Genomic DNA, 288,358 nt, shown 5'->3' on the forward strand with positions numbered 1-288,358 from the left:
TCTTAAAAGCTTCAACAAACTATTAAAACTACGTTTACGTAACGTAATAATAACGTCACAGTGCATACTTATCCAGAAAGTCGTAAATTAGTCATTAGATACGCCTAACAATACAGTCACCTGTCATATTAGCCACAAGCTTTAATGTCCAAATCAAATTTAATGAACTTTGAGGGACTATAGTGGGTGTGCTAGAACAGGGGCGTACAAAAATCAAGAAAACTCCAAAAACACTATCAAAACAACATAAATCAATTTAGTCCAACAATTGCTATTAGTGTTACGTTAATTTAAAGCAAATTTGATTAATTTAAGTCACAAACTGATTATTTACCTCCAGAACAGCGGAGTTTAGTGGAAAATGTTCCACCACTGACTAATTGAATCAATAATTCAAACGTTTCGTGACAAAAAGAAATCTCGTCACAAGAGGTAAGTAAATGTATGCCCTTACCTGAAAGTCTACATGAGTTTCAAAAGCAACTCCATAAAGAGTTGGAATTATCTAATAAATCAGTAAATTATTAGTCAAAATGTTTCCATTTTTAAAAGTTTGGATGGTGTTTCAGCTCGTAGTTTTGAGTAATTGCCAAGAAAAATTTACAATTGGTAAGTACTCAATTTATTGTTGAACTGTAAAGAGTTTAGTTTATATTTATTGTGATATGTTATTCCTAATTTTGGAATTTAAAATGACACTTTTTTAGTTACGAAACACAATTTTTCAGGGGATTTTGTCCCTGATTGTATTTTCAAAGTATGTTTCTGGGAGTTCGAATTTTGACACCACTTTTCTCCCTGGCTTTACCCGATTTTGTAGTGGTTTTTATGTCATTAGATAGGATATTTAATGAGGAATCCAAAAATGTGCTTAAAACAGTCATTTTCTCACTTCAAGTGAGTTTTACATGCGACTATGTCGCTGACTGTTCTTTTGAAGTGTGTTTCTAGCAGTTCAAATTTTGACACCACTTTTCTCCCTGACCCGATTTTTTAGTGATTTTTATGTCATTAGATAGGAAATTTAATGAGAAGTCCAAAAATGTGCTTAAAACAGTCATTTTCTCACTCCAAGTGGGTTTTACATGCGATTTTTGCTCTGATTGTCCTTTCAAAATGTGTTTTTGGCAGTTCAAATTTTGACACCACTGTCTTTCCTGACTTTTCCTCATTTGGTAGTGTTTTTTTATGTCGTTGGATAGGAAATTTAATGACGACTCCAAAAATTTGCTTAAAACAGTCATTTCCTCGCTTAAAGTGGGTTTTCCCGGCGACTTTGTCTCTGACTGTCCTTTCAAACTGTGTTTCTAGCTGTTCACCCATTCACACCACTTTTCTCGCTGACTTTACATAAACTTGTAGTGTTTTTTTTTATGTCGTTTAATAGAAAATTTAATGAGGACTCCAAAAATGTTCTTAAAACAGTCATTTTCTCACTTCAAGTGGGTTTTACAGGCGATTTTGTCCCTGACTGTCCTTTCAAACTGTGTTTTTGGCAGATCAAACTTTGACACCACTTTTCTCCTTGACTTTACCCGATTTTGTACTGTTTTTTTTCTGTCATTAGATAGGAAATTTGATGAGGAATCCAAAAATATTCTTAAAACAGTCATTTTATTACTCCAAGCGGGTTTTATATGCGATTTTGTCCCTGACTGTCCTTTCAAACTGTGTTTTTGGCAGATCAAACTTTGACACCACTTTTCTCCTTGACTTTACCCGATTTTGTAATGTTTTTTTATGTCATTAGATAGGAAATTTGATGAGGAATCCAAAAATATTCTTAAAACAGTCATTTTCTTACTCCAAGCGGGTTTTATATGCGATTTTGTCCCTGACTGTCCTTTCAAACTGTGTTTTTGGCAGATCAAACTTTGACACCACTTTTCTCCTTGACTTTACCCGATTTTGTACTGTTTTTTTATGTCATTAGATAGGAAATTTGATGAGGAATCCAAAAATATTCTTAAAACAGTCATTTTCTTACTCCAAGCGGGTTTTATATGCGATTTTGTCCCTGACTGTCCTTTCAAACTGTGGTTTTGACAGTTCACATTTTGACACCACTTTTCTCCTTGACCATACCTTATTTTGTAGTATTTTTTATGTCATTGGATAGTAAATTTATTGGGGATTCCAAAAATGTGCTTAAAACCGTCATTTTCTCACTTTAAGTGGGTTTTATATGCGACTATGTCGCTGACTGTTCTTTTGAAGTGTGTTTCTGGCAGTTCAAATTTTGACACCACTTTCCTCCCTGACTTTGCCTCATTTTGTAGTAATTTTTATGTCATTAGATAGGAAATTTAATGAGGAATCCAAAAATATTCTTAAAACAGTCATTTTCTTACTCCAAGCGGTTTTTACATGCGATTTTGTCCCTGACTGTCCTTTCAAACTGTGGTTTTGACAGTTCACATTTTGACACTACTTTTCTCCTTGACTTTACCTTATTTTGTAGTATTTTTTATGTCATTGGATAGTAAATTTATTGGAGATTCCAAAAATGAGCTTAAAACAGTCATTTTCTTACTTCAAGTGGGTTTTACAGTCGATTTTGTCTTTGACTGTCCTTTTGAACTGTGTTTCTGGCAGATCAAATTTTGACACCACTTTCCTCCCTGACTTTTCCTTATTTTGTAGTGTTTTTTTATGTCTTTAGATATGAAATTTAATGGGAATTCCAAAAATATTCTTAAAACAGTCATATTCGCACTCCAAGTGGGTTTTACATGCGATTTTGTCTCTGATTGTCCTTTCAACCTGTGTTTATGACAGATCAAACTTTGACACCACTTTCCTCCCTGATTTTGCCTCATTTTGTACTGTTTTTTATGTCATTAGATAGGATATTTAATGAGACTTCCAAAAATGTGCTTAAAACGGTCATTTTCTCACTTCAAGTGTGTTTTACAGGAGATATTGTCCCTGACTGTTCTTTCAAACTGTGTTTCTGGCAAATTTTGACACCACTTTCTTTCCTGACTTTTCCTCATTTTGTAGTGTTTTTTTTATGTCTTTAGAAAGGAAATTTAATGAGGATTCCAAAAATGTGCTTAAAACGGTCATTTTCTCAATCCAAGTGGGATTTATATGCGATTTTGTCTCTGACTGTTCGTTTGAAGTATGTTTCTGGCAGATTAAACTATGACACCACTTTTCTCCCTGACTTTACCTTATTTTGAAGCATTTTTTATGTCGTTGGATAGGAAATTTAATGAGAATGTCAAAAATGTGCTTAAAACAGCCATTTTCTCACTCCAAGTGGGTTTTACATGCGACTTTGTCGCTGACTGTTCTTTCAAACTGTGTTTTTGGCAGTTCAAAAGACTTTTCAAAAAGAAAAAAACATTTCCAGGATAATTTGGTTCGCCCGACACTTTCCACGACTCGGTTTCTTCTTATCTCTAACCATTTTTGAGATAACTACAGGAATTTATTGAAAAATCCACTTTTTTGGCAAATCTGGCTTGGTGGACTTGACAATTTTTCATGAGAAAAATAGTATATTCTATATTAAGAGCGGAAAGTACATATTTGCCGGTTGCACATGAAAATTGCAGCTTGAGGCGAAGCCGAACGCTGCAATCATGTAAAAGCGGCAAAAGCACTTTCGGCTGGAAATATATATGATTTTTGGTGAGAATTTCGTTGAAATAATGTGCCCATACGTTGATGGTTGAGTATACTAAAAAAGGAACGATTTTTGTCCTCTGCAGTGCGAAAGCAGATGGCTTCTAACAAGAATGAAGTGGTCAAATTTTGTGAAACTTTCTATTTGAACGCAAATACCTCGTTTTGCTAAAACACTAACCAAAACATATAAGAGGATTGTAAATAGCTAATGAATGGGACTGTCCACTGGCGTTAAAAGTGCAGCGCTATGTATTACCGTTTGGCCGGTAGAGGGCGTCAAAGTTGAATTAATTTTTTAGTAAATTTCAATAAATATCTCGAAAACGATTTTATTGAGCGACTTTAAATTTTTAATTAACTCAAGCTAACCTAATATATCGATAATATGACACCAGATTTGAGGTTTTCAGGTCAAATGTATTTTTTAGTAACTAGCTCAAAAATTGCATTTTTGCCGCCCCCATACCGCCTCCGACGGGGGGCGGGAGTGAAGAAATTAATGCTACACCACATTACAGACCTCCACCCAAAATTTGAGCCAGATCGGTTGATTAACTTGGGAGATAGAGCTTAAAAGCTAATCCGCCCTTGTTCTAAAAAGGGTTGTTTTGCTGTGATTGGCGGCATTTAAGGTTTAAAAATGTTGCAAAAATGTGTACAACTTCCTGAGATATCCATTCTTCCCTTGTAACTGTAAACATTTTTGGTCGAAAAACCCTGAAAGTGCTCAAGTAGCGTGGACACCAGGCCATTAACACCAGAAGCGACAATAGCAACATATTAAAATATATTCTGTGGAGAACATTTAACTAATCATGGTGAGAAAAATATTGTTTTATGGGGTAGTTTTGTCCCCCCAACACTCTAGACTAAACCGTTCCGCCATATCTTTGACCGTTTTCAAGATATCGTCTTGGAATCTAGCAAATCTCTTTTCCGTATTTTCAACCTTGTAGGGTAATTTTTAAGACTTTTCATAAAGAAAAAACCATTTCCGGGGTAATTTGGTTCGCCCGACACTTTCCACGACTCGGTTTCTTCTTATCTCTAACCGGCTTTGAGATAACTACAGGGATCTGCTAAAAAATCTTTTTTACAATATTAAAAAAAAAACACAAAAAATACTATTTTTAACAAACTAAAATATATTCAACAGGAAGTAAAGCAGACATATGCTGCAAAACAAAGTGTACACACTGACCTTCCTGCAGCACCTTTAAGTACAACAAAAACAGTTTAAAAACTAGTCTTATTCTCATCAAATACTAAATTCATTAAAATTATTCAAGAACCAGCTCAAACTCATCAGCCCTGTACCGTCTCCGTTTCAAATAAATATAAAATCTGTAGGACACAATTCCTGTTATGACAGAACCTAAAACAGCCACCATAAACATACCAAAATTGAACAAAGCACCACGTTCTGGTCTGGCAGAGACTAACATATGCTTTACCGCTGTACTACACGGTATTCCTGCAACGTTTTGACTTAGATTCTCCAAGTGTTCACTCCTCGTGTACACTATGCTTTTCAGTTTTAAGTAACTAATGATTTTCCCTAAGTCACCGCAGGTAAACTGGTTTGATTTTATGTTAATGTTACTTAAACTAGGCAAATTAGAAAGGATCTTGTCGTATTCGATGAACATCAACTGGTTCGAACCTAAATCCAAACTCCTCAAGTTCTTCAACGGTTGTATAGTTTGGTAACTTAGCGATTTAATTGAATTGTCTGACAGATTGAGCACTTCCAAGTTTGCCAAGTCGTGAAACGTGTTAATGTCCAACGTTTCAATTTGATTGGATGACAGGTCGAGGTATCTTAAGTAGGTCAGTCCTAGGAAGACTTGGTCAGGAACGTTCTTAAGAGAGTTATTACTCAAGGACAAGTACCTAAGTCCTTCCAGGTTCTGGAACAAACCCCCACTAGTCAAATTGAGCTTGTTCCCAGCTAAGTTCAGGGCTTTCAAGCTGGTAACTTTCTGGAAGTTATCAAAATTCAAACTACTTATCTCGTTACAGCGTAAGTTTAGTTTTTGCAAGTTGGTAATGTTTCTCAAAGAGATGCTGGTGATTTTGTTGTAGCCCAAATCCAAGAGTTGCAACTGAGGCACGTCGGAAGCGGTGAAGGTTGTAAGGTAGTTGTAGGACAAGTCCACACTACTTAACTGCGCTTTGTCTAGGAAGAGTTTAGAATCAAAAATCCTTAACTCATTGTGGGTTAAGTTGAGTTTCTGCAACCTGCTAAGTGACTTAAACCCACTACTTTTAACCCCTACCAGTTTGTTGTACCCTAAGTTTAGTTGCCTTAACCTATCCAAGTTATCTAGGGAATAACCTAAGTCTAGTATTTGGTTGAGACTTAAATCTAGCTCGACTAAATCATAGGACAAAGTGGATAACTTATAGAAAGTACTCTCCAAACCTGTTTGGTTGCTAAAGTGAGGTTGTTTGCTGCTTCTTTTCAGACAAGAAAACGAGAAACTCCGTAAATTCCTAATTAAATTACTTCTTAATATAAGATGTTTCAGCTTCTTCAACTCGCACAATTGCAGCTCCTCCACCACTTGCACGTGGTTGTTAACAATCTCCAAGCGTTCCAAGTTGGTTAAACTGGCAAATCCTCCTTTCCCCACAGTGGACAAACCGTTATTCCTCAACTCCAAACGTTTCAAACTGTTCAAACCCTCCAAAGTCACACTCTCCACCTGGAAATGCGTGTCCTCGACCAGTAGACTCTCCAACTTGACCAGCTTCTCAAATATTTTCAATTTCCGATCAAACTCAAAGGTGCTGTTGAAGATGTGGAGAATCTTAATGTTGTGCACGTTCCTAAACAGATTGGCTGTGGCGTTTTCTATGGTGGAATCAGCCACCGTTAACGAAATCTCATTGTTGATGGTGATGTTCTCCAGGATGTGTTTGTAGCAAAGTTATTCGTGAAATGATACCTAACCTAACCTAACCTAACTCTAGCTAAACTAACATATCGATAATTTGAAGTTTTTAGGTCAACTTTAGTTTTTAGTAACTATAGCTCAAAAATTGCATTTTTGCCGCCCCTCTTCCGCCCCCGACGGGGGGCGGGAGTGAAGAAATTAATGCTACACCACATTACAGACCTACACCCCAAATTGGAGCCAGATTGGTTGATTAACTTGGGAGATACGGTTTAAAAGCTAATCCGCCCTTGTTCTAAAAAGGGTTGTTTTGCTGTGATTGGCGGCATTTAAGGTTTAAAAATGTTGCAAAAATGTGTATAACTTCCTGAGATATCCATTCTTTCCTTGTAACTGTTAAATTTTTGGTCGAAAAACCGTGAAAGTGCTCGAGTAGCGTGGCCACCAGGCCATTAACACCAGAAGCGACAATAGCAACATAATAAAATATATTCTGTGGAGAACATTTGACTAATCATGGTGAGAAAAATATTGTTTTATGGGGTAGTTTTGTCCCCCCAACACTCTGGACTAAACCGTTTCGCCATATCTTTAACCGTTTTCAAGATATCGTCTTGGAATCTAGCAAACGGTCGATTTTTTTGGGTTATCTTGCTTGATAGACTTAACTTGACAGTTTTTTAGGGGGAAAAACTATTTTTTGGGGTAATTTTGCCTGCTCGACACTCTCCTGTAATCAGTTTTGCCATATCACTAACCGGTTTCTTCACAGCACATAAAAGATCTTGTAGGGTAATTTTTAAGACTTTTCAAAAAGAAAAAAACATTTCCTGGGTAATTTGGTTCGCCCGATACTTTCCACGACTCGGTTTCTTCTTATCTCTAACCGTTTTTGAGATAACTACAGGGATCTACAGAAAAATCTTTTTTACAGTATTAAAAAAAAACACACAAAAAATACTATTTTTAACAAACTAAAATATATTCAACAGGAAGTAAAGCAGACATTTGCTGCAAAACAAAGTGTACACACTGACCTTCCTGCAGCACCTTTAAGTACAACAAAAACAGTTTCAAAACTAGTCTTATTCTCATCAAATACTAAATTCACTGTAATTATTCAAGAACCAGCTCAAACTCATCAGCCCTGTACCGTCTCCGTTTCAAATAAATATAAAATCTGTAGGACACAATTCCTGTTATGACAGAACCTAAAACAGCCACCATAAACATACCAAAATTGAACAAAGCACCACGTTCTGGTCTGGCAGAGACTAACATATGCTTTACCGCTGTACTACACGGTATTCCTGCAACGTTTTGACTTAGATTCTCCAAGTGTTCACTCCTCGTGTACACTATGCTTTTCAGTTTTAAGTAACTAATGATTTTCCCTAAGTCACCGCAGGTAAACTGGTTTGATTTTATGTTAATGTTACTTAAACTAGGCAAATTAGAAAGGATCTTGTCGTATTCGATGAACATCAACTGGTTCGAACCTAAATCCAAACTCCTCAAGTTCTTCAACGGTTGTATAGTTTGGTAACTTAGCGATTTAATTGAATTGTCTGACAGATTGAGCACTTCCAAGTTTGCCAAGTCGTGAAACGTGTTAATGTCCAACGTTTCAATTTGATTGGACGACAGATCGAGGTATCTTAAGTAGGTCAGTCCTAGGAAGACTTGGTCAGGAACGTTCTTAAGAGAGTTATTACTCAAGGACAAGTACCTAAGTCCTTCCAGGTTCTGGAACAAACCCCCACTAGTCAAATTGAGCTTGTTCCCAGCTAAGTTCAGGGCTTTCAAGCTGGTAACTTTCTGGAAGTTATCAAAATTCAAACTACTTATCTCGTTACAGCGTAAGTTTAGTTTTTGCAAGTTGGTAATGTTTCTCAAAGAGATGCTGGTGATTTTGTTGTAGCTCAAATCCAAGAGTTGTAACTGAGGCACGTCGGAAGCGGTGAAGGTTGTAAGGTAGTTGTAGGACAAGTCCACACTACTTAACTGCGCTTTGTCTAGGAAGAGTTTCGAATCAAAAATCCTTAACTCATTGTGGGTTAAGTTGAGTTTCTGCAACCTGCTAAGTGACTTGAACCCACTACTTTTAACCCCTACCAGTTTGTTGTACCCTAAGTTTAGTTGCCTTAACCTATCCAAGTTATCTAGGGAATAACCTAAGTCTAGTATTTGGTTGAGACTTAAATCTAGCTCGACTAAATCATAAGACAAAGTGGATAACTTATAGAAGGTACTTTCCAAACCTGTTTGGTTGCTAAAGTGAGGTTGTTTGCTGCTTCTTTTCAGACAAGAAAACGAGAAACTCCGTAAATTCCTAATTAAATTACTTCTTAATATAAGATGTTTCAGCTTCTTCAACTCGCACAATTGCAGCTCCTCCACCACTTGCACGTGGTTGTTAACAATCTCCAAGCGTTCCAAGTTGGTTAAACTGGAAAATCCTCCTTTCCCCACAGTGGACAAACCGTTATTCCTCAACTCCAAACGTTTCAAACTGTTCAAACCCTCCAAAGTCACACTCTCCACCTGGAAATGCGTGTCCTCGACCAGTAGACTCTCCAACTTGACCAGCTTCTCAAATATTTTCAATTTCCGATCAAACTCAAAGGTGCTGTTGAAGATGTGGAGAATCTTAATGTTGTGCACGTTCCTAAACAGATTGGCTGTGGCGTTTTCTATGGTGGAATCAGCGACCGTTAACGAAATCTCATTGTTGATGGTGATGTTCTCCAGGATGTGTTCGTAGCCTTTGGTGATGCCGCTGCAGCTCACGTTGAAGGAATTCTGGCCGTATTCTTCATAGTAAGTGAAACTTTTCTCACAGTTTAAGGCTTGCGCGCGGTAGATGAACAGCAACAGGATAGCAAGGAGCAGCATTACACCTGGAAAAAGTGTCTACTTGAAATTTTGCACCACCACTAACAATTTTCAATCAAAACAATCAATATTTATTAACCTTAATTAACCCTGTACACTTTCCCAAATTATCGCTAACCTTGTAATGGTGAAAGTGGTTCCAATTTCCTTGTTTTCACGCAAAACCTTGACTAGATAGCAATTCAATTATTATTATTACACTCTATTCGTAATAATTGTCTGGTTGTTGTGAATTATGCAATCTAATTACTCGACTGTGAATCATTGGGAAACTAAACAATAAGAACCAGTTTTTAAGCAAAAAAAATGAGGTATTTAAATAAATAATCATATTTTAAATACTAACTATAATTAGGTATTCAGTGACAGTATAGATAAAACTGCTACCGAGTGGCCCAAAATATACCAATTTGTAACGGTGATACAAAGAATTACTTTGCGTACTTTTCTGATAAGTTTCAACCTTTTTCCTTGTATTTCCTGAGGTAATAAATTCCAGTCACGTGATTAGTTTTTGTGGAATTATTTTGCAAATCGTTACACGTGTGTTGGTGGTTATACCAACATCATAACTGATAAGTGTTTCTTGGTATAATGCGAGTGGAACATTGTTACAAACACATATACCGGGTGGATTATTAGTAATAGGGGATAGAAAATTTAATGAGGATTCCAAAAATGTGCTTAAAACAGTCATTTTCTCAATCCAAGTGGGTTTTAACGGCCATTTTGTCCCTGATTGTACGTTCGAGCTCTGTTTCTGGAAGATCAAGCTTTGACACCACTTTTCTCATTGACTTTACATGATTTTGTAGTGTTTTTTTATGTCATTAGATAGGAAATTCGGTGAGGATTTCAAAAATGTGCTTAAAACAGCCATTTTCTCAATCCAAGTGGGTTTTAACGGCGATTTTGTCCCTGATTGTCCGTTCGATCTCTGTTTCTGGAAGATCAAGCTTTGACACCAGTTTTCTCATTGACTTTACATGATTTTGTAGTGTTTTTTTATGTCATTAGATAGGAAATTCGGTGAAGATTTAAAAAATGTGCTTAAAACAGTCATTTTCTCAATCCAAGTGGGTTTTAACGGCGATTTTGTCCCTGATTGTACGTTCGAGCTCTGTTTCTGGAAGATCAAGCTTTGACACCACTTTTCTCATTGACTTTACATGATTTTGTAGTATTTTTTTATGTCGTTGGATAGGAAATTCGGTGAGGATTTCAAAAATGTGCTTAAAACAGCCATTTTCTTAATCCAAGTGGGTTTAAACGGCGATTTTGTCCCTGATTGTCCGTTCGAGCTCTGTTTCTGGAAGATCAAGCTTTGACACCACTTTTCTCATTGACTTTACATGATTTTGTAGCATTTTTTTATGCCGTTAGATGGGAAATTCGGTGAGGATTTCAAAAATGTGCTTAAAACAGCCATTTTCTTAATCCAAGTGGGTTTTAACGGCGATTTTGTCCCTGATTGTCCGTTCGATCTCTGTTTCTGGAAGATCAAGCTTTGACACCAGTTTTCTCATTGACTTTACATGATTGTGTAGTGTTTTTTTATGTCATTAGATAGGAAATTCGGTGAGGATTTCAAAAATCTGCTTAAAACAGCCATTTTCTTAATCCAAGTGGGTTTTAACGGCGATTTTGTCCCTGATTGTCCGTTCGATCTCTGTTTCTGGAAGATCAAGCTTTGACACCAGTTTTCTCATTGACTTTACATGATTGTGTAGTGTTTTTTTATGTCATTAGATAGGAAATTCGGTGAGGATTTCAAAAATGTGCTTAAAACAGTCATTTTCTCAATCCAAGTGGGTTTTAACGGCGATTTTGTCTCTGATTGTACGTTCGAGCTCTGTTTCTAGAAGATCAAGCTTTGACACCACTTTTCTCATTGACTTTACATGATTTTGTAGTATTTTTTTATGTCGTTGGATAGGAAATTCGGTGAGGATTTCAAAAATGTGCTTAAAACAGCCATTTTCTTAATCCAAGTGGGTTTTAACGGCGATTTTGTCCCTGATTGTCCGTTCGATCTCTGTTTCTGGAAGATCAAGCTTTGACACCAGTTTTCTCATTGACTTTACATGATTTTGTAGTATTTTTTTATGTCGTTGGATAGGAAATTCGGTGAGGATTTCAAAAATGTGCTTAAAACAGTCATTTTCTCAATCCAAGTGGGTTTTAACGGCGATTTTGTCTCTGATTGTACGTTCGAGCTCTGTTTCTAGAAGATCAAGCTTTGACATCACTTTTCTCATTGACTTTACATGATTTTGTAGTATTTTTTTATGCCGTTAGATGGGAAATTCGGTGAGGATTTCAAAAATGTGCTTAAAACAGCCATTTTCTTAATCCAAGTGGGTTTTAACGGCGATTTTGTCCCTGATTGTCCGTTCGATCTCTGTTTCTGGAAGATCAAGCTTTGACACCAGTTTTCTCATTGACTTTACATGATTGTGTAGTGTTTTTTTATGTCATTAGATAGGAAATTCGGTGAGGATTTCAAAAATGTGCTTAAAACAGTCATTTTCTCAATCCAAGTGGGTTTTAACGGCGATTTTGTCTCTGATTGTACGTTCGAGCTCTGTTTCTAGAAGATCAAGCTTTGACACCACTTTTCTCATTGACTTTACATGATTTTGTAGTATTTTTTTATGTCGTTGGATAGGAAATTCGGTGAGGATTTCAAAAATGTGCTTAAAACAGCCATTTTCTGAATCCAAGTGGGTTTTAACCGCGATTTTGTCCCTGATTGTCCGTTCGATCTCTGTTTCTGGAAGATCAAGCTTTGACACCAGTTTTCTCATTGACTTTACATGATTGTGTAGTGTTTTTTTATGTCATTAGATGGGAAATTCGGTGAGGATTTCAAAAATGTGCTTAAAACAGTCATTTTCTCAATCCAAGTGGGTTTTAACGGCGATTTTGTCCCTGATTGTCCGTTCGAGCTCTGTTTCTGGAAGATCAAGCTTTGACACCACTTTTCTCATTGACTTTACATGATTTTGTAGTATTTTTTTATGTAGTTGGATAGGAAATTCGGTGAGGATTTCAAAAATGTGCTTAAAACAGCCATTTTCTGAATCCAAGTGGGTTTTAACGGCGATTTTGTCCCTGATTGTCCGTTCGATCTCTGTTTCTGGAAGATCAAGCTTTGACACCAGTTTTCTCATTGACTTTACATGATTTTGTAGTGTTTTTTTATGTCATTAGATAGGAAATTCGGTGAGGATTTCAAAAATGTGCTTAAAACAGCCATTTTCTTAATCCAAGTGGGTTTTAACGGCGATTTTGTCTCTGATTGTCCGTTCGATCTCTGTTTCTGGAAGATCAAGCTTTGACACCAGTTTTCTCATTGACTTTACATGATTTTGTAGTGTTTTTTTATGTCATTAGATAGGAAATTCGGTGAGGATTTCAAAAATGTGCTTAAAACAGCCATTTTCTTAAACCAAGTGGGTTTTAACGGCAATTTTGTCCCTGATTGTCCGTTCGAGCTCTGTTTCTGGAAGATCAAGCTTTGACACCACTTTTCTCATTGACTTTACATGATTTTGTAGTATTTTTTTATGTAGTTGGATAGGAAATTCGGTGAGGATTTCAAAAATGTGCTTAAAACAGTCATTTTCTCAATCCAAGTGGGTTTTAACGGCGATTTTGTCCCTGATTGTCCGTTCGATCTCTGTTTCTGGAAGATCAAGCTTTGACACCACTTTTCTCATTGACTTTACATGATTTTGTAGTATTTTTTTATGCCGTTAGATGGGAAATTCGGTGAGGATTTCAAAAATGTGCTTAAAACAGCCATTTTCTTAATCCAAGTGGGTTTTAACGGCGATTTTGTCCCTGATTGTCCGTTCGATCTCTGTTTCTGGAAGATCAAGCTTTGACACCAGTTTTCTCATTGACTTTACATGATTGTGTAGTGTTTTTTTATGTCATTAGATAGGAAATTCGGTGAGGATTTCAAAAATGTGCTTAAAACAGTCATTTTCTCAATCCAAGTGGGTTTTAACGGCGATTTTGTCTCTGATTGTACATTCGAGCTCTGTTTCTAGAAGATCAAGCTTTGACACCACTTTTCTCATTGACTTTACATGATTTTGTAGTATTTTTTTATGTAGTTGGATAGGAAATTCGGTGAGGATTTCAAAAATGTGCTTAAAACAGCCATTTTCTCAATCCAAGTGGGTTTTAACGGCGATTTTGTCCCTGATTGTCCGTTCGAGCTCTGTTTCTGGAAGATCAAGCTTTGACACCACTTTTCTCATTGACTTTACATGATTTTGTAGTATTTTTTTATGTCATTAGATAGGAAATTCGGTGAGGATTTCAAAAATGTGCTTAAAACAGTCATTTTCTCAATCCAAGTGGGTTTTAACGGCGATTTTGTCCCTGATTGTCCGTTCGATCTCTGTTTCTGGAAGATCAAGCTTTGACACCACTTTTCTCATTGACTTTACATGATTTTGTAGTATTTTTTTATGTCGTTGGATAGGAAATTCGGTGAGGATTTCAAAAATGTGCTTAAAACAGTCATTTTCTCAATCCAAGTGGGTTTTATCGGCGATTTTGTCTCTGATTGTCCGTTCGATCTCTGTTTCTGGAAGATCAAGCTTTGACACCACTTTTCTCATTGACTTTACATGATTTTGTAGTATTTTTTTATGCCGTTAGATGGGAAATTCGGTGAGGATTTCAAAAATGTGCTTAAAACAGCCATTTTCTTAATCCAAGTGGGTTTTAACGGCGATTTTGTCCCTGATTGTCCGTTCGAGCTCTGTTTCTGGAAGATCAAGCTTTGACACCACTTTTCTCATTGACTTTACATGATTTTGTAGTATTTTTTTATGTCGTTGGATAGGAAATTCGGTGAGGATTTCAAAAATGTGCTTAAAACAGCCATTTTCTTAATCCAAGTGGGTTTTAACGGCGATTTTGTCCCTGATTGTCCGTTCGATCTCTGTTTCTAGAAGATCAAGCTTTGACACCACTTTTCTCATTGACTTTACATGATTTTGTAGTATTTTTTTATGTCGTTGGATAGGAAATTCGGTGAGGATTTCAAAAATGTGCTTAAAACAGCCATTTTCTTAATCCAAGTGGGTTTTAACCAAGGATTGTAAACAGTACAGGAGTGCTTAATCCCATAAGCGCAATCTTGCCGGTATCGGCTGGGGCCGGTGACGATTTTTACGTCACCATGGGGTCGGAGATCTCGCGTTCGCGCGATTGTTTTTGTATACGCGACACCGTAAACCGAAATCACAGGCACCCTTGACAATCTCGTACATAGCGTCTCGGGCGAATATTTAGCGTATTGTGCGCCCGAAGGCCCACTGTGACGTCAGAATTCATTCGCCGGCGGGAAACAAAATCGGCCGATCGAGCAATCCTGTACTGTTTACCGTCCTTGGGTTTTAACGGCGATTTTGTCCCTGATTGTCCGTTCGATCTCTGTTTCTGGAAGATCAAGCTTTGACACCAGTTTTCTCATTGACTTTACATGATTTTGTAGTGTTTTTTTATGTCATTAGATAGGAAATTCGGTGAGGATTTCAAAAATGTGCTTAAAACAGCCATTTTCTGAATCCAAGTGGGTTTTAACCGCGATTTTGTCCCTGATTGTCCGTTCGATCTCTGTTTCTGGAAGATCAAGCTTTGACACCAGTTTTCTCATTGACTTTACATGATTTTGTAGTGTTTTTTTATGTCATTAGATAGGAAATTCGGTGAGGATTTCAAAAATGTGCTTAAAACAGCCATTTTCTGAATCCAAGTGGGTTTTAACCGCGATTTTGTCCCTGATTGTCCGTTCGATCTCTGTTTCTGGAAGATCAAGCTTTGACACCAGTTTTCTCATTGACTTTACATGATTGTGTAGTGTTTTTTTATGTCATTAGATAGGAAATTCGGTGAGGATTTCAAAAATGTGCTTAAAACAGTCATTTTCTCAATCCAAGTGGGTTTTAACGGCGATTTTGTCTCTGATTGTACGTTCGATCTCTGTTTCTAGAAGATCAAGCTTTGACACCACTTTTCTCATTGACTTTATATGATTTTGTAGTATTTTTTTATGTCGTTGGATAGGAAATTCGGTGAGGATTTCAAAAATGTGCTTAAAACAGCCATTTTCTCAATCCAAGTGGGTTTTAACGGCGATTTTGTCCCTGATTGTACGTTCGAGCTCTGTTTCTGGAAGATCAAGCTTTGACGCCACTTTTCTCATTGACTTTACATGATTTTGTAGTGTTTTTTTATGTCGTTGGATAGGAAATTCGGTGAGGATTTCAAAAATGTGCTTAAAACAGCCATTTTCTTAATCCAAATTGGTTTCAACGGCGATTTTGTCCCTGATTGTCTTTTCGAGCTCTGTTTCCGAAAGATCAAGCTTTCACACCACATTCTCTCTGACTTTACATAATTTTGTAGTGTTTTTTTTATGCCGTCAGATAAGAAATTTAATAAGGATTCCAAAAATGTGCTTAAAATGGCAATTTTATCAATCCAACTGGGTTATACAGACGATTTTGTTCCTGACTGTGCTTTCAGACTGTGTTTTTAGCAGTTCAAATTTTCAGACCATTGTTCTCCCTGACTTTAGATGATTTTGTAATGTTTTTTTATGTCATTAGATAGGAAATTTAATGAGGATTCCAAAAATGTGCTTAGAAAAGTAATTCTCTCACTACAAGTAGGCTTTACAGGCGATTTTGTTCTGGACTGTCAAACTGTGTTTCTGGCAGATCAAACTTTGACACAGTTATTATAACAAATCTGTCACACGTAATTGTTGCATTGTTTGAGGCTCTGAGGAAATTGAAAAAACCTTCTGAGGAAGATGTTTCGGAGAAAACCAGAAGAATTAGAGATGTTAGTGTTCTTGAAGATAATTTTTCATTCTTCAATAATTTGGGGGCTTTTTGAAGAAAGCTTCTTATGACGTTACTTGGGCGGTGAGGCATTGAACTTTGAACACTCACTTGAAAGTACTTTAACTGGATTTTAGACCTCCATGGTTAAAGTTCTAGCTGTTTTTTGAGCAAAACTATTAGTCTATTTGGTCTGTATTTTATCTTAATATAAAATAATGGTCAACTGTCACAAACATCTCCATTAAGCTATACAACTGCGCAAACCATTTAAAGTTTTTTTACTGTTCTTTGAACCTCCATGGGTACAATTTTAGCTGTTTTTTCAGCAAAACAGTCTATTTGGTCTGTATTTTATCTTAATATGAAATTGTCAACTGCCACAATCCATATCTCCATGGAGCTATAAAACCGTACAACCCATTTAAAAACTCAAAAACACAATTTTAAGTGCTCTATCTGTATTTTGGAAAGGACCTTTTTAGAATGTTTATGAATTTTTTGGTCAATATGAGATTGTCAATTGTCACAATCCAGGACTCTTGATTATGGTGTCGCAAAATACAGCGTGTTCCACTTAAAATAGCTGAGAAAGATGTTTTTTACTACTTCCCCTGTATAATGGCCACAAAATATTGATAAATCATAAATACATTTTTTTGAATTTGAATCTAATGTCCAAAAAAACACTACAAATTCAGGTGAAATCAGAGAGAAAATTGGTGTTAACACAGTTTGAAAGGACAGTCAGGGACAAAATCGACTGTCAAACCCATTTGGAGTCAGAAAATTACTGTTTTAAGGACATTTTTGGAATCGCAATTAAATTTACTATCCAATGGCATAAAAAACACTAAAAATTCATGTAAAGTTCGGGAGAAAATTGGTGTTAAAGTTTGAACAGTCAGAAGCAGATTTTGAAATGACAGTCAGAGACAAAATCGCCTGTAAAAACCACTTGGAGCAAGAAAATGACTGTTTTAAGCACATTTTTGGAATCCTCATTAAATGTCCTATCTAACGACATAAAAAAAACACTACAAAATTATGTAAAGTCCGGGATAAAAGTGGTGTGAAAATTTGAACTACCAGAAACACAGTTTGAAATGACAGTCAGGGACAAAATTGCACGTAAAACCCACTTGGATTGGGAAAATTACTGTTTTAAGCACATGTTTGGATTCCTCATTAAATTTCCTATCTAACAACATAAAAAAAACACTACAAAATCAGTGGAAATCTGGGAGAAAATTGGTGTTAACTGACAGAAACAGAGTTTGATAGGACAGTCAGGAACAAAATCTCCATTAAAACTAACTTGGAGTAAGAAAATGTCTGTTTTAAGAGCATTTTTGAAGTCCTCATTAAATTTTTTATAAAATACACTTAAAAACACTACAAAATTTGATACATTCAGGGAGAAAATTGGTGTTAAAAGTTTGAACTGTCAGAAACACTATTTGAAATGACAGTCAGAGACAAAATCGCCTGTAAAAACCATTTGAAGTGAGAAAATGACAGTTCTAAGCACATTTTTGAAATCCTCATAAAATTACCTATCTAAAGACATAAAAAAACACTACAAAATCAGTTAAAGTCAGAGAGAAAAGTGGTGTAAAAATTTGAAATACCAAAAACACAATTTGAAATGACAAAATCGCACGTAAAACCCACTTGGATTGAGAAAATTACTGTTTTAAGGACATTTTTGAAATTCCCATTAAATTTCCTATCTAATGACATAAAAAAAACACTACAAAATTAGGCAAAGTCAGGGAGGAAAGTGATGTCAAAATTTGAACTGCCAAAAACACAGTTAGAATGGTCAGTCAGGGAAAAAATCGCCTGTAAATCCCACTTGTAGTAAGAAAATGACTGCTTTAAGCACATTTTTGGAATCCTCATTAAATTTTCTATCTAAAGACATAAAAAAACACTACAAAATCATTTAAAGTCAGAGAGAAAAGTGGTGTAAAAATTTGAAATACCAAAAACACAGTTAGAAAGGTCAGTCAGGGAGAAAATCGCCTGTAAATCCCACTTGTAGTAAGAAAATGACTGTTTTAAGCACATTTTTGGATTCCTCATTAAATTTCCTATATAATAACATAAAAAAACACTACAAAATCAGTGGAAATCAGGGAGAAAATTGGTGTTAACTGGCAGAAACAGAGTTTGATAGGACAATCAGGAACAAAATCTTCAGTAAAACTAACTTGGAGTAAGAAAATGACTGTTTTAAGAGCATTTTTGAAGTCCTCATTAAATTTTCTATAAAATACACTAAAAAACACTACAAAATTTGATACATTCAGGGAGAAAATTGGTGTTAAAAAGTTTGAACTGTCAGAAACACTATTTGAAATGACAGTCAGAGACAAAATCGACTGTAAAAACCACTTGAAGTGTGAAAATGCCAGTTCTAAGCACATTTTTGGAATCCTCATAAAATTTCCTATTCAATAGACCGTAAAAACACTACAAAATCAGTTGAAATCAAGGAGAAAATTGGTGTTAACTACCAAAAACACAATTTAAAATGACAGTCAGGATCAAAATCGCCTGTAAAAACCACTTGAAGTGAGAAAATGACTGTTTTAAGCACATTTTTGAAATCCTCATTAAACTTCCTATCTAACGACATAAAAAAACACTACAAAATCATGTAAAGTCAGGGAGAAAAGTGGTGTGAAAATTTGAACTACAAAAAACACAATTTGAAATGACAGTCAGGAACAAAATTGCCCCTAAAAACCACTTGAAGTGAGAAAATAACTGTTTTAAGAACATTTTCGAAATCCTCATTAAATTTCCTATCTAACAACATAAAAAAATACTACAAAATCATGTAAAGTCAGGGAGAAAAGTGGTGTGAAAATTTGAACTACAAAAAACACAATTTGAAATGACAGTCAGGAACAAAATCCCCCGTAAAAACCAGTTGAAGTAAGAAAATGACAGTTTTAAGCACATTTTTGGAATCCTCATAAAATTTCCTATTCAATAGACTGTAAAAACACTACAAAATCAGTTGAAATCAAGGAGAAAATTGGTGTTAACTGACAAACACAGTTTGAAAGAACAGTCAGGAACAAAATCTCCTATAAAACTCACTTGGAGTAAGAAAATGAATGTTTTAAGCACATTTTTGAAATCCTCAATAAATTTCCTATCTAACGACATTAAAAAACACTACAAAATCATGTAAAGTCAGGGAGAAAAGTGGTGTGAAAATTTGAACTACCAGAAACACAGTTTGAAAATGACAGTCAGAGACAAAATCGACTGTAAAACTCACTTGCAGTAGGAAAATGACTATTTTAAGCACATTTTTGGAATCCTCATTAAATTTTCTATAAAATACACTGAAAAACACTAGAAAATTTGGTACATTCAGGGAGAAAATTGGTGTTAAACTTTGAACTGTCAGAAACACTATTTGAAATGACAGTTAGAGACAAAATCCCTGTAAAATCCACTTGGAATAAGAAAATGACAGTTCTAAGCACATTTTTGGAATCCTCATTAAATTTTATATAAAATACACTGAAAAACACTGGAAAATTTGGTACATTCAGGGAGAAAATTGGTGTTCAAATTTGAACTGCCAGAAACACAGTTTGAAGGGACAGTCAGGAACAAAATCTCCTGTAAAAACCAGTTGTAGTGAGCAAAATATAGTTGGAAGTACATTTTTGAAATCCTCATTAAATTTCCTATTCAATAGACTGTAAAAACACTATAAAATCAGTGGAATTCAGGGAGAAAATTGGTTTTAACTACCAGAAACACAGTTTGAAAGGACAGTCAGGAACAAAATCTCCAGTAAAACTCACTTGGAGTAAGAAAATTACTGTTTTAAGCAGATTTTTGGAATCCTCATTAAATTTTCTATAAAATACACTGAAAAACACTAGAAAATTTGGTACATTCAGGGAGAAAATTGGTGTTCAAATTTGAACTGCCAGAAACACAGTTTGAAGGGACAGTCAGGAACAAAATCTCCTGTAAAAACCAGTTGTAGTGAGCAAAATATAGTTGGAAGTACATTTTTGGAATCCTCATTAAATTTCCTATTCAATAGACTGTAAAAACACTATAAAATCAGTGGAATTCAGGGAGAAAATTGGTTTTAACTACCAGAAACACAGTTTGAAAGGACAGTCAGGAACAAAATCTCCAGTAAAACTCACTTGGAGTAAGAAAATTACTGTTTTAAGCAGATTTTTGGAATCCTCATTAAATTTTCTATAAAATACACTGAAAAACACTAGAAAATTTGGTACATTCAGGGAGAAAATTGGTGTTCAAATTTGAACTGCCAGAAACACAGTTTGAAAGGACAGTCAGGAACAAAATCTCCTATAAAACTCACTTGGATTACGAAAATGATTGTTCTAAGCACATTTTTGAAATCCTCATTAAATTGGTTATCTAACGACATAAAAAAACACTAAAAAATCATGTAAAGTCACGGAGAAAAGTGGTGTGAAAATTTGAACTACAAAAAACACAATTTGAAATGACAGTCAGGAACAAAATCGCCCGTAAAAACCAGTTGAAGTAAGAAAATGACAGTTTTAAGCACATTTTTGGAATCCTCATGAAATTTCCTATTCAATAGACTGTAAAAACACTACAAAATCAGTTGCAATCAAGGAGAAAATTGGTATCAAAATCTGAACTGCCAGAAACACAGTTTAAAAGAACAATGAGTGACAAAATCGCCTGTATTGGATCACACTCAGCTGTGACACCCTGTATAATTGTTAACAAAAAAAAATTGAAAAAATCAAAAAACTGTTAAGATTCTGAATATGGTAATAACATTGAAGTAATTTTTTTTTGTAAAATGTGTCAAGCAGTTGCCCTTGATTTTTTTATAAAAAAAAACTACTGATTTAGGTTTTTTTAATACTTTTTAGCCATACGAACAATCAAAAATGCCATTAACATATAAAAGTATTAGTTTTTGCCCCTAAAAACTTAATTTAGATGTCTGAAAGGTGATGTTTTTATATCTTCATGAGTACGTAAAGCTCTCGGAATCAAGGATTCTAGCTAATTTTCTTCATGAATAATAAATAATTTTCACAGAAAGCTGTAAATTATCGAACATTTTCTTTCACCAGAAAATTTCATTCCAAATCAACGTTGCCAAAGCCAAAACTTGCGATTCACTTGGCAACGTCGAAAAGCTCAAAAAAGCTTTAAACTCGCGTGGTGGCAAAAACTGAACTGACTTTGACGTTTAATGACAGGTTGACCTGACAGCTGTCAAACTCATTAAACCGAGCCGCAAAACTGTCAAATAGTCGCGTCTCGTTGATGAATCCGTGATTCGTCACTCTGTGGAGTTAAATTTGGCAGTTGTGACGTTAAATGACAGTTTAAGACGTTAAATTTGACAGTTCTGTTACAGTGACACTTGTTATAACTGTTAAAGCTCATTTAGCAGCGATATGAAACTATGAAATGAAAAATGTGTTGTACTTTGTGTTTACAGCCCAGTAGTGCCCCAAATTTGACATTTGTGACATTTTGACATGTTTATTACGTCACCTGACAGCTGTAACGTGACGCAAACAAAGTATTAGATAATTCCTTAACGGTCCAAATGTCAAATTCGCTTCCATGGAGGTGTAAACACAACTTACAGTGTTAGTTCTCAAAGAAGCAACTATTTGTTATTTTATAGTTTCAGAGGTTACTGGTGAACAGGTTTTGACAGTTATGACAGCTGTCAAGTGACGTAAAAAAACATAAATGTGTTTCTTAACGTCAGGACTGTCAAATTTGACTCCATGGAGCTGTAAACATAACTTACATTGCAATTCCTCAAAGAAACACATTTATTTGACATTTTATACCTTCAGGTTACTGGTGAGTGAATTTTGACAATTATGACAGCTGTCACGTGACGGAAACAAAGTATAAAAGTGTTCCTTAACGTCACAAATGTCAACTTTCCTTCCATGGAGGTGTAAACACAGCGTACAGTGTTATTCCTCAAATAAGCAACTATTTGTTATTTTATAGTTTTATAGGTTACTGGTAAACGGGTTTGACAGTTATGACAGCTGTCACGTGACAAAATAAAAGTATAAAAGTGTTTCCTAACGTCAGGACTGTCAAAGTTGTCTTCATGGAGCTGTAAACACAACTTACAGTGCAATTCCTCAAAGAAACACATTTATTTGACATTTTGTACGTTCAGGTCTCTGATGAGTGAATTTTGACAATTATGACAGCTGTCACGTGACGTAAAAAAACCTAAATGTGTTTATTAACGTCAGAGCTGTCAAATTTGGCTCCATGGAGCTGTAAACATAACTTACAGTGCAATTCCTCAAAGAAGTACATTTATTTGACATTTTATACCTTCAGGTTACTGGTAAGTGAATTTTGACAATTATGACAGCTGTCACGTGACGTAAACAAAGTATAAAAGTGTTCCTTAATGTCATAAATGTCGACTTTGACTCCATGGAGGTATAAACACAACTTACAGTGTTATTTCTCAAATAAGCACCTATTTGTTATTTTATAGTTTTAGAGGTTACTGGTAAACGGGTTTGACAGTTATGACAGCTGTCACGTGACAAAATAAAAGTATAAAAGTGTTTCCTAACGTCAGGACTGTCAAAGTTGTCTTCATGGAGCTGTAAACACAACTTACAGTGTTATTCCTCAAATAAGCAACTATTTGTAATTATATAGTTTCAGAGGTTACTGGTAAACGGGTTTTGACAGTTATGACAACTGTCACGTGACGTTAGAAAACCTAAATGTGTTTTTTAACGTCAGAGCTGTCAAATTTGGCTCCATGGAGGTATAAACACAATAAACACAACTTACAGTGTTATTCCTCAAATAAGCACCTATTTGTTATTTTATAGTTTTAGAGGTTACTGGTAAACGGGTTTGACAGTTATGACAGCTGTCACGTGACAAAATAAAAATAAAGGTATAAAAGTGTTTCCTAACGTCAGGACTGTCAAAGTTGTCTTCATGGAGCTGTAAACACAACTTACAGTGCAATTCCTCAAAGAAACACATTAATTTGACATTTTATACGTTCAGGTCACTGGTGAGTGAATTTTGACAATTATGACAGCTGTCACGAGACGCAAGCAATGTATTAAAGTGTTTTCTAACCTCCCTAATGTCAAATTAGCTTCTATGGAGGTGTAAACACAACTTACAGCGTTATTCCTCAAAAAAGCAACTATTTGTTATTTTATAGTTTTAGAGGTTACTGATCAACGGGTTTGACAGTTATGACAGCTGTCACGTGACAAAATAAAAGTATAAAAGTGTTTCCTAACGTCAGGATTGTCAAAGTTGTCTCCATGGAGCTGTAAACACAACTTACAGTGTTATTCCTCAAATAAGCAACTATTTGAATTATATAGTTGCAGAGGTTACTGGTAAACGGGTTTTGACAGTTATGACAGCTGTCACGTGACGTTAGAAAACCTAAATGTGTTTTTTAACGTCAGAGCTGTAAAATTTGGCTCCATGGAGGTATAAACACAACTTACAGTGTTATTCCTCAAATAAGCAACTCTTTGTTATTTTATAGTTTTAGAGGTTACTGGTAAACGGGTTTGACAGTTATGACAGCTGTCACGTGACAAAATAAAAGTACAAAAGTGTTTCCTAACGTCAGGACTGTCAAAGTTGTCTTCATGGAGCTGTAAACACAACTTACAGTGCAATTCCTCAAAGAAACACATTTATTTGACATTTTGTACGTTCAGGTTCCTGGTGAGCGAATTTTGACAATTCTGACAGCTGTCACTAGACGCAAGCAAAGTATTAAACTGTTTTTTAACCTCCCTAATGTCGAATTTGCTTCCGTGAAGGTATAAACACAAATTTCAGTGATATTCCTCAAATGAGAAAATATTTGTTATTTTATAGTTTCAGAGGTTACTGGTAAACGGGTTTTGACAGTTATGACAGCTGTCACGTGACGTAAAAAAACATAAATGTGTTCATTAACGTCAGAGCTGTCAAATTTGGCTACATGGAGCTCTAAACACAACTTACAGTCTGAAATAAGCATCTTTTTGGTATTTTATTGGTTCAGGTCACTGCTGAACAGGTTTTGACAGTTATGACAGCTGTCACGTGACGCAAGAAAAGTGTAAAAGCGTTCCGTAACGTCACAAGTGTCAAATTTGTCTCCATAAGCCTACTTACAGTATTCTGTGCTATTTTAGCAGTTCCAAATAGTCCTTTGCCAGAAATTTTATAGGAATTTTTGTTTCAGTCACAATTCCAAAATTTCTTCAAATTCTCTTTGGAATTTGTTCCAAAAGATAATTTCTGAGAATTTTCTTCTTCTTGCGAATAGCGACAAATGAGGAAGCTCATTTCACCCTTGAAACTGATTTTAGCCACGATTTTGCATTATTGCAAATAAAATCAATAAAAGCACGTTTTAACCAAACCAATAAGCATCAAATTGTTGCTAAATCACTCACTATAATCAATAGAATAAATCAGGGACAACTTACAAATTTTAGAATGCATTTTGATTGTCTAATCAGTCCACCTAAACCATATTGCTGACCAGTTTTTCGCCCATTTTGTCTGCTCCATTTGGTTCAGTTACTTGATGGATTTCCCCATATCTGTAAAATCACACACCGTACAATCCAAATTAATAATTAAACGAATATTTCCAAATTAACACTAACCGAGAATGTTATTGACATTATTCTTAAAAGGTGGACAACGTTGCACTGTTGCACAGTTTGTCTGAAATGTACGTTTTTAATATCAGTTACCTAGTTTACGGCTGAATTGTGTTTCGAGACTATATAATGCAATTATGGTAGCAAAAAGTATGTAAAATAGTGCAATAATGCATTGTCCGTATACTGTTGCAACAGGTTCAATGAAAAGTGATTGGAACAAGGAAGGATAAAGGTTGCTACAAGAAATCAATCATTGGTTTAGTAAAGATTAAAGATATTACCGTTTTTAAGTAGTGATGGGTAAATTACCGGTCAAGTAAATATTTTACTTTACCAGGGAAATTTGACCGGTAAATTACTGGTAAATTACAAATACTGCGTTTCTGGCAGTTTAAATTTTGACACCACTTTGCTCCCTGGCTGTACCAAATTTTGTAGTGTTTTTCCAGGCTGTTTATAGGAAATTTAATGAGGATTCCAAAAATGTGCTTAAAACACTCAATTTATTATTCTAAGTGAGGTTTACAGGCAATTTTGTCCCTGACTTTCTTTTCAAACTGTGTTTCTGTCAGTTCAAACTTTGACACCGCTTGTCTCCCTAACTATACAAATAATTGTAGTGCTTTTCCAGGTTATTAATAGGAAATTTAACAGGGATTTCAAAAATGTGCTTAAAACACTAATTTTTTTACTCTAAGTGAGGTTTAAAGGCGATTTTGTCCCTGAGTGTCCTTTCAAACTGTGTTTCTGTCAGTTGAAATTTTGACACCGCTTTTATCCCTGACTATACGAATAACTTTAGTGTTCTTCCAGTTTATTAGAAAGGAAATTTAATGTGGATTCCAAAAATGTGCTTAAAACACTAATTTTCTTACTCTAAGTGAGGTTTACAGGCGATTTTGTCCATGACTTTCTTTTCAAACTTTGTTTCGGTCAGTTCAAACTTTGACACCGCTTTTCTCTCTGACTATACAAATAATTGTAGTGTTTTTTCAGGTTATTAATAGGAAATTTAATGAGAATTCCAAAAATATGCTTAAAACACTAATTTTCTTACACTAAGTGGGTTTTGGAAGCAATTTTGTCTCTGACTGTCTTTACAAACTGTGTTTCTGTCAATTCAAACTTTGACACCGCTTTTCTCTCTGACTATACAAATAATTGTAGTGTTTTTCCAGGTTATTAGATAAGAAATTTAATGAGGATTCCAAAAATGTGTTTAAACACTAATTTTCTTATTCCAAGTGGGATTTACAGGCAATTTTGTCCCTGAGTGTCCTTTCAAACTGGGTTTCTGTCAGTTCAAACTTTGACACCGCTTTTCTCCCTCACTGTACCAAATTTTGTAGTGACTTTCAAGGTTATTAGATAGGAAATTTAATGAGGATTCAAAAAATGTGTTCAAAACAGCCATTTTCTCACTTCAAGTGGGGTTTACAGGGAGTTTTATCCCTCACTGCCCTTTCAAACTGTGTTTCTGTCAGTTCAAAATTTGACACCGCTTTTCTCACTGACTATACAAATAATTGCAGTGTTTTTCTTGTTTATTAATAGAAAATTTAACAAGGATTTCAAAAAATGTGCTTAAAACACTAATTTTCTTACTCCAAGTGAGGTTTACAGGCAATTTTGTCCTTGAGTGTCCTTTCAAACTATGTTTCTGTCAGTTCAAATTTGGACACCGCATTTTTCCCTGAATATGCAAATAATTGTAGTGTTTCTTCAGGTTATTAGATAGGAAATTTAATGAGGATTCCAAAAATGTGCTTAAAACACTAATTTTCTTACTGTAAGTGACGTTTACAGGAGATTTTGTCCATGACTGTCCTTTCAAACTGTGTTTCTGACAGTTCAAAATTTGACATTACTTTTCTCTCTCGCTGTACCAAATTTTGTAGTGTTTTTCCTGGCTTCCTATAGGAAATTTGAAGAGGATTCCAAAAATGTGCTTAAACACTAATTTTCTTACTCCAAGTGAGATTTACAGGCAATTTTGTCCCTGAGTGTCCTTTCAAACTGGGTTTCTGTCAGTTCAAACTTTGACACCGCTTTTTTCCCTCACTGTACCAAATTTTGTAGTCTTTCAAGGTTATTAGATAGGAAATTTAATGAGGATTCAAAAAATGTGTTCAAAACAGCCATTTTCTCACTTCAAGTGGGGTTTACAGGGAGTTTTATCCCTCACTGCCCTTTCAAACTGTGTTTCTGTCAGTTCAAAATTTGACACCGCTTTTCTCACTGACTATACAAATAATTGTAGTGTTTTTCTTGTTTATTAATAGGAAATTTAACAAGGATTTCAAAAATGTGCTTAAAACACTAATTTTCTTACTTTAAGTAAGGTTTACAGGCGATTTTGTCCTTGACTGTCCTTTCAAACTATGTTTCTGTCAGTTCAAATTTGGACACCGCATTTTTCCCTGAATATACAAATAATTGTAGTGTTTCTTCAGGTTATTAGATAGGAAATTTAATGAGGATTCCAAAAATGTGCTTAAAACACAAATTTTCTTACTCTAAGTGACGTTTACAGGAGATTTTGTCCATGACTGTCCTTTCAAACTGTGTTTCTGACAGTTCAAAATTTGACATTACTCTTCTCTCTCGCTGTACCAAATTTTGGAGTGTTTTTCCAGGCTTTCTATAGGAAATTTTAAGAGGTTTCCAAAAATGTGATTAAAACACTTATTTTCTTACTCCAAGTGAGGTTTACAGGCGATTTTGTCCCTGACTGTCCTTTCAAACTGTGTTTCTGTCAGTTTAAACTTTGACACCGCTTTTCTCCCTGACGGACTTCTCGGAATTCTTACCGGGAACCGAGTAACTTGTCTTGGCTATGCTGACGACATAGTCATTATGGCCAAAGGCAGATTCGAAGGAACCCTCTTTGATCCCGTAGAAAGTCAGCTAGAGACCACCAGAAGATAGTGTTGATCAGTGGGATTGAGAATCAACTAATCAACAACCACAGTGGTACCTTTCACCAGGAGAACAAGACTTCAGCACTTGAGAAATATCCGTCTCAACGACGAAAACTCGAAGGCAAAAGGTTAAGTATCTAGGACTTACCCTAGACTCAAAACTTAGCTGGAACCGCCACTTAGAAAAGATTGCCAGCAAGGCAAGATCATCACTGATGCGCAGGAACATTGCGGGAAAGACGTGGGGTTGTGACCCATCAATACTGCGATGGATGTGTACCATGATAGTGAGACCCATGATCAGAGACGGCGCAGTAGTGTGGCACAGAAAAACCGAACAAGGAAAACATTAGAGAAGGTGCAGAAACTTGCATGTCTTTGCATAACGGGAGCAATGAGATCCACCTCCACGGCAGCATTAGAGGTAATTCTCCACTTCACACCGCTCCACATCATGATGAGAACAACTGCTTAGGGAGCACATCTCAGGTTGTATAAGGCCGGATTTAAAAGAACACACAGTGCAAGGGACTCCTCGCCGATCTCCCAATCGACGAAATCATCAGGAAGTTTAGTTTCGAAGAACAATTTCGAACGGAACTGAGCACCAAGAGAGATTGGAGCAGAGAGTCCATTCAAACATTGGGAAAAAATACCATCATATGGTATACGGACGGATGTAAAACTCCCGAGGGGACTGGAGCAGGAGTCTACAGGCCTCGCACCAATTACTCCGAACCCATGGGCCAGTTTCCTAGCATTTTTCAAGCGGAAATTCACGCCAGAGAAAGTTGTATTCAGTTTAACCTCGACAGGAAATACCCGAACAAGGAAATTGCAATCCTTTCCGACAGCCAAGCAGCCATCAAAGCGTTGAGCTCATCTAACATCAACTCGATGATGGTTCTGGACTGCATAGGAAAGCTCAATGATCTTGGAAGGAACAACAAGGTAACCTCTCCTCTGGGTTCCGGGGCACGTCGGAGTAGAGGGTAACGAACAAGCAGATACTCTGGCACAAAAAGGAGCATCAGCGCCACTGACCGGGCCAGAACCATTCTGAGGCCTTGGAAAAGCAAATGTCCAGGAAGTACTTAATAAAGCTGAAGAAGAACTGAGAGCAACGCACTGGAAAGACTTCCAGGACCAGGCCAAAGATCTCCTCGGCAATTTTAACCGAGCAAGATCGAAGACTCTGATTAACCTCAGCAAAATTAGTCTCAAGGCATTAACAGGGTTTCTAACGGGTCATTGTCGACTCAGATAACACCTAAGGAAGAGAGGCCTAGAAGTGGACAGTACCTGCAGGTTTTGCGGAGAAGAACCAGAAACACCCCACCACATCTTGCTGGAGTGTTATGCTGTACGCCACAGAAGATTAAACACACTGGGATTACACCAGCTGGCTGTGGAAGAAATACCTCGAACAGACCTCCAGACCTACCACTCAAGATCCTAAAATTCCTAAAGGAACTAAATCTTGAGGGGCTGCTATGAATACAAGGAAACCTTGAGATAGCAGAAGAAGATGAGTTTACCATCTTCTTCTGTTTACTATTAAGAGGGAGAGGTGGTAATTACCATTACCAGTTCTCCCTGACTATACAAATAATTGTAGTTTTTTTCCAGGTTGTTAGATGAGGATTTCAAAAACGATTCCTCAATTTAATGAGGATTTCAAAAACGTGCTCAAAACAGCCGTTTTCTCACTCCAAGTGGGGTTTACAGGCGATTGTGTTTCTGACCGTCCTTTCAAACTGTGTTTCTGTCAGTTCAGACACCGCTTTTGTTGCTGACTGTACCAATTCGTGTACAAAGACATTTTTTAAGCTTCTTAAGTCAATTTCCAGCATTTTCAAGACAATTTTTAACTTGTGTTGGGCTGATTTTGGGTCTTTGAACGTAATAACTCAATTATTTCGTAAACAAAGTTCCAAATCATGCAGTCGAAGTCAAATTTCATGAAATATTCTCATGAAATTTTCATGAAATGTTTGTGTTTTTCAAAATTTACTAAAACAACTGCAAAAAGCCCCAATAAATCAATTTTCATGAAATTGTAGTGCTTTTCAGCGTTTTAACATGGAAAATTGACTAAAATTTCTCTAAGTGATCCATTAAGCCAATTTTCATAAAATTTTTGTGTTTTTAAAGGTTTTGACTAGCAAAATGTACTAAAACAACTGCAAAATGCCCCAATAAGTAAATTTTCATGAAATTTTTGTGTTTTTCAACGTTTTGTCCTTAAAAATTGACTAGAATAACTGCAAATAGTCATGTAAGTAAATTTGTATGATATCTAACTGCTTTTCAACATTTCAATATTGAAAATGGACTATAATGACTGCAAATGGTCCATTAAGCCAATTTCATTAAATTTAACTGGTTTTTTAAGTTTTAACCTTAAAAATTGACTAAAATGACGGCAAATGGTAAAGAAAGTAAATTTTCATGAATTCTGCTGTTTGTTCAACGTTTTGAGCTGAACAATTGACTAGAGATTGACTAGTAGCAGTTTTCTATTATTTTTTATGTATTTCAGCGTTTGAACCTTGAAAGTTGCACTTGCACTACTTAAAACAGTGAGTCAAGTCAATTTTCATAAAATGTGACAATTTTTTGTTTTAACTCTAAAAATCGACCAAAACGCTTGCACATATCCGGTTTTGACCTGGAAAATGCACTAGAATAATGATCCAGTAAATCGATTTACAGACAAATTTCAGTGTTTTTCAACGATTTGTTCTTGAAAATTTACTATAATGACTGAAAGTTGTCTAGCAAGTAAATTTTCATGAAATTTTACCATTTTTTAAAGTTTAGGCTTTGATAATTGACTAGAATGACTGCACTTAGTCCAGTAAGTCATTTTTTATGAAATTTTACTGGGTTTCAACGTTACTTTGACCGTGAAAATTGACTAGAATAGCTGCAAATGGTTAGTAAGTCAATTTTCATTGAAATTTACTATTTTTCGACGTTTTGACCCTGAAAAATTACTAGAATAACTGCAAATGGCGAAATAAGTAAATTTTCATCAAATTTCAGTGGTTTTCAACGTTTTCACTTTGAAAATTGACTAAAATTTTGCACATTGTGCATAAAGTTAATTTGTATGAAATTTTTCGGATTTTCAAGGTTTTGGCTTTGACAATTGACTGGAATTACTGCAAACGGTACAGTAAGTCAATTTTCATGAAATTTTACCATTTTTTAAGGTTTAGGCTTTGATAATTGACTAGAATGACTGCACATAGTCCAGTAAGTAATTTTTTATGAAATTTTACTGGGTTTCAACGTTACTTTGACCGTGAAAATTGACTAGAATAGCTGCAAATGGTTAGTAAGTAAATTTTCATTGAAATTTACTGTTTTTCGACGTTTTGACCCTGAAAAATTACTAGAATAACTGCAAATGGCGAAATAAGTAAATTTTCATCAAATTTCAGTGGTTTTCAACGTTTTCACTTTGAAAATTGACTAAAATTTTGTACATTGTGCATAAAGTTAATTTGTATGAAATTTTTCGGATTTTCAAGGTTTTGGCTTTGACAATTGACTGGAATTACTGCAAACGGTACAGTAAGTCAATTTTCATGAAATTTTACCTTTTCTCAAAGTTTTGACCTGGAAAATTGACTAGAATGACTTCAAATGTCCCAGTAAGTATTTTTTTAATTTAATTTGACTGTTTTCCGACCATTTGACTTAGAAAATTGACTTAAAAAGCTGCAAATGGTTCAGCATGTCAATTTTCATGAAATTTGACTGTTTTGATCTGAAAAATTGACTAAAACAACTGCGACTGGCCCAATAAGTAAATTTTCATGAAATTTTAGTGTTTTTCAACATGGACCTTGAAAATGTACTAAAACGACTGCCGTTTTGGAACAATTTTGATCAAATTTAGACTAAATACACATGAAATTACTACTCATTATGTGATATTATAATGACGTTTTGTCGAAACTGTCCAGTGGCGTAGATTCACGAAATATTTTTGAAAAATTACAGTTTTTTTTACTTTTCTTGTTCAATTTGAAAAAAATAAGTAACTCTTTATAATTCTGATTTAAAACTTGTTTTGATATCGCTGAAAATTGACTTAAGAAGCTTAAACAATGTCTTTGTAGTCAGTTTTCATAGTTTCCAGACCAATTGAAAGAATTTAGTTTTGAAAATTGACTTGGAAACTGTGAAAATTGTCGTCGAAAAGTGTCTTTGTAGTCAGTCCGAGTATTCATTGAAAAGCTTTATCAAATATTTGCTTCGTGTAATGTCTGCTTTAGGCTCGACTTCCTAACATTAAAACCAGTTATTTACCAATTTTCTTCATCTAAAACGTGCATTTCTCTTGTTGCGTGAAAAAGTAGTGTTTTTGTCAGTCAATAGTAATTTATTTTAACTAAATTAGGTGAAAGAGGTAATAAGCTTAACTGTATTTGTAAGCATTCACTTTGCAAAGTTTTTAAATTAAAAGTTAACTGAGACTGAGGAATTAACCTAAAGATTTTTTAAAACCGTGATTGGGAAATCCCATCATTAAGAGCATCATTGATAATAATGAAATTAGATGTACTGGCATTTTTGCTGTATAGAATTAAGTATAGACATGTGCACGTAACTAAGTAAACATTCTTCAAAGTTGACTTAAGGTATCATTTGGAGTAAACTCAGTCAATTTTCCAGGTTGAAACGCTGAAAAACACTACAATTTCATAAAAATTGACTTAATGGATCATTTGGAGTAATTTTAGTAAATTTTCCAGGTTGAGACGCTGAAAAACACTACAATTTTATGAAAATTGCCTTATTGGGGCTTTTTGCAGTTGTTTTAGTAAATTTTGCTAGTCAAAACCTTTGAAAAACAGTCAAATTTAATAAAAATTGACTAAATGGATCATTTGGACTAATTTCAGTCAATTCTCCAGGGTGAAACGCTGAAAAATACTACAATTTCATGAAAATTTACTTAATGGATCATTTGGAGTAATTTCAGTCAATTTTCCAAGTAGAAACTCTGAAAAACACTACAATTTCATGAAAATTCACTTACTGGGGCATTTTGGAGTTGTTTTAATAAATTTTGCTAGTCAGACCGTTTGAAAAACAGTCAAATTTCATAAAAATCGACTTAATGGATCATTTAGAGTAATTTCAGTCAATTTTCCTGGTCAAAACGCTGAAAAACAGTCAAATTTCATGAAAATTTATTTAATCGATCATTTGGAGTAATTTCGGTCAATTTTCAAAGTCAAAACGCTGAAAGACACAACAATTTCATGAAATTGACTTATTGGGGCTTTTTGCAGTTGTTTTAGTAAATTTTGCTAGTCAAAACGTTTGAAAAACACAAAAATTTCATGAAAATTGACTTAATGGATCATTTGGAGTAATTTCAGTCAATTTTTCAGGTTGAAACGATGAAAAACACTACAATTTCATGAAAATTGACTTATTGGGGCTTTTTGCAGTTGTTTCAGTACATTTTGCTAGTCAAAACGTTTGTAAAACAGTCAAATTTCATAAAAATCGACTTAATGGATCATTTGGAGTAATTTCAGTCAATTTTCCAGGTTAAAACGCTGAAAAACAGTAAAATTTTATGAAAATTGACTTAATGTATCATTTGGAGTAATTTCAGTCAATTTTCCAGGTTGAAACGATGAAAAACACTACAATTTCATGAAAATTTACTTATTGGGGCTTTTTGCAGTTGTTTTAGTAAATTTTGCTAGTCAGACCGTTTGAAAAACAGTAAAATTTCATAAAAATCGACTTAATGGATCATTTAGAGTAATTTCAATCAATTTTCCTGGTCAAAACGCTGAAAAACAGTCAAATTTCATGAAAATTTATTTAATCGATCATTTGGAGTAATTTTGGTCAATTTTCAAAGTTAAAACGATGAAAGACACAACAATTTCATGAAATTGACTTATTGGGGTTTTTGCAGTTGTTTTAGTAAATTGTGTTAGTCAAAACGTTTGAAAAACACAAAAATTTCATGAAAATTGACTTAATGGATCATTTGGAGTAATTTCAGTCAATTTTTCAGGTTGAAACGATGAAAAACACTACAATTTCATGAAAATTGATTTATTGGGGCTTTTTGCAGTTGTTTCAGTACATTTTGCTAGTCAAAACGTTTGTAAAACAGTCAAATTTCATAAAAATCGACTTAATGGATCATTTGGAGTAATTTCAGTCAATTTTCCAGGTTAAAACGCTGAAAAACAGTAGAATTTTATGAAAATTGACTTAATGTATCATTTGGAGTAATTTCAGTCAATTTTTCAAGTTGAAACGCTGAAAAACACTACAATTTCAAGAAAATTGACCTATTGGGGCATTTTGGAGTTCTTTTAATAAATTTTGTTAGTCAGACCGTTTGAAAAACAGTCAAATTTCATAAAAATCGACTTAATGGATCATTTAGAGTAATTTCAATCAATTTTCCTGGTCAAAACGCTGAAAAACAGTCAAATTTCATGAAAATTTATTTAATCGATCATTTGGAGTAATTTTGGTCAATTTTCAAAGTTAAAACGCTGAAAGACACAACCATTTCATGAAATTGACTTATTGGGGTTTTTGCAGTTGTTTTAGTAAATTTTGTTAGTCAAAACGTTTGAAAAACACAAAAATTTCATGAAAATTGACTTAATGTATCATTTGGAGTAATTTCAGTCAATTTTTCAAGTTGAAACGCTGAAAAACACTACAATTTCATGAAAATTGACTTATTGGGGCTTTTTGCAGTTATTTCAGTACATTTTGCTAGTCAAAACGTTTGTAAAACAGTCAAATTTTATAAAAATCGACTTAATGGATCATTTGGAGTAATTTCAGTCAATTTTCCAGGTCAAAACGCTGAAAAACTCAAAAATTTCATGAAAATTGACTTATTGAGGCTTTTTGCAGTTGTTTTAGTAAATTTTGCGAGTCAAAACGTTTGAAACACAGTCAAGTTTCATGAAAATTGACATAATGAATCATTCGGACTAATTTCAGTCACTTTTCTAGGTCAAAACGCTGAAAAATACTACAAATTTATGAAAATTTACTTACTGGGGGTTTTTGCAGTTGTTTTAGTAAATTTTGCTAGTCAAAATATTTGAAAACAGTCAAATTTCATGAAAATTGACCTAATGGATCATTTCGATTAATTTCAGTCAATTTTCCAGGTCAAAACGCTGAAAAGCACTACAATTTCATGCAATTTGGTTTATTGGGGCTTTTGCAGTGGTTTTAGTACATTTTTCTGGTCAAAACGTTTGAAAAACAGTAAAATTTCATGAAAATTGACTTAATGGATCATTTGGAGTAATTTCAGTCAATTTTCCAGGTCAAAACGCTGAAAAACACTACAATTTCATGAAATTTGATTTATTGGGGCTTTTGCAGTGGTTTTAGTAAATTTTGCTGGTCAAAACGTTTGAAAAACAGTAAAATTTCATGAAAATTGTCTTAATGGATCATTTGGAGTAATTTCAGTCAATTTTAGAGGTTGAAACGCTGAAAAACACTACAATTTAATGAAAATTGATTTATTGGGCCATTTGCAGTTGTTTTAGTCAATTTTCCAAGTCACAACGTTGGAAAACAGTAAAATTTCATGAAAATTGACTTAATGGATCATTTGGTGTAATTTCAGTCAATTTTAGAGGTTGAAACGCTGAAAAACACTACAATTTCACGAAAATTTACTTATTGGGGCTTTTTTCAGTTGTTTTAGTACATTTTGATAGTCTAGTTTGAAAAGAGTCAAATTTCATGAAAATTAAATTAATGGATCATTTGAAGTAATTTCAGTCAATTTTCCAGGTTGAAACGCTGAAAAACACTACAATTTTATGAAAATTTACTTATTGGGGCTTTTTGCAGTTGTTTTAGTAAATTTCGCTAGTCAAAACGTTTGAAAAACATTCAAATTTCATGAAAATTGACTTAATGGATCATTTGGAGTAATTTCAGTCAATTTTCCAGGTCAAAACGCTGAAAAACAGTCAAATTTCATGAAAATTGACTTATTGGGGCTTTTTGCAGTTTTTTTAGTAAATTTTGCTACTAACACTGTAATAGTATATTACGTAACTAGTGCTGTAAGAAGAATTTTACATTTTTCAATTGTTTTTACAGCTTTCTCATAGCTTTTCCAATAGCTAACAACAACTGTGCGTAAAGAGGGTCATTAAGTAACGGAAAACTATTAGCTATTTACACTTGGGTCGTAGGTAAAATTACTTTAAAAATTAAATACAATACACTTTTCCACTTACCACAACAACAAAGTATCCACAAAATAAGCGCTCATTACACTGGTCGAACTCGTTCTTTATGTGCACTTTACACAATCAAAACTAACTAACAGCAGATAGGAGCTATCGCGAAATTAAAAAGCCCGGAACGCTTTTAAAAGATTATCTTACAGTCTAACCAGTAACCAGACGGTCAATAACAGGACAGACTACATTAGAATTAAAACACCATTCTCGTAATACACTCGAATGCAGCAGTTATTAACATGTTCGGTCGCTTAGTAGAATTTCTACAACAAAATTTATGTAATAATTCGATTCAATGAGATTACGATACGAGTGAAAAAAATGTAAAGAGATAATTGGCGTCGATAATACTGCCCATTCCTAGTTCTGCCAATTTGGTGGAATGTTGCTGGTTTTGGTTTGGTTGTTGCTTCTTGCATACGCTGCATAAATGGAGCGAACCATGTTAAGAGAGCTCCATGGTACGAGGAAATAGTGTGGTTTCACGTAAATTCCGTATTAATTACCAGTACTGGTCGATATATAAGTACTGGTTTGGTTGGTGGTGGCTTTTTATAAAGAGTTTTAAGATCGGTATTTGGTTGGATTTACGCCGAAACAAAAATACTTTTTTGTGGTTTAGAGTTTTTAGACTATTTAACTACAACGATTTTCTCTTTGACTGTGTTTCTGTCAGTTCAAAGTTTGACACCGCTTTTCTACCTGACTGTACCAAATTTTTTGTATTTTTTTTACGTTTATTGGATAGGAAATTTAATGAGGATTCCGAAAATGTGCTTAAAACAGTCATTTTCTTATTCCAAGTTGGTCTTACAGGCGATTTTGTCTCTGACTGTCCTTTCAAGCTGTGTTTCTGTCAGTTCAAAGATTGACACCGCTTTTCTCCCCGACTGTACCAAATTTTGTAGTGTTTTTTAGGTTTATTGGATAGGAAATTTAATGAGGATTACGAAAATCTGCTTAAAACAGTCATTTTCTTATTTCAACTGGGTTTTACAGGCGTTTTTTTTCTCTGATTGTCCTTTCAAACTGTGTTTCTGTCAGTTCAAACTTTGACACCGCTTTTCTCCCTGACTGTACTATATCTCTGTAGTGTCTTTTTAGGTTTTTGAATGTAAAATTTAATAAGAATTCCAAAAATTTGTTTAAAACGGTCCTTTTAATAATCCAAGTTGGTTTTACAGGCAATTTTGTCTCTGACTGTCCTTTGAAACTGATTTTCTGACAATTCAAACTTTGACACCGCTTTTCTGCCTGACTGTACTAAATCTCGTAGCGTCTTTTTCGGTTATTGGATAGGAAATTTAATGAGGATTCCGAAAATGTGCTTAAAACAGTTATTTTCTTATACCGAGTGGGTTTTACTAGCAATTTTGTTCTTAACTGTCCTTTCAAACTGTGTTTCTGTCAGTTCAAATTTTGACACCGCTTTTCTCGCTGACTGTACCATATCTCCGAGTGTCTCTTTAGGTTTACTGGATAGGAAATTTAATGAGGATTTCGAAAATGTGCTTAAAACAGTCATTTTTTTATTCCAAATTGGTTTTACCAGCGATTTTGTCTTTGACTGTCCTTTCATACTGTCTTTCTGTCAGTTCAAATTCTGACACAGCTTTTCTCTCTAACTGTACCAAATCTCGTAGTGTCTTTTTAGGTTATTGGATAGGAAATTTAATGAGGATTCCGAAAATGTACTTAAAACAGTCATTTTCTTAATCCGAGTGGGTTTTACTAGCAATTTTGTTCTTAACTGTCCTTTCAAACTGTGTTTCTGTCAATTAAAACTTTGACACCGCTTTTCTCGCTGACTGTACCATATCCCCGAGTGTCTCTTTAGGTTTACTGGATAGGAAATTTAATGAGGATTCCGAAAATGTGCTTAAAACAGTCATTTTCTTATTCCAAGTTGGTTTTACAGGCGATTTTGTCTCTGACTGTCCTTTCAAACTGTGTTTCTGTCAGTTCAAAATTTGACACCGCTTTTCTCTCTGACTGTACCAAATCTCGTAGTGTCTTTTTAGGTTATTGGATAGGAAATTTAATGAGGATTCCGAAAATGTGCTTAAAACAGTCATTTTCTTAATCCGAGTGGGTTTTACTAGCAATTTTGTTCTTAACTGTCCTTTCAAACTGTGTTTCTGTCAATTCAAACTTTGACACCGCTTTTCTCGCTGACTGTACCATATCCCCGAGTGTCTCTTTAGGTTTACTGGATAGGAAATTTAATGAGGATTCCGAAAATGTGCTTAAAACAGTCATTTTCTTATTCCAAGTTGGTTTTACAGGCGATTTTGTCTCTGACTGTCCTTTCAAACTGTGTTTCTGTCAGTTCAAAATTTGACACCGCTTTTCTCTCTGACTGTACCAAATCTCGTAGTGTCTTTTTAGGTTATTGGATAGGAAATTTAATGAGGATTCCGAAAATGTGCTTAAAACAGTCATTTTCTTATTCCAAGTTGGTTTTACAGGCGATTTTGTCTCTGACTGTCCTTTCAAACTGTGTTTCTGTCAGTTCAAAATTTGACACCGCTTTTCTCTCTGACTGTACCAAATCTCGTAGTGTCTTTTTAGGTTATTGGATAGGAAATTTAATGAGGATTCCGAAAATGTGCTTAAAACAGTCATTTTCTTAATCCGAGTGGGTTTTACTAGCAATTTTGTTCTTAACTGTCCTTTCAAACTGTGTTTCTATTAGTTCAAACTTTGACACCGCTTTTCTCGCTGACTGTACCATATACCCGAGTGTCTCTTTAGGTTTACTGGATAGGAAATTTAATGAGGATTCCAAAAATGTGCTTAAAACAGTCATTTTCTTATTCTAAGTGGGTTTTACCAGCGATTTTGTTCTTGGCTGTCCTTTCAAACTGTGTTTCTGTCAGTTCAAACTTTGGCACCGCTTTTCTAACTGACTGTACCAAATGAATTTTTGAATAGAAAATTTGATGAGGATTCCAAAAATTTGTTTAAAACGGTCATTTTCTTAATCCAACAGGCCCTGACACGTAATTGAATTTGACCTGAACAAGGAGCAACTAAAGCCTCCTTAAAATGGCTTTGCAACTATAGAGAAACACTAAAATATATTAAAGTCTTTCAGAAAAGTCCTGCACATTTGAAAATGCTTTCAAGCTTCTGAAAAACGATCTGAGATACTGAATATATACAAATCTGATGAAGATTTACCTTGACTTAACAAACTACGCTTTGCCACTTTTGGGAAAAACTGTATAATAGAAAGTATAATAATTATAATTAGGTCCTATTTGCTTTACAAATTTAGCTTGCTCCAACAATGTAACGATTTTGTTAATTATTATTAATAATTAAAGTAATTTTCTGAATAATCACTTTGCCTCGAGCTGTTTCAATGCATTCAGATAACAATTCTTGCATTACCCTTGTATATGAATGGTTTCGCTTGCACTAATTTGCCAAATGCAAAAAACCAACTTTTACTTTCATTCTTCGGTCTCTGAAATCGAACTAATCAACGGGAAAGGCGTTGTTCGTTGCTTTTTATCCGGTCAAAGACTGAAATTTTGTTTACCACAATCAACTGACTTTCCTTTATTTTCAGTGTTTGTATTAAGACAGTTTGAGTTGAATCAGGGTTGTTTATGAAAAAAATGCATTACGTCCCTGAATTTTAATGTCAATTTACTGCCTGCAAAGCAAATTTCAGGGCCATAACCTTAAGATTTAGAAATTCGGAGCGAACAGAGTGTGGCTGGTTCCTGTTGACTGCGGAAACCCGAGGAATCGAGGGACTGGCTCATTCAGAGCTGCACTGCGCTGGTTAAGGGGAATCTGACGTTTGCACCAGTGCTTCGTGCTTAAATGCGAAGCAAAACCCGACCATGAAAAGGTGGTCAAAATGCTTCATAACCGAGCATTAGGTGTCTCAAGCTGGAGACATCTTTCCACTGAAGAAGAACCGGGCAACTGGCGGTTTACCTTTATGGTGAGTGGAAGGACCAGGAAAAGGCTGGAGAAGTCCAAGTAGGATACGAGTTGGTCACCATAAAAGCTTTTAGGGTGGTCTCTCACATGAGGCAGTCGTTCCTCTCTGCTTCTTCCCAAAAGCCACCATTCCCCAGTACTCTCCATCATGACACTGTGGGTAAGTCAAGTTAATCTTCAGCACAGCCGGGACGCCACAGCCGAACTGGCCAGCGGTCTGGCAGGAAGGAAGAAACAGGTGGTACTAATACAGGTACCTTATGTCTACAGAAACCAAATTAGGAGCCTTAACCTGGCTGGTTGCATAATGATATCCAACGATCTACGCGTTCCTCATATGACTCAGCTAGGAACCATCAGGGATGTCACTGCAGTGCTACTGGAACATGAGGAGAAAGGCATTAACCGCACGGTTCTAATAAGTAGTGTTTATCTTCCGTATGAGGTTGCAATTTACAATTTGCAAACAGGTCAGGTTTTCAAGCGATTATCGGTTGCGATTCATCATACATCATACCTAAAAAGAGGAACTCGAGGAAAGCTGATTGGTCTCAATACAGAGACCACCTTAGCCAGTCCATGGAGTTCTTTGAAGTTAACCTCCAGAGAGGAGCTGGAACTTGAGGTAAAAAGATGATATGACACCAGCCTTCCATAAATCGTGCGAACTCGAGGCGGTTGGAACTTCTACGGTTCCGTGGTGGACTTCAGCGTCGGAGAAATGATGCTAGGATGGCTTTTCACCGAGCCACCAAGGGTAATCGCAACGAAAACTGGGAACTTTACATCAAAGCAAGGAGAGAATTTAAGAAGGAACTACGAAGGTCCCAAAGAGCAAGCTGGCAGAAATTCTGCGGCGAATCCCTGTCAAATTCAGGTCGGCTTGCAAAGATTCTCTACACAGGTACACCTCAGAATGAGATGGGAACTCTAAACGGCACTTGGATGGAAACGAAAAAGGAAAACTTACTACTTTTCCTAGCGAAACACTTTCCAGGCGACGGCGGCGCGAGCCATTCGGAGGTCAGGGTCTGCCCTAATGGATGGGATTGGACCACGGCCGAAAGAGTCGTTAGTGATGACGCTATCAAATGGTCGGTTTCAAAATTCAGACGGGATAATTCCCGATGATGCTGCAGTCGGCCCTAGAGATCTTACTCTCGTTTTAGAGGGGGATCTTCATGGCCACGCTAATGGGATATGTCCCAAATGATTGGCGATCAGAGGAAGTGGTCTTTATACCAAAACCCGGTAAAAGGGACTACACCTAGACAGACCTATCAGTTTAACGTCCGTCCTCATGAAAACGCTGGACAGGATGATAGACAGGTACTTAACAGAGGAAGTCCATATCAGGACTCCGCTGCATAGTAACCAGCATGCATACAGGAAAGGAAGGTTGACAGATAGGGCTCTCCATGCTCTGGTGCAAAAAGCTGAACAGGGATGACAAGACAAAGAGGTCACAGTGGTCCTCTTCTTTGATGTGAAGGAGGCAAATGATAAGGCCAGAACAAGCAATATCTGCAACGCTCTCAAATCGAAAAAGGCACCTGTTTCAGTTATAAACTGAGTCCGGAGTGCGATAGAGAGCCGTTCGACCAGGGGGGAGAACGGCTGGAGATCGAGGTACGGGGGGGCTGTCCACAAAGGACAGTTAGTTGCTTTTCCCCCCGCCTGTGATGTCTGGTTATGGATGAATTCGTGAGGCGGCTAGACCGAGAGGTCTTCTACGCGGACGACGGCCTAGTTCTCGTCAATGGGAAATTCCTGGGCGTTATCTGCGAGAGAATGCAGATAGCTTGTAAGATAATAGAGAGATGGTGCACCGATGCCGGATTATCAGTTAATCCACAAAACGGAGATCATGCTCTTTACAAAGAGAAGAGAAATTAAGGATAATTGGCCGCCAGTCTTGTACGGAAAAACACTTGCGGGAGAGGTTAAGTACTTTGGCGTAAGCTTGGATAGTAAACTCACATGGAAACCTCACGTAGACAAAGTCATACAAAAGGCCACTGGGCTCTGGGAAAAAACTGGGGCCTAAAACACGTTATGAGGTTGGTTATACACGGCCGTTATAAGGCCGAGGATCTGTTATGGTTTCTTGGTCTGGTGGCCGGCGGTGGAGTATCCCGGAAACTGGCGGGTTTTCAAAGACTAGCCTGTCTGGCAATAACCGGCGCAATGAGAACATGACACCGAGCCTCGCATTAGACGTTCTTCTGGGCCTTCCTGAGTTACCTCAGTGGATACGCAGGGAGGATGGAATGCGGCTCTACAAGGCGTGACAACCACCTGCGTCAAGGACATACAAGTATAGCGGTCGCCATGCATCGGGATATTCCAATCCTGGGGGAAAAGGTGGTCGCACCTGACGTAAGACTTAAAGATTAGAAAGGAAGTTTCTCAAAGACTCAAAGTATCCCAATACGGAATAGTCAGGGGCGGGAGTGTACTGACAAGACACCATCAGGGGGGCATATTTTTCGCTGGGGGGGTGGACGATCAGCTTTCAGGCGGAATTGTTTGCAATCCAAAGATCGCCACAAGCAAGGAAGTTACAGAAGGACGAGAGGGAGTGATTGAGATCTACTCCGACAGTCAGGATGTCCTAAAGTCACTTTGTAGTGCCAGGATGGACAACAGACTAATTCAGGAATGCTGGGATGCCCTGAATAAAGTGGCAGAGCAGAAGCAGGTAAACCTAGTGTGGATTCCGGTACATATGGGGTTTGCGGGAAACGAGCGGGCCGATGAACTGGCCTGGCTCCATAACTGCCGAACCTCACATAGGATTAAGTAACAGCAGTAGCAAGCGCACTAAGTGACTGGGCCACAGAGACGTGGAGAAAGGTGGAAGGGTGCATCCAAATGGTTGATGACAAGGAGTCGCTGGGCCTTAAACACCCGTTGCGGATCTGACAGGCCACTGTGGCCTAAACAGACATTTGCATCCACTAGGAATTGGTGATAGACCTGTTGGTTCACAATGTAGAACGCGGGGGAAACATCATATCAGCTCTGCCATCGCTGGTCGTTTATCAGGAGACGCTTTCTTGGGGCCTCCACACTTTCCTGCAGGAAACTGTCTTTCTTGGAGTGAGGACGGATCCTTGCCTTCGTCAGGGAGACGGGACGTCTGGGTGGCGTAGGTCAGGGGTGGGGAGGGTTTGAGGGGAAACGGCGAAAAGGGCCTTAAGGCTTACTCGACGGACCTTTGTAGGGTCTCCCCACATTATTACTACTACTAACCCCAAGATTTCAGAAATACTGTCTGAAATTGTGTTTCATTGCATTTTAACCTCAGTAGACTCATCTTAATTGTGGTAATTAAGACAGTTTGAGTGAAGTCAGGGTTATTTATGGATTTTCAATGGAATTTATGACAGTTTCAGTGAAGTTAGGGTTGTTTATGGATAAAATGCAGTACGTCCCTGTATTTTAAGATAAACGTACTGCCTACACTGTAAAAAAAAGTAACCCAAACTTGTACTTTCATTCTTCGGTCTCTGAAATCGACCTAAAATTTCGTTTACCACAACATAACAAAAGCGTAAAATTGTACTTTTATTGTTACAGTTAACATTCTTCAGCACGACCAACTATCAAACGTGCAATACTTTGAAGATGTCCTGGTCGGTTCGCGGAAGAACGACGTCACTTTCACCAGAGTGATGATCAATGAAAGTGATGAAGAAGAAAAGAAGATTTGCGCCAGTTTGACTTCTGGATTTGGTTTGATTCTGGATTTTACATGGTCTGGCAATGAATTTGCACAAAAGTTGGTGACCAACATGAGTCTGCCTTACCTTCACATTGACGTTTCCATAGCGCCTTTCTTGATTCTTCTGGATTCGTATCTGGACAGCAGGAATTCGACAGATGTTTTGGTGATTTTTGATAAAGAAGATTGTAAGTTACTTAGTTTCTAACCTGTCCAGCTGTAAGAAATTGAATTTAGAAATATTTAGAAATGATTTTAGCAAGTCTGGCGGTTTTTCGCTTTTTTAGTATTTTCTGGAAAAATCAAAGAAAACATGAAAAAATTAAAAAACTACTTTACAAACAACATTTTGACCTTAAATATGGTCACGTGACTACATGATAACTATTTTAACCCTAAGAAGAGTCACCTGATCTTCAAGATTCCATTTGACGCTTGAAAATAGTCACGTGATCTTCAGTAATTCCAATTAATTGCAAAAATTATTAAGTGATCTTCAGAACAACATTTTAACTTTTAATTATGGTTGGTCACGTGACTGCAATAATGCTGTTCTTATCCTCAGAAGTGTTACCTGATCCTCAAGATCCCATGGGACGGACGTGATCTTCAGAACAACATTTTGACCTTAAATCACATGACTACATGTTAGCGATTTTAACCTTCTTAAGATCACGCGACCGTCAAAATTTCATTGGACGTTTGAAAATAGTCACGTGACTTTCAGTAATTGCAATTAATCCTAGAGTAGTTTATAGCTACCTAAATTGTAAGTAAATTAGTGCCTTACTGCTATTACAGATATCGACCAAACCCTCTACCATTGGTTAGACTCTACCAGACTTCGAATGATCATATCTGACGTGATAGATCGGACCGTAGCGCAGAGGATCAAACAGATCAGACCAATCCCATCCAGTTTTGCTATTATAGCCAGTAGTAGCAACATGAATAAACTACTTCATGAAGTAAGTTAAAAAAAAAAACAATAAAACATCTATCGCCAAACTCTCTTATCTCTCCATAAATCCTCTTGGATTGTTCTCTGTCTCTCATTGTTTGCCTATCTCCGCTTATCCATGTGTAGTTGCTGGTCTTTCACGTTTTCTTTTGCTTTCTGTCGATTATTTTTGAGGTTGTATGAATTCTATTAGTTCTCCGCCTAATTTAGATTAGATTAATTCAAATAGATGGGTCAAGCAAGACTACTGCTTTTTACCCTCCCATCGCTGTAGACCAAAAGGATAGGTCTGGAAGAGGAAGTCGCTACAAGTCCAGGAATTTCCCCTTTTGGGAAGTTCCCAGAGTTGCATCGGCATCCTCTGTCCTGGGAAAAGGATGCTCCCGCTGACGGAGTCGCTCTTCTTGTCCTCCATTTCTTCTTTCTTCGGCAGCTCGTCCATCTCTGGCGGTCCTGGCAGCTACTATAGGATGTCCAGACAGCCGGCTTTTGGCATCCTAAAGTTTTGGGGAGTTAGGGTCTGGTGAGTGGGGGATGGTTTTAACTGGGAGAGCCCAGTTAGCACCGTGATAACTGCGGAAAGGTTCTACCCAGATTTTGAGAAATAAATTATCGCCCCCGGGGGGGGGGGGGGGGGGGGAGAAGGTCTGGGGGAAATTGTGGTCCTCTTCTTGGCTGGTTGGTCCTGAATTGTCGTCTATCTGCAACAGAAAGAAAAACTTATTAATTTTTACCCGTTATCCAATAACTGGTATAGGAGTCGTTTGTGGGGGGCATCTAGCACCGAGTCATAGTTCACTGCTTCTCGCAGTCCGTGATTTTCGCTGCTTTTTGGAATATCTCCACTGCGCTCTGTTTGATCCTTTCCATTGCGGTGGTGAAGTTTAAATCTCGCTGGATGTCCACGTTTCTGACGTACCATAACGCGTCCACCGCTGTCCTGAGCGCAGTGTTTTCCACAGCTTGGAGTTTCTTCAGGTGCGATTTGACCGCGTACCCCCACGCAGCCCAGGCATAGGTTAGGTGCAGTTGAAGAACCGACTTGATGAGCGTCACTTTGTTCCGAAGTGCCAGCTTCGATGTCCTGCTTGCCATGGGGCGGTGGGTACCCTATCAGCCTGCTGTCCACGCTGGGGAAGGTTTTAGATAAGCGCGTGAATGAGAGGTTGACTAACTGGTACGAAAGAAGGGGTAGAACGAGTAGGAGACAGTTCAGGGTTCAGGAGGTCGAGGAGAGAAAGAGTGGAAGAGTATAATAGGAGACGATGGCACGTTTTGGTGGTCACGCTGAACCTGAAGAACGCCCTCAACATGGCCTGGCCACCATACGTGGATGAGAGAATGGGTAGTGATGGAGTCCCGGGGCGTCTGAGAGAGATGGCTTGGGATTTCATGGGTGATAGAGAGGTAGTGAGTAGGAGAGTGATCAGAAGGGTTGAAAGAGGATGTCCGCAGGGCTGACGCAGAAACGCCACTTGGAGTGAGAAAATGACTGTTTTAAGCACACTTGTGGAATTCTCATTAAATTTCCTATTCGATAGCCTGAAGAAACACTACCAAATTTGGTACAGAACAGGTTTAAGAGGAACTGTATCGTACGCATTTTCCAGGTCAATAAAATCGAGATGTATTGAGAGGTTTTGAGCTGTCCGTTTTCCTATTAGTTGTTGTAAAGATACTGCTATTGCAGGATTTTCCCGCTCGAAAACCACCATGTTCTTCTATTTCCACATATCCAATATACCAGTCGATCCAACAAGCTGGTTACACTAATACGTCTATAATTTCCACACTATTTCCTATCTCCCTTTGTATATATCCAGCTAATGTAGGCTATATTCCATTCTTCCGGAATATCCTGGTCTTCGATCAGGCACTTATTAAAAATCCCTGCTAGTGCCTCCAATAGAGAGTCTGTCCCAAACGTCACCCTGAAGCTTTTCCCTTCTTCATCTTCTTTAACACTTTTCTTATTTCTTCTGTATTTACTTCATGAACATCTATGTCCTCTACCTACGTGGTACCTTCTATATTCTTCCCATTCTCTTCCCATTTTTTGTTGTGTATCAGGTTAATATCTTCTTCTCTTTTCTCCCCTTTCAGGTTCTTTAAAAAAAAGCTTCACTAAACAAGTTCAAAATTGCAGGTTCTTTCAGAAGAACTGTTGAAACTACCAGACCGATGGAATCTCGTTTTTACCGACTTTAATTCAGACCATTTCGACAGAACTTACCTGGAAAACCAAACCGTATCGTTACTCTACTTGAACCAAGTACTATGCCACGACCTGTTGCAACAAGCATCTTGTCCTAGCAACTTTGATATGAATAGCAACTTCCTACACTGGCTTGCGCTCTCACTTAATCGACTAATCGACACAATTCTGGAAGATAGTTTGGAGTTTCCCAACGAGTTTCAGTGTTTTAAAACCGTTTTCCCCGATGATACCAAGCAGAGGTTCGATGAAATTTTGGAAATGACTGTAGCGGATAACACTAACGTGGTTGAATTGCACCAGGACAAAACTTTACGAGTCAATGTGAAAGGAAGTGTGGAGAAAATGGTTAATGCAACTTTTCAAGTAAGTTGATCATACTAGGAGTAGCTGTTTACTTCAGTTTTAGGGATTGTCTAGGTTATAGCACAGTATAAGAATGGACGGTTGTTTTTGGAGCAAAACAAGCAGTTTGAACCAATCAAAGCTTTCTACAGAATTGGTATTACACACGTGAGTGTTTACTTAGTTGATTTTGTAACTTTTGTGAATTGTGTAATATTAACGTATAGGCACTACCATGGTCCTATAAGGAGCAAGACAAGAAAACTGGAGAGTACTACTGGACTGGATATTGCGTGGACTTTGCCAAAAAACTCTCACAAATTATGAATTTCGATTACGAATTTGTTGAACCTGCTTTCGGCACTTTTGGGGAAAAAATCAATGGCACTTGGAATGGAGTTGTGGGGGATTTGGCTATTGGAGTAGGTTCAATTGCTATACGCACCAGTATTGCTATCTTTGGGTTTGAGTGGCGGTCCTGCCAGGAAAACAGTTGTAGGACTTAAACTCTTCAATCAATTGTAATCCAGGGAAGAAACCTGGCAGGAAAGCAGGAGCGCACTCTAGCCTTCCTATGAAAGAGTTTAATCTATTCAATTACCCACCTTATCCTTCCCAGTGGTATAATATCCAGTAGGTTACAATTAAACTCATTCAATTGTTATCAAGAGAAGATTGGCAGTAAAAGTACACAACACAAAGCCAGTAAGCGGCCACTAAAGTCCTTGAGTCCTGTCTTGACTCACCCTGTCATCCCTCGCTCTCCCGGAAGGCAACCTATCCCTTCTAACCAGTCCTCACACCTCATACACTCTTCTGCCTTTCTCCGACTTGTCCAACTCCTTCTGCCACTCCGTCATAATCCACTCTACATGTTCTTCCTGTTTTTCTTCCGATACCACAGATTGCAGTACCTGAGGTCCTCCCTCAAACCAAACAGCCTCATTCTTCAGGCCAGTCGGTCTGCTTCGTTAGTCCTCTGGTTCCTCCTCTCTGCCCATACAATACCTATCTCCCATCCACTCATATTTAGCTCACCCGCTTTCCCTCTCGCTCTATCAACCATTCTCTGTAGGCTGTCCGACTATCCGTCATCAATCTCTCTCAGCTCCGATTTAAGGCTTTGTCTTCCTCTCCCGTTCCACTTTACCCATTTTTCCTCGGTTGCGTTAACCACCGCGAATCCCTACCCTGAATACGGCCTCTCGCTCTCTTTTGCTCCACTTTCTATCTTCTCTTTCTCTCTCTTTCCCCCTTGCATCTCATCGCCGCCAAGGCCTTCAGGTGCCATGGCGGAGTACCACAACGCATCCTAAGGGTATCCGTAGCCCCGGTTCCGTGGCATCTTGCCGCAGCCAACAGACATTTCTTTCCGCAGTGGAGAGATGCCTCTTCACCCTTTTATCCCTTCTCTTTGCCCCCCATACTTCACTTCCGTACATTGCCTCCGGCGTCGCCACACACTCCTTCATCGTTCGAACCTTCTCCTTATCTGCTCTACCTTTATTTTGGTAGCATGCTCAACAAACGTTTTCTATCAAACCTCAGCCCCAATAAATCCACCCACTCCTCGCACTGGATCCTTTCCTCTCCCATTCTCACCACTGAAAATCGAATTCCGCCCCCCCAACTCCACGAACATCGCCTTGGCCTTAGCCTTGTTGTACCTTATTGTGCCTCCTCTTTCCCACTCCTTACAACTCTCCCATACATTCATCCACTTTTTCTCTATCTCTTTCACAGGCACGCCAGCCACCAGCCGAACCTGATGGTCGGCAAATTCCTACGAGACAGTGAGCAACTAAGTTCTCCTAAAGGAGAACGGCAACTTGCTCCTTCCTACTTCTTGGTACATCTTATACTCTCTTCTACCCTTGTACGACCCATCCATCGTCGCCTCTTCTTCTTCTCTCAGATTTTAATTCAAACCAATCTGCCATGCAATCCTTACCACTCGATTAGTTTCCACAATCCCCTCATTTTCTCTGTGAACCTATTAAGTTCTGAGGTTTGTAATCCCCAATCTAAACAAATCATCTACTACTACAGTTCCGAGCAATATTGCATCTTTTTCGTTTTTTCTGATGAGCAAGGAATCAGTCACAAACGCTTCACTACAAGGTGCATCCTAGTTTTCGGAGACTACCAGGCGAAGAGGCCCTGACATACCTGATTGCCTGACCTCTGATATGTGGGGCTTAAAGTTGTTCCTGACCAACAAACGTCCCTCGTTCATTGTCTTTCATGATCGTCATTTTTCCCCTATCTAAGTTTCAATTCCTTCCATGTCAGAACTCCCCAAGTGCTTCTGCAAACCTGCCAGATACCTCCACAAGTCTCTTAGACCTTTCAACAAAGTTTGAAAAGTGCCAGAAGTCGCTAAGTGCTTCTGCAAACCTTTCGAAATCTGCCAGAGACCTCTACAAGTCTATGAGACTTTTCAAGATTTTTTTAAAAGTGCAAGAAGCCTCTAAGTGCTTCTGCAAATTATACCAGAAATCTCTACAAGTCATTTAAAATTTTCAACAATTTTTCAAAAGTGCCAGAAGTCTCTTAGTCCTTCTGAAAAGCTTCCAAAAATTACCAGAGAACTCCACAAGACTTTTAGATATACGAACAATTTTTAAAAAGTGCCAGAGTCTCTTAGTGCTTCTGCAAACCTTTCAAAAACTTCCATAGAACTCTACTAGTCGTTGGGACTTTTCAAGAGTTTGCCAGAAGTCTCTTAGTCCTTCTGCAAATCTTCCAAAAACTTCCAGAGAACTCTACAAGCCTTTGGGGCTTTTCATCAATTTTTCGTAAGTGCCAGAAGTCTCTTAGTGCTTCTGCTTACCTTCCAAAAACTTCCAGAGAGCTCTACAAGTCTTTGGGACTCTCCAACAATGTTTCAAAAGTGCCAGAAGTCTCTTAGTCCTTCTGCAAACCTTCTAAAAACTTCCAGAGAACTCTACAAGTCTGTGAGACTTTTCAACAATTTTTCAAAAGTGCCAGAAGTCTCTTATTACTTCTACAAACCTTACAAAAACTTCCAGAGAACTCTACAAGCCTTTGGGGCTATTCATCAATTTTTCAAAAGTGCCAGAAGTCTCTTAGTCCTTCTGCAAACCTTCCAAAAACTTCCAGAGAACTCTACAAGCCTGTGAGACTTTTCAACACATTTTCAAAAGTCCCAGGAGTCTCTTAGTCCTTCTGCAAACCTTCCAAAAACTTCCAGAGAACTGTATAATTCTTTGGGACTTTCCCACAATTTTTAAAAAGTGCCAGAAGTCTCTTAGTGCTTCTGCAGACCTTCCAAAAACTTCCAGAGAACCGTATAATTCTTTGGGACTTTCCCACAATTTTCCAAAAGTGCCAGAAGTCTCTTAGTGCTTCTGCAGACCTTCCAAAAACTTCCAGAGAACTCTACTAGTCGTTGGGACTTTTCAAAAGTGCCAGAAGTCTCTTCGTGCTTTTGCAAACCTTCCAGAGAACTCTACAAGCCTGTGAGACTTTACAACACATTTTCAAAAGTCCCAGGAGTCTCTTAGTCCTTCTGCAAACCTTCCAAAAACTTCCAGAGAACTGTATAATTCTTTGGGACTTTCCCACAATTGTTCAAAAGTGCCAGAAGTCTCTTAGTGCTTCTGCAGACCTTCCAAAAACTTCCAGAGAACTCTACTAGTCGTTGGGACTTTTCAAAAGTTCCAGAAGTCTCTTCGTGCTTTTGCAAACCTTCCAGAGAACTCTACAAGCCTGTGAGACTTTTCAACACATTTTCTAAAGTGCCAGGAGTCTCTTAGTCCTTCTGCAAACCTTCCAAAAACTTCCAGAGATCTCTACAAGCCTGTGAGACTTTTCAACACATTTTCAAAAGTCCCAGGAGTCTCTTAGTCCTTCTGCAAACCTTCCAAAAACTTCCAGAGAACTCTACAAGCCTGTGAGACTTTTCAACACATTTTCAAAAGTCCCAGGAGTCTCTTAGTCCTTCTGCAAACCTTCCAAAAACTTCCAGAGAACTGTATAATTCTTTGGGACTTTCCCACAATTTTTCAAAAGTGCCAGAAGTCTCTTAGTGCTTCTGCAGACCTTCCAAAAACTTCCAGAGAACCCTACTAGTCGTTGGGACTTTTCAAAAGTGCCAGAAGTCTCTTCGTGCTTTTGCAAACCTTCCAGAGAACTCTACAAGCCTGTGAGACTTTTCAACACATTTTCAAAAGTGCCAGGAGTCTCTTAGTCCTTCTGCAAACCTTCCAAAAACTTCCAGAGAACTCTACAAGCCTGTGAGACTTTTCAACACATTTTCAAAAGTCCCAGGAGTCTCTTAGTCCTTCTGCAAACCTTCCAAAAACTTCCAGAGAACTGTATAATTCTTTGGGACTTTCCCACAATTTTTCAAAAGTGCCAGAAGTCTCTTAGTGCTGTTGCAAACCTTCCAAAAACTATCAGAGTGTAAAGGTTACTGTTTTGGCTTATCAAAACTCGTTTTCAGGATACTGACATGGCAATTACAGCAATAATAATGACCGCTGATAAGGAGGAAGTCGTTGACTTTGTCGCCCCCTATTATGAACAAAGTGGGATCACCATAGGTAGGTTTCATATTGGATCTAACAATAACAAACACAGACAAACAATGTTTTTGTAGTAATGAGAAAACCAGTGAGAAAAACCTCACTTTTCAAGTTCATGACCGTTCTAAAGCTGGAAGTATGGCTGAGCATTGTAGCTGCCCTAATTGTAACCGGATTCATGATCTGGTTCCTGGACAAATACTCTCCATACAGTGCCAGGAATAATAAGAAAGCTTATCCATATCCCTGCAGGTATTTTCAATTGCAAAACTAATTTAGAAATGTACTAAAACTTAAAACTGTTACAGGGAGTTTACTCTGAAAGAGAGTTTCTGGTTCGCTCTTACATCTTTTACACCTCAAGGTGGGGGCGAAGCCCCCAAAGCCTTATCGGGAAGGACTTTAGTGGCCGCTTACTGGCTTTTTGTTGTGTTGATGCTGGCTACTTTCACTGCCAATCTGGCAGCTTTCCTTACCGTAGAAAGAATGCAGGTGATTGTAATTATTTTTGTAACCATTTTAGGGTTAATGAAGAGTTTAGGCTCCAGTACAATCATTAGAGCAGTTGGCCAGGCAGTCTAGGATTAACTACACTGTGGTCAAAGAATCCGAGACTCATAAGTATTTCATTAATATGAAATTTGCTGAGGACACTCTGTACAGGTATTGAAATTGTAGTTGAAAACGTACATGGTTAAGGGTGTTGTTTCAGCTTTTTTATGCTAATTTACATAGAAATCCTAAACTAGAGCACTAAGGGCACAGACTCACGCTAATTCTGTTTTGTTCTTCCACTCAGTGTTGCCAAGTCAAAATATTTAATGGCAGTAGAATAATCGGTCGAAAAACGGTAGATTAAAAAATAATGCTACTATGCTATATAAACCATACGTCTCGTTTCGAAAACTGTGTTTAACTGCAATTTTGGCAGATTTCTCCGCCAGTTTTGACATTAGTGATATCACGTGGTCTCAGAAGACAATTTAGTCAAGCAGTCATGTTACCATTTGGAGTAAGAAAATGTTTTCAGCACATTTTTAGCACAGTACAAAATTTAGTACAGTCAAGGACATAATCGTGTGTAACCACTTGGTGTGAAAAAAATGACTGTTTTAAGGACATTTTTAGAATCCTCATTAAATTTCCTAATCAATGGCATAAAAAAACATTAAAAAATTTGATACAGTCAGGGAGAAAATTGGTGTCAAAGTTTGAACTGCCAAAAACACAATTTGTAGGGACAGTCAGGGACAAAATCGCGTGTAAAACCCACTTGGAGTGAGAAAATGACTGTTTTAAGCACATTTTTAGAATCCTCATTGAATTTACTAATTGGTAGCCTGAAAAAACAATACAAAATGTAATACAGTCAAGTAGAAAAGTAGTGTCAAAGTTTGAATTGCCAAAAATACAGTTTGTAGGGACAGTCAGCGACAAAGTCGCGTGTAAAACCCACTTGGAGCGAGAAAATGACGGTTTTAAGCACATTTTTGGAATTCTTATTAAATTACCTATTCAACAACCTGAAAAATACTACAAAATTTGGTACAGTTAAAGAGAAAAGTGGTATCAAAGTTTGAACTACCAAAAACACAGTTTGTAGGGACAGCCCGGGACAAAATCGCGTGTAAAACCCACATTGTGTGAGAAAATGACTGTTTTAAGCACATTTTTAGAATCCTCACTTAATTTCCTAATTGATTGCCTGAAGAAACACTGCAAAAATTGATACAGTCAGAGAGAAAAGTGGTGTCACAGTTTGAACTGCCAAAAACACAGTTTGTAGGGACAATCAGGGACAAAATCACGTCTAAAACCCACTTCGAATGAGAAAATGACGGTTCTAAGCACATTTCTGTAATTCTCATTTAATTTCCTATTCAACAACCTGAAAAATACTACAAAATTTGGTACAGTTAAAGAGAAAAGTGGTATCAAAGTTTGAACTACCAAAAACACAGTTTGTAGGGACAGTCCGGGACAAAATCGCGTGTAAAACCCACATTGGGTGAGAAAATGACTGTTTTAAGCACATTTTTAGAATCCTCACTTAATTTCCTAATTGATTGCCTGAAGAAACACTACAAAAATTGATACAGTCAGAGAGAAAAGTGGTGTCACAGTTTGAACTGCCAAAAACACAGTTTGTAGGAACAGTCAGGGACAAAATCACGTGTAAAACCCACTTCGAATGAGAAAATGACGGTTCTAAGCACATTTTTGTAATTCTCATTAAATTTCCTATTCAACAACCTGAAAAATACTATAAAATTTGATACAGTCAGGGAGAAAAGTAGTGTCAAAGTTTGAACTGCCAATAATACAGTTTGTAGGGACAGTCAGAGACAAAATCGCGTGTAAAACCCACTTGGAGTGAGAAAATGACTATTTTAAGCACATTTTTGGAATCCTCATTAAATTTCCTAATTGGTAGCCTGAAGAAACACTACAAAAATTGATACAGTCAGAGAGAAAAGTGGTGTCAAAGTTTGAACTGCCAAAAACACAGTTTGTAGAGACAGTCAGTAACAAAATCGCGTGTAAAACCCACCTGATGAGAGAAAGAGACTGTTTTAAGCACATTTTTAGAATCCTCAGTAAATTTCCTAATCGACTGAATAAAAAAACACTAAAAACTTTGATTCAGTCAGGGAGAAAAGTGGTGTCAAAGTTTTAACTACCAAAAACACAGTTTGTAGGAACAGTCCACGACAAAATCATGTGTAAAACCCACTTGGTGTGAGAAAATGACTGTTTTAAGCACATTTTTAGAATTCTCATTAAATTTCCTAATTGATAGCCTGAAAAAACACTACAAAACTTTGTACAGTCAGGGAGAAAAGTGGTGTCATAGCTTGAACTGCCAAAACCACACACTCAAGTCACTCAGATCACCTTCTACTGCCTCGCTTCTTGCTTCACCTTGCACCGCTGTTCCTGTTGTTGGTGGTTTGTTTGGCAAACCGGGGGGACAGCGGCCCTGAAACGTATGGGCCCGCACGTCCAGGTTCTTGGGAGCTCCAACAGTCCAGTTGAGAATCCAACTAGTCTGCCAGGTCTTAGCTCCTTGATTGCCCTGGGCGTCATTATTGTCTGTCCCAGAAATGTTGTCCGCGAACGGGTGAGGCTGGACACATTTAGCCTGTCGACTCTTCCTTTCCCAAGCATCCTCGACAAGTAGGATCCTCTTTGATACCCATCAAGTACTGATGACGTCTCAGCTGGTAGTGACCACTCAGTATTTCGTATTTTTGGCTGAGGGGCCACTGAGCCTCATACCTATGGAGGCAGGCTGGGGAGCCCCAGCGTTCTTAAATCAGCTGCTGAGCTAAAGATTTTAGCGTCTGGATCACCTTGCTATAATTCCCGCAGTTGGCTCTGAGCCAACAGGCACTTTCTGAGTGCCCAGTTTTGCCACTCCATCCGCCTCTTCATTTCCCGGAATAGCAGCATGTCCCGGAACCCATACAAGACGTATGTCATTCTTTTGGGCCAGCTTTTCCAGAATTGTTTTGCACATCAGAACCAATTCGGAGTGCACTACCTCAGTACTAATTGCCATGATGACAGCTCGGCTGTCAGAACAAATGTTAATTATGTTCTCCTGCCGTGGGCCCGATTTTAGTTCCAGCCCACAATGCAGAATTGCAAATACCTCTGCTTGGATTACAGTAAGGCAAAGTGCTTGGCTGTTTGGCCTGTCGCGGCCTAGAGACCTGCCTTGGTTAGCCCTCCTCTGCTGGATCCATCCGTGAACCACTTCCTTCCATCACGGACGACCCCCGGGGCAGCTCCATTCTCCCACTTCTACCGGTCGGTAATTACAACTTTGAGGAAGTTTAAGGGGTGTAGTCTTGTAGGCATATGGTCACTACAGTTCAGTGGCCCAGTCCCATATACAAGAGTGTCACCTATCTAATTTTGTACGCCCTTCACTTCTTTCCACCCATGGCCACCACACAAGGGCCCCAAATGTTAGTATAGGTCTGACTTTGGCGCAGTAGAGCCAGTGGATAACCTTCGGTTGAAGTCCCCAGGTGTCATCGCAAGCCTTCCTGCAAGTCCACAGTGCAAACAAAGCTTTCCTAATTTTACAGGATATGTGCTCCCGCCATGACAATTTAGCGTCCCTGTAGATACCCAGGTACTTAATCGACTGACTGTAGTTTAGTGTTACACCAGAGAGAATTATCTCTGGTCGTATTCCTCGGTCACGGGTTTTGCTGAAGAGCAAAAGCTGTGCTGCACTAGTTACCCACCATTCGCAGCGCCCTAGCTATAGCGTCACAAAACCTGCCTCTGGCACGGTTACAGAAAATAGCTATGTCGTCTGCATATGCCTGTGCATACAGGCCAGCATCGTTCAGATTCCATAGTAGTTCGTCCACTACAAGGCTCCACAGCGGAAGGGAGAGTACTCCTCCCTGAGGACAGCCCCTTGCGGTAACCACCATGGACCGGTCATGCATTTCTGTCTGAATGCTGCAACTGGACAGCATGAAACAAATCCACTCCCTTGAGGCATCGCTATTATTCCACAACCTGTTCACTACTACGAATGAACTGACTCTCCGTCCGATCGGTCCGTTTATACAGGATGTTTTTTAATAAGTGTCCGATATTTAACAGGGCAATTCCTTACGTATTTTAAAGGCAAAAAGTCCATATAGACATGGGTTGGCAAGGCCCATTTAATAGTAGTAGTAGTAAAGCGGGAGGACCCTTAAAGGCTTAAAAGCCCTTTTCGTCATGCCCTCCATCTATCCGTTCTCGCCTCAACGCTATTCACCTTCAAAGGCAAAAATCCGTCTCCATTAGGACAGCTTCACGCAGGAGAGTGTGGAGGCCCCCAGAACGCGCCTCCTGATTGACGATCAGCGGTGGCATAATCCTAATAGGTGATAAGATGTTTCCTCCGCCGTTCCACATTGTGAAGTCTGTCAGAATCCCAACTGGAGTTTTCAAGGCCCAGCGACTCCTAGACATCAACCACTGGATGTTGTCTTGGCGTCGCTTGAAAAACCAATCAAAGCTCGAGCTTGTCTGCATTCTTCCGTTTTTTCCCACGCCTTTGTGGTGCCATTGAGCACCCAGTCATTTAGAGCGCTAGCTACTTAACTCTATGTGAGGTTCGGCAGTTATTGGGCTCTGCGCCGAAATCCATACTAAGCTTACCTGTTTCTGTTCCGACACTCTGTTAAGGACTTCCCAGCATTCCTGTACCAGTCTACTGCCAATCCTGCCTTTAGGATTGGCTGTCGGAGTAGATTTATAGTCCTTCTGTAACTTCTTTGCTTGTGGCAACTTCCAGTATGGCACATAATTCCGCCTGAAAGACTGTAACTACACGTTTCCCACATTGCATTTCTTCTCGGGTTGTCACTATCCTCACTTCCCAACTCTCTTTAGTTGAGATTTCTACCTCAAACTTCCTTTCCAACCTAAGTCTACTGTCAAGTGGGACCGTCCTTTATCCCTTCTGTAACAAACGTCCCTTCTGAAGGTAATCCAGTAAAATCGAACTCTTATTCTAGCCAAAGTCTGGTTTACTCTGGAGTCTGGATTTTCCCACTTGCGAGTGATTAAGTCATCTCTCAATTACAGAGAATTCCATTGCAACCACCAACCACCAACCACCACCAACCTTTTACTGTTGGACCATGTCTGGAAATCTCTCGCCAATCCAGTTTCAAATCGTTCTCCAACCATTTTCTAATTACTTTCAAATCAGGGTCTGAGCGCTGCCTTTTTATTATGTCCTCATTAGAACTTAACCGATTAGTTATCTTTGTAGCCTCTTTGTTTGTCACTTGACTGATTTGACCAATCCTCGAACCATCATGAATTTGTTCTTTTCGGCGTTTTAAATCATAATCAGAAGCTTGACATTTCTCTAAATATTGTGGTAATTGTTCTTCATTTCCTGATCCACGTTACGCCAGGTGTGCGAGGACTTTCTCTTGCTATAGTGTCTTCTACTGCCACAGTTAAAACATTGTCATGTACATGTCTTCTCTAGGTGGAGGCTGATTTGTTTTGTTAATGCTGACACTTTGGAAAATTTTATCCAGTTTCTTAACAAACGACTCCATTTGCGATCCTACTTGGCACTGTTTATCTAAAACTTTGACTTCTTGCACTCTATCGTTTATATAAGAATTTTTCATCTTTTCCACTTTGTGATCCACCTCTTCCACTTCTCCAGTTGTTGATCGATATAGGATTGCAACTCTGTTCGGTTTTTCATCATATCTTGCGGAATAGCTTCTTGTTCTTTCTGTCTGCGTTCTTCTTCCTCTTGCTTTTCTTTCTCTCGGCGTTCTTCCTCCTCTTGTTTTTCTTTCTGTCGTCTTCTTTTCTCACTGTCGTCGTTCTTCATCCTGTTGATAGCGTCTTTCTTGCTCTACTTTTTCAACTCATCGTCGTTCTTCCTCTTCTAGCTTTTCTTTTCGTCGTCGTTCCTCAACTTCTTCTCTTTCCTTCTGTCATTGTTTTTCGAGCATCTCAAGCTCCTTGAAGCTTCCAGAATGTCTAGAACGTCCTGCTTAAACGACCACTAAACATATATGATGTCTTGACTTGGAGCAAAGCGTATCTCGTGAAGAAATCCCCCTCATTCTTCGTGGTACCAACAATTTTTCATTCTTTCAATCACTTATTGAAAACAATTCTAAAGTGATCAATATCAACTAACTCACTACATTCTACCTTATCACTTCCCACTACTTCGTAAAACCAAACTGTCCTGTGTTTGTGCCTTTTTTTAGTAATCAAATAGTACTAGTATAGTAACATTTTCATATTTCATGACTTGGTTTTTATAAAACTAATGTTAGGATGTGGAAAGAACTGACTTTAAACGCCTCAACCGACGATACCAGATACAGAGTGTGGGATTATCCAATACGCGAGCAGTACGGTCACGTTTTACTGGCAATTAACGATTCAAATCCAGTCGAGAACGCTTCCGAAGGATTTAGAATCACCAACGAACATTTGGATGCGGACTTTGCGTTTATCCACGACTCGAGCGAAATCCGCTATGAGATCAGCAAAAACTGTAATTTGACCGAGGTGGGTGAAGTTTTTGCCGAGAAACCGTACGCTGTGGCAGTACAGCAAGGCAGTCATTTACAAGACGATTTAAGCAAAGTGTTAGTTACTTTTTTTTTTATCAAAGTAATGGAAATGTTATTGCTTTGAGTTGCAGGATTTTGGATTTGCAGAAAGACCGTTTCTTTGAAGAGTTGCAGTCTAAATACTGGAATCACTCTGCTCAGGGCGATTGTCCTAGTACTGATGAGAACGAAGGAATCACTTTAGAGAGTTTAGGTAAACGGTTGTAATATTTATATTTTATATGTAAATTCGTGTCTTCCAGTGTCCATTGATCCCTATCCATCCATAAATTATGTTCTTCTTCCTGTTGGGGTGTCCATCCAGTGTCATCTGTCCTCAGTCATCTTCTGTACGTGTCCATACTATTTAAGATGTTCAAGATGCTTGGTCTCTGCTATAAGACTAGGTCATGTTGTTTCCCCCCCCTTCTTCTTCTTTTTTAATTAAATCTGTTAATTGGCTTGTCTAAGGAGCTCTTGGGAACGTCACACAGGGCTTGTAGTCAAGAAGACGAGACGATGAAGCATATTCTCTGTGACTGCTCTACACTTTTGCCCATACGCAGGACCAAGTTGAGCCAATCTTTCCCATCCCTTGAAGAGATAAGAGGCTCCTCCCTCGATAACGTTATCGCTAGGCTGGATGACCTTCTCTCTTGCGGAAGCGCACAATGGGCCTACTTTTGCCTAATGATTGTGGTGTTACCACCCTCACAACATTACATATACAGAGAGAGGGAAAAGCTGCATTTCTTCGGATTTAACTTCAAGTTTGCCTCCGGAACTTCTTGAAGATTTCTTCGATCATGATGTCATCTAAGTAGACAAGACTTTCCACGTTTCCTCGGAGTACAGTCTCCATAAGTCTTTCAAGGTTGCAGTCCAAAAAGCATGACGTTCAAATGCATCAGGCCGTTTCCAGTAGAGAAGGCAGTTTTTTCCTTGTCCTGCTGGTCCATCTCCTCTTGCCAATATCCACTTTTTAAGTCGAGGGTAGAAAACCGGTTTGCATTAGCCAGAGGGTCTGTTCTTGGTAAAGGGTAACGGTCCTTCTTTTGTGGTTCCATCCTTCTCAGTAACGAGTAACACAAGAGTACTCTAAGGGCTATGTGGATGGCTCGATTCGCCATATCTTTTATCAGTTGAGCCAATGAGATTCTTCTGGGACTCTGCTTGATTGGAAAATGATTCCTCCTAAGTCTGCTTTGTGTAAGGCAAACATATCTTTGTAGTTGAGAAGCTTGGCCGTTGAACGAGTTCAAGCCACAAGCACTTCCTACTTTACAGCGTCGTCTTGCTCTTCACCACTCGGTTCTACTAGATGAAATGGATTTGAGTTGATTTCTTCATCCAGGTGAATCTTAACGATGGATCTTGCTGATAAATTGACATCCTCTTGCAATGTAACCTTTCCTGTTCGCAAACTTTGTTCGGGTGTCAGCTTCATGGATTCCCAAAACAGGCATGGAATCACCCCCAGCAGTCTCCAATATGAGCCAGTCATTATTAAGCTGGTATTGTCCTACTGGCCGGAAATCTGGACTGTTCCTGGTTTTCTAGCGTTCTGGATTTGGGACATTGTGGTCTAATATGCCCCTTCTCCCCGCAGTTCCAGCATTCGTGTAAACGAGTTTGTTCGAACATTTTCATTGTTTTGCTTTCCATTATTTCCTTCCGAAAGGTCTCCAGTCAGGTTTCCCATTGACGCATCAAGTCTGATTCGATTCCTAAATGGCTTGGACTAGAATATCGATTCCTGTGTCCTGGTGTTCGGCTTCTTGCTTAACTGCTTCAAATTTCAAGGCGTCGTGCAATGTTTGGCATCTGGCCAGACATAACGCTTGCTCTGTATCACCTCAATCTTTTAGGCGTCTTACAAAGGCACTCATTTGCTGTCTAATGTCTTGAGAAGCAATTTGGGTAAACTGGACTGGACGGGCAATGTCTTCTCTGGCTTCTGCTTGATAACTGAGCCTCGTAAGCTTGCTCCAGGTGCTTGTTCCCAAACCTCTGGACCAAGTATTTGCCTTCTGAGTGATAAAACCAAAGGGGTTGTTGCTCGATGTCCAGATGTTTGCCTCAGCAGCAGTTTTAAGCCAGAAAGTCTTACCATCATAAAGGTTCCAACCAAGTATTTGGACTGGCAACTAATGTTGGCTTTAAGGACTTCTGCAACTTGTCAAGCTCCTTTTCTGAATTCTGGACCTTTCTCTCGACTCCTCCTATACTTCCTCAAAATTCTTTAATGGTGATTGTCTTTTTCCAAATTTGTAGAATAATATTAATCAGAAATCACAAATTGATTTTCTAGGTGGAGTGTTCATAGCAACTCTTTTTGGACTGGGACTTGCCATGATCACCTTAGCTGGTGAAGTGTTGTACTACAGAAGGAAGGGACAGGTAGAAAAGAATCAGTTAAAATTACACAAATCCAGGAATATTCCTGCTACCATACAAGGTAAACTGGTACTTAACTGGCTTAATGTTATTAATTAATATTGAAAGCAGGCTTGTTGAAACCAGCTGGGAAAATTGACGTTGCTCCTAAGGAAGTGGGAAAACGGTCTGTTACTATAGGAAGCAGTTTTAGACCAGGAAATTTACGAGGAAATTTAAGCAAACAATTGGAAACTTTACACGTAAATCAGATTACTCTCTATCCTAAAGCTAGAAATAGAATCACTAGAGTGGACTAGCTTCCTCTATGTTTGTTTTTAAAGTAGCGCATGTAGAGACCTATAGAAGTTAGTAAATATTGGAAAAAAACAATCAAATTGTTTTATTTTCTGCACAAACACATTTTGGAGTTTTCTTTGTATTTTAGACGTTAGAGATGTTTGAAACCTTTTTGACAGCTGACAACATGAAGACACTTTAGACATGTTTAAATACTTTTTGACAGCTCACAACAGGATTAGTTCATCTTTGAACACTTTAAGACAGCTGTAAACGTGATTGACTAATTGTGATCCTATTAAGGCACTCTAAAAAAATTTGAGCTATTTCTGACAGCTGGCAACATTGTGGACATTTTAAGACACTTTAGACATGTTTGAATACCTTTTGACAGTTGACAACATGATTAACACATGTTCTCCTTAAGTCTACCCAGGGCTGAGTAAACTTTGAGAGTTTTTAGGCATTTTTAACATGTTTGAACCATTTTGAACATTTTAAGACACTGTAGACAGCTGACAACATGATTACTTTCATTTTGATTACTTGCAGACATTTTAAACATGTTTGAACAGTTTAAGACAGTTGACCACATAATTAATCATTTTATGTACATTTCCAGACACTGTAAACATGTTTGAACCTTTTTTTGACAAATGCAAACATGACTAATTACACTTTGAACGTTTTAAGACACTTTAGACAGATTTGAACCCTTTTTTACAGCTGACAACATGATTACTTGCATTTTGAATATTTGCAGGCATTTTAAACATGTTTGAATCTTTTTTTGACAGATGCAAACATGACTAATTACTCTTTGAATATTTTAAGACACTTTAGACATATTTGAACTTTTTTTGACAGCTAAAACATGATTACTTGCATTTTGAATAGTTGCAGGCATTTTAAACATGTTTGAACAGTTTAAGACAGTTGACAACATAATTAATCATTTTTTGTACATTTCCAGACACTTTAAACATGTTTGAATATTTTTTTGACAAATGCAAACATGACTAATTACACTTTGAACATTTTAAGACACTGTAGACATATTTGAGCCCTTTTTTTACAGCTGACAACATGATTACTTGCATTTTGAATACTTGCAGGCATTTTAAACATGTTTGAACAGTTTAAGACAGTTGACAACATAATTAATCATTCTTTCTACATTTCCAGACACTTTAAACATGTTTGAATCTTTATTTGACAGATGAAAACATGATTAATTACACTTTGAACATTTTAAGACACTGTTGACATATTTGAGCCCTTTTTTTACAGCTGACAACATGATTACTTGCATTTTGAATACTTGCAGGCATTTTAAACATGTTTGAACAGTTTAAGACATATGACAACATAATTAATCATTCTTTGTATATTTCCAGACACTTTAAACATGTTTGAACCTTTTTTGACAAATGCAAACAAACTAATTACACATTGAATATTTTAAGACATTGTAGACATATTTGAACTTTTTTTGACAGCTAAAACATGATTACTTGCATTTTGAATAGTTGCAGGCATTTTAAACATGTTTGAACAGTTTAAGACAGTTGACAACATAACTAATCATTCTATGTACATTTCTAGACACTTTAAACATGTTTGAATCTTTTTTTGACAAATGCAAACATGACTAATTACACTTTGAACATTTTAAGACACTGTATGTAGACATATTTGAACCCTTATTTACAGCTGACAACATGATTACTTGCATTTTGAATACTTTCAGGCATTTTAAACATGTTTGAACAGTTTAAGACATATGACAACATAATTAATCATTCTTTGTATATTTCCAGACACTTTAAACGTGTTTGAATATTTATTTGACAGATGCAAACATGACTAATTCCACTTTGAATATTTTAAGACATATTAGACATATTTGAGCCCTTTTTACAGCTGGCAACATGATTACTTGCATTTTGAATGCTTGCAGGCATTTTAAATATGTTTGAACAGTTTAAAACAGTTGACAACATAATTAATCATTCTTTCTCCATTTCTAGACACTTTAAACATGTTTGAATCTTTATTTGACAGATGCAAACATGACTAATTCCACTTTGAATATTTTAAGACATATTAGACATATTTGAGCCCTTTTTACAGCTGGCAACATGATTACTTGCATTTTGAATGCTTGCAGGCATTTTAAACATGTTTGAACAGTTTAAGACTGTTGACTACATTATTAATCATTCTTTGTACATTTCCAGACACTTTAAACATGTTTGAATTTTTTTTTGACAAATGCAAACATGACTAATTCCACTTTGAACATTTTAAGACACTGTAGACAGATTTGAACCCTTTTTTACAGCTGACAACATGATTACTTGCATTTTGAATATTTGCAGGCATTTTAAACATGTTTGAACAGTTTAAGACATCTGAGAACATAATTAATCATTCCTTGTACATTTTCAGACACTTTAAACATGTTTGAACCTTTTTTTGACAGCTGACAACATGATTAGGTACATGCATTTTTAATATTTGAAGACCAGTTTGTACATATTGGAATATTTTGAGACAGCTTTCCAGAAATGTTCGGAAAGTAATTAATCATCTTTGCAGCTGTCTTAGAAATGTTTCCACATTTTCTAAATGTCTTAGAACTGTTCAAACATGTCTAAAATGCCTGCAAGTATTCAAAATGCAAGTAATCATGTTGTCAGCTGTCGAAAAGGGTACAAATATGTCTACAGTGTCGTAAAATGTTCAAAGTGTAATTAGACATGTTGACATCTGTCATAAAAAGGTTTAAACATGTTTAAAGTGTCTGAAAATGTACAAAGAATGAATACTAATGTTGTCAACTGTCTTAAACTGTTCAAACATGTTTAAAATGCCTGCAAGTATTCAAAATGCAAGTAATCATGTTGGCAGCAAGGGTACAAATATTTCTACAGTGTCTTAAAATGTTCAAAGAGTAATTAGTCATGTTCTAATCTGCCAAAAAAAGGTTCAATCATGTTTGAAGTATCTGGAAGTATTAAAATTTATCATGTCAGATATCAAAAATGTTTAAACATATCTAAACTAGCTTAATATGTTCAAAAATGTAGAAAATTTTTTAAAAATTGCATGATATAAGTAATCATGTTGTCAGCTGTCAATATGAGTTCAAACATGTCCAAAGTATCTAAAAACGTTCAATTACTAAGTAATCATGATTTCAAATGTCAAAAAATGTATAAAATGCAATTTTTTGGATGAAAATGGGTGGTGGTATATACAGTTGCGGGGTTGCCAACACTCTAATGTACCTCATAAAACTTACATTTTTCTGTTGTTTGGAGATTTGTACGTATCTGTATCTGAAAAACTAAATATCATACAGGTTTGGGAAGTAAATTTTGTACTAAAATAGTTTTGAAATTTCAGTGTTGTCGCATCAACCTATTTAATAAGAAACTAGTGGCAACATCGGATTTTTGAATTTTTAGTCGATTTTTTAAATATTACTTGGTGATGGGATTGAATTAAAAAACAAACATATACTGTCATAAAAACACGAATGTTTATTTATTTCAAAACGATGAATTTTTTAAGCGTAACATCATCATTTCGACCAAAAATTTGTTTTTATTGGCTCACATCCATTTATTCACCTCACCTTCTCTAAAACAACATTTCTTCTACCAGTCTTATTTCAAATTTACCATTAAATTTTGTTTCATTTAATTTTTAACCCTGTTTGTATACGTTTTTCTCGGTTTAAGACCAGCCACCCAGAATTGCTTCATAGAACCATTTTGGGTGAGTCTTGAACAACGGGAAATGGTCCTAGATTATGGTTGTTTTATGGTGACATGAATGTAATATAGTAATTATTATGGGTTTTTTTAAATTTTTGGTGTGTTTTGGTACAAGGATAATTTAGTTCAGTGAAATTTAACACTAAAGGCAAAAATAATCGTCCTTGTCCCAAAAGAATACTCTGTTACGAACTATTCTATAAGATGTGGCCTATTACTAAGTTTGATTATTTCATTTGTTATAAGAAGAGTGTACAATGATAATCCTTTATAATTCAGGTCTTAAACTTGGAAATAGAGAAATAGTTAATCCAATACTAGAAAAAAACTGTTAGGTTAGGTTGCGGTGGAGAGATAATCTTGGGAATAACGCCAACGCCCTCTACGACACCTTTATCCTACCATTTTTTAAGAAATTGGCACAAAATCAAAAAATTGTATCTTTTCAATCATTTGCATACCTTCCATGAGGCTCCAGAGATCTTAAAAATCTTTTGCCAATTTCAAAATAACGATCTTTTTATAGAAAACTCTTCAAAGACTCTTTAAGAAGGTCTTTTCATGCTTTCAGTGACTTGGAACCAAGAAATTGCCACAAAATCAGCAAATTGCACTTTTTAACCATTTGAATACCTTCCACGTAGCTACAGAGGTCTTAAAAATCGTTTGCCAATTTCAAAATAACGGTCTTTTTATGGAAAACTCTTCAAAGACTCTTTAAGAAGGTCTTTTCATGCTTTCAGTGACTTGGAACCAAGAAATTGGCACAAAATCAGAAAATTGTATCATTTCAATCATTTGCATACCTTCCAGGTAGCTCCAGAGGTCTCAAAAATCTTTTGCCAATTTCAAAATAACGGTCTTTTTATAAAAAAAAAACTCTTCAAAGACTCTTTAAGGTCTTTTCATGCTATCAGTGGCTTGGAACCAAGAAATTGACACAAAATTAGCAAATTGCACTCTTCAACTATTTGCATACCTTCCACGTAGCTCCAGAGGTCTTAAAAATCTTTTGCCAATTTCAAAATAACGGTCTTTTTATAAAAAACTCTTCAAAGACTCTTTAAGAAGGTCTTTTCATGCTATCAGTGGCTTGGAACAAGGAAATTGGCACAAAATCAGAAAATTGTATCTTTTCAATCATACGCATACCTTCCACATAGCTCCAGAGGTCTTAAAAATCTTTTGCCAATTTCAAAATAACGGTCTTTTGAAGGAAACCTCTTTGAAGAGTTTTAACCATTTGAATACCTTCCACGTAGCTACAGAGGTCTTAAAAATCGTTTGCCAATTTCAAAATAACGGTCTTTTTATGGAAAACTCTTCAAAGGCTCTTTGAGAAGGTCTTTTCATGCTTTCAGTGGCTTGGAACCAAGAAATTGGCACAAAATCAGAAAAATGTATCTTTTCAATCATACGCATACCTTCCACATAGCTCCAGAGGTCTTAAAAATTTTTTGCCAATTTCAAAATAACGGTCTTTTGAAGGAAAACTCTTCAAAGACTCTTTAAGAAGGTCTTTTCATGCTTTCAGTAGTTTGGAACCAAGAAATTGCCACAAAATCAGCAAATTGCACTTTTTAACCATTTGAATACCTTCCACGTAGCTACAGAGGTCTTAAAAATCGTTTGCCAATTTCAAAATAACGGTCTTTTTATAGAAAACTCTTCAAAGACTCTTTGAGAAGGTCTTTTCATGCTTTCAGTGGCTTGGAACCAAGAAATTGACACAAAATCAGAAAATTGTATCTTTTCAATCATACGCATACCTTCCACATAGCTCCAGAGGTCTTAAAAATCTTTTGCCAATTTCAAAATAACGGTCTTTTGAAGGAAACCTCTTTGAAGAGTTTTAACCATTTGAATACCTTCCACGTAGCTACAGAGGTCTTAAAAATCGTTTGCCAATTTCAAAATAACGGTCTTTTTATGGAAAACTCTTCAAAGACTCTTTGAGAAGGTCTTTTCATGCTTTCAGTGGCTTGGAACCAAGAAATTGGCACAAAATCAGAAAAATGTATCTTTTCAATCATACGCATACCTTCCACATAGCTCCAGAGGTCTTAAAAATCTTTTGCCAATTTCAAAATAACGGTCTTTTGAAGGAAAACTCTTCAAAGACTTTTTAAGAAGGCCTTTTCATGCTTTCAGTAGTTTGGAACCAAGAAATTGCCACAAAATCAGCAAACTGCACTTTTTAACCATTTGAATACCTTCCACGTAGCTACAGAGGTCTTAAGAATCGTTTGCCAATTTCAAAATAACGATCTTTTTATGGAAAACTCTTCAAAGACTTTTTCAGAAGACCTTTTCATGCTTTCAGTATTTTGGAACCAAGAAATTGCCACAAAATCAGCAAATTGCACTTTTTAACCATTTGAATACCTTCCACGTAGCTACAGAGGTCTTAAAAATCGTTTGCCAATTTCAAAATAACGGTCTGTTTATGGAGAACTCTTCAAAGACTCTTTAAGAAGGTCTTTTCATGCTTTCAGTGGCTTGGTACAAAATCAGCAAATTGCACTTTTCAACCATTTGCATACCTTAAAATGTTTTTTGAAATTTGGTGATGGTTTTACTATGAAAGACGCCTTAAGAAGGCTTTTTTCACGCTTTCAGTGGTCTGAGTCAGTAAAATTGGTAGATAATCTCCAAATAGCACTTTACTACAATTGGCAAACCTTCTATGAAGCTCCAAAGGTCTAATAAATGGTTTTTGAAATTCAGAATAACGGTTTGTCTATGGAAGACTGTTCAAAGACTCTTTAAGAAGGTTGTTTTAGGATTTTTTCAACACCTTTATCCGACTATTTTTCCAATTTAACAACTAGTAAAGAAGTTACCTAAACCCCTACAACACTATCCTACTTTAAGAAGTAGTAGTAATCACTGAGAAGAAATCATCCTTTTTCTCGCTTTGGCTTACAACCGCTACTCACTATTTACTGCCCTTCTTCCTCTTTTTGGTTAAGTTAGGTAGAGGAAGAGAAATATATCCCACCTCGGGTGGAAACAAGTTTTTGTGTGCTTGTATCTTAGGAATTACTAAGATCTAACGTCGGGATCGTCGTTTAAGAAGTCAAAAGTGGAATTAGACAAGCGAACACGTTATCTCACCAAACTTTTTACGGCAGTCCTGTAACATGCTTTCAATCAGCTGAACTGAGGCACCAAAGGAGACATAGTTCTAAGAGCAGACAAGTTGGAATGACAAATTTGATACCAAGTGAACACCTAAAGGTCGGTGGTAACCAAATAATACTAGTAGTATCTAAATTCCAGAGTTAACCAGAGAGTATCAACCACTGAAGTGCAAAAAAGAATTACCTTGACATGGGCTGCATATGGAGCTCTATCAGACATCTTCAATAGCAACATCTCAAATCACCTAAAAAGAAGAACCATGGAAAGGTCGCTACTGAACTGACTCTCAAAGATGGAATCAGTAATGAGGAAATAAGAAGAAGGACTAGGGTGTTATCGAGCGCATAACATGGCTTAGATCACAAGCTGCCAAAAAGAGTCCACTTGCGCGATGGACAATCGCTGACAACTGGAAGAAGCTCTGAACCGACACAACTGGAATAATTTAGGGCAGGCTTATGTTCAATTCTGGACGTAGAAGGCTGGATGATGACGAGAAAATATCAGTTCGGATAAAGTTGGTGGGTGGTGTCGGTGGAGAGACAGGATAATCTTGGGAATAACGCCAACTTCCTCTACGGCACCTTTATCCGACTATTCTTGCAGTTTTGCGAAAAGTGATAAAGGTGTCTTATCCGCTGTTACACTATCCTACTTTAGAAAGTAGTGGCAACTCGATTTTTGCTTAATCAGTGAGAGGAAATCATCCTTTTTCTCGCTTTGGCCTACAACCACCACTCTCAACCTCACCATTACTGTCTCTTCTTGGTTAAGTGGTAGAGGAAGAGTGAATATCACCTCAGATGGAAACAAGTATTCGTGTATCTGAAGCATTACTAGGATCCAACGCGGCTTCTTCTGAATCGTTGCGTTTAGCGGTAACAGATACCCTTAGAAACCTTATACTAAATTGATGTATTAGTACAAGGCTGACTCATATTATCTGAGAAAAAGAGCAAAGGCTAAATTACAAAAAGATCTTGTTTTAGCGGCTTAAGTACAATATGGCCGAATACTAGTGGATGGTAATCAAGTGATCCTACGTCACTGGATTCTAAGACAAAAACTGTATAAAGTTTAATCTTCTAGCCTCAGCAAATTTTCTCCGAAGCACGGGAAGGAATTGTTGTTAAGGGTGAAGTAATAAATAACTTGCGTTATGCGGACGATATGGTTCTGCTGGCGGGAAGTGCTGATGATTTGCAGGCGCTGCTGGATAGGGATGGTGAGCTTCTAGTAAGCCTGAGTACAGGCAGTCAACAGATTCAGCAAGTGAGTGGGATAACACGGAGGAAATAAGGATTCGCATAGAGCAAGCTAGAACAGCATTTAGCAATATGAGAAGGAAGGATGATGATCCAAACGTGTGAAAGGATGGACTCTGACAAAAGCAATGTGTAAACAACTGAAGGAGTTCGAGATGAAGCCTGCTATGGATATCATGGATAATCAGATAATCAGAGTCTCTTTCGTATCCGGAGCGCTTTATAGCTTCTCGGTCCAGTGTTGAGTCTCGACCAATGTTCTCTCGGGACATGTTGCAGGGTAGTCAGCGCATATCCGCCATCAGTTCTAATACAGTTTTGGTATTCCCCACTATTTCCATTCACATGCAGTACCATTTGGCCTTTCTTCTGACAAAGAAGAGCTGGTGGGCGGGTTATCCAAAACGTTGTCGAAGAATCGGTGTTTGTGAGATAGGCTTCAAACAGCTTGTTACCAGTCTGCCAGTTTTGTTGAGGCTTATTAGATCCACTTTCTTAGAAGGGCGCGGGTATTGACTATACAGGACACGCGTATTCTGCGGTAGAGAAGTAAAATGCTTAAGGATTAGTCCCTTTCTCGGTATATTGGAGGATGGTGTCGTTCCAAACGTTTTTCTCAAAGGTACAAACACAAGCCTTCCTCTTTATACATAACAGGATCGTTGAGCAGATATTATTCATCAGACTGGTGTGTAATATTTGCGATTTGAAGGAAGAGGTTTAGTCAAGAATTGAACAGGCCAGGAGAATGTTTATTGTCTTACAATCCGAATACTACGCTGCTACGTGTTCCCCATCCTAATGTACTGGTGCGATAGCGGTACCCTCAACTCCTCTTTAGAGAAACGCATTGAAACATTCGAAATGCATCTTTATAGCAGAATGTTACGCATAACCTGGATTGAAAGAGTGACAAACCCCGAAGTTCGCAATAGAATGCAGAAAAACAAGAAGCTGGTGCTAACAGTCAAAGAGCGCAAACTAGAAGGTACATTGAAATCTAGCCAAAACCACTGTTGTACCATTCACAAGAAGAAGGAAGATGGCAAATCTGAAAACAATACAGATATCTGGAGAATATAAGTCAAATTTCTAGGTGTATGTAACCATAGATCAGAAACTTTCTTGGCTCATTCAGACTCATCACAAGGGCCTTAATGATGTGGCAGGAAAGATTGGGATTGTAATCCAAGCATTTTGAGATGCATGTATACCAACTTGATTACCCCATTGTTACGTATGGGGTTGATTAGTACAATAAGACCAGACAAGGTACTGCTAGGTATACCTGTAGCAAAGTACAAAGACTCACATGCCTATGCATAACAGGAGCAATGAGAACATGTCCTACAGCGGCTATGGAGGTTATATTCGACCTCACACCCTTGCAGAAGATGTAATAACGTCCAAAAAGTAATAACAACCAGGAAAGGAGTGAAGAGTTTGTAAAATTGAACAAACCTCCTCTCAAGACACTGTCGCTTGAGAGGCCACCTGAAGCGGATAGGGCTGGGAAAACAAGAACACTACAGATTCTGTGGAGATGAGGAGTCCTGAACACCTGCTTTGTGATGCAGTCTCAAACATAAGAATCAACTTGTTTGGTAGCCTTCTTTGGTAAACCTGGCGTTTATAGCCCAGATGCCTCAGCACAGATGCAACGGGTTTATATTAAATATCTCGAAAACGGTTAAGGATACGAACATTTTGCAAGAGACTGAAATTGTTCAGAATTAAACTTAGAATCTGAATGTGTAAACGAATTTGAAAACGCTACAAAACCTTTGGGTGTCGGCAGGGAAATAGATATTCAGGGGAAGAGGTGAATAGGAAAAAGGCAAAATTCCTGGCTCAAGAACCTACGCCGGTGGCTCAATCAAACATCATCCAACATCTTCGGAGCAGTCAGTTGGATGGCCAACTTCCGATGAAAGATGGCTTAATTCAGACATTGCTTTTAAGATGCTTCAGCTTTTACCTGTGGAAATGTTTTGCGCTGTAATTACTAGATCGTCTGCATAGAGAAAATGTCTAGTGTAACAGTTGATAGTCCCTTGTCATTTCAGTCTCTTATCCTTTCATAGGATCATTAACTTCTTCCTCTTGTAATATAATTTTTGGGTAAATAATGGGCAAACTAGTGTGAATATGAAAGATTTGTGTTTTTATTGGACTTTGAGAAATACCAAATTATTTTTGGTGTTTCTACAACTATTTCTCAATTTACTTCGTCGAGACCTGGACAAAAGTCTGTTTTGATCAATTAAATAGAGCACACATTGCAAAGAGAGCTTCCATCAAGTGTAATTTCCGCTGAAAGCTCTATTTTCAATTTCCTTGTTCTACACGCTACACAAATCCTACACGTACATTCACGATACAAAAAAAAATTGAATCACATTGAACAGTCAATTACGTAATAACATTTTCGAGAAAAACTCCACAAAGATTATGTTTGTTTGCTTAAACGTCTACCGGTAGGACTAAAAAAAAAAAAACAAAAAAATTGCACAACTTGATTGTAGTAGATGTTCGCCTGCGTTTACGACTACAAAAATTATACGAAAAACATAAAAATAAACTCACAACAACAAATAAATAAAAAATCAAACGCTCGTAAAAAACGTACACGAATCGTCCAAATAAATTAATAAATAATTCCTTTTTTAAAGGAATTTTACGAAAGGCGCCGAATGATTCAAATACAGTGTGTCCACGATAAGGAGGGAAATCTCGAAAACGGTCAGAGATACAGATTTGGTTAAATGGTAGAAAAGTTGCCTGATTATGGCCTTAATAAAATTAAATTTGGAAAACCTCAATTTTTTTGAGTTTCTAAATATTTTACAAAATATCTAGAAAATAATAAAATTTGGGAATTTTTTATTTTCTTTTTTATTTATTTTCTTGTGATTTTAATATTAAACTTTAATATTAGACCTAGACTCAAACACATGACACTTTATTTTTTTAAATTTGGAAAACCTCAATTTTTTTTATTTTCTAAATAATTTACAAATTATCTAGAAAATAATACAATTTGGGAATTTTTTATTTTCTTTTTTATTTATTCTTTTGTGATTTTAATATTAAACTTTAATATTAGACCTAGACTCAAACACATGACACTTTATTTTTTTAAATTTGGAAAACCTCAATTTTTTTGATTTTCTAAATAATTTACAAATTATCTAGAAAATAATAAAATTTGGGAATTTTTTATTTTCTTTTTTATTTATTCTTTTGTGATTTTAATATTAAACTTTAATATTAGACCTAGACTCAAACACATGACACTTTATTTTTTTAAATTAAACCGTTCATCCAATGATATTTTCCATGGTCAAAGAGAAATAAAATTTTTTTTTTTTTGGAAAACTTTGCCCCTAAAAAATTATATAATTTCAATTTTTACTTTTTTACAGCCAAACGGTGAATTTTATAAAAAAATTTAATACACAATAAAAGTTGCGTCCTGTCCAGACACTTATATATCCAAAATTTCAAGTTTGTCAGTTGAACGGTTTTCGAGATATTTACAAAAAAGCACAAAACAAAATGATCAACTTTGACGCCATCTACCGGCCAAACGGTACAACCTAGCCGCGCCTGCTCAACGTCACGTGGTAGCCCCATTCATTGGCTATCTACCGTCTTATGATGTATTTTTACTGAGTGTTTCAAATAAGCGAGTTATTAGTTATTTTGTGGTAAAGTGCACCAAAATTGTGTCAAAATTACTGTTTTTTGCAATTTTTAGATTAAGGTACCTCGTAAACCACCATAATGGTACTATCTCAATGAAATTCCTGTTATAGGCTAATTTGGCCTTCGGAAACTCAAATCCGGTGTCAAAATGACGCTAACTGGTACCATTTTTTAGGTGACCTTGATTTTTGTCATTTTAAGGTACTTTTCAGGGCGTGGCTCTCTTATAAGAGCCTTAATCGCCCTTTGGCAACCTACCCTACTTTTAGAGTATCAATTCAAAGGTATTGGGTGGGTTAAAGTAAAATATAAATTTTCGATTTTTTTTTGAAAAATTTGCTGGGTACCCCCCTTGAAAAAATTGTGAAAAAATTATTTTTTATTTTTTAACAGCTAAATGGTGCATTTTATAAACAAATTTAATATACAATAAAAGTTGCGTCCTGACCAGACACTTATATATCGAAAATTTCAAGTTTGTCAGTTGAACGGTTTTCGAGATATTTACAAAAGAGCACAAAATTAAATGATCAAATTTGACGCCATCTACCGGCCAAACGGTACAACTTAGTCGCGCCCGCTCAACGTCACGTGATAGCCCCATTCATTGGCTATCTACCGTCTTATGATGTATTTTTACTGGGTGTATCAAATAAGCGAGTTATTAGCAATTTTGTGGTAAAGTGCACCAAAATTGTGTCAAAATTACTGTTTTTTGCAGTTTTTAGATTAAGGTACCTCGTAAACCACCATAATGGTACTATCTCAATGAAATTCCTGTTATAGGCTAATTTGGCCTTCGGAAACTCAAATCCGGTGTCAAAATGACGCTAACTGGTACCATTTTTGAAATTTTTAAGTTTGTCAGTTTCAGAGTTTTTGAGATATTTACAAAAAATACCTAAACGTCAGAGAAAAATAAAATTTAAAATAAAAAAAATTATCTCAAAAACTGAATAAGATGTTTTCTTAAAAGTCATTTTATAAAGACCGTTTTTTTCCCATTTAACCAAATCTGTAACAGTTTTCGAGATCCCCATAGTGGCCCTCCTTATAATGGACCCACTGTATTCGTGTAAATTGCACCGCAGAATCACATAAAATATGGAAAATAAGCATTTCCAAGACGTTTCGATACATTTTGATTACATTATAGAAATTAATATTTGGCTTGTTCCATATGTAATTAGCTTAACATTAGTACAGCAGCGTAATCGTTACGAAAAAATTAAATTTTGATTCCGTACAATTGATTGATTGAATATTACTCCCGTTGGATAATATGCCGATTACGCAAACTGTATTTTTTTTAATAAATAATTAAGGTTATACGATTAATGATCCTTACAAACTAATGAGCTAAACACGGGGAAAAAAACGGTTTTTTCTCTCTTTTTTTGCTTGTCAGTCGTCTCAGTTTAGTGTTGACGGTGCGGATTGGTCCGTTTTGCCCTAATGGCGCATAGGTAATCGTCAAAATACTGAAAAAGAAAAAAACTATTAATTAAAATGGAATTGTATATCTTTGAACTGTTTTGGGCCATCTGCATGGATGGGATACATGGTGCTGTGTACTGAGATTTACAGTACTCTAAACGAATTATGGTGCAAATGGTCCAAACCCAAATGAGTTGAGACAATTGTTTGACATTGTTTTTTTGGTTTTGTATAATTTTCAGTTTTTGTCTGAACTGGGAAAAGTTGATTTTAAATATTTAATTTTATTTTTGTTTGCGGAATATGGACTTTTCCGTACTCGCGGAAATGTACTACTACGAATAACAGAACCGTCAAATTGGTTATTTAGAAACTTCTAAAACAATTTAGAAGCTTTCAAATGTTTCTAAAACAGCCCAGAAGCTTACTAATACTCTTGAAACAGCCTACAAGCTTCAAAAAACCTCTCAAACAGTTCAGAAGCTTCCAAATCCTCTTGAAACCACTTAGGAGCTTCCAAAAGTTCCTAAAACAGTCTAGAAGCACACTTTCCACACAATTTAGCAGCTTCCAGGGGTACTGGAAATAGCCTAGAAACTTCTAAAATCTTCGAAAACAGTTTAGAAGCTTCCAAATGTCCTTAAATAAGATTCAAAAGTTTTCCTAAAACAAAAAAACAAAGCTTTCAGAAACTTTCACAATTATCTAGCAGCTTCCAGAGGTTCTCGAAATAGCCTAGAAGCTCCTAAAGCAGCCTAAAACCTTCCAAATGCTCTCTCAAGAGTTTTTAGAACAGTTCAGAAGCTTTCAGATGCTCTTAAAACTATCTAGAAACATTCAAAACCTTCTAGAACAGATTACAAGCTTCAAAATTCTCTTGCAACAGTTTAGAAGCTTTCAAATGTTCCTTCAACAGCCCAGAAGCTCACAGATGCTCTTGAAATAGCCTAGAAGCTTCTAAAAGCGTCTAGGGCAGATTAGAAGCTTCCAAATCCTCTTGAAACCGCCAAGAAGCTTTCAAAAGTTCCTCCAACAGTCTAAAAACTTCCATAAACTTTCAAAACTATCTATCAGCTTGCAGAGGTTCTTGAAATAGCCTAGAAGCTCCTAAAGCAGCCTAAAATTTTCCAAATGCTCTCTCAAAAGTTTTTAGAACAGTTCAGAAGCTTTCAGATGCTCTTAAAACCATCTAGAAACATTCAAAACTTTCTAGAACAGATTAGAAGCTTCAAAATTCTCTTGCAACCGCCTAGAAGCTTCCAGAAACTTTCAAAACTATCTATAGCAGCTTCCAGAAGCTTTTAAAATAGCCCAGAAGCTCACAGATGTTCTGGAAATAGCCTATAATCTTCTAAAAACATCTAGAATAGTTTAGAATCTTCTTCCAAATCTTCTTGAAACCGCCTAGAAGCGTAAAATGTTCCTGAGACAGTCTAGAAGCTTCCAGAAGCTTTAAAAACCAATCTAGCAGTTTTCAAAGGTTCCTGAAATAGCCTAGAAGCTTCTAAAAGCTTCTAGAACAGTTTAGAAGCTTTCAAATGTTCCTTCAACAGCCCAGAAGCTTACAGATGCTCTTGAAATACCCTAGAAGCTTCTAAAAGCATCTAGAGCAGATTAGAAACTTCCAAATCCTCTTGAAACCGCCAAGAAGCTTTCAAAAGTTTCTCAAACAGTCTAAAATCTTCCAGAAACTTTCAAAACTATCTATCAGCTTGCAGAGGTTCTTGAAATAGCCTAGAAGTTCTTAAAGCAGCCTAAAACCTTCCAAATGCTCTCTCAAAAGTTTTTAGAACAGTTCAGAAGCTTTCAGATGCTCTTAAAACTATCTAGAAACATTCAAAACCTTCTAGAACAGATTAGAAGCTTCAAAATTCTCTTGCAACCGCCTAGAAGCTTTCAGAAACCTTCAAAACTATCTATAGCAGCTTCCAGAAACTCTTAAAATAGCCCAGAAGCTCACAGATGTTCTGGAAATAGCCTAGAATCTTCTAAAAACATCTAGAATAATTTAGAATCTTCGACATTTTCTTGAAACCGCCTAGAAGTGTAAAAAGTTCCTGAAACGCTTCTAAAAGCTTCTAGAACAGTTTAGAAGCTTTCAAATTTTCCTTAAACAGCCCAGAAGCCTACAGATGCTCTTGAAATAGCCTAGAAGCTTCTAAAAGCGTCTAGAGCAGATTAGAAGCTTCCAAATCCTCTTGAAACCGCCAAGAAGCTTTCAAAAGTTTCTCAAACAGTCTAAAATCTTCCAGAAACTTTCAAAACTATCTAGCAGCATCCAGAGGTTCTTGAAATAGCCTAGTAGCTCCTAGAGCAGCCTAAAACCTTCCAAATGCCTTTCTCAAAAGTCTTTAGAAGAGTTTAGAAGCTTTCAGAAGCTCTTAAAACCGTCTAGAAACATTATTCAAAACCTTCTAGAACAGATTTGAAGCTTCAAGTTTCTCTTTCAACAGCCTAGAAGCTTCCAGAAACTTTCAAAAGTATCTATAGCAGCTTCCAGAAACTCTTAAAATAGCCTAGAAATTTCTAAGCGCTTCTAAAACAGTTTGAAAGCTTCCAAGTGTTCCTAAAACAGTCCAGAAGCTCACTGATGTTCTTGAAATAGCCTAGAAACTAATAAAAGCTTCGAAAACAGTTTAGAAGCTTCCAAATGTTCTTAAATAAACTGAGAAGCTTACAACTGCTTTTCGTAACAGCCTAGAAGCTTCTTGAACAGCTTCGAAGGTCTTAGAGCAGCCTAAGACCCTCCAAATGTTCTCCAGTTAGTCTCTCAAAAGTTTATAGAATAGTTCAGAAGTTTTAATAGGCTCTTAACACCGCCTAGAAATATCCAAAAGCTTCTAGAACAGTTTAGAAGCTTCCAAAAGTTTTAAAAACTATCTAGCAAGTTCCAGATATACTTGTGAAAGCCTAGAAGGTTCTAAAAACCTCTAGAACAGTTTAGAAGCTTTCAAATGTTCCTAAAATAGTTCAGAAGCTTGCAGATGCTCTTCAAACAGCCTAGAAGCTTCTAAAAGCGTCTAGAGCAGATTATAAGCTTCCAAATCCTCTTGAAACCGCCAAGAAACTTGCAAAAGTTCCTCCAACAGTCTAAAAACTTCCATAAACTTTCAAAACTATTTATCAGCTTCCAGAGGTTCTTGAAATAGTCTAGAAGCTCTCAAAAGCAGGCTAAAACTTTTCAAATGCTCTCTCAAAACTTTTTAGAACATTGAAACAGCTTTTAGATGCTCTTAAAATCGTCTAGAAGCATTCAAAACCTTCTAGAACAGATTAGAAGCTTCAAAATTCTCTTGCAACCGTCTAGAAGCTTCCAAAAACTTTCAAAACTATCTATAGCACCTTCCAGAAACTCTTAAAATAGACCAGAAGCTCACAGATGTTCTGGAAATAGCATAGAATCTTCTAAAAACATCTAGAATAGTTTAGAATCTTCCAAATCTTCTTGAAACCGCCTAGAAGAATACAAAAGTTCCGGAAACAGTCTAGGAGCATCCAGAAGCTTTAAAAACCAATCTAGCAATTTTCAAAGGTTCCTGAAATAGCCTAGAAGCTTCTAAAAGCTTCTAGAACAGTTTAGAAGCTTTCAAATCCTCTTGAAACCGCCAAGGAGCTTTCAAAAGTTTCTCAAACAGTCTAAAATCTTCCAGAAACTTTCAAAACTATCTATCAGCTTGCAGAGGTTCTTGAAATAGCCTAGAAGCTCTTAAAGCAGCCTAAAACCTTCCAAATGCTCTCTCAAAAGTTTTTAGAACAGTTCAGAAGCTGTCAGATGCTCTTAAAACCTTCTAGAACAGATTAGAAGCTTCAAAATTCTCTTGCAACCGCCTAGAAGCTTCCAGAAACTTTCAAAACTATCTAGTTTTTGAAACCGCCTATCTAGTTCTTGAAACCGCCTAGAAGAGTACAAAGGTTCCTGAAACAGTCTAGAAGCTTCCAGAAGCTTTAAAAACCAATCTAGCAGTTTTCAAAGGTTTCTGAAATAGCCTAGAAGCTTCTAAAAGCTTCTAGAACAGTTTAGAAGCGTTCAAATATTTCTAAAACAGTCCAGAAGCTTACAGATGCTCTAGAAATAGCCTAGAAGCTTCTAAAAGCGTCTAGAGCAGATTAGAAGTTTCCAAATCCTCTTGAAACCGCCAAGAAGCTTTCAAAAGTTTCTCAAATAGCCTAGAAACTAATAAAAGCTTCGAAAACAGTTTAGAAGCTTCCAAATGTTCTTAAATAAACTCAGAAGCTTACAACTGCTTTTCGTAACAGCCTAGAAGCTTCTTGAACAGCTTCGAAGGTCTTAGAGCAGCCTAAGGCCCTCCAAATGTTCTCCAGTTAGTCTCTCAAAAGTTTATAGAATAGTTCAGAAGCTTTAATATGCTCTTAAAACCGCCTAGAAATATCCAAAAGCTTCTAGAACAGTTTAGAAGCTTCCAGAAGATTTCAAAACTATCTAGCAAGTTTCAGATATACTTGTAAAAGCCTCGAAGGTTCTAAAAACTTCTAGAACAGTTTAGAAGCTTGCGAATGTTCCTAAAACAGCCCAGAAGCTTACAGATGCTCTTCAAACAGCCTAGAAGCTTCTAAAAGCGTCTAGATCATATTAGACTCTTGAAACCGCCAAGAAGCTTCCAAAAGTTCCTCAAACAAACTTCCAGAAACTTTCAAAACTATCTAGCAGCTTCCAGAAGCTCTTAAAATAGCGTAGAAGCTTCTAAACGCTTCTAAAACAGTTTGAAAGCTTCCAAGTGTTCCTAAAACAGCCCATAACCTCACAGCTGTTCTTGAAATAGACTAGAAACTTCTAAATCTTCTTGAAACCGCCTAAAAGCTTCCAAAAGTTACTAAAACAGTCTAGAAGCTTTCAAACCAATCTAGCAGCTTCCAAAGGTTCTTGAAATAGCCTAGAATCTTCCAAAAGCTTCTAGAACAGTTTAGAAGCTTTCAAATGATTCTGAATGATTCTGAAACAGCCTAGAAGCTTCTTGAACAGCTTCGAAAGTTCTAAAGTGGCCTAGAACCTTCCAAATGTTCTCTATTTAGTCTCTCAAAAGTTTTTAGAACAGTTCAGAAGCTTTCAGATGCTCTTAAAACTATCTAGAAACATTCAAAACCTTCTAGAACAGATTAGAAGCTTCAAAATTCTCTTGCAACCGCCTAGAAGCTTTCAGAAACCTTCAAAACTATCTATAGCAGCTTCCAGAAACTCTTAAAATAGCCCAGAAGCTCACAGATGTTCTGGAAATAGCCTAGAATCTTCTAAAAACATCTAGAATAATTTAGAATCTTCGACATTTTCTTGAAACCGCCTAGAAGTGTAAAAAGTTCCTGAAACGCTTCTAAAAGCTTCTAGAACAGTTTAGAAGCTTTCAAATTTTCCTTAAACAGCCCAGAAGCCTACAGATGCTCTTGAAATAGCCTAGAAGCTTCTAAAAGCGTCTAGAGCAGATTAGAAGCTTCCAAATCCTCTTGAAACCGCCAAGAAGCTTTCAAAAGTTTCTCAAACAGTCTAAAATCTTCCAGAAACTTTCAAAACTATCTAGCAGCATCCAGAGGTTCTTGAAATAGCCTAGTAGCTCCTAGAGCAGCCTAAAACCTTCCAAATGCCTTTCTCAAAAGTCTTTAGAAGAGTTTAGAAGCTTTCAGAAGCTCTTAAAACCGTCTAGAAACATTATTCAAAACCTTCTAGAACAGATTTGAAGCTTCAAGTTTCTCTTTCAACAGCCTAGAAGCTTCCAGAAACTTTCAAAAGTATCTATAGCAGCTTCCAGAAACTCTTAAAATAGCCTAGAAATTTCTAAGCGCTTCTAAAACAGTTTGAAAGCTTCCAAGTGTTCCTAAAACAGTCCAGAAGCTCACTGATGTTCTTGAAATAGCCTAGAAACTAATAAAAGCTTCGAAAACAGTTTAGAAGCTTCCAAATGTTCTTAAATAAACTGAGAAGCTTACAACTGCTTTTCGTAACAGCCTAGAAGCTTCTTGAACAGCTTCGAAGGTCTTAGAGCAGCCTAAGACCCTCCAAATGTTCTCCAGTTAGTCTCTCAAAAGTTTATAGAATAGTTCAGAAGTTTTAATAGGCTCTTAACACCGCCTAGAAATATCCAAAAGCTTCTAGAACAGTTTAGAAGCTTCCAAAAGTTTTAAAAACTATCTAGCAAGTTCCAGATATACTTGTGAAAGCCTAGAAGGTTCTAAAAACCTCTAGAACAGTTTAGAAGCTTTCAAATGTTCCTAAAATAGTTCAGAAGCTTGCAGATGCTCTTCAAACAGCCTAGAAGCTTCTAAAAGCGTCTAGAGCAGATTATAAGCTTCCAAATCCTCTTGAAACCGCCAAGAAACTTGCAAAAGTTCCTCCAACAGTCTAAAAACTTCCATAAACTTTCAAAACTATTTATCAGCTTCCAGAGGTTCTTGAAATAGTCTAGAAGCTCTCAAAAGCAGGCTAAAACTTTTCAAATGCTCTCTCAAAACTTTTTAGAACATTGAAACAGCTTTTAGATGCTCTTAAAATCGTCTAGAAGCATTCAAAACCTTCTAGAACAGATTAGAAGCTTCAAAATTCTCTTGCAACCGTCTAGAAGCTTCCAAAAACTTTCAAAACTATCTATAGCACCTTCCAGAAACTCTTAAAATAGACCAGAAGCTCACAGATGTTCTGGAAATAGCATAGAATCTTCTAAAAACATCTAGAATAGTTTAGAATCTTCCAAATCTTCTTGAAACCGCCTAGAAGAATACAAAAGTTCCGGAAACAGTCTAGGAGCATCCAGAAGCTTTAAAAACCAATCTAGCAATTTTCAAAGGTTCCTGAAATAGCCTAGAAGCTTCTAAAAGCTTCTAGAACAATTTAGAAGCTTTCAAATCCTCTTGAAACCGCCAAGGAGCTTTCAAAAGTTTCTCAAACAGTCTAAAATCTTCCAGAAACTTTCAAAACTATCTATCAGCTTGCAGAGGTTCTTGAAATAGCCTAGAAGCTCTTAAAGCAGCCTAAAACCTTACAAATGCTCTCTCAAAAGTTTTTAGAACAGTTCAGAAGCTGTCAGATGCTCTTAAAACCTTCTAGAACAGATTAGAAGCTTCAAAATTCTCTTGCAACCGCCTAGAAGCTTCCAGAAACTTTCAAAACTATCTATAGCAGCTTCCAGAAACTCTTAAAATAGCCCAGAAGCTCACAGATGTTCTGGAAATAGCATAGAATCTTCTAAAAACATCTAGAATAGTTTAGAATCTTCCAAATCTTCTTGAAACCGCCTAGAAGAGTACAAAGGTTCCTGAAACAGTCTAGAAGCTTCCAGAAGCTTTAAAAACCAATCTAGCAGTTTTCAAAGGTTTCTGAAATAGCCTAGAAGCTTCTAAAAGCTTCTAGAACAGTTTAGAAGCGTTAAAATATTTCTAAAACAGTCCAGAAGCTTACATGTGCTCTAGAAATAGCCTAGAAGCTTCTAAAAGCGTCTAGAGCAGATTAGAAGTTTCCAAATCCTCTTGAAACCGCCAAGAAGCTTTCAAAAGTTTCTCAAATAGCCTAGAAACTAATAATAATAATAATAAATTTATTGCCATCAAAATGATACCACGATCACAAAGCAACGTCACATGTTGGTGTTTGAAACACCTAAAGTAAAAGTAGAGTTAACATTTTTTTAAAAATTTAAAACTAGATTGATGTATAAGTGACAGTACATATTTAAAATACAACATTTAATAATATGACAATCACTTAGTAAAATTGAAACAATAATATTGTTTTTCCTTAAGAAAAGTGATGACTCTCTCTCTGAACGAGGCGGCAACCCGAACCCGTCGAATATCACGTGGCAACATGTTGTATGCTTTGATCGCTCTATAAAAAGGGCCTTTTTCGAAGAAACTTGACTGATGTCTGGGTACGCGAAGATCAGTAGCACACCTGGTGCCCATCGACATTTCGGGGGTATAAATATCACAGTTTCTATTAAAAAGCTCAGGGTTTTTCTTCACAAAAACCACCAGTGCCAGAAAATACAATGCCGGAGCAGTTAAAACGTTAAAACTACTAAAATAGGATTTACAACTAGTGGTAGGTTTTAAATTGAATATAGTACGAATGATGCGTTTTTGCGCTATGAATACCGACGATGAGCCGCCGGCTGAAGAACCCCAGAACAGGATACTATATGAGATTAATGGTTGGACACAGGAAATGTAATACATTCGAATCGAATCTAAGGTCAGAACATCTCGGAGTCGGCGCAAAAGAGCGCACATGCTGCTTAGTCTGGAAACAAGGACTTTGCTGTTTATTTCCCAATTTAATTGTGGTTCCAGATAAACTCCTAGAAATTTTGTGCCGCTATCGACTGGAATAGAGCCACCTTTACAGGGAACGTAAAGGGAGTAGTTTTGCTTTTGTTTATCAAAGTTTAGCAACCGAGTCTTTTCAACATTCAATCTCAAGCAGTTTTCCGCGCACCATTCTTTCATGGTTTGTAGCGTTTTTGAGCAAAAAGATGATAGGGTTTTGTTAGTTGAACATGCCAATATGACCGAAGTATCGTCAGCATACTGACAGACCATTCCGTCGTCAACTCGTTCGGACAATTCGTTGACATAAATTATGAATAAGAGTGGACCCAAAATGGATCCCTGCGGGACTCCTTGTGTAATTTTTCTTGACTGAGATATATGTGTAATGCCATTTGACGTTATTGAAACACACTGACTTCTGTTTTGTAGATAAGACTGAACCAATCTAGAACAGACTCCCCTAACACCGTATCCCTCCAGTTTTTGAATTAAAAGTTCATGATTAATATTGTCAAAAGCCTTTGACAAATCGAAATAAATACCAGCTACCTTGTTTTTATTATCTAGATTTTCCATAATATAATTTATTGTATTATATATGGCCAATTCTGTTGACTTTTTTGGTAGAAAACCATACTGATGAGTAGTAAAAATATTAAAAGAGCTAAAATATTTATACAACCGGTCGTACAGTGCCCGTTCGAATATTTTCGAGAGAGAGGGTAAAATTGAGATGGGTCTGTAGTTTTCAACTGATGTAGGTTCTCCGTTCTTGTAGATGGGAACCACTTTGGCCCCTTTTAAACTATCTGGAAAGATACCCGTGGTGAAACTCTCGTTGATTATGTCAGCCAGTGGTTCTGATATAAAATGAGCTACATGTTTCAGGATTTTAACGGGAATCTCGTCCAGACCTGCAGAAAATTTATTTGGCAGGCTCATCAAGAGTCTAAATACTTCACGCTCATCTATGGGATCCAAAAATATTGTAGGGTATTGGAACAAATCTGATACCGGGACAAACTGTAGGTTTGTACTTGAGGCACTGAAGTGAGAGTTGAACAATTCAGATATTCGTCCAGGGTCTGACAGTACGCTGCCACTGTCAACGAGAGTCAACTCGCGCTGTTGCTTTACTTTATTAGTAAGTTTATTAAAAATATTCCAGGCTGATTTACTTTTATTAGTTGAGCTTGAGATTTGACTATCAAAAAGAGCCTTTTTATAATTAGAAAGGAAGTGTCTATATTGTTTACGCTCCCTTTTGTATTGCTGGTAGACTAATGGGCTTTTTGTTTCTTTGTACCATACATAAAGATCTTTAATGTAGTCAGAGTAGTCACTTATCTCTCGACCAATCCAACTTTTAGACTTTTTATTAGTTGTTATGGTACCTACGGGAAATGCCGTATCAAACCAGAAAAATACTGTTTCGAAAAAACTCGCATATTTAGCGTCCGCGCCATCCAGATCTAAAACATCCGACCAAGAAGTTTCAGACATATATTGTACAAATAATGCAATATTTTCTTCTTTAAATGCCCTTCTGTTCACCTTGCACAATCCGGGAAAGTTACCCGCTGATACATTTATCGCCAATAGCTGGCCATAGTGGTCAGACATACAAGTTTTGAGCACTGAGCACTCCATCAACTCAACGTCGATATTCGAAAAAATGTTGTCAATCAGGGTAGAAGAGACGGCACTAACCCTCGTCGGCTCCACGACATGAGGTTTCAAGCCGTAAGATAGCATGAGTTGCAGTAAAGTATCAGTAAGTTTCGAATTATGAAAAAAATCAATGTTAAAATCGCCACAAACAACTGCATGCCCACGTGCGACGCATACCCCACGCAATAGTTCGTCCAAATCAGAGAGAAAGTCATTTGTGTCGCCAGCAGGCGACCTATATACACAGATAAGGATACACTCGCTATCCAACATATTAAATTTAGAAATACAAAACTCGAATACTCTTTCTTTTGACTGAACGCTAGTGGATACCTCAGACGCAACTACATTCTGACAAAATATAGCTGTCCCACCCCCTCTATACACCGTTCGAGAAGAGTAGCTTATAAGGTTATAATCACTTAAATGGAGCTTTTCGATATCACTATGTTGAAGCCAGTGTTCAGATAAACAGAGCAAATCAGGCTTTACTTGAGACAAAAGAACTTCCAATTCCAACACTTTGTTGTTAATACTTTGAGCGTTTATGTGAAAGATTTTTAGAGAATTTTCATTCAAATTACCTGTCCTATCTGGGTTGTTGGATTGTGTTGCTGGTCTAAAAAATTCTTCCCCCTTCCAAAGTTGAATCTTTCATAAGCAACTCCTGCTGGCCAGAACTGCTCTGCATAAATAGCCTCCTTGAACTCCGGTGGTACCCCTACCATAAAGCATTGTTTTCTTGATTTTGACTCTTTTGGAACACACTTTTTTACTACGACATTCTCAGGGATTGAGTTTGTACGTTTTACAATGTATTCCTTTATTGTAGTATCCTCTACATGCTCATTTATTTTGTGTACAAAAAGCCAAATCTTTTTGTTATTGTTCGAAGGTGATGTGTTAAACGTTTCGCAGTCACTTGCGTCCGTATTGGAACCTACGAAAGGATTTCTCTTCCGCTTCTGATTAGTTTTTCGTCCGCGGTACCGGGGAAATTCAAATTCAGAGTCGCCCGTTTCCTGATCAGCATTGAAAACGTCAATCTCGGGTGTTTTCGATGTTTTACCGGTGTTTTGGTCATTCCAATTATTTTCACATGTACGGGATTCCTTTGCGGCGTTGTGTTTATGTTTATTCTCAGTGTTGACGCTTAGAGATGGCAAACGTTCGGATTTATCAGCATTTGTACGGCCGTTCTTATCATCGGGTCGTAATCTAACGGTTTTTTGTGATTGTTGTGTTTGATTGCTTACCATAGTGATTGGATCTGATTTCTTCAATTTTCCTTCCAGGTAATTGGCCTTCTCCTTCCACAAATTGCAGTTTTCTTCCAATAATGAATACTTTTGTTCTAATTCCTTAATAATTTTCAATAGATAGAATGTTTCATTGCCAATAACAGTTTTAACTTCATCGGATTCCACAGCTGTATGTTTACAAATAGCTTTTTTTAAAGATGCCGCCTGGATTAAGCAGGCAGGATGGAAAGCCTCCAGACACTTTGAACACTTTACCGTATTAACCACAGTTTTATTACAATAATTACACTGGATATCGCTTACACTTTTGGAGCGAACTACAAGCGCGTCCTTAGTCGGCGCCATCTTTCACTCGAAAACAGTTTAGAAATAAAAGCTTCGAAAACAGTTTAGAAGCTTCCAAATGTTCTTAAATAAACTCAGAAGCTTACAACTGCTTTTCGTAACAGCCTAGAAGCTTCTTGAACAGCTTCGAAGGTCTTAGAGCAGCCTAAGGCCCTCCAAATGTTCTCCAGTTAGTCTCTCAAAAGTTTATAGAATAGTTCAGAAGCTTTAATATGCTCTTAAAACCGCCTAGAAATATCCAAAAGCTTCTAGAATAGTTTAGAAGCTTCCAGAAGATTTCAAAACTATCTAGCAAGTTTCAGATATACTTGTAAAAGCCTCGAAGGTTCTAAAAACTTCTAGAACAGTTTAGAAGCTTGCGAATGTTCCTAAAACAGCCCAGAAGCTTACAGATGCTCTTCAAACAGCCTAGAAGCTTCTAAAAGCGTCTAGATCATATTAGACTCTTGAAACCGCCAAGAAGCTTCCAAAAGTTCGTCAAACAAACTTCCAGAAACTTTCAAAACTATCTAGCAGCTTCCAGAAGCTCTTAAAATAGCGTAGAAGCTTCTAAACGCTTCTAAAACAGTTTGAAAGCTTCCAAGTGTTCCTAAAACAGCCCATAAACTCACAGCTGTTCTTGAAATAGACTAGAAACTTCTAAATCTTCTTGAAACCGCCTAAAAGCTTCCAAAAGTTACTAAAACAGTCTAGAAGCTTTCAAACCAATCTAGCAGCTTCCAAAGGTTCTTGAAATAGCCTAGAATCTTCCAAAAGCTTCTAGAACAGTTTAGAAGCTTTCAAATGATTCTGAATGATTCTGAAACAGCCTAGAAGCTTCTTGAACAGCTTCGAAAGTTCTAAAGTGGCCTAGAACCTTCCAAATGTTCTCTATTTAGTCTCTCAAAAGTTTATAGAACAGTTCAGAAGCTTTTATACATGCTTTTAAAACCGTCTAGAAATATCCAAAAGCTTCTGGAACAGTTAGAAGCTTCCAAAAATATCTAGCAGGTTCCAGATATACTTGTAAAAGCTTTCAAATGTTCCTGAAACAGCCCAGAATCTTACAGATGCTCTTCAAACAGCCTAGAAGTTTCTAAAAGCGTTTAGAGCAGATTAGAAGCTTCCAAATCCTTTTTAAACCGCCAATAAGCTTCCAGAAGCTTTCGAAACTATCTAGCAGCTTCAAGAGGCACTTGAAATAGTTTAGAAGCTTTTAAAGATTTCTAGAACAGTTTAGAAGCTTCTAGGCTGTTTCAAAAGCATTAGTGCGCTTCTGGGCTGTTTTAAAGGAACATTTGAAAGATTCTAAACTGTCCTAGCAGATTTTAGAAGGTTCTAGACTATTTTAAGTGCCTCTGGAAGCTGCTAGATAGTCTTGAAAGCTTCTGGAAGCTTATAGACGGTTTTAAGATGATTCGGAAGCCACCAAAACTGTGCTACAGCCTTGTAGAAACTTTTAGGAGCTTCTAGGCTGTCACAGGTGCCTCTTGAAGCTGCTATAAAGTTTCTAAAGCTTCTGGAAGTTTCTAGGCGGTTTCAAAAAGAATGATTTGGAAGCTTTGAAACTGTACTAGAAGCTTTTAGAAGTTTCTGGGCTATTACAATAGCTTCTGGAAGCTTTGAGACCGCTTTAGAACCTTATGGAAGCTTCTAGGCGATTGCAAGAGGATTTGGAAGCTTCTAAACTGTTTCAAGAGCATGTATTAAGTTTCTGGACTGTTTTAGGAACATTTAGGCGCTTCTAAACTGTTCTAGCATTTAAAAATTCTACAAGTATTGCAGCACAAGGAAACAAAACTTAATTAATATTGATAAGCACCTGAATGTCCGACGGTGAGGACCTCTAGTGGCAGGGAGCCCCTGCGCCGAGCCAGCAGCGCGTCGGTACTCTGCCCCGGGGAAACACGACGGTGGAGTTGCGCACAAAAACGGGCCAGAACGTCGGAACCGCCCCCCACGTCGCCGCTTACCGTCTCCGGACCGCCACTGCTGCGCCTGCGCAACTGCTTCTTACCGCGACCGCCTCTCGCCTGTAAATCACAATTTTTTTATTTCTCCGAAATGTGTGTCTTCAAACTAGAGAGGTCTTTAGAATGTGACAGGAACCTGCCATTCTGTCACATTCTATCAACACGTCTCTCGATAATTCCCTGCTTTTAGGAACTGTATAACTTACCTTTCCGTTAAGACTAGTATGTCGAGTAAATTCGAATCTATTACCCGTACCAGTTGGTGGTAAGTCAACTGGGGCTGAACCCCTTCTTTGGTACTGCCAAAACGTTCGGGTCGTTTCGACGGGAGTCATGCTAGTGTGGCCCGATGTTGTTCTATTGCCGTTATCTTCGTCTGATGTCCCTAAAAAATGAAAAACCAAGTAGAATGTTTTGTTGATTAAGCAAGCCAATGTGCGAACTGGCGAGGTTGGAAAGCGATATCCTTGACAATTCGTGACCGAACTTCCCCAACCGTGGACAAAAACTTGCAACAGGAACAGGAAAAACAAATCCTGCATAGACCATATAAATAGCCTACGTTTAATCATTGAACAGTCAGTGGAGTTCCGAACTCCATTATATTTGGTCTTTATTGATTTTGAGAGGGCTTTCGATACACTATCGCATCAGGCAGTGTGGAAGCTTCTCAGAAAAACTGGCATTCCAATCAAAGTGATTGAAATTATAAAACAGCTTTATTCAAGCGGAGTGAAGCAGAGCTGTGTCCTCTCTCCAATGCTCTTTAATATGGTGCAGGATTCCGTCCTCCGCAAAGCTAATGACCAGGACAGAGGAATAAGATGAGGCTTCAACGGCCGGCTAGAGGACCTAGAATACGCCGACGATACCTATTTTCTGGCCCACTCCTTGAGCTTGTCAGACTTAGTGAAGAAGCCATGAAAGTTGGTCTTAAGATCAATATCAACATATTGAGAAACCAACCAATCGAACTAGTCGAATACACATCTTGGAAGTGTAATTGGCAAGGAGGGTGGCACAGATACGGATATTAAAACCAGAATACGCGAGGAGTGCCTTTGGAATGCTTAGCAAGGTCTGGAGCTCTCACACCACCAACACAAAAATACTTATCTCCAATACAAACGTAAAATCTGTTCTTTTTTACGGATGCGAAACATGGAAAACCCCTAATCCAGTGCTCTGCTCATGCTGCATTTCAAATGAGGAGCTCTGGAGAAGAACAAACCAGATTCCGACCGATACAAGCGTAAAATGGCTGGGCCACACCCTTAGAAAACCTGAAAATAGCCCGAGTGGTCCTAAAGTAGAATCCCCAGGGCAAAGACAACTTGGAAAAGAACGATATTAAGTGAAACACGTAAAATAAACAAATCGCGGCAAAAAGTCAAAATGCATGACAGGAATAGAGTCCGATGGAGAAACTTTGTTGCTCCGCCATAGAATGATGGGAATATTTGATATTGATTGAAGGTAAAAGTACTTACGAAAATGACGAGCCATTTCAACAGGAACAGAACCTCTGCGCAAAGCTTGAACGTCGCTGATGGTAAATCCTCCGCCTGCAGAGGACACCATTTCATCCGGTTTTGAAACGGGAGCAAACACCGGAGCTGAACCTCTTCGAGAGGTACTCTGCAAAACGATTTACCACATAAACAATCAAATTTCCTCTCGACCAGCTACTTACAGCAGTCTGCAGCTTTTTCGGATCCAAATTCTCTTTTTCGCCACTTTCAGACAACTTTACCCTTTTCTCTTTGTCCTTTTCCGTTACGCAAGTGTCAGTCTCCCTTTTGTTATTATTGCTAAAAAACCCAACAAAATTTGCATTACCCAACCATAAATTGACGGAACGGAAGAAAGTGTAACTTACCTATACGATTTTGATTCGCTCGACAAGAGTAAATCAGGCGGCCGACTGTTGTTGGGACTCAGAACCGCAATTGAGGGTATTGTATAGTTCTGAGCAGTTTGGGCCGGTTGAGGAGTATTGCCGCTTCTAGGCGATACGTTTCCGTGGGAACTGTGAGACGAACTGGATCTACTGTCTCCTGTAATTACCCATATTCAGTAAATTGGTTCTTTAAACTACAAAAATTATAATACAGGGTGTTCTGCTGTTTTGTAACAAGGCTTTAACCACGTCTTTTACATCCAAAAATAAGCGTAACTTCTGGGGAAAGATATATTCAAGAAATTGTTTCTTTAGAAAATACAAGGTGGTAGGTAGAGCTAGACGCAAGGTCTTGGCAGAAAAAGTTAGATCAAGCTTGTTTAAACACCAAGCCAGAACCAAAAGTCCCAAGGCAGGGTAGAAGAACAAGTAAGTGGAGCTACCAGGTTAGCGTCTCTTCTCTAGACTTGGTCTTCCCGCTCACCAGACTTTCTTCTACTTCTTCTTCAGCCTTCAATGGAGGAGAATGAGAGAATGTTTGGGGTTTATAATAAGCTCCTTGGAAGAACCAACAGGAGAATAAAAGACAGGAGGTGGATATGGAAGGCGGTTGAAAGACCTCTGCGTTTAATGAGATGTGGAGAAGTGCTATAACGGATGATAGAGAAGAACTTTTGGAGATGATGATGATGCGATGTATGGATGGGAACTTCAGAATGTTGTGTCTAACGGCCTAACCTTTGAGAGTGCGAATGGAAGGAGCTGGGTGGATTTGACGTGGATGAAATAATGACATTCAGGGTAAAAAGTAGAGTGGGAATGAGAGAGACAAGCAAACGGAAATACGATTTTGGGGGGTCAAACTGGAAACACTTTTGAAAGCGTTTGGGAGGTTTTTAGTGGTAAAAGCTTGAGTTTTGCCAAAGGTTTGTTAAAAAACAAAAAAAGGTAAAAGGGAAAGAAATTGAACTGAAAAGAAGAAGAACTAAAAACAAGCCACATAGGAAAAGGAAAAGAGAAGTAGAAGAACACAGAAAATAACAATTTGAAAAATTGGGGGGAAATGGGGTGTTAAAAGGGGGTAGTCCACATGCGAAGGAAATGACTGGGACAATGAATTGATTATCACTCTGGACTGAGAGAGGGTGAGAGAATAGAAAAGGAGGGGTACGGGGAGTACAGAGGCTCAGGCGTAATGAGTGAAAGGTGTGATATGGTTTTTAGTGAGGAAGAAGTCAAAAGGGTCATTAGGAACCTGAAAGAAAAGAAAAAACGCGTGCGGCAACGATAGGGTTTATAATGAATGTATGAAATATCTGATGGTGGAGTGAAAGGAGGGCTTATAGAAAGTGTTAGCCGGTTGGGATCTTTCCTAAAGTGTGGAATTGAGCGAGGCTGTCTTCTTAAACCAGGCGGGTACAGGCCAATCAGCTTGCTGACCGAGTTGGGAAAAATCTTAGGCAAGCTGGTGAAAAAATGGACTTGGTATGAAAGGGAGGGGAGGACGAGTAAGAGGCAGTTTGGGTTCAGGAGATCAAAGGACACGGTCGACGCTTTGAAGCAGATTATAGAGAAAGTGGAAGAGTATAACAGGAGGAAGTGGCACGTGCTGGTGGTCACGCTGGACCTGAAGAAGGCCTTCAAAATGGCGTGACCACCTTCCGCGGACGAGACGTCTGGGGCAGATATCCTGAGACTTCCGAGTGAGAGGGAGGTAGTGAGTAGAAGGATTGTGTCCGCAAGGTTCAAGTTTAGGACCGATTCTGCGGCTTGTGTGTATGAATGAGTGGCTGAAGAGCATCGGGAGGGAAGATGCAAGAAGAAGCGTGTATGGGCAGGCATTTTCCGACGATCATTCTGCTGGTTGCCGGCGTGTCTGTCAGAGAAATAGTGATATATGGAAAGTCTGTAAAGAATGAAAAAGAGAGGGGGGAATTGACCATTATCTTAAATTCTCAGGACAGTGCGATTTACTGGGAGTGAAACTAGATAGGAAACGTCTATTCGGGGTCGACGCAAGTGTCACACAGGGTTTCACAAGGATAACGGTGGTGGGTGCGATGGGGGAGGAAAAGGTAAGCTGAGGGCAATAGAAGAAGAAATAAATGTTGCGAGAGAAGATGGGAAAGAAGCGTATGAGATTATAACGAATAGTCATGTGGCAAGGGCTCTAGCCTACACAGAGTGGTTGAGAGAATGGGAGAGAAAGTGGCTGATTTAAACATGAAAGGTTGGGATATAAGGATTGTGTAAACAGATAGGGGAAACAAGGATGTCAAGGAGGCAGACCGATTGGCTGGGAGGGCGAGTGCAAATTGGTAGGTAAGAAGACCTCAATGCTACCGATCTGGAATATAGGAAGGTTAAGAAAAAAATGGTGGAGTGGATTATGACGGAGTGGCAGAAGAAGTGGGACACCTCGGTAGAAGGGTGTATGAGGTGTGTAAGAAGGTTGGAAGGGATACATTGGCTGACAGAGTAGGGGGTTGTCCCCCTTCCAAAACGCCGCCTATCTATTGGTTGGTAGGCGTTTAGCTTGTTACTGATAGTTTTGGCAAGAAGTTTGTAGACAACTTAGCACAGGTGCAATATAAAGGCTGTTCGGTCGGTAGTTCTCTATGTCGGTGTTATCACCTTTCCTGATAAGTAGAGGTACTTCCGCGTTAAGCGACGCGTCTGGTATTCTTCCCTGAGTTAAAACTATTTGAATCTAGGACTAATCTACCTTCGTGGGACGTTTCTGGACAAGTAGACATTTCAACAGTGGCACTCATGTATCGCATGCGCATATAAGGTTGGGGAGGGGGAAACGTTTGCTGTCTGGTCAGACATTTGGCGGTAGCCCCGGCTGTAGCTTGCGCAGCTCTTTCTGCGGCACTCTGTAGCACGGACGTCAGATGCCGGATGGCTGTTGTGCTCGACATGGAAGCGATCGAAGGTTCTGGCAGAAGGTTTTCAGCACTTAATGGCCGCTCAGGATTTTCTTCTGCAAATTATTATGGTACAATTAATACCTAACGAGTATCTAACAGTATTTCTCTGTTTCATTAGTAAAAGCTGGCAAGAAAAACAATCTGAATGAAATATCTAATGAGAGGCTGACAAAGCGACAATGACAGAAAAGGTCGTGAAATGCCTGGCGACAATATAGTTTCAACAAGACGATGTCTCTTCTCTTTCTATAATTAGGTAAATATTTTGTTCCGCATTCAGCTGGATTCGAACCAACTGTACCTTATAGCTTCTCAGAAGCTGGATTTAATCCATTTCACTAAATATTAAGTTGCAAGTTCAGTCATATTTGAAGAGTTAAAGCAAAAGCTCAATTTACTCAGAAAGTTGTGTAAAGTACAACTGACCCTGAATAATACTCAACCAATTTTCCACTGAATGGATTTTATGAATCATTTAAAATAAAAAGGCAGCATTATTAGCACGAAGCAGCATTTAAGAATAACACAAAAACTGAAACTCGAAAGCGCAAACTTTTACTCACAAATTGATATGAAAATTGACAATTTTGGTTCTTAGATTTCCGAAATGCTATCGAAACAAATAGCATTCGGGCTGTCCTGCAACAACAACAAATTACTGAAATACTCTTACCAGAAGAATGATACGGACTTCCGCTACTTAGAACCGACGACTGCGATCCGTACTGGAGGAGTTCGTCCTCTTCTCTCAAGCCGCTTGAGGCCCTCGATTCGGTTTGAGGAGAAACGGGAGATCTTCCTTGTGTTGCTCTTATAATCGCCGTAGATGGTAAGCTTTCTCTTCTGTAGATTGTTCTTGGAAGTTGCGGCTGGAATTTAATAAAGAATTGATAGTGATTTTAGAGTGTCTCTAGTTATGATAATATTTTACTAAGACAGACCAATCAGGTGTAAGGAACACTTTAGAAAGGATGTTGGATAGGTGTTAAGCAGAGGAGGTTTTAAATTCTTACAAGGAACTGTTGTTGGACGTGAAAGGCAACCATTGGTATGATTTGTAAACCTTTTAAATGCAGAAACACTGGGTTGCTGCTGTTTCGGACAACAGTCGAAGAAAACTGACTACAAGGCGTCCCTCTTTGATTCGCTTGGTTATAGGTGAGCTTTTAGACGGAAAAATATAGGCAAATCTTTTTCTTCTCTCTTGGACACTCCATTGTGTCTTCGATGTGTTCTTTGTGTGTTTTGGCTCCAGGACTGCTCTTCTTCAAGCTTTGAATTTTCCTGGTCTTCTGCCCTATGTCTTGCTTTTAAGACCTGTTTGATCCCGAAGCAACTTTTTCAGTTTTTACTTTAGATGGATGGATTAAAAGATACTTCGTCTTCACATTCTTCTTTCCAGTGACTTCTGTATCACTGGAACAAGTTGTTACTTCAGCTGAAGACTCTTTTTTCGGTATTTGTACTTCTTCTTGCACTTCTGCCCTTTAGGTTTGAGTTTTACGATAACGTCCTTATCAACCTCTTCCTCTTTCACTGGAACAAGTTGCTTTACTTTGACCTGGTCTATGCCTTCTTCATTTACTTTCTCTTATTTAGTAGAAATTACAATTTCGCTTTCTACTTCATGTTCTTTGATGAAGTAAGTCAAACTATCAAAATTTGGGTTTTAGGGTGAAAAGTAAGTCAGTGAAAAGATCCTAAAAAATGCTACCAAAATGAGCCTAGCTCTTCATGGAACTGAGTTATGACAATAAATGAAGCTAAACTGTCAAAGATTGGATTTTTCGGGTTTTGTGTACATTTTGACCGCTTGTATCGTCATCAGGGTTAAAGTAACGACCGAGTAAAGTAAGCCAGTGAAACCAGCTTGAAAAATGCTACAAATTGCACCAAAAAATAAGCTCTGTAGCTCTTAGCCTAGCTACGAGATGAATAACCTCTTTAAGGTGTCTCCGGAAGGTCTTCCATAGAAAAACCGTTATTTTGAAATTAATAAAACATTTTTAAAGCCTCGGAAGCTTCATGGAAGGTTTGTAAAGTGTTATTTGGAGATTTTGTACCAATTTAATGGTTTCGAGTCACATAAAGGATAAAAAACCTATTTAAGTAGTCTTTGAAGGGTCTTCTACAGAAAAACCGTTATTTTGAAATTGAAAATACATTTTTAAGGGCCTTGGAACTGTATGAATTGTTTTAAAATGGTTATTGCTTCAGTTCACTAAAAACCTAAATAGACTCTCTTAAGAATGTTTTGAACAGACTTCCATAGAAAAAAAACCGTTATTTTTAAACTGAAAAAGCGTTCTTAAGTCGTCTGGAACTTCATAAAGATGCAATTTGGATATTTTGTACCAATTTCATAGTCCCAGACGAAAAAAACGCTAAAACCATAAGCAAGACCTTCTTGAATAGTCTCTGAAGGGTCTCCCCTAAAAAATCGTTATTTTGAAACTGAAAACACATTTTTAAGACTTCTGAAGCTTTATAGGCGGTTTGACAGTGTAATTTAGTGATTATGTGCTCAGTTTAGTGCCTTAGATAACTGCAAACATGAGCAGAACCATCTTAAGGAATCTTTGAGGGTTTTTATATAGAAAAAGCGTTATTTTAAATTTGAAAAACATAAGAACAATTTTAGAGCGTGTGGAACTGCATGAATGGTTTGCAAATTGTCGTAAAGTGTATTTTGGTAATTTTATGTCCACTTCATTGTCTCAGATCACTGAAAACACGAGAATAACCTCTTTAAGGTGTCTCCGGAAGGTCTTGAATAGTAAAACCGCTATTTTGAAATTATTAAAACATTTTTACGACCTCTGGAGCTTCATGGAAGGTTTCCAAACAGTTGTTAAGTATAATTTGGTGATTTTTTTTTACATTTTATTGTCTTAAACCACTGAAATAATGAAAAAAAACCTTTTTAAGAAACCTGTTTTAGTAAAACCGTTATTTTGAAATTGGAAAACATTTTTCAGACCTCTGGAACTGTTTAAAAGGTTGGTAAATAGTCGTTAATACCAATTTGGTGATTTTCTGTTAGGTATATTGCCTCAGACCACTGAAAATATTAAAAAAATTTTTTAAGGAATTTTTGAAAAGTTTTCCATAGAAAAACCGTTATTTTAAAATTAAAAAAACATATTTAAGACGTCTGGAGCTTCATCAAATTGCAATTTGGATATTTCGTAGCAATTTGATCGTCCCATACCACTAAAACCATGAGAAAAACCTTTTTAGGGCAGTCTTCCATACAAAAACCGTTATTTTGATTTTCTAAAAAACGTTTTTAAAACCTCTGAAGCTTTGCAAACAGTTGTAAAGTGTAATTAAGTGATTTTGTGCTCAATTTATTGTCTCAGAAGACTGAGAAAAGAACAGGACCCCCTTAAGGAGACTTTGAAGATGCTTCTATAGAAGAGACCGTTATTTTGAAACTAAATAAATATTTTGAAAGCCTCTGAATCTTTACAGAGGGTTTGCAAATTGTTGTAAGTGTTATTTGGAGATTTTGTACCAATTTCACCATCTCAAACTGTTGAAAGCATGAAATAGACCTTTTTAAGGCGTCTTCCATAGTAAAACGTTTTTGACGTCGAACAGTGTCGGTTTTCTTTTAAAATTTCTGGACAATTAGCCAGCTCAACAGATTGAACAACTCTGTCGTTTGTTAACAGAAATTTCTCTGCACAAAAGATACTTTCCTTAAAGAACTTTTAATGTAGTTAAGCAATTTTTTGTTAAGTTGTCTCCTGTAAAAAGTTTTTTCCAGATTCAAGCTAGGAACTCAGGAACAAGTGCTTCTTTAGTTTAAAAGTATTTCTTTCAAACTGCGCCAGGTGTTAGCGAGTTATACAAATCTAAAGTTGGCCCCAGACTTCCCGGAAGGCAGGTAATGCTTTTGGGTCATTATTAACCAAGTTTCTGAGCAATCCCACAAAAGTTTTCTTGTGAAGAACACCAAATCTCGATTTAACTAAGGAAGAAGATTTTGATGTAGATGCTACAGATGCTTGAGAAATAGTTGGTTTTGTCCAAGTTATAACAATTTTCAATGAACCGCTAGTTCAGGATTCAGCAAAGTTTTGCAGACTTTCCAAAATAGGAACTTTCATTGGAGCACAACTGCAAGAAGGTTGAAAATTGTAAATCAAAATATTACCTGATGTCGTGGAGATCCAGACGAACTGACAACTGGCAGTTCCATGTGAACTGGAACGGAATGTCGCCGGACGCCCAAAGACTCCAACGTTGGCACAGCGAGTGATTGTCTTCGTATTTCTCTGTGACGCACATAACAAGGTTACCAAGGAACAGAACACTAGTATTAAAATGAAAAATGTTAATAAAACTTACTTGGATGGAGGCGGAGCAATAAAATCTTGTATACTAGCGCTATTCTCAGCAGAAGACCTTTTCGCAGGTTCTTCCTCCTCCACTTCACTATTATCCGGTTCAGCGTCGGACAATTCAGTCTGAGTCTCTTCAGCTTGTTCTTTACGTTCTTGTTCCTCCCACCGCCTGCGGTTGGAGTCCAACATTTCAATCATATGAGTCGATAAGGGACTGCGCATGAACCGGTGCCATTCGGAAAACAACGGCGTCACCACACACCGAAAAAACCCTACTTAACTCTTACGATTACTTCAGAAAAACTATTAACAGTGCTACTAACCGACTTGGATTCGGGCTACCGAAGTGGATTGCTGATCGCAACTTGGCGTAACCGGTAGTCCGAGTTCCCGTTCAAATTCCCCTTGCCTGAAGAACTCGTCGCACACCTTCAAAGACCATTTATGCGAAATATCCCAGGGACGAGTGGGATTCGATATGTCCGCGCATTTTAACGCGATCTGCAATATAAACTGGCGATGTTCGGGTTGCCGCAAATCCAAACTGTCCTCCTCGATATGCCGGTGGAATCGTGTCAAAAACTCCTGCTGCCTGTTTATGTCGGTGGCTAGGATCAGTTCCCGTATCAACTGTTCCAGTTCGCCTCGATAAGGTAGAAGTTGCTCGGCAACTCCACTTTCTAGCAGGCATCCGACCGCGGATCTCCAATGGTGATTCTCCAGCACCGACATGTTCTGATACAGAATAGCCAGATGATTCGAGGTGGTGATGAGAAAGTGCTGATTTACGCCCGGATGATCCAAATCGTGCGCCACGGCACCGATCAGTGACGCCATTATTTCGAGTGGCGTCAGGTGTCGTTTGATCTGAAGAAAAATATTCTATGAAACAGTGATTAACAGCGAAAAATAGGTATCAATTTACTAATTTCTGTTGAATATTTAGCTTTCCGCAACCTTCCTATACAATTAAACCACTCTTTATCTAAAGATCTTCCTGAATACCTCGCTCTCTCCATTCGATTACAATTTTCACGCTTTTTTTTGTGCAACTGACTGCTTCTTGGTAGAAGTCTCTGTAGGCTGAGGTTGGTTATTGCAAGACATTTTAGAGAAAGATTTTCAGAAAGTTCTCAGTATAATTTAAAGGTCTCTGACACTTTCAAACTGGTTCTAGAGGCCTCTGGCGATTTAAAACAGTTATGGGAAGGTTTAAGACACTTAGTAGAGGACTCTGCAAAGTGTTTTGAAAAAATGGCCCTTTGAACAAAATAAACAGAAGAGACCATATTGGACTGGAAAATTCTGTTCAGTGTTTCATCAGATTCGGTTGTAATATAATTCAGTTTGTACTCAGTTCTAGTGCAATTAACTGATAATAAACGAAACATCGTGTTTTGGAAAAATGGCCCTTCGAACAAAATAAACAGAAGAGACCATATTGGGCTAGAAAATTCTGTTCAGTGTTTCATCAGATTCGGATGTAATATAATTCAGTTTGTACTCAGTTCTAGTGCAATTAACTGATAATGAACGAAGCATCGTGTTTTGGAAAAATGGTCCTTCGAACAAAATATACAGAAGAGACCATATTGGGCTAGAAAATTCTGTTCAGTGTTTCATCAGATTCGGATGTAATATAATTCAGTTTGTACTCAGTTCTACTGCAATTAACTGATAATGAACGAAACGCCGTGTTTTGGAAAAATGGTCCTTCGAACCAAATATACAGAAGAGACCATATTGGACTAGAAAATTCTGTTCAGTGTTTCATCAGATTCGGTTGTAATATAATTCAGTTTGTACTCAGTTCTAGTGCAATTAACTGATAATGAACGAAGCATCGTGTTTTGGAAAAATGGTCCTTCGAACAAAATATACAGAAGAGACCATATTGGACTAGAAAATTATGTTCAGTGTTTCATCAGATTCGGTTGTAATATAATTCAGTTTGTACTCAATTCGAGTGCAATTAACTGATAATGAACGAAGCATCGTGTTTTGGAAAAATGGTCCTTCGAACAAAATATACAGAAGAGACCATATTGGACTAGAAAATTATGTTCAGTGTTTCATCAGATTCGGATGTAATATAATTCAGTTTGTATTCAGTTCTAGTGCAATTAACTGATAATGAACGAAGCATCGTGTTTTGGAAAAATGGTCCTTCGAACAAAATATACAGAAGAGACCATATTGGACTAGAAAATTCTGTTCAGTGTTTCATCAGATTCGGATGTAATATAATTCAGTTTGTATTCAGTTCTAGTGCAATTAACTGATAATGAACGAAGCATAGTGTTTTGGAAAAATGGTCCTTCGAACAAAATATACAGAAGAGACCATATTGGACTAGAAAATTCTGTTCAGTGTTTCATCAGATTCGGATGTAATATAATTCAGTTTGTATTCAGTTCTAGTGCAATTAACTGATAATGAACGAAGCATAGTGTTTTGGAAAAATGGTCCTTCGAACAAAATATACAGAAGAGACCATATTGGACTAGAAAATTCTGTTCAGTGATTCATCAGATTCGGATGTAATATAATTCAGTTTGTACTCAGTTCTAGTGCAATTAACTGCTCATGAACGAAGCATCGTGTTTTCGAAAAATGGTCCTTCGAACAAAATATACAGAAGAGACCATATTGGGCTAGAAAAATCTGTTCAGTGTTTCATCAGATTCGGTTGTAATGTAATTCAGTTTGTACTCAGTTCTAGTGCAATTAACTGCTCATGAACGAAGCATCGTGTTTTGGCAAAATGGTCCTTCGAACAAAATATACAGAAGAGACCATATTGGACTAGAAAATTATGTTCAGTGTTTCATCAGATTCGGATGTAATATAATTCAGTTTGTATTCAGTTCTAGTGCAATTAACTGATAATGAACGAAGCATCGTGTTTTGGAAAAATGGTCCTTCGAACAAAATATACAGAAGAGACCATATTGGACTAGAAAATTCTGTTCAGTGTTTCATCAGATTCGGATGTAATATAATTCAGTTTGTATTCAGTTCTAGTGCAATTAACTGATAATGAACGAAGCATAGTGTTTTGGAAAAATGGTCCTTCGAACAAAATATACAGAAGAGACCATATTGGACTAGAAAATTCTGTTCAGTGTTTCATCAGATTCGGATGTAATATAATTCAGTTTGTAGTTCTAGTGCAATTAACTGATAATGAACGAAGCATAGTGTTTTGGAAAAATGGTCCTTCGAACAAAATATACAGAAGAGACCATATTGGACTAGAAAATTCTGTTCAGTGATTCATCAGATTCGGATGTAATATAATTCAGTTTGTACTCAGTTCTAGTGCAATTAACTGCTCATGAACGAAGCATCGTGTTTTCGAAAAATGGTCCTTCGAACAAAATATACAGAAGAGACCATATTGGGCTAGAAAAATCTGTTCAGTGTTTCATCAGATTCGGTTGTAATGTAATTCAGTTTGTACTCAGTTCTAGTGCAATTAACTGCTCATGAACGAAGCATCGTGTTTTCGAAAAATGGTCCTTCGAACAAAATATACAGAAGAGACCATATTGGACTAGAAAATTATGTTCAGTGTTTCATCAGATTCGGTTGTAATATAATTCAGTTTGTACTCAATTCGAGTGCAATTAACTGATAATGAACGAAGCATCGTGTTTTGGAAAAATGGTCCTTCGAACAAAATATACAGAAGAGACCATATTGGACTAGAAAATTATGTTCAGTGTTTCATCAGATTCGGATGTAATATAATTCAGTTTGTATTCAGTTCTAGTGCAATTAACTGATAATGAACGAAGCATCGTGTTTTGGAAAAATGGTCCTTCGAACAAAATATACAGAAGAGACCATATTGGACTAGAAAATTCTGTTCAGTGTTTCATCAGATTCGGATGTAATATAATTCAGTTTGTATTCAGTTCTAGTGCAATTAACTGATAATGAACGAAGCATAGTGTTTTGGAAAAATGGTCCTTCGAACAAAATATACAGAAGAGACCATATTGGACTAGAAAATTCTGTTCAGTGTTTCATCAGATTCGGATGTAATATAATTCAGTTTGTATTCAGTTCTAGTGCAATTAACTGATAATGAACGAAGCATAGTGTTTTGGAAAAATGGTCCTTCGAACAAAATATACAGAAGAGACCATATTGGACTAGAAAATTCTGTTCAGTGATTCATCAGATTCGGATGTAATATAATTCAGTTTGTACTCAGTTCTAGTGCAATTAACTGCTCATGAACGAAGCATCGTGTTTTCGAAAAATGGTCCTTCGAACAAAATATACAGAAGAGACCATATTGGGCTAGAAAAATCTGTTCAGTGTTTCATCAGATTCGGTTGTAATGTAATTCAGTTTGTACTCAGTTCTAGTGCAATTAACTGCTCATGAACGAAGCATCGTGTTTTGGCAAAATGGTCCTTCGAACAAAATATACAGAAGAGACCATATTGGGCTAGAAAAATCTGTTCAGTGTTTCATCAGATTCGGTTGTAATGTAATTCAGTTTGTACTCAGTTCTAGTGCAATTAACTGATAATGAACGAAGCATCGTGTTTTGGCAAAATGGTCCTTCGAACAAAATATACAGAAGAGACCATATTGGACTAGAAAATTCTGTTCAGTGTTTCATCAGATTGGGTTGTAATATAATTCAGTTTGTACTCAGTTCTAGTGCAATTAACTGATAATGAACGAAGCATCGTGTTTTGGAAAAATGGTCCTTCGAACAAAATATACAGAAGAGGCCATATTGGACTAGAAAATTCTGTTCAGTGTTTCATCAGATTCGGTTGTAATATAATTCAGTTTGTACTCAGTTCTAGTGCAATTAACTGATAATGAACGAAGCATCGTGTTTTGGCAAAATGGTCCTTCGAACAAAATATACAGAAGAGACCATATTGGGCTAGAAAAATCTGTTCAGTGTTTCATCAGATTCGGTTGTAATGTAATTCAGTTTGTACTCAGTTCTAGTGCAATTAACTGATAATGAACGAAGCATCGTGTTTTGGCAAAATGGTCCTTCGAACAAAATATACAGAAGAGACCATATTGGGCTAGAAAAATCTGTTCAGTGTTTCATCAGATTCGGTTGTAATGTAATTCAGTTTGTACTCAGTTCTAGTGCAATTAACTGATAATGAACGAAGCATCGTGTTTTGGCAAAATGGTCCTTCGAACAAAATATACAGAAGAGACCATATTGGACTAGAAAATTCTGTTCAGTGTTTCATCAGATTGGGTTGTAATATAATTCAGTTTGTACTCAGTTCTAGTGCAATTAACTGATAATGAACGACGCATCGTGTTTTGGAAAAATGGTCCTTCGAACAAAATATACAGAAGAGACGATATTGGACTAGAAAAATGCAATGTTACAAATTCGCCTTTGTAATATTAACAAACAGGCTACTTACTTGTTCTTCCTGCAAAAAACAGTGCATTGCTTGGGTTACGTCAGTCGCATGAATTGAGTTGTGATACGGATTAGTGCTGTGATAACCCTCCTCTATAAGAGCTGAAACATACGATTACAACAGTTGGTGGCAATCTTTTGTACGGATTGAGCGGAATTGTTATGGTAATTTGACTTACTGAATAATTTCCAGACGCGCACGACATCCAACTGGAAATGCTCGAGTAAACCGTACCAGTGGAAAAGGTGTACGCAAAGTACGGGCAGTGATCGACCACCGGCTACGGTTTCCAAAGTGAAAGCGTTGAACGCCCACGCGCTACTACGGTCCAGAATTCGCTGTAACAAACATACATTCTTAACAGACAGTATGGCATATCTCTAGTTTAAAATGGGTAATTAGTTTTCTCAAAAAACACTCTCGGACACGTCAATTGTTATTGCCAAACAACAGATGGGGAAGTCCTATAGGAATATTACCGCTGTCCAAAAATTGGTCTTAATGTGGTGTTGGCGCAATGTGATTTCTGCCAGTTCTCTGAATGTCAAAGTAAAGAAATGGAGGAGTCATAGAACATTTGGACATTCAAGCAACGAAGTCGTCGTCCACAAGGACTTTGCGTGGTAAGTAGCGGAATGCGCAAAGCCCAGCAGCGAAACTAAAACAGGCGCCAGGGTAGAGTGCTCGTAGGAGTCAAAAAACCCCTTTACGGTGATGCTATCAACTCTACTGGAACAACTTTGTGGACCCTGCTCTATTTACCAAAATACTCCTGTCCTGTGACATGTAAGGGGGATAATGGCGGAGGTCGACAGCAAACTGACTGGTCTCTGCAGAAATAAGGGGAGGATAAACAAGGAGAAAGGGCAATCATGGAGAGAGTGGCAGCACCGACAGTGCTGTACGGGTGTCAGCTCTGGGGGGTTATGGCGAAGACAGTAGGGTCAAAAAGCACTTGAACACGGGGGAGAGAAAGTTTCTGCTGGCTTCCGTCCGGTGTTATCGGACGGTGGCCACGGAAACCCTCAAGGTTTCTCAGGGCGGCCGCCGTCGCTGCCAGATTCAGAGAGGAGTCGTTGAGAGAAAGGGAGAGAGCAACGGATTACGACCGGTCTTTTCCGGGATGGCCGACGTGGGCAGAAGCAGGAGCGCCGGAGGAAGGAGAAAGGGTCGTTTGGGTTGATGCAGGAGTGTACGAGGGATGGACGGGAGTGGGCGTCTGAAGTCAATAGGGAGAAAAGAAAAGTATTTGGAAAGATCAGGAAAACGACAGCTTAGGTGCAGAGATCCTGGGGATAGGGAAAGCCCTCAAAATGATGAAGTTAAAGGGGAGGGAACATACAGAATTCATACTGACCAGCCTTGCGGCCGTCGAAGCGCTTGGGAGACCCGCCAGTATTCACAGGTTGGTAGATCAGGATACCACGAAAGGGGTACAGGGTTTTGTTTAAGTGGAAATGAATGAGTGGGTGATGAGTGAGTGGAAAAACAGCTGAGACACCACCACCAAGGGGAGGGGGTGTACCAGTTGTGCAAGGAATTGGGGGTGGTTAGATTGCCGTTGTCATTTAGGAACCGCCAGCTTCAGACGGGCCACGGCAACCTGGCCGCCTACCTGAGAAGGATGGGTCTCAGGCGAGACGGTTTGTGCATATGTGGGAAGAGTGGAGGACTCGCGGCATGTAGGAGAGGAGTGTGAGGAGGAGAGAGACTATGCCTTGGTGCTCTCCCACTGGGACTCGCAGGGGCAGTGGCGTGTAGCTAGGTAGACACGGTAGAGACAGGCTCAAGCCCATACGGTATGTTAAAAAAGTAAGATGGCCCGATTAGAGAAAAAAAAAACACTATATAGTTGTAATTACCTGAACCAATCCGTGATGAATGTCATCAAGTATAGCGTGATCCTGCGTGAGGGAACGAGTGCAAAGCCGCTTGCGTCGGCGCTTGTGCATCGTCAGAAACTTGCCGGAACTTTGCGGTGTCGGAATAGTCCCCATCGCGTCCAGCAACACCCAATCCTCCTTGGAGAAGGTTCGCTGGAGGGGCGACACTTCGGCCGGCACTGAAACAGTACAAAAATATCCGTAAATATTGCAATTAGTGCACCAGTCATTGTTTTTGTTTAATCTCAAGGATAATAAGTAAAGTAACAGATCTTATCATCGGATATAGAATGGGCAACCAAAGGATTGGTTAGGAAAAAAAGGAACACCCAAGTTATCGAAAAGCTGAATACCGAGAATTGTACATAATGCCAGAACGTCAAATAAATTTGGCAATCAAATACCTGTGTCAACTGGGATCAGACAGAGAGACAGCCTAATTAACGTCATAACGAATTAAATCATTAATGAAGTAAAACAAACTGAATGGGAGATAAAGAATTGAAAATATCATGCTATGCTGATGATGCAGTGATCATCTTGGAAGACGAAGATAACCTACACAGACTTCTGTATAAATTCCAACAAATAGCAGGAACGTTCAATATGCAAATATCTATAAAGAAGACAAAATCACTCACAGTATCTAGAGAACCGAGATGATGTAAACTAGCGATTGATCAGAGTGTAGAACAAGTGATGTCTTTCAAATATCTAGAGGCAAACATAACAAGCAATAGGAACCTAAAGGATGAAGTGAGATCCCCAACAACAAAGGCATTATCTAGGATACCTGAAGGACACAACACAACAACTAAATGACCTTTAAGAACGGAAATGCGAACACTAACAGGACATACGTGATTTGACCGGAAGAAATATGTGAGATCCAAGATGTAGTGAGATGGGCAAGAAACCGAAGAAGAGAATGGAAAGACCACGTGAACAGAATTCCAGATGATCGGCTGGGAAAGATTGCGAAAGAGAAAAAACCTCCTGGACGACCATGAAAACTGATCTTCAGCATCCCAACTGCTCCTGGATTGATGATAACACAGGACAGAAGAGAATTGGTACGGATTGTTACGCCGATGATGCAGCAATTACTGTCTCTTTCAGTTCTAGCAAGTAAGCATCTCAACATAAACATCTCTATCAACCAAAAATTGGGAAAAACAGGAAGAGACAGAGTAAGATGGAGAAGGCAGTGGTACCCATGGAACCATGTAAGGGTTGGAGAGATAGTTGGTATTCTGTCTCCCAGGAAAAGATGCAGAAGCAACTTCAGAATATTAAAACAGATTGATGAGGTGGTTGATGATCCAAGAGGTCTCCAGAAGAGTGAGATCTGACCAGATAGCCAGAAAGGTGATAAAGAGAGATGTGACTGCAGAAGTATAAGATTATGGAAAAGACAGCATGTAAAAGAGTTTTGTGAGAAACAGAAATATATAAGTAAGGACTTTTATATGTCAATGGATAGCTAATGAAATGGGCTTCCCACCAATAGGCAACATTGGTTGATCGGTTAAACAGTTTGGCCGCTAGAGGGCTTCAAACTTGACCAAAGTTATTCATCCAACTTTCATGCACTGTTTCGTTTGAACCGAAACAACTGTCTTATTTGTTTGACAAGTTATAGACTTTTGTATGTCGATGGATAGCTAATGAAATGGGCCTTTCGCTAATATGCAACATTGGTTGATCGGTTAAACAGTTTGGCCGCTAGAGGGCTTCAAACTTGACGAAAGTTATTCATCCAACTTTCATACACTGTTTCGTTTGAACCTAAACAACTGTCTTATTTGACTGACAAGGTATATACTTTTATATGTCGATGGATAGCTAATGAAATGGGCTTTTCGCTAATATGCAACATTGGTTGATCGGTTAAATAGTTTGGCCGCCAGAGGGCTTCAAACTTGACCAAAGTTATTCCTCCAACTTTCATGCACTCTTTCGTTTGAACCTAAACAACTGTCCTATTTGACTGACTAGGTATAGGCTTTTATATGTCGATGGATAGCTAATGAAATGGGCTTTTCGCTAATATGCAACATTGGTTGATCGGTTAAATAGTTTCGCCGCTAGTGGGCTTCAATCATAGTTATTTAACTTTCATGCACTGTTTTGTTTGAACCTAAACAACTGTCTTATTTGACTTGATTTTGTGGGGTTAAGTCAAAAAATTATTATTTTTAGCTACAAACCAGTGGCGTACTAGGCAAACGTTTCAAAAATTGTGGTATTTGGGTAAAAACTCACGCCACTGGGATTTTGTGGGATTAAATCAGAAATTCACCATTTTAGCTATAAACCAGTGGCGTACTTGGCAAACGTTTCAAAAAACAGGAAAAATGTGAATTTTTTCACAAAAACTGTGTTTAATCTTTCCAAATTGTAAATAGCATACAGTGTTGTCAAGATGACTTGGTAGTTTCCAACCGTTTGATTTCTCAATTGACGGTGTTGCCAAATTTGTTAAAAATAAAACAGTTATTCGTTTGTTATATGGAGCTTTCTTTGCAGGAAGGTAGATAAGCTTGTCTGTTACGTTATATTATTTTTCGTACAAATGGCAACAATGCACAATTTTATGTTAAAATAAATAAAAGCCTTTTAATAACATTGTTAACGTATTGACAGACCAATCGTCGTCAATATTTGTTTTTCCGATAAACTTAGAATTTGTTCTTTTTTGTTGCGGTGTTGCCAAGTGGCTGTGCCTCGAAATATCTTGATGCCGATATTTTTGGAAAAAATACTATATAGGGTGGTTCAAAGAGCATTTTCAGGGCTACCAACTGACATATTGAACCACCCTGTAACTGTCAAAATAACCGAGCTGTGGACTGATGAAGGAAAACTGTCAAATTTAGACTAATTCAGGCCAAACTGTCCTTTTTGTTGAATAACTCATTTGTTTGACATTTTTTGGTAAAAATACCATACAGGGTGGTTAAAAGAGACTTTTCAGGGCTACCAACTGACATATTGAACCACCCTGTAACTGTCAAAATAACCGAGTTACGGACTGATGAAGGAAAACTGTCATTTTTGTTGAATAACTCATTTGTTTGACATTTTTGGTAAAAATACTATATAGGGTGCTCAAAAGAGCATTTTCAGAGCTACCAACTGACATATCGAATCACCCTATAACTGTCCAAATAACCGAATTATGGACTGTTGAACAAAAACTGTCAAATTCAGACTAATTCAGGCCACACTGTCTTTTTACTGAATAACTCATTTGTTTGACATTTTTGGTAAAAATACTATATAGGGTGGTTAAAAGAGACTTTTCAGGGATACCAACTGACATATTGAACTACCCTGTAACTGTCAAAATAACCGAGTTGTGGACTGATGAAGGAAAACTGTCATTTTTGTTGAATAACTCATTTGTTTGACATTTTTGGTAAAAATACTATACAGGGTGGTTAAAAGAGAATTTTCGGGGCTACCAACTGACATTTTGAATCACCGTGTAACTGTCAAAATAACCGAATTATGGACTGTTGAAAAAAACTGTCAAATTCAGACTATTTCAGACCAAACTGTCTTTTTCACTGAATAACTCATTTGTTTGACATTTTTGGTAAAAATACTATATAGGGTGGTTCAAAGAGCATTTTCAGGGCTACCAACTGACATATTGAACCACCCTGTAACTGTCAAAATAACCGAGTTGTGGACTGATGAAAGAAAACTGTCAAATTTAGACTAACTCAGGCCAAACTGTCCTTTTGGTTTAATAACTCATTTGTTTGACATTTTTGGTAAAAATACTATATAGGTTGGTCAAAAGAGCATTTTCAAGGCTACCAACTGACATATTGAACCACCCTGTAACTGTGAAAATAACCGAATTATGGTCTGATGAAAACAAACTGTCAAATTCAGACTAATTCAGGCCAAACTGTCCTTTTGGTTTAATAACTCATTTGTTTGACATTTTTGGTAAAAATACCATACAGGGTGGTTAAAAGAGAATTTTCGGGGCTACCAACTGACATTTTGAATCACCGTGTAACTGTCAAAATAACCGAATTATGGACTGTTGAAAAAAAACTGTCAAATTCAGACTATTTCAGACCAAACCGTCCTTTTTGTTGAATAACTCATTTGTTTGACGTTTTTGGTAAAAATACTATATAGGGTGCTCAAAAGAGAATTTTCAGGGCTTCCAACTGACATATTGAACCACCTTGTAACTGTCAAAGTAACCGAGTTGTGGACTGAAGAAAAACTGTCAAATTCAGACTAATTCAGGCCAAACCGTCCTTTTTGTTGAATAACTCATTTGTATGACATTTTTGGTAAAAATACTATATAGGGTGGTCAAAAGAGGGTTCTCAGGGCTACGAATTGACATATTGAACCACCCTGTAACTGTCAAAAGAACCGAGTTGTGGACATGAAGGAAAACTGTCAAATTCGGACTAATTCAGGCCGAACTGTCCTTTTTCTTGAATAACTCATTTGTATGACATTTTTGGTAAGAATACTATCTAGGGTGGTAAAAAGAACATTTTCAGGGCTACCAACTAACATATTGAACCACCCTGTAACTGTCAAAATAATCGAATTATGGACTGTTGAAAAAAAACTGTCAAATTCATTCTAATTCAGGCCAAACTGTCTTTTTCACTGAATAACTCATTTGTTTGACATTTTTGGTAAGAATACTATATAGGGTGTTTAAAAGAGAATTTTCGGGCCTACCAACTGACATATTGAACCACCCTGTAACTGTCAAAATAACCGAGTTGTGGACTGTTAAATGCAAACTGTCAAATTCAGACTAATTCAGACCAAACTGTCCTTTTTGTTGAATAACTCATTTGTTTGACATTTTTGGTAAGAATACTATATAGGGTGGTCAAAAGAGGGTTCTCAGGGCTACAAATTGACATTTTAAACACCGTGTAACTGTCAAAATAACCGAATTATGGACTGTTGAAAGAAAACTGTCAAATTTAGACTAATTCAGGCCAAACCGTCCTTTTTGTTGAATAACTCATTTGTTTGACATTTTTGGTATGAATACTACATAAGGTGGTCAAAAGAGCATTTTCAGTGCTACCAACTGACATATTAAATCACCCTATAACTGTCAAAATAACCGAGTTGTGGACTGTTGAAAGAAAACTGTCAAATTCAGGCCAAACTGTCTTTTTCACTGAATAACTCATTTGTTGGACATTTTTGATAAAAATACTATATAGGGTGGTCAATAGAGCATTTTCAGGGCTACCAACTGACATATTGAACCACCCTGTAACTGTCAAAATAACCGAGTTGTGGACTGATGATAGAAAACTGTCAAATTTAGACTAACTCAGGCCAAACTGTCCTTTTGGTTTAATAACTCATTTGTTTGAAATTTTTGGTAAAAATAATATATAGGGTGGTCAAAAGAGAATTTTCGGGGCTACCAACTGACATATTGAACCACCCTGTAACTGTCATAATAACTGAGTTGTGGACTGTTGAAGAACAAACTGTCAAATTCAAACTAGTTCAGGCCGAACTGTCTTTTTTCTTGAATAACTCATTTGTTTGACATTTTTGGTAAAAATACTATATAGGGTGGTCAAAAGAGAATTTTCAGTGCTACCAACTGACATATTGAACCACCCTGTAACTGTCAAAATAACCGAGTTGTGGACTGATGATGGAAAACTGTCAAATTCAGACTAATTTAGGCCAAACTGTCCTTTTGGTTTAATAACTCATATGTTTGACATTTTTGGTAAGAATACTATATAGGGTGGTTAAAAGAGACTTTTCAGGGCTACAAATTGACATTTGGATTCACCGTGTTACTGTCAAAATAACCGAATTATGGACTGTTGAACAAAAACTGTCAAATTCAGACTAATTCAGGCCACACTGTCTTTTTTACTGAATAACTCATTTGTTTGACATTTTTGGTAAAGATACTATATAGGGTGGTCAACAGAGGATTTTCATGGCTACCAACTGACATATTGAACCACCCTGTAACTGTCAAAATAACCGAGTTGTGGACTGATGAAGGAAAACTGTCAAATTCAGACTAACTCAGACCAAACTGTCATTTTTGTTGAATAACTCATTTGTTTGACATTTTTGGTAAGAATACTATATAGGGTGGTCAAAAGAGGGTTCTCAGGGCTACGAATTGACATATTGAACCACCCTGTAACTGTCAAAAGAACCGAGTTGTGGACATGAAGGAAAACTGTCAAATTCGGACTAATTCAGGCCGAACTGTCCTTTTTCTTGAATAACTCATTTGTATGACATTTTTGGTAAAAATACTATATAGGGTGGTCAATAGAGCATTTTCAGGGCTACCAACTGACATATTAAATCACCCTGTAACTGTCAAAAAAACCGAATTATGGACTGTTGAAAGAAAACTGTCAAATTCAGACTAATTCAAACCAAACTGTCATTTTGGTTTAATAACTCATTTGTTTGACATTTTTGGTAAAAATACCATACAAGGTGGTTAAAAGAGAATTTTCGGGGCTACCAACTGACATTTTGAATCACCGTGTAACTGTCAAAAGAACCGAGTTGTGGACATGAAGGAAAACTGTCAAATTCGGACTAACTCAGGCCAAACTGTCATTTTTGTTGAATAACTCATTTGTTTGACATTTTTGGTAAGAATACTATATAGGGTGGTCAAAAGAGGGTTCTCAGGGCTACGAATTGACATATTGAACCACCCTGTAACTGTCAAAAGAACCGAGTTGTGGACATGAAGGAAAACTGTCAAATTTAGACTAATTCAGCCCGAACTGTCCTTTTGGTTTAATAACTCATTTGTATGACATTTTTGGTAAAAATACTATATAGGGTGGTCAAAAGAACATTTTCAGGGCTACCAACTGACATATTGAACAACCCTGTAACTGTCAAAATAATCGAATTATGGACTGTTGAAAAAAAAACTGTCAAATTCAGGCCAAACTGTCTTTTTTACTGAATAACTCATTTGTTTGACATTTTTGGTAAGAATACTATATAGGGTGGTCAAAAGAGCATTTTCAGGGCTTCCAACTGACATATTGAACCACCTTGTAACTGTCAAAATAACCGAGTTGTGGACTGTAGAAAGAAAACTGTCAAATTCAGACTAATTCAGGCCAAACTGTAATTTTTGTTGAATAACTCATTTGTTTGACATTTTTGGTAAAAATACTATATAGGATGGTCAAAAGAGCATTTTCAGAGCTACCAACTGACATATTCAACCACCCTGTAACTGTCAAAGTAACCGAGTTAACTCTTGGCATTATGAATGGCAAAACATGCAGTATAACTGTGCAAAAATATTAATTTAGATAACTAATTATCATTCTGGTGACACAATCGGACCACGGTTATCTCAAACATCTATGAGTTACACAACAAACATTAACATCACTGATTTGGGTTAAGGCCGATCAAAATGCTTGACTTTTCCACAAATATTTACTGAAATTTCAGTAGAAAACTGTTAATAACAATAATAACTAATGAACAGTTAAAAATCACACACAAAAACCAAAGATTTCCCATTTTTCTACTAGATTAGACAGTTAATGGAACGTGAATAGTTCCTCGTAACAATCACGTTGGTGCAGGTCAGGGAACGGTTTTATTGATTGTCAAAACAAACGAACGCCTTCGCTTTTTTTTCGGTTTACGATACTATAAACATGTTCAATTTCAGTATAGTGGGAAAGGCCATTTCATTAGCTATCCATCGACATATAAAAATTCATATCTTGTCACTCAAATAAGACAGTTGTTTAGGTTCAAACGAAACAGTGCATGAAAACTGGATGGTTAACATTGGTCAAGTTTGAATCCCCCTATTGGGCAAACTGTTTAACCAATCAACCAATGTTGCATATGGGTGGAAAGCCCATTTCATTAGCAATCCATCGACATATAAAAATTCATATCTTGTCACTCAAATAAGACAGTTGTTTAGGTTCAAACGAAACAGTGCATGAAAACTGGATGGTTAACATTGGTCAAGTTTGAAGCCCCCTACTGGGCAAACTGTTTAACCAATCAACCAATGTTGCATATTGGTGGAAAGCCCATTTCATTAGCTATCCATCGACATATAAAAATTCATTCCTTGTCACTCAAATAAGACAGTTGTTTAGGTTCAAACGAAACAGTGCATGAATGTTGGATGGTTAACATTGGTCAAGTTTGAAGCCCCCTATTGGGCAAACTGTTTAACCAATCAACCAATGTTGCATATTGGTGGCAAGCCCATTTAATTAGCTATCCATCGACATATAAAAATTCATATCTTGTCACTCAAATAAGACAGTTGTTTAGGTTCAAACGAAACAGTGCATGAAAACTGGATGGTTAACATTGGTCAAGTTTGAATCCCCCTATTGGGCAAACTGTTTAACCAATCAACCAATGTTGCATATGGGTGGAAAGCCCATTTCATTAGCAATCCATCGACATATAAAAATTCATATCTTGTCACTCAAATAAGACAGTTGTTTAGGTTCAAACGAAACAGTGCATGAAAACTGGATGGTTAACATTGGTCAAGTTTGAATCCCCCTATTGGGCAAACTGTTTAACCAATCAACCAATGTTGCATATGGGTGGAAAGCCCATTTCATTAGCAATCCATCGACATATAAAAATTCATATCTTGTCACTCAAATAAGACAGTTGTTTAGGTTCAAACGAAACAGTGCATGAAAACTGGATGGTTAACATTGGTCAAGTTTGAAGCCCCCTACTGGGCAAACTGTTTAACCAATCAACCAATGTTGCATATTGGTGGCAAGCCCATTTAATTAGCTATCCATCGACATATAAAAATTCATTCCTTGTCACTCAAATTAGACAGTTGTTTAGGTTCAAACGAAACAGTGCATGAATGTTGGATGGTTAACATTGGTCAAGTTTGAAGCCCCCTATTGGGCAAACTGTTTAACCAATCAACCAATGTTGCATATTGGTGGAAAGCCCATTTAATTAGCTATCCATCGACATATAAAAATTCATATCTTGTCACTCAAATAAGACAGTTGTTTAGGTTCAAACGGAACAGTGCATGAAAACTGCATGGTTAACATTGGTCAAGTTTGAAGCCCCCTATTGGGCAAACTGTTTAACTAATCAACCAATGTTGCATATTGGTGGAAAGCCCATTTCATTAGCTATCCATCGACATATAAAAATTCATATCTTGTCACTCAAATAAGACAGTTGTTTAGGTTCAAACGAAACAGTGCATGAAAACTGGATGGTTAACATTGGTCAAGTTTGAATCCCCCTATTGGGCAAACTGTTTAACCAATCAACCAATGTTGCATATGGGTGGAAAGCCCATTTCATTAGCAATCCATCGACATATAAAAATTCATATCTTGTCACTCAAATAAGACAGTTGTTTAGGTTCAAACGAAACAGTGCATGAATGTTGGATGGTTAACATTGGTCAAGTTTGAAGCCCCCTATTGGGCAAACTGTTTAACCAATCAACCAATGTTGCATATTGGTGGAAAGCCCATTTCATTAGCTATCCATCGACATATAAAAATTCATTCCTTGTCACTCAAATTAGACAGTTGTTTAGGTTCAAACGAAACAGTGCATGAATGTTGGATGGTTAACATTGGTCAAGTTTGAAGCCCCCTATTGGGCAAACTGTTTAACCAATCAACCAATGTTGCATATTGGTGGAAAGCCCATTTAATTAGCTATCCATCGACATATAAAAATTCATATCTTGTCACTCAAATAAGACAGTTGTTTAGGTTCAAACGGAACAGTGCATGAAAACTGCATGGTTAACATTGGTCAAGTTTGAAGCCCCCTATTGGGCAAACTGTTTAACTAATCAACCAATGTTGCATATTGGTGGAAAGCCCATTTCATTAGCTATCCATCGACATATAAAAATTCATATCTTGTCACTCAAATAAGACAGTTGTTTAGGTTCAAACGAAACAGTGCATGAAAACTGGATGGTTAACATTGGTCAAGTTTGAAGCCCCCTACTGGGCAAACTGTTTAACCAATCAACCAATGTTGCATATTGGTGGAAAGCCCATTTCATTAGCTATCCATCGACATATAAAAATTCATTCCTTGTCACTCAAATAAGACAGTTGTTTAGGTTCAAACGAAACAGTGCATGAATGTTGGATGGTTAACATTGGTCAAGTTTGAAGCCCCCTATTGGGCAAACTGTTTAACCAATCAACCAATGTTGCATATTGGTGGCAAGCCCATTTAATTAGCTATCCATCGACATATAAAAATTCATATCTTGTCACTCAAATAAGACAGTTGTTTAGGTTCAAACGAAACAGTGCATGAAAACTGGATGGTTAACATTGGTCAAGTTTGAATCCCCCTATTGGGCAAACTGTTTAACCAATCAACCAATGTTGCATATGGGTGGAAAGCCCATTTCATTAGCAATCCATCGACATATAAAAATTCATATCTTGTCACTCAAATAAGACAGTTGTTTAGGTTCAAACGAAACAGTGCATGAAAACTGGATGGTTAACATTGGTCAAGTTTGAATCCCCCTATTGGGCAAACTGTTTAACCAATCAACCAATGTTGCATATGGGTGGAAAGCCCATTTCATTAGCAATCCATCGACATATAAAAATTCATATCTTGTCACTCAAATAAGACAGTTGTTTAGGTTCAAACGAAACAGTGCATGAAAACTGGATGGTTAACATTGGTCAAGTTTGAAGCCCCCTACTGGGCAAACTGTTTAACCAATCAACCAATGTTGCATATTGGTGGCAAGCCCATTTAATTAGCTATCCATCGACATATAAAAATTCATATCTTGTCACTCAAATAAGACAGTTGTTTAGGTTCAAACGAAACAGTGCATGAATGTTGGATGGTTAACATTGGTCAAGTTTGAAGCCCCCTATTGGGCAAACTGTTTAACCAATCAACCAATGTTGCATATTGGTGGAAAGCCCATTTCATTAGCTATCCATCGACATATAAAAATTCATTCCTTGTCACTCAAATTAGACAGTTGTTTAGGTTCAAACGAAACAGTGCATGAATGTTGGATGGTTAACATTGGTCAAGTTTGAAGCCCCCTATTGGGCAAACTGTTTAACCAATCAACCAATGTTGCATATTGGTGGAAAGCCCATTTAATTAGCTATCCATCGACATATAAAAATTCATATCTTGTCACTCAAATAAGACAGTTGTTTAGGTTCAAACGGAACAGTGCATGAAAACTGCATGGTTAACATTGGTCAAGTTTGAAGCCCCCTATTGGGCAAACTGTTTAACTAATCAACCAATGTTGCATATTGGTGGAAAGCCCATTTCATTAGCTATCCATCGACATATAAAAATTCATATCTTGTCACTCAAATAAGACAGTTGTTTAGGTTCAAACGAAACAGTGCATGAAAACTGGATGGTTAACATTGGTCAAGTTTGAATCCCCCTATTGGGCAAACTGTTTAACCAATCAACCAATGTTGCATATGGGTGGAAAGCCCATTTCATTAGCAATCCATCGACATATAAAAATTCATATCTTGTCACTCAAATAAGACAGTTGTTTAGGTTCAAACGAAACAGTGCATGAATGTTGGATGGTTAACATTGGTCAAGTTTGAAGCCCCCTATTGGGCAAACTGTTTAACCAATCAACCAATGTTGCATATTGGTGGAAAGCCCATTTCATTAGCTATCCATCGACATATAAAAATTCATTCCTTGTCACTCAAATTAGACAGTTGTTTAGGTTCAAACGAAACAGTGCATGAATGTTGGATGGTTAACATTGGTCAAGTTTGAAGCCCCCTATTGGGCAAACTGTTTAACCAATCAACCAATGTTGCATATTGGTGGCAAGCCCATTTAATTAGCTATCCATCGACATATAAAAATTCATATCTTGTCACTCAAATAAGACAGTTGTTTAGGTTCCAACGAAACAGTGCATGAATGTTGGATGGTTAACAATGGTCAAGTTTGAAGCCCCCTACTGGGCAAACTGTTTAACCAATCAACCAATGTTGCATATTGGTGGAAAGCCCATTTCATTAGCTATCCATCGACATATAAAAATTCATTCCTTGTCACTCAAATAAGACAGTTGTTTAGGTTCAAACAAAACAGTGCATGAATGTTGGATGGTTAACATTGGTCAAGTTTGAAGCCCCCTATTGGGCAAACTGTTTAACCAATCAACCAATGTTGCATATTGGTGGCAAGCCCATTTAATTAGCTATCCATCGACATATAAAAATTCATATCTTGTCACTCAAATAAGACAGTTGTTTAGGTTCCAACGAAACAGTGCATGAATGTTGGATGGTTAACAATGGTCAAGTTTGAAGCCCCCTACTGGGCAAACTGTTTAACCAATCAACCAATGTTGCATATTGGTGGAAAGCCCATTTCATTAGCTATCCATCGACATATAAAAATTCATTCCTTGTCACTCAAATAAGACAGTTGTTTAGGTTCAAACAAAACAGTGCATGAATGTTGGATGGTTAACATTGGTCAAGTTTGAAGCCCCCTATTGGGCAAACTGTTTAACCAATCAACCAATGTTGCATATTGGTGGAAAGCCCATTTCATTAGCTATCCATCGACATATAAAAATTTATACCTTGTTACTCAAATAAGACAGTTGTTCAAGTTCAAACAAAACAAAGCTTGCCAAAAAAAAATTGTCAAAATCCAGTCAAAAGGTTAGTTAATAATGTTTTGCTATATTATAGCTCTATGGATGGAAGTTTACACTGTTGCCGCGTTTATGATAGACCCGATTAAGACTGAAACCAGCAGCCAAATGTCACAACTGTCAAAATTTTACCCATAAAACTATAAAGTGCTTTTTAGTGGGTTTACACTTATTTGCAATGTTTTAAGTATGTTTTGAAAACTGAATAGCTCTAGACCGAGGATTTTGACAGTTGTAACGATTATGACAGACTAACTTCACACAAAAATAAACTGTCAAACATCAAAACTGTCAAAATCCCACTGGTAAAGCTATAAAATGCATTTGATGTTAATTATGCTAGTTTTACTGATTGTTTAAGAATGTTTTGCTATTTTATAGCTCCATGAAGAAAAATTTACACTGTTGCCGCATTTATGACAGACTAAAGCCTAAAACAAGCAGCCAAACGTCGCAACTGTCAAAATCCTACTCATAGAGCTATAAAGTGCACTTCAGTTGGTTTACACTCATTTACATTGTTTTAAGTATATTTTGGAAACTTAATTTCTTAATAGACCACTATCAAGTCAATTTCCATAGTTTTTAATGGAAAATCTCATTTCTAAGTCAATCTTCAAGGTTTTAAAGTCAATATTTGATTTTCGAGTCAATTTTTAACTAAAATAATTCCAATTCAAGCCAAAAACTTTGAAAATTGATTTAATACACTAATTTTGCCCTATCAAGTGAAGTCAAGAGTAATTTCAAGGTTTTAAAGATGGTTTTTAATTGAAAATCTCATTTCTGAGTCAATTTTCAACCGAAATGTCGGTTTTCGAAGTCGGATTCATTGAAAATTTGACTTCAAATCCACATTTTGACTTGAAAATTCATTTAGACGTCGAATTTCTAACTTGAAAGTGACATATTTTAAGATTTATTGATTGCAAGTCAATTTTTATGTTTAGTCATTGAAAATCTCACTCCCAAGTCAATGTTTAGGATTTTCAGCTAAAATTGTAATTTCTTAAGTAAATGTTCATGATATTCAATGCAATATTTGGTTTTTAAGTCAATTTTTAACTAAAATACGTCCATTTTAATTCAAAAACTCTAAAAAGTTACTTAACAGATTGATTTTGCGCTATCAAGTCCATTTTCAAGGTTTTAAAGAGGGATTTAGTGTTTGCAAATAAATTTTTCTGGTTTTTAATTGAAAATCTCATTTCTAAGTCAATTTTCAAATGAAATCTCGGATTTTAAGTCTGATTCATTAAAAATTTGACTTGAAAGTGCAAAATTAGTCCGCTAAGCCAATTTTCAAAGTTTTTGACTTGAATTCGACATATTTTAGTTAAAAATTGACTTCAAATCCACATTTTGAATTGAAAATTCATGTAGACGTCGAATTTCTAACTTGAAAGTTTAGTTGTTTAGGATTTTTAACAAAAATTGTAATTTAAGTAAATTTTCAATGTTCAAATTGGTCTAAACTGGCTGAATAATGTTCTAAACTATCTAAAAATGTTCAAAATGGTCTAAACAGGATGATAATCCTGGCAATATAAACCAACATGTTTACAACTGTCTAAAATGGGTTCAGCTTGTTCTAAAAGGTGTGAATAATGTTCTAAATTGTCTAAAAATGTTCAAAATGTTGTAAACAACCTCAGATCCTTGGAAATTAAGAAAATCATGGATACATGACTATAAAAATAAATTAGCATGTTCTACAAGGTCTGAATAATGTTCTAAATTGTCTAAACGAGCAGAGAAACGTGATTTCTCTACGAACATCTTTAATCACAATTGTAGATGTACATTAGAAGCATTGACCTCGCTATTGGCAGCCTTTCTATTTTTACACCCGACTTGCATAACGAAAAAAGAGACCACACTTTCCTATTTAACCTTGTTTCTTTCAAAACGTATCATCGATCACCTGAAGTTAATTTTAATTAAACTGACCGATGTAATCCCTAATATGTTCGAAATGGTTTTTGCCAGATATTCCCCTAGAGTGACTTTTTATGGAAAAGTGCATTGAAGCAATGTTGTAGAGGATGAAATTCCCTACAACTTTCTTTCTTTATACTTTTTTGATATCAGTACAAATAACGGAGATATGATTGGTTGAACGGAGAACTAATTACTTTAAAGCAATTTTGTGCCTTAGGGACAGATTATGCCTAATATTTCCCTAGCGTGACAATTTAGGGAAAAAGTGCATTGAAGCAATGTTGTAGAGGATAAAATTATCTATAACTTTTCTTCTTAACCCATTTTTGAAACCTTCCCAAATAACGGAGATATGATGGGTTGAGTAAAAAACTAATTACTTTTAACCATTTTTGTGCCTTAGGGACAGTTTTTGCCAAAAATTTCCCTAGCATGACTCTTTAGGGAAAAACTGCATTGAAGCATTATTGTACAGGATGAAATTCCCTACAACTTTCATTCCTTACACTTTTTCCATATATTTATAAATAACAGAGATATGATAATTATGTGCTTTGGGTACAGTTTTTGCCAAATATCTGCTTAGGGTGACTCTTTAGAGAAAAAGTGCATTGAAGCAGTGTTGTACAGGATAAAATTCCCTACAACTTTCCTTCTTTACACTTTTTTGACATAAGTACAAATAACGGAGATATGATTGATTGAGTAAAAAACTAAATCTTTAAAGCATTTTTGTACAATTTGGACAGTTTTTAAGAAATATTTCCCTAGGGTGGCTCTTTAGGGAAAAAGTGCATTGAGGCAATGTCGTAGATGATAAAATTCCCTACAACTTTTCTTCCTTACACTTTTCCATATATCTACAAACAACAGAGATATGATAGTTTTGTGCTTTGGGTACAGTTTTTGCCAAATATTTCCCTAGAGTGATAATTTAGGAAAAAAGTGCATTGAAGCAATGTTGTAGAGGATAAAATTCCCTATAACTTTCTTTCTTTACACTTTTTTGATATAAGTACAAATAACGGAGATATGATTGGTTGAATGAAGAACTAATTACGTTAAAGCATTTTTGTGCCTTAGAAACAGTTTTTGCCAAATATTTCCCTAGAGTGACGATATAGGGAAAAAGTGCGTTGAAGCAATGTTGTAGAGGATAAAATTATCTACAACTTTTCTTCTTAACCCATTTTTGAAACCTTGCCAAATAACGGAGATATGATTGGTTGAGTAAAAAACTAAATACTTTCAAGCATTTTTGTGCCTTAGGGACAGTTTTTACCAAATATTTCCCTAGGGTGACTCTTTAGGGAAAAAGCGCATTGAGGCAATGTTGTAGACGATAAAATTCCCTACAACTTTTCTTCCTTACACTTTTCCATTAATCTACAAATAACAAAGATATGATAATTTTGTTGTTTGGGTACAGTTTTTGCCAAATATCTCCCTAGGGTGACTCTTTAGGGAAAAAGTGCATTAAAGCAATATTGTACACGATAAAATTCCCTACGACTTTCTTTCTTTACACTTTTTTGATATCAGTACAAATAACGGAGATATGATTGGTTGAACGGAGAACTAATTACTTTAAAGCAATTTTGTGCCTTAGGGACAGATTATGCCTAATATTTCCCTAGCGTGACAATTTAGGGAAAAAGTGCATTGAAGCAATGTTGTAGAGGATAAAATTCCCTATAACTTTCTTTCTTTACACTTTTTTGATATAAGTACAAATAACGGAGATATGATTGGTTGAATGAAGAACTAATTACGTTAAAGCATTTTTGTGCCTTAGAAACAGTTTTTGCCAAATATTTCCCTAGAGTGACGATATAGGGAAAAAGTGCGTTGAAGCAATGTTGTAGAGGATACAATTATCTACAACTTTTCTTCTTAACCCATTTTTGAAACCTTGCCAAATAACGGAGATATGATTGGTTGAGTAAAAAACTAAATACTTTCAAGCATTTTTGTGCCTTAGGGACAGTTTTTATCAAATAATTCCCTAGGGTGGCTCTTTAGGGAAAAAGTGCATTGAGGCAATGTTGTAGACGATAAAATTCCCTACAACTTTTCTTCCTTACACTTTTCCATTAATCTACAAATAACTGAGATATGATAATTTTGTTGTTTGGGTACAGTTTTTGCCAAATATCTCCCTAGGGTGACTCTTTAGGGAAAAAGTGCATTGAAGCAGTGTTGTACAGGATAAAATTCCCTACAACTTTCTTTCTTCACACTTTTTTGATATCAGTACAAATAACGGAGATATGATTGGTGGAACGGAGAACTAATTACTTTAAAACACTTTTGTGCCTTAGGGACAGTTTTTGCCAAATATTTCCCTAGCGTGACAATTTAGGGAAAAAGTGCATTGAAGCAATGTTGTAGAGGATAGAATTATCTATAACTTTTCTTCTTAACCCATTTGTGAAACCTTCCCAAATAACGGAGATATGATTGGTTGAGTAAAAAACTAAATACTTTCAAGCATTTTTGTGCCTTAGGGATAATTTTTCCCAAATATTTTCCTAGGGTGGCTCTTCAGGGAAAAAGTGCTTTCGAACAGTAATGTACAGAATAAAATTCCCTACATTTTCTCCTTACACTTTTTCCATATATCTACAAATAACAGAGATATGATAATTTTGTTGTTTGGGTACAGTTTTTGCCAAATATCTCCCTAGGGTGACTCTTTAGGGAAAAAGTGCATTGAAGCAATATTGTACACGATAAAATTCCCTACGACTTTCTTTCTTTACACTTTTTTGATATCAGTACAAATAACGGAGATATGATTGGTTGAACGGAGAACTAATTACTTTAAAGCAATTTTGTGCCTTAGGGACAGATTATGCCTAATATTTCCCTAGAGTGACAATTTAGGGAAAAAGTGCATTGAAGCAATGTTGTAGAGGATAAAATTCTCTATAACTTTTCTTGTTAACTCATTTTTGAAACCTTCCCAAATAACGGAAATATGATTGGTTGAGTAAAAAACTAATGACTTTTAAGCATTTTTGTGCCTTAGGGACAGTTTTTGCCAAAAATTTCCCTAGCATGACTCTTTAGGGAAAAACTGCATTGAAGCATTATTGTACAGGATGAAATTCCCTACAACTTTCATTCCTTACACTTTTTCCATATATTTATAAATAACAGAGATATGATAATTATGTGCTTTGGGTACAGTTTTTGCCAAATATCTGCTTAGGGTGACTCTTTAGAGAAAAAGTGCATTGAAGCAGTGTTGTACAGGATAAAATTCCCTACAACTTTCCTTCTTTACACTTTTTTGACATAAGTACAAATAACGGAGATATGATTGATTGAGTAAAAAACTAAATCTTTAAAGCATTTTTGTACAATTTGGACAGTTTTTAAGAAATATTTCCCTAGGGTGGCTCTTTAGGGAAAAAGTGCATTGAGGCAATGTCGTAGATGATAAAATTCCCTACAACTTTTCTTCCTTACACTTTTCCATATATCTACAAACAACAGAGATATGATAGTTTTGTGCTTTGGGTACAGTTTTTGCCAAATATTTCCCTAGAGTGATAATTTAGGAAAAAAGTGCATTGAAGCAATGTTGTAGAGGATAAAATTCCCTATAACTTTCTTTCTTTACACTTTTTTGATATAAGTACAAATAACGGAGATATGATTGGTTGAATGAAGAACTAATTACGTTAAAGCATTTTTGTGCCTTAGAAACAGTTTTTGCCAAATATTTCCCTAGAGTGACGATATAGGGAAAAAGTGCGTTGAAGCAATGTTGTAGAGGATAAAATTATCTACAACTTTTCTTCTTAACCCATTTTTGAAACCTTGCCAAATAACGGAGATATGATTGGTTGAGTAAAAAACTAAATACTTTCAAGCATTTTTGTGCCTTAGGGACAGTTTTTATCAAATAATTCCCTAGGGTGGCTCTTTAGGGAAATAGTGCATTGAGGCAATGTTGTAGACGATAAAATTCCCTACAACTTTTCTTCCTTACACTTTTCCATTAATCTACAAATAACTGGAATATGATAATTTTGTTGTTTGGGTACAGTTTTTGCCAAATATCTCCCTAGGGTGACTCTTTAGGGAAAAAGTGCATTGAAGCAGTGTTGTACAGGATAAAATTCCCTACAACTTTCCTTCTTCACACTTTTTTGATATCAGTACAAATAACGGAGATATGATTGGTTGAACGGAGAACTAATTACTTTAAAGCAATTTTGTGCCTTAGGGACAGTTTTTGCCAAATATTTCCTTAGAGTGACAACTTAGGGAAAAAGTGCATTGAAGCAATGTTGTAGAGGATAAAATTATCTACAACTTTTCTTCTTAACCCATTTGTGAAACGTTCCCAAATAACGGAGATATGATTGGTTGAGTAAAAAACAAAATACTTTCAAGCATTTTTGTGCCTTAGGGACAGTTTTTGCCAAATATTTCCTTAGAGTAACAATTTAGGAAGAAAGTGCATTGAAACAATGTTGTAGAGGATAAAATTACCTACAACTTTTCTTCCCTACACTTTTTCCATATATCTACAAATAACAGAGATATGATTGGTTGAAAAGAGAACTAATTACTGAGCCTGAAAAAATTCCTTTTCATTGTGACTGACCCTGTATCAGTAGTTTTCGAGATATTTGCAATATTCCACACTTTTTAAGCAACCCTGTACCATAAAAGTGGTACGGTGTATGTTTGGTTGCCTAACAGAACAATTTATACACTACAAGCAATGTTAAAATGTGTGTAAATAAGTTGTGACTATCTTAAGTAACACAAATGCACTGATACGTACGATATGGACGGGTTATCGCATGGGGCACTGAATAATCTCGTTTCTGGCCTCGTTTAGAGAATTTCTAAAAACCCATCGAAAATGGTACCGAACGAGCACGAAACCGCTGGTCTAACGCACAACGATGGGTACCATCGGGTACTTTTACCAAGTCATGTTGACGGGGTACTGAAAGTACTGAAACGGCCGGGGCCTTCTGCTCGTGGCAAACGTGCACAGTGTTGCCAACCCTTAATTGATACAATTCCTCCAAAAGCGTTTTTAAAAAAAGTTGCCAGATTTCACTAAAATTGTTTTTTTTTTAGGGATTTTTTGAACCAGTAAAATTCAACTCAACTGCATTTTTAATTTGTTTTTACTGTTTTGACAATTTTGACAATATTACGTTAAGTTAAACAGTTTTTTTGTATTTTTTGACAATTTTGACAGAATAGGTTTTTTTTTTTTATTTCTTGACAGTTTTGACAGATAATTTAGTTTGAAATGTTTTTTTTTTTTCTTGACAACTTTGACAGTCAGGTTAAGTTAAACTGCATTTTTAATTTTTTGTTACTGTTTTGGCAATTTTGACAATATTACGTTAAGTTCACCTGTTTTTTGTATTTTTTGACAATTTTGACAGTTAGAATAAGTTAAACTGTTTTTTTTTAGTATTTCTTGACAATTTTGACAATTATGTTAAGTCAAACTGTTTCTTGTATTTTTTGACAATTTTGACAGCTAGAATAAGTTAAACTGTTTTTTGTATTATTTGACAATTTTGACAGTTAGAATAAGTTTTTTTTATTTCTTGACAGATAAGTTAGTTTGAAATGTTTTTTTATTTTTTGACAACTGACAGTCAAATTAGGTTAAACTGCATTTTTCAACTTCTGTTACTGTTTTGACAATTTTGACAATATTACGTTAAGTTCACCTGTTTTTTGTATTTTTTGACAATTTTGACAGTTAGAATAAGTTAAACTGTTTTTTTGTATTATTTGACAATTTTGACAGTTAGAATAAGTTTTTTTTATTTCTTGACAGTTTTGAAAGATAAGTTAGTTTGAAATGTTTTTTTTTACTTCTTGACAACTTTGACAGCTAGAATAAGTTAAACTGTTTTTTTAATTTTCTTTTTACTGTTTTGACAATTTTGACAATTACGTTAGGTCAAATTGTTTTTTGGATTTTCTGACAATTTTGACAGCTAGAATAAGTTAAACTGATTTTTGTATTTTTTGACAATTTTGACAGTTAGAATAAGTTTTTTTTATTTTTTCACAGTTTTGACAGTCAGGTTAGGTTAAACTGCATTTTTAATTTTCGTTTTACTGTTTTGACAATTTTGACAATTACGTTAAGTTAAACTGTTTTTGTTTTTTTTTTTTTGACAATTTTGTCAGAATAAGTTAAACTGTTTTTTTTTATTTCTTGACAGTTTTGACAGATAAGTTAGATTGAAATGTTTTTTTATTTTTTGACAACTTTCACAGTCAGGTTAGGTTAAACTGCATTTTTAATTTTCTTTTTACTGTTTTGACAATTTTGACAATTACGTTAGGTCAAATTGTTTTTTGTTTTTTTGACAATTTTGACAGCTAGAATAAGTTAAACTGTTTTTTGTATTTTTTGACAGTTAGATTAACTTTTTTTATTTCTTGACAGTTTTGACAGATAAGTTAGTTTGAAATGTTTTTTTATTTTTTGACAACTTTGATAGTCAGGTTAGGTTAAACTGCATTTTTAATTATCTTTTTACTGTTTTAAAAATGTTGACAATCACGTTGTCAAACTGTTTTTTGTATTTTTTGACAATTTTCACAGTCAGGTTAGGTTAAACTGTATTTTTAATTTTCTTTTTACTGTTTTGACAATTTTGACAATATTACATTAAGTTCAACTGTTTTTTGTATTTTTTGACAATTTTGACAGCTAGAATAAGTCAAACTGTTTTTTTTTATTTCTTGACAGTTCTGACAGATAAGTTAGTTTGAAATGTTTTTTTTATTTCTTGACAACTTTGACAGTCAGGTTAGGTTAAACTGCCTTTTTAATTTTGTTTTCACCGTTTTGACAATTATGTTAAGTCAAACCGTTTCTTGTATTTTTTGACAATTTTGACAGCTAGAATAAGTTAAACTGTTTTTTGTATTATTTGACAATTTTGACAGTTAGAATAAGTTTTTTTTATTTCTTGACAGTTCTGACAGATAAGTTAGTTTGAAATGTTTTTTTTATTTCTTGACAACTTTGACAGTCGGGTTAGGTTAAACTGCATTTTTAATTTTCTTTTTACTGTGCTGACAATTTTAACAATTATGTTAAGTCAAACTATTTTTTGTATTTTTTGACAATTTAAACAGTGAGAATAAGTTTTGTTTATTTCTTGACAGTTTTGACAGACAAGTTAGGTTAAAATGTTTTTTTATTTCTTGACATCTTTGACAGTCAGGTTAGGTTAAACTGAATTTTTAATTTTCTTTTTACTGTGCTGACAATTTTGACAATTATGTTAAGTCAAACTATTTTTTGTATTTTTTGACAATTTAGACAGTGAGAATAAGTTTTTTTTATTTCTTGACAGTTCTGACAGATAAGTTAGTTTGAAATGTTTTTTTTATTTCTTGACAACTTTGACAGTCAGGTTAGGTTAAACTGCCTTTTTAATTTTGTTTTCACCGTTTTGACAATTATGTTAAGTCAAACCGTTTCTTGTATTTTTTGACAATTTTGACAGCTAGAATAAGTTAAACTGTTTTTTGTATTATTTGACAATTTTGACAGTTAGAATAAGTTTTTTTTATTTCTTGACAGTTCTGACAGATAAGTTAGTTTGAAATGTTTTTTTTATTTCTTGACAACTTTGACAGTCGGGTTAGGTTAAACTGCATTTTTAATTTTTTTTTTACTGTGCTGACAATTTTAACAATTATGTTAAGTCAAACTATTTTTTGTATTTTTTGACAATTTAAACAGTGAGAATAAGTTTTGTTTATTTCTTGACAGTTTTGACAGACAAGTTAGGTTAAAATGTTTTTTTATTTCTTGACATCTTTGACAGTCAGGTTAGGTTAAACTGCATTTTTAATTTTCTTTTTACTGTGCTGACAATTTTGACAATTATGTTAAGTCAAACTATTTTTTGTATTTTTTGACAATTTTGACAGTTAGAATAAGTTAAACTACTTTTTTTTATTTCTTAACAGTTTTGACAGACAAGTTAGTTTGAAATGTTTTTTTATTTCTTGACAACTGTGACAGTCAGGTTAGGTTAAACTACTTTTTAAATTTTTTTTACTCTTTTGACAATTACGTTAAGTTAAACTGTTTTTTGTTTTTTTTTTTGACAATTTTGACAGAATAAGTTAAACTGTTTTTTTTAATTTCTTGACAGTTTTGACAGATAAGTTAGGTTGAAATGTTTTTTTATTTCTTGACAACTTGGACAGTCAGGTTAGGTTATACTGCATTTTTCAATTTTTTTCACTGTTTTAACAATTTTGACAATATTACGTTAAGTTCAACTGTTTTTTGTATTTTTTGACAATTTTGACAGTTAATTAGAATAAGTTAAACTTTTTTTTTATTTCTTGACAGTTTTGAAAGATAAGTTAGTTTGAAATGTTTTTTTTTCTTGACAACTTTGACAGTCAGGTTAAGTTAAACTGCATTTTTAATTTCCTTTTTACTGTTTTGACAATTTTGACAATTACGTTAGGTCAAATTGTTTTTTGTATTTTTGACAATTTTGACAGCTAGAATAAGTTAAACTGTTTTTTGTATTTTTTGACAGTTAGATTAACTTTTTTTATTTCTTGACAGTTTTGACAGATAAGTTAGTTTGAAATGTTTTTTTATTTTTTGACAACTTTGACAGTCAGGTTAGGTTAAACTGCATTTTTAATTATCTTTTTACTGTTTTAAAAATTTTGACAATATTACGTTAAGTTCAACTGTTTTTTGTATTTTTTGACAATTTTCACAGTCAGGTTAGTTTAAACTGTATTTTTAATTTTCTTTTTACTGTTTTGACAATTTTGACAATATTACGTTAAGTTCAACTGTTAAATTTTTTGACAATTTTGACAGTTAGAACAAGTTTTTTTTTTATTTCTTGACAGTTTTGACAGATAAGTTAAGTTGAAATGTTTTTTATTTCTTGACAACTTTGACAGTCAGGTTAGGTTAAACTGCATTTTTATTTTTTTTACTGTTTTGACAATTTTGACAATTACGTAAAGCTAAACTGTTTTTTTGTATTTTTTGACAGTTAGAATAATTTTTTTTTTATTTCTTGACAGTTTTGACAGATAAGAAGGTTGGAAAGGTTTTTTATTTCTTGACAACTGACAGTCAAATTAGGTTAAACTGCATTTTTAAATTTTTTTTACTTTGCTGACAATTTTGACAATTACGTAAAGCTAAACTGTTTTTTTGTATTTTTTGACAGTTAGAATAATTTTTTTTTTATTTCTTGACAGTTTTGACAGATAAGAAGGTTGGAAAGGTTTTTTATTTCTTGACAACTGACAGTCAAATTAGGTTAAACTGCATTTTTAAATTTTTTTTACTTTGCTGACAATTTTGACAATTACGTTAAGTCAAACAAGTTTTTTGTATTTTTTGACAATTTTGACAGCTAGAATAAGTTAAACTGTTTTTTTTATTTCTTGACAGTTTTGACAGATAAGTTAGTTTGAAATGTTTTTTTATTTTTTTGACAACTTTGACAGTCAGGTTAGGTTAAACTGCATTTTTATTTTTTTTTACTGTTTTAACAATTTTGACAATATTACGTTAAGTTCAACTGTTTTTTGTATTTTTTGACAATTTTGACAGTTAATTAGAATAAGTTAAACTTTTTTTTTATTTCTTGACAACGTGGACATTCAGGTTACGTTAAACTGTATTTTTAATTTTTTTTACTGTTTTGACAATTTTGACAGTTAGAATAAGTTAAACTACTTTTTTTTTATTTCTTAACAGTTTTGACAGACAAGTTAGTTTGAAATGTTTTTTTATTTCTTGACAACTGTGACAGTCAGGTTAGGTTAAACTACTTTTTAAATTTTTTTTACTCTTTTGACAATTACGTTAAGTTAAACTGTTTTTTGTTTTTTTTTTGACAATTTTGACAGAATAAGTTAAACTGTTTTTTTTTTAATTTCTTGACAGTTTTGACAGATAAGTTAGGTTGAAATGTTTTTTTATTTCTTGACAACTTTGACAGTCAGGTTAGGCTAAACTGCATTTTTAATTTTTTTTACTGTTTTGACAGTTACGTTGTTAAACTGTTTTTTTTCTTGACAGTTTTGACAGATAAGTTAGGTTAAAATGTTTTTTTTATTTCTGGACAACTTTTTTTTTCGTATTTTTTGACAATTTTGACAGTTAGGTAATGTTAAATTGTATTTTGTATTATTTGACAATTTTGACAGTTAGGTTAGATTAAACTGTTTTTTTTTTACGGATAGGTTAGGTTTATCTGTTTTATTATTTTTTGACAGTTTTGATAGTAACAACTTTGACAGTTAGGTTAGGGTAAACTGTTTTCTTTTGACAGTTGCGACAATTTTGACAGATAGGTGGGGTGACACTGTTTTTTTTTGACAGTTTTAACAATTTTGACAGTTAGGATAGGTTAAACAATTTTTTTTTGACAACTTGGTTAGGTTTATCAGTTTTATTATTTTTTGACAACTTTGACAGTCAGGTTAGGTTAAACAGTTTTTGTTTTTAATTTTTTGACAGTTTTAACTTGCTTATGGCATTTTTGGCATAAGTTTTGGTTAAAAAAAAATTCTAAGGTTGTAATTGGTCTTTTGAGATCACGTGACTGTTTTGTTTACATTTCTAGCTCAAACTTAACCTGTCAGAGGACTTTTCGAGCTTGCAATTGGTCTACAAAAGTCACGTGACTGTTACGCATATTGTGAGTGGTGCTTACAAAATTTTTAACTTAAATTTCCGGTAAAAAGCGTTTTCCAAGCTTATAATTAGCTTTTTAAGGTCACGTGACTGTTTTGACCGTGATTTACACGTCACAACTGTCAAAAAACAAATAATATGATTTACACTGATTGTTTAACAAGTTTTGTAGTTTTATACCTTCATGGAGTGGTATTTGACAGCTACCACTATTGTGACAGATTGAAATATATTCAAAATAGACAGTTGCACGTCACAAATGTCAAAAAACAACTCATAAAACTATAAAATGCACAATAATATGATTTACACTGATTGTATTGCTTTTCGACAAGTTTTGTAGTTTTATACTTTCATGGAAAGGTATTTGACAGCTACCACTATTGTGACAGATTGAAATATATTCAAAAGAGGCAGTTGCATGTCACAAATGTCAAAAAACAACTCATAAAACTATAAAATGCACAATAATATGATTTACACTGATTGTATTGCTTTTCGACAAGTTTTGTAGTTTTATACCTTCATGGAGTGGTATTTGACAGCTACCACTATTGCGACAGATTGAAATATATTCAAAATAGACAGTTGCACGTCACAAATGTCAAAAAACAACTCATAAAACTATAAAATGCACAATAATATGATTTACACTGATTGTATTGCTTTTCGACAAGTTTTGTAGTTTTATACCTTCATGGAGTGGTATTTGACAACTATCACTATTGTGACAGAATGAAATATATGCAAAATAGACAGTTGCACGTCACAAATGTCAAAAAAGAACAATAAAACTATAAAATGCATAATAATATGATTTACACTGCTTTTGAACTAGTTTTGTAGTTTTATACCTTCATGGAGTGGTATTTGACAACTATCACTATTGTGACAGAATGAAATATATTCAAAATAGACAGTTACACGTCACAACTGTCAAAAAAGAACAATAAAACTATAAAATGCATAATAATATGATTTACACTGCTTTTGAACTAGTTTTGTAGTTTTATACCTTCATGGAGTGGTATTTGACAGCTACCACTATTGCGACAGATTGAAATATATTCAAAATAGACAGTTGCACGTCACAAATGTCAAAAAACAACTCATAAAACTATAAAATGCACAGTAATATGATTTACACTGATTGTATTGCTTTTCGACAAGTTTTGTAATTTTATACCTTCATGGAGTGGTATTTGACAGCTACCACTATTGTGACAGATTGAATTATATGCAAAATAGACAGTTGCACGTCACAAATGTCAAAAAAGAACAATAAAACTATAAAATGCATAATAATATGATTTACACTGCTTTTGAACTAGTTTTGTAGTTTTATACCTTCATGGAGTGGTATTTGACAACTATCACTATTGTGACAGAATGAAATATATTCAAAATAGACAGTTGCACGTCACAAATGTCAAAAAAGAACAATAAAACTATAAAATGCATAATAATATGATTTACACTGCTTTTGAACTAGTTTTGTAGTTTTATACCTTCATGGAGTGGTATTTGACAACTATCACTATTGTGACAGAATGAAATATATTCAAAATAGACAGTTGCACGTCACAACTGTCAAAAAAGAACAATAAAACTATAAAATGCACAATAATATGATTTACACTGATTGTATTGCTTTTCGACAAGTTTTGTAGTTTTATACCTTCATGGAGTGGTATTTGACAACTATCACTATTGTGACAGAATGAAATATATTCAAAATAGACAGTTACACGTCACAACTGTCAAAAAAGAACAATAAAACTATAAAATGCATGATAATATGATTTACACTGATTGGTATGGCTTTTCACCAAATTTTGTAGCTTTATAGCTTCATGTTGAAATTTCCCTGATTTAAGAAATCTGTCCCAAACCTGGCAACGCTGCGTGCACCACATTCTCTCTTCGAAAACAAAGTTTAATGGCCTACGTTACGTCGTCACTGGCCGGAATCACTGCTGCATTGTGCATAGTAGAATGTAGTGACGTCAAGACCTTGCATTTACCATTTTACTCAACTTGTTATGTATTAATGCCGGTCGTTTAATGGTTTTTTGTTTACAGTGAAACTGGTCTTGACTTATTTGGTCTGTTCTGTGGGTGGGTAGCGTACTATAATAAGCGTATAGTACAACCCCATGTTTTCGGTTTAGTAGGCGTTTGGGTGTTGTGTAAAAGGTTGTCGGCTTTTGGGTATTTTTAGGTTAAGGTGCTATACTAAGCCTTCTGTGTAATCGTAGCGTAAATTAACTACTTTGTGGTTATTCCAATTGTTTTGATATCCCAAAGCTTTCCGGAAAGCTCAAACATGTATTTTTGACTATTCATAGACAGAAAGAAGCATTCTGGCATTAATTTGACATTCGTGAAATAGTTAAATGACTTTGACAGCCAGAAAGCAGTTAGGAATTGTCAAATTTCATTTACTAACTTTCTGGCCTCAATTTGACAGTTCTAAGACATCAGAAAAGCATTCTGACGTTTGTGCTGACCATCCAAAAATTTCAGACATTTTTGACTAATCAAAGACAGTCTGGCCTTAGTTTGCCACTCAAAAAGTAGTAAAATGACTCAAAAAACAATTTTGACAATCGAAAGACAGTAAAAGAAGCATCCAGATGTAATTTGACAATTCCAAAATATCCAAGAAGCATTCTGATATCAATTTGATGCATTAGAGGCTTTCTTTATGCATTAAAGAGCTTTTTGATGCATTAAAGAGCTTTCTGCATTTGTTTTGACAGTCTACACACTTTTAAAAGCATTTTTAACTATTCAGAGACAGGAACTAGCTTTCTGGCTTCAATTTGACACTATAAAGACAGTAAACAGGTTTCTAGCATTTGTTTTTACTATCTGAAAGTTTCAGACAACATTTTTGAATAATTAAAGACAGTCTGGCCTTAGTTTGCCACTCAAAAAGTAGTAAAATGACTCAAAAAACAATTTTGACAATCGAAAGACAGTAAAAGAAGCATCCAGATGTAATTTGACAATTCCAAAACATCCAAGAAGCATTCTGATATCAATTTGATGCATTAGAGGCTTTCTTTATGCATTAAAGAGCTTTTTGATGCATTAAAGAGCTTTCTGCATTTGTTTTGACAGTCTACACACTTTTAAAAGCATTTTTAACTATTCAGAGACAGGAACTAGCTTTCTGGCTTCAATTTGACACTATAAAGACAGTAAACAGGTTTCTAGCATTTGTTTTGGCCATTTAAAAGTATCAGACCACATTTTTGACTAACTAAAGACAGTCTGTCCTTAGTTTGACACCCAATGAATACTAAAACGACTCAAAAAACAATTTTGTCAATCGGAAGACAGACAAAGAAGCATGCAGATGTAATTTGACAATTCCAAGACATCCAAGAAGCATTCTATGACATCAATTTGATGCGTTATAGAAAGAAAAAGAGCTTTCTGCATTTGTTTTCACAGTCTACACACTTTTGAAAGCATTTTTGACTATTCAAATACAGGAACTAGCTTTCTGGCTTCAATTTGACACTATAAAGACAGTAAACAAGTTTCTAGCATTTGTTTTTACTATCTGAAAGTTTCAGACAACATTTTTGACTAATTAGAGACAATCTGGCTTTAGTTTGACACTCAAGAAATGCTAAAATGACTCAAAAAACAATTTTGACAATCGAAAGACAGTCAAAGAAACATTCAGATGTAATCTGACAATTCCAAGACATCCAAGAAGCATTCTGACAACAATTTGATGCTTTAGAGAAGAACAAAGAGCCTTCTGCATTTGTTTTGACAGTCTACACACTTTTGAAAGCATTTTTGACTATTCAAAGACAGGAACTAGTTTTCTGGCTTCAATTTGACACTATAAGGACAGTAAACAGGTTTCTAGCATTTGTTTTGACCATTCAAAAGTTTCAGGCTAATTTTTGACTAATTAGAGGCAGTCTGGCTTTAATTGACACTCAAGAAATGCTAGAATGACTAGGAGAAACAATTTTGACAACCGGAAAACAGTCAAAGAAGCATTCAGATGTAATTTGACAATTCCAAGACATCCAAAAAGCACTATAACATCAATTTGAAGCATTAGAGAAGAAAAAAGAGATTTCTGCATTTGTATTGTCATTCTACACACTTTTGAAAGCATTTTTGACTATTCAAAGACAGGAACTAGCTTTCTGGCTTCAATTTGACACTATAAGGACAGTAAACAGGTTTTTAGCATTTGTTTTGACCATTTAAAAGTATCAGACAACATTTTTGACTAATTAAAGACAGTTTGGCTTTAGTTTGACACTCAAGAAATACTAAAATGACTAGAAGAAACAATTTTGACACAGGAAAACAGTCAAAGAAGCATGCAGATGTAATTTGACACTTCCAAGACATCAAAGAAGCATTCTGACAACAATTTGATGCTTTAGAGAAGAACAAAGAGCTTTCTGCATTTGTTTTGACAGTCTACACACTTTTGAAAGCATTTTTGACTATTTAAAGACAGGAACTAGTTTTCTGGCTTCAATTTGACACTATAAGGACAGTAAACAGGTTTCTAGCATTTGTTTTGAGTTTCAGACAACATTTTTGACTAATTAGAGACAATCTGGCTTTAGTTTGACACTCAAGAAATGTTAGAATGACTCAAAAAACAATTTTGACAATCGTTTTAAAGAAAATAGTTTTAAAGCTTTGAAATTAGACTTTTCAGTAATATTTCTATAAATTAGCAAAAATTGGAGTTTTAGCATAGAATTTCAACTGAAATGTAGTCTTTTCAATGGTTTCAGGTTTAGAATGTCATATTTTTGACTGTAAGGCACATTTTGACAGTTGCAGTACTAAAATCAGTTAGGAATTCTTTAAATTCTACTCTTAATACAATATCTACTAATTTGCACGTTTCAGCAATGATTTTCAATTGAAATGTAGTGTTTTCAATGGTTTTAGATCTTAAAAATCATAGTTTTGATTGAAAAATCCTAAAATTATACAGTTGTAAGACTGAAAACAGTTTTAAAGCTTTGAAATTAGACTTTTCAGTAATATTTCTATAAATTAGCAAAAATTGGGTTTTCAGCATAGAATTTCAATTGAAATGTAGTGTTTTCAATGGTTTCAAGTCAGAATATCATGTCTTTGACTGCAAGGTACATTTTGACAGTTGCAGTACTAAAAGCAGTTATGAAGCCTTTAAATTCTACTCTTAATACAATTTTTACTAATCTGCACTTTTCAGCAATGATTTTCAATTGAAATGTAGTGTGTTCAATGGTTTCAGGTTTAGAATGTCATATTTTTGACTGTAAGACACATTTTTACAGTTGCAGTACTAAAATCAGTTAGGAATTCTTTAAATTCTACTCTTAATACAATTTCTACTAATCTGCACTTTTCAGCAATGATTTTCAATTGAAATGTAGTGTTTTCAATGGTTTTAGATCTTAAAAATCATAGTTTTGATTGAAAAATCCTAAAATTATACAGTTGTGAGACTGAAAACAGTTTTAAAGCTTTGAAATTAGACTTTTCAGTAATATTTCTATAAATTAGCAAAAATTGGGTTTTCAGCATAGAATTTCAATTGAAATGTCGTATTTTCAATGGTTTCAAGTCAGAATGTCATATTTTTGACTGTAAGGCACATTTTGACACAGTTGCAGTACTAAAATCAGTTAGGAATTCTTTAAATTCTACTCTTAATACAATTTCTACTAATCTGCACTTTTCAGCAATGATTTTCAATTGAAATGTAGTATTTTCAATGGTTTTAGGTCTTAAAAATCATAGTTTTGATTGAAAAATCCTAAAATTAAAACAGTTGTAAGACTGAAAACAGTTTTAAAGCTTTGAAATTATACTTTTCAGTAATATTTCTATAAATTAGAAAAAATTGGGTTTTCAGCATAGAATTTCAATTGAAATGTAGTGTTTTCAATGGTTTCAAGTCAGAATATCATGTTTTTGACAGTTGCAGTACTAAAATCAGTTAGGAATTCTTTAAATTCTACTCTTAATACAATATCTACTTTTCAGCAATGATTTTCAATTGAAATGTAGTGTTTTCAATGGTTTTAGATCTTAAAAATCATAGTTTTGATTGAAAATTAAACAGTAGTAAGATTGAGGACAAATTTGGACTCTCACAAATCTTGAATATATAACCATAGTCTAAAAATTGAAATACATTTTTCTTCAAATTCAACAAGGATTTTTGTAAAAATCTGGTTATTAATACCTCAAATCTGATATATTTTGCCCAACTTTACCAATTTTCCTCAAAAATTCAAACGAAACAACAAAAAGAGAGTTGTCACTAAAATGGAGCGCTATCACTGTTCAAAAGGAAAACTTATTCCAAGTTTGCTCATTATTATGAAAGCTTTAACTTCGTCAAAAACTTCGGGAATTGTATGTGTTTGGCTCAAGTTTTCTTTAATTTTATCGTTTTAGCTTTAGAGCGGAAAGTTGCTTTTTCAGGGAATTGTAACCAAGGGGACGATTTGATTATTGTTATCTCTTTGAAGAGTTACTTTAAACTTATTTTTGTTTTTATTAAATGATTTGTAATTCGTGGTTTAATTTTATTAATTCGTTGTATGTACAGAGTAATACTGTATAAGACAGTTGACGTGACCAGCCACGTGATACCTTTCACGTGTACGTCACAACTGTCAAATATTATTAGTGATGGGTAAATTACTGGTAAATTACAATTATACTGTGTTACTGGCAGTTCAAATTTTGACACCACTTTTCTCCCTGACTGTACCACATTTTGTTGTGTTTTTTCAGGTTATTGGACAGGAAATTTAATGGGGATTTCAAAAATGTTCTTAAAATAGTCATTATCTCACTCTAAATGGGTTTTACAGGCAATTTTGTCCATGACTGTCCTTTCAAACTGTGTTTCTGGTAGTTCAAATTTAGATACCGCTTTTGTCCCTGACTGTACCAAATTTTATAATGTTTTTTCAGGTTATTGGACAGGAAATTTAATGGGGATTTCAAAAATGTTCTTAAAATAGTCATTATCTCACTATAAGTGGGTTTTACAGGCAATTTTGTCCATGACTGTCCTTTCAAACTGTGTTCCTGACAGTTCAAACTTTGACATCGCTTTTCTCCCTGACTGTACCAAATTTTACAATGTTTTTTCAGGTTAGTGGACAGGAAATTTAATGGGGATTTCAAAAATGTTCTTAAAATAGTCATTATCTCACTATAAGTGGGTTTTACAGGCAATTTTGTCCATGACTGTCCTTTCAAACTGTGTTCCTGACAGTTCAAACTTTGACATCGCTTTTCTCCCTGACTATACCAAATTTTATAATGTTTTTTCAGGTTATTGGACAGGAAATTTAATGGGGATTTCAAAAATGTTCTTAAAATAGTCATTATCTCACTATAAGTGGGTTTTACAGGCAATTTTGTCCATGACTGTCCTTTCAAACTGTGTTCCTGACAGTTCAAACTTTGACATCGCTTTTCTCCCTGACTGTACCAAATTTTATAATGTTTTTTCAGGTTAGTGGACAGGAAATTTAATGAGGATTTCAAAAATGTTCTTAAAATAGTCATTATCTCACTATAAGTGGGTTTTACAGGCAATTTTGTCCATGACTGTCCTTTCAAACTGTGTTTCTGGTAGTTCAAATTTTGATACCGCTTTTCTCCCTGACTGTACCAAATTTTATAATGTTTTTTCAGGTTATTGGACAGGAAATTTAATGGGGATTTCAAAAATGTTCTTAAAATAGTCATTATCTCACTCTAAATGGGTTTTACAGGCAATTTTGTCCATGACTGTCCTTTCAAACTGTGTTTCTGGTAGTTCTAATTTTGATACCGCTTTTCTCCCTGACTGTACCAAATTTTATAATGATTTTTCAAGTTATTGGACAGGAAATTTAATGGGGATTTCAAAAATGTTCTTAAAATAGTCATTATCTCACTCTAAATGGGTTTTACAGGCAATTTTGTCCATGACTGTCCTTTCAAACTGTGTTTCTGGTAGTTCAAATTTTGATACCGCTTTTCTCCCTGACTGTACCAAATTTTATAATGTTTTTTCAGGTTATTGGACAGGAAATTTAATGAGGATTTCAAAAATGTTCTTAAAATAGTCATTATCTCACTCTAAATGGGTTTTACAGGCAATTTTGTCCATGACTGTCCTTTCAAACTGTGTTTCTGGTAGTTCAAATTTTGATACCGCTTTTCTCCCTGACTGTACCAAATTTTATAATGATTTTTCCAGTTATTGGACAGGAAATTTAATGGGGATTTCAAAAATGTTCTTAAAATAGTCATTATCTCACTCTAAATGGGTTTTACAGGCAATTTTGTCCATGACTGTCCTTTCAAACTGTGTTTCTGGTAGTTCAAATTTTGATACCGCTTTTCTCCCTGACTGTACCAAATTTTATAATGTTTTTTCAGGTTATTGGACAGGAAATTTAATGGGGATTTCAAAAATGTTCTTAAAATAGTCATTATCTCACTCTAAATGGGTTTTACAGGCAATTTTGTCCATGACTGTCCTTTCAAACTGTGTTTCTGGAAGTTCAAATTTTGATACCGCTTTTCTCCCTGACTATACCAAATTTTATAATGTTTTTTCAGGTTATTGGACAGGAAATTTAATGGGGATTTCAAAAATGTTCTTAAAATAGTCATTATCTCACTATAAGTGGGTTTTACAGGCAATTTTGTCCATGACTGTCCTTTCAAACTGTGTTCCTGACAGTTCAAACTTTGACATCGCTTTTCTCCCTGACTGTACCAAATTTTATAATGTTTTTTCAGGTTAGTGGACAGGAAATTTAATGGGGATTTCAAAAATGTTCTTAAAATAGTCATTATCTCACTATAAGTGGGTTTTACAGGCAATTTTGTCCATGACTGTCCTTTCAAACTGTGTTCCTGACAGTTCAAACTTTGACATCGCTTTTCTCCCTGACTGTACCAAATTTTATAATGTTTTTTCAGGTTAGTGGACAGGAAATTTAATGGGGATTTCAAAAATGTTCTTAAAATAGTCATTATCTCACTCTAAATGGGTTTTACAGGCAATTTTGTCCATGACTGTCCTTTCAAACTGTGTTTCTGGAAGTTCAAATTTTGATACCGCTTTTCTCCCTGACTATACCAAATTTTATAATGTTTTTTCAGGTTATTGGACAGGAAATTTAATGGGGATTTCAAAAATGTTCTTAAAATAGTCATTATCTCACTATAAGTGGGTTTTACAGGCAATTTTGTCCATGACTGTCCTTTCAAACTGTGTTCCTGACAGTTCAAACTTTGACATCGCTTTTCTCCCTGACTGTAACAAATTTTATAATGTTTTTTCAGGTTAGTGGACAGGAAATTTAATGAGGATTTCAAAAATGTTCTTAAAATAGTCATTATCTCACTCGAAGGGGGTTTTACAGGCAATTTTGTCCATGACTGTCCTTTCAAACTGTGTTTCTGGTAGTTCAAATTTTGATACCGCTTTTCTCCCTGACTGTACCAAATTTTATAATGTTTTTTCAGGTTATTGGACAGGAAATTTAATGGGGATTTCAAAAATGTTCTTAAAATAGTCATTATCTCACTCTAAATGGGTTTTACAGGCAATTTTGTCCATGACTGTCCTTTCAAACTGTGTTTCTGGAAGTTCAAATTTTGATACCGCTTTTCTCCCTGACTATACCAAATTTTATAATGTTTTTTCAGGTTATTGGACAGGAAATTTAATGGGGATTTCAAAAATGTTCTTAAAATAGTCATTATCTCACTCTAAATGGGTTTTACAGGCAATTTTGTCCATGACTGTCCTTTCAAACTGTGTTTCTGGTAGTTCAAATTTTGATACCGCTTTTCTCCCTGACTGTACCAAATTTTATAATGATTTTTCCAGTTATTGGACAGGAAATTTAATGGGGATTTCAAAAATGTTCTTAAAATAGTCATTATCTCACTCTAAATGGGTTTTACAGGCAATTTTGTCCATGACTGTCCTTTCAAACTGTGTTTCTGGTAGTTCAAATTTTGATACCGCTTTTCTCCCTGACTGTACCAAATTTTATAATGTTTTTTCAGGTTATTGGACAGGAAATTTAATGGGGATTTCAAAAATGTTCTTAAAATAGTCATTATCTCACTCTAAATGGGTTTTACAGGCAATTTTGTCCATGACTGTCCTTTCAAACTGTGTTTCTGGAAGTTCAAATTTTGATACCGCTTTTCTCCCTGACTATACCAAATTTTATAATGTTTTTTCAGGTTATTGGACAGGAAATTTAATGGGGATTTCAAAAATGTTCTTAAAATAGTCATTATCTCACTATAAGTGGGTTTTACAGGCAATTTTGTCCATGACTGTCCTTTCAAACTGTGTTCCTGACAGTTCAAACTTTGACATCGCTTTTCTCCCTGACTGTACCAAATTTTATAATGTTTTTTCAGGTTAGTGGACAGGAAATTTAATGGGGATTTCAAAAATGTTCTTAAAATAGTCATTATCTCACTATAAGTGGGTTTTACAGGCAATTTTGTCCATGACTGTCCTTTCAAACTGTGTTCCTGACAGTTCAAACTTTGACATCGCTTTTCTCCCTGACTGTACCAAATTTTATAATGTTTTTTCAGGTTAGTGGACAGGAAATTTAATGGGGATTTCAAAAATGTTCTTAAAATAGTCATTATCTCACTCTAAATGGGTTTTACAGGCAATTTTGTCCATGACTGTCCTTTCAAACTGTGTTTCTGGAAGTTCAAATTTTGATACCGCTTTTCTCCCTGACTATACCAAATTTTATAATGTTTTTTCAGGTTATTGGACAGGAAATTTAATGGGGATTTCAAAAATGTTCTTAAAATAGTCATTATCTCACTATAAGTGGGTTTTACAGGCAATTTTGTCCATGACTGTCCTTTCAAACTGTGTTCCTGACAGTTCAAACTTTGACATCGCTTTTCTCCCTGACTGTAACAAATTTTATAATGTTTTTTCAGGTTAGTGGACAGGAAATTTAATGAGGATTTCAAAAATGTTCTTAAAATAGTCATTATCTCACTCGAAGGGGGTTTTACAGGCAATTTTGTCCATGACTGTCCTTTCAAACTGTGTTTCTGGTAGTTCAAATTTTGATACCGCTTTTCTCCCTGACTGTACCAAATTTTATAATGTTTTTTCAGGTTAGTGGACAGGAAATTTAATGAGGATTTCAAAAATGTTCTTAAAATAGTCATTATCTCACTATAAGTGGGTTTTACAGGCAATTTTGTCCATGACTGTCCTTTCAAACTGTGTTCCTGACAGTTCAAACTTTGACATCGCTTTTCTCCCTGACTGTACCAAATTTTATAATGTTTTTTCAGGTTAGTGGACAGGAAATTTAATGGGGATTTCAAAAATGTTCTTAAAATAGTCATTATCTCACTCGAAGTGGGTTTTACAGGCAATTTTGTCCATGACTGTCCTTTCAAACTGTGTTCCTGACAGTTCAAACTTTGACATCGCTTTTCTCCCTGACTGTACCAAATTTTATAATGTTTTTTCAGGTTAGTGGACAGGAAATTTAATGAGGATTTCAAAAATGTTCTTAAAATAGTCATTATCTCACTCGAAGTGGGTTTTACAGGCAATTTTGTCCATGACTGTCCTTTCAAACTGTGTTCCTGACAGTTCAAACTTTGACATCGCTTTTCTCCCTGACTATACCAAATTTTATAATGTTTTTTCAGGTTATTGGACAGGAAATTTAATGGGGATTTCAAAAATGTTCTTAAAATAGTCATTATCTCACTCGAAGTGGGTTTTACAGGCAATTTTGTCCATGACTGTCCTTTCAAACTGTGTTTCTGGTAGTTCAAATTTTGATACCGCTTTTCTCCCTGACTGTACCAAATTTTATAATGTTTTTTCAGGTTATTGGACAGGAAATTTAATGGGGATTTCAAAAATGTTCTTAAAATAGTCATTATCTCACTCGAAGTGGGTTTTACAGGCAATTTTGTCCATGACTGTCCTTTCAAACTGTGTTACTGGCAGTTCAAATTTTGATACCGCTTTTCTCCCTGACTATACCAAATTTTATAATGTTTTTTCAGGTTATTGGACAGGAAATTTAATGAGGATTTCAAAAATGTTCTTAAAATAGTCATTATCTCACTCGAAGTGGGTTTTACAGGCAATTTTGTCCATGACTGTCCTTTCAAACTGTGTTTCTGGCAGTTCAAAATTTGATACCGCTTTTCTTCCTGACTATACCAAATTTTATAATGTTTTTTCAGGTTATTGGACAGGAAATTTAATGGGGATTTCAAAAATGTTCTTAAAATAGTCATTATCTCACTCGAAGTGGGTTTTACAGGCAATTTTGTCCATGACTGTCCTTTCAAACTGTGTTCCTGACAGTTCAAACTTTGACATCGCTTTTCTCCCTGACTATACCAAATTTTATAATGTTTTTTCAGGTTATTGGACAGGAAATTTAATGGGGATTTCAAAAATGTTCTTAAAATAGTCATTATCTCACTATAAGTGGGTTTTACAGGCAATTTTGTCCATGACTGTCCTTTCAAACTGTGTTCCTGACAGTTCAAACTTTGACATCGCTTTTCTCCCTGACTGTACCAAATTTTATAATGTTTTTTCAGGTTAGTGGACAGGAAATTTAATGAGGATTTCAAAAATGTTCTTAAAATAGTCATTATCTCACTCGAAGTGGGTTTTACAGGCAATTTTGTCCATGACTGTCCTTTCAAACTGTGTTTCTGGTAGTTCAAATTTTGATACCGCTTTTCTCCCTGACTGTACCAAATTTTATAATGTTTTTTCAGGTTATTGGACAGGAAATTTAATGGGGATTTCAAAAATGTTCTTAAAATAGTCATTATCTCACTCGAAGTGGGTTTTACAGGCAATTTTGTCCATGACTGTCCTTTCAAACTGTGTTACTGGCAGTTCAAATTTTGATACCGCTTTTCTCCCTGACTATACCAAATTTTATAATGTTTTTTCAGGTTATTGGACAGGAAATTTAATGAGGATTTCAAAAATGTTCTTAAAATAGTCATTATCTCACTCGAAGTGGGTTTTACAGGCAATTTTGTCCATGACTGTCCTTTCAAACTGTGTTTCTGGCAGTTCAAAATTTGATACCGCTTTTCTTCCTGACTATACCAAATTTTATAATGTTTTTTCACTTTATTGGACAGGAAATTTAATGGGGATTTCAAAAATGTTCTTAAAATAGTCATTATCTCACTCTAAGTGGGTTTTACAGGCAATTTTGTCCATGACTGTCCTTTCAAACTGTGTTTCTGGAAGTTCAAATTTTGATACCGCTTTTCTTCCTGACTATACCAAATTTTATAATGTTTTTTCAGGTTATTGGACAGGAAATTTAATGGGGATTTCAAAAATGTTCTTAAAATAGTCATTATCTCACTCGAAGTGGGTTTTACAGGCAATTTTGTCCATGACTGTCCTTTCAAACTGTGTTTCTGGAAGTTCAAATTTTGATACCGCTTTTCTCCATGACTATACCAAATTTTATAATGTTTTTTCAGGTTATTGGACAGGAAATTTAATGAGGATTTCAAGAATGTTCTTAAAATAGTCATTATCTCACTTTAAGTGGGTTTTACAGGCAATTTTGTCCATGACTGTCCTTTCAAACTGTGTTTCTGGTAGTTCAAATTTTGATACCGCTTTTCTCCCTGACTGTACCAAATTTTATAATGTTTTTTCAGGTTATTGGACAGGAAATTTAATGGGGATTTCAAAAATGTTCTTAAAATAGTCATTATCTCACTCTAAGTGGGTTTTACAGGCAATTTTGTCCATGACTGTCCTTTCAAACTGTGTTACTGGCAGTTCAAATTTTGATACCGCTTTTCTCCCTGACTATACCAAATTTTATAATGTTTTTTCAGGTTATTGGACAGGAAATTTAATGAGGATTTCAAAAATGTTTTTAAAATAGTCATTATCTCACTTTAAGTGGGTTTTACAAGCAATTTTGTCCATGACTATCCTTTCAAACTGTGTTTCTGGTAGTTTAAATTTTGATACCGCTTTTCTCCTTAACTGTACCAAATTTGGTAATGTTTTTTTCAATTTTAACAGTTTTCACTTGTTGGCACACTTAAAAAATGACATTTTGACAAATGACATTAAACGTCATTTTTGTATAATGAACCTAAAAAAATTTAGGCCGTAAAAGTAAGCTTTAAAAATTCATTTCAATTTCTTAAATTTTTTTTAAAAGTTTTTAATTTTTCAAGAACAAACTGTGTCTGATACCGAAAAAGTGCATAAACGGTAAATTTTAAATTCCATCGGGGTGTGTTTGTGTTAAAAAAATCAAACCTCTAACTTGAAGCGTTCTTGAGATATTTAGCAAAAACTACAAAAAACAAAAGGTTAACTTTGACGCACCCTAGCGGCCAAACGGGGCAACTTACCCCTGCCCACTCAACTTCACGTGATAGCCCCATTGATTAGCTTTCTTTTGTTATACGGTGTGTGTATACAGAGTGTTTGAAATAAGCGAGTTATTCGCGATTTTCTGGAAAAGTGCACGAAAATTTTGCTCAATATAGTGATTTTTGTTCGATTAGGTGATTAGTCAAATTAAGGCTGCGAAAGCCATTTGACGTGACCAGCCACGTGATACTTCACGTACGTCACAACTGTCAAACATTACCTCTACACACAGTGAAACTATACAGCTGCCCAAGTTTGAGAAACGCTACAGCTTTACGTCGAATGTTTTGACAGTTATGACGTAGAGGTGTCAACATTAAAGCGTCCTAGTATCGCGTGACAGCTGTCAAATAACTGTCTTCTATGTCACAACTGTCAAAATTAATCAATCTTCAATGTGAAAAGTAAAGGTAAAGGCAGAGAGGTCAAATACAGTTTAGTGGTGGCTATTTTAACAGTTCTGACGTAATCATACGTTGAAAAAGTATCTTAGTGTCACGTGATAGCAAAAAAGAAAAGTCTCTAGTAAAAAATACGTGAAATAACGGCATTGTCAGACAGTTTTTTGAGTTGGTTATAATGTTTACCTGCAAATCCACACATTTTCCATTTAGACTACCTGAAAAATTTGAATTTGACAGTTGTCAGGCGATTTTTTTTGACTTTGACACTTGAAAATGACATTTTTGGTTTTGGAAGCTACTATTCTAAAAGTTCCTTTTAAGAATTTGACAGTTGTCTGACAGTTTTTTAACTTTTGACACTACTTTGACTTTGAAAATTAACTTACCACTTTTGACGCAATAAAAATTGAAAATTTGATTTTTCAACTCTAAAACCAAACTATTCAAATTTAGACAATCTGAAAATTTAAAATTTGACAGTTGTCAGACAGTTTTTTTGACTTCTGACACTAAAATACGCTTTTCTGTAATGATGGGCGTATTTTCACCGTGACAGGAAAATTTACCAACTTTACCAGTAAATTCCAATTTGACCAGTAAATGTTTTTCCTATTCGATAACATAAAAAAACACTACAAAATTGGGTACAGTCAGGGAGAATAGCGGCATCAAAGTGTGAACTGCCAGAAACACAGTTTGAAAGGACAATCAAGGACAAAATCGCACTTGGAGTGAGAATACGACTATTTGAAGCACATTTTTGAAATCCTCATTAAATGTCCTATCCGATAACCTGGTAAAACCTTAAAAATATTTGTATAGTCAGTGAGAGAAGCTGTGTCAAAAAATGAACTGACAGAAACACAATTTGAAAGGACAGTCAGGGACAAAATCGCCTGTAAAACACACTCGAAGTAATAAAATGGCTGCTGTAAGCACATTTTTGGAATCCTCATTAAATTTCCTATCCGACAACCTGGTAAAACACTTAAATTATTTGTACAGTCAGGGAGAGAAGCGGTGTAAAAGTTTGAACTGATAAAAACACCGTCTAAAAGGACAGTCAGTGACAAAATCGCCTGTAAACCCCACTTGGAGTAATAAAATGACTGTTTTAAGCACATTTTTGGAATCCTCTTAAAATTCTCTATCCGATAATCTGGAAAAACACTACAATTATTGGTATAGTCAAAGAGAGAAGCTGTGTCAAAGTTTCAAATGACAAAAACACAGTTTGAAAAGACAGTCAGGGACAAAATCGCCTGTAAACCACACTTGGAGTAATAAAATGGGTGTTTTAAGCACATTTTTGAAATCCTCGTTAAATTTTCTATCCGATAACCTGTAAAAACACTAAATTTATTAGTACAGTCAGGGAGAGAAGCGGTGTCAAGGTGTGAACTGACAAAAACACAGTTTGAAAAGACAGTCAGGGACAAAATCGCCTGTAAACCTCACTTGGAGTAATAAAATGGCTGCTGTAAGCACATTTTTGGAATCCTCATTCAATTTTCTATCCAATAACCTGGAAGATATTAAAATTATCTGTATAGTCAGGGAGAGTAACAGTGTCTAATTTTGAACTGACAGAAACACAGTTTGAAAGGACAGTCAGGGACAAAATCCCCTGTAAACTCCACTTGGAGTAATAAAATTACCCTTTTAAGCACATTTTTTGAATCCTCATTAAATTTTCTATCCGATAACCTGGAAAAACACTAAAATTACTTTTATAGTCAGGGAGAGAAACGGTGTCAAAGTTTGAACTGATAGAAACCCAGTTTGAAAGGACAGTCAGGGACAAAATCGCCTGTAAAACAAACTTGGAGTAATAAAATGGGTGTTTTAAGCACATTTTTGGAATCCTCATTAAATTTTCTATCCGATAACCTGGAAAAACACTAAAATTACTTTTATAGTCAGGGAGAGAAACTGTGTCAAAGTTTGAACTGATAGAAACCCAGTTTGAAAGGACAGTCAGGGACAAAATCGCCTGTAAAACAAACTTGGAGTAATAAAATGGGTGTTTTAAGCACATTTTTGGAATCCTCATTAAATTTTCTATCCGATAATCTGGTAGAACACTAAAATTATTTGTATAGTCGGGGAGAGAAGCGGTGCCAAACTTTCAACTGACAGAAGCACAGTTTGAAAGGACAGTCAGGGACAAAATTGCCTGTAAACTCCACTTGGAGTAATAAAATTACCCTTTTAAGCACATTTTTTGAATCCTCATTAAATTTTCTATCCGATAATCTGGAAAAACACTAAAATTATTTGTATAGTCAGTGAGAGAAGCTGTGTCAAAAACTGAACTGACAGAAACACTATTTGAAAGGACAGTCAGGGACAAAGTTACCTTTAAACCACACTTGGAGTAATAAAATGGGTGTTTTAAGCACATTTTTGAAATCCTCGTTAAATTTTCTATCCGATAACCTGTAAAAACACTAAATTTATTAGTACAGTCAGGGAGAGAAGCGGTGTCAAGGTGTGAACTGACAAAAACACAGTTTGAAAAGACAGTCAGGGACAAAATCGCCTGTAAACCACACTTGGAGTAATAAAATGGGTGTTTTAAGCACATTTTTGAAATCCTCATTAAATTTTCTATCCGATAATCTGGAAAAACACTAAAATTATTTGTATAGTCAGTGAGAGAAGCTGTGTCAAAAACTGAACTGACAGAAACACTATTTGAAAGGACAGTCAGGGACAAAGTTACCTTTAAACCACACTTGGAGTAATAAAATGGGTGTTTTAAGCACGTTTTTGGAATCCTCTTTAAATTTTCTATCCGATAACCTGGAAAAACACTAAAATTACTTTTATAGTCAGTGAGAGAAACGGTGTCAAAGTTTGAACTGACAGAAACCCAGTTTGAAAGGACAGTCAGGGACAAAATCGCCTGTAAATCTCACTTGGAGTAATAAAATGGGTGTTTTAAGCACATTTTTGGAATCCTCATTAAATTTTCTATCCAATAACCTGGAAAATATTAAAATTATCTGCATAGTCAGGGAGAGTAGCGGTGTCTAAATTTGAACTGACAGAAACACAGTTTGAAAGGACAGTCAGGGACAAAATCCCCTGTAAACTCCACTTGGAGTAATAAAATTACCCTTTTAAGCACATTTTTTGAATCCTCATTAAATTTTCTATCCGATAACTTGGAAAAACACTAAAATTACTTTTATAGTCAGGGAGAGAAACGGTGTCAAAGTTTGAACTGACAGAAACCCAGTTTGAAAGGACAGTCAGGGACAAAATCGCCTGTAAAACAAACTTGGAGTAATAAAATGGGTGTTTTAAGCACATTTTTGGAATCCTCATTAAATTTTCTATCCGATATACATTGAAAACACTAAAATTATTAGTACAGTCAGGGAGAGAAGCGGTGTCAAAGTTTGAACTGACAGAAACACAGTTTGAAAGGATAGTCAGGGACAAAATCGCCTGTAAACTCCACTTGGAGTAATAAAATTACCCTTTTAAGCACATTTTTTGAATCCTCATTAAATTTTCTATCCGATAATCTGGAAAAACACTAAAATTATTTGTATAGTCAGTGGGAGAAGCTGTGTCAAAAACTGAACTGACAGAAACACAATTTGAAAGGACAGTCAGGGACAAAATCGCCTGTAAACCCCACTTGGAGTAATAAAATAACTCTTTTAAGCACATTTTTGGAATCCTCTTAAAATTCTCTATCTGATAACCTGAAAAAACACTAAAATTATTAGTACAGTCAGGAAGAGAAGCGGTGTCAAAGTGTGAACTTCCAGACACCCAGTTTGAAAGGACAGTCAGGGACAAAATTGCCTGTAAACCCCACTTGGAGTAATAAAATGACTCTTTTAAGCACATTTTTGAAATCCTCATTAAATTTCCTATCCGATAACCTTTTCTTCTATTCTACCTTTGACGCCCTAAATACAGAGTGAACTTAATTGCATAATTTTCACTTTAACACCCTGTACTTCAGTTATTTTGACAATCACAGGGTGGTTCAATATACCAATTTGTAGGCTTTGAAATTTTTACTTGACTACCCTGTAAAGCGTCTTTAGCGAAAACGTCTACTGAGTTATTTAATAATAAATACAGAGTGAACTTTGAATTGAATCTTGTATTTTCAATGAGTCGCCTTGTATATTTCTGGTATTTTTATTCCAAATTCAAACGAATCGATATACCCTTGTAATTCAGATAATAAAATTAGGCCTATAAACTACGCGACAAATTTGAAACAATCAGTATCAATTTAGCGAATAACGAAAACAAAAACAGTCAGTCTTTCAGCCATGTTAGGTTACATTTGCTGGCCTGTTTTAAGCTCTTTAGTGATAATACTACTAAGTCCATTAGTAAACTGGTACTGGAACGTGTTTAAGAATCGAAAACTTTCGAAAATTCCTGGTCCAGAACCAGTACCAATTCTAGGAAATACCAAATTGTTGGGAAAATCTCCTTCAGGTGAGTTAGTTTCAAAGCAGTTTTCAAGGTTTTGAAGTCAAAATATTGTTTCTAAGGCAGTTTTCAAGGTTTTAAAGTCAAAATTTGGTTTCCTAATCAATTTTCAGGCTGCAAATGTGATAGTTTACTTGAAAATCATGAAAACTGACTCAAAATACAAATTTTAATTCAATTTCCATTGATTTAAAGTGAATTTAAAGTTTTCGAAGCAACATTTGAAGTGTTCAAGTCAAAATTTGGTTTTCTAATCAATTTTCAGGCTGTAAGTATGATAGTTTACTTGAAAATCATGAAAACTGACTCAAAATACAAATTATACGTCAATTTCCATTGATATGAGGTGAATCTAAAGTTTGTAAAGCAACATTTGATGTGTCCAAGTTAAAATTTGGTTTCCAAGGCAGTTTTCAGGGTTTTGAAGTCAAAATTAGGTTTCTAAAGCAGCTTTCAATGTTTTAAAGTCAAAATTTAGTTTTTTGATCAATTTTCAGGCTGTAAGTATGATAGTTAACTTGAAAATCATGAAAACTGACTCAAAATACAAGTTTTAAGTCAATTTCCATTGATACAAAGTGAATTTAAAGTTTTCAAAGCAACATTTCAAGTGTCCAAGTCAAAATTTGGTTTCCAAGGCAGTTTTCAAGGTTTTGAAGTCAAAATTAGGTTTCTAAAGCAGTTTTCAAGCATTCGAAGTCAAAATTTGGTTTCCTAATCAATTTTCAGGCTGTAAATGTGATAGTTTACTTGAAAATCATGAAACCTGACTCAAAATACAAATTTTAAGTCAATTTCCATTGATACAAAGTGAATTTAAAGTTTTCAAAGCAACATTTCAAGTGTCCAAGTCAAAATTTGGTTTCCTAATCAATTTTCAGGCTGCAAATGTGATAGTTTACTTGAAAATCATGAAAACTGACTCAAAATACAAATTTTAATTCAATTTCCATTGATTTAAAGTGAATTTAAAGTTTTCGAAGCAACATTTGAAGTGTTCAAGTCAAAATTTGGTTTTCTAATCAATTTTCAGGCTGTAAGTATGATAGTTTACTTGAAAATCATGAAAACTGACTCAAAATACAAATTATACGTCAATTTCCATTGATATGAGGTGAATCTAAAGTTTGTAAAGCAACATTTGATATGTCCAAGTTAAAATTTGGTTTCCAAGGCAGTTTTCAGGGTTTTGAAGTCAAAATTAGGTTTCTAAAGCAGCTTTCAATGTTTTAAAGTCAAAATTTAGTTTTTTAATCAATTTTCAGGCTGTAAGTATGATAGTTAACTTGAAAATCATGAAAACTGACTCAAAATACAAGTTTTAAGTCAATTTCCATTGATACAAAGTGAATTTAAAGTTTTCAAAGCAACATTTCAAGTTTCCAAGTCAAAATTTGGTTTCCAAGGCAGTTTTCAAGGTTTTGAAGTCAAAATTAGGTTTCTAAAGCAGTTTTCAAGCTTCCGAAGTCAAAATTTGGTTTCCTAATCAATTTTCAGGCTGTAAATGTGATAGTTTACTTGAAAATCATGAAAACTGACTCAAAATACAAGTTTTAAGTCAATTTCCATTGATACAAAGTGAATTTAAAGTTTTCAAAGCAACATTTCAAGTTTCCAAGTCAAAATTTGGTTTCCAAGGCAGTTTTCAAGGTTTTGAAGTCAAAATTAGGTTTCTAAAGCAGTTTTCAAGCTTCCGAAGTAAAAATTTGGTTTCCTAATCAATTTTCAGGCTGTAAATGTGATAGTTTACTTGAAAATCATGAAAACTGACTCAAAATACAAGTTTTAAGTCAATTTCCATTGATACAAAGTGAATTTAAAGTTTTCAAAGCAACATTTGAAGTGTCTAAGTCAAAATTTGGTTTCCAAGGCAGTTTTCCAGGTTTTGAAGTCAAAATTTGGTGTGCTATTCAATTTTCAGGCTGTAAGTGTGATAGTTCACTTGAAAATCTTGAAAACTGACTCAAAATACAAATTATAGGTCAATTTCCATTGATATGAGGTGATTCTAAAGTTTTTAAAGCAACATTTGAAGTGTCCAAGTTAAAATTTGGTTTCCAAGGCAGTTTTCAAGGTTTTGAAGTCAAAATTAGGTTTCTAAAGCAGTTTTCAAGCTGTCGAAGTCAAAATTTGGTTTCCTAATCAATTTTCAGGCTGTAAATGTGATAGTTTACTTGAAAATCATGAAACCTGACTCAAAATACAAATTTTAAGTCAATTTCCATTGATACAAAGTGAATTTAAAGTTTTCAAAGCAACATTTTAAGTGTCCAAGTCAAAATTTGGTTTCCAAGGCAGTTTTCAAGGTTTTGAAGTCAAAATTAGGTTTCTAAAGCAGTTTTCAAGCTTCCGAAGTCAAAATTTGGTTTCCTAATCAATTTTCAGGCTGTAAATGTGATAGTTTACTTGAAAATCATGAAAACTGACTCAAAATACAAATTTGATGTCAATTTCCATTGACACCAAGTGAATTTAAAGTTTTCAAAGCAACATTTGAAGTGTCTAAGTCAAAATTTGGTTGCCAAGGCAGTTTTCCAGGTTTTGAAGTCAAAATTTGGTGTGCTATTCAATTTTCAGGCTGTAAGTGTGATAGTTCACTTGAAAATCATGAAAACTGACTCAAAATACAAATTATAGGTCAATTTCCATTGATATGAGGTGATTCTAAAGTTTTTAAAGCAACATTTGAAGTGTCCAAGTTAAAATTTGGTTTCCAAGGCAGTTTTCAAGGTTTTGAAGTCAAAATTAGGTTTCTAAAGCAGTCTTCAAGCCTTTGAAGTCAAAATTTTTGTTTTTAAGGCAGTTTTCAAGGTTTTAAAGTCAAAATATGGTTTCTAAGGCAGTTTTCAATGTTTTAAAGTAAAAATTTAGTTTGCTAATCAATTTTCAGGCTGTAAGTATGATAGTTCACTTGAAAATCATGAAAACTGACTCAAAATACAAATTTTAAGTCAATTATCATTGATACAAAGTGAATTTAAAGTTTTCAAAGCAACATTTCAAGTGTCCAAGTCAAAATTTGGTTTCCAAGGCAGTTTTCAAGGTTTTGAAGTCAAAATTAGGTTTCTAAAGCAGTTTTCAAGCATTCGAAGTCAAAATTTGGTTTCCTAATCAATTTTCAGGCTGTAAATGTGATAGTTTACTTGAAAATCATGAAAACTGACTCAAAATACAAGTTTTAAGTCAATTTCCATTGATACAAAGTGAATTTAAAGTTTTCAAAGCAACATTTCAAGTTTCCAAGTCAAAATTTGGTTTCCAAGGCAGTTTTCAAGGTTTTGAAGTCAAAATTAGGTTTCTAAAGCAGTTTTCAAGCTTCCGAAGTCAAAATTTGATTTCCTAATCAATTTTCAGGCTGTAAATGTGATAGTTTACTTGAAAATCATGAAAACTGACTCAAAATACAAATTTGATGTCAATTTCCATTGATACCAAGTGAATTTAAAGTTTTCAAAGCAACATTTGAAGTGTCTAAGTCAAAATTTGGTTTCCAAGGCAGTTTTCCAGGTTTTGAAGTCAAAATTTGGTGTGCTATTCAATTTTCAGGCTGTAAGTGTGATAGTTCACTTGAAAATCATGAAAACTGACTCAAAATACAAATTATAGGTCAATTTCCATTGATATGAGGTGATTCTAAAGTTTTTAAAGCAACATTTGAAGTGTCCAAGTTAAAATTTGGTTTCCAAGGCAGTTTTCAAGGTTTTGAAGTCAAAATTAGGTTTCTAAAGCAGTCTTCAAGCCTTTGAAGTCAAAATTTTGTTTTTAAGGCAGTTTTCAAGGTTTTAAAGTCAAAATATGGTTTCTAAGGCAGTTTTCAATGTTTTAAAGTCAAAATTTAGTTTGCTAATCAATTTTCAGGCTGTAAGTATGATAGTTCACTTGAAAATCATGAAAACTGACTCAAAATACAAATTATACGTCAATTTCCATTGATATGAGGTGAATCTAAAGTTTGTAAGGCAACATTTGAAGTGTCCAAGTTAAAATTTGGTTTCCAAGGCAGTTTTCAAGGTTTTAAAGTCAAAATTAGGTTTCTAAAGCAGTCTTCAAGCCTTTGAAGTCAAAATTTTGTTTTTAAGGCAGTTTTCAAGGTTTTAAAGTCAAAATATGGTTTCTAAGGCAGTTTTCAATGTTTTAAAGTCAAAATTTAGTTTGCTAATCAATTTTCAGGCTGTAAGTATGATAGTTCACTTGAAAATCATGAAAACTGACTCAAAATACAAATTTTAAGTCAATTATCATTGATACAAAGTGAATTTAAAGTTTTCAAAGCAACATTTGAAGTGTCTAAGTCAAAATTTGGTTTCCAAGGCAGTTTTCAAGGTTTTGAAGTCAAAATTTGGTGTGCTATTCAATTTTCAGGCTGTAAGTGTGATAGTTCACTTGAAAATCATGAAAACTGACTCAAAATACAAATTATACGTCAATTTCCATTGATATGAGGTGAATCTAAAGTTTGTAAGGCAACATTTGAAGTGTCCAAGTTAAAATTTGGTTTCCAAGGCAGTTTTCAAGGTTTTAAAGTCAAAATTAGGTTTCTAAAGCAGTCTTCAAGCCTTTGAAGTCAAAATTTTGTTTTTAAGGCAGTTTTCAAGGTTTTAAAGTCAAAATATGGTTTCTAAGGCAGTTTTCAATGTTTTAAAGTCAAAATTTAGTTTGCTAATCAATTTTCAGGCTGTAAGTATGATAGTTCACTTGAAAATCATGAAAACTGACTCAAAATACAAATTTTAAGTCAATTATCATTGATACAAAGTGAATTTAAAGTTTTCAAAGCAACATTTGAAGTGTCTAAGTCAAAATTTGGTTTCCAAGGCAGTTTTCCAGGTTTTGAAGTCAAAATTTGGTGTGCTATTCAATTTTCAGGCTGTAAGTGTGATAGTTCACTTGAAAATCATGAAAACTGACTCAAAATACAAATTATACGTCAATTTCCATTGATATGAGGTGAATCTAAAGTTTGTAAGGCAACATTTGAAGTGTCCAAGTTAAAATTTGGTTTCCAAGGCAGTTTTCAAGGTTTTAAAGTCAAAATTAGGTTTCTAAAGCAGTCTTCAAGCCTTTGAAGTCAAAATTTTGTTTTTAAGGCAGTTTTCAAGGTTTTAAAGTCAAAATATGGTTTCTAAGGCAGTTTTCAATGTTTTAAAGTCAAAATTTAGTTTGCTAATCAATTTTCAGGCTGTAAGTATGATAGTTCACTTGAAAATCATGAAAACTGACTCAAAATACAAATTTTAAGTCAATTATCATTGATACAAAGTGAATTTAAAGTTTTCAAAGCAACATTTGAAGTGTCTAAGTCAAAATTTGGTTTCCAAGGCAGTTTTCAAGGTTTTGAAGTCAAAATTTGATTTCTAAAACAGTTTTCAAGGTTTTAAAGTCAAAATATGGTTTCAAAGACAGTTTTCAATGTTTTAAAGTCAAAATTTGGTTTCCAAGGCAGATTTCCAGGTTTTGAAGTCAAAATTTGGTGTGCTATTCAATTTTCAGGCTGTAAGTGTGATAGTTCACTTGAAAATCATCAAAACTGACTCAAAATACAAATTTTAGGTCATCTTCTATTGATATGAGGTAAATCTAAAGTTTTTAAAGCGACATTTTAAGTGTCCAAGTCAAAATTTGGTTTCGAAGACAGTTTTAAAGATTTTGAAGTCAAAGTTTGGTTTCCGAATTCCTGGTCCAGAACCAGTACCAATTCTAGGAAATACCAAATTGTTGGGAAAAACTCCTTCAGGCGAGTTAGTTTACATTTTGTTTACAAAAGTTCACCCTGTATAAACAGAGTGAGCAAAAAGTCTGAAAATTTCAAGGACTGGTAGAGGAAAGTGCGTTGGAGTAATGTCCCCAGTTTCGACAAGATCGATTCATCTGGAACAAAGATACAGGGTGTCCAATTCCAGTTTCCTTGAAATCAACTGGGGTTTGATCAAGTTCACCATCTGTGTCCGCATTAATGTACTGTTTTCAGTGAGACACCCTGTATATGTGTGACTAAAAGAAATTTTCAAATCAAGCATAAAAATGCACAAATTTTACTTCTGAGCAGTCCAGTGACATTCAGAAGACAATTTGACTTCTGAGCGACCGATAATGACCCTGAAATGTTTAACGTAACACTTAATTGTTCCAAATGGCGTCAGAAACACCAAAAATGCAAAAAGTATTTTCTGAAAAACCCAACCAGGACTCAGAAGATCATAAATTGTACTTCTGAGCCATTACTAAAAATGAGAAGATCCTAAAATGTTAAACCGTACACTTGAACATAACAAAATGGCTTCAGAAAACCATTAAATTGTCAAATTTTAATTCTAGAGGGTCCAGTAAAATACATAAGCTTCAAAAATGTCAAACAAGTCTTCTGAGCTATTTATAATGACCAGAAGACTCTGAAAATGTCAAAGTTATGTTCTGAGAAACCCCAACAAAGAGTTAGAAGACCCTAAATTGTTAAATTTGACTTTTGAATCATCACTAAAACTGGAAAGACTTTAAAACATTAAACCTAACATTTAAACGTGCCAAAATGGCTTCAGAAGATTATTAAATTTTCAAATTTGAACTTTGGGCTGTCCAGTAGCATTCAGAAGACCCAAAAATGTCAAATTTGGCTTCTGAGCCATCCATAATGACCAGAAGACCCTAAAATGTTAAACAAGAGCGTGCCAAAATGACTTCAGAAGAAGTAGTTCAGATTATTACAGTTTCTGAAGTCAAAATATTGTTTCCAAGGCAGTTTTCAAGGTTTTATAGTTAAAATTTAGTTTCCAAGGCAGTTTTCAATGTTTTAAAGTCAAATTTTGGTTTCCTAAACAATTTTTAAGCTGTAAGTGTGATAGTTTACTTAAAAATCTTGAAAACTGATTCAAAATACAAATTTTAGGTCAATTTCCATTGATATAAGGTGAATCTAAAGTTTTCAAAGCAACATTTCAAGTGTCCAAGTCAAAAGTTGGTTTCCAAGGCAGTTTTCCAGGTTTTAAAGTTGAAATTTGGTGTGCTAATCAATTTTCAGGCTGTAAGTGTGATAGTTCACTTGAAAGTCATGAAAACTGACTCATAATAAAAATTTTAGAGCAATTTCTATTGATATGAGGTAAATCTAAAGTTTTTAAAGCAACATTTGAAGTGTCTAAGTCAAAATTTGGTTTCCAGGGCAGTTTTCAAGGTTTTGAAGTCAAAATTTGGTTTCCTAATCAATTTTCTGACTGTAAGTGTGATAGTTCACCTGAAAATCATGAAAACTGACTCAAAATACAAATTATACGTCAATTTCCATTGATATGAGGTGAATCTAAAGTTTTTAAAGCAACATTTGAAGTGTCCAAGTTAAAATTTGGTTTCCAAGGCAGTTTTCAAGGTTTTGAAGTCAAAACTTGGTTTGCTAATCAATTTTCAGGCTGTAAGTGTGATAGTTCACTTGAAAATCATAAAAACTGACTCAAAATACAAACTTTAAGTCAATTTCCATTGATACAAAGTGAATCTAAAGTTTTTAAAGCAACATTTCAAGTGTCCAAGTCAAAATTTGGTTTTCAAGGCAGTTTTCAAGGTTTTGAAGTCAAAATTAGGTTTCTAAAGCAGTTTTCAAGCTTCCGAAGTCAAAATTTGGTTTCCTAATCAATTTTCAGGCTGTAAATGTGATAGTTTACTTGAAAATCATGAAAACTGACTCAAAATACAAATTTGATGTCAATTTCCATTGATACCAGGTGAATTTAAAGTTTTCAAAGCAACCTTTCAAGTATCCAACTCAAAATTTGGTTTCCAAGGCAGTTTTCAAGATTTTGAAGTCAAAATTTGTTTTCCTAATCAATTTTCAGGCTGTAAGTGTGATAATTCACTTGAAAATAATGAAAACTGACTCAAAACACAAATTTAAAGTCAATTTCCATTGATACAAAGTGAATTGAAAGTTTTCGAAGCAACATTTGAAGTGTCCAAGTCAAAATATGGTTTCTAAGGCAGTTTTCAAGGTTTTGAAGTCAAAATTTGGTTTCAAAGATAGTTTTCAAGGTTTTAAAGTCAAAATTTAGTTTCCAAGGCAGTTTTCAAGGTTTTAAAGTTAAAATTTGGTTTGCTGATCAATTTTCAGGCTGTAAGTGTGATAGTTCACTTGAAAATCATGAAAATTGACTGAAAATACAAATTTAAAGGCAAATTCCATTGACATGAGATGAATCTAAAGTTTTCGAAGCAACATTTGAAGTGTCCAAGTCAAAATATGGTTTCTAAGGCAGTTTTCAAGGTTTTAAAGTTAGAATTTGATTTGCGGATAAATTTTCAAGGTGTAAGTGTGATAGTTCACTTGAAAATCATGAAAATGGACTGAAAATACTAATTTCAAGTCAGTTTCCATGGATACGAAGTGAATTTAAAGTTTTCAAAGCAACATTTGAAGTGTCTAAGTGAAAATTTGATTTCAAAGACAGTTTTCAAGGTTTTAAAGTTAAAATTTGGTTTGTTGATCAATTTTCAGGCTGTAAATGTGATAGTTCAATTGAAAATCATGAAAATTGACTGAAAATACAAATTTTAGGTCAATTTACATTGACATGAGGTGAATCTAAAGTTTTCGAAGCAACATTTGAAGTGTACAAGTCAAAATTTGGTTTCCAAGGCAGTTTTTAAGGTTTTGATTTCAAAATTTAGTTTCCTAATCAATTTTCCGGTTGTAAATGTGATAGTTTACTTGAAAATCATGAAAACTGACTCAAAATACAAATTTTAAGTCAATTTCCATTGATACAAAGTGAATTTACAGTTTTCAAAGCAACCTTTGAAGTGTCCAAGTCAAAATTTGATTTCCAAGGCAGTTTTCAAGGTTTTGAAGTCAAAATTTGGTTTCTAAGGCAGTTTTCCAGGTTTTAAACTTAAAATTTGGTTTGCTGATCAATTTTCAGGCTGTAAATGTGATAGTTTACTTGAAAATCATGAAAACTGACTCAAAATACAAATTTGATGTCAATTTCCATTGATACCAAGTGAATTTAAAGTTTTCAAAGCAACATTTGAAGTGTCTAAGTCAAAATTTGGTTTCCAAGGCAGTTTTCAAGGTTTTGAAGTCAAAATTAGGTTTCTAAAGCAGTTTTCAAGCTTCCGAAGTCAAAATTTGGTTTCCTAATCAATTTTCAGGCTGTAAATGTGATAGTTTACTTGAAAATCATGAAATCTGACTCAAAATACAAATTTGATGTCAATTTCCATTGATACCAAGTGAATTTAAAGTTTTCAAAGCAACATTTGAAGTGTCTAAGTCAAAATTTGGTGTGCTATTCAATTTTCAGGCTGTAAGTGTGATAGTTCACTTGAAAATCATGAAAACTGACTCAAAATACAAATTATAGGTCAATTTCCATTGATATGAGGTGATTCTAAAGTTTTTAAAGCAACATTTGAAGTGTCCAAGTTAAAATTTGGTTTCCAAGGCAGTTTTCAAGGTTTTGAAGTCAAAATTAGGTTTCTAAAGCAGTCTTCAAGCCTTTGAAGTCAAAATTTTGTTTTTAAGGCAGTTTTCAAGGTTTTAAAGTCAAAATATGGTTTCTAAGGCAGTTTTCAATGTTTTAAAGTCAAAATTTAGTTTGCTAATCAATTTTCAGGCTGTAAGTATGACAGTTCACTTGAAAATCATGAAAACTGACTCAAAATACAAATTTTAAGTCAATTATCATTGATACGAAGTGAATTTAAAGTTTTCAAAGCAACATTTCAAGTGTCCAAGTCAAAATTTGGTTTCCAAGGTTTTGAAGGCAAAATTTGATTTCTAAAACAGTTTTCAAGGTTTTAAAGTCAAAATATGGTTTCAAAGACAGTTTTCAAGGTTTTAAAGTCAATATTTGGTTTCCAAGGCAGTTTTCCAGGTTTTGAAGTCAAAATTTGGTGTGCTATTCAATTTTCAGGCTGTAAGTGTGATAGTTCACTTGAAAATCATCAAAACTGACTCAAAATACAAATTTTAGGTCAATTTCTATTGATATGAGGTAAATCTAAAGTTTTTAAAGCAACATTTTAAGTGTCCAAGTCAAAATTTGGTTTCGAAGACAGTTTTAAAGATTTTGAAGTCAAAATTTGGTTTCCAAATTCCTGGTCCAGAACCAGTACCAATTCTAGGAAATACCAAATTGTTAGGAAAAACTCCTTCAGGCGAGTTAGTTTACATTTTGTTTACAAAAGTTCACCTTGTATAAACAGAGTGAGCAAAAAGTCTGAAAATTTCAAGTACTGGTAGAGGAAAGTGTGTTGCAGTAATGTCCCCAGTTTCGACAAGATCGATTCATCTGGAACAAAGATACAGGGTGTCCATTTCCAGTTCCCTTGAAATCAACTGGGGTTTGATCAAGTTCACCATCTGTGTCCGCATTAATGTACTGTTTTCAGTGAGACACCCTGTATATGTTTGACTAAAAGAAACTTTCAAATCAAGCATGAAAATGCACAAATTTTACTTCTGAGCAGTCCAGTGACATTCAGGAGACAATTTGACTTCTGAGCGACCGATAATGACCCTGAAATGTTTAACGTAACACTTAATTGTTCCAAATGGCGTCAGAAACACCAAAAATGCAAAAAGTATTTTCTGAAAAACCGAACCAGGACTCAGAAGATCACAAATTGTTAAATTTGACTTCTGAGCCTTTACTAAAAATGAGAAGATCCTAAAAGGTTAAACCGTACACTTGAACATACCAAAATGGCTTCAGAAAACCATTAAATTGTCAAATTTTAATTCTAGAGAGTCCAGTAAAATACATAAGCTTCAAAAATGTCAAACAAGTCTTCTGAGCTATTTATAATGACCAGAAGACTCTGAAAATGTCAAAGTTATCTTCTGAGAAACCCCAACAAAGAGTTAGAAGACCCTAAATTGTTAAATTAGACTTTTGATTCATCGCTAAAACTGGAAAGACTTTAAAACATTAAACCTCTAACCTTTAAACGTGCCAAAATGGCTTCAGAAGATTATTAAATTTTCAAATTTGAACTTTGGGCTGTCCAGTAACATTCAGAAGACCCAAAAATGTCAAATTTGACTTCTGAGCCATCCATAATGACCAGAAGACCCTAAAATGTTAAACAAGAGCGTGCCAAAATGACTTCAGAAGAAGTAGTTCAGATTATTACAGTTTCTGAAGTCAAAATATTGTTTCCAAGGCAGTTTTCAAGGTTTTATAGTTAAAATTTAGTTTCCAAGGCAGTTTTCAATGTTTTAAAGTCAAATTTTGGTTTCCTAAACAATTTTTAAGCTGTAAGTGTGATAGTTTACTTAAAAATCTTGAAAACTGATTCAAAATACAAATTTTAGGTCAATTTCCATTGATATAAGGTGAATCTAAAGTTTTCAAAGCAACATTTCAAGTGTCCAAGTCAAAAGTTGGTTTCCAAGGCAGTTTTCCAGGTTTTAAAGTTGAAATTTGGTGTGCTAATCAATTTTCAGGCTGTAAGTGTGATAGTTCACTTGAAAGTCATGAAAACTGACTCATAATAAAAATTTTAGAGCAATTTCTATTGATATGAGGTAAATCTAAAGTTTTTAATGCAACATTTGAAGTGTCTAAGTCAAAATTTGGTTTCCAGGGCAGTTTTCAAGGTTTTGAAGTCAAAATTTGGTTTCCTAATCAATTTTCTGACTGTAAGTGTGATAGTTCACCTGAAAATCATGAAAACTGACTCAAAATACAAATTATACGTCAATTTCCATTGATATGAGGTGAATCTAAAGTTTTTAAAGCAACATTTGAAGTGTCCAAGTTAAAATTTGGTTTCCAAGGCAGTTTTCAAGGTTTTGAAGTCAAAACTTGGTTTCTAAAGCAGTTTTCAATGTTTTAAAGTCAACATTTGGTTTCCTAATCAATTTTCAGGCTGTAAGTGTGATAGTTCACTTGAAAATAATGAAAACTGACTCAAAACACAAATTTAAAGTCAATTTCCATTGACACAAAGTGAATTTAAAGTTTTCGAAGCAACATTTGAAGTGTCCAAGTCAAAATATGGTTTCTAAAGCAGTTTTCAAGGTTTTGAAGTCAAAATTTGGTTTCAAAGACAGTTTTCAAGGTTTTAAAGTCAAAATTTAGTTTTCAAGGTTTTAAAGTCAAAGTTTGGTTTGCTAATCAATTTTCAGGCTGTAAGTGTGATAGTTCACTTGAAAATCATGAAAATTGACTGAAAATACAAATTTTAGGTCAATTTCCATTGATATGAGGTGAGTCTAAAGTAATGAAAGCAACATTTGAAGTGTCCAAGTCAAAATTTGGTTTCCTAATCAATTTTCTGGCTGTAAGTGTGATAGTTCACTTGAAAATAATGAAAACTGACTCAAAACACAAATTTTAAGTCAATTTCCATTCATACAAATTGATTTTAAAGTTTTCGAAGCAAAACATTTCAAGTGTCCAAGTCAAAATTTCCAAGGCAGTTTTCAAAATTTTGAAGTCAAAATTTGGTTTTCTAATCAATTTTCAGGGTGTAAGTGTGATAGTACACTTGAAAATCATGAAAACTGACTCAAAATACAAATTTTAAGTCAATTTCCATTAATACAAAGTGAATTTAAAGTTTTCAAAGCAACATTTGAAGTGTCCAAGTCAAAATTTGGTTTCCAAGGCAGTTTTCAAGGCTTTGAAGTCAAAATATGATTTCTAAGGCAGTTTTCAAGGTTTTAAAGTGAGAATTTGATTTGCGGATCAATTTTCAAGGTGTAAGTGTGATAGTTCACTTGAAAATCATGAAAATGGACTGAAAATACTAATTTTAAGTCAATTTCCATGGATACGAAGTGAATTTAAAGTTTTCAAAGCAACATTTGAAGTATCCAAGTCAAAACTTGGTTTCCAAGGCAGTTTTCAATGTTTTGAAGTCAAAATTTGGTTTCAGGTTTTAAAGATAAAATTTATTTGTATTTTTTTGTGTATTTTTTTGTTTTATTTATTTTTTTGTGTTACTAATCTTCTAAACAAATCTTTTGCAGACTATTTGCAAGGTTTGCTACGTTTACAGCAGAAGTATGGAAACTTTTACAAACTGTGGACAGGCCCAACTTTGAGGTTAGTGATCAACAAACCCGAGTACTTGGAGGACCTCCTCACCTCCAGTATTAACCTCTCAAAATCCACTGGATATGATTTGTTCAAACCGTGGCTAGGAGATGGTCTCTTAGTCAGTCGAGGTTAGAATTTGTACTATATTTGTATATGATAGTCAGTGGCAAAAAAATGTTTGCTAGACTTTGGCGCTCTCTAGCGGCGTAACTTGAACTAGTACGCTTCATATGAAAAAAGTTTCGGATTGCTCAAAGTCTGCACTATCAATTAGTTTATGGGTTATTTTGACGTATCTGTCAAATTAACCGAGTTAGCAGGATTTAAAATAAACAGTGTAAACTGTTTCGTTCAGATTACCCTACAGTCAAATCTGTCTCTTAATTAACTTAGTTTTGTGACATTTTCACAAAATTTTGACAGGTGTCACACATAGTTGTACTTAAAAATGACAGCTGTCACTTTGACATGACAGATTTAAAGTGAAATTTGATTGTCAAACAACAAAAAAATATTTGATTTTTTTGACGACGGTTTGAGACAAGCTTTAATCATAATTTTGACAGGTATTTTGACATTTTTAGGCTACTTTTGTCAAATTTGACAGGTCAACATTTTGATGTTTTGCAATTATTATGATTCTGCACTAAAGGGCCTCGGTTTTGCTGAATTTTGTCAAATTTGTGTTTGGTCAATTTTGACAGCTTGTAATTTGGTTATTTTGACAGATGTCGAGAAACTGTCTTATATCAAATTGTAGCCTAAAATGTCCTCTTTAAAATGACCTACAGTGTTTCTGGAACAGTTGTCAAATAACATGGTTATTTGGTCGCAAACCCCATATTTACTAAATTCGGTCAAACTGGTATATTTGCAAATTTGACAGCTTGCAACTCGGTTATTTTGACAGGTATCGGAAAACTTTTTTATATCAAATTGTAGCCTAAAGTTTCCTCTTTAAAATGACCTACAGTGTTTCTGGAACAGTTGTCAAACAACGCGGTTATTTGGTCGCAAAACCCCAATTTTACTAAATTTGGTCAAACTGGTATATTTTCAAATTTGACAGCTTGTAACTGGGTTATTTTGACAGGTATCGGAAAACTTTTTTATATCAAATTGTAGCCTAAAATGTCCTTTTTAAAATGACCTACAGTGTTTCTGGAACAGTTGTCAAATAATAAGGTTATTTTGTCACGAAACCCCACAGTTACGAAATTTGGTCAAACTGGCATATTTGCAGATTTGACAGATTGTAACTCGCTTATTTTGACAGGTATCGGAAAACTTTTTTATATCAAATTGTAGCCTAAAATGTCCTTTTTAAAATGACCCACAGTGTTTCTGGAACAGTTGTCAAATAATAAGGTTATTTTGTCACGAAACCCCACAGTTACGAAATTTGGTCAAACTGGCATATTTGCAGATTTGACAGATTGTAACTCGCTTATTTTGACAGGTATCGGAAAACTTTTTTATATCAAATTGTAGCCTAAAATGTCCTTTTTAAAATGACCCACAGTGTTTCTGGAACAGTTGTCAAATAACAAGGTTATGTTGTCACGAAACCCCACAGTTACGAAATTTGGTCAAACTGGTATATTTGCAAATTTGACAGCTTGTAACTCGGTTATTTTGACAGGTATCGGAAAACTTTTTTATATCAAATTGTAGCCTAAAATGTCCTTTTCAAAATGACCTACAGTGTTTCTGGAACAGTTGTCAAATAATAAGGTTATTTTGTCACGAAACCCCACAGTTACGAAATTTGGTCAAACTGGCATATTTGCAGATTTGACAGATTGTAACTCGCTTATTTTGACAGGTATCGGAAAACTTTTTTATATCAAATTGTAGCCTAAAATGTCCTCTTTAAAATTACCTACAGTGTTTCTGGAACAGTTGTCAAACAACACGGTTATGTTATCACAAAACACCAATTGAACTAAATTTGATTAAACCAGTATTTTTGCAACTTTGACAGCTTGTAATTCAAGCACATGAAATGAATTAAATATTTCTGTGGTTAGGATTTTGCCATTATGTCAAACGTCACTTATATAACCCATGACATGTGTCAAAACTGTCAAACTAGGTACAATAAAGCTGTAAAGTTACAAAAGTAAAACTTGAATTTGACGACTTTTTCCAAATGGTTTGCTCAGTTTCGTGTTGATTTTACGCAAAAACCAAGCGAGTTACGGCAAAAATGTATTCTTGACAAAAGATCCAGCCTGGTTGGTTCTAATAACTCTGTAAATTTCAGCGTGATATCTCGAACCGTTTCTGAGATATCGGTGAAAAACTTTAATCATTATTAAGTTCGTTTTTTGGGGTTTTAAAGGTGAAAAATGGAAGCAACGCAGGAAAATGATCACACCCACATTCCACTTCGCAGTTTTGGAGGATTTCATGCAAATATTCAACAGACAGATCAACATAATGCTTGACAAGGTTTCGGCGGCAATTGGGGATTCACCAGGAAAAACGATGGACATGTTCGATTTCGTTAATTTAATGTCTCTGGATATTATTTGTGGTGAGTACCAGCTTTTTACCTAAAAATGTCAAAAAAGTGTCAGCAAGTTTTGACAGTTGACAGTTCAACTATTTTTGACAGATTTTATCACTTTAATTAGTTTCAGTATTGTTCTCTCACCTAGGCGGTGTCTATTTTGACAGCTGACAGTAAACTTTGACAGATGACGTAAATGACAATTTTCACGTGACACTCAGGCATTCTTTCAATTGGCAGTTACGTCACAACTGTCAAAATCTGTACCATAAAAGTATAAAATGTAAACAAAAATAAACAAAACTCTGTCAAGTTTGTTTACACTTTTATATTTTTGTGTCATGGAAATAATGTTCTAGTGTCACAGGGTAATTGGTACATTTACGCCATCTGTCAAAGTTTGCTTGTTACAGTAAAATGAACCAAAAATTGACTTTATGGAAGTCAAAAGTCAATTTTTATGCTTTGGGAGCAGTTTGAAGCTCCCAAACAGTTCTGGAAGTTTTTAGACTGTTTCAGAATCATCTGGAAGCTTTTAGACAGTTTTTAGAGTAGTTGAAAGCTCCTAGACTATTCTGGAAGCTTTCTGAATGCTTTTAGACTACTTCAACAGCATTTGGAAATTTCTAGATTGTTCTAGAAGCTTTTGAGAGTTTCTGGATGTTTCATGCAGTTTCTAGACAGTTTTGATAGCTTTTAGACTGTTTTGCAATCACCTGGAGGCTTTTAGACTGTTTCGGGAGTAGTTTGAAGCTTCTAGATAGTTCTGGAAGTTTTTAGACTATTTCAGAATCATCTGGAAGGTTTTAGACAGTTTCTGGACTATTTGAAAGCGCCTAGACTATTCAGGAAGCTTTTTGAATGCTTTTAGACTACTTCAACAGCATTTGGAAGTTTCTAGATTGTTCTAGAAGCTTTTGAAGATTTCTAGATGTTTCATGCATTTTCTAGACAGTTTTGATAGCTTTTAGACAGTTTTGCAATCACCTGGAAGCTTTTAGACTGTTTCGGGAGTAGTTTAAAGCTTCCAGACAGTTCTGGAAGTTGTTAGACCGTTTCATAATCATCTGGAAGCTTTTAGACAGTTTTTAGAGTAGTTGAAAGCTCCTAGACTATTCTGGAAGCTTTTTGAATGCTTTTAGACTACTTCAGCAGCATTTGGAAGTTTCTAGATTGTTTTAGAAGCTTTTGAGAGTTTATAGATGTTTCATGCAGTTTCTAGACAGTTTTGATAGCTTTTCAACTGTTTTGCAATCACCTGGAAGCTTTTAGACTGTTTTGGGAGTAGTTTGAAGCTTCCAGACAGTTCTGGAAGTTGTTAGACCGTTTCAGAATCATCTTGAAGCTTTTAGACAGTTTCTGGACTAGTTGAAAGCTCCTAGACTATTCTGGAAGCTTTTTGAATGCTTTTAGACTACTTCAACAGCATTTGGAAGTTTCTAGATTGTTCTAGAAGCTTTTGAGAGTTTCTAGATGTTTCATGCAGTTTCTAGACAGTTTTGATAGCTTTTAGACTGTTTTGCAATCACCTGGAAGCTTTTAGACTGTTTCGGAAGTAGTTTGAAGCTTCCAGATAGTTCTGGAAGTTGTTAGACTGTTTCATAATCATCTGGAAGCTTTTAGACAGTTTCTGGACTAATTGAAAGCTCCTAGACCATTCTGAAAACTTGCGACTGCTTTAGGAGCATGCTAAAGTTTCTAGACTGTTCTAGAAGCTTTCGGAAGTTTCTAGAAAGTTCTGGAAGCTTCTAGACTATTTTGAAATGTTGGAGGAACGTTTAGAGTTAGTTGGAGCAGGAAAAAGAGCAATTTGACAGTTTTAGTGAAGGTTGCTTGATAGTTTTGGTTCGAGTCCGACCGAATTTCCTATTATTTACTTCTAAATCAAATTAATTAATTAATATTTTACACAGAAACGGCATTTGGTACACCAATCGGAGCTCAAACCCAACAAAATCCAAAATACGTGAAGGCTGTTAAGGACTTTCTGGAAATTTTCGTTTTTCGTTTCTACTCGGGCTGGATGGGCCATCCGCTGTTCTTCAGATTCACCAAACCGTACGAAATCTACCAGAAAACTCTGGACGTTTTGCACGACTTTTGCCAGAAAATCGTCGAGAAAAGGAAAGCCGAATATGCGAGGAAAGGAAAAGTACCTAATTTTCCTCAAATCCTCAACCAGCGCCAGTTAAGTTTACCTCTTACAGATGACAGGGGATGGTGAAGATGGTATTAAAGTCCGGTCTGCTTTGCTCGATATGTTGCTGGAAGCCAGCGAAAAGGGCGAAAACCTGTCTGATACCGATATAAGGGACGAAGTGAACACGTTCATGTTTGAAGTAAGAATTATGACACAAATATACAGGGTGGTAAAAGAAAAACCGATTATTAGGGTAATCGTGTAACGGACAGATGAGTGCATGCGCGAGACAAAGTAGCGAAATTTTGTTGCAATGTTATCAAACAAGGACACAGAGACATTCAGAAAATGCATGCGCGAGACAAAGACAGAAAACCTAAAAAAAGTCTAGTAACATTCTATGTGACAGCTGTCAAACTGCATTCTGAATAGACAACCGTGTCACAACTGTCAAAACGTCCATGATAGACATGTAAAATATGTGCGAGTGCAAGTACAAAATGCACTTTTGCATGCATATACGTCAACTGTCATTCTTAAAAGTCAAACGTCATAACTGTCATAACTGTCAACAGCAAGAAAATTACACTTTGTATTAGAAAACTGAGCAATTCAAGTTATTTAAGTTGAAGCTAGTGTAACTCAATTCTAGTGACAGTTACAGTAAAAAGTGCATTTACAAGATTTTAAGAGAATTTTACGGACTTTTGAATGGTTTTTGAATGACCGTTGTAACTTTACCAACAACGGAGTTACAACCCATCAAAATAAACACTGCATTCCACTAAGAGAGTTTTAAGTTATTTAAGTTGAAGCTAGTGTAACTATATTCTAGTGACAGTTACAGTAAAAAGTGCGTTTACATGGTCTAAAGAGAATTTTACGGGTTTTCGAATGGTTTTTGAAAGAACGTTGTAATTTTACTAACAACAGAGTTACAACTCGTCGAAATAAACACTGCATGGCACTAAGACAGTTTCAAGTTATTTAAGTTGAAGCTAGTGTAACTCCATTCTAGTGACAGTTACAGTAAAAAGTGTGGTTACATGATTTAATGAGAATTTTACGTGTTTTCGAATGGTTTTTGAATGAACGTTGTAACTTTACTAACAACAGAGTTACAACCCGTCGAAATAAACACTGCATTGCACTAAGACAGTTTGAAGTTATTTAAGTTGAAGCTAGTGTAACTCCCTTCTAGTGACAGTTACAGTAAAAAGTGCATTTACATGATTTAAAGAGAATTTTACGGGTTTTCGAATGGTTTTTGAGTGAACGTTGTAACTTTACTAACAACGGAGTTACAACCCGTCAAAATGAACACTGCATTCCACTAAGAGAGTTTTAAGTTAGTTAAGTTGAAGCTAGTGTAACTCCCTTCTAGTGACAGTTACAGTAAAAAGTGCATGTACATGATTTAAATAGAATTTTACGGGTTTTCGAATGAACGTTGTAACTTTACTAACAACGGAGTTACAACCCGTCAAAATAAACACTGCATTCCACTAAGAGAGTTTTAAGTTATTTAAGTTGAAGCTAGTGTAACTATATTCTAGTGACAGTTACAGTAAAAAGTGCGTTTACATGGTTTAAAGAGAATTTCACAGGTTTTCGAATGGTTTTTGAATGAACGTTATAACTTTACTAGCAACGGAGTTACAACCTGTCAAAATAAACACTGCATTACACTAAAACAGTTTCAAGTTATTTAAGTTGAAGCTAGTGTAACTCAATTCTAGTGACAGTTACAGTAAAAAGTGCGTTTACATGATTTAAAGAGAATTTTACAGGTTTTTGATTGGTGGTTGACTGAACGTTGTAACTTTACTAACAACGGAGTTACAAGCCGTCAAAATAAACACTGCATTACACTAAAACAGTTTCAAGTTATTTAAGTTGAAGCTAGTGTAACTCCATTCTAGTGACAGTTACAGTAAAAAGTGCGTTTACATGATTTAAAGAGAATTTTACGGGTTTTCGAATGGTTTTTGAAAGAACGTTGTAACTTTACTAGCAACGGAGTTACAACCCGTCAAAATAAACACTGCATTGCACTAAGACAGTTTCAAGTTAGTTAAGTTGAAGCTAGTGTAACTCAATTCTAGTGACAGTTACAGTAAAAAGTGCATTTACAAGATTTTAAGAGAATTTTACGGGTTTTAGATTGGTTTTTGAATGAACGTTGTAACTTTACTAACAACGGAGTTACAACTCGTCAAAATAAGCACTGCATTGCACTAAGACAGTTTCAAGTTATTTAAGTTGAAGCTAGTGTAACTCCATTCTAGTGACAGATACAGTAAAAAGTGCATTCACATGATTTAAAGAGAATTTTACGGGTTTTCGAATGGTTTTTGAATGAACGTTGTAGCTATACTAGCAACTGAGTTACAAGCTGTTAAACACTGCATTGCACTAAATTATATTTAAGCTACCAATTTCAAGCACTTTTTAAGTCATTTTTGATAGCCTTCAACTTGGTTACTATGACAGTTACGGGTGTCATTTAAACGTCAATAGACTTGCCAGAGTTTTGGCATTCTCTTTTTTTTAAATACAAATTTTTCTGAAAAACTAAGTATACAAATTTCGATAGGAATATGCTTTTTGTGCGCCACAAAAATGTGGGGTTAGCACCATAAATTGTGTCTTTTTAGGGCCACGACACTTCGGCGACTGCTGAATGTTTTACGTTGTACGCTTTGGCACAAAATCCTCGCCATCAGGCCAAAGTGTACGAGGAATTATGCGAAGTGCTTGGCAAAGATCCCAAAATCGAATTAACTCTTTCGCAGATCAACGACCTTAAATATATGGATATTGTCGTTAAGGAAGCTCTGAGAATTTATCAGCCAGTTCCATTGATTGAGAGAAATATTGATCAGGATTGGACAATAGGTAATGTATTGATTTTGATTGAATTCCGCAAAAAATGGGTAGCAGAAAGGAATAACAAGGATGATAACCTGGAGACACGTGTTTCTACTTTTTGGCTTCATCAGGCATGTAACTCGGTGGTACAAACACACACCCATGTGTATGTCGGTTGGTTTTTGAAACTTGATCTGCCAGAAACACAGTTTGAAAGGACAGTCAGGGACAAAATCGTCTGTAAAACCCACTTGGGGCAAAAAAATGACGGTTTTAAGCACATTTTTGGAATCCTCATTAAATTTCCTATCTAATAAGCTGAAAAACCTACAGAATTTGGTACAGTCAGGGAAAAAAAGCGGTGTCAAAGTTTGATCTCCTAGAAACACAGTTTGAAAAGACAGTCAGGGATAAAATTGCCAGTAAAATCCACATGGTGTCAGAAAATGACTGTTTTAAGCACATTTTTCGAATCCTCATTAAATTTCCTATCTAATGAGGTAAAAAATACTACAAAATCAGGTAAAGTCAGGGAAAAAAGTGGTGTCAAATTTTGATCTCCTAGAAACACAGTTTGAAAGAACAGTCAGGGACAAAATCGTCTGTAAAACCCACTTGGGGAAAAAAAATAACGGTTTTAAGCACATTTTTGGAATCCTCATTAAATTTCCTATCTAATAAGCTGAAAAACCTACAGAATTTGGTACAGTCAGGGAAAAAAGCGGTGTCAAAGTTTGATCTCCTAGAAACACAGTTTGAAAGAACAGTCAGGGACAAAATCGTCTGTAAAACCCACTTGGGGCAAAAAAATGACGGTTTTAAGCACATTTTTGGAATCCTCATTAAATTTCCTATCTAATGACGTAAAAAAATACTACAAAATCAAGTAAAACTAGGGGAAAAAAGTGGTGTCAAAGTTTGATCTCCTAGAAACACAGTTTGAAAGAACAGTCAGGGACAAAATAGTCTGTAAAACCCGCTTGGGGCAAAAAAATGACGGTTTTAAGCACATTTTTGGAATCCTCATTAAATTTCCTATCTAATGACGTAAATAAATACTACAAAATCAAGTAAAATCAGGGGAAAAAATGGTGTCAAAGTTTGATCTCCTACAAACACAGTTTGAAAGAACAGTCAGGGACAAAATCGTCTGTAAAACTTACTTTGGGCAAAACTATTACGGTTTTAAGCATATTTTTGGAATCCTCATTAAATTTCCTATCCAATAAGCTGAAAAAACTACATAATTTGGTACAGTCAGGGAAAAAAGTGGTGTCAAAGTTTAATCTCCTAGAAACACAGTTTGAAAAGACACTCAGGGATAAAACCGCCTGTAAAACCCACTTGTGGCAAAAAAATGACGGTTTTAACCACGTTATTGGAATACTCATTAAATTTCCTATCTAATGAGGTAAAAAATGCTACAAAATCAGGTAAAGTCAGGGAAAAAAGTGGTGTCAAAGTTTGATCTCCTAGAAACACAGTTTGAAAGAACAGTCAGGGACAAAATAGTCTGTAAAACCCGCTTGGGGCAAAAAAATGACGGTTTTAAGCACATTTTTGGAATCCTCATTAAATTTCCTATCTAATGACGTAAATAAATACTACAAAATCAAGTAAAATCAGGGGAAAAAATGGTGTCAAAGTTTGATCTCCTAGAAACACAGTTTGAAAGAACAGTCAGGGACAAAATCGTCTGTAAAACTTACTTTGGGCAAAACTATTACGGTTTTAAGCATATTTTTGGAATCCTCATTAAATTTCCTATCCAATAAGCTGAAAAAACTACAAAATTTGGTACAGTCAGGGAAAAAAGTGGTGTCAAAATTTGAACTGCCAGAAACACAGTTTGAAAAGACAGTCAGGGATAAAATTGCCAGTAAAATCCACATGGTGTCAGAAAATGACTGTTTTAAGCACATTTTTCGAATCCTCATTAAATTTCCTATCTAATGAGGTAAAAAATACTACAAAATCAGGTAAAGTCAGGGAAAAAAGTGGTGTCAAATTTTGATCTCCTAGAAACACAGTTTGAAAGAACAGTCAGGGACAAAATCGTCTGTAAAACCCACTTGGGGCAAAAAAATAACGGTTTTAAGCACATTTTTGGAATCCTCATTAAATTTCCTATCTAATAAGCTGAAAAACCTACAGAATTTGGTACAGTCAGGGAAAAAAGCGGTGTCAAAGTTTGATCTCCTAGAAACACAGTTTGAAAAGACAGTCAGGGATAAAATTGCCAGTAAAATCCACTTGGTGTCAGAAAATGACTGTTTTAAGCACATTTTTCGAATCCTCATTAAATTTCCTATCTAATGAGGTAAAAAATACTACAAAATCAGGTAAAGTCAGGGAAAAAAGTGGTGTCAAATTTTGATCTCCTAGAAACACAGTTTGAAAGAACAGTCAGGGACAAAATCGTCTGTAAAACCCACTTGGGGCAAAAAAATGACGGTTTTAAGCACATTTTGGAATCCTCATTAAATTTCCTATCTAATGAGGTAAAAAATACTACAAAATCAGGTAAAGTCACGGAAAAAAGTGGTGTCAAAGTTTGATCTCCTAGAAACACAGTTTGAAAAGACAGTCAGGGATAAAATTGCCAGTAAAATCCACTTGGTGTCAGAAAATGACTGTTTTAAGCACATTTTGGAATCCTCATTAAATTTCCTATCTAATGAGGTAAAAAATACTACAAAATCAGGTAAAGTCAGGGAAAAAAGTGGTGTCAAATTTTGATCTCCTAGAAACACAGTTTGAAAGAACAGTCAGGGACAAAATCGTCTGTAAAACCCACTTGGGGCAAAAAAAATGACGGTTTTAAGCACATTTTTGGAATCCTCATTAAATTTCCTATCTAATGAGGTAAAAAATACTACAAAATTAGGTAAAGTCAGGGAAAAAAGTGGTGTCAATGTTTGATCTCCTAGAAACACAGTTTGAAAGAACAGTCAGGGACAAAATCGTCTGTAAAACCCACTTGGGGCAAAAAAATGACGGTTTTAAGCACATTTTTGGAATCCTCATTAAATTTCCTATCTAATGAGGTAAAAAATGCTACAAAATCAGGTAAAGTCAGGGAAAAAAGTGGTGTCAAAGTTTGATCTCCTAGAAACACAGTTTGAAAGAACAGTCAGGGACAAAATCGTCTGTAAAACCCACTTGGGGCAAAAAAATGACGGTTTTAAGCACATTTTTGGAATCCTCATTAAATTTCCTATCTAATGACGTAAATAAATACTACAAAATCAAGTAAAATCAGGGGAAAAAATGGTGTCAAAGTTTGATCTCCTACAAACACAGTTTGAAAGAACAGTCAGGGACAAAATCGTCTGTAAAACTTACTTTGGGCAAAACTATTACGGTTTTAAGCATATTTTTGGAATCCTCATTAAATTTCCTATCCAATAAGCTGAAAAAACTACAAAATTTGGTACAGTCAGGGAAAAAAGTGGTGTCAAAATTTGAACTGCCAGAAACACAGTTTGAAAAGACAGTCAGGGATAAAATTGCCAGTAAAATCCACATGGTGTCAGAAAATGACTGTTTTAAGCACATTTTTCGAATCCTCATTAAATTTCCTATCTAATGAGGTAAAAAATACTACAAAATCAGGTAAAGTCAGGGAAAAAAGTGGTGTCAAATTCTGATCTCCTAGAAACACAGTTTGAAAGAACAGTCAGGGACAAAATCGTCTGTAAAACCCACTTGGGGCAAAAAAATAACGGTTTTAAGCACATTTTTGGAATCCTCATTAAATTTCCTATCTAATAAGCTGAAAAACCTACAGAATTTGGTACAGTCAGGGAAAAAAGCGGTGTCAAAGTTTGATCTCCTAGAAACACAGTTTGAAAGAACAGTCAGGGACAAAATCGTCTGTAAAACCCACTTGGGGCAAAAAAATGACGGTTTTAAGCACATTTTTGGAATCCTCATTAAATTTCCTATCTAATAAGCTGAAAAACCTACAGAATTTGGTACAGTCAGGGAAAAAAGCGGTGTCAAAGTTTGATCTCCTAGAAACACAGTTTGAAAGAACAGTCAGGGACAAAATCGTCTGTAAAACCCACTTGGGGCAAAAAAATGACGGTTTTAAGCACATTTTTGGAATCCTCATTAAATTTCCTATCTAATGAGGTAAAAAATGCTACAAAATCAGGTAAAGTCAGGGAAAAAAGTGGTGTCAAAGTTTGATCTCCTAGAAACACAGTTTGAAAGAACAGTCAGGGACAAAATCGTCTGTAAAACCCACTTGGGGCAAAAAAATGACGGTTTTAAGCACATTTTTGGAATCCTCATTAAATTTCCTATCTAATGAGGTAAAAAATACTACAAAATTAGGTAAAGTCAGGGAAAAAAGTGGTGTCAATGTTTGATCTCCTAGAAACACAGTTTGAAAGAACAGTCAGGGACAAAATCGTCTGTAAAACCTACTTGGGGCAAAAAAATGACGGTTTTAAGCACATTTTTGGAATCCTCTTTAAATTTCCTATCTAATGAGGTAAAAAATACTACAAAATCAGGTAAAGTTAGGGAAAAAAGTGGATGGAAGTTTGAACTGCCAGCTGAGTAGATTGATTTCATTATATTGTTGGTGAGAAATTGCAGAGCTATTAATTAACCTATACAAAACAAAGCCATACAAAAAATAGCAGAAAATAAGCACAAACAACTTAAATAAGCACGAGAAGAAGAAAAAAAGCATGAAAAACCTTGTGAAAATGGAGAAAAAAAAAAAAAAAAAAAAGGTTTTTGCATAAATCGTTCACATTAGATATCAAAATGGATGATCATTTACAAATAGCAAAATGCCTAGAAATCCAGAATTTAAAAAGCAAAATCAATTTTTTCCAAAATTATAGCAATTAGTTTATGGCTGATCTTAAAACAGTACGCTTTTTTTACAACTGTACGTAAATAGAGTCATTACGTAACGGAAAACTATGCGTAATAAGCCACTCGGTGGTACAAACACACACCCATGTGTATGTCAGTTGGTTTTCGAACCTCCTTTCATACAAATGGAATTACGTGCCTGATGAAGCCAAAAAGCAGAAACACGTGTCGCAACCGGGTTATCATCCTTGTTATTCCTTTCTGCTACCCTTTTTGGCGGAATTTACCCAAAAAAACACTTTCCTGTCATTGAAAAAACATTTTTACCTACGACTTCAGGGTAAATGGCTTATTACGCATAGTTTTCCGTTACGTAATGACCCTATTTACGTACAGTTGTAAAAAAAACGTGCTGTTTGTTTTAAGATCAGCCATAAACTAATTGCTATAATCCTGGAGAAAATTGATTTTACTTTTTAAATTCTGGATTTCTAGGCATTTTGCTTTTTGTAAATGATAGAAATCCATTTTGACATCTAATGTGAACGATTTATGGAAAAACCTGTCATTTGACATTGTCATGTCATTTGACAGGTTTTTTCATATTTTATTTCTTCTTCTCGTGCTTATTTAAGTTGTTTGTGCTTATTTTCTCCTATTTTTTGTATGGCTTTGATTTGTATAGGTTAATTAATAGCTCTGCAATTTCTCACCAACAATACAATGAAATCAATCTACTCAGCTGACAATTCAAACCTTGACACCACTTTTTTCCCTGACTTTACCTGATTTTGTAGTATTTTTTTTCGTCATTAGATAGGAAATTTAATGAGGATTCCAAAAATGTGGTTAAAACAGTAATTTTTTTACCCCAAGTGCGTTTTACAGACGATTTTGTCCCTGACTGTCCTTTCAAACTGTGTTCCGGCAATTCAAGATTTGACACCACTTTTTTCCTTGAATTTACCTGATTTTGTAGTATTTTTTGACGTCATTAGATAGGAAATTTAATGACGATTTCAAAAATGTGCATAAAACCGAAATTTTTTTACCCCAAATGGGTTTTACAGACGATTTTGTCCCTGACGGTTCTTTCAAACTGTGTTTCCGGCAGTTCAAACTTTGACACCACTTTTTTCCTTGATTTTACCTGATCTTGTAGCCTTTTTTACGTCATTAGATAGGAAATTTAATGAGGATTCCAAAAATGTACTTAAAACAGTCATTTTCTGACTTCAAGTGGATTTTACAGGTGATTTTGTCCCTGACTGTCCCTCCAAACTGTGTTTCTGGCAATTCAAATTTTGATTCCACTTTTTTCCCTGACTTTACCTGATTTTGTAATATTTTTTACCTCATTAGATAGGAAATTTAACGAGGATTCCAAAAATGTGCTTAAAACAGTCATTTTCTGACTTCAAGTGGATTTTACAGGCGATTTTGTCCCTGACTGTCCTTTCAAACTATGTTTCTGGCAGTTCAAATGTTGACACAACTTTTTTCCTTGACTTTTCCTGATTTTATAGTATTTCTTACGTCATTGGATAGGAAATTTAATGGGGATTCCAAAAATGTGCTTAAAACAGTAATTTTCTCACTCCAAATGGATTTAACTGACGATTTTGTCCCTGACTGTTCTTTCAAACTGTGTTTCTAGGAGATCAAACTTTGACACCATTTTTGCCCCTGATTTTACTTGATTTTGTAGTATTTTTTGACGTCATTAGATAGGAAATTTAATGAGGATTCCAAAAATGTGCTTAAAACCGTCATTTTTTTGCCACAAGTGGGTTTTACAGGCGGTTTTATCCCTGAGTGTCCTTTCAAACTGTGTTTCTAAAAGATCAAACTATGACACCACTTTTTTTCCCTGACTTTACATGATTTTGTAGTATTTTTTGACGTCATTAGATAGTAAATTTAATGAGGATTCCAAAAATGTGCTAAAAACAGTCATTTTTTCACCTTATGTGGGATTTACAGTCGATTTTGTCCCTGACTGTCCTTCCAAACTGTGTTTCTGGCAGTTCAAATTTTGACACCACTTTTTTCCCTGACTTTATATGATTTTGTAGTATTTTTCTACGTCATTAGATAGGAAATTTAATGAGGATTCCAAAAATGTGATTAAAACAGTCATTTTCTGACTTCAAGTGGATTTTGCAGGCGATTTTGTCCCTGACTGTTCTTTCAAACTGTGTTTCTGGCAGATCAAATTTTGACACCACTTTTTTCCCTGACTACATCATTTTGTAGTATTTTTTGACGTCATTGGATAGGAAATTTAAGGAGGATTCCAAAAATGTACTTAAAACAGTCATTTTCTGACTTCAAGTGGATTTTACAGGCGATTTTGTCCCTGACTGTCCTTTCAAACTGTGTTTCTGGAAATTCAAATTTTGATTCCACTTTTTTCACTGACTTTACCTGATTTTGTAATATTTTTTACCTCATTAGATAGGAAATTTAACGAGGATTCCAAAAATGTGCTTAAAACAGTCATTTTCTGACTTCAAGTGGATTTTACAGGCGTTTTTGTCCCTGACTGTTCTTTCAAACTGTGTTTCTGGCAGATCAAATTTTGACGCCACTTTTTTCCCTGACTACATCATTTTGTAGTATTTTTTGACATCATTGGATAGGAAATTAAAGGAGGATTACAAAAATGTGCTTAAAACCGTCACTTTTTTGCCCCAAGTGGGTTTTACAGACGATTTTGTCCCTGACTGTTCTTTCAAACTGTGTTTCTAGGAGATCAAACTTTGACACCATTTTTTCCCTGATTTTACTTGATTTTGTAGTATTTTTTACATTAGATAGGAAATTTAATGAGGATTCCAAAAATGTGCTTAAAACCGTCATTTTTTTGCCACAAGTGGGTTTTACAGGCGGTTTTATCCCTGAGTGTCTTTTCAAACTGTGTTTCTAGGAGATCAAACTTTGACACCACTTTTTTCCCTGACTGTACCAAATTATGTAGTTTTTTCAGCTTATTGGATAGGAAATATAATGACGATTCCAAAAATATGCTTAAAACCGTAATATTTTTGCCCAAAGTAAGTTTTATAGACGATTTTGTCCCTGACTGTTCTTTGAAACTGTGTTTCTGGCAGATCAAACTTTGACACCATTTTTTTCCTTGAATTTATCTGATTTTGTAGTTTTTTCAGCTTATTAGATAGGAAATTTAATGAGGATTTTAAAAATGTACTTAAAACAGTCATTTTCTGACTTCAAGTGGATTTTACAGGCGATTTTGTCCCTGACTGTCCTTTCAAACTGTGTTTCTGGCAATTCTAAGTTTGATTCCACTTTTTTCCCTGACTTTATCTGATTTTGTAGTATTTTTTACCTCATTAGATAGGAAATTTAACGAGGATTCCGAAAATGTGCTTAAAACCGTCATTTTTTTGCCCCAAGTGGGTTTTACAGACGATTTTGTCCCTGACTGTTCTTTCAAACTGTGTTTCTAGGAGATCAAACTTTGACACCATTTTTTCCCTGATTTTACTTGATTTTGTAGTATTTTTTACATTAGATAGGAAATTTAATGAGGATTCCAAAAATGTGCTTAAAACAGTCATTTTCTGACTTCAAGTGGATTTTACAGGCGATTTTGTCCCTGACTGTCCTATCAAACTGTGTTTCTGGCAATTCTAAGTTTGATTCCACTTTTTTCCCTGACTTTATCTGATTTTGTAGTATTTTTTACCTCATTAGATAGGAAATTTAAGGAGGATTCCGAAAATGTGCTTAAAACCGTCATTTTTTTGCCCCAAGTGGGTTTTACAGACGATTTTGTCCCTGACTGTTCTTTCAAACTGTGTTTCTAGGAGATCAAACTTTGACACCATTTTTTCCCCTGATTTTACTTGATTTTGAAGTATTTTTTTTACGTCATTAGATAGGAAATTTAATGAGGATTCCATAAATGTGCTTAGAACAGTCATTTTCTGACTTCAAGTGGATTTTACAGGCGATTTTGTCCCTGATTGTCCTTTCAAACTATGTTTCTGGCAGTTCAAATGTTGACACAACTTTTTTCCTTGACTTTTCCTGATTTTATAGTATTTCTTGCGTCATTGGATAGGAAATTTAATGGGGATTCCAAAAATGTGCTTAAAACAGTAATTTTCTCACTCCAAATGGATTTAACAGACAATTTTATCCCTGACTGTCCTTTCAAACTGAGTTTCTGGCAGATCAAACTTGATGTTCTTTCCGACTGATCCGGCAACACCGCATAGTTAATTTAGCAAATTTTCAATGTTTAAACTGCACTTTAAAAGTCACGTGACTGGTTTAGACAGCTGTCAATAATTATCCTCTATGTGACGTGACGTGTATTTTACAATTTCAGCTTTTACAACTGTCTGAGTTTAATTTGCCAATTTTTCAAAGTTTAAACCACATTTTTAAGGTCACGTGACTGTTTTTGACAGGTGTCAATTGACCTTTACAGTGTTGCTAGTTCGAAAATTGAATTATGTGACATGTCTCCTACAATTTCAGCTTTTAAAAATATATAAATTTAATTTTCCCAATTATCAAAGTCTAAACTATACATTTGGATAGTCGCTTTACTGATTATGACAGATGTCAACTCGCTTTTACAGCGTTGCCAGCTCGGAATTGGTATTATCAACGTCACGTGACGTGTATTTTACAATTTCTGCTTATACAACACTGTCTAAATTTAATTTACAAATTTCTTACAATTTAAACTATTTCTTATGGTTATGTGACTAGTTTGACATATGTTCTTGACAGTAAGCTCAAAATTGCTGTATCTAAGTCACGTGGTGTGTCACTTACGATTTAAGTATCCACGATTACCAAAGCAATGACAAATCAAGCAGATCTGACAATGACAGGACATCTTTTTGAATGTAAATCCATCAAATAACAATTTGACAAGTAAATTTGGAATTTTAAATTTAGGAATTCATTTTAATGGCCAAATAGTTATTAGCTATTAGCGAATGGAAATTCTGGCCTTAAGTGTGGTTCTGAAAAATCAAACTTTGACTACTTTTTTCCTTGACTTTACCTGATTTTGTAGTATTCTTTATTTTTTTTTTAAATGTGATTAAAACTGACATTTTCACTCCAAGTGGATTTTACAGTCAATTTTAAGTAAACTTTGATTTTTTTTTATTTAATTATTTTTAAAATTTTAAGTGGTTTATTTTTAATTTTTTTCAATATTACAGTCATTTTAAGTAAACTTTAATTTTTTTTTATTGTAAGTTTTTTATTTTTTATTTTTTTCAATATTACCTACAGTCAATTTACAGTCAATTTTAAGTAAACTTAAATTTTTTTTAATTTATTTTTTTTAATTTTAAGTTTTTTATTTTTAATTTTTTTCAATATTACAGTAAATTTACTGTCAATTTTAAGTAAACTTTGATTTATTTTAATTATTTTTTTTTAATTTTAATTTTTTTATTTTAAATTTTTTTCAATATTACAGTCAATTTTGAGGTAAACTTTAATTTTTTTTAATTTATTTTTTTTTATTTAATTTTTTTTTAATTTTAAGTGGTTTATTTTTAATTTTTTTCAATATTACAGTCAATTTACAGTCAATTTTAAGTAAACTTAATTTTTTTTTTTTTAATTTTAAGTTTTTTATTTTTTATTTTTTTTCAATATTTTTTTATTATTTTTTTTATTTTATAATTATTTTTAAGTGAAAAGTTACCTTTAAAATTCTGGACGACCACCATTCTCCGGAAAATAATAAAACACCGAATCACAATACAAAGTCTGGACATATTCATCTTGTCTACAGGATGAACCACTTTAATTTCCAATGAATTCATTAAGTTCCACACACAAAAACACTTTGAAAAACTGAAACCAAGTCGGCTGCTTTAATATTTATTTTCTTTTTTTAGTCCTGGAATAACGGAAAAAAATGGTAAAGTAAGTAAAGGTTTTTCTGGTCTAATGGAGTGAAAAATTGCTTTTTGAACCTCTTACACACAAACAATTTTCACATTTTTAAGTCAATTTGCATGATTTTTTGGTAAATTTTCATGAATTTGATGTAAATTTCCAGTGTGCAGACCAGTTATCAGTATTCAAACACTAAAAAGTATTAAAAATTGTGAACATTTCATGCACTGGCAAAATTTCAATTATCAAAGTTTTCATGATGTTAATTTTTAAGTCAATTTTCATGAATTTGATGTATATTTCCATGTTTTCGTCAATTATCAAATTTCGAGAATTGAAATTTATTTAAAAATTATGAAAATTTACTTGACTAGCAAAACTCCAACTATCAAATTAGTTTTATCATGAATTTGCAGTTTTTAAGTAATTTATCAAAAATATGATGCAAATTTCAAGTTTACGTCAATTTTCATCATTTTTATGTCAGTTTCCAGAACAATTATCAAGACTGACTTGACTGGCAAAATTCGAATGTATCATATCAGTTTTTCATAAATTTGACGTCAATTATCACTTTGTCTGTCAATTTTCATTAATTTGATGTCGATATCTAATTTTCTGGTCAATTTTCATTACTTTGATGTAAATTTCCAGTTCACAATGTATTTTCATGTTTTTGACGTCAATTTCTAGTTTTGAAGTCAATTATCAAGTTTCTAGCATTGAAACTTAAAAAAATTTATTTGACTAGCAAAATTCCAATTATCAAATTAGTTTTTTCATGAATTTGCAGTTTTTAAGTCATTTATCAAAATATGATGCAAATTTGCAGTTCACAAGTCAATTTTCATTATTTTTATGTCAGTATCCAGAATAATTATCAAGATTGACTTGACTGGCAAAATTCGAATATATTATCATATCAGTTTTTCACAAATCTGACGTCAATTATCACTTTGTCTGTCAATTTCATTAATTTGATGTCTATATCTGATTTTTGGTCAATTTTCATTACTTGGATGTAGATTTCCAGTTTACAAGTCTATTATCATGTGTTTAACGTCAATTTCTAGTTTTGAAGTCAATTATCAAGTTTCTAGCATTGAAACTTATAAAAATTGATTTGACTAGCAAAATTCCAATTATCAAATTAGTTTTTTCATGAATTTGCAGTTTTAAGGCATTTGTCAAGAATATGATGCAAATTTCAAGTTTACAAGTCAATTTTCATTATTTTTATGTCAGTATCCAGAATAATTATCAAGATCGGCTTGACCGGCAAAATTCCAAAATATTAAACCAGTTTTTTCATGATTTTGACGTCAATTATCACTTTTTATGTCAATTTTCATGAATTTGATGTCAATATCTGATTTTTTGGTTAATTTTCATTACTTTGATGTAAATTTCCAGTTCACAAAGTATTTTCATGTTTTTGACGTCAATTTCTAGTTTTGAAGTCAATTATCAAGTTTCTAGCATTGAAACTTATAAAAATTGATTTGACTAGCAAAATTCCAAATATTAAATTAGTTTTTTCATGAATTTGCAGTATTTAAACGAATTATCAAGAATATAATGCAAATTTCCAGTTCATAAGTCAATTTTTATGATTTTGATGTTAGTTTCTAGTATTCAAGTCAGTTATCAAGTTTCAAGCACAAAAACTTAAACATATGTCAATTTTTGATGAATTTGATGTCGACATCCGATTTTTTGTTCAACTTTCATTAATTTGATGTAAATTTCCAATTTTCAAGTCAATAATCGTGTTGTAGTCACTAAAATGTTTTTAAAATTTTTTTAAAACTTACTTGACTGGAAAAATTTTGATTATCAAGTTAACTTTTATGATGATTGATGTCAATATCAGATTTTTTTGACCAATTTTCATGAATTTGTTGTAAAATTACAATTTTCAGGCCAGTTACAACTGTTATTGGATAGCTATTATGCTAAATAAATACATATTATTATCAAGTTACCTTTCATAAATTTGATATTTTTTTAAGTCAATTTTCAATAATTTGATTTTGATTTTCAACTTTTAAGTAAATTTTTATCATTTTAATGTCAATTTCCAGTTTTTGGACCAAGATTTTAATTAACAACTCAGCTTTCATAAATTTGATGTTAGTTTTCAATTTTTAAGTCAATTAATCCTGAATTTGATGTCAAAATCAAATTTTTTGGTAAATTTACGTGATTTTAATGTTAATTTCCAGTTTTCAAGTTAATTATCAAGTAAATGCACTAAAATGTGTTTTAAAAAAGTCAATTTCCATGAATTTTATGTAAATTTCCAGTTTACTAGTCAATTTTCTTCATTTACATTCATACAATTCTACACACAAAAAGTACTCGAACTGAAATTGAAAAACCAAGTCTGCTTCTCTAATATTTATTTTTTCCTGGAAAGTCTTCAAATAAAGGTTTTTCTGGTCTAATGGAGGGAAAAATTGTCTTTTTCAACCTCTTACATACAGACGATTGCTTTTTTTTTTGCTCAAACTTCGATCAAATGATGATACATTACGTATAAAAATGGTTTTGTTTGGTTTGCGTTTGTAGTTAGATCACATTGGCCAGCACGATTACCAGACTTGTACTCCATAGATCAATTAAGTAAACTATTTAATATCACTGCAACTTATTGAGAAATTCAAATAATTATCAATGAATGCTGTTAATTTTAGTTTTTTCTCTAAATATTTCAAATTTTAGGTGAATTTTGCTGATTTTGGCCAAGCAACTTTCAACCTGCATTTCAAGACAACTGTTTAGTTTTTCAAGTGAATTTTAGCGGTTTTGAAACAAATTTCTGAATTTTTAATTAAAAACCTTACTTTGAGTTTTCAAGTTAATTCCCAAAATTTGTTAATACGAAACTGAGTTTTCAAGTCGTTTTTCAGATGTAAATTATGAAATTCAAGTCAAAAACCTCTAAAAATCGACTTAAAAGACCAATTTTTCACTTTTCCAGTGAGTTTTCAAGTCAAACTATAATAAAACTTGAAAATAGACTTGAAAATTACATTTCAAGAATTCTTAATCAAATTTGTAGCTTTTCAGTAAATTTTTATTGAAAATGGTGAAACTAAAGTAAAAATATGGAAACTGACATAAAAATGCCAATTTACCTATCAGAATAGTTGAAATTAGTATTGAAAACTTGAAAATTTACTTGTAAATTACATTTCAAGGTTTCTGAATTAAAATTGTAGCTTTTCAGTAAATTTTTATTTGAAAATTGTAGCTTTTCAGTAAATTTTTATTTGAAAATGGTGAAACTAAAGTAAAAATATGAAAATTTACTTAAATTTGCCAATTTTCTTATCAGAATAATTGAAATTAATAATGAAAACTTCAAAATTGACTTAATAGCTACATTTCAAAGTTTCTTAATCAAATTTGTAGCTTCTGAGTAAGTTTTCTAGTTGAAAATGATGAAACTTAGGTAAAAATATGAGAAATGCCTTAAAATGGTAAACTTTCTTACCAGAACGCTGAAAATTAATATTTAAAACTTGAAAATTGATTTGGTAAATACATTTCAAGATTTCTTAATCAATTTGTAGCTTTTGTGTGAATGTTGTAGTTGAAAATAGTAAAACTAAAGTAAAAATATGAAAATTGACATAAAATTGCCAATTTTCTTATGAGAATAGTTGAAATAATATTGAAAACTTCAAAATTGACTTAAAAGCTGCATTTCAAAGTTTCTTAATCAAATTTGTAGCTTCTGAGTAAGTTTTCTAGTTGAAAATGATGAAACTTAGGTAAAAATATGAGAAATGCCTTAAAGTGGTAAATTTTCCTATCAGAAGGCTTAAAATTAATATTTAAAACTTGAAAATTGATTTGGTAGATACATTTCAAGATTTCTTAATCAAATTTGTAGCTTTTGTGTGAATGTTGTAGTTGAAAATGATGAAACTAAAGTAAAAACATGAAAATTGACATAAAAATGCTAATTAACCTATCAGAATAGTTGAAATTAGTATTGAAAACTTTAAAATTCACTTGTAAATTACATTTCAAGGTTTCTGAATTAAATTTGTAGCTTTTCAGTAAATTTTTATTTGAAAATAGTGAAACTAAAGTAAAAATATGAAAATTGACTTAAATTTGCCAATTTTCTTATCAGAATAGTTGAAATTAATATTGAAAACTTGAAAATTGACTTGTAAATTACATTTCAACGTTTCTGAATTAAATTTGTAGCTTTTCAGTAAATTTTTATTTGAAAATGGTGAAACTAAAGTAAAAATATAAAAACTAATTTAAAATTGCCAATTTTCTTATCAGAATAGTTGAAATTAATATGAAAACTTCAAAATTGACTTAATAGCTACATTTCAAAGTTTCTTAACCAAATTTGTAGCTTCTGAGTAAGTTTTCTAGTTGAAAATGATGAAACTTAGGTAAAATATGAGAAATGCCTTAAAGTGGTAAACTTTCTTACCAGAATGCTTAAAATTAATATTTAAAACTTGAAAATTGATTTGGTAGCTACATTTCAAGATTTCTTAATCGAATTTGTAGCGTTTGTGTGAATGTTGTAGTTGAAAATGATGAAACTAAAGTAAAAATATGAAAATTGACATAAAATTGTCAATTTTCTTATCAGAACAGTTGAAATTAATAATGAAAACTTCAAAATTGACTTAATAGCTACATTTCAAAGTTTCTTAATCAAATTTGTAGCTTCTGAGTAAGTTTTCTAGTTGAAAATAATGAAACTTAGGTAAAAATATGAGAAATGCCTTAAAGTGGTAAACTTTCCCACCAGAATTCTTAAAATTAATATTTAAAACTTGAAAATTGATTTGGTAGCTACATTTCAAGATTTCTTAATCAAATTTGTAGCTTTTGTGTGAATGTTGTAGTTGAAAATAGTAAAACTAAAGTAAAAATATGAAAATTGACATAAAAATGCCAATTTACCTATCAGAATAGTTGAAATTAGTATTGAAAATTGACTTGTAAATTACATTTCAAGAATTCTGAATCAAATTTGTAGCTTTTCAGTAACTTTTAGTTGGAAATGTTGAAACTAAAGTAAAATATGAAAACTAACTTAAATTTGCCAATTTTCTTATCAGAATAATTGAAATTAATAATGAAAACTTCAAAATTGACTTAACAGCTGCATTTCAAAGTTTCATAACCAAATTTGTAGCTTCTGAGTAACTTTTCTAGTTGAAAATGATGAAACTTAGATAAAAATATGAGAAATGCCTTAAAGTGGTAAATTTTCCTACCAGAATTCTTCAAATTAATATTTAAAACTTGAAAATTGATTTGGTAGCTACATTTCAAGATTTCTCAATCAAATTTGTAGCTTTTGTGTGAATGTTGTAGTTGAAAATGATGAAACTAAAGTAAAAACATGAAAATTTACATAAAAATGCTAATTTACCTATCATAATAGTTGAAATTAGTATTGAAAAGTTTAAAATTGACTTGTAAATTACATTTCAAGGTTTCTGAATTAAATTTGTAGCTTTTCAGTAAATTTTTATTTGAAAATGGTGAAACTAAAGTAAAAATATGAAAATTGACTTAAATTTGCCAATTTTCTTATCAGAATAGTTAAAATTAATATTGAAAACTTGTAAATTACATTTCAAAGTTTCTGAATTAAATTTGTAGCTTTTCAGTAAATTTTTATTTGAAAATGGTGAAACTAAAGTAAAAATATGAAAATTGACATAAAATTGCCAATTTTCTTATCAGAACAGTTGAAATTAATAATGAAAACTTCAAAATTGACTTAATAGCTACATTTCAAAGTTTCTTAATCAAATTTGTAGCTTCTGAGTAAGTTTTCTAGTTGAAAATGATGAAACTTAGGTAAAATATTTGAAATGCCTTAAAGTGGTAAATTTTCCTATAAGAAGGCTTAAAATTAATATTTAAAACTTGAAAATTGATTTGGTAACTACATTTCAAGATTTCTTAATGAATTTTGTAGCTTTTGTGTGAATGTTGTAGTAAAAAATAGTAAAACTAAAGTAAAAATATGAAAATTGACATAAAAATGCCAATTTACCTATCAGAATAGTTGAAATTAGTATTGAAAACTTGAAAATTGACTTGAAAATTACATTTCAAGAATTCTGAATCAAATTTGTAGCTTTTCAGTAACTTTTAGTTGGAAATGTTGAAACTAAAGTAAAATATCAAAACTAACTTAAATTTTTCAATTTTCTTATCAGAACAGTTGAAATTAATAATGAAAATTTCAAAATTGACTTAATAGCTACATTTCAAAGTTTCTTAATCAAATTTGTAGCTTCTGAGTAAGTTTTCTATTTGAAAATTATGAAACTTAGGTAAAAATATGAGAAATGCCTTAAAGTGGTAAATTTTCTTACCAGAATGCTTAAAAAGACATAAAAATGCCAATTTACTCATCAGAATAGTTGAAAATAGTATTGAAAGCTTAAAAATTGACTTGGAAATTACATTTCAAGAAATCTTAATGCAATTTGTAGCTTTTAAGTAAATTTTTTAGTTGAAAATGGTGAAACTAAAGTAAATATGAAAATTTACTTAAATTTGCCAATTTTCTTCAGAATAGTTGAAATTAATATTGAAAACTTGAATATTGACTTGGAAATTGCATTTAAAAATTTCTTAATTAAATTTGTAGCTTTTCAGTGAATTTTTTGGTTGGAAATGATGAAACTAAAGTAAAAACATTAAGACTGATTTTAAATTGCCAATTTTTCTATCAAATTTGTTGAAATTATTTTTGAAAACTCTAAAATTGTCTTAGAAATGATATTTCAAGATTTTCTAATCAAATTTGCAGTTTTTGAGTGAATCTTCTAGTTGGAAATGACGACACTAAAGTAAAAACATAAAAATTGACTTAAAATGGTCAATTTTTCTATCAAAATAGTTGAAATTAATTTTGAAAACTTGAAAATTGACTTTGATTGAAAAACTGGGTTATCCGGTTAAGTTTATAATTTCGCATTGAAAGTAAAAATCTAATTGTCACGTGACTATAAAGTTAGGTTAAGTTAAGGGGGAGATATTTGCTTTGCCTTACCAAAAATTCAATCCTTGGTAACTCGGCTATATTGGAAAATTCAGGAAATGTTAAGGAACAAAAATTGTAGGGAATTTAATTCTCTATCAACACCTCAGAGAGATATTTTGTCTTGAAGGGCCTCAGAAGGGATTTATTTGCTTAGGAATGTTTAGTGAGCACAAAGTGTCTGAATGTCTACTTACGGAAATTCAATCCCTCGTAACTCGGCCATTTGGCAAAATTCAGGGAAATGTTAAGGAATAAAAATTGTAGGGAATTCAATTGTCTATAAAAACACAGGAACGACATTTTGCTTTTATGAGCCTCAGAAGGGATTTATTAGCTTAGGAATGTTTAGTGAGCACAAAGTGTCTGAATGTCTACTTACGGAAATTCAATCCCTCGTAACTCGGCCATTTGGCAAAATTCAGAAAATTATTAAAGAACAAAAATTGTAGGAAATTTAATTCTCTATCAACACCTCAGAGAGATATTTTGTCCTTAAGGGCCTCAGAAGGGATTTATTTGCCTAGGAATGTTTAGTGAGCACAAAGTGTCTTACGGAAATTCAATCCCTCGTAACTCGGTCATATGGCAAAATTCAGGGAAATGTTAGAGGACCAAAATTGTAGGGAATTTAATTGCCTACAAAATATTTAAAAGATTTTTTTTAAAAAAAGTAAAATTAGTACTAAATCCTCTTTCAAGCCTGGTAAATTATAAATGAACACTTCAGTTACAATTAACCCTTTTATAGACGGAATGACAATCCCGAAAGACACGACGGTGGCGATTTTCCTGTACGGGATGGCTCACGATCCTGCGGTTTTCCCGGATCCCGAAAAATTCGATCCGGATCGGTTTTTGCCGGAAAAAATCAACCAAAGACACAACTTTGCCTACGTTCCATTCAGCGCAGGACCACGTAACTGTGTCGGTAAGTACGATCGCACTGAACCGATTTTCTATTAAGTGCGAGTGGGTGGAAAGGGCTAAAAACAGGGTTACTAAACCAGTGGCGTAGCCGGAAAATTGCACTGAATTTTCCCGTACAAATTAACGAAAAAAAAAAAAAAGTTCCTAAAGTTGTAGCTATACGCCACTGAAAATGACTAAGAAATCGATGTCGTGTGCGTTTTTGTTATTTGCCTTCCTTAATAATGCACTACTTCGATTTTAGTCTGGAACAACGTGGGCGGCCTAAATTAATTTTTAAAAAATTGTTTAATAATTCCAGAAAGTTCCTACATAACTGTTAATTACATGTCACGTGTGCTTTTATTTATGTCAGCTGTCACTTTCACTAAATCTGTCAAAATTATTTTGACAGTTGTGACTGTCACACGACTGTCACATGTCAACTGTCATTGTCCGCTCTTCCACAAAGCTAGAAAACGAGAAAACTGCAAAAATAAACCAATTTAAGCTTCAGCTATTCATTAACACTTTTACAGCTCCATGAAGGACGTTTTCCCAAAAATGAATAGTATATCTAACTGTCAATAACGTCATTACATGGCATTTGACAGTTGTTACACGTGAAACAACTGTCAAAATTAGCATCCATAAGCATATAAAACACTTAAATGCAAGCAAAGTTTTATAGTGCCTTTAAACATGGCAAGTGTGATTTTGACGAAACAATACCTATAGAGGGCGTTGCCAAAAGTCATTTGTCAACTGTCACTTTAATGACAACTGTCATAAATTTTCCCTGTGTGCCCTAAAGCCACAACTGTCAAATAACTCAAAAACATGATGTAAACCTATAAAACACACATTATTTGTCTAGTTATTAAATAATGTGTGATAGTTCTATGTGTGAGACTTTTGCAAATTTGCAGAAAGACAGCTTAGGTATAAATTAAGTGTCACCTGTCATTTGTCAACTGTCACTTCAGTGGCAACTGTCAAAAATTTCCCCCATAAAGCTGTAAAATCTGTTTAATGACAGTTATTAACGTTTTTTCACTTTGCACTACTTCAGTATTAAAATTGATGTTTTAGAGCTCGATGGACGGTGGTTTGACAGTTGTGACGTATGTATTTACCATGCGCCCTAAAGCCACAAATGTCACAACCGTCAAATAATTCAAAAACAGGACGTAAACCTATAAAACACACATCATTTATCAAGTTCTTAAATAATGGGTTATAGTTCTATGTGTGAGACTTTTGCAAATTTGGAAAATGACAGCTTAGGTATAATTAAGTGTCACTTGTCATTTGTCAATTGTCACTTTAGTGGAAACTGTCAAAAATTTCCCCCATAAAGCTGTAAAGTCTGTTTAATGACAGTTATTAACGTTTTTTTCACTTTGCACTACTTCAGTATTAAAATTAATGTTTTAGAGCTCGATGGACGGTGGTTTGACAGTTGTGACGTATGTATTTACCATGTGCCCTAGTGCCACAAATGTCACAACTGTCAAATGACTCAAAAACTGGACGCAAACCTATAAAAAACACATCATTTCTCTAAATCTTATAAAATGGTTTTATAGTTCTATGTTCTGGTCTTTGCACTACAGCTTAGGTATAGTTAGGTGTCAGCTGTCATTTTGACTGAATCTGTCAAATCATTTTGACAGTAGATACGTCACACGACTGTCACCAGTCAACTGTCATTGTCCTCTCTTTCCCGTAAAGCTATAAAACGAGAAAACCTACTTCACAAAATTAACCAATTTAGCATATAAGCTATATCTATTAACTAGAGTTTTACAGCTCCATGGAGAGAATGGAAACAATTCTGTTACGTAACTATTAATAACTTAATTTAGTTGGATTTGACAGCTATCACACGTCTGACAATTGTCAAATATTGCCTCTATGAACATATCAAACATACTTAAATGCAAGCAAAGCTTTATGGTAACTTTCAGCATTGTAAAGTGTGATTTTGACAGTTCTGACATAACAGTGTCTACATAGGGCATTTCGAAATATGGTTCAGTCATTTGTCAACTGTCACTTTAGTGACAACTGTCAAAAATGTCCCTCATAAAGCTGTAAACTGTGTTTAATGGCAGTTATTAACGTTTTTTCACTTTACGCTACCTCAATATTAAAATTGATGTTTTAGAGCTCGATGGACGGTGGTTTGACAGTTGTGACGTATGTATTTACCATGCGCCCTAAAGCCACAAATGTCACAACTGTCAAATAACTCAAAAACAGGACGTAAACCTATAAAGCACACATCATTTATCTAAATCTTATAAAATGGTTTTATAGTTCTATGTTCTGTTCTTTACACTACACCTTAGGTATAGTTAAGTGTCAGCTGTCATTTTGACTAAATCTGTCAAATCATTTTGACAGTAGATACGTCACACGGCTGTCACCAGTCAACTGTCATTGTCCTCTTTCCCGTAAAGCTATAAAACGAGAAAACCTACTTCACAAAATTAACCAATTTAGCATATAAGCTACATCTATTAACTAGAGTTTTACATCTCCATGGAGAGAATGGAAACAATTCTGTTACGTAACTATTAATAATTTAATTTAGTTGCATTTGACAGCTGTCACACGTCTGAAAATTGTCAAATGTTGCCTCTATAAACATATCAAACATACTCAAATGCAAGCAAAGCTTTATGGTAACTTTCAGCATTGTAAAGTGTGATTTTGACAGTTCTGACATAAGAGTGTCTACATGGGGCGTTTCGAAATATGGTCCAGTCATGTGTCAACTGTCACTTTAGTGACAACTGTCAAAAATGTTTCTCATAAAGCTGTAAAGTCTGTTTAATGACAGTTGTTTACGTTTTTTCACTTTGCACTACTTCAGTATTAAAATTGATGTTTTAGAGCACGATGGACGGTGGTTTGACAGTTGTGACGTATGTATTTACCATGCGCCCTAAAGCCTCAAATGTCACAACTGTCAAATAACTCAAAACAGGACGTAAAACAATAAAAACAACAGTCACTAAGTCAACAAAAGTCACTTTTTAAATACAACAAGCAGCAAGAACGTTTAATTGTATAGTTTAATCTGTATTTTGACAGCGGTAACAATTTATTGTCATTTCAGTCTGTCAACTGTCAGTTCATCATGGAGTGTCACTTGCCACTGTCACCTGTCATTTTGAGCAGAACTCGAACGAAAAACACAGTTTATATCAAAAATATACTTGTTAATACCTTTTTTAAGGATTTAGCTGCAGGATTAACCTTTCAGTTAAACTAATCCAGGACAGTGAAAAGTCAAGCTTAAAAACTGGTTTTCATGCTATTGTTAAGGGTTTTTAAATGAAAATTCGATAAACTGCATAAATTTCATCAGAGTGCCGTCGTTACAAAAACGACGGTAAGCTGATGCAATATGCTGAGTCGAATGTGTTTTTTTCCTACATTAAACAAATTTTACTTAATTTAACTGGACACTGTAGTAAAAAATGACGGTAAAGTGATGCAATATCGTTAGTTGCAAGCATGTTTGTTATTACTAAAATATTTTTGGAAAAAAAAATTAGAGAAATCTATGAGTTAATTAATTAGGTTAATTTTGAGTTTTAATTCTCTTGTAGGACAACGATATGCCCTGTATTCACTGAAAGCCACTGTTGCCAAGTTTCTGCTACAATTTCGCGTCGAAGATGATCCTGATTTTGCCATAAGAGTGGGGACTTGTTCGGTTTTGAAGTCAATGAATGGATACAAGATGAAAGTGTTTCCCAGAAACTAATTGGACGATTTTCTGAGATTTCTTCAAACTGCCTAATTGTGACTTAAACGAATTTTGCTGCAAAACCGCTGTTTTATTTTTGAAAATCTCCCAAAAGAGAGAAACTTTTGGGATTAACAATATTCCCAATCAGTTTTTTTGTCGAAATTACTCTGCAGAGAAAACCTAAATTTAGACTAAACTAATCGATATTGGAGTGCTTCTAAATTGGGAAAGGTCTGAATGGACCTTTTTAACTTTGATTTTAACGGAAAAGTGAATGGAAATTGAAAAACCAATTAGCACTCACCATTGATAGGAATGTAGGTAACGTTTCCTCCGTCGAAATCAATGGAAATGCCATTTTCTCCCTGAAACAACAAAAAATTACTTAAAAACGTCGTAAATATAATTAGAAAAAAAACCCTAGAAAAGTGGGGTAATTAAAAAAATCCCATTTCTCTAGGCCTTAGCGGAAAGTATAATTGATGGCACTGAATACAAACGACCTAATTAAATTTCGTCCTGAAATTCCTGCATCAAAATGAAGCTGAAGTAGGCCAGAATGATTGCGTTCTTCAGTTTGTCCCACTTTACTTCTCTAACCCAACTTGAATTATAAATAATAAAACAGTTTTTGGCTTTAAAATTAGTTGTTTTCGCATTCAGCTGAATAAGGAACAAAATATTTACCTCATTTTTAATTAAATGTTCGAATTCTTAAAAACTATTTCCTAATATTTAGTCAGTATTAACACAGTCTTCTATGGGGTAGCTGGATGTTTCTAGAATATTCTGCATCACATTTGACACCGGTCAAACTTAGAATACCAGTTAGAAATGTTTCCAAGCGTTGAAAAACAAATGCTTGGTTAGAAAATAGCAGATTCTAGGTTAGATTGATTGTTCTGCTTGTATAATCCATTCTGGAATCTTCTATGGGGTAACTGGATGATACTAGAATATTCTTCACGACATTAGAAAGCTGTCAAACTTAGAATACCAGCTAGAAACGCTTCAAAGCGTTGAAAAACAAATGCTTGGTTAGAAAATAGCAGATTCTAGGTTAGATTGATTGTTCTGCTTGTATAATCCATTCTAGAATCTTCTATGGGCTTACTGGATGTTTCTAGAATATTCCCCAGCACATTTGAAACTGTCAAACTTAGAATACCAGCTAGAAACGCTTAAAAGCCTTGAAAAACAAATTACTAGTGAAAAAATGGAAGATTTTAGTTTAAATTGATTCTTCTGCCTGTCTAATCTATTCTAGTATCTTCTATGGGGTAACTGGATGATTCTAGAATATTCCGCGTCACATTTGACACCTGTCAAACTTAGAATAATAGCTAGAAATGCTTCAAAGCGTTGAAAAACAAATGCTTCGTTAGAAAATAGCAGATTCTAGGTTAGATTGATTGTTCTGCCTCCCTAATCTATTCTAGTATCTTCTATGGTGTAACTGGATGATTCTAGAATATTCTGCATCACATTAGACAGCTGTCAAACCTAGAATACTAGCTAGAAATGCTTCAAAGCGTTGAAAACAAATGCTTGTTTAGAAAATAGCAGATTCTAGGTTAGATTAATTGTTCTGCTTGTCTAATCCATTCTAGAATCTTCTATGGGCTTACTGGATGTTTCTAGAATATTCCCCAACACATTTGACAACTGTCAAACTTAGAATAATAGCTAGAAATGCTTCAAAGCGTTGAAAAACAAATGCTTCGTTAGAAAATAGCAGATTCTAGGTTAGATTGATTGTTCTGCCTCCCTAATCTATTCTAGTATCTTCTATGGTGTAACTGGATGATTCTAGAATATTCTGCATCACATTAGACAGCTGTCAAACCTAGAATACTAGCTAGAAATGCTTCCAAGCGTTGAAAAACAAATGCTTGGTTAAAAAATAGCAGATTTAGGTTAGATTGATTGTTCTGCTTGTATAAACTATTCTAGAATCTTCTATGGGGTAACTGAATGTTTCTAGAATATTCCGAATCACATTTGACAGCTTTCCAACTTAGAATACCAGCTATAAACGCTTAAAAGCGTTGAAAAACAAATAGTTAGTGAAGAAATGAAGTATTCTAGGTTAAATTGATTCTTCTGTCTGCCTAATCTATTGTAGTATCTTCTATGGGGTAACTGGATGTTTTAGAATATTCCGTAACACATTTGACAACTGTCAAACTTAGAATACCAACTAGAACGCTTCAAAGCGCTGAAAAACAAATGCTTTGTTAAAAAATAGCAGATTCTAGGTTAGATTGATTGTTCTGCTTGTATAATCCATTCTGGAATCTTCTTTGGGCTTACTGGATGTTTCTAGAATATTCCCCAACACATTTGAAACTGTCAAAGTTAGAATACCAGCTGGAAACGCTTAAAAGCGTTGAAAAACAAATTACTAGTGAAAAAATTGAAGATTATAGGTTAAATTGATGATTCTGCCTGCCTAATCTATTCTAGTATCTTCTATGGGGTAACTGGATGATTCTAGAATATTCCGCGTCACATTTGACAACTGTCAAACTTAGAATACTAAGCAGAAACGCTTCAAAGCGTTGAAAAACAAATTGCTAGTGAAAAAATGGAAGATTCTAGGTAAAATTGATTCTTCTGTCTGTCTAATCTATTCTAGTATCTTCTATGGGGTAACTGAATGATTCTGGAAGATTCCGCATCACATTTGACAACTATCAAACCTAGAATACTAGCTAGAAATGCTTAAAAGCGTTGAAAAACAAATGCTTGGTTAGAAAATGGCAGGTTCTAAGTTAGATTGATTGTTCTGCTTGTATAATCGATTCTCGAATCTTCTATGGGGTAACTGGATGATTCTAGAATATTCTTCATGACATTAGAAAGCTGTCAAACTTAGAATACCAGCTAGAAATGCTTCCAAGCGTTGAAAAACAAATTGTTAGTGAAAAAATCGAAGATTCTAGGTTAAATTGATTCTTCTGCCTGTCTAATCCATTCTAGTATCTTCTATGGGGTAACTGGATGATTCTAGAATATTCTGCATCACATTTGACACCTGTCAAACTTAGAATACCAGCTAGAAATGCTTCCAAGCGTTGAAAAACAAATGCTTGGTTAGAAAATAGCAGATTCTAGGTTAGATTGATTGTTCTGCTTGTATAAACCATTCTAGAATCTTCTATGGGGTAACTGGATGATTCTAGAATATTCTTCATGACATTAGAAAGCTGTCAAACTTAGAATACCAGCTAGAAACGCTTAAAAGCGTGAAAAACAAATTGCTAGTGAAAAAATGGAAGATTCTAGGTTAAATTGATTCTTCTGCCTGTCTAATCTATTCTAGTATCTTCTACGGGGTAACTGGATGATTCTAGAATATTTTGAATCACATTAGACAGCTGTCAAACCTAGAATATTAGCTGGAAATGCTTAAAAGCGTTGAAAAACAAATGCTTGGTTAGAAAATAGCAGATTCTAGGTTAGATTGATTGTTCTGCTTGTATAATCCATTCTGGAATCTTCTATGGGGTAACTGGATGATTCTAGAATATTCTGCATCACATTAGACAGCTGTCAAACGTAGAATACCAGCTAGAAATGCTTCAAAGCGTTGAAAAACAAATGCTTGGTTAAAAAATAGCAGATTCTAGGTTAGATTGATTGTTCTGGTTGTATAATCAATTCTAGAATCTTCTATGGTTTTACTGGATGTTTCTAGAATATTCCCCAACACATTTGAAACTGTCAAACTTAGAATACCAGCTAGAAACGCTTAAAAGCGTTGAAAAACAAATTACTAGTGAAAAAATTGAAGATTATAGGTTAAATTGATGATTCTGCCTGCCTAATCTATTCTAGTATCTTCTATGGGGTAACTGGATGATTCTAGAATATTCCGCGTCACATTTGACAACTGTCAAACTTAGAATACTAAGCAGAAACGCTTCAAAGCGTTGAAAAACAAATTGCTAGTGAAAAAATGGAAGATTCTAGGTAAAATTGATTCTTCTGTCTGTCTAATCTATTCTAGTATCTTCTATGGGGTAACTGAATGATTCTGGAAGATTCCGCATCACATTTGACAACTATCAAACCTAGAATACTAGCTGGAAATGCTTAAAAGCGTTGAAAAACAAATGCTTGGTTAGAAAATGGCAGGTTCTAAGTTAGATTGATTGTTCTGCTTGTATAATCGATTCTCGAATCTTCTATGGGGTAACTGGATGATTCTAGAATATTCTTCATGACATTAGAAAGCTGTCAAACTTAGAATACCAGCTAGAAATGCTTCCAAGCGTTGAAAAACAAATGCTTGGTTAGAAAATAGCAGATTCTAGGTTAGATTGATTGTTCTGCTTGTATAATCCATTCTGGAATCTTCTATGGGGTAACTGGATGATTCTAGAATATTCTTCACGACATTAGAAAGCTGTCAAGCTTAGAATGCCAACTAGAAACGCTTAAAAGCGTTGAAAAACAAATTATTAGTGAGAAAATTGAAGATTATAGGTTAAATTGATGATTCTGCCTGCCTAATCTATTCTAGTATCTTCTATGGGGTAACTGGATGATTCTAGAATATTCCGCGTCACATTTGACAACTGTCACACTTAGAATACTAGCTAGAAATGCTTCAAAGCGTTGAAAAACAAATTGCAAGTGAACAAATCGAAGATTCTAGGTTAAATTGATTATTCTGCTTGTCTAATCTATTCTAGTATCTTCTATGGGGTAACTGGATGATTCTAGAATATTCCGCGTCACATTTGACACCTGTCAAACTTAGAATAATAGCTAGAAATGCTTCAAAGCGTTGAAAAACAAATGCTTCGTTAGAAAATAGCAGATTCTAGGTTAGATTGATTGTTCTGCCTCCCTAATCTATTCTAGTATCTTCTATGGTGTAACTGGATGATTCTAGAATATTCTGCATCACATTAGACAGCTGTCAAACCTAGAATACTAGCTAGAAATGCTTCAAAGCGTTGAAAAACAAATGCTTGTTTAGAAAATAGCAGATTCTAGGTTAGATTGATTGTTCTGCTTGTCTAATCCATTCGAGAATCTTCTATGGGCTTACTGGATGTTTCTAGAATATTCCCCAACACATTTGACAACTGTCAAACTTAGAATACCAGCTAGAAATGCTACCAAGCGTTGAAAAACAAATGCTTGGTTAAAAAATAGCAGATTCTAGGTTAGATTGATTGTTCTGCTTGTATAAACTATTCTAGAATCTTCTATGGGGTAACTGAATGTTTCTAGAATATTCCGAATCACATTTGACAGCTGTCAAACTTAGAATACCAGCTATAAACGCTTAAAAGCGTTGAAAAACAAATAGTTAGTGAAGAAATGAAGTATTCTAGGTTAAATTGATTCTTCTGTCTGCCTAATCTATTCTAGTATCTTCTATGGGGTAACTGGATGTTTTAGAATATTCCGTAACACATTTGACAACTGTCAAACTTAGAATACCAGCTAGAAATGCTTCCAAGCGTTGAAAAACAAATGCTTGGTTAGGAAATAGCAGATTCTAGGTTAGATTGATTGTTCTGCTTGTATAATCCATTCTGGAATCTTCTATGGGGTAACTGGATGATTCTAGAATATTCTTCACGACATTAGAAAGCTGTCAAGCTTAGAATACCAACTAGAAACGCTTAAAAGCGTTGAAAAACAAATTGCTAGTGAAAAAATGGAAGATTCTAGGTAAAATTGATTCTTCTGTCTGTCTAATCTATTCTAGTATATTCTATGGGGTAACTGAATGAATCTAGAATATTCTGCATCACATTAGACAGCTGTCAAACCTAGAATACTAGCTAGAAATGCTTAAAAGCGTTGAAAAACAAATGCTTGGTTAGAAAATAGCAGATTCTAGGTTATATTGATTGTTCTGCTTGTATAATCCATTCTAGAATCTTCTTTGGGCTTACTGGATGTTTCTAGAATATTCCCCAACACATTTGAAACTGTCAAAGTTAGAATACCAGCTGGAAACGCTTAAAAGCGTTGAAAAACAAATTATTAGTGAAAAAATGGAAGATTATAGGTTAAATTGATGATTCTGCCTGCCTAATCTATTCTAGTATCTTCTATGGTGTAACTGGATGATTCTAGAATATTCTGCATCACATTTGATGCCTGTCAAAGTTAGAATACTAGCTAGAAATGCTTCAAAGCGTTGAAAAACAAATGCTTGGTTAGAAAATAGCAGATTCTAGGTTAGATTGATTGTTCTGCTTGTATAAATCATTCTAGAATCTTCTATGGGGTAACTGGATGATTCTAGAATATTATTCATGACATTTGACAGCTGCCAAACTTAGAGTACCAGCTAGAAACGCTTAAAAGCGTTGAAAAACAAATTACTAGTGAAAAAATGGAAGATTCTAGGTTAAATTGATTCTTCTGCCTGCCTAATCTATTCTAGTATCTTCTATGGTGTAACTGGATGTTTCTAGAATATTCTGCATCACATTAGACAGCTGTCAAGCTTAGAATACCAGCTAGAAACGCTTCAAACCGTTCAAAAACAAATGCTTGTGAAAAAATAGCAGATTCTAGGTTAGATTGATTGTTCTGCTTGTATGACTCCTTCTAGAATCTTCTAGGGTTAGCTGAAGCTTCTAGAATATCCTGGAAACGCTTAAAAGCGTTGAAAATCAATTGCTAGTAAAAAATGGAAGATTCTAGATTAAATTGATTCTTCTGCCTGCCTAATCGATGCTAGTATCTTCTATGGGGTAACTGGATGATTCTAGAATATTCTGCATCACATTTGATACCTGTCAAAGTTAGAATACTAACTGGAAATGTTCAAAAGAGTTAAAAAACCAATTCTTAGTGAGAAAATGGCAGATTCTAGGTTAGATTGATTGTTCTGCTTGTATGATCCCTTCTAGAATATTCTAGGGTTAGCTTGAAGCTTGTAGAATATCCTGGGTCATATTTGACAGCTGTCAAACCTAGAATACTAGCTGAAAATGTTTAAAAGTGTTGAAAACCCAATGCTTAGTGGGAAAATGGCAGATTCTAGGTTAGATTGAATGATCTGCTTGTATGACTACTTCTAGAATATTCTAGGGTTTGCTTTAAGCTTCTAGAATATCCTCGGTCACATTTTACATCAGTCAAACCTGGAATGCTAGCTAGAAATGTGGAAAAGTGTCGAAAACCCAATGCTTAGTGAGAAAATGGCAGATTCCAGGTTAGATTGATTGTTCTGCTTGTATGATCCCTTCTAGAATATTCTAGGGTTTGCTTGAAGCTTCTAGAATATCCTGGGTAACATTTTACAGCATCCAAAAACTTTTTCTATCTAAAATAATTAAAATTACGGTTTAAAAACAGATTACAAGGACAAGAAACTCGTTTGTTCACCCCAATTGTAAACTTTCCCCTCAAAGGAGAAAACTGTATGATTTATCAAGTTTTTTCGCCCCTAAAACAAATTTACAAGACTGTTACGTAACACGTTGATGCTTTTTTTTCTTGTCAGCAACACGAACAAACCTGTCATACCCGAATCAATCCAAATTTTCCTTTTTCGTTCGACCTTACGAGAACGAAACAGGATGTTCCTTTCATGTTGGAGTGACGTCACCAAATTGAATCTCTATATCTGGCCGATTTGAAATTCAAATATCCTGCAAACTTATCGGAATATAGTAGGAATGTTTAGTCAAAAAAAAATTGAAAATTTTACCATAGTAATTTTGTATAGAGGAAAAGTCTTATTGTATTCAACTATCCTCAAAATTTCAGTGTACCAACTCGTCTAAACCTAAATAACTCATTTATTTGCAACACTTTTTATTTAATTTTACATATCAGTGGATAGCTATTGAAACGGGCTTTCCACTGAAGTATAAAAGTTGCTTGGTTAGTAGCACTGTTTGGCCGCTAGAGGACGTCAAACCTGCTCTATCAACTTTCCTCAAAATTTCAGTGCACCAACTCGTTCAAACCTAAATAGCTCATTTATTTGCAACACTTTTTATACAATTTTATATATCAGTGGATAGCCAACAAAACGGGCTTTCCATTGACGTATAAAAGTTGCTTGGTTAGTAGCACTGTTTGGCCGCTAGAGGACGTGAAATTTGCTCTATCAACTTTCCTCAAAATTTCAGTGCACCAACTCGTCTAACCTAAATAACTCATTTATTTGCAACACTTTTTAAATAATTTTTATATGTCAATGGATAGCTAATGAAACGAGCTTTCCATTTGAAGTATAAAGTTGCTTGGTTAGCAGCACTGTTTGGCCGCTAGAGGACGTCAAATTTGCTCTGTCAACTTTCCTCAAAATTTCAGTGCACCAACTCGTCTAAACCTAAATAACTCATTTATTTGCAACACTTTTTATACATTTTTATATATCAGTGGATAGCCAATAAACGGGCTTTCTATTGACGTATAGAAGTTGCTTGGTTAGTAGCACTGTTTGGCCGCTAGAAGACGTCAAAGTTGCTCTATCAACTTTCCTCAAAATTTCAGTGCACCAACTCGTTCAAACCTAAATAACTCATTTATTTGCAACACTTTTTATACAATTTTATATATCAGTGGATAGATAATGAAACGGGCTTTCCATTGACGTATAAAAGTTGCTTGGTTAGTAGCACTGTTTGGCCGCTAGAGGACGTCAAAGTTGCTCTATCAACTTTCCTCAAAATTTTAGTGCTCCAACTCGTTTCAAACCTAAATAACTCATTTATTTGCAACACTTTTTATTTAATTTTATATATCAGTAGATAGCCAATAAAACGGGCTTTCCATTGACGTATAAAAGTTGCTTGGTTAGTACCACTGTTTGGCCGCTAGAGGACGTCAAAGCTGCTCTATCAACTTTCCTCAAAATTTCAGTGCACCAACTCGTTCAAACCTAAATAACTCATTTGTTTCAACACTTTTTATACAATTTTATATATCAGTAGATAGCTAATGAAACGGGCTTTCCATTGACGTATAAAAGTTGCTTGGTTAGTAGCACTGTTTGGCCGCTAGAGGACGTCAAAGTTGCTCTATCAACTTTCCTCAAAATTTCAGTGCACCAACTCGTCTAAACCTAAATAACTCATTTATTTGCAACACTTTTTAAATAATTTTTATATGTCAATGGATAGCTAATGAAACGAGCTTTCCATTGACGTATAAAAGTTGCTTGGTTAGTAGCACTGTTTGGCCGCTAGAGGACGTCAAAGCTGCTCTATCAACTTTCCTCAAAATTTCAGTGCACCAACTCGTTCAAACCTAAATAACTCATTTATTTGCAACAATTTTTATACAACTTTATATATCAGTGGATAGCCAATAAAACGGGCTTTCCATTGACGTATAAAAGTTGCTTGGTTAGTAGCACTGTTTGGCCGCCTAGAGGACGTCAAAGCTGCTCTATCAACTTTCCTCAAAATTTCAGTCCACCAACTCGTTCAAACCTAAATAACTCATTTATTTGCAACACTTTTTATACAATTTTATATATCAGTGGATAGCTAATGAAACAGGCTTTCCATTGACGTATAAAAGTTGTTTGGTTAGTAGCACTGTTTGGCCGCTAGAGGACGTCAAAGCTGCTCTATCAACTTTCCTCAAAATTTCAGTGCACCAACTCGTTCAAACCTAAATAACTCATTTGTCTGCAACACTTTTTATTTAATTTTATATGTCAATGGATAGCCAATAAAACGGGCTTTCCATTGACGTATAAAAGTTGCTTGGTTAGTAGCACTGTTTGGCCGCTAGAGGACGTCAAATTTGCTCTATCACCTTTCCTCAAAATTTCAGTGCACCAACTCGTTCAAACCTAAATAACTCATTTGTCTGCAACACTTTTTATTTAATTTTATATGTCAATGGATAGCCAATAAAACGGGCTTTCCATTGACGTATAAAAATTGCTTGGTTAGTAGCACTGTTTGGCCGCTAGAGGACGTCAAATTTGCTCTATCAACTTTCCTCAAAATTTCAGTGCACCAACTCGTTGAAACCTAAATAACTCATTTATTTGCAACACTTTTTATTTAATTTTATATGTCAATGGATAGCCAATAAAACGGGCTTTCCATTGACGTATAAAAATTGCTTGGTTAGTAGCACTGTTTGGCCGCTAGAGGACGTCAAATTTGCTCTATCAACTTTCCTCAAAATTTCAGTGCACCAACTCGTTGAAACCTAAATAACTCATTTATTTGCAACACTTTTTATACATTTTTATATATCAGTGGATAGCTAATAAAACGGGCTTTCCATTGACGTATAAAAGTTGCTTGGTTAGTAACACAGTTTGGCCGCTAGAGGACGTCAAAGTTGCTCTATCAACTTTCCTCAAAATTTCAGTGCACCAACTCGTTCAAACCTAAATAACTCATTTGTTTTCAACACTTTTTATACAATTTTATATATCAGTAGATAGCTAATGAAACGGGCTTTCCATTGACGTATAAAAGTTGCTTGGTTAGTAGCACTGTTTGGCCGCTAGAGGACGTCAAAGCTGCTCTATCAACTTTCCTCAAAATTTCAGTGCACCAACTCGTTCAAACCTAAATAACTCATTTGTTTGCAACACTTTTTATACAATTTTATATATCAGTGGATAGCTAATGAAACGGGCTTTCCATTGACGTAAAAAGTTGCTTGGTTAGTAGCTTCGTTTGGCCGCTAGAGGACGTCAAATTTGCTCACTTATATAATTTATATTTTTTTTATGAGTTTTTAGATGGAAATAAGTTAGCGTATGAGTGCAGAAAGTTACACTTTTCCCCACTAGTGCACTTTACGTACGACAACTCAGTTCAGGCAAATAAATAATAAAACAAAAAACACTCGGTCCATCCAGATGCACCTTTTTCATCCCGATTCCAGAAAACGGGAAAGACCCTCGACCCGATTGGCGCGTTGCCAAATCGGCGCACTTACGTACGCCCTCTGACGTCACGGCTTGCGATGCGCGTCACACCCCTCGATGCGACGTTGCCACGATTTAATTACCATCCGTTGGGGCTTAATTAGTTTTAGTGTGGAAACTTTAACGCTACAACGACGTTACCTCTGGAAATTGTTGCATTCCAGGAAATTTACATATTTAATTGCCCCTTTGAAAATACGGTGGAGTTTTTCCAGTTGCTCATCTGGCAACGTTGTAGGAAATTGTGGCCGTCGCTCATTCCAATTTACATCGTCAAATCGTATACGTCTTAAACACCTCCATCCTACTAATTCCAGTTTGGTTTTCCGGCATTTAACAGCATTTAGTGATATTTTAAAGGAAAATTCATAGGAAACTGGAATATTCCAGATAATCAAACAATTTTCATTTCCATATTTAAGTAGGCAGATTAATGAATAATATTACACACAAGGAGGGAATAGTAAAGTACCTTATTACGCCACAATGTCACAAATTTGTGTGCAAGTATAGAAATGTCGAAGTGCGGTGTGACGTCACGAGGCACGTTTCTGTTTTGTACGCGTTTAGCGCATGTGGTTTTGTCTGCTTTAGTGTGATGATTATGTCACATGACAGCTGTCATAAGTGTCAAAACTCACTCACTAGTCACCTGAAAGTGTAAAAAGCGAAATAGATAAGTTTCCTTGAAGTATTGCACTGTAAGATGCATTTAGAGCTCCATGGAGCCAAATTAGGTACGTTGGGATATTAGGAAACATACTAGTACTTTGCTTGCGTCACATGACAGCTGTCATAACTGTCAAACCTCACTCATTGTTGAATTTAAAGTGTAAAATACAAAATAGATGAGTTTCTTTGAAGAATTGCACTGTAACATGCATTTAGAGCTCCATAGAGCCAAATTAGGGACGTTGGGATATTAAGGAACACACTAATACTTTGCTTGCGTCACATGACAGCTGTCATAACTGTCAAAAGTCACTCATTGGTGACTTTAAAGTGTAAAATGCCAAATAGATGTGTTTCTTTGAAGAATTGCACTGTAAGATGCATTTAGAGCTCCATGGAGCCCAAATTAGGTACGTTGGGATATTAAGGAACGCACTAATACTTTGCTTGCGTCACATGACAGCTGTCATAACTGTCAAAACTCACTCATTGGTGACTTTAAAGTGTAAAAAAGCCAAATAGATGTGTTTCTTTGAAAATTTGCACTGTAAGATGCATTTAGAGCTCCATGGAGCCAAATTAGGTACGTTGGGATATTAAGGAACACACTAATACTTTGCTTGCGTCACATGACAGCTGTCATAACTCCACTCATTGGTGACTTTAAAGTGTAAAATGCCAAATAGATGTGTTTCTTTGAAGAATTGCACTGTAAGATGCATTTAGAGGCTCCATGGAACCAAATGAGGTACGTTGGGATATTAAGGAACACACTAATACTTTGCTTGCGTCACATGACAGCTGTCATAATTGTCAAAACTCACTCATTGGTGACTTTTAAAGTGTAAAATGCCAATAGATGAGTTTCTTTGAGAATTGCACTGTAAGATGCATTTAGAGCTCCATGGAGCCAAATTAGGTACGTTGGGATATTAAGGAACGCACTAATACTTTGCTTGCGTCACATGACAGCTGTCATAACTGTCAAAACTCACTCATTGGTGACTTTAAAGTGTAGAATGCCAAATAGATGAGTTTCTTTGAAGAATTGCACTGTAAGATGCATTTTAGAGCTCCATGGAGCCAAATTAGGTACGTTGGGATATTAAGGAACGCACTAATACTTTGCTTGCGTCACATGACAGCTGTCATAACTGTCAAAACTCACTCATTAGTGACTTTAAAGTGTAGAATGCCAAATAGATGAGTTTCTTTGAAGAATTGCACTGTAAGATGCATTTAGAGCTCCATGGAGCCAAATTAGGTACGTTGGGATATTAAGGAACACACTAATACTTTGCCTGCGTCACATGACAGCTGTCATAACTGTCAAAACTCACTCATTGGTGACTTTAAAGTGTAAAATGCGAAATAGATGTGTTTCTTTGAAAAATTGCACTGTAAGATGCATTTAGAGCTCCATGGAGCCAAATTAGGTACGTTGGGATATTAGGAAAACACTAGTACTTTGCTTGCGTCACATGACAGCTGTCAGATCTGTCAAAACTCACTAACCAGTGACCTGAAAGTGTAAAATGCGAAATAGATGAGTTCTTTTTGAAGAATTGCACTGTAAGATGCATTTAGAGCTCCATGGAGCCAAAGTAGGTACGTTGGGATATTAGGAAACACTCTAATACTTTGCTTGCGTCACATGACAGCTGTCATATCTGTCAAAACTCACTCATTGGTGACTTTAAAGTGTAAAAAGCCAAATAGATGTGTTTCTTTGAAAATTTGCACTGTAAGATGCATTTAGAGCTCCATGGAGCCAATTAGGTACGTTGGAATATTAAGGAACGCACTAATACTTTGCTTGCGTCACATGACAGCTGCCATAACTGTCAGAACTCACTCATTGGTGACTTTAAAGTGTAAAATGCTAAATAGATGTGTTTCTTTGAAGAATTGCACTGTAAGATGCGTTTAGAGCTCCATAGAGCCAAATTAGGTACGTTGGGATATTAAGGAACACACTAATACTTTGCTTGCGTCACATGACAGCTGTCATAATTGTCAAAACTCACTCATTGGTGACTTTAAAGTGTAAAATGCCAAATAGATGTGTTTCTTTGAAGAATTGCGCTGTAAGATGCATTTAGAGCTCCATGGAGCCAAATTAGGTACGTTGGGATATTAAGGAACGCACTAATACTTTCCTTGTGTCACATGACAGCTGTCATGACTGTCAAAACTCACTCATTAGTGACTTTAAAGTGTAAAATGCCAAATAGATGTGTTTCTTTGAAGAATTGCACTGTAAGATGCATTTAGAGCTCCATGGAACCAAATTAGGTACGTTGGGATATTAAGGAACACACTAATACTTTGCTTGCGTCACATGACAGCTGTCAGATCTGTCAAAACTCACTCATTGGTGACTTTAAAGTGTAAAATGCTAAATAGATGTGTTTCTTTGAAAAATTGCACTGTAAGATACATTTAGAGCTCCATAGAGCCAAATTAGGTACGTTGGGATATTAAGGAAGACACTAATACTTTGCCTGCGTCACATGACAGCTGTCATAACTGTCAAAACTCACTCATTAGTGACTTTAAAGTGTAAAATGCCAAATAAATGAGTTTCTTTGAAGAATTGCACTGTAAGATGCATTTAGAGCTCCATGGAGCCAAATTAGGTACGTTGGGATATTAAGGAACACACTAATGCTTTGCTTGCGTCACATGACAGCTGTCATGACTGTCAAAACTCACTCATTAGTGACTTTAAAGTGTAAAATGCCATATAGATGTGTTTCTTTGAAGAATTGCACTGTAAGATGCATTTAGAGCTCCATGGAACCAAATTAGGTACGTTGGGATATTACGAAACAACTAGTACTTTGCTTGCGTCACATGACAGCTGTCATAACTGTCAAAACTCCCTCATTAGTGACTTGAAAGTGTAAAATGCCAAATAGATGTGTTTCTTTGAAGAATTTCACTGTAAGATGCATTTAGAGCTCCATGGAGCCAAATTAGGTACGTTTTGGGATATTAGGAAACCAGTAATACTTTGATTGCGTCACATGACAGCTGTCATAACTGTCAAAACTCACTCTTAGTGACTTTAAAGTGTAGAATGCCAAATAGATGAGTTTCTTTGAAGAATTGCACTGTAAGATGCATTTAGAGCTCCATGGAGCCAAATTAGGTACGTTTTGGGATATTAGGAAACCAGTAATACTTTGATTGCGTCACATGACAGCTGTCATAACTGTCAAAACTCACTCATTAGTGACTTTAAAGTGTAGAATGCCAAATAGATGAGTTTCTTTGAAGAATTGCACTGTAAGATGCATTTAGAGTTAGTATCTTTGAGGAATTGATCTGTAACTTTAATTTTTGACAGTCATCACAGGTCTGACTCGACGTCACGCTGTATCAAGTGTCATTAACTGTCAAAACTGACAAATTTCACTTCACAACTGCTAAATTTGACTCTACAGAGTTACGAATAACAAATTGCGGCGCGATTCATTAAAACGACGCGACTGTCGTACATTTTACTGTTTAATGACTTTTGACAGCTGTCAGGTGACTTGTAAGCCTGTCACTAAACGTCATAGTCAAGCTTCTTGAGCTTTTTCGACTTTTTTGGCAAAACTGAATCAAGTGTCCAGCTTTTTCACATTGAAAAGGTGTTTTAGAGTCGAAAACAAGGTTTCGCAATCCTGCACTGTAAAACTGGAATCTATAGGGATTTCCCATGTTTTAGTCAAATATTTTCTTTGGGTTAAAGATCCCGTGAAAACGTTGACAATGGTCGTCTTGTCGGTAAACAAAACGTCGGGCTTAAACAGGGTCAGTGTTTACCCATTGTAATAAATTTCACTAAGTCGACGTGTAGATAGATTTAGGGCAGGTGAGAACTGATAGCAGGGATAAGAGCACTAGAGAAAGGGCTTTTCCTTGATTTAAATCAGGCTTATGTTGCATCAGTGTGACCAAAAGTACGACATTTTCGGAGGAATACTCATTGAAATTCATTCATATAGGAGAGATTCAAAAAACTGGCACAGTAAGAGCCACAAGTATCCACTAGACTCTTGCAACATCTCAGACTGGTTGTCTGGTCAAACTTGTGAGATATTTACAAAATGTACTCAACAAGACTAGAAAAGAAAGTAAAGCTGCCGGACGACCAACCAATCCGGCACGCGACCTCAGAGAGCTACAGGAAATCCTGGGGCACCTCAACATCAGAAAGGCACCAGGATGGACGAGATAGGAGGCACTTTCCTGCTGATTCGAAGAGAGCCGTTGTTATCCGTTAGGACCCGCTGTTCCCCAGAATTATGGACCTATCAGCATCCTGCCATCCTTGGGGAAAGTGGCAGAAGTTTCATCCTCAGGAGGCTACAGGAGCAAGAAGAGGACCTGCACGTCATCCCCGACAAGCAATTCGGATTCCGGAGGACACTAGCAACGGAACTCCAAGTCCTGAGGATGACCGAGTACATCACGGAAGGGTTCAACAGGAAAGAAGCGAAGGAGCCGCACTGCTAGACGTCTCCAAGCCCTTTTGTGGTTTGGCCAGAAGACTTGTAATCAAGATGCTGGATGCTGGCTTTTCAGTCGGCCTGCGAACCAGCTTAGCACTCTACGCGGCTGACACTGCTATCATGGCCCGAAGCAGGAGCGGCCGAATCCTGACCCGAAAACCTGCAAGAAGAGGCCACAGCATTGTGAGAGAATGGTGCAACAAATGGAAGATCGACCTAAACAGGCCATAGTCTTCCAAAGAAGACCAAAGATGAGGATGGAAGGCAACGTCAGGTTAAAAGACATGGACATCGAGTGGCGCAACGAGGCGACGTACCTTGGGGTCAAGATGGACCAAAAACTTACGTGGTGGAGCCACATTGAATACGCCAAGACAGAAGCCAGAGCCATGAAAAGCAGGACATCGAAGCTGGCACTTGACGCTCATCAAATCGGTTTCTTCCACCGCACCAGACCTACGCCTCGGCCGCGTGGGGTTACCGCCCAGGCACAGCGGTGGACGTCCCATGGTACGTCAGAAATATGGACATCCAGCGAGACTTGAAGTTCACCACCGCAATGGAAAGGATCAAGCAGAGCGCAACGCACAAGCACAACCAGTTATTGGATAACGAGTAATTATTAAAAAGTTTTTCTTTCTGTTTCAGATAGACGACAATTCAGGACCCAACCAGCCAAGAGCGGACCACAATTCCCCTCAGACTTTCCCCCCGGGTGGCGAGAATTTTATTCTCAAAATCTGGGTAGAAACCTTTCCTCAGTTGTCACGGTGCTAACTGGGCTCTTTCCCTCGCTTGCCTACGCAAAAGGGCGAAAAACCATTTCCCCACTCACCAGACCCTAAACTCCCCAAAACTTAGGATGTAAAAACAGACGGCCGAACGGCTGTCTGGACATCCTATAGTACCTGCCAGGACCACCAGAGATGGACGAGCTGACGAAGAAAGAAGAAATGGAGGCAAGAAGAGCGCCGAAAGAGTCCCTCCGTTAGCGGGAGCATCCTTTTCCCCAGGACAGAGGATGCCGATGCAACTTTGGAACTTCTCGAAAGCGAAAATTCCTGGACTTGTAGCGACTTCCTCTTCCAAACCTATCCTTTGGAGGGTAAGAAGCAGTAGCCTTGCTGACCCATCTATCTGAGGCCAATGAATATCAGACTCTGCTGTGACTCGTTGGACTCTTCAAAGCATATACTTTGACAGTTTTGACGTATTTGACAGTTGTTTTGCAATAGCGCGACACGTTTAATAAACTGTGACGTCGCAACTTTCAAAATAACGTTTCTTAATTAAAATCCTGATCTATTCATAGCCTGTGCAAGTAAACTGACTCTGCTTTGACTTTTAGTGGTTTTTGTGACAAACCTGACAGTTTTGACGCTACTGACAGATGTCAACTGTCACGAGAAGACTTTTGAGAAACTGTTACGTCAGAACAGCCAAAAACCTTGAACCGTGAAGCTATAAAACATATTCTGTAAGTTATAGCATTTAACTGTCTCTACTGTGACTCCTTGAGCTTTCTGGAGCAAAATTTGACAGTTTTGACAGATGTCAAGTCTCACGAGAAGATTTTTGAGGGAAACTGTTACGTCACAACTGCCAAAACAACGACCACGAAGCTATAAAGCATGTTTGGTCCGTAATAGTGCATGTAAATTGACTCTGCTTTGACTCGTTGGGCTCTTCAAAGCATATACTTTGACAGTTTTGACGTATTTGACAGTTGTTTTACAATAGTGGACACTGTCTAATAAGTGTGACGTCACAACTGTCAAAATAACGATCATTAAGTGAAAAAACCTGTTCCGTTCATAACCTGTGCAAGTAAACTGACTCTGCTTTGACTTTTTAGTGGTTTTTGAGTTTTTCATGACAAACCTTGACAGTTTTGACGCTACTGACGCATGTCAAGTGTCACGAGAAGACTTTCGAAGAAACTGTTACGTTACAACGGCCAAAACCTATAAACCATGAAGCTATAAAGCATATTCTGTTAGTTATAGCATTTATTTGTCTCTACTGTGACTCCTTGAGCTTTCTAGAGGAAAATTTGACAGTTTTGACGCTATTGACAGATGTCAAGTGTCACGAGAAGACTTTGGAAGAAACTGTTACGTCACAACTGCCAAAACAACGACCATGAAGCTATAAAGTATATTTGGTACGTACTAGTGCATGTAAATTGACTTTGCTTTGACTCGTTGGGCTCTCCAAAGCATACTTTGACAGTTTTGACGTATTTGACAGTTGTTTTACAATAGTGGGACACTGTTTAATAAAGTGTGACGTCACAACTGTCAAAATAACGATCATTAAGTTAAAAACCTGTTATGTTCATAACCTGTGCAAGTAAACTGACTCTGCTTTGACTTTTTAGTGGTTTTTGTGACAAATCTTGACAGTTTTGACGCTATTGACAGATGTCAAGTGTCACGAGAAGAGTTTGAGAAAACTGTTACGTCACAACTGCCAAAATTCATGAACCATAAAGCTATAAAACATAATTTTGTTAGTTATAGCATTTAAACTGTCTCTACTGTGACTCCTTGAGCTTTCTAGAGCAAAATTTGACAGTTTTGACGCTATTGACAGATGTCAAGTGTCACGAGAAGACTTTTGAGGAAACTGTTACGTCACAACTGCCAAAACAACGACCACGAAGCTATGAAGTATATTTGGTCCATAATAGGCATGTAAAGTGACACTGCTTTGACTCGTTGGGCTCTTCAAAGCATATACTTTGACAGTTTTGACGTATTTGACAGTGGTTTTACAATAGTGGGACACTGTCTAATAAAGTGTGACGTCACAACTGTCAAAATAACGATCATTAAGTGAAAAAACCTGTTTTGTTCATAACCTGTGCAAGTAAACTGACTCTGCTTTGACTTTTTAGTGGTTTTTGAGTTTTTTTATGACAACCTTGACAGTTTTGGACGCTACTGACGCATGTCAAGTGTCACGAGAATACTTACTGTTACGTTACAACGGCCAAACAACCTATAAACCATGAGCTATAAAACATATTCTGTAAGTTATAGCATTAACTGTCTCTACTGTGACTCCTTGAGCTTTCTAGAGCAAAATTTGACAGTTTTGACGCTATTGACAGATGTCAATTCTAACAGTGCAAGTAAACTGATTCTACTTGACTCGTTGAATTTTCATGGCAAACCACAGTTTTGACGTATTTGACAGTTGTTTACGATAGTGGGACACTGTTTAATAAAATGTGATGTCACAACTGTCAAAATAAACGATCATTAAGTGAAAAAAACCTGTTTTGTTCATAACTTGTGCAAGTAACTGACTCTGCTTGACTTTTTGAGGTTTCCATGACAAACCTTGACAGTTTTGACGCTACTGACGCATGTCAGCTGTCACGAGAAGACTTTTGAGGAAACTGTTACGTCACAACTGCCAAAACAATGACCATAAAGCTATATACCAAGCAGCTTTGACGTTTTTGACAGTTTTTCCATGAGACTGAAACACTATTTACTAGACTGTCATGTCACTACTGTCAAAGTAAAAGCCATGAAGCTATTAAACCTATTTGGTTAATCCTAGGTGGCAGGAAACTGACTCTGCCTTGACTCCAAAGCATACTTTGACGTACTTGACGGTTGTCTCACTTGACGGATGTCACAACTGTCAAAATAATGGCATCAACTTATTAAACCTGATTTGATTATAACCAAATCAGTCTTCTTTCACATTTTCGGGGCAACCAGCCAGCTCTATCATTTCGACATATCCTCTCTTCTTGTCTGACAGTGATTCAATTCAATTTTCTTTAAGAATATGTTGGCAAAGTCTTCTTTAAAAATTAGTGGGCAATTAGCCAGCTCAACACATTCTTTTGCTCTTCTTTTTCGAAAGAATTGGTTTCTTCTCTAAAATATTTTCTTCTTTCAAAATTTCTGGGCAACTAGCATGCTGAATTTTTTTAAAATATTTTTGGGCTTCTCACGTCGATCAGTCAAAATATTATAAGTACAACCTAACCTAACTTTGTCTGATATTTACGTGAAAAATAATTATTCTAATTGCTACTACTTCCTATTAACTACTATTAACTTCCACTTTCTTTCAATTTTTCTTACACCAAACATCTTTATCAAATTTTATTTCTTGGTTTCTTAGTAAATATTAATAAAAACTCTATAATGGTTCCCTTTATGAAGCATTTATTCATTATTGTCGATAGGGTAGCATAACTTTCTGTTTCCGTTATTGTTTCGCAAAATTGATTGCCCATAAATCGGTTAAGTGGTCGTAAAAAACAATTGACACCGTTATTTCAAAATGGACGTCCTCCTGCGAAGCAGTGTTGCCAGCCCTTAATTGATATAGTTTTCCCAAAAGGGTTTTAAAAATGTTGCCAGATTTCACTTAAAATCCTCAGATTTTATTTAGGTAATTTTAAAGTTTTGCTTTAATTCCTTTTTAATGGAAATCCTTTATTTACCATGAATTTTCTGATTAATTTGTGACAAAATTCATTTAAAACTGCATTGCTTTTGAGCACGTTTTTTTTATTACTTTTATAGCTTTATAGAGTGGTGTTTGACAGTTTGCAGTATTTTGACATATGGATCTGTCAAAAAACCGGCTTATGGATCTCTAAAAAAAACATTTCAAGTGAATTTTAATTGAATGTACTAGTTTTAAGAAAGTTTCGTCACTTTATAGCTTCATGGAGAAGATTCTGATAGTTTTCAAGTTTATGACAGATTCCAGTATGATCAATAGATACACGACTCTACTCATCAACCTATAAACAATTATTTAATATGATTTAAATTCGTATAAAAAACTTGTCACAATACCTGTCAAAATAGCTGAGTAGATGGCTGTCAAATTTTTGAAAACTTAGGTTTGCCTTAACTTAAAACACTTAAAGATATTCTTAGAATAACCCACTTAATATACAATGTTTTAAGAGGAGCTATACGTCATTTTAAAGAGCAAGCTCTAGGCTACAATTTGGTAAAAAACCTGGCACAATACCTGTCAAAACAGCTAAGCTACGAGCTGTCAAACTTTTGAAAACCCAGGTTCAACTCAGTTTAGATCTAATGTGGAATTTTAGTGGAATAACCCAATCAATTCACGATGTTTCAAGAGAAGCTATAGGTCGTTAAAAGAGGACACTCTGTGCTACAAATTCGTAAAAAAACTTGTCACAATACCTGTCAATATAGCTGAGTAGGAAGCTGTCAAATTTTTGAAAACTTAGATATACCTTAACTTAGAACACGAAGATGTTCTTGGAATAACCCACTAATAGACAACGTTTTTGGAGGAGCTATACGTCATTTTAAAGAGCAAACTCTAGGCTACAATTTCGTAAAAAACAGGTCACAATTCCTGTCAAAATAGCCAAGTTACGAGCTGTCAAACTTTTGAAAACACAGTGCAGAACAATTGGGGATTTTTAGTGGAATAACCCAATCAATTTACGATGTTTCTAGGGAAGCTATAGGTCGTTTTAAAGAGGACATTCTGAGCTACAAAATAATATAAAAAACTGTCACAATACCTGTCAAAATAGCTGAGTAAGTAGCTGTAAAATTTTTGAAAACTTGTTTATGCCTTAACTTAGAACACGAAGATGTTCTTGGAATAACCCACTTAGTAGACAATGTTTTTGGAGGAGCTATACGTCATTTTAAAGAGCAAACTCTAGGCTACAATTTCGTAAAAAACAGGTCACAATACCTGTCAAAATAGCTGAGTTACAAGCTGTCAAACTTTTGAAAACCTAGGTTCAACTTAGTTCAGAGCAATTGCAGATTTTTAGTGGAATAACCCAATCAATTCACGATGTTTCTAAGGAAGCCATAACTCATTTTGAAGAGGACACTCTGAGCTACAAATTCGTATAAAAAACTTGTCACAATACCTGTCAAATTAGCTGAGTAGGAAGCTGTCAAATTTTTGAAAACTTAGGTATGCCTTAACTTTGAACACTTGAAGTTATTCTTGGAATAACCCACTTAATAGACAGTGTTTCTGGAGGAGCTATACGTCATTTCAAAGAGCACACTCTAGGCTATAATTTGGAAAAAAGCTGTCACAATACCTGTCAAAATAGCCGAGTTACGAGCTGTCAAACTTTAGAAACACAGTGCAGAACAACTGGGGATTTTTAGAGGAATAACCCATACAATTTACAATGTACCTAGAAAAGCTATAGGTCGTTTTAAAGAGGACATTCTGAGCTACAAATTCGAATAAAAAACTTGTCACAATACCTGTCAAAATAGCTGAGTAGGAAGCTGTCAAATTTTTGAAAACTTAGGTATGCCTTAACTTAGCACACTTGAAGTTATTCTTAGAATAACCCACTTAATACACAGTGTCTCTGGATGAGCTATACGTCATTTTAAAGAGCACACTCTAGTATAATGGGTAAAAACCGGTCACAATACCTGTCAAAATATCCGAGTTACAAGCTGTCAAACTTTTAAAAATACCGGTTGTTTGAAGAAGAAAAAACCAATAAGACCAATAAATAACTAAATAAATACTAGTCTAGGAATAGGAAAAATAAACAAACGATAAGTGCGACAAAACGTGCCCTTGTGACGTCACACTTAACCGATTTATTGCCATAAACCTCCAAAATGCTTCTAAAGCAGTTTAACAGCTTTCAAAACTTGTCTAAAACCATACTACAAGGTTTGAAATGCTTAAAGGCAGTCTAGAACCTTCAATGCTCCTAAAGTAGTCTAAAAAGCTATCAAAACACTACAGAACCTCCAAAATGCTTCTAAAAGCAGTCGAAAGTCTTTCAAAACAGCTAGAAGCTTCCAAAAGCATTTAGAACAGTCTAAAACGATTCCAAATGCTTTTCAACTAGTCTAGAAGCTCCCAGAAGATATTAAAGCAGGTTAGAAGCTTGCAAAAATTTTCGAACCGTGTAAGAGATTCCCAATGCTTCTAAAGCATTCCAGAACCTTTATATGCTGTTTAAACAGTTCAAAAACCTTCCAAATGCTCTCAAGTGGTCCCAACAAAGTTTTCCAAAACAGTCTAAGATCATTCAGTGCTTCTAAAGCATTTAGAAAAAAAAATTTCTTCTACTGAAGAGTTTGTACTTTTTTAAAGCTTTTTTTTCGCTTTTAAGAAAATTATTTGCTTTTTAGCGTTTTTTTTTTTCACGATTTTTGTACTTTTAATCAAAATCACAAATAAAGAATGGAATATAATTAAAATAAACAATTCACATCACGACTGTCCAATTTCGTTTTCTAACCCTCTACATTTATACGAACAAATATTTTCCCAAATTTGTCAAATTTGCCAGACCTGGCACACTGGCGGAGTGAAAAAAACCGGTAGTGTACGTACAACAATACTTATTTTCCTTGAACAAAATTGCCACGCATTTGCATTACACATAAACAACACCTACACAACCATTATAATTATTGTTATTATTATTACTAATGGCGTGCGCGACAACTTGACTAAATTATACTCTCTCAAATGCACAACAATAATTTCCTATTATCGAAACAATTTAGAAAAATTATTCTGTTTACTGTACGCAATTAGGTGTCTAGCACAATACGAAGCAGATCAAACCTTATTGACAAAAAATATTGTTGATTTTATTTGAAATATAAAAGTAAATTTTCCAAGTTCCTAAGAAATCTTAATATTCCAGAAACTATAATATTAAGCTTGTCATTAATTTTTTTTCTTGAATTTTCAGTCTTCTGGAGCTACTTTCATAACGAAGTTATCAGCAATGTGACGTCACAAGGCACGTTTTGTCGCACTTGTGGTTTTGTATTAGTTTTTTATTTCTAAACTATTTATTGGTCTTATTGTATTCTTTTGTTCAAAACAAACGTGTAGTTTCAAAACCTTGACAGCTTGTAACTCAGCTGCTTTGACAGGTATTGTGACAGGTTTTTATACGAATTTGTAGCGCAGAGTGTCCCTCTTTAAACGACCTATAGCCTTTTCTAGGTACATTGTGAATTATATGGGTTATTCCACTAAAAATCCAAAATTGTTCGCACTGAGTTTTTCAAAAGTTTGACAACTCGTAACTCAGCTCCTTTGACAGGTATTGTGACAGGTTTTTTTACCAAATTGTAGCCTAAAGTGTGCTCTTTAAAATGACGTGTAGCTCCTCCAGAAACTTGTCTTCTAAGTGGGTTATCCCAAAAATATCTTCAAGTGTCTAAGTTAAGGCATATCTAAGTTTTAAAAAATTTGACAGCTTCCTAGTCAGCTACTTTGACAGGTATTGTGACAGGTTTTTTACCAAATTGTAGCCTAGAGTTTGCTCTTTAAATGATGTATAGCTCCTCCAGAAAACACTGTCTATTAATTAGGTTATTCCAAGAATATCTTCAAGTGTTCTAAGTTGAGACATATCTAAGTTTTCAAAAATTTGACAGCTTCGCACTCAGCTATTTTGACAGGTATTGTGACAAGTTTTTTATACGAATTTGTAGCTCAGAGTGTCCTCTTCAAAACGACATATAGATTCCCTGGAAACATCGTGAATTAATTGGGTCATTCCACTAAAATCCACATTAAATCTGAACTGAGTGGAACCTGGTTTTCCAAAAGTTTGACAGCTAGTAACTCAGCTATTTTGACAGGTATTGTGACAGGCTTTTTACCAAATTGTAGCCTAGAGGCACTCTTTAAAATGACGCATAGCTCCTCCAGTAAAACATGTCTACTAAGTGGGTTATCCAAGAATATCTTCTAGTGTTCTAAGTTTAAGGCATATCTAAGTTTTCAAACATTTGACAGCTTCCTACTCAGGTATTTTGACAGGTATTGTGACAAGTTTTTTATACGAATTTGTAGCTCAGAGTGTCCTCTTCCAAAACGACTTATAGATTCCCTAGAAACATCGTGAATGGAATGGGGTTATGCCACTAACAAATCCACATTAGTTCTGAACTAAGTTGAACCTGGGTTTTCAAAAGTTTGACAGCTTGTAACTCAGCTATTTTGACAGGTATTGTGACCAGGTTTTTTACCAAATTGTAGCCTACAGTATGGCTCTTTGAAATGACGTATAGCTCCTCCAGAAACATTGTCTTCTAAGTGGGTTATTCCAAGAATATCTTCAAGTGTCTAAGTTGAGACATATCTAAGTTTTCAAAAATTTGACAGCTTCCTACTCAGCTATTTTGACAGGTATTTATGACAGTTTTTTATACGGATTTGTAATCTTAGAGTGTCCTCTTTAAAACGATCTATAGCTTTTTTACGTACATTGTGAATTATATTGGTTTTTTCACTAAAAATCCACAATTGTTCCGAACTGAGTTTTCAAAAGTTTGACACCTCGTAACTCAGCTATTTTGACAGTTATCGTAACAGTTGTTTTACCAAATTGTAGCCTAGAGTGTGCTCTTTAAAATGATGTATAGCTCCTCCAGAAACACTGTCTATTAATTAGGTTATTCCAAGAATATCTTCTAGTGTTCTAAGTTAAGGCATACCTAAGTTTTCAAAACATTTGAACAGCTTCCTACTCAGTATTTTGACAGGTATTGTGACAAGTTTCTATTCTAATTTGTAGCGCAGAGTGTCCTCTTTAAAACGACCTATAGCTCCCTAGAAAAATCGTGAATTGATTGGGTTATTCCACTAAAAATCCCCATTAGATCTAAACTGAGTTTTCAAAAGTTTGACAGCTAGTAACTCAGCTATTTTGACAGGTATTGTGACAGGCTTTTTACCAAACTTGTAGCCTAGAGTGTACTCTTTTAAAATGACGCATAGCTCCTCCGAAACATTGTCTACTAAGTGGGTATCCAAGAATATCTTCTAGTGTTCTAAGTTAAGGCATATCTAAGTTTTCAAACATTTGACAGCTTTTCTACTCAGGTATTTTGACAGGTATTGTGACAAGTTTTTTATACGAATTTGTAGCTCAGAGTGTTCTCTTCAAAACGACTTATAGATTCCCTAGAAACATCGTGACTGGATTGGGTTATTCCACTAAAAATCCACATTAGTTCTGAACTAAGTTGAACCTGGTTTTCAAAAGTTGACCAGCTTGTAACTCAGCTATTTTGACAGGTATTGTGACAGGCTTTTTACCAAATTGTAGCCTAGAGTGCACTGTTTAAAATGACGCATAGCTCCTCAGAAGCATTGTCTACTAAGGTGGTTATTCCAAGAATATTTTCAAGTGTTCTAAGTTAAGGCATATCTAAGTTTTCACAAATTTTGACAGCTTCCTACTCAGCTATTTTGACAGGTATTGTGACAGGTTTTTTACCAAATTGTAGCCTAGAGAGTGCTCTTTTAAAATGATGTATAGTTCCCTCAGAAACACTGTCTATTAATTAGGTTATTCCAAGAATATCTTCTAGTGTTCTAAGTTAAGGCATATCTAAGTTTTCAAACATTTGACAGCTTCCTACTCCGGTATTTTGGACAGGTATTGTGACAAGTTTTTTATACGAATTTGTAGCTCAGAGTGCCCTCTTTAAAACGACCTATAGCTTCCCTAGAAACATCGTGAATTGATTGGGTTATTCCACTAAATATCCCCATTAGATCTAAACTGAGTTTTCAAAAGTTTGACAGCTAGTAACTCAGCTATTTTGACAGGTATTGTGACAGGTTTTTTTCCAAATTTTAGCCTAGAGTGTGCTCTATAAAATAACGTATAGCTCCTCAGAAACGTTGTCTACTAAAAGGGTTATTCCAAGAATATCTTTAAGTGTTCTAAGTTGAGGCATACCTAAGTTTTCAAAAATTGACAGCTTCCTACTCAGCTATTTTGACAGGGATTGTGACAGTTTTTTAAAAAATTGTAGTCCAATGTGTTCTCTTTAAAATTACGGTTAAGTTCTCTAGAAACATAGTAAATAATGGGGTAACCTGAACCCAGAAAACCTCGGAAAGGTAGTCGTTGGTTCGAGTCCAACTGAATGAGGAACAATATTTCTACCTAATTCTTAAGGCGATTTTGCTGAAACATCTCCGAAACGGTAAAGTAAAAATTTTGAAAAAATTACTCACATAACGGTTAATGTCACGGCTACCTTGACTAAAAAAATCAAAGCTATAACCTTGAAACTGTTATTTTGGCGCCATTTTGAAAATTCTGAAACAAGTTTTCAGCAGGACCTGCCATTTTGTTGACACATCTCCGAAACGGTAAGAGTGAAATTTTAAAAAAAAATACTGACTTATCTATCAAAGTCATGGCTACCTTATGAACTGTCAAACCTTTAAACTGTCAATTTGGCGCCATTTTGATAGTATTTTGAACATTCAAATCAGGCCCAAATTCCCTTTGGTTTGGGGTATTCCACTAAAAATCCACATTAGATCTGAACTGATTGACCCTGGATTTTCAAAAGTTTGACAGCTCGTAGCTTGGCTATTTTGACAGGTATTTTGACAGGTTTTTTACCAAATTGTAGCCTAGAGTATGCTCTTTAAAATGACGTATAGCTCCTCCACAAACATTATCTACTAAGTGGGTTATTCCAAGAATATCTTCAAGTGTTCTAAGTTAAGGCATATCTAAGTTTTAAAAAATTTGACAGCTTCCTAGTCAGGTATTTTGACAGGTATTCTGACAGTTTTTTATAGGATTTTGTAGCTCAGAGTATGCTCTTTAAAACGACCTATAGCTCCCTAGAAACATCGTGAATTGATTGGTTATTCCACTAAAAATTCACATTAGATCTGAACCTGTGTTTTCAAGTTTGACAGCTCATAGCTTGGTTATTTTGACAGGTATTGTGACAGGTTTTTTACCAAATTGTAGCTAGAGTGTCCTCTTTAAAACAACCTATAGCTTTTCTAGAAACATTGTGAATTGATTGGGTTATTCCACTAAACATCCACATTGTTCTGAACTGAGTTGAACCTGAGTTTTCAAAAGTTTGACAGCTCGTAGCTTGGCTATTTTGACAGGTATTGTGACAGGTTTTTTACCAAATTGTAGCCTAGAGTGTGCTCTTTAAAATGACGTATAGCTCCTCCACAAACATTATCTACTAAGTGGGTTATTCCAAGAATATCTTCAAGTGTTCTAAGTTAAGGCATATCTAAGTTTTCAAAAATTGACAGCTTCGTACTCAGCTATTTGACAGGTATTGTGACAAGTTTTTTATACGAATTTGTAGCTCAGAGTTTCCTCTTTAAAACGACCTATAGCTTCTCTAATGGTCAATTTGGCGCCATTTTGATAATTCTGAAACAAGTTTTCAGCAGACCTGCCATTTTGATGACACATCTCCGAAACCGTAAGAGTGAAATTTTGAAAAAATACTGACATGACCGTCAAAGTCACGGCTACCTTGACTAGACGAAAGTAAGGCTATAATGTTAAAACTGTCATTTTGATGTCATTTTGAAAGTCGAATATGACGTTATTTGAATACTCAAATCAGGCCCAAAATTCCCGATTAAACACTTAGAAAATTTTCCTATTTTTTGAAATGTTTGTCAAGGACGCCACTGGTTTATAACTAAAATAGTAAATTTCTGGCTTAACCCCACCAAGCCCCAGTGGCGTAGGTGAGTTTTCACCCTAAAAACCACAATTTTTGCCTTAAACACAGTTTTTGGGGAACAATTCCTATTTCTCCTATTTCCTGAAATGTTTGTCAAGTACGCCACTGGTTTATAACTAAAATAGTGATTTTCTGGCTTAACCCCACCAAACCCCAGTGGCGTAGGTGAGTTTTCACCCTAAAAACCACAATTTTTGCCTTAAACACAGTTTTTGGGGAACAATCCCTATTCTCCTATTTCCTGAAATGTTTGTGAAGTACGCCACTGGTTTACAGCTAAAAATAGTAAATTTCTGCCTTAACCCCACCAACCCCCAGTGGCGTACAAATTTTAATCGAACCTGTCATTCTGTGGCTCTTAAGGGTAGATTCTCGATAATGACTAAAGCCACACCTTATTCGAGATTCTCGTATTCGTACACAACCCCCTAAACGTTTCGGTTTTTGCGAATATTAAGGGGTGCGTAGCGATTTTTCAGCCTGAAACGAATGCAGTATTGGCTAGACGATGCAGCTCTCGTTAATTATACGTTTTGCCTGTGAATTTGTCTGCAAAAAAATTCAGTGACTCACTCTGCATTTTTGTACAAATACTTAAATGTCTGTTATGTGGTTGCTATTTTTTTTGCTCCTGACGATCCTCAAATGCCTTCGAGCGTTTTCAAAGTTACATACACAGATTCTACGCTTCATTCTAAACAATTTCGCTCTCTTGCAAAATTTTTGTATCTTTAACCGTTTTCGAGATATTTAATAAAAACCAGTTGCATAGTATTTCGACCAAAACTTTCGAAACGGACACTTAAATTTTCAAAATTGAATAACTCCCCCATTTTTGGACTTACAGGGTGCAAAAACCACTTAAAACAAAGCTCTTTCAGTCCTCTTTCCTGTCATACCAGTCACGTGATCGGTTCTTGTGAAATGTATACAGGGTGTGGCAAATTACAGGGTCGTGTTAGTTTCTTGGCCCCTAACGAAACCCAAATGCTTTGGAGAATTTTCAATCTTACACACTCAGATTCTGCGTTCAATTCTGAACAATTTGACTCTCTTGCAAAAATTTCGTATCTCTAACCGTTTTCGAGATATTTAATAAAAACCAGTTGCACCAAATTTTCAAAACGGACACTTGAATTTCAAAGTTGAGTAACTCCGCCATTTTTTGACATACGAGGTGCGCAAACCACTCAAAACAAAGCTCTTTCAGTCCTCTTTCCTATAATACCAGTCACGTGATCGGTTCTTGTGCAATGTATACAGGGTGTGGCAAATTACAGGGTCGTGTTAGTTTCTTGGCCCCTGACGAAACCCAAAAGCTTCCCAAAGGTTTCAAATTTACTCATTCAGATTCTACGTTCAATTCTGAACAATTAGACTGTCTTGCAAAATTTTCGTTTCTCTAACCGTTTTCGAGATATGCAATAAAAACCAGTTGCACCAAAACTTTCAAAACGGACACTTTAAATTTTCAAAATTGAATAACTCCGCCATTTTTTGACTTACAGTATGCGCAAATCACTCAAAACAAAGCTCTTTCAGTCCTCTTTTCTTTCATACCAGTCACGTGATCGGTTCTTGTAAAATGTATACAGGGTGTGGCAAGTTACAGGGTCGTGTTAGTTTCTTGGCCCCTGACGACCCCCAAAGGCTTTGGAGAGTTTTCAAACTTGCACACTCAGATTCCACGTTCAATTCTGAACAATTTGACTCTTTTGCAGAATTTTCGTATCTCTACCGTTTTCGAGATATTTAATAAAAACCAGTTGCACCAAAACTTTCGAAACGGACACTTGAATTTTCAAATTGAATAACTCCCCCATTTTTGGACTTACAGGGTGCAAAAAATCACTCAAAACAAAGCTCTTTCAGTCCTCTTTCCTGTCATACCATCACGTGATCCGTTCTTTTGAAATGTATACAGGGTGTGGCAAATTACAGGGTCGTGTTAGTTTCTTGGCCCCCTGACGACCTCCAAGGGCTTTAGAGAGTTTTCACAAGTTACACAGCGAGATTCTACGTAGAATTCTGAACAATTTAGCTCTCTTCCAAAATTTTCATATTTTTAACCGTTTCCGAGATATTTAATAAAAACCAGTTGCACCAAAACTTTCGAAACGGACACTTAAATTTTCAAAATTGAATAACTCCCCCATTTTTGGACTTACAAGGTGCGAAAATCACTCAAAACAAAGCTCTTTCAGTCCTCTTTCCTGTCATACCAGTCCGCGTGATCCGTTCTTTTGAAATGTATACAGGGTGTGGCAAAATTACAGGGTCGTGTTAGTTCTTGGCCCCTGACGAAACCCAAAGGCTTTGGAGAGTTTCAAACTTACACACCCAGATTGTGCGTTCAATTCTGAACATTTCACTCTCTTTCAAAATGTTCGTATCTCTAACCATTTTCGAGATATTTAATAAAAACCAGTTGCACCAAAACTTTCGAAAACGGACACTTTAATTTTCAAAATTGAATAAACTCCGCCATTTTTGACTTAAAGGATGCGCAAAACCACTCAAAACAAAGCTCTTCAGTCCTCTTCCTGTCATGCCAGTCACGTGATAGGTTCTTGTGAAATGTATACAGGGTGTGGCAAGTTACAGGGTCGTGTTAGTTTCTTGTCCCTGACGAAACCCAAAGGCTTTGGAGAGTTTTCAAACTTACATAGTCAGATTCACGTTCAATTCTGAACAATTTCACTCTTGCAAAATGTTCGTTTCTCTAAACCGTTTTCGAGATATTTAATAAAAACAGGTGCACCAAAAATTTCGAAACGGACACAAAAATTTTCAAAATTGAATAACTCCGCGATTTTTTTACTTACAGTATGCGCAAATCACTCAAACCAAAGCTCTTTCAGTCCTCTTTTCTTTCATACCAGTCACGTGATCGGTTCTTGTAAAATGTATACAGGGTGTGGCAAGTTACAGGGTCGTGGTAGTTTCTTGGCCCCTGACGACCCCCAAAGGCCTTGGAGAGTTTTTCAAACTTACACAGTCAGATTCTACGTACAATTCTGAACAATTTGACTCTCTTGCAAAATTTCGTATCTCTAACCGTTTTCGCGATATTTAATAAAAACCAGTTGCACCAAAAACTTTCAAAACGGACACTTTAAATTTCCAAAATTGAATAACTCCCCCATTTTTGGACTTACAGAGTGCGAAAATCACTCAAAACAAAGCTGTTTCAGTCCTCTTTCCTGTCATATTAGTAACGTGATCGGTTCTAGTGACATGTATACAGGGTGTGGCAAATTACAGGGTCGTGTTAGTTTGTCGGCTCCTGACGACCCCCAAAGCCTTTGGAGAGTATTCAAACTTACATATTCAGATTCCACGTTCAATTCTGAACAATTTCCCTCTCTTGCAAAATGTTCGTTTCTCTAACCGTTTTCGAGATATTTAATAAAAACCAGTTGCACCACAACTTTCAAAACGGACACTTTAAATTTTCAAAATTGAATAACTCCCCCATTTTTGGTCTTACAGGGTGCAAAAACCACTCAAAACAAAGCTTTTTTAGTCTTCTTTCCTGTCATACCAGTCACATGATCGGTTCTTGTGCAATGTATACAGGGTGTGGCAAATTACAGGGTCGTGTTAGGTTGTCGGCTCCTGACGACCCCCAAAGCCTTTGGAGAGTTTTTAAACTTACACAGTCAGATTCCACGTTCAATTCTGAACAATTTCACTCTCTTGCAAAATGTTCGTTTCTCTAACCGTTTTCGAGATATTTTAATAAAAACCAGTTGCACCAAAACTTTCAAAACGGACACTTTAAATTTTCAAAATTGAATAACTCCGCCATTTTTTGACTTACAGTATGCGCAAATCACTCAAAACAAAGCTCTTTCAGTCCTCTTTTCTTTCATACCAGTCACGTGATCGGTTCTTGTAAAATGTATACAGGGTGGTGGCAAGTTACAGGGTCGTTGTTAGTTTCTTGGCCCCTGACGAAACCCAAGACTTTGAAGAGTTTTCATGCTTACACAGTCAGATTCCACGTTCAATTCTGAACAATTTCCCTCTCTTGCAAAATGTTAGTATCTCTAACCGTTTCCGAGATATTCAATAAATAACCAGTTGCACATGGTACTTGGGCCAAAACTTTCGAAACGGACACTTAAATTTTCAAAATTGAATAACTCCCCCATTTTTGGTCTTACAGGATGCGCAAACCACTCAAAACAAAGCTCTTTCAGTCCTCTTTCCTGTCATATTAGTCACGTGATCCGTTCTTTTGAAATGTATACAGAGTGTGGCAAATTACAGGGTCGTGTTAGTTTCTTGGCCCCTGACGATCCCAAGGGCTTTAGAGAGTTTTCAAAGTTACATAGCGAGATTCTACGTTTAATTCTAGACAATTTAGCCCTCTTCAAAAATTTTCAAATTTTTTAACCGTTTCCGAGATATTTAATAAAAACCCGTTGCACCAAACTTTCGAAACGGACACAGAAATTTTCAAAATTGAATAACTCCCCCATTTTTGGACTTACAGGGTGCAAAAATAACTTAAAATAAAGCTTTTTTAATCCTCTTTCTTGTCATACCAGTCACGTGATCGGTTCTTGTGAAATGTATACAGGGTGTGGCAAGTTAAGGGTCGTGTTAGTTTGTCGGCTCCTAACGACCCCCCAAAGGCTTTGTAGAGTTTTCAAACTTACACAGCCAGATTCTACGTACAATTCTGAACAATTTCACTCTTTTGCAAAATTTTCGTATCTCTAACCGTTTTCGAGATATTTAATAAAAACCAGTTGCACCACAACTTTCAAAACGGACACTTTAAATTTTCAAAGTTGAATAACTCCGCCATTTTTTGAGTTACAGGATGCGCAAACCACTCAAAACATAGCTCTTTCAGTCCTCTTTAATGTCATATTAGTCACGTGATCGGTTCTAGTGACATGTATACAGGGTGTGGCAAATTACAGGGTCGTGTTAGTTTGTCGGCCCCTGACGACCCCCCAAGCCTTTGGAGAGTATTCAAACTTACACATTCAGATTCCACGTTCAATTCTGAACAATTTCATTCTCTTTCAAAATTTTCGTATCTCTAACCGTTTTCGAGATATTTAATAAAAACCAGTTGCACCACAACTTTCAAAACGGACACTTTAAATTTTCAAAATTGAATAACTCCCCCATTTTTGGACTTACAGGGTGCGCAAATCACTCAAAAGAAAGCTCTTTCAGTCCTCTTTTCTGTCATACCAGTCACGTGATCGGTTCTTGTGAAATGCATACAGGGTCGTGTTTGTAAACACTTGTGGAAAGTATCTTTTCCACCCTCACAAGGATTGGCCGAACGTTGCGTAGCGTAAACTGGAATCGCGTGCGGAAAGTATTGCTTTTTGCACCTGTTAGGAAAAAGCTAGAATTTTTTGCTTCTTTTTATGTTTTCTATAAATCTACATCTACTTCTGATACTCTAGAAGATGCAATTCAATTGAATGGATAGTAAATCATGATTGCGCAGCATTTCTCGTAAAAATGTGGCGAAATTTAAGGTTTCGTTTGCAGTTCCTGACCTAATCAACAACAAAACAACCGGAAATCGCGAATGACTTTGAACTGGTACGTAATTGTTGTTTTATTACACCGTTCTTAGTCGTAAACACGTTACCTGTAGTCGTTTAGTGCGTTTACGATCAGATAAATTAGGTCAATTACTCGTTTGTCATTAGGTCGTAAAACACTTGCAAAATGATAGGCTCGACTGTTTGCGTCATAGATGACACACATAGATTGTGGGCTAGACGAAAAAAGCTTCAGCTATCAATAGATTATGAAATTTGCTACAACTTTCCTTTTTTACAGTTTTTTGTTATCTTTGAAACCAACGGAGATATGCTTGGTTGAATTTGCTGGTGTATTTTAAAGCACTTTTTTGTGCTTTGACTCAGTTTTTTTGAAATATCTTCTTTGGAAGAGGTTTTAGACCAAAAATCTATTTTAGCAATCCTGTAGACAATGAAATTTCCTACAACTTTACTTCTTTACAGTTTTTTGTTATCTTTCCAACTAACGGAGATATGCTTGGTTGAATTTGCTGGTGTCTTTTAAAGCACTTTTTTGTGCTTTGACACAGTATTTTTGAAATATCTTCTTTGGAAGAGATTTTATGCCAAAAATGTATTTTAGCAATCTTGTAGACGTTGAAATTTCCTACAGTTTTTTTTCTCTTTGAAACCAACGGAGATATGCTTGGTTGAATTTGTTGGTGTCTTATAAAGCACTTTTTTGTGCTTTGACACAGTATTTTGAAATATCTTCTTTGAAAGTGGTTTTATGTCAAAAATGTATTTTAGCAATCTTGTAGACGTTGAAATTTCCTACAGTTTTTTGTTATCATTGAAACGAACGGAGATATGCATGGTTGAACTTGCTGGTGTCTTTTAAAGCACTTTTTTGGTGCTTCGATTCAGTTTTTCTGAAATATCTTCTTTGGAAGAGGTTTTAGGCCAAAAAATGTATTTTAGCAATCTTGTAGACGTTGAAATTTCCTACAGTTTTTTGTTATCTTTGAAACCACGGAGATATGCTTGGTTGAATTTGCTGGTGTATTTTAAAGCACTTTTTTGTGCTTTGACTCAGTTTTTTTGAAATATCTTCTTTGGAAGAGGTTTTAGGCCAAAAATGTATTTTAGCAATCTTGTAGACAATGAAATTTACTACAACTTTCCTTTTTAACAGTTTTTAGTTATCTTTCCACCTAACGGAGATATGCTTGGTTAAATTTGCGGGTGTCTTTTAAAGCACTTTTTGTGCTTCGATTTATTTTTTTTTTAAATATCTTCTTTGTAAGAGGTTCTAGATCAAAAATATATTTTAGCAATCTGGTAGACTATGAAATTTCCTACAACTTTCCTTTTTTAACAGTTTTTTGTTATCTTTCAAACCAACGGAGATATGCTTGGTTGAATTTGCTGGTGTATTTTAAAGCACTTTTTTGTGCTTTGATTTAGTATTTTTGAAATATCTTCTTTGTAAGAGGTTCTGGACCAAAAATGTATTTTAGCAATCTTGTAGATATTGAAATTTCCTACAACTTTACTTTTTTACATTTTTTTGTTATCTTTCAAACGAACGGAGATATGCATGGTTGAACTTGCTGGTGTATTTTAAAGCACTTTTTTGTGCTTCGATTCAGTTTTTTTGAAATATCTTCTTTTGAAAAAGGTTTTAGGCCAAAAATGTATTGTAGCAATCTTGTAGACGTTGAAATTTCCTACAGTTTTTTGTTATCATTGAAACCAACGGAGATATGCATAGTTGAACTTGCTGGTGTCTTTTAAAGCACTTTTTTGTGCTTCGATTCAGTTTTTTTCAAATATCTTCTTTGAAAAAGGTTTTAGGGCAAAAATGTATTTTAGCAATCTGGTAGACTATGAAATTTCCTACAACTTTCCTTTTTAACAGTTTTTTGTTATCTTTCAAACCAACGGAGATATGCTTGGTTGAATTTGCTGGTGTATTTTAAAGCACTTTTTTGTGCTTCGATTCAGTTTTTTTTGAAATATCTTCTTTGTAAGAGGTTCTGGACCAAAAATTTATTTTAGCAGTCTTGTAGACAATGAAATTTCCTACAACTTTACTTCTTTACAGTTTTTGTTATCTTGCAAACCAACGGAGATATGCATGGTTGAACTTGCTGGTGTATTTTAAAGCACTTTTTTGTGCTTTGGTTAAGTTTTTTTTAAATATCTTCTTTGGAAGAGGTTTTAGGCCAAAAATGTATTTTAGTAATCTTGTAGAGAATAAAATTTCCCACAACTTTCCTTTTCTACAGTTTTGTGTTATCATTGAAACGAACGGAGATATACTTGGTTGAATTTGTTGATGCCTTTAAAAGCACTTTTTTTGTGCTTCAATTTAGTATTTTTGAAATATCTTCTTTGTAAGAGGTTCTGGACAAAAAAATGTATTTTAGCAATCTTGTAGATATTGAAATTTCCTACAGTTTTTTGTTATCATTGAAACCAACGGAGATATGCTTGGTTGAATTTGCTGGTGTATTTTAAAGCACTTTTTTGTGCTATGACTCAGTTTTTTTGAAATATCTTCTTTGGAAGAGGTTTCAGGCCAAAAATGTATTTTAGCAATCCTGTAGACAATGAAATTTCCTACAACTTTACTTCTTTACAGTTTTTTGTTATCTTGCAAACCAACGGAGATATGCTTGGTTGAATTTGCTGGTGTCTTTTAAACCACTTTTTTGTGTTTTGGCTTTGAAATATCTTCTTTGGAAGAGGTTCTGGACAAAAAAATGTATTTTAGCAATCTTGTAGATATTGAAATTTCCTACAGTTTTTTGTTATCATTGAAACCAACGGAGATATGCTTGGTTGAATTTGCTGGTGTATTTTAAAGCACTTTTTGTGCTATGACTCAGTTTTTTTGAAATATCTTCTTTGGAAGAGGTTTCAGGCCAAAAATGTATTTTAGCAATCCTGTAGACAATGAAATTTCCTACAACTTTACTTCTTTACAGTTTTTTGTTATCTTGCAAACCAACGGAGATATGCTTGGTTGAATTTGCTGGTGTCTTTTAAACCACTTTTTTGTGTTTTGGCTTTGAAATATCTTCTTTGGAAGAGGTTTTATTCAAAAAATGTATTTTAGCAATCTTGTAGATATTGAAATTTCCTACAACTTTGCTTTTTTACAGTTTTTTGTTATCATTGAAACCAACGGAGATATGCTTGGTAGAATTTGCTGGTGTATTTTAAAGCACTTTTTTGTGCTTCGATTTAGTATTTTTGAAATATCTTCTTTGTAAGAGGTTCTGGACCAAAAATGTATTTTAGCAATCTGGTAGACTATGAAATTTCCTACAACTTTACTTTTTTACATTTTTTTGTTATCTTTGAAACCAACGGAGATATGCTTGGTTGAATTGCTGGTGTATTTTAAAGCACTTTTTTGTGCTTCGATTCAGTTTTTTTGAAATATCTTCTTTGTAAGAGGTTCTGGACCAAAAATTAATTTTAGCAATCTTGTAGACAATGAAATTTCCTACAACTTTCCTTTTTAACAGTTTTTTGTTATCTTTCCACCTAACGGAGATATGCTTGGTTCAATTTGCTGGTGTCTTATAAAGCACTTTTTTGTGCTTTGACACAGTATTTTTGAAATAGCTTCTTTGGAAAAGATTTTATGTCAAAAATGTATTTTAGCAATCTTGTAGACAATGAAATTTCCTACAACTTTATTTTATTACAGTTTTTTGATATCTTTCATAATAACGGAGATATTCTTGGTCGAATTTGCTTGGAGTCTGGAGTTTTGATTAGTACTTATCTCTGCAATAATTAATTAATGTGTCTAGATTTTAAAAGTGATAATTACTATTCCTAAATTGCTTGCGAAGAAATTGCGAGCAGATTTTTGAGTTTCTTGAAATTTGTCATTAATTTGAAAAGTAATAAATTTGAATTACCACACTTTTTATGCACCCCCTGTATACCATAGTAGCGGCACCGACGGACTGTGAAACTTCCAGGGATATGTTTAGCAGTTCTTTGCGAACATTTTTGCTCTCTTTCAAATTTTTCGTAACTTTTACCGTTTCTGAGTTATATAGCAAAAACTGGTGTGATACAACAACTTTTCAAATCAGCTGAAATTGTGGTTTGAAATTTGAGCACCCTGTAACTCGGTTATTTTTTGGAGTTCAATGAGGTTGAACCACTCAAATTAACCGTTTTGAACTTCTCTTTCCAGTGGTGCAAAGCAAAAAATTCTATCTAAAAAATTGTATACAGGGTGATCAAAAATAGTCAATCACCATAATTTTCATGCACACCCTGTATACTGAAGCAAAATAAGTCCTGCAAACTTACGGTGCTGAGTTATGGAAATGATTAGAAACTTTTTTGGTCTCTTGCAATTTTTTTCTAACTTTCACCGTTTTCGAGTTATTTAGCAAAAACTGGTTTGATACAACAAATTTTCAAACCAGTTGAATTTGAATTCGGTTTAAAGGACAGTCAGGGACAAAATCACTTGTAAAACCCACTTGGAGTGATAAAATTACAGTTTAAGCACATTTTTGGAATCCTCATTAAATTTCCTATCTAATGACATAAAAAGACTATGAAATTTTGTACAGTCAGAGAAAAAAGCAGTGTCAAAGTTTGAACTGCCAGAAACACAGTTTGAAAGAACCGTCAGGGACAAAATCGTCTGTAAAACACACTTGGAGTGTAAAAATGGCTGTTTTAAGCACATTTTTGGAATCCTCATTAAATTTCCTATCTAACGACATAAAAAAGACTATGAAATTTTGTACAGTCAGAGAAAAAAGCAGTGTCAAAGTTTGAACTGCCAGAAAACACAGTTTGAAAGAACCATCAGGGACAAAATCGTCTGTAAAACTCACTTGGAGTGTAAAAATGGCTGTTTTAAGCACATTTTTGGAATCCTCATTAAATTTCCTATCTAATGACATAAAAAAGACTATGAAATTGTGTACAATCAGTGAAAAAAGCAGTGTCAAAGTTTGGACTGCCAGAAACACAGTTTGAAAGAACCGTCAGGGACAAAATCGTCTGTAAAACTCACTTGGAGTGTAAAAATGGCTGTTTTAAGCACATTTTTGGAATCCTCATTAAATTTCCTATCTAATGACATAAAAAAGACTTTGAAATTTTGTACAGTCAGAGAAAAAAGCAGTGTCAAAGTTTGAACTGCCAGAAACACAGTTTGAAAGAACCATCAGGGACAAAATCGTCTGTAAAACTCACTTGGAGTGTAAAAATGGCTGTTTTAAGCACATTTTTGGAATCCTCATTAAATTTCCTATCTAATGACATAAAAAAGACTATGAAATTTTGTACAGTCAGAGAAAAAGCAGTGTCAAAGTTTGGACTGCCAGAAACACACTTTGAAAGAACCGTCAGGGACAAATCGTCTGTAAAACTCACTTGGAGTGTAAAAAATGGCTGTTTTAAGCACATTTTTGGAATCCTCATTAAATTTCCTATCTAATGACATAAAAAAGACTATGAAATTGTATACAGTCAGAGAAAAAAGCAGTGTCAAAGTTTGAACTGCCAGAAACACACTTTGAAAGAACCGTCAGGGACAAAATCGTCTGTAAAACTCACTTGGAGTGTAAAAATGGCTGTTTTAAGCACATTTTTGGAATCCTCATTAAATTTCCTATCTAATGACATAAAAAAGACTATGAAATTGTGTACAGTCAGAGAAAAAAGCAGTGTCAAAGTTTGGACTGCCAGAAACACACTTTGAAAGAACCGTCAGGGACAAAATCGTCTGTAAAACTCACTTGGAGTGTAAAAATGGCTGTTTTAAGCACATTTTTGGAATCCTCATTAAATTTCCTATCTAATGACATAAAAAATACTATGAAATTGTGTACAGTCAGAGAAAAAAAGCAGTGTCAAAGTTTGGACTGCCAGAAACACACTTTGAAAGAACCGTCAGGGACAAAATCGTCTGTAAAACTCACTTGGAGTGTAAAAATGGCTGTTTTAAGCACATTTTTGGAATCCTCATTAAATTTCCTATCTAATGACATAAAAAATACTATGAAATTGTGTACAGTCAGAGAAAAAAAGCAGTGTCAAAGTTTGGACTGCCAGAAACACACTTTGAAAGAACCGTCAGGGACAAAATCGTCTGTAAAACTCACTTGGAGTGTAAAAATGGCTGTTTTAAGCACATTTTTGGAATCCTCATTAAATTTCCTATCTAATGACATAAAAAATACTATGAAATTGTGTACAGTCAGAGAAAAAAGCAGTGTCAAAGTTTGGACTGCCAGAAACACACTTTGAAAGAACCGTCAGGGACAAAATCGTCTGTAAAACTCACTTGGAGTGTAAAAATGGCTGTTTTAAGCACATTTTTGGAATCCTCATTAAATTTCCTATCTAATGACATAAAAAAGACTATGAAATTGTGTACAATCAGTGAAAAAAGCAGTGTCAAAGTTTGGACTGCCAGAAACACAGTTTGAAAGAACCGTCAGGGACAAAATCGTCTGTAAAACTCACTTGGAGTGTAAAAATGGCTGTTTTAAGCACATTTTTGGAATCCTCATTAAATTTCCTATCTAATGACATAAAAAAGACTTTGAAATTTTGTACAGTCAGAGAAAAAAGCAGTGTCAAAGTTTGAACTGCCAGAAACACAGTTTGAAAGAACCATCAGGGACAAAATCGTCTGTAAAACTCACTTGGAGTGTAAAAATGGCTGTTTTAAGCACATTTTTGGAATCCTCATTAAATTTCCTATCTAATGACATAAAAAAGACTTTGAAATTTTGTACAGTCAGAGAAAAAAGCAGTGTCAAAGTTTGGACTGCCAGAAACACACTTTGAAAGAACCGTCAGGGACAAAATCGTCTGTAAAACTCACTTGGAGTGTAAAAATGGCTGTTTTAAGCACATTTTTGGAATCCTCATTAAATTTCCTATCTAATGACATAAAAAATACTATGAAATTGTGTACAGTCAGAGAAAAAAGCAGTGTCAAAGTTTGGACTGCCAGAAACACACTTTGAAAGAACCGTCAGGGACAAAATCGTCTGTAAAACTCACTTGGAGTGTAAAAATGGCTGTTTTAAGCACATTTTTGGAATCCTCATTAAATTTCCTATCTAATGACATAAAAAAGACTATGAAATTGTGTACAATCAGTGAAAAAAGCAGTGTCAAAGTTTGGACTGCCAGAAACACAGTTTGAAAGAACCGTCAGGGACAAAATCGTCTGTAAAACTCACTTGGAGTGTAAAAATGGCTGTTTTAAGCACATTTTTGGAATCCTCATTAAATTTCCTATCTAATGACATAAAAAAGACTTTGAAATTTTGTACAGTCAGAGAAAAAAGCAGTGTCAAAGTTTGAACTGCCAGAAACACAGTTTGAAAGAACCATCAGGGACAAAATCGTCTGTAAAACTCACTTGGAGTGTAAAAATGGCTGTTTTAAGCACATTTTTGGAATCCTCATTAAATTTCCTATCTAATGACATAAAAAAGACTATGAAATTTTGTACAGTCAGAGAAAAAAGCAGTGTCAAAGTTTGGACTGCCAGAAACACACTTTGAAAGAACCGTCAGGGACAAAATCGTCTGTAAAACTCACTTGGAGTGTAAAAATGGCTGTTTTAAGCACATTTTTGGAATCCTCATTAAATTTCCTATCTAATGACATAAAAAAGACTATGAAATTGTATACAGTCAGAGAAAAAAGCAGTGTCAAAGTTTGAACTGCCAGAAACACACTTTGAAAGAACCGTCAGGGACAAAATCGTCTGTAAAACTCACTTGGAGTGTAAAAATGGCTGTTTTAAGCACATTTTTGGAATCCTCATTAAATTTCCTATCTAATGACATAAAAAAGACTATGAAATTGTGTACAGTCAGAGAAAAAAGCAGTGTCAAAGTTTGGACTGCCAGAAACACACTTTGAAAGAACCGTCAGGGACAAAATCGTCTGTAAAACTCACTTGGAGTGTAAAAATGGCTGTTTTAAGCACATTTTTGGAATCCTCATTAAATTTCCTATCTAATGACATAAAAAATACTATGAAATTGTGTACAGTCAGAGAAAAAAGCAGTGTCAAAGTTTGGACTGCCAGAAACACACTTTGAAAGAACCGTCAGGGACAAAATCGTCTGTAAAACTCACTTGGAGTGTAAAAATGGCTGTTTTAAGCACATTTTTGGAATCCTCATTAAATTTCCTATCTAATGACATAAAAAATACTATGAAATTGTGTACAGTCAGAGAAAAAAGCAGTGTCAAAGTTTGGACTGCCAGAAACACACTTTGAAAGAACCGTCAGGGACAAAATCGTCTGTAAAACTCACTTGGAGTGTAAAAATGGCTGTTTTAAGCACATTTTTGGAATCCTCATTAAATTTCCTATCTAATGACATAAAAAATACTATGAAATTGTGTACAGTCAGAGAAAAAAGCAGTGTCAAAGTTTGGACTGCCAGAAACACACTTTGAAAGAACCGTCAGGGACAAAATCGTCTGTAAAACTCACTTGGAGTGTAAAAATGGCTGTTTTAAGCACATTTTTGGAATCCTCATTAAATTTCCTATCTAATGACATAAAAAAGACTATGAAATTGTATACAGTCAGAGAAAAAGCAGTGTCAAAGTTTGAACTGCCAGAAACACACTTTGAAAGAACCGTCAGGGACAAAATCGTCTGTAAAACTCACTTGGAGTGTAAAAATGGCTGTTTTAAGCACATTTTTGGAATCCTCATTAAATTTCCTATCTAATGACATAAAAAAGACTATGAAATTGTGTACAGTCAGAGAAAAAAGCAGTGTCAAAGTTTGGACTGCCAGAAACACACTTTGAAAGAACCGTCAGGGACAAAATCGTCTGTAAAACACACTTGGAGTGTAAAAATGGCTGTTTTAAGCACATTTTTGGAATCCTCATTAAATTTCCTATCTAATGACATAAAAAAGACTATGAAATTTTGTACAGTCAGAGAAAAAAGCAGTGTCAAAGTTTGAACTGCCAGAAACACAGTTTGAAAAAAACCATCAGGGACAAAATCGTCTGTAAAACTCACTTGGAGTGTAAAAATGGCTGTTTTAAGCACATTTTTGGAATCCTCATTAAATTTCCTATCTAATGACATAAAAAAGACTTTGAAATTTTGTACAGTCAGAGAAAAAAGCAGTGTCAAAGTTTGAACTGCCAGAAACACAGTTTGAAAGAACCATCAGGGACAAAATCGTCTGTAAAACTCACTTGGAGTGTAAAAATGGCTGTTTTAAGCACATTTTTGGAATCCTCATTAAATTTCCTATCTAATGACATAAAAAAGACTATGAAATTTTGTACAGTCAGAGAAAAAAGCAGTGTCAAAGTTTGGACTGCCAGAAACACACTTTGAAAGAACCGTCAGGGACAAAATCGTCTGTAAAACTCACTTGGAGTGTAAAAATGGCTGTTTTAAGCACATTTTTGGAATCCTCATTAAATTTCCTATCTAATGACATAAAAAAGACTATGAAATTGTATACAGTCAGAGAAAAAAGCAGTGTCAAAGTTTGAACTGCCAGAAACACACTTTGAAAGAACCGTCAGGGACAAAATCGTCTGTAAAACTCACTTGGAGTGTAAAAATGGCTGTTTTAAGCACATTTTTGGAATCCTCATTAAATTTCCTATCTAATGACATAAAAAATACTATGAAATTGTGTACAGTCAGAGAAAAAAGCAGTGTCAAAGTTTGGACTGCCAGAAACACACTTTGAAAGAACCGTCAGGGACAAAATCGTCTGTAAAACTCACTTGGAGTGTAAAAATGGCTGTTTTAAGCACATTTTGGAATCCTCATTAAATTTCCTATCTAATGACATAAAAAAGACTATGAAATTGTATACAGTCAGAGAAAAAAGCAGTGTCAAAGTTTGGACTGCCAGAAACACACTTTGAAAGAACCGTCAGGGACAAAATCGTCTGTAAAACTCACTTGGAGTGTAAAAATGGCTGTTTTAAGCACATTTTTGGAATCCTCATTAAATTTCCTATCTAATGACATAAAAAAGACTATGAAATTGTATACAGTCAGAGAAAAAAGCAGTGTCAAAGTTTGAACTGCCAGAAACACACTTTGAAAGAACCGTCAGGGACAAAATCGTCTGTAAAACTCACTTGGAGTGTAAAAATGGCTGTTTTAAGCACATTTTTGGAATCCTCATTAAATTTCCTATCTAATGACATAAAAAATACTATGAAATTGTGTACAGTCAGAGAAAAAAGCAGTGTCAAAGTTTGGACTGCCAGAAACACACTTTGAAAGAACCGTCAGGGACAAAATCGTCTGTAAAACTCACTTGGAGTGTAAAAATGGCTGTTTTAAGCACATTTTTGGAATCCTCATTAAATTTCCTATCTAATGACATAAAAAAGACTATGAAATTGTATACAGTCAGAGAAAAAAGCAGTGTCAAAGTTTGAACTGCCAGAAACACACTTTGAAAGAACCGTCAGGGACAAAATCGTCTGTAAAACTCACTTGGAGTGTAAAAATGGCTGTTTTAAGCACATTTTTGGAATCCTCATTAAATTTCCTATCTAATGACATAAAAAAGACTATGAAATTGTGTACAGTCAGAGAAAAAAGCAGTGTCAAAGTTTGGACTGCCAGAAACACACTTTGAAAGAACCGTCAGGGACAAAATCGTCTGTAAAACACACTTGGAGTGTAAAAATGGCTGTTTTAAGCACATTTTTGGAATCCTCATTAAATTTCCTATCTAATGACATAAAAAAGACTATGAAATTTTGTACAGTCAGAGAAAAAAGCAGTGTCAAAGTTTGAACTGCCAGAAACACAGTTTGAAAAAACCATCAGGGACAAAATCGTCTGTAAAACTCACTCGGAGTCAGGGAGAAAAACAGTGTCAAAGTTTGAACTGCCAGAAACATAGTATTTGTAATTTATCAGTAATTTTCTGGAATTTTCCTATTTTAGGGACACTCTGTATAACGACGGTAACAAAAAACTTACAGCTGGTGCGTGTTCATCTTCGACGTGCTGCGCAGGTTGCAGCTCCTGGTAAGAGTCGTCGGACGAGCGTCGACTACCGGCGCCGCAGACGGCCCGTCTGAGGGCGCTTCTGAGCAACGCCCAGCAGAGGGCGCAACGGCGACGCGCGGCGGGACCGCTACTGAGCCTTCTGCGTCCCGCCGCTGCGCCGCCCGTCACCTGCCGCCCGCCTGCGCCATCCCCACAGCACGCCACTGCGCGAACCTGCTATGTCACTATCCCGTCCGGACTGCGCCGCTTTTTACGGCACCGGCCGGACGTTGCGCTGTTGCCGCGTTATTACGGGCGCATCGTTGCCGATTCGGTCGGTTCGTCGCGAAACTGCAACAATGTTTCGGCGTTTATTTAGCACACAAGTGTACCACCGTAAAAAAAAGATTTTGCGCACAAAAGTCAAGACAAATTCTAATTACCAGCACTCATTGGGTACGATCACGTGACAACTGTCAATATTTTACTTTTTTAACTTTTATAGCTCTACGAGCTAATTTTGACACATGTCAGTCATCTGTCAATTTTTGACGCACCTTACTAACAACCAACCAACTTTTATACATCAATGGAAAGCGTGTTTCTTTGGCTATCCATTGACGTATAACAGTCCTGGGAAAGTATAGGAAATAAGCAAGTTATTCAAAGTTAAAGCAAAGAGTGTCAATATGGTTGAGCTGGATAACTCGCTTGACTTTGACGCCCTCTAGCGGTCAAACTCGAAATTCAACCGACCAACTTTTATACCTCGATAAAAAGCCCGTTTCATTGGCTATCCACAGACGTATAAAAGTCATAAGAAAAGGTGTCAAATAAGCGATTTATTTAAGGTAAAAGCAACAGGTGTCAAAATTATTGGAATGGACCACTTTTTCAAGAAAATGGAGTTTCTGGTCTGCAAAATAAGTTTAGTGGGATATCTCGTAACCTAGTAGAGATACAAAAAAAATGCAAGAAACTAAAATTGCGTAAAAAAGGTCAAGAAAACTGAATCTGGAGTTTAAACCGACAAATTCCCACTGAAACTGCATACAGGGTGACCAAACTCAATCAATTTTCAATTTTTTTACTCATCCTGTACACCAAAAACCACCAAGGTGATTTTGAAGCACACCACTGGAAAGAAGAGAAAAAATGGAAATTTTTGAGTGGTTTACCGTTACTGTACCTCAAAAACCAGCTGAGTTATAAACAATCAAAATTTTGAGGTTTTTTTTTTTTCAAAAAAATGGTGTTTTTGGCCTCAAAATGGATTTTGTGAAATATCTCCTAAACTAGCAGAGATACAGAAAAAATGCAAAGAATAAAAAGTGCGTAAAAAATGTCAAGGAAACTGAATCTGGACTTTAAACTGACAAATTCCGACTGAAACTGCATACAAGGTGACCAAACTCATTCAATTTTCGATTTTTTTACTCACCCTGTACAACAAAATCCACCAAGGTGATTTTGAATCACACCACTGGAAAGAGGAGAAAAAATGGAATTTCTTAAGGGGTTTACCGTTACTGTACTTCAAAAGACAGCCGAGTTATAAGCAGTCAAAGTTTTGAGGCATTTTTTTTTTTCAAAAAAGTTCTGTTTTTGGTTTCCAAAATGGATTTGGTGGAATATCTCGTAAACTAGTAGAGATACAGAGAAAATGCAAAGAATAAAAAGTGCGTAAAAAAGGTCAAGAAAACTGAATCTAGAGTTTAAACCGACAAATTCCCTCTAAAACTGCATACAGGGTGACCAAACTCATTCAATTTTCACTTTTTTGACTCACCCTGTACACAAAAATCCACCAAGGTGATTTTGAAGTACACCACTGAAAAGAGGAGAAAAAATGGAAATTTTCGAGTGGTTTACCGTTACTCTACTTCAAACGACAGCTGAGTTATAAACAATCAAAGTTTTGAGGCAGTTTTTCCAGAAAAATGGTGTTTTTGGTCCCTAAAATCGATTTTGTGGAATATCTCCTAAACTAGCAGAGATACAGAAAAAATGCAAGGAATAAAAAATGCGTAAAAAAGGTCAAGAAAACTGAATCTGGTGTTTAAACCGACAAATTCCCTCTAAAACTGCATACAGGGTGACCAAACTCATTCAATTTTCACTTTTTTGACTCACCCTGTACACAAAAATCTACCAAGGTGATTTTGAAGCACACCACTGGAAAGGGGAGAAAAAACTGAATTTTTTGAGTGGTTAATCGTTGCTGTACCTCAAAAACAGCCGAGTTATAAACAGTCAAAATTTTGAGGCAGTTTTTCCAGAAAAATGGTGTTTTTGGTCCCTAAAATCGATTTTGTGAAATATCTCATAAACTAGCAGAGATACAGAAAAAATGCATAGAATAAAAAGTGCGTAAAAAATGTCAAGAAACTGAATCTGGAGTTTAAACCGACAAATTCCCTCTAAAACTACATACAGGGTGACCAAACTCATTCAATTTTCAATTTTTTACTCATCCTGTACATCAAAAACCACCAAGGTGATTTTGAAGCACACCACTGAAAAGAGGAGAAAAAATGGAAATTTTCGAGTGGTTTACCGTTACTGTACTTCAAACGACAGCTGAGTTATAAACAATCAAAGTTTTGAGGCAGTTTTTCCAGAAAAATGGTGTTTTTGGTCCCTAAAATCGATTTTGTGGAATATCTCCTAAACTAGCAGAGATACAGAAAAAATGCAAGGAATAAAAAGTGCGTAAAAAAGGTCAAGAAAACTGAATCTGGAGTTTAAACCGACAAATTCCCTCTAAAACTGCTTACAGGGTGACCAAACTCATTCAATTTTAATTTTTTTACTCATCCTGTACACCAAAATCCACCAAGTTGATTTTGAAGCACACCACTGGAAAGAGGAGAAAAAACTGAATTTTTTGAGTGGTCTACCGTTACTGTACCTCAAAAAACAGCCAACTAATAAACAGTCAAAATTTTGAGGCAGTTTTTCCAGAAAAATGGTGTTTTTGCTCCCTAAAATCGATTTTGTGAAATATCTCCTAAACTAGCAGAGATACAGAAAAAATGCAAGGAATAAAAAGTGCGTAAAAAAGGTCAAGAAAACTGAATCTGGAGTTTAAAATTACAAATTCCTACTGAAACTGTATACAAGGTGACCAAACTCATTCAATTTTCACTTTTTTGACTCACCCTGTACACAAAAACCACCAAGATGATTTTGAAGCACACCACTGGAAAGAGGAGAAAAAATGGAATTTTTTAAGTGGTTTGCCGTTACTGTAACTCAAAAAACAGCTGAGTTATAAACAATCAAAGTTTTGAGGCAGTTTTTCCAGAAAAATGGTGTTTTTGGTCCCTAAAATCGATTTTGTGAAATATCTCCTAAACTAGCAGAGATACAGAAAAAATGCAAAGAATAAAAAGTGCGTAAAAATGGTCAAGAAAACTGAATCTGGTGTTTAAACCGACAAATTCCCTCTAAAACTGCATACAGGGTGACCAAACTCATTCAATTTTCAATTTTTTGACTCACCCTGTACACAACAATCCACCAAGTTGATTTTGAAGCACACCACTGAAAAGAGGAGAAAAAATGGAAATTTTTGAGTGGTTTACCGTTACTGTACCTCAAAAAACAGCTGAGTTATAAACAATCAAAGTTTTGAGGCATTTTTTTTTCAAAAAAATGGTGTTTTTGGGCCCCAAAATGGATTTTGTGAAATATCTCCTAAACTAGCAGAAATACAGAAAATATGCAAGGAATAAAAAGTGCGTAAAAAAGGTCAAGAAAACTGAATCTGGAGTTTAAACTGACAAATTCCTACTGAAATTGCATACAGGGTGACCAAACTCAATCAATTTTCAATTTTTTTACTCACCCTGTACAACAAAATCCACCAAGGTGATTTTGAAGCACACCACTGAAAAGAGGAGAAAAAATGGAAATTTTCGAGTGGTTTACCGTTACTGTACTTCAAACGACAGCTGAGTTATAAACAATCAAAGTTTTGAGGCAGTTTTTCCAGAAAAATGGTGTTTCTGGTCGTCAAAATGGATTTTGTGGAATATCTCTGAAACTAGTAGAGATATAGAAAAAGTTTTAAGGGCAAAACTTGCGTAAAAATCCTTAGAGAAGGCGATTCCGGGCTTTAAACGGCAAAAATCCTACTGCATCTTCGTACAGGGTGGCCCAAATAACTTAGAGTAGAACGTAGTGTTAGAACTTGTCTTGCCTTGTGTATTATCATCAAAACAACCAAAATTAACTAAATTCTTCACTATTACATACCTAGAAATGGTTCATGGAGTCCATGGACATTAGTGTCAACACGTCATCACTATTATTAACACTAATAAGTAACTGTACACTACAAATCACCAACAATAAGTTAATAAACAACCAAATCACATAATTGCACTATAAAACCCAGACACAAACACATATTTGGAATCTGAAATAGAAAAAAGTTTTGATAGAAATATGTCAAAAATCGGACTGACAGAAATGACTTGACTGCTTTTATTACATATCAATAGTTTTTTTTTTAAGTATTTACATGTTATTCCGTTGATATGCCATTAAATTTACACAAACCCAGGAGAAATTATAGTTTCTTACGTCACCTGACAGCTGTCACAACTGTCAACAATTTTGTATTAACAAGTTTCCCTACACCTGTCAAAATAACCTAATTACAAACTGTCAAAGTTGCAAGAATACTGGTTTGATTAAGTGTAGTGCAATTGGGGTTTTTGTGACAAAATAACCGTGTTGTTTGACAGCTGTTCCAGAAACGCTGTATGTCATTTTAAAGAGGAAACTTTAGGCTACAATTTGATGTAAAAAAGTTTCCCTATACCTGTCAAAAAACCCGAATTACAAGCTGTCAAAGTTGCAAGAACACCGGTTTGATCAAATTTAGTGTAATCGGGGTTTTCGTGACAAAATAACCGTGTTGTTTGACAACTGTTCCAGAAACGCTGTATGTCATTTTAAAGAGGAATCTTTAGGCTACAATTTGATATAAAAAAATTTCCCTATACCTGTCAAAAAACCCGAATTACAAGCTGTCAAAGTAGCAAGAAAACCGGTTTGATCAAATTTAGTGCAATTGGGGTTTTCGTGACAAAATTACCGTGTTGTTTGACAACTGTTCCAGAAACGCTGTATGTCATTTTAAAGAGGAAACTTTGGGCTACAATTTGATATAAAAAAGGTTCCTATACCTGTCAAAATAACCGAATTACAAGTTGTCAAAGTTGCAAGAATACCGGTTTGATCAAATTTGGTGCGATTGGGGTTTTCGTGACAAAATAACCGTGTTGTTTGACAACTGTTCCAGAATCGCTGTATGTCGTTTTAAAGAGGAAACTTTAGGCTACAATTTGATATAAAAAAGTTTCCCTATACCTGTCAAAAAACCCGAATTACAAGCTGTCAAAGTTGCAAGAAAACCGGTTTGATCAAGTTTAGTGCAATTGGGGTTTTGTGACAAAATAACCGTGTTGTTTGACAACTGTTCCAGAAACACTGTATGTCATTTTAAAGAGGAAATTTTGGGCTACAATTTGATGTAAAAAGTTTTCCTATACCTGTCAAAATAACCGAATTACAAGCTGTCAAAGTTGCAAGAATACCGGTTTGATCAAATTTAGTGCAATTGGGGTTTTGTGACAAAATAACCGTGTTGTTTGACAACTGTTCCAGAAACACTGTAGGTCATTTTAAAGAGGAAACTTTAGGCTACAATTTGATATAAAAAAATTTCCCTATACCTGTCAAAAAACCCGAATTATAAGCTGTCAAAGTTGCAAGAAAACTGGTTTGATCAAATTTAGTGCAATTGGGGTTTTCATGACAAAATAACCGTATTGTTTGACAACTGTTCCAGAAACGCTGTATGTCATTTTAAAGAGGACACTTTAGGCTACAATTTCATAAAAAATTATTTGTCAACACCTGTCAAACTAATCAAAATAGAAGCTGTCAAAATTGACCAAACACAAATTTGACAAAATTCAGCGCAAGTAGCACTTTTGTGCAGAATCATAATAGTTGCAAAACATCAAAATGATGGACTGTCAAATTTGACAAAACTAGCCTAAAAATGTCAAAATACCTGTCATTTTTAACTAAAATTTTGGTTGTTGTTTCACAATCAAATTTCACTTTAAATGTGTCATGTCAAAGTGACAACTGTCATTTTGAAGTACAACTACGTGTGACACCTGTCAAAATGTAGTGAAAATGTCACAAAACTAAGTTAATTAAGGCAGATTTGAAGGTGGGGTAATCTCTGACTGGAACAGTTTACACCGTTTATTTTAAACCCTGCTAACTCGGTTAATTTGACAGATACGTCAAAATTACCCATAAACTAACTGACAGAACAGACTTTAAGCTTTTCGAAACTTTATACCTTCCGGTCACTGGTGAGTGAGTTTTGACAGTTATGACAGCTGTCACGTGACGCAATCAAAGTACTCAAGTGTCACTTAACTGTCAAATTTGCCTCCATGAAGCTGTAAAGTCTACTGTTTAGCCTTCTCATCAATTATTACAGCATTGACGTCACACATCGTGCAACTCCAGAAAGTTAGTTCGATAAAACTGAATAAAACATGAAAATCTAAGAAAAAGTATGCTAAATAATTAATAAAGTTGGTAGAATCTATATGAATTAATTTACTGTAGCTTGTTGAGTATAATATTTAAGTTGTGGCAACGCTGCTTGTCAACTGTCACTAAACGTCATTGCCTTGTCATCGAAATGTAAGACAGAGAGAGAATATTTTTTAGATTTTATATGGTTATGCATGCAAGGTTACAAAAATGCAATTCTTCCTTTCGACCGACAGGGTTTAAGTCTGGAGAACCCGGAGGACACGCAAATGCATTAGTTTTATTTATTTAAAACACAAAAGTGATTCAATTAGTGATTTTTGTGCTTAAAAAATAGTTCATAAATTGTGCTTGTAGTTTAAAAGTAACTTTAATTACTCAGAAAAAAATAGTAAAATTATTCATGTTTTTTCAATTTCAAAATAACGGTTTTTGTATGGGAACCCTTCCAGGTATACCTTTACCGCATTTCTAGTGTTTTTAGTGGTCTGAGACAACAAAAATGGCCAAAAATCACCAAATTGCACTTTAAAACTGTTTGTAAGCCACCTACAAAGCCTCAGAAGTCTTAAAAATGTTTTTACAGTTTCAAAATAACGGTTTTTCTGTGGGAACCCTTCCAGGTATACCTTTACCGCATTTCTAGTGTTTTTAGTGGTCTGAGACAACAAAAGTGGCCAAAAATCACCAAATTGCACTTTAAAACTGTTTGTAAGCCACCTACAAAGCCTCAGAAGTCTTAAAAATGTTTTTACAGTTTAAAAATAACGGTTTTTCTATGGGAACCCTTCCAGGTATACCTTTACCGCATTTCTAGTGGTCTGAGACAACAAAAATGGCCAAAAATCACCAAATTGCACTTTAAAACTGTTTGTAAGCCACCTACAAAGCTTCAGAAGTTTTAAAAATGTTTTTTACAGTTTAAAAATAACGGTTTTTCTATGGGAACCCTTCCAGGTATACCTTTACCGCATTTCTAGTGTTTTAGTGGTCTGAGACAACAAAAATGGCCCAAAATCATCAAATTGCACTTTAAAACTGTTTGTAAGCCACCTATCAAGCTTCAGAAGTTTTAAAAATGTTTTTACAGTTTAAAAATAACGGTTTTTCTATGGGAACCCTTCCAGGTATACCTTTACCGCATTTCTAGTGTTTTTAGTGGTCTGAGACAACAAAAGTGGCCAAAAATCACTAAATTGCACTTTAAAACTGTTTGTAAGCCACCTACAAAGCTTCAGAAGTTTTAAAAATGTTTTACAGTTTCAAAATAACGGTTTTTCTATGGGAACCCGTCCAGGAATACGTTTACCGCATTTCTAGTGTTTTTAGTAATCTGAGACAACAAAAGTGGCCAAAAATCATCAAATTGCACTTTAAAACTGTTTGTAAGCCACCTATCAAGCTCCAGAAGTCTTAAAAATGTTTTTACAGTTTAAAAATAACGGTTTTTTCTATGGGAACCCTTCCAGGTATACCTTTACCGCATTTCTAGTGTTTTTAGTGGTCTGAGACAACAAAAGTGGCCAAAAATCACCAAATTGCACTTTAAAACTGTTTGTAAGCCACCTACAAAGCCTCAGAAGTCTTAAAAATGTTTTTACAGTTTAAAAATAACGGTTTTTTCTATGGGAACCCTTCCAGGTATACCTTTACCGCATTTCTAGTGTTTTTAGTGGTCTGAGACAACAAAAATGGCCAAAAATCACCAAATTGCACTTTAAAACTGTTTGTAAGCCACCTACAAAGCCTCAGAAGTCTTAAAAATGTTTTTACAGTTTCAAAATAACGGTTTTTCTGTGGGAACCCTTCCAGGTATACCTTTACCGCATTTCTAGTGTTTTTAGTGGTCTGAGACAACAAAAATGGCCCAAAATCATCAAATTGCACTTTAAAACTGTTTGTAAGCCACCTATCAAGCTCCAGAAGTCTTAAAAATGTTTTTACAGTTTAAAAATAACGGTTTTTCTATGGGAACCCTTCCAGGTATACCTTTACCGCATTTCTAGTGTTTTTAGTGGTCTGAGACAACAAAAGTGGCCAAAATCACTAAATTGCACTTTAAAACTGTTTGTAAGCCACCTACAAAGCTTCAGAAGTTTTAAAAATGTGTTTCCAATTTCAAAATAACAGTTTTTCTATGGTAAATCCTTGAAATACTTCTTAAGAAGGTCTTTTTGGGTTTTTAGTAGACTGAGACAAAAAAATTGGTACAAAATCACTTAATTCGAATTAACGAGCATTTACAAATATTTCATACAGTTCCAGAGGTTTTAAAAATGTGTTTCCAGTTTCTAAATAACGGTTTTTCTATGGTGAGTCTTTGAAATACTTGTAAAGAAGATCTTTTTGGGTTTTCAGTAGACTGAGACCATAAAATTGGCACAAAATAACTTAATTGGAATTAACGAGCATTTACAAATATTTCATACAGTTCCAGAGGTTTTTAAAAATGTGTTTCCAGATTCAAAATAACGGTTTTTCTATGCTGAATCTTTAAAATACTTGTAAAGAAGATCTTTTTGGGTTTTTAGTAGACTGAGCTAATGAATTTGGCACAAAATCACTTAATTGGAATTAACGAGCATTTACAAATATTTCATACAGTTCCAGAGGTTTTAAAAATGTGTTTCCAGTTTCAAAATAACGGTTTTCTATGGTGAATCTTTGAAATACTTCTTAAGAAGGTCTTTTGGGTTTTTAGTAGACTGAGACAAATAAATTGGTACAAAATCACTTAATTAGAATAAACGAGCATTTACAAACATTTTATACAGTTCCAGAGGTTTTAAAAATGTGTTTCTAGTTTCAAAATAACGGTTTTTCTATGGTAAATCTGTGAAATACTTCTTAAGAAGGTCTTTTGGGTTTTTAGTAGACTGAGACAATGAAATTGGTACTAAAACACTTAATTTGAATTAACGATCATTGACAAACATTTATACAGTTCCAGAAGTCTTAAAAATGTGTTTCCAGTTTCAAAATAACGGTTTTTCTATAGTGAATTTTTGAAATACTTCTTAAGAAGGTCTCTTTGGGTTTTTAGTAGACTGAGACAATAAACTTGGCACAAAATCACTTAATTGGAATAAACGAGCATTTACAAACATTTTATACCGTTCCAGAGGTTTTAAAATGTGTTACCAGTTTCAAAATAACGGTTTTTTCTAAGGAGGACCTTTCAAATAATCCTTAAAAACTTCTTTTTGGGTTTTTAGTAGATTGAGACAATGAAATTGGTACTAAAACACTTAATTTGAATTAACGATCATTTACAAACATTTTATACAGTTCCAGAAGTCTTAAAAATGTGTTTCCAGTTTCAAAATAACGGTTTTTCTATAGTGAATTTTTGAAATACTTCTTAAGAAGGTCTCTTTGGGTTTTTAGTAGACTGAGATAATAAAATTGGCACAAAATCACTTAACTAGAATTAACGAGCAATTCCAATCATTGTATACAGTCCCAGAGGTCTTCAAAATGTGTTTCCAGTTTCAAAATAACGGTTTTTCTATGGAGGACTTTTCAAATAATCCTTAAGAACTTCCTTTTGGGTTTTTAGTAGATTGAGACATTGAAATTGGCACAAAACCACTTCCTTGGAATTAACGATGATTTACAAATATTTCATACAATTTCAGAGGTCTTAAAAATGTGTTTCCAGTTTCAAAATAACGGTTTTTCTAGGGTCACTCTGTAAAATACTTCTTAAGAAGGTTTTTTGGGTTTTTAGAAGACTGAGATATAAAAATTAGCACAAAATAACTTAATTGGAATAAACGAGCATTTGCAAACATTTTATACAGTTTCAGAGGTCTTAAAATGTGTTTCCAGTTTCAAAATAATGGTTTTTCTATGCTGAATCTTTAAAATACTTGTAAAGAAGATCTTTTTGGGTTTTTAGTAGACTAAGATAATGAATTTGGCACAAAATCACTTAATTGGAATTAACGATTATTTACAAACATTTTATACAGTTCCATAGGTTTTAAAAATGTATTTTCAATTTCAAAATAACGGTTTTTGTATGGTGAATCTTTGAAATACTTCTTAAGAAGGTCTTTTTGGGTTTTTGGTAGACTGAGACAATGAAATTGGCCCAAAATCACTTAATTGTAATAAACGAGCATTTACAAACATTTTATACAGTTCCAGAAGTCTTAAAAATGTGTTTCTAATTTCAAAATAACGGTTTTTCTATGTTAATCTTTTAAATACTTCTTAAGAAGGTCTTTTTCGGTTTTTAGTAGACTAAGACAATAAAATTGGCACAAAATCACTTAATTGTAATAAACGAGCATTTACAAACATTTTATACAGTCCCGGAGGTCTTCAAAATGTGTTTCCAGTTTAAAAATAACGGTCTTTCTATGGAAGACCTTTCAAATAATCCTTAAGAACTTCTTTTTGGGTTTTTAGTAGATTGAGACATTGAAATTGGCACAAAACCACTTCCTTGGAATTAACGATGATTTACAAATATTTCATACAATTTCAGAGGTCTTAAAAATGTGTTTCCAGTTTCAAAATAACGGTTTTTCTATGGTCACTCTGTAAAATACTTCTTAAGAAGGTCTTTTTGGGTTTTTAGTAGACTGAGACAAGAAAATTAGCACAAAATAACTTAATTGGAATAAACGAGTATTTGCAAACATTTTATACAGTTCCAGAGGTCTTAAAAATGTGTTACCAGTTTCAAAATAACGGTTTTTCTATGGTCACTCTGTAAAATACTTCTTAAGAAGGTCTTTTTGGGTTTTTAGTAGACTGAGACAAGAAAATTAGCACAAAATAACTTAATTGGAATAAACGAGTATTTGCAAACATTTTATACAGTTCCAGAGGTCTTAAAAATGTGTTACCAGTTTCAAAATAACGGTTTTTCTAAGGAGGACCTTTCAAATATTCTTTAAAAACTTCTTTTGGGTTTTTAGTAGATTGAGACAATGAAATTGGTACTAAAACACTTAATTGGAATTAACGAGCATTTACAAACATTTTATACAGTTCCAGAAGTCTTAAAAATGTGTTTCCAGTTTCAAAATAATGGTTTTTCTATGCTGAATCTTTAAAATACTTGTAAAGAAGATCTTTTTGGGTTTTTAGTAGACTATGATAATGAATTTGGCACAAAATCACTTAATTGAAATTAACGAGCATTTACATATATTTCATACAGTTCCAGAGGTTTTAAATATGTGTTTCCAATTTCATAATAACGGTTTTTCTATGGTAAATCCTTGAAATACTTCTTAAGAAGGTCTTTTTGGGTTTTTAGTAGACTAAGACAATAAAATCGGCACTAAAACACTTAATTGGAATTAACGATTATTTACAAACATTTTATACAGTTCCAGAAGTCTTAAAAATGTGTTTCTAATTTCAAAATAATGGTTTTTCTATGATGAACCTTTGAAATACTTCTTAAGAAGGTCTTTTTGGGTTTTTAGTATACTAAGACAATAAAATTGGCACAAATCACTTAATTGTAATAAACGAGCATTTACAAACATTTTATACAGTTCCAGAGGTTTTAAAATGTGTTTCCAGTTTCAAAATAATGGTTTTCTATGATGAACCTTTGAAATACTTCTTAAGAAGGTCTTTTTGGGTTTTTAGTATACTAAGACAATAAAATTGGCTCAAAATCACTTAATTGTAATAAACGAGCATTTGCAAACATTTTATACAGTTCCAGAGGTCTTAAAAATGTGTTACCAGTTTCAAAATAACGGTTTTTCTAAGGAGGACCTTTCAAATAATCCTTAAAAACTTCTTTTTGGGTTTTTAGTAGACTAAGATAATGAATTTGGCACAAAATCACTTAATTGGAATTAACGATTATTTACAAACATTTTATACAGTTCCATAGGTTTTAAAAATGTGTTTTTAATTTCAAAATAACGGCTTTTGGATGGTGAATCTTTAAAATACTTCTTAAGAAGGTCTTATTGGGTTTTAGTAGACTAAGACAATAAAATTGGCACAAAATCACTTAATTGGAATAAACGAGCATTTACAAACATTTTATACAGTTCCAGAGATTTTAAAAATGTGTTTCCAGTTTCAAAATAACGGTTTTTCTATGGAGAATCTTTTAAATACTTCTTAAGAGGATCTTTTTGGGTTTTTGGTAGACTGAGGCAATGAAATTGGTACGAAAACACTTAATTGGAATAAACGAGCATTTACAAACATTTTATACAGTTCCAGAAGTCTTAAAAATGTGTTTCTAATTTCAAAATAACGGTTTTTCTATGGTTAGTCTTTGAAATACTTCTTAAGAAGGTCTTTTTCGGTTTTTAGTAGACTAAGACAATAAAATTGGCACAAAATCACTTAATTGTAATAAACGAGCATTTACAAAAATTTTATACAGTTCCAGAAGTCTTAAAAATGTGTTTCTAATTTCAAAATAACGGTTTTTCTATGGTTAATCTTTGAAATACTTCTTAAGAAGGTCTTTTTGGGTTTTTAGTAGACTAAGACAATAAAATTGGCATAAAATCACTTAACTAGAATTAACGAGCAATTCCAAACATTGTATACAGTTCCAAAGGCCTTCAAAATGTGTTTCCAGTTTCAAAATAACGGTTTTTTCTATGGTTAATCCTTGAAATACTTCTTAAGAAGGTCTTTTTGGGTTTTTGGTAGACTGAGGCATTGAAATTGGTACGAAAACACTTAATTGGAATTAACGAGCATTTACAAACACTTTATACAGTTCTAGAAGTCTTAAAAATGTGTTTCCAATTTCAAAATAACGGTTTTTTCCACGCAGAATCTTGCAAACATTCCTTTAAACAAATCTTTTTGTGTTTTTAGTAGACTGACAATGAAATTGGGACAAAATCACTGAACTAAAATTAACAAGCAATTAGAAACAATTTGTACAGTTCCAGAAGTCTGAAAAATGTGTTTCCAATTTCAAAATAACGGTTTTTCTAGGGACACTCTGTAAAATACTTCTTAAGAAGGTTTTTTGGGTTTTTAGAAGACTGAGATATAAAAATTAGCACAAAATAACTTAATTGGAATAAACGAGCATTTGCAAACATTTTATACAGTTTCAGAGGTCTTCAAAATGTGTTTCCAGTTTAAAAATAACGGTTTTTCTATGGAGGACCTTTCAAATAATCCTTAAGAACTTCTTTTTGGGTTTTTAGTAGATTGAGACATTGAAATTGGCACAAAACCACTTCCTTGGAATTAACGATGATTTACAAATATTTCATACAATTTCAGAGGTCTTAAAAATGTGTTTCCAGTTTCAAAATAACGGTTTTTCTAGGGACACTCTGTAAAATACTTCTTAAGAAGGTTTTTTTGGGTTTTTAGAAGACTGAGATATAAAAATTAGCACAAAATAACTTAATTGGAATAAACGAGCATTTGCAAACATTTTATACAGTTTCAGAGGTCTTAAAAATGTGTTACCAGTTTCAAAATAACGGTTTTTCTAAGGAGGACCTTTCAAATAATCCTTAAAAACTTCTTTTTGGGTTTTTAGTAGATTGAGACAATGAAATTGGTACTAAAACACTTAATTGGAATTAACGAGCATTTACAAACATTTTATACAGTTCCAGAAGTCTTAAAAATGTGTTTCCAGTTTCAAAATAATGGTTTTTCTATGCTGAATCTTTAAAATACTTGTAAAGAAGATCTTTTTGGGTTTTTAGTAGACTATGATAATGAATTTGGCACAAAATCACTTAATTGGCATTAACGATTATTTACAAACATTTTATACAGTTCCATAGGTTTTAAAAATGTGTTTTCAGTTTCAAAATAACGGTTTTTCTATGGTTAATCTTTGAAATACTTCTTAAGAAGGTCTTTTTGGGTTTTTAGTATACTAAGACAATAAAATTGGCACAAAATCACTTAATTGTAATAAACGAGCATTTACAAACATTTTATACAGTTCCAGAAGTCTTAAAAATGTGTTTCTAATTTCAAAATAACGGTTTTTCTATGCTCAATCTTTGAAATACTTCTTAAGAAGGTCTTTTTGGGTTTTTAGTAGACTGAGACAATGAAATTGGTACTAAAACACTTAATTGGAATTAACGATCATTTACAAACATTTTATACAGTTCCAAAAGTCTTAAAAATGTGTTTCTAATTTCAAAATAACGGTTTTTCTTTGGTTAATCTTTGAAATACTTCTTAAGAAGGTCTTTTTGGGTTTTTAGTAGACTGAGACAATAAAATTGGCACAAAATCACTTAATTGTAATAAACGAGCATTTACAAACATTTTATACAGTTCCAGAGGTTTTAAAAATGTGTTTCTAATTTCAAATAACGGTTTTTCTATTGTTAATCTTTGAAATACTTCTTAAGAAGGTTTTTTTGGGTTTTTAGTAGACTGAGACAATAAAATTGGCACAAAATCACTTAACTAGAATTAACGAGCAATTCCAAACATTGCATACAGTTCCAGAGGTCTTCAAAATGTGTTTCCAATTTCAAAATAACGGTTTTACTATTACAGACTCGATAAATATGTTTTTTTCATCATTTCAGCGGTTTGAGACAATGAAATAGCTACCAAATCACCAAAGCACACTTTACGACCATTTGCAAGCCATTCATTCAGTTTCAGAGGTCTAAAAAATGTTTTTTTACTTTTAAAATAACGGTTTTCCTATGAAAGACACCTTAAAAAGGTATTTTTCATGCTTTCAGTGGTCTGAGACCATAAAAGTGGAATTTCTGAGTTTTTTTCATGCAATCTATGTCAAATCCAGTCTTCAGTTCAAATCCAGCTGAAACTGGAATTTAAGTGTCAAATCCAGCTGAAACTGAAATTTAAGTGTCAAATCCAGCTGAAACTGAAATTTTAGTGTCAAATCCAGCTGAAACTGGAATTTAAGTGTTTTTCTACAAATTACATTGTAATGGAATTGTTCAGCTTTTATGAACTTTTCGCCAAAACAGTTTTAAAACTCGATATTGAATAATCGGATTTAGAATTCGTTTGCCTATTTTGGCTGCATTTTCCCATATATTTTGGTCGGAAATTAGTTTTTGTCAGTTTTTTAATTAAACTGTCCGAAAGTTGGTTATTTCGTTTCAGTTTTGATTGTGCGATAGAAAATTTAGTTTTTGGTCAAATTTGATTTAGGCAATGCTTTATCAATTAGTTTTGGTTAAAATTGGTTTTGTTAATACGGTAATAAATGGAAATGGATTTATTGGAGCTGAAATATTCCAGAAAATCAAACATTCCGGTAAAATACCTGTCTCTTCCGTAACTCTAACAGTTCCTGAGATATCCAATTTTTTGAAATTAAGATTCTCAAAATTTTTTTCAAAATGAAAAATGATACTTTAAAAAATTTTACCACTTGTAAGATCTCAATGAGAGGACACTTTTAGGTTATGTGCACTTTTTTGCTAAAACGCCTCGTTTGGCCGCTAGAGGGCTGCAAATTTCGTTACCATCATCAGTCAATATCTCCAAAAGTATTTAAACGAGATTTTTCAAATTTTTACCAATTGTAGGGCTTAATGAGAGGACGCTTTTAGGTTATATGCACTTTTTTGCTAAAACGCCTCGTTTGGCCGCTAGAGGGCCTCCAAGTTCTGTACCTTTATCTGTCAATATCTCAAAAACGAGAAATTCCATATCTCCGCTATTTTTCGGATTTCAGCGACCGTAAAATGCTCAAAATGTTTGCCTTGAACTGCTTTTTCATCTCGTGCTAACCGCACAATAACTGACCATATACAGGGTGTTCAAAAAAAAAAAAAACAAAAAAAAAACTTTGAAAGTAACCCTCTGCCAGCTGTGACAGCGTTTACCAAGTTCTAAGTGGGTGTAAACCTAGTCAACTGGATGCAAGGAGTAATTTTAAACAATTTTCGTCTTTCTCAAAATATTTAACTTAAAAAAATAAACGCATTTAAACTGTTTTGTAATTTTCAAATTACTGGAATTTCCTTATCTGGTAATCAAACTATATTCATTTTTATATCAATCGAAAGAGCATAAAAAGTGCTACAAAATGACGCAAATAACGCATTTTTAGCTCTTCGCGTTTTCGAGATATTGCAAGTTAAAGAAATGCTTGAAAAACACCTTCCAAGCACACCTTCTAATTTTCAAATGACCGGAATTTCCTTATCTGGTAATCAAACTATATTCATTTTTATACCAATCGAAAGAGCATAAAAAGTGCTACAAAACGACGCAAATAACGTTTCTCAAGCTCTTCGCGTTTTCGAGATATTGCAAATTAAAATAATGCTTTAAAAAGCACCCTTCAAACACACTTTCTAATTTTCAAATAACTGGAATTTCTTTATTTGAAAATCAAACTATATTCATTTTTATACCAATCGAAAGAGCATAAAAAGTGCTACAAAATGACGCAAATAACGCTTTTCTAGCTCTTCGCGTTTTCGAGATATAGCAAATTAAAAAATGCTTGAAAAACAACCTCCACGCACACTTTCTAATTTTCAAATGACTGTATTTTCCTTATCTGGTAATCAAACTATATTCATTTTTATACCAATCGAAAGAGCATAAAAAGTGCTAAAAAATGACGCAAATAACGCTTTTCTAGCTCTTCGCGTTTTCGAGATATAGCAAATTAAAAAAATGCTTGAAAAACACCCTCCACGCACACTGTCTAATTTTCAAATGACTGTATTTTCCTTATCTGGTAATCAAACTATATTCATTTATATATCAATCGAAAGGGCATAAAAAGTGCTACAAAATGACCCAAATAACGCTTTTCTAGCTCTTCGCGTTTTCGAGATATTGCAAGTTAAAAAAATGCTTGAAAAACAACCTCCACGCACACCTTCTAATTTTCAAATGACCGGAATTTCCTTATCTGGTAATCAAACTATATTTATTTTTATACCAATCGAAAGAGCATAAGAAGTGCTACAAAATGACGTACATAACGCATTTCTAGCTCTTCGCGTTTTCGAGATATTGCAAGTTAAAGAAATGCTTGAAAAACAACCTCCACGCACACCTTCTAATTTTCAAATGACCGGAATTTCCTTATCTGGTAATCAAACTATATTCATTTATATACCAATCGAAAGAGCATAAAAAGTGCTACAAAATGACGTACATAACGCATTTCTAGCTCTTCGCGTTTTTGAGATATTACAAATTAAAATAATGCTTGAAAAAACACCCTAAAAACACACTTTCTAATTTTCAAATGACTGGAATTTCTTTATTTGAAAATTAAAAACTATATTCATTTTATACCAATCGAAAGAGCATAAAAAGTGCTACAAAATGACGCAAATAACGCTTTTATAGCTCTTCGCGTTTTCGAAATATAGCAAATTAAAAAAATGCTTGAAAAACACCCTCCACGCACACTTTCTAATTTTCAAATGACTGTATTTTCCTTATCTGGTAATCAAACTATATTCATTTATATACCAATCGAAAGAGCATAAAAAGTGCTACAAAATGACGCAAATAACGCTTTTCCAGCTCTTCGCGTTTTCGAGATATAGCAAATTAAAAAAAATGCTTGAAAAACAACCTCCACGCACACCTTCTAATTTTCAAATGACCGGAATTTCCTTATCTGGTAATCAAACTATATTTATTTTTATACCAATCGAAAGAGCATAAAAAGTGCTACAAAATAACGCACATAACGCATTTCTAGCTCTTCGCGTTTTTGAGATATTACAAATTAAAATAATGCTTGAAAAAACACCCTTAAAACACACTTTCTAATTTTCAAATGACTGGAATTTCTTTATTTGAAAATCAAACTATATTCATTTTTATACCAATCGAAAGAGCATAAAAAGTGCTACAAAATGACGCAAATAACGCATTTTAGCTCTTCGCGTTTTCGAGATTTAGCAAATTAAAAAAATGCTTGAAAAACAACCTCCACGCACACTTTCTAATTTTCAAATGACTGTAATTTCCTTATCTGGTAATCAAACTATATTCATTTTATACCAATCGAAAGGGCATAAAAAGTGCTACAAAATGACGCAAATAACGTTTTTCTAGCTCTTCGCGTTTTCGAGATATTGCAAATTAAAATAATGCTTGAAAAAACACCCTTAAAACACACTTTCTAATTTTCAAATGACTGGAATGTCTTTATTTGAAAATTAAAAACTATATTCATTTTTATACCAATCGAAAGAGCATAAGAAGTGCTACAAAATGACGCAAATAACGCATTTTTAGCTCTTCGCGTTTTCGAGATATTGCAAGTTAAAGAAATGCTTGAAAAACACCCTTCAAGCACAGTTTCTAATTTTCAAATGACTGTAATTTCCTTATCTGGTAATCAAAGTATATTCATTTTTATACCAATCGAAAGAGCATAAGAAGTGCTACAAAATGACGTAAGTAACGCTTTTCTATCTCTTCACGTTTTCGAGATATAGCAAATTAAAAAAATGCTTGAAAAACAACCTCCACGCACACCTTCTAATTTTCAAATGACCGGAATTTCCTTATCTGGTAATCAAACTATATTCATTTTTATATCAATCGAAAGAGCATAAAAAGTGCTACAAAATAACGTACATAACGCATTTCTAGCTCTTCGCGTTTTTGAGATATTACAAATTAAAATAATGCTTGAAAAAACACCCTTAAAACACACTTTCTAATTTTCAAATGACTGGAATTTCTTTATTTGAAAATCAAACTATATTCATTTTTATACCAATCGAAAGAGCATAAAAAGTGCTACAAAATTACGCAAATAACGCATTTTTAGCTCTTCGCGTTTTCGAGATATTGCAAATTAAAAAAATGCTTGAAAAAACACCCTCCACGCACACTTTCTAATTTTCAAATGACTGTATTTTCCTTATCTGCTAATCAAACTATATTCATTTATACACCAATAGAAAGAGCATAAAAAGTGCTACAAAATGACGCAAATAACGCATTTTTAGCTCTTCGCGTTTTCGAGATATTGCAAGTTAAAGAAATGCTTGAAAAACACCCTTCAAGCACACTTTCTAATTTTCAAATGACCGGAATTTCCTTATCTGGTCATCAAACTATATTTATTTTTATATCAATCGAAAGAGCATAAAAAGTGCGACAAAATGACGCAAATAATGCTTCTGTAGCTCTTCGCGTTTTCGAGATATAGCAAATTAAAAAAATGCTTGAAAAACAACCTCCACGCACACCTTCTAATTTTCAAATGACTGTAATTTCCTTATCTGGTAATCAAACTATATTTATTTTTATACCAATCGAAAGAGCATAAAAAGTGCTACAAAATGACGCAAGAAACGCTTTTCTAGCTCTTCGCATTTTCGAGATATTGTAAATCAAAATGTGCTTACAAAAACAACCATTGTACATACACTTTCTAATTTTCGGATGGCTGTAATTCCCTTATTTGACTTGGCAACGTTGCTAAATGGATCCAACTTTGGATTTGACAGGTCACGTGACCCCTGCTACGTCTGCGCAGATGACAGCCTTTAAACAGTGTTGCCAAAATTAAATAACTGCGTTTGAAATTCCATATTTTAGTATCAGTGTAACCTAAGCAGGATTGTAATTAAAATATTCGTATGTATTGTAACTTGGCAACGTTGCTAAATCGATCCAACTTTGCTTTGACAGGTCACGTGACACCTGCTAACAAACATTCATAACTGCCGTGTAAATATGTCTTAACAACAGAATAGAGATGTATTGCAACCAACAACAGTTTACAGTCTCACTGGACATGAGGTTACTCCCAACCCCTCCACACCCTTATTTCGAGACTAATCAGGATGAAATTTTTTTTGGTAATACCTGGATAGTGTAGCAACAAAACAGCGTTAAAACGTCCCGGATTGGTTGAACCGTTTGGAAGAAGGAATTTTTTGAAATTGGTTGTTCCAGTGAAGACAGTTTGTATTCACTTGTAAGGAGGTTACTCCCGACCTCCCTACTCCTATATGTGAAAGCCAATCCGACTAAAATTATTTTCAGTAATACCTGGACAGTTTAGATACGATTCAGTGGTTGAAAAACTCACATATCTCAACTAGTTTAGGAGCAGGATTTTTTTCAATTTAGTTGTTTTAGTGAAGGGGTTTAGTGGTCAGTTGAAAGGAGGTTACCCTCAGTGCCCTCCCTCCTTTATTTGAAAGTCAATCGGACTGAAATTTTTTTCTGGTGATACCTGGATAGTTTAGCTACAATTCAGTGGTAGGAAAACTTACATATCTCAACTAGTTAGGGAGCAGGAATTTTTTGAATTTAGTTGTTCCAGTGAAGACAGTTTGTACTCACTTGTAAGGAGGTTACTCCCGACCTCCCTACTCCTATATGTGAAAGCCAATACGACTAAAATTATTTGCAGTGATACCTGGATAGTTTAGCTATGATTCAGTGATAGGAAAACTTACATATCTCAACTAGTTTAGGAGCAGGATTTTTTTCAATTTAGTTGTTTTAGTGAAGGGGTTTAGTGGTCAGTTGAAAGGAGGTTACCCTCAGTGCCCTCCCTCCTTTATTTGAAAGTCAATCGGACTGAAATTTTTTTCTGGTGATACCTGGATAGTTTAGCTACAATTCAGTGGTAGGAAAACTTACATATCTCAACTAGTTAGGGAGCAGGAATTTTTTGAATTTAGTTGTTCCAGTGAAGACAGTTTGTATTCACTTGTAAGGAGGTTACTCCCGACCTCCCTACTCCTACATGTGAAAGCCAATCCGACTAAAATTATTTTCAGTGATACCTGGATAGTTTAGCTATGATTCAGTTGTTGAAAAACTCACATATCTCAACTAGTTTAGGAGCAGGATTTTTTTCAATTTAGTTGTTTTAGTGAAGGGGTTTAGTGGTCAGTTGAAAGGAGGTTACCCTCAGTGCCCTCCCTCCTTTATTTGAAAGTCAATCGGACTGAAATTTTTTTCTGGTGATACCTGGATATTTTAGCTACAATTCAGTGGTTGAAAAACTCACATATCTCAACTAGTTTAGGAGCAGGATTTTTTTGAATTTAGTTGTTTTAGTGAAGGGGTTTAGTGGTCAGCTGCACGGAGGTTATCCCCAGTCCCACCACTCCTTTATGTGAAAGTCAATCCGACTGAAATTTTTTCTGGTGGTACCTGGATAGTTTAGCTACAATTCAGTGATAGGAAAACTTACATATCTCAACTAGTTAGGGAGCAGGAATTTTTTGAATTTAGTTGTTCCAGTAAAGACAGTTTGTATTCACTTGTAAGTAGGTTACTCCCGACTTCCCTACTCCTATATGTGAAAGCCAATCCGACTAAAATTATTTTCAGTGATACCTGGATAGTTTAGCTATGATTCAGTGGTTGAAAAACTTACATATCTCAACTAGTTTAGGAGCAGATTTTTTTTGAATTTAGTTGTTTCAGTGAAGGGGTTTAGTGGTCAGTTGAAAGGAGGTTACCCTCAGTGCCCTCCCTCCTTTATTTGAAAGTCAATCGGACTGAAATTTTTTTCTTGTGATACCTGGATAGTTTAGCTACAATTCAGTGGTTGAAAAACTTACATATCTCAACTAGTTTAGGAGCAGGATTTTTTTGAATTTAGTTATTTTAGTGAAGGGGTTTAGTGGTCAGTTGCAAGGAGGTTACCCCCAGTCCCCCCACTCCTTTATGTGAAAGTCATTCGGACTGAAATTTTTTCTGGTGATACCTGGATAGTTTAGCTACAACTCAGTGGTTGAAAAACTTACATATTTCAACTAGTTAGGGAGCAGGAATTTTTTGAATTTAGTTGTTCCAGTGAAGGGGTTTAGTGGTCAGTTGGAAGGAGGTTACTCCCAGCTCCCCCACTCCCTTATTTGAAGAGCAATCAAGCTGAAACGACTCAGTTAGGCACAAAACACTCAGATTTAGTAAAAAATGCTACAAATAGAGCGCTATTGCAACTAACAACAGTTCAGTGTTGTCTGCAAAAACTCTCCAGCTTTAAATAAAATAACTAGCGTTTTATAAATAACGTATCTCTGTTAAATAACAGTTTTAATGGGTCAAATTGTTATGAGTTATACGGGGATTGTACACGTACACTTAAATGTGTCATTTCTTGGCACCGTCCAGAAGGGTGGACGTTTATAAATTAGCGTGGACAATTCATACAAATTGCCACAATTTAGTGTCAAAATGTTTAGGAAAATAAGAAAAGGTGATATTTTTTGATAAATGTTGTTTTTCTTGTTTCCCTGGCACAAGTTTCGACTGAAATGTGTAGAACAGCAGAAAATGGTGTCACGATTTTTCCGTTAATTCTATCACAAAAACACTTTTTTTAAATTTTGACCCTAAACAAGTTCAACCAATCGTAACTCGGTTATTTCAAAAGATATCAAAAAAATTTAAATGGAGAAAGTTTTAGAAAATTTAATCTTCTACAAGATTGTATTAAGGCACTTTTGGCCTAAAAGGCTTCCTCAGGAATATATTCCCTTAAAAACTGTGTTAAAGCACAAAAAAGTGCTGTAAACGACCCAAAACCCAGTTAACCAAGAGTAACTCGGTTATTTCAAATAATATCAAAAAAGTGTAAATAGAAAAATTTGTAGCAAATTTCACCCTCTACAATATTGCGTTAAGGTACTTTTGCCCTAAAAGGCTTCCTCAGGAAGATATTTCCTTTAAACTGTGTTGAAACACAAAAAAGTGCTTTAAACAACCCAAAACACAGTTAACCAAGAGTAACTCGGTTATTTCAAAAGATATCAAAAAAGTGTAATTGGGAAGAGTTGTAGCAAATTTCATCCTCTACAAGATCGTATTGAGGCACTTTTGCCCTAAAAGGCTTCCTCAGGAAGATATTCCCTTAAAAACTGTGTTAAAGCACAAAAAAGTGCTTTAAACAACCCAAAACACAGTTAACCAAGAGTAACTCGGTTATTTCAAAAGATATCAAAAAAGTGTAAATGGGAAGAGTTGTAGAAAATTTCATCCTCTATAAGATTGTGTTAAGGCACTTTTGCCCTAAAAGGCTTCCTCAGGAAGATATTCCCTTAAAAACTGTGTTAAAGCACAAAAAAGTGCTTTAAACAACCCAAAACACAGTTAACCAAGAGTAACTCGGTTATTTCAAAAGATATCAAAAAAGTGTAAATGGGAAAAGTTGTAGCAAATTTCATCCTCTACAAGATTGGATTAAAGCACTTTTGTCCTAAAAGGCTTCCTCAGGAAGATATTCCCTTAAAAACTGTGTTAAAGCACAAAAAAGTGCTGTAAACGACCCAAAACTCAGTTAACCAAGAGTAACTCGGTTATTTCAAAAGATATCAAAAAAATTTAAATGGAGAAAGTTTTAGAAAATTTAATCTTCTACAAGATTGTATTAAGGCACTTTTGGCCTAAAAGGCTTCCTCAGGAATATATTCCCTTAAAAACTGTGTTAAAGCACAAAAAAGTGCTGTAAACGACCCAAAACCCAGTTAACCAAGAGTAACTCGGTTATTTCAAATAATATCAAAAAAGTGTAAATAGAAAAATTTGTAGCAAATTTCACCCTCTACAATATTGCGTTAAGGTACTTTTGCCCTAAAAGGCTTCCTCAGGAAGATATTTCCTTTAAACTGTGTTGAAACACAAAAAAGTGCTTTAAACAACCCAAAACACAGTTAACCAAGAGTAACTCGGTTATTTCAAAAGATATCAAAAAAGTGTAAATGGGAAGAGTTGTAGAAAATTTCATCCTCTATAAGATTGTGTTAAGGCACTTTTGCCCTAAAAGGCTTCCTCAGGAAGATATTCCCTTAAAAACTGTGTTAAAGCACAAAAAAGTGCTTTAAACAACCCAAAACACAGTTAACCAAGAGTAACTCGGTTATTTCAAAAGATATCAAAAAAGTGTAAATGGGAAAAGTTGTAGCAAATTTCATCCTCTACAAGATTGGATTAAAGCACTTTTGTCCTAAAAGGCTTCCTCAGGGAGATATTCCCTTAAAAACTGTGTTAAAGCACAAAAAAATGCTGTGAACGACCCAAAACACAGTTAACCAAGAGTAACTCGGTTATTTCAAAAGATATCAAAGAAGTGTAAATAGAAAAAGTTGTAGCAAATTTCACCCTCTACAAGATTGCGTTAAGGTACTTTTGCCCTAAAAGGCTTCCTCAGGAAGATATTTCCTTTAAACTGGGTTGAAACACAAAAAAGTGCTTTAAACAACCCAAAACACAGTTAACCAAGAGTAACTCGGTTATTTCAAAAGATATCAAAAAAGTGTAAATAGGACAAGTTGTAGAAAATTTCATCCTCTACAAGATTGCGTTAAAGCACTTTTGCCCTAAAAGGCTTCCTCAGGAAGATATTCCCTTAAAAACTGTGTTAAAACACAAAAAAGTGCTGTAAACGACCCAAAACTTGAAAATAGGAAATGACACCTGTCAGACTAATTAATGACAGTTTTGACAAGTGTCAAAAGTCAAAAAAACGAGCGCAAAAATAACTATTTTCAGTTTCTTCACAAAAGCAGATTTTGAGATATTTACATTAAAATTCTGTCTAATTTTTGACTTTGACACTTGAAAATAGGAAATGTCATCTGTCAGACTAATTAATGACAGTTTTGACAAGTGTCAAAAGTCAAAAAACGATCGCAACAATAACTATTTTCAGTTTCTTGACAAAAGCAATTTTTGAGATATTTACATTAAAAGTCTGTCTAATTTTTGACTTTGACACTTGAAAATAGGAAATGTCATCTGTCAGACTAAATAATGACAGTTTTGACAAGTGTCAAAAGTCAAAAAACGAGCGCAACAATAACTATTTTCAGTTTCTTGACAAAAGCAATTTTTGAGATATTTACATTAAAAGTCTGTCTAATTTTTGACTTTGACACTTGAAAATAGGAAATGTCATCTGTCAGACTAAATAATGACAGTTTTGACAAGTGTCAAAAGTCAAAAAACGAGCGCAACAATAACTATTTTCAGTTTCTTGACAAAAGCAGTTTTTGAGATATTTAAATTAAAAGTCTGTCTAATTTTTGACTTTGACACTTGGAAATAGGAAATGTCATCTGTCAGACTAATTAATGACAGTTTTGACAAGTGTCAAAAGTCAAAAAACGAGCGCAATAATAACTATTTTCAGTTTCTTGACAAAAGCAGTTTTTGAGATATTTACATTAAAAGTCTGTCTAATTTTTGATTTTGACACTTGAAAATAGGAAATGACATCTGTCAGACCAATTAATGACAGTTTTGACAACTGTCGAAGTCAAAAAACGAGCTCACAACCATTATTTCCAGTTTCTTGAACAATGCAGTTTTTGAAATATTAAACAATTAAAAATCCCCAGGGAGATATTTCCTAAAAATTATGTAAAAGCAGGTTTAACCAAACGTACCTCGATTATTTGGCAAAATTTCAAAAAAGTATTAGAAGCTAAAGTTGTAGGGAATTTTATCCTCTACAAAATTGTATTAAAGCACTTTTGCCCTAAAGTGCCTCCTCAGGGAAATATTTCCTAAAAACTAGGTTAAAGCCCAAAAAAGTACTTTAATCGACCCAAAACACAGTTAACCAAGTGTAATTCGGTTATTTTGAAAAATATCAAAAAAGTGTAAATGGGAAAAGTTGTAGCAAATTTCATCCTCTACAAGATTGCGTTAACGCACTTTTGTCCTAAAAGGCTTCCTCAAGAAGATATTTTCTTAAATACTGTGTCAAGCACAAAAAAGTGCTAAAAGGTCCTATACAAGTCCAACCACGCGTAACTCGGTTATTTGGTAAAATGTCCAAAAAGTGTAAGAGGGGAAAGTTGTAGGGAATTTCACCCTCTACAAGATTGTATTAGGGAAGTTTTGCCCTAAAAGGTCTCCTCAGGGAGATATTCCCTTAAACAAGTTGAAATTAACTCATTTTTCAGTGTGAAGCTCCTGTGTGTAATGAACCACGCAGTTACACTTCTGATGAACCGATCAGGACGAAACTTGCGACACTAATACTTTTACACACTTTAGTCTGTAAAACCTGAAAAATTTGAAATTTTTGCCTCACTCTGTTTATACAGGGTGAATTTTTCAAAATGACCCAAGTTATACAATGCAAAATTTGTTTATTCTACAGCTTCGCTCCTGATGAACCGATTCTAACGAAACTTTTTATCATACTAATAAAACACGCTTACTAATTATACATTCGAAAAGTCGTACCGTTAGAGGGCGCTAAATTCAGTTATTACAACCACAAAGTGTTTAGTTTGGGTAGAGGAGATTTCGTCCATCGATCCTCTAAAAATCGCATTTTCCGAGTCCCAAGAGATGCCATAACACCCTCTTAGATAATCTTTTGTCGGCGAGAAAGTCCATAAATCTTTTCGAAAGCCTTTTATGAGTCAAAATCTTGCTTTTGGGGCGAGATTTCTATCTCTGACAACGTCGAAATGCACCCGGAAATCTGGATTTTTGAGAGAGAAATCAGAGGGGTTAAATCGGGCCATCAAGGAGTCCATATGAAGCAGAAAACCCCCAGATTTTTATTATTTTGATTGTAAAGCGTAAATATTAGTTAACAAGAACAAATTTAGGTACAAATTCTGTTCTTTATTCACCTGGAATTTTTTCTGAAAAACTGTGTCAAAACTCAGTTTAACCACACGTAAGTCGGGTATTTGGACAAATATCGGAAAAGTGTAAAAGAGGAAAGTTATAGGAAATTTCATCCTCTACAACATTGCAATAAGGTGTTTTTGCCCTAAAGGACTTCCTCACGAAAATATTACATAAAAACTGTGTCAAAGCACAAAAAAATGCTTTAAAAGACCCTAAACTAGTTCAACCAACCATAACTCGGTTAATTGGAAAAATATTAAAAAAGTGTAAATGATTAAAGTTGTAGAAAATTTCATCTCCTACAAGATTGCATTAAGACACTTTTGCCATAAAGGGCCTCCTCAGGGAAATATGTTCTAAAAACTGTGTCAAAGCACAAAAAAATGCTATAAAAGACCCTAAACTAGTTCAATCAACCAAAACTCGGTAATTTGGAAAAATATCAAAAAAGTGTAAAAGGTAGAAATTGTGGGGAATTTTATCTCCTACAAGATTGAATTAAGGCACTTTTGCCATAAAGGGCCTCCTCAGGGAAATATCTCCTAAAAACTGTGTCAAAGCACAAAAAAATGCTGTAAAAGACCCTAAACCAGTGCAACCTACCATAACTCGGTTATTTGGCAAAATATCAAAAAAGTGTAAAGGGTAGAAATTGTAGGGAATTTTATCTCTTACAAGATTGCATTAAGGTACTTTTGCCATAAAGGGCCTCCTCAGGAAAATATTTCCTAAAAACTGTGTAAAAGCACAAAAAAGTGCTGTAAAAGACCCTAAACAAGTTCAACCAACCAAAACTCGGTTATTTGGAAAAATATCAAAAAAGTGTATAAGGTAGAAATGGTGGGGAATTTCATCTCTTACAAGATTGAATTAAGGCTCTTTTGCCCTAAAGGGCCTCCTCAGGGAAATATTTCCTAAAAACTGTGTCAAAGCACAAAAAAATGCTGTAAAAGACCCTAAACTAGTTAAACCAACCATAACTCGGTTATTTGGAAAAATATCAAAAAAGTGTAAAAGGTAGAAATGGTGGGGAATTTCATCTCTTACAAGATAGCATTAAGGCACTTTTACCATAAAGGGTCTCCTCAGGAAAATATTTTCTAGAAACTGTGTCAAAGCATAAAAATGTGCTTTAAAAGACCCTAAACAAGTTCAACCAACCATAACTCGGTTATTTGGAAAAATATCAAAAAAGTGTAAAAGGAAGAAATTGTAGGGAATTTCATCTTCTACAAGATTGCATTAAGGCACTTTTGCCATAAAGGGCCTCCTCAGGGAAATATTTCGTAAAAACAGTATTAAAGCACAAAAAAATGCTGTAAAAGACCCTAAACTAGTTCAATCAACCAAAACTCGGTAATTTGGAAAAATATCAAAAAAGTGTAGAAGGTAGAAATTGTGGGGAATTTCATCTCCTACAAGATTGCATTAAGGCACTTTTGCCCTAAAGGACTTCCTCAGGAAAATATTACATAAAAACTGTGTCAAAACACAAAAAAATGCTGTAAAAGACCCTAAACTAGTTAAACCAATAATAACTCGGTTATTTGGAAAAATATCAAAAAAGTGTAAAAGGTAGAAATTGTGGGGAATTTCATCTCCTACAAGATTGCGTTAAAGCATTTTTGCCATAAAAGGCCTCCTCAGGGAAATATTCCCTAAAAACTGTGTCAAAACACAAAAAAATGCTATAAAAGACCCTAAACTAGTTCAATCAACCATAACTCGGTTATTTGGAAAAATATCAAAAAAGTGTAAGAGGTAGAAATTGTAGGGAATTTCATCTCCTACAAGATTGCATTAAGGCACTTTTGCCATAAAGGGCCTCCTCAGTGAAGTATTTCCTAAAAACTGTGTTTAAGCACAAAAAAATGCTGTAAAAGACCCTAAACCAGTTCAATCAACCATAACTCGGTTATTTGGAAAAATATCAAAAAAGTGTATAAGGTAGAAATGGTGGGGAATTTCATCTCTTACAAGATTGAATTAAGGCTCTTTTGCCCTAAAGGGCCTCCTCAGGGAAATATTTCCTAAAAACTGTGTCAAAGCACAAAAAAATGCTGTAAAAGACCCTAAACTAGTTAAACCAACCATAACTCGGTTATTTGGAAAAATATCAAAAAAGTGTAAAAGGTAGAAATGGTGGGGAATTTCATCTCTTACAAGATAGCATTAAGGCACTTTTACCATAAAGGGTCTCCTCAGGAAAATATTTTCTAGAAACTGTGTCAAAGCATAAAAATGTGCTTTAAAAGACCCTAAACAAGTTCAACCAACCATAACTCGGTTATTTGGAAAAATATCAAAAAAGTGTAAAAGGAAGAAATTGTAGGGAATTTCATCTTCTACAAGATTGCATTAAGGCACTTTTGCCATAAAGGGCCTCCTCAGGGAAATATTTCGTAAAAACAGTATTAAAGCACAAAAAAATGCTGTAAAAGACCCTAAACTAGTTCAATCAACCAAAACTCGGTAATTTGGAAAAATATCAAAAAAGTGTAGAAGGTAGAAATTGTGGGGAATTTCATCTCCTACAAGATTGCATTAAGGCACTTTTGCCCTAAAGGACTTCCTCAGGAAAATATTACATAAAAACTGTGTCAAAACACAAAAAAATGCTGTAAAAGACCCTAAACTAGTTAAACCAATAATAACTCGGTTATTTGGAAAAATATCAAAAAAGTGTAAAAGGTAGAAATTGTGGGGAATTTCATCTCCTACAAGATTGCGTTAAAGCATTTTTGCCATAAAAGGCCTCCTCAGGGAAATATTCCCTAAAAACTGTGTCAAAACACAAAAAAATGCTATAAAAGACCCTAAACTAGTTCAATCAACCATAACTCGGTTATTTGGAAAAATATCAAAAAAGTGTAAGAGGTAGAAATTGTAGGGAATTTCATCTCCTACAAGATTGCATTAAGGCACTTTTGCCATAAAGGGCCTCCTCAGTGAAGTATTTCCTAAAAACTGTGTTTAAGCACAAAAAAATGCTGTAAAAGACCCTAAACCAGTTCAATCAACCATAACTCGGTTATTTGGAAAAATATCAAAAAAGTGTAAAAGGTAGAAATTGTAGGGAATTTTATCTCTTACAAGATTGCATTAAGGCACTTTTGCCATAAAGGGCCTCCTCAGGGAAATATTTCCTAAAAACTATGTTTAAGCACAAAAAAATGCTGTAAAAGACCCTAAACCAGTTCAACCAACCAAAACTCGGTTATTTGGAAAAATATAAAAAAAGTGTAACAGATAAAAATTGTAGGGAATTTCATCTCCTACAAGATTGAATTAAGGCTCTTTTGCCCTAAAGGGCCTCCTCAAGGAAATATTTCCTAAAAACTGTGTCAAAGCTCAAAAAAATGCTGTAAAAGATCCTAAACCAGTTCAACCAACCAAAACTCGGTTATTTGGAAAAATATCAAAAAAGTGTAAAAGGTATAATATGTAGAAAATTTCATCTCCTACAAGATTTCATTAAGGCACTTTTGCCATAAAGGGTCTCCTCAGGGAAATATTTCTTAAAAACTGTGTCAAAGCACAAAAAAATGCTATAAAAGACCTTAAACTAGTTCAATCAACCATAACTCGGTTATTTGGAAAAATATCAAAAAAGTGTAAAAGGTAGAAATTGTGGGGAATTTCATCTCCTACAAGATTGCATTAAGGTACTTTTGCCATAAAGGGCCTCCTCAGGGAAATATTTCCTAAAAACTGTGTTTAAGCACAAAAAAGTGCTGTAAAAGACCCTAAACTACTTCAAGCAAGCCTAACTCGGTTATTTGGAAAAATATCAAAAAAGTGTAAAAGGTAGAAATTGTAGGGAATTTCATCTCCTACAAGATTGCATTAAGGTACTTTTGCCAAAAAAGGCCTCCTCAGGGAAATATTTTCTAAAAACTGTGTCAAAGCACAAAAAAATGCTGTAAAAGACCCTAAACAAGTTCAACCAACCAAAACTCGGTTATTTGGAAAAATATCAAAAAAGTGTAAAAGGTAGAATATGTAGAAAATTTCATCTCCTACAAGATTTCATTAAGGCACTTTTGCCATAAAGGGCCTCCTCAGGGAAATATTTCCTAAAAACTGTGTCAAAGCACAAAAAAATGCTATAAAAGACCTTAAACTAGTTCAATCAACCATAACTCGGTTATTTGGAAAAATATCAAAAAAGTGTAAAAGGTAGAAATTGTGGGGAATTTCATCTGCTACAAGATTGCATTAAGGTACTTTTGCCATAAAGGGCCTCCTCAGGGAAATATTTCCTAAAAACTGTGTTTAAGCACAAAAAAGTGCTGTAAAAGACCCTAAACTACTTCAAGCAAGCGTAACTCGGTTATTTGGAAAAATATCAAAAAAGTGTAAAAGGTAGAAATTGTAGGGAATTTCATCTCCTACAAGATTGCATTAAGGTACTTTTGCCAAAAAAGGCCTCCTCAGGGAAATATTTTCTAAAAACTGTGTCAAAGCACAAAAAAATGCTGTAAAAGACCCTAAACAAGTTCAACCAACCAAAACTCGGTTATTTGGAAAAATATCAAAAAAGTGTAAAAGGTAGAATATGTAGAAAATTTCATCTCCTACAAGATTTCATTAAGGCACTTTTGCCATAAAGGGCCTCCTCAGGGAAATATTTCCTAAAAACTGTGTCAAAGCACAAAAAAATGCTATAAAAGACCTTAAACTAGTTCAATCAACCATAACTCGGTTATTTGGAAAAATATCAAAAAAGTGTAAAAGGTAGAAATTGTGGGGAATTTCATCTGCTACAAGATTGCATTAAGGTACTTTTGCCATAAAGGGCCTCCTCAGGGAAATATTTCCTAAAAACTGTGTTTAAGCACAAAAAAGTGCTGTAAAAGACCCTAAACTACTTCAAGCAAGCGTAACTCGGTTATTTGGAAAAATATCAAAAAAGTGTAAAAGGTAGAAATTGTAGGGAATTTCATCTCCTACAAGATTGCATTAAGGTACTTTTGCCAAAAAAGGCCTCCTCAGGGAAATATTTTCTAAAAACTGTGTCAAAGCACAAAAAAATGCTGTAAAAGACACTAAACAAGTTCAACCAACCAAAACTCGGTTATTTGGAAAAATATCAAAAAAGTGTAAAAGGTAGAATATGTAGAAAATTTCATCTCCTACAAGATTTCATTAAGGCACTTTTGCCATAAAGGGCCTCCTCAGGGAAATATTTTTTAAAAACTGTGTTCAAGCACAAAAAAATGCTGTAAAAGACCCTAAACAAGTTCAACCAACCAAAACTCGGTTATTTGGAAAAATATCAAAAAAGTGTAAAAGGTAGAAATGGTGGGGAATTTCATCTCTTACAAGATAGCATTAAGGCACTTTTACCATAAAGGGTCTCCTCAGGAAAATATTTCCTAGAAACTGTGTCAAAGCCTAAAAATGTGCTTTAAAAGACCCTAAACAAGTTCAACCAACCATAACTCGGTAATTTGGAAAAATATCAAAAAAGTGTAAAAGGTAGAAATTGTGGGGAATTTTATCTCCTACAAGATTGCATTAAGGCACTTTTGCCATAAAGGGCCTCCTCAGGGAAATATTTCCTAAAAACTGTGTTAAAGCACAAAAAAATGCTGTAAAAGACCCTAAACTAGTTAAACCAACAATAACTCGGTTATTTGGAAAAATATCAAAAAAGTGTACAAGGTAGAAATTGTTGGGAATTTAATATTCTACAAAATTGCATTAAGCCACTTTTGCAATAAAGGGCCTCCTCAGCGAAATCTTTTTTAAAAACTGTGTTCAAGCACAAAAAAGTGCTGTAAAAGACCCTAAACAAGTTAAACCAACAATAACTCGGTTATTTGGAAAAATATCAAAAAAATTTAAAAGGTAAAAATTGTAGAAAATTTCATCCTCTACAAGACTGCATTAAGGCATTTTCGCCCTAAAGGGCCTCCTCAGGGAAATATTCCATAAAAACTGTGTTTAAGCACAAAAAAGTGCTGTGCTTTTTTATGTCAAAATTTTGATTTTCTTTTACCCTTTATCTAGTATATTTAAAGACGATAAACAACTCCATTAAACCATTATAATTTAAACAATTTAAATACGCAATCACGTGATGTAACAAAAAAAAATTTAAAACATAAGACAGTGGTCTAGTTTCACTTTGTGAGACAAACAAAACTATTATCGTATTGGTGTTAAACGGTTAAAAATTATCACCCGACCCTGTATATTTGATCAGTTTTAACTGGTCGTTGTTTCACATTTTTTACGGTTTTTCTGGTACATTTTAAGTTAGAAATTAATAAAAACAAAAAATCCAATTTTTTGTTTTTTCAAAATTTCTAAAACGATATTTGGTATAGTTTCTAAAATCCCAATGGTGAGACTCAAATTTGAATTACCCTGTATACCAAGTAGTGACATTACGTCATGGACCACCCTGTATATAGATTAGACTATGTAAAACTAAGTATCTATCCAGATATTCTGATCCAGAACAGTTCAAGCAGTGTTGCCAAGTCAAAATATTTAATGGCGGTAGATTAATCGGTCAAAAAACGGTAGAAAAAATTTACATAAAACAAAACAAAATTGATTTTACTAAATTATACCGGATGTTTAAAAATAATGCCAATTCGCTGTATAAACCATTTTTCGTCATTTGTTTTGCAAGTTTTAACATCACGTGGTCCTAGAAGAGTTTTGGCTATAGGCAGTCACGTGACAACAGTTAAAGCATCTGTCAAAAATCTCAGATAAACGTTTCATATCAAATACTACACTACTTTTCTAAACACTGATTTTTCCAGGTTTTAGCACATTTTTGACGTTAGTGACAGTTGTCACGTGATTTAAGAATACCGCTTAGGTAAACAGTCACGTGATAATTGTTAAAATAACTGTCGTAAATCTAAGAAACACGTCTCGTTTCGAAAAGTGTCTTGAACTATAATTCTTGCAGATTTTAGACAAATTTGGTCACGTGACACATTTTTGGAATCTCCATTAAATTTCCTATCCAATAACCTAAAAAATGACTACAAAATATGGAACAGTCAGGTAGAAAAGCGGTGTCAAATTTGAACTGACAAAATCACAGTTTGAAAGGACAGTCAAAGAGAAAATCGCCTGTAAAACCAACTTGGAGAGAAAAAATGACTGTTTTAAGCACATTTTTGGAATCTCCATTAAATTTCCTTTTCAATAACCTAAAAAAAGCCTACAAAATTTCGTACAATCAGGTAGAAAAGCGTTGTCAAAGTTGGAACTGACAGAAACATAGTTTGAAAGGACAGTCAGAGAGAAAATCGCTAGTAAAACCCATTTGGAATAAGATAATGACAGTTCTAAGCACATTTTTGGAATCCTCATTAAATTTCCTTTTGAATAACCTAAAAAATGCCTACAAAATTTGGTACAGTCGGGTAGAAAAGTGGTGTCAAAATTTGAACTGACAAAATCCCACTTTGAAAGGACAGTCAAAGACAAAATCGCCTGTAAAACCAACTTGGAGTGAGAAAATGACTGTTTTAAGCACATTTTTGAAATCTCCATTAAATTTCCTATTCATTAACCTAAAAAATGACTAAAAAATTTGGTACAGTCAGGTAGAAAAGCGGTGTCAAAATTTGAACTGACAAAATCACAGTTTGAAAGGACAGTCAAAGACAAAATCGCCTTTAAAACCAACTTGCAGAGAGTAAATGACTGTTTTAAGCACATTTTTGGAATCTCCATTAAATTTCCTATCCAATAACCTAAAAAATTACTAAAAAATTTGGTACAGTCAGGTAGAAAAGTGGTGTCAAAATTTGAACTGACAGAATCACAGTTTGAAAGGACAGTCAGAGACAAAATCGCTAGTAAAACCCACTTGGAATAAGAAAATGACAGTTTTAAGCACATTTTTGGAATCCTCATTAAATTTTCTTTTGAATAACCTAAAAAAGCCTCCAAATTTGGTACAGTCAGGTAGAAAAGCGTTGTCAAAGTTGGAACTGACAGAAACATAGTTTGAAAGGACAGTCAAAGACAAAATCGCCTGTAAAACCAACTTGGAGAAAGAAAATGACAGTTTTAAGCACATTTTTGGAATCCTCATTAAATTTCCTATCCAATAACCTAAAAAAAGACAACAAAATTTGGTACAGTCAGGTAGAAAAGCGGTGTCAAATTTGAACTGACAAAATCACAGTTTGAAAGGACAGTCAAAGACAAAATCGCCTGTAAAACGAACTTGGTGTGAGAAAATGACTATTTTAAGCACATTTTTGGATTCTCCATTAAATTTCCTATCCAATAACCTAAAAAATGACTACATAATTTGGGACAGTCAGGTAGAAAAGCGGTGTCAAAATTTGAACTGACAGAATCACTGTTTGAAAAGACAGCCAAAGACAAAATCGCCTGTAAAACCAACTTGGAGATAGAAAATGACTGTTTTAAGGACATTTTTGGAATCTCCATTAAATTTCCTATCCAATAACCTAAAAAATGACTACAAAATTTGGTACAGTCAGGTAGAAAAGCGGTGTCAAAGTTGGAACTGACAGAAACATAGTTTGAAAGGAGAGTCAGGGACAAAATCGCCTGTAAAACGAACTTGGACAGAGAAAATGACTGTTTTAAGCACATTTTTGGAATCTCCATTAAATTTCCTATCCAGTAACCTAAAAAATTACTACAAAATTTGGAACAGTCAGGTAGAAAAGCAGTGTCAAATTTGAATTGACAAAATCACAGTTTTAAAAGACAGCCAAAGACAAAATCGCCTTTAAAACCAACTTGCAGAGAGAAAATGACTGTTTTAAGCACATTTTTGGAATCTCCATTAAATTTCCTATCCAATAACCTAAAAAAAGCCTACAAAATTTGGTACAGTCAGGTAGAAAAGCGGTGTCAAAGTTTGAACTTACAGAAACACAGTTTGAAAGGACAGTCAGAGACAAAATCGCTAGTAAAACCCATTTGGAATAAGAAAATGACAGTTCTAAGCACATTTTTGGAATCTCCATTAAATTTTCTATCCAATAGCCTAAAAAATGACTAAAAAATTTGGTACAGTCAGGTAGAAAAGCGGTGTCAAAGTTTGAACTTACAGGAACATAGTTTGAAAGGACAGTCACAGACAAAATCACCTGTAAAACCCACTTGGAATGAGAAAATGACACTTTTAAGCACATTTTTGGAATCCTCATTAAATTTCCTATTTAACAACCCGAAAAACTCTACAAAATTTCGTACAGTCAGGTAGAAAAGCGATGTCAAAGTTTGAACTGCAAAAAACACGGTTTGAAAGGACAGTCAGCTGAAAGATTGTTTTAACGGTAGACCTGGCAACATTGCCTTCAAAATAAACCGCCTACACGTGAAATCTAACGAGGCCTGACAATTTTTATCACACAATTAATACTTTTAGCATAATCGGTACAAACAGCTGTGATGGCAACCATTCATTTACAATGGAGAACACCAAATCACTGTCACGTCTAATCTGGCTAATTTGCCAAAAAAATGTTTGTACGACTGTATTGTGATGTAATTTTAACCGTAGACTTTGATGTGTGTTTTGAATTATTCGAGCAAATTTCTTATCAAAAACACCACAAGAAATAGTCCACTTACATTAAAAGTTTCAGATTGAATCAACTTTTATTTGCTTTAGTGATGAGAAAACCTGTAAATTTTACATTCGGTTTGTTGCTTGATTCCAGTGGCGTAGAGGAATTCTTTAAAAAGTTGCTTAAAAAGCTAAATTGCTAAGAAAAAATTATTTGCGACTTATTGGGGAGATATTTCTTAAAAACTGTGTCAAAGCACAAAATAGTGCTTAAAAGACCCAAAAACCAGTTCAACCAATCGTAACTCGGTTATTTGGCCAAATATCAAAAGAGTGTAAGAAGGGAAAGTTGTAGAAAATTTCATTTTCTACAAGACTACATTAGGGCACTTTTACCCAAAAAAGCCTCCTTAGGGAGATATTTTTAAAAACTGTGTCAAAGCACAAAAAAGTGCTCTAAACAACCCAAAACACAGTTAGCCACGCGTAACTCGGTTATTTGATAAGATATCAAAAGAGTGTAAGAAGGGAAAGTTGTAGGAAATTTCATTTTCTACAAGATTACATTAAGACACTTTTACCCAAAAAAGCCTCCTTAGGGAGATATTTTTTAAAAACTGTGTTAAAGCACAAAAAATTGCTCTAAACAACCCAAAACACAGTTAACCACGCGTAACTCGGGTATCTGGTAAAATATCAAAAAAGTATACGAAGGGAAAGTTGTAGGAAATTTCATTTTCTACAAGATTACATTAGGGCACTTTTACCCAAAAAAGCCTCCTTAGGGAGATATTTTTTAAAAACTGAGTTAAAGCACAAAAAAGTGCTCTAAACAACCCAAAACACCGAGCAAAACACACAAGCTTTGGGAATAAGATTTTAAATTTTCTTGGGAAGAGTTCTGGAAGATTCTGAATGATTTTCAAAACTTATAGAAGTTCTGGAAGATTTCAAAAACTTCCAGGTTGCTCTGGAAAAGTTCTGGAAGATTTGGAAATTTTCTAAATCTTCTGGAGAGTTTTAGAAACAGTTGGAATACTTTGGTAAGGATTTTGGAAGGTTCTGAATGCTTTTTCAAAATTCGTAGAAGTTCTGGAAGCTTTCAAAATCCTCCTGGTTGCTTTGGGAATTTTCTGGAAGGTTCTACAAGGTTTGGGAGACTTCTAAATATTCAGGAACGTTTCAGAAACAGCTGAAATGCTTTAAGAAGGATTTTGGAAGGTTCTGAGGGGTTTTTAAAACTCATAGAAGTTATAGAAGCATTTAGAAACTTCCAGAACCCTCTGGAAAGTTTATGAAACGTTCTAGAAGCTTTATTAAGCCATCTTAAAGATTTTGGAAGGTTTGAAAAGCTGCTAGTCAGTCTGGGAAGTTTTAGAGACAGCTGGAATGCTTTGGTAAGTATTCAGGAAGATTCTGAATGCTTTTTGAAAACTCATAGAAGTTCTGGATGCTCTCAAAATCTTCCAGGTTGCTTTGGGAAGGTTCTGGAAGGTTTGGAAACCTTCTAAATCTTCTGGGGAGTTTTAGAAACAGCTGGAATGCTTTGGTAAGGTTTTTGGAAGGTTCTGAATGCTTTTTCAAAACCCATAGAAGTTCTGGAAGCTTTCAAAATCTTCCAAATTGCTCTGGAAAATTTCTAGAAGGTTCTGTAAGATTTGGGAAACTTCTAAATATTCTGGGGAGTTATAGTCATTTAAAAGCTTCCAGAACGCTCTGAAAGATGTCTAAACCGTTCTGGAAACTTTTAAAACCATCTGCAAGGTTCTGGAAGCTTTTGAAAGCTTCTAAATAATCTGGAAAGTTTTAGAGACAGCTGGAATGGTTCGGGAGAGAATTTAGAAAGCTATGAATGCTTTTTGACAGCTCATAGAAGTTCTGGAAGCTTTTAAAAACTTCTAGAATGCGTTGGAAAATTTCTGGAAGGTTCTGTATGACTTGGACAACTTCTAAATATTCTGTAAAGTTTTAGAAGTAGCTGAAATGCTTTCGAAAGGATTTTGGAAGGTTCTGAGAGGTTTTTGAATCTCATAGAAGTTTTGGAAGCATTTAAAAGCTTCCAGAACACTCTGAAAGATGTCTACAACGTTCTGGAAACTTTTAAAATGATCTGGATAGTTCTTAAAGCTTTTGGAAGCTTCTAAATAATCTGGAAAGTTTTAGAGACAGCTGGAATGCTTCGAGAGAGAATTTGTAAAGCTATGAATGCTTTTTGACAGCTCGTAGAAGTTCTGGAAGCTTTTAAAAACTTCTAGAATGCGTCGGAAAATTTCTGGAAGGTTCTGTAAGACTTGGAAAACTTCTAAATATTCTGGAAAGTTTTAGAAGTAACTGAAATGCTTTGGAAAGGATTTTGGAAGGTTCTGAGAGGTTTTTGAATCTCATAGAAGTTTTGAAAGCATTTAAAAGCTTCCAGAACTCTCTGAAAGATGTCTAAAACGTTCTGGAAACTTTTAAAATGATCTGGATAGTTCTTAAAGCTTTTGGAAGCTTCTAAATAATCTGGAAAGTTTTAGAAACAGCTGGAATGCTTCGGGGGAGAATTTGGTAAGCTATGAATGCTTCTTGACAGCTTGTAGGACTCTGGAAGCTTTTAAAAACTTCTAGAATGCGTTGGAAAATTTCTGGAAGGTTCTGTATGACTTGGACAACTTTTAAATATTCTGGAAAGTTTTAGAAGTAGCTGAAATGCTTTCGAAAGGATTTTGGAAGGTTCTGAGAGGTTTTTGAATCTCATAGAAGTTTTGGAAGCATCTAAAAGCTTCCAGAACACTCTGAAAGATGTCTAAAACGTTCTGGAAACTTTTAAAACCATCTGCAAGGTTCTGGAAGCTTTTGAAAGCTTCTAAATAATCTGGAAAGTTTTAGAGACAGCTGGAATGCTTCGAGAGAGAATTTGGAAAGCTATGAATGCTTTTTGACAGCTCATAGAAGTTCTGGAAGCTTTTAAAAACTTCTAGAATTCGTTGGAAAATTTCTGGAAGGTTCTGTAAGACTTGGAAAACATCTAAATATTCTGGAAAGTTTTAGAAGTAGCTGAAATGCTTTGGAAAGGATTTTGGAAGGTTCTGAGAGGTTTTTGAATCTCATAGAAGTTTTGGAAGCATTTAAAAGCTTCCAGAACGCTCTGAAAGATGTCTACAACGTTCTGGAAACTTTTAAAACCATCTGCAAGGTTCTGGAAGCTTTTGAAAGCTTCTAAATAATCTGGAAAGTTTTAGAGACAGCTGGAATGCTTCGGGAGAGAATTTGGAAAGCTATGAATGCTTTTTGACAGCTCGTAGAAGTTCTGGAAGCTTTTAAAAACGTCTAGAATGCGTTGGAAAATTTCTGGAAGGTTCTGTAAGACTTGGAAAACATCTAAATATTCTGGAAAGTTTTAGAAGTAGCTGAAATGCTTTGGAAAGGATTTTGGAAGGTTCTGAGAGGTTTTTGAATCTCATAGAAGTTTTGGAAGCATTTAAAAGCTTCCAGAACTCTCTGAAAGATGTCTAAAACGTTCTGGAAACTTTTAAAACCATCTGCAAGGTTCTGGAAGCTTTTGAAAGCTTCTAAATAATCTGGAAAGTTTTAGAGACAGCTGGAATGCTTCGGGAGAGAATTTGGAAAGCTATGAATGCTTTTTGACAGCTCATAGAAGTTCTGGAAGCTTTTAAAAACGTCTAGAATGGGTTGGAAAATTTCTGGAAGGTTCTGTATGACTTGGAAAACTTCTAAATATTCTGGAAAGTTTTAGAAGTAGCTGAAATGCTTTGGAAAGGATTTTGGAAGGTTCTGAGAGGTTTTTGAATCTCATAGAAGTTTTGGAAGCATTTAAAAGCTTCCAGAACACTCTGAAAGATGTCTAAAACGTTCTGGAAACTTTTAAAACCATCTGCAAGGTTCTGGAAGCTTTTGAAAGCTTCTAAATAATCTGGAAAGTTTTAGAGACAGCTGGAATGCTTCGGGAGAGAATTTGGAAAGCTATGAATGCTTTTTGACAGCTCATAGAAGTTCTGGAAGCTTTTAAAAACTTCTAGAATGCGTCGGAAAATTTCTGGAAGGTTCTGTAAGACTTGGAAAACTTCTAAATATTCTGGAAAGTTTTAGAAGTATGTGAAATGCTTTGGAAAGGATTTTGGAAGGTTCTGAGAGGTTTTTGAATCTCATAGAAGTTTTGGAAGCATTTAAAAGCTTCCAGAACACTCTGAAAGATGTCTATAACGTTCTGGAAACTTTTAAAACCATCTGCAAGGTTCTGGAAGCTTTTGAAAGCTTCTAAATAATCTGGAAAGTTTTAGAGACAGCTGGAATGCTTCGAGAGAGAATTTGGAAAGCTATGAATGCTTTTTGACAGCTCGTAGAAGTTCTGGAAGCTTTTAAAAACTTCTAGAATGCGTCGGAAAATTTCTGGAAGGTTCTGGAAGACTTGGAAAACTTTTAAATATTCTGGAAAGTTTTAGAAGCAGCTGAAATGCTTTGGAAAGGATTTTGGAAGGTTCTGAGAGGTTTTTGAATCTCATAGAAGTTTTGGAAGCATTTAAAAGCTTCCAGAACACTCTGAAAGATGTCTAAAACGTTCTGGAAACTTTTAAAACCATCTGCAAGGTTCTGGAAGCTTTTGAAAGCTTCTAAATAATCTGGAAAGTTTTAGAGACAGCTGGAATGCTTCGGGAGAGAATTTGGAAAGCTATGAATGCTTTTTGACAGCTCATAGAAGTTCTGGAAGCTTTTAAAAACTTCTAGAATGCGTCGGAAAATTTCTGGAAGGTTCTGTAAGACTTGGAAAACTTCTAAATATTCTGGAAAGTTTTAGAAGTATGTGAAATGCTTTGGAAAGGATTTTGGAAGGTTCTGAGAGGTTTTTGAATCTCATAGAAGTTTTGGAAGCATTTAAAAGCTTCCAGAACACTCTGAAAGATGTCTATAACGTTCTGGAAACTTTTAAAACCATCTGCAAGGTTCTGGAAGCTTTTGAAAGCTTCTAAATAATCTGGAAAGTTTTAGAGACAGCTGGAATGCTTCGAGAGAGAATTTGGAAAGCTATGAATGCTTTTTGACAGCTCGTAGAAGTTCTGGAAGCTTTTAAAAACTTCTAGAATGCGTCGGAAAATTTCTGGAAGGTTCTGGAAGACTTGGAAAACTTTTAAATATTCTGGAAAGTTTTAGAAGCAGCTGAAATGCTTTGGAAAGGATTTTGGAAGGTTCTGAGAGGTTTTTGAATCTCATAGAAGTTTTGGAAGCATTTAAAAGCTTCCAGAACGCTCTGAAAGATGTCTAAACCGTTCTGGAAACTTTTAAAACCATCTGCAAGGTTCTGGAAGCTTTTGAAAGCTTCTAAATAATCTGGAAAGTTTTAGAGACAGCTGGAATGCTTTGGGGGAGAATTTGGTAAGCTATGAATGCTTCTTGACAGCTTGTGGAACTCTGGAAGCTTTTAAAAACTTCTAGAATGCGTCGGAAAATTTCTGGAAGGTTCTGTAAGACTTGGAAAACTTCTAAATATTCTGGAAAATGTTAGTAGCTGAAATGCTTTGGAAAGGATTTTGGAAGGTTCTGAGAGGTTTTTGAATCTCATAGAAGTTTTGGAAGCATTTAAAAGCTTCCAGAACTCTCTGAAAGATGTCTAAAACGTTCTGGAAACTTTTAAAACCATCTGCAAGGTTCTGGAAGCTTTTGAAAACTTCTAAATAATCTGGAAAGTTTTAGAGACAGCTGGAATGCTTCGGGAGAGAATTTGGAAAGCTATGAATGCTTTTTGACAGCTCGTAGAAGTTCTGGAAGCTTTTAAAAACGTCTAGAATGCGTTGGAAAATTTCTGGAAGGTTCTGTATGACTTGGAAAACTTCTAAATATTCTGGAAAGTTTTAGAAGTAGCTGAAATGCTTTGGAAAGGATTTTGGAAGGTTCTGAATGCTTTTTCAAAGTTGGTAGAAGTTTTGGAAGATTTTAAAAACTTAAAAAAAGTGAATATCATTCTCTACAACTTTGCCGGTTTGCAGACGACACCTACATCATCATAGCTAATCAGAATGTTATCTTCTCAAATAGTAGTCTGTCTAGCATTGTTGTTTTGCGTTTAGTGCTTGAACTACTTTTAAATTCACTATTTTTGGCAAAATATAGTGACAATTTTGCTCTCCTCCTCTGGGTCCACAACAGTTTCATTTATTATTGTTGTCTGTGGTTAGAAAATTCTCAAATCATGAAAATAGCTGTATAAATCAAGAAACAGCCAAAAATACACTTTTAGTCTGTTTTGTTGGCACAATTAAGTGTAAATTTCATTGAATGCGTCAGTTTTTTAGAGATCTCTGTCGTCAGAGTTTTGTTGTATAGTCTGTTCACGATCTTTCTGGGTTTACCCAGTTCATTGAGGTTGAACCACTCAAATTAACCGTTTTGAACTCCTCTTTCAAGTGGTGCAGAGCAAAAAATTCTATCTGAAAAGTTGCATACAGGGTGACCAAAAATAGTCAATCACCATAATTTTCATGCACACCCTGTATACTGGAAGCAAAATAGGTCCTGCAAACGTACGGCGCTGAGTTAAGGAAATGATTATTTAGCAAAAACTGGTTTGATACAACAAATTTTCAAACCAGTTGAATTTGAGAAAATTACAGTTTTAAGCACATTTTTGGAATCCTCATTAAATTTCCTATCTAATGACATAAAAAAGAGTATGAAATTTTGTACAGTCAGAGAAAAAATCAGTGTCAAAGTTTGAACTGCCAGAAACACAGTTTGAAAGAACCGTCAGGGACAAAATCGTCTGTAAAACACACTTGGAGTGAAAAAATGGCTGTTTTAAGCACATTTTTGGAATCCTCATTAAATTTCCTATCTAATGACATAAAAAAGAGTATGAAATTTTGTACAGTCAGAGAAAAAATCAGTGTCAAAGTTTGAACTGCCAGAAACACAGTTTGAAAGAACCGTCAGGGACAAAATCGTCTGTAAAACACACTTGAAGTGAAAAAATGGCTGTTTTAAGCACATTTTTGGAATCCTCATTAAATTTCCTATCTAATGACATAAAAAAGAGTATGAAATTTTGTACAGTCAGAGAAAGAAGCAGTGTCAAAATTTGAACTGCCAGAAACACAGCTTGAAAGAACCGTCAGGGACAAAATCGTCTGTAAAACTCACTTGGAGTGAAAAAATGGCTCTTTTAAGCACATTTTTGGAATCCTCATTAAATTTCCTATCTAATGACCTAAAAAAGAGTATGAAATTTTGTACAGTCAGAGAAAGAAGCAGTGTCAAAATTTGAACTGCCAGAAACACAGTTTGAAAAAACCATCGGGGACAAAATCGTCTGGAAAACTCACTTGTAGTATCAAAATGGCTGTTTTAAGCACATTTTTGGAATCCTCATTAAATTTCCTATCTAATGACATAAAAAAGACTATGAAATTTTGTACAGTCAGAGAAAAAAGCAGTGTCAAAGTTTGAACTGCCAGAAACACAGTTTGAAAGAATCGTCAGGAACAAAATCGTCTGGAAAACTCACTTGGAGTGTAAAAATGACTGTTTTAAGCACATTTTTAGAATCCTCATTAAATTTCCTATCTAATGACATAAAAAAGACTATGAAATTTTGTACAGTCAGAGAAAGAAGCAGTGTCAAAATTTGAACTGCCAGAAACACAGTTTGAAAAAACCATCGGGGACAAAATCGTCTGGAAAACTCACTTGTAGTGTCAAAATGGCTGTTTTAAGCACATTTTTGGAATCCTCATTAAATTTCCTATCTAATGACATAAAAAATAGTATGAAATTTTGTACAGTCAGAGAAAAAATCAGTGTCAAAGTTTGAACTGCCAGAAACACAGTTTGAAAGAACCGTCAGGAACAAAATCGTCTGGAAAACTCACTTGGAGTGTAAAAATGACTGTTTTAAGCACATTTTTAGAATCCTCAAAAAAGAGTATGAAATTTTGTACAGTCAGAGAAAAAAGCAGTGTCAAAGTTTGAACGGCCAGAAACACAGTTTGAAAAAACCATCAGGGACAAAATCGTCTGGAAAATTCACTTGTAGTGTCAAAATGGCTGTTTTAAGCACATTTTTGGAATCCTCATTAAAAATTTCCTATCTAATGACATAAAAAAGAGTATGAAATTTTGTACAGTCAGAGAAAAAAGCAGTGTCAAAATTTGAACTGCCAGAAACACAGTTTGAAAAAACCATCGGGGACAAAATCGTCTGGAAAACTCACTTGTAGTGTCAAAATGGCTGTTTTAAGCACATTTTTGGAATCCTCATTAAATTTCCTATCTAATGACATAAGAAAGACTATGAAATTTTGTACAGGCAGAGAAAAAAGCAGTGTCAAAGTTTGAACGGCCAGAAACACAGTTTGAAAAAGCCATCAGGGACAAAATCGTCTGGAAAACTCACTTGGAGTGTAAAAATGGCTGTTTTAAGCACATTTTTGGAATCCTCATTAAATTTCCTATCTAATGACATAAAAAAGAGTATGAAATTTTGTACAGGCAGAGAAAAAAGCAGTGTCAAAGTTTGAACGGCCAGAAACACAGTTTGAAAAAGCCATCAGGGACAAAATCGTCTGGAAAACTCACTTGGAGTGTAAAAATGGCTGTTTTAAGCACATTTTTGGAATCCTCATTAAATTTCCTATCTAATGACATAAGAAAGACTATGAAATTTTGTACAGGCAGAGAAAAAAGCAGTGTCAAAGTTTGAACGGCCAGAAACACAGTTTGAAAAAGCCATCAGGGACAAAATCGTCTGGAAAACTCACTTGGAGTGTAAAAATGGCTGTTTTAAGCACATTTTTGGAATCCTCATTAAATTTCCTATCTAATGACATAAAAAAGAGTATGAAATTTTGTACAGTCAGAGAAAAAAGCAGTGTCAAAGTTTGAACGGCCAGAAACACAGTTTGAAAAAACCATCGGGGACAAAATCGTCTGGAAAACTCACTTGTAGTGTCAAAATGGCTGTTTTAAGCACATTTTTGGAATCCTCATTAAATTTCCTATCTAATGACATAAAAAAGAGTATGAAATTTTGTACAGTCAGAGAAAAAAGCAGTGTCAAAGTTTGAACGGCCAGAAACACAGTTTGAAAAAACCATCGGGGACAAAATCGTCTGGAAAACTCACTTGTAGTGTCAAAATGGCTGTTTTAAGCACATTTTTGGAATCCTCATTAAATTTCCTATCTAATGACATAAAAAAGAGTATGAAATTTTGTACAGTCAGAGAAAAAAGCAGTGTCAAAGTTTGAACGGCCAGAAACACAGTTTGAAAACACCATCAGGGACCAAATCGTCTGTAAAACTCACTTGGAGTGAAAAAATGGCTGTTTTAAGCACATTTTTGGAATCCTCATTAAATTTCCTATCTAATGACATAAAAAAGAGTATGAAATTTTGTACAGTCAGAGAAAAAAGCAGTGTCAAAGTTTGAACGGCCAGAAACACAGTTTGAAAAAACCATCAGGGACAAAATCGTCTGGAAAACTCACTTGGAGTGAAAAAATGGCTGTTTTAAGCACATTTTTGGAATCCTCATTAAATTTCCTATCTAATGACATAAAAAAGAGTATGAAATTTTGTACAGTCAGAGAAAAAAGCAGTGTCAAAGTTTGAACGGCCAGAAACACAGTTTGAAAAAACCATCAGGGACAAAATCGTCTGGAAAACTCACTTGGAGTGAAAAAATGGCTGTTTTAAGCACATTTTTGGAATCCTCATTAAATTTCCTATCTAATGACATAAAAAAGAGTATGAAATTTTGTACAGTCAGAGAAAAACGCAGTGTCAAAATTTGAACTGCCAGAAACACAGTTTGAAAGAACCGTCAGGGACAAAATCGTCTGTAAAACTCACTTGGAGTGAAAAAATGGCTGTTTTAAGCACATTTTTGGAATCCTCATTAAATTTCCTATCTAATGACATAAAAAAGAGTATGAAATTTTGTACAGTCAGAGAAAAAAGCAGTGTCAAAATTTGAACTGCCAGAAACACAGTTTGAAAAAACCATCAGGGACAAAATCGTCTGGAAAACTCACTTGGAGTGAAAAAATGGCTGTTTTAAGCACATTTTTGGAATCCTCATTAAATTTCCTATCTAATGACATAAAAAAGACTAAGAAATTTTGTACAGTCAGAGAAAAAAGCAGTGTCAAAGTTTGAACGGCCAGAAACACAGTTTGAAAACACCATCAGGGACCAAATCGTCTGGAAAACTCACTTGGAGTGAAAAAATGGCTGTTTTAAGCACATTTTTAGAATCCTCATTAAATTTCCTATCTAATGACATAAGAAAGAGTATGAAATTTTGTACAGTCAGAGAAAAAAGCAGTGTCAAAGTTTGAACGGCCAGAAACACAGTTTGAAAAAACCATCAGGGACAAAATCGTCTGGAAAACTCACTTGGAGTGAAAAAATGGCTGTTTTAAGCACATTTTTGGAATCCTCATTAAATTTCCTATCTAATGACATAAAAAAGAGTATGAAATTTTGTACAGTCAGAGAAAAAAGCAGTGTCAAAGTTTGAACGGCCAGAAACACAGTTTGAAAAAACCATCAGGGACAAAATCGTCTGGAAAACTCACTTGGAGTGAAAAAATGGCTGTTTTAAGCACATTTTTGGAATCCTCATTAAATTTCCTATCTAATGACATAAAAAAGAGTATGAAATTTTGTACAGTCAGAGAAAAAAGCAGTGTCAAAGTTTGAACGGCCAGAAACACAGTTTGAAAACACCATCAGGGACCAAATCGTCTGTAAAACTCACTTGGAGTGAAAAAATGGCTGTTTTAAGCACATTTTTGGAATCCTCATTAAATTTCCTATCTAATGACATAAAAAAGAGTATGAAATTTTGTACAGTCAGAGAAAAAAGCAGTGTCAAAATTTGAACTGCCAGAAACACAGTTTGAAAAAACCATCAGGGACAAAATCGTCTGGAAAACTCACTTGGAGTGAAAAAATGGCTGTTTTAAGCACATTTTTGGAATCCTCATTAAATTTCCTATCTAATGACATAAAAAAGACTAAGAAATTTTGTACAGTCAGAGAAAAAAGCAGTGTCAAAGTTTGAACGGCCAGAAACACAGTTTGAAAACACCATCAGGGACCAAATCGTCTGGAAAACTCACTTGGAGTGAAAAAATGGCTGTTTTAAGCACATTTTTAGAATCCTCATTAAATTTCCTATCTAATGACATAAGAAAGACTATGAAATATTGTACAGTCAGAGAAAAAAGCAGTGTCAAAGTTTGAACGGCCAGAAACACAGTTTGAAAAAACCATCAGGGACAAAATCGTCTGGAAAACTCACAGAAAGTACAAATGGCGTTTCCAAATCTAGGAAGATTAATGCCGCATCGTTCGGTAATTTACAAAAGTTATCCGGGCTTATAAACCGTGGTCCAATGGAACTTCTTCCTGACGTTTCGTCCACATCTGCGGCGGAGATTATCAAAGGCGATGACGTAACGGTCGAAGTGCTGTTCCCTACCTCTCGACGACGACTGGCTCGACCGCTGGAGCGTCGGTCGTATTTATACCCGTGGGGGGCAGCACATGCGCACAACGGTCTTGCATCGGCGCGCAAGAGTCATCTCTTCCTTTCTGCTGATGATGTTCTCGTGCTTAAAAATCTCAATGGCTTCTCCAGTTAATCTAGGATAGTAACGCTGTGATCGGTGCAAAACCTCCATCTCATCAAAACGAATATCATGTCCTCTAGATGTTCTGCCACCGCAGATTGCAACTTCTCTTGTGCTCTTCTATTCTTGTGTTAACCTTCCAATGTATGCGGATCCACAGCTGCAAGGGATCCTGTAAACTCCAGAAGACGATAAAGGATCCCGTTTGTCCTTGGCCGATCTGAGACTCTGTTGTACCTTTACATCCAGGAAAGGTAGACGTCCTTCTTTTTCGGTCTCCATAGAATTCTAGGATTTACTGAGTTTAGATGTACCAAGAATCGTTGCAGTTTGTCTTCCAAACTACAAAGGTATCGAAACCAGCACTTTGGTTTCTTTGGAGCGGTGTCTAGGGCATTTACTTCAAATCTTTCCATAAAATAGTTTGCTATTACCGGACTGAGAGGACTGCCCATTGCTACACCATTATTCTGTTCGAAGAATTCACCCTGCCACTGGAAGTAAGTGGTGGTTAGGCAGTGGAAAATCTCGTTCTATCTGCTCCACAGCCGTTTTGATGGGTACCATAGTGAACAAAGAAACAACATCAAAACGTCACCTGGAGATAAAGTTGAGGCATGCAATTTGTCTACAAAATGTGCTTGAGTCTTTGATGAAGCTGTCCTATTTTTCCTATTTTTGGTTGAAGGAGTGTCGTAAGGTACTTTGCTCTCTCATACGTAGGGCTTCCTAATGGCACTAACGATGGGTCGCAGAGGTACATGAGTATTTTAGGAAAACCATCAAGTCAAGAAATCAAATCACGAATCGCCAAAGCCACAGCCGCCTACAACAAAATGAGCAAACTCTTCAGAAGCCATGATCTTACACTGGAAACAAAAATCTGAGACTTCTCAGATGTTACATCTTTTCTATCCTCTTATACGGGACGGAATCTTGGACACTCAATGAAAGCACATCCAAGAAAATAGAAGCCTTCGAAATGCGACTCTATCGAAGAATGATGAGGATATCATGGACCGAACATATGAAGAGGTACTAAGAAGGATGAATAAACAAAAAGAAATTATAAACACCATCAAGATCCGAAAACTGCAATATCTGGGCCACATCATGAGAAACGACTCCAGGTACTCCTTACTCCAGGCAATCATCCAGGGAAAAATCGATGGAAGAAGAGGTCCAGGAAGGAGAAGAATATCTTGGCTGCATAACCTCAGGAAGTGGATGTTTTTCCATCAACCGAACTCTTCCGCATTGCCGTAAACAAGGTTAGGCTCGCCATGCTGATTGCCAACATCCGTAACGGATAGGAACCACAAGAAGAAGATCAAGTCTGGGTGGAAGGGCCTCTGTCTTCTTGCGTTTCGAGATATCCTCAGCAGTGACAGTCGTGGAATCTTTAATAAGTTGGTTTGTGTTTCTAAGTAGTCGACCTGTTGGATCACGTGGTAACTTCTTGTAGGTTATGGGATCCAGAAGGGTTTCGATCTTCCGTTCGTAGACAGTTGTTGATATGATCACTGTTGCGTTTCCTTTATCAGTAGGTAAAATGAGGATCTCTCTGTCTGGATTGAGTGTTTTAAGAGCTGTTCTTTCTCCAAAAGTGAGGTTGCTTTTCGGGGGCTTTGCTCTGCTGTATGTATTGGCAACGATCGTATTCCACTTTCCACATTTGCAACGATTTCCTTTGCTCAAAACACTCTGTTCATCAGTAGACAGTTCCTTTTGAGTAAGATTGACAATAGTTCTACGTTGTCTGTCTTCCGGTGGTGCGTCTACTAAATCCAGAGCAGAGAGCTTCAAAGGAAGAGCACTTCGACTGTTACGTCATCGACTTTGATAATGTCCGCCGCAGATGTGGACGAAACGTCAAGAAGAAAGCTTTTGTATTTCATTTTTATAGACATGTTTGAACTCCTTTTGACAGCTGACAACATGATTGACACAATTTCTAACATTTTCAGACATTCTAAACATGTTTCGGCGTTCTTCTTTTTACTCTAACAGCAAGAATAGACACGACTTTTCGCAATATTTATTCGAGTTATT

The 288,358-nt window shown here is 35.1% G+C and overlaps 4 protein-coding genes across 5 annotated transcripts; 2 read left to right on the forward strand and 2 right to left on the reverse strand.

Moving 5' to 3' along the window:
* Positions 1–454: 454 nt before the first annotated feature.
* Ir8a (Ionotropic receptor 8a) lies at positions 455–61,866 on the forward strand. Of its 2 annotated transcripts, none has more exons than XM_081988068.1 (14): positions 455–609; positions 43,763–44,095; positions 44,709–44,875; positions 47,015–47,449; positions 47,504–47,596; positions 47,656–47,850; positions 51,897–51,996; positions 52,053–52,230; positions 52,287–52,470; positions 52,520–52,641; positions 58,815–59,132; positions 59,189–59,310; positions 61,408–61,554; positions 61,602–61,866. In XM_081988068.1, the coding sequence occupies exons 1-14, from the start codon at positions 534–536 to the stop codon at positions 61,790–61,792; spliced, it is 2,661 nt and encodes an 886-aa protein (XP_081844194.1). In that variant the 5' UTR covers positions 455–533; the 3' UTR covers positions 61,793–61,866. The 2 variants fall into 2 exon arrangements, with proteins under 2 accessions (XP_081844194.1, XP_081844195.1); XM_081988069.1 differs by having other exon boundaries at positions 61,605–61,866.
* On the reverse strand, positions 4,759–36,490 carry LOC145734951 (uncharacterized). The gene is made up of 5 exons (XM_081988626.1): positions 36,215–36,490; positions 24,829–24,945; positions 7,655–9,436; positions 7,574–7,586; positions 4,759–6,567 (listed from the first exon to the last, which is right to left on the reverse strand). Exons 2-5 carry the CDS (start codon positions 24,842–24,844, stop codon positions 4,917–4,919), a joined length of 3,462 nt encoding a protein of 1,153 aa, XP_081844752.1. The 5' UTR covers positions 24,845–24,945; positions 36,215–36,490; the 3' UTR covers positions 4,759–4,916.
* A 3,431-nt stretch (positions 61,867–65,297) lies between the features above and the next one.
* On the reverse strand, positions 65,298–238,469 carry LOC145734368 (uncharacterized). Its single transcript, XM_081987648.1, has 19 exons — positions 238,460–238,469; positions 238,297–238,367; positions 238,008–238,250; positions 193,181–193,241; positions 105,086–105,285; positions 103,402–103,561; positions 103,224–103,324; positions 98,121–98,664; positions 97,802–98,069; positions 97,608–97,728; positions 94,119–94,314; positions 93,238–93,498; positions 90,492–90,669; positions 90,306–90,423; positions 90,103–90,250; positions 88,819–88,997; positions 88,462–88,672; positions 66,809–75,155; positions 65,298–66,709 (listed from the first exon to the last, which is right to left on the reverse strand). Exons 1-18 carry the CDS (start codon positions 238,467–238,469, stop codon positions 75,148–75,150), a joined length of 3,078 nt encoding a protein of 1,025 aa, XP_081843774.1. The 3' UTR covers positions 65,298–66,709; positions 66,809–75,147.
* On the forward strand, positions 149,648–192,956 carry LOC145735040 (cytochrome P450 4d2-like). The gene is made up of 8 exons (XM_081988761.1): positions 149,648–149,856; positions 162,815–163,012; positions 165,229–165,423; positions 167,313–167,551; positions 167,607–167,738; positions 170,197–170,437; positions 188,953–189,132; positions 192,734–192,956. The coding sequence occupies exons 1-8, from the start codon at positions 149,685–149,687 to the stop codon at positions 192,889–192,891; spliced, it is 1,515 nt and encodes a 504-aa protein (XP_081844887.1). The 5' UTR covers positions 149,648–149,684; the 3' UTR covers positions 192,892–192,956.
* Positions 238,470–288,358: the final 49,889 nt, after the last annotated feature.

This window comes from Ips typographus, linkage group LG10 (genome assembly GCF_016097725.1).
Source record: "Ips typographus isolate SLU linkage group LG10, UJ_Ityp_2.0, whole genome shotgun sequence".
Lineage (NCBI taxonomy): Eukaryota > Metazoa > Arthropoda > Insecta > Coleoptera > Curculionidae > Ips > Ips typographus.

Bases quoted from the DNA above. Each gene is read 5' to 3' on its own strand.
- Ir8a (XM_081988068.1), top strand. From the start codon at position 534: ATGTTTCCATTTTTAAAAGTTTGGATGGTGTTTCAGCTCGTAGTTTTG. The intron at 47,597-47,655 runs GTGAGTGTTTAC...ATTAACGTATAG, and splicing joins ACAGAATTGGTATTACACAC to GCACTACCATGGTCCTATAA. The intron at 59,133-59,188 runs GTTAGTTACTTT...TTTGAGTTGCAG, and splicing joins CAAGACGATTTAAGCAAAGT to GATTTTGGATTTGCAGAAAG.
- LOC145735040 (XM_081988761.1), top strand. From the start codon at position 149,685: ATGTTAGGTTACATTTGCTGGCCTGTTTTAAGCTCTTTAGTGATAATA. The intron at 167,552-167,606 runs GTACCTAATTTT...TACCTCTTACAG, and splicing joins AATATGCGAGGAAAGGAAAA to ATGACAGGGGATGGTGAAGA. The intron at 170,438-188,952 runs GTAATGTATTGA...ACCCTTTTATAG, and splicing joins TGATCAGGATTGGACAATAG to ACGGAATGACAATCCCGAAA.
- LOC145734368 (XM_081987648.1), bottom strand. The intron at 105,286-193,180 runs GTGAGTGCTAAT...GTACTGTTTCAG, and splicing joins TACCTACATTCCTATCAATG to TGCCGGCCGAAGTGTCGCCC. The intron at 90,251-90,305 runs GTAAGTAGCTGG...ATCGTTTTGCAG, and splicing joins CGAAAAAGCTGCAGACTGCT to AGTACCTCTCGAAGAGGTTC.